A 257,502-nucleotide genomic window follows, 5' to 3' on the forward strand; every position below is an offset into this window, starting at 1 on the left:
GTCTAGGATATAGGATGACAAATGCTGAATATGTTGGAGGAAGGGAGTTGGTAAAAAAAAAAGGGGGGGAGTGACAAAAGAGATTTGCTGGTGAGAAGAGGGAAAGAGGTGAGAAAAGAAGCAGGGGAAGAGGAATGTGGATGGCAGGAGGGGTGAGGCAGAGGAGAAGTACAATGGGTTGAAGAGAACAGCTAACATCTTTGCTTATCTTTTATTGGACACTGTATAGCTTGGGTTTTTACAAATATCTCCCTCAAGCCAGGCATGGTGGCACACACTTGTAATCCCAGCATTTGTGGGGCTGAGACAGGAAGATCACAGTTTGCGAACAGCCTCAGCTATTTAGTGAGGCCCTTTGCAATTCAGTGAGACCCTGTTGAAAAATAAAGAATAAAAAAAATTGGGCAGGGGGAGTAGCTCAAAGGTAGAATGCCCCTGGGTTCCATCCCAAGTAGCACAAAAAAGAAAAAAGAAAAAATCACCCTCAAAACTCATGTGTTAAAAGCATGGTCCCAAATACAAGAGGCTTCTGAGGTAGGACTTGGCGGGAGAGGTAGGTGACTGGGAAAATGGTCTTGGGGACTCTGTAGTTCCCTTCTCTTGCTCTTTCTACCTCCAGCACCAAGAGCAAGAATGGCTTTCCTGAGCCATATGTCCTACTGTGCCACTGTAGTTTCTGCCTTGGAGCCAGCCAACCACAGACCTCTGAAACCTCTGAAACCATGAACCCTAACAAATCTTTCTTTCTCTAAGTTGTACTTGTCAGGGATTTTGATCACAACCCAAAAAAGCTGGCTAAAATAGGTACTGTAGCCATTTTTTTCTCAGGTCATTTTCACAACAACCCTAGAAAAGGAGAACATTATTTTACAGGGACTGAAGCAGACATACACTGAGGTTAAGTAGTTTGTAGCAAATCATACAGCGAGTGAATGGTGGAGCTGAGATAAAATATCAGGTGGTCTGATTGCAGAGTTCTTAGCCTCTGAGGTAAAGGCCAAGCATATCTTGGTGGTAGGAAGATTCACCATAGTGTGTCTTAGGAGAGATCCCAGTCAACCCATTTCATTTACCACAATATAAAACACCCCCACACCTCCCAAAGGAGTCACCCACTCCTGGATTAAAGGCTTCTTTCTAGGAAGGCACTAATAAATACAAATGTGTGCTCTGGAAAAGGTTAAGTTTACCTTGGGACCAAGAGGCTCCCAGCAGGATGGGCTGCCTGTAATAGCCACAGAAAAGCCTACAGATGTGGGTGTGGGTTGCACTGTAAGTCTGAGTCCCTGAGATGCAGTAGGAGTCTGAAAACATCAAAGGGAAACTGGAATTACTTCATTGTTTTGACCAGGGTTGATCCTGCCTTCCATACACACTAGCAATACAAGAAGCACATAGTGCCCAGGAGCTAACAGCAACATTGGGGATAAACAGGTTAGGCTCAAGTCTGAACTTTGTAACCTATGAGCTTTGCATCTTTGGACAAGTCATTGTTCTGAATTTCCATTTCCTCATTTGCAAAATGCAGATGAAAGTTCAAATATTTACTTGAGACCTGAGATCATGCATGTAAAATATTCAGTATAAGACCTAAAACTTAGTAGAAACTTATTAAATAGCAAGTGTATCTGCCCTGCTCTCCTTACCTCTTGAAAGAAAAAAAAAAGGCCAAATTTTAAAACCCTGGAAGCATCTGGTCATGTTGGTGCATGTCTGTCATCCCAGTCACTGGGTGGGGGAGGAGGTAAGGCAGTTGGTTCCTAAGTTCAAGACCAGCCTGCGACTTCCAGGAAGATGGTGACCAAGAAAAGCAGCGTTTACAAGTCCTGCTAACACTCAATCTCTATTGCGACAAAATCAGCACTTTTCATAGCCAGAAAACACTATCAGCAGAGAAATAAAAATGTAAACACAAGAGACAGAGAAAAAGAAGTCTAGAAGAACAACCAGAGACTAGAAAAGAAACCAGCCTGAAATGTGGCGGCGGAGCCATGCCGGCGCCATCTTTCCTCACAGCACCAGGCTCCAGAGAAGAAAAGTAAACAAGAAGCTGAAGTGAGCAGCTGCAGATCATTCGGGTGTAATTCAGCAGTTCTTCCAGCGCAAAGAACGTCTAAAACTCCCAGTGGACAAGATCATCATGCCTTTTAGGGACTCAGAACAGAGCTCAAACTCAGAAAAGAAATACGCCAGCCTTAAGGCCGAGGGCATGGCAGTGGGTCCATATTGCCAGCAGTGGCAGTGAGTTCACCAGGCCTGTGACAGCTCCAGATCGGCGTGCACAATAACCGTAAGTAAAATTGTGGCCCCTACAGGAGAAATCCAAGCACTGCATGCCCAGGGACTTGCAGAGCTATGATAATCTCCCTGGGTCTGAAATTTTAGAGACCAACCCAGTGAAGGAGCAGCAAGAAGGGTGTGACAGAGATACCACACCCTAGTTGCAGCTTCCTGTGGGAAAACACCCAGCCCGGCACCCCCACGGTCTCATGCAGCCTCGATTAACTCCCTAGGTCTGAGACTTTACGAAACAACCCAGTAAAGGAGTAGTGGTGGCTGAGATTACCACAAACTCAAGATCCAGAGCACCCTAAGTGAAGTCGTGGTGACCCGGGTAAGAACCCAGAGAAGGCACAAACTTCTGAAATCATAAGAAAGAGGAACAAAAATAGAGCAATGAATGCCCACAACCCCATAATATCAGAACCTGATAACACAGAAATTCAGAGATCTCCAGATAATCAAATCAGAAATATAATTGTAGGAATAATACAGGACTTTCCGAAAAAATTTAGAGAGGGTCTAAAAGAAATAAAGGATGCAATCATTGAAGTAAAGGCATCAATTCAAACTATAAACAATCGATTAGACCACACGGAGAATAGAATCTCGCTCCTAGAAGATGATCACACCAAAAACGAACGCATAGTTTCTAATTTAGAAAAAAAATAAGACAGCAGGAATCTGACATTGAAGAAATATGGGCCCATTTTAAGAGAGCTAACCTAAGAATAATTGGAATAGAGGACGGAAAAGAAGGTGAAATCAAAGGGATCAATAATCTCTTCAAAGAAATAATAGCAGAAAAATTTCCAAACTTAGAGCAAGAGGTTGATACACAGGTCCAGGAAACTTATAGAACTCCCTTTAGACAGGATCAGAGAAAAAGTTCCCCATGCCACATAATTGTCAAAATGACCAATGTAGAAGCCAAGCAGAGAATCTTAAAGGCAACAAAACAAAGGGCCAAGTGACATTCAGAGGCAAACCAATTAGAATCACTCCAGACTTACCAAACCAAGTCATGAGAGTCAGAAGGGCTTGGAGTAACATATTCCAAAATCTGAAAGAAAACAACTTCCAGCCAAAAATTTCCTACCCAGCAAAACTATATCAAATTATTTGGGGAAATAAGAAGCTTCCACGACAAACAGAAACTGAAGGAATTTATGTCTTCAAAACTAGCGCTAGAGAAAATACTCAAAGAGATTAACTACAAAGATGAAATAGGTAATACATACAAAGATGAAATAGGTAATACACACCAGAACTAGAGAAACAAGATTTTCCATCCAGTAGACAACTAAGCAAAGAAGAATAAACAGTATTTCAAGCAGAAATAAAATCTTAATATGTTAGGAATTAAAAGTTATTTCTCAATAATCACACTGGTAAATGGCCTCAATTCCCCAATAAGAAGACATAAAGTGGCAAAATGGATTAAAAACCAGAATCTATCCTTCTGTGGCTTACAAGAAACACACTTTACAAGTAAAGATAGTAACAAATTCAAGGTAAAGGGCTGGAGCAAGGTAATTCATGTCAAGTAGCCATCCTAACAAATGTGAAGTAGTATTTCACTATAGTTTTCATTTGTATTTCCTTAATGATTAGTTATATTATGATAATGATGAGTGATATTCATGTATTTATTGGTCATATAAAAATCTTTGGAGATTCATTGCCTATTTTAGTCTTTTACCTATTTCTAAATTGTATTGTTTGCTTTTATTGTTACTAATTTTTAGGATTTCTATTTGGAATATTAATATACCTTCAGATATAGTATTTGGAAATATATTATTCCATTCTATCAGTAACTTTTAATTCTGTTTGGATTGTCTTTGGATGTACAATATTTTTATTTTTATAAAGTTTGTTTATTGTTTTGTTGGCTATGCCTTTGGGATCATATCTAAGAAATCACTGCCAATTTCAGTGTTGTGAAGTTTTATGACACAGGTTTTCTTCTAAAAGTTTATAGTCTTAAGATTTACATTTAGGTCTTTTATTTATTTTGAGTTAATAATTGTATGTGGTGTTAGATAAGGGTTCAATTTTATGCCTTTTCACATAATTGTTATTTTTCAACAATATGTAGAGAAAAGATTATTATTTCCTTCACCAACTGTTCTTGGAAAACTTGTCAAAAATAACTTGACCATATATGGAAGAATTTATTTCTAGGCTTTTTATTTTACTCCACTGGTTTATATATCTGCTTTTATAGCAGTACTACACTGTTTCGATTATTGTTGCTTCATAAGATTTGAAATCAGAAATTGTACATCTTCTAGCTGTTTTTTTTTTCGAGATTGTTTTGGGTGTTTAGAGTTTATATTTCATGTTAGGATAGATTTTTTCTGAAAATAATAAATAAGTACATGTGTAAAAATAAAATAAAGTAAAATAAAGTAAAAAAAAAAAAGTAAAGTTAGAATTGAATACCGCCCAAAAATTAATGCAATCACTTTGGAAAACAGTATGGAAGATCCTCAGAAGAAGGACAACAAACTTACCATATGACCCAGCAATACCACCTCTGGGTATCTACCAAAAAGAATGAAAACCAAAATACCAAACTAATGCATGAGCAACCGTGTTCATAGATGCGCAATTCACCATTGCCAAACTGTGGAACCAGCCAAGATGTCCTTCAACAGATGAGTGGATTACAAAACTCTGGGATTTGTACACAATGGAATTTGCCCAGCCATAAAGGAGAACAAAATTATGGCATTTGCAGTGAAATGTCACAAAAAATAAGAAATCAAATGCTTTCCCTAATGTGCAAAAACTTGGGAGAAATAGGTAACAGGAGGAACTCTACATGAAGAAGAGATCCTATAGAGGAGCAAGTAAAGTGAGCTATGTGAGGGGATGGGAGGGGGGAAGAGGGAAATTCTTTAAAGCAAATGATGTACTTAAACAAACATATCAAAGTTAATCAGGAAACCAAGCATGGGAAGGAGGGGGGGAGGGAAGGGGATAGGGATTGGGTAAGGGCTGATTGGGTGATATGTGCATGTATATTTCAAGTTTTTTTTTATCCTATTAAGAAGTATGACTACAATGCACCAATAAAAATTTATTTAAGAAATATAAAAAGACCAGCCTGGGCAACTTAAAAAGGTTCTATCTCAAAATAAAAAATAAAAACAGCTGAGGATGTAATTCAGTCATAGAGTATTCTTGGGTTCAATTCCCAGTATAAAATTTTAAATAATTAAAAATAGATTAAAACTCCTGGAAATAGTTTCTTAAGATGACTAGGAACCACGAGAATTTATTGATTTCTTTTCCCACATATCTTAGTCCATTTGTGCTACTATAACAGAATACCACAGGCTAAGTAAAGATTTTTTTAGTACTGGAGATTAAAACCAGGGACATTCTAACTTTGACAATACCTCCAGCCCTCATTTTTAAGTTTTTAATTTTTTTTTTATTTTGGTGGTACTGGGGTTCCTGGAAGCCCTTCTATCTCCAGGCTACACTCCCAGACCTATTTTTATACTTTTTATTTGGAAACAGGGTCTCTTAAGCCAGCGCAGCTGGCTTCAAACCTGCGGGATCCTCCTGTCTCCGCCTTCCAGGTGTGGGGATTACAAGTGAGCGCCACCATGCCTGGCTATTAAGTTTTTAATTTTGAAACAGGGTCTCATTAAGTTTCTGGGGCTCGCCTCAAACCTGTGATCCTCCTGTGTCAGCCCACAGGCATGTACCACTGTGTCAGGCTCAGACTAGGTCATTTATAATGAACTAAAGCTTATTGGTTAAATTTCTAAAGGTTTGGAAGAAGTCAGGTGCAAAGGCACAAACCTATATTCTCAGTACTTAGGGGATGAAAACTGGAAGATTGCAGGTTTGAGGCCAGCCTCAGCAACTTAGCAAGATTCTGTTTCAAAATAAAAAATAAGTGCTGGGGGTGTCACTCAGAGGTAGAATGCTCTGAGTTCAATCCCCAGTACCATTTAAAAAAAATAATAACAAAATGAAAGGCGGGAAGTCTAAGATAAAGAGACTGGCATCTGGTGAAGTCCTTCTTTCTTGTCATTCCATGGCAGAAGAAGAAAGGACAAGGGAGTGTAATAATTCAAGAGGGGACTGAACTCACTTTTATAACAACCCTACTCTCATGATAGCAAACCCACTCTCACGAGGAGCCCACTCCCAGCCAAGCATGGTGGCGCACGCTTGTAATCCCAGCCTTTGGGAGGCTGAGACAGGAGGATCATGGTTAACTGACAGCCTCAGATACTTAGTGAGGCCCTTTGCAAATCAGTGAGACCTGTTTTCAAAATAAAAGAATAAAAAATAGGCAGGGCATGTAGCTCGGAGGTCAAATGCCTCTGGGTTCCATCCCCAGACCCACAAAAAAAGAAATAGAAGCCCACTCCCAGCATAACATTAATCTGTTCATGAAGGCAGAGCCCTCATGACCTAGTCACCTTTGCTCCTCTTTACATGATCACATTGGGATTAAGTTCCAAACACATTCAAACCAGAACTTTCCACATTTGGCTCCCAAGTTTCATGTCCTTCCCACACATAAAATGCATTCATCCCATCCCAATAGCTTCAATCTTAACTCATTCCAGCACCAACTCAATTGTTGAAATTCCTGAGTCTCATCTGAATCAGATATCGTTGAGACTCTAGGCAGATTCCCCAGTAGCAATGAGCCTGTCCAATCAAAACAAATTCTTTGATTCCAAAGCATCTGGTTGGGATAAGAATAGAATAGACGTTCCCATCCCAAGAAGAAGAATTGGGCAAGAAGAATGGAGTAACAGGCCCCAAGCAAGTCTGAAACCCAACAGGAAAACAACATTAAATGTTAGGACTCCAGAACAAACTTTCATTCTGTTGCCTGATAGCAAAAGAAGTGGTGGGCAGGAGAATGACTCTACTGCTCCTCAGCTCCACAAAATCTCAGATTCAAATTGGCAGGAAAATAGATTTTATTCAAAGCTAGCTTTGAAAAAAAGAGTAAAATTTTGTGTCTCCTTCTTCAGAGAGTCTGCACAAGGGCAGCTTTTAAAGGAGAAGGGGTGGTGAATGGACAAAAGAAAGAAATATGCATATGCAGATGTAAGCTGAGATTCCAAGCCAGGGTGGCACTCTGCAAACCTTACCCTCAAGGCCCATTTTCTTTTTTTTTATTTATTTTTTTTATTTTTTATTGGTGCACTGTATTCATACATCATAGTGGGATACAAAGAAAACTTTTGTAGACATACATGCACACATCGCCAGTCAACCCCTACCCGATCCCCACCCCATTCCCTCCCCATCCCTCCTTCCCATGCTTGGCTTAGTGGTTGACATCTAGTATTATAGCAATTTATCCAAAATTAAAAATGATAATCTCACATAACAGTTTCATTTGTCTGATACCAAGCTTTTGATAACATAAAGATAACATTTCAATATTTCTTTTTGCTTTCTTTCTTACCAGGGAATATTTTTTTCACCTAAAAAACAAAAGGCCCATTTTCTTAATGAAAAAAAAAGCCTGGTTTCCTTCTATTTAGATTAACCTCTTTAACAAACAATTGCTTAGAATTCTCTCCAATCTTTAAATTCTATTCTTTCTTTTCTTTTCTTTTCTCTTCTTTATTTTTTTGGTACACAGTGTCCAAAAAATGTGTACACAGTACACATTGTGGTACTGGGGAATTAAGCCAGGGATATTCTACTTCCGACCTATACCCACAGCCCTTTTTATTTATTTTGAAAAATGGTCTCACAAAGTTAGGGAGGACCTGAGATCCTCCTGTCTCACCCTCCCAAATCCTGAGATTATAGGCGTGCACCACTTCACCACGCAGAATTTTTATTGTTTGCATGGCCAGGCTGAGAGTCTTTCAAATCTTTTCATTCTGCTTCCGTTTAGTTGTAAGTTCCACCTTTAAATGATTTTCTCTTCTTTCATTTTATTATAAGAAGCCAAAAAGTTCAAACAACACCTGAATGCTTTGCAGTTTAGATACTTGTGTTAGATATCCTTGTCTTTCACTCTTAAGTTCTGCCTTCCAGCATAGGCCTAAGTGTTGGAAACAATTCTGCCCAAGGTCTCTCTGCAACTGTATAAAAGGATGGCCTTTACTCTTCTAAAGCTTGTTCCTCATTTCCATCTAAAAAATATAGGCTTTCCCTATAGCTCTTCTAGCCCTCACCAGAACTGTCCTTCAAGTTCCATTTATGACCACCTCAGCTTTCTCCCACCAGCTCCCCTAGGCTCTTCCAGCTTCTGCTCCTTACTCAATTGCAATGTTACTTCCACATGTTCAAGTATTTGTCATAGCACAGCTCTGCTTGTTTATCAGTCCGAAGTTTCTATCTTATTCCATTCTCTATTGCTCTAACCAAATACCATAGACCGGGTGATTTATAATGAACAGCAATTTATTGGCTCACAGTTTTAGAGGCTGGGAAGTCTGAGCTGCAAAGGGTGGTATCTGGTGAAATCCTTCTTGCTGCATCATCCCAAGGCAGCAGGTGGAAAAACAAGAGAGTGGGAGAGTGCAAGAGTGAACTGCACTCACTCTGATAACAGGCCCACACCTGCGATAACAATATTAATCCATTCACATGCATGTGGGCAAAGCTCCCACAAACACTAGGAATACCATATAATGCATCATAATCCAAGTAGGTCTGGGAGACCTATGGGGCAAACGAGGACATTGAGAAGGCTTCACAGAGAAAAGATTTCAAATAGATTGTGAGAGGCAAGTAACAATTTTTAGGCAAACAAGGAAAGACTGTGTAAAAGGCAAAGGAAACAGCATATGTTAAGGAACAAAGCATAGCAGGCTTATGTGGCTCCAAATGTAGAGTTAAGGATGTGGTGAAGATCAGAGAGCAGTCACACTGAAAGAAGGGGTAGGATATTACTGAGTTATAGCCCTGAGCAGAGAGAAATGATATTCAAGATTTCTATGCCAGGCAGGGTGTCACAAGTCTATAATCCTAGTACTTTGGAGGTTGAGACAGAAGAACGAGGCCAGCTTCACCAACTTAGTGAAATCCTGTTTCAAAATAAAAAATAAGATAGAATAGGGCTGGGAGTGTAGCTTAGAGTTAAAATACCCCTGAATCTAATTTCTGGTACCATACAAAAATTATAATAACCAATATAGCATGGATATTAAGCAATTCAAAAGGACCTAGAATTGGGGCCTCTAAGAAAGACATTTCTTCTATTTAGGGTAGTTTTGGCAACCAAAGTGAATATAGGTAGATAATCAACAAAATTGCTATTACTGAGGCCTCCATGATATTTAAACATTTAGCCTGACAGTAGCTAATATTTGGCATGCAAGTCATGTATACAGTGGCACCCACATGAAATTTATAAGTTGCACTCATATATGTACATAATGGACTCTTTAGTATTCTACCAAAACTTGGGTATCTATTCAGTAGATTGTCAGAAAGGGAGAAGGTAGTATCTTAACACTGCCCCAAAACACAGGTCCTGTCGACACATATGACGTGTCCCTAATCAGTGTTGAATTGCTATAATGAAGTTGGCTGAATTGAATGTCTTCCTTTTGAAATGTGATGCCTATCAAGTTCTTTAAAATGTTGTATCTACTATTTCTAATGAACTCACCTATTCCCTTTATCTGTTCATCGCCTTTGCTAATATTGTCAAATATTCTCAGGTTAGAGAAGAAACATTTTTAAATTATATTTGGACTTAGAACTTCCTCTTAGTTAATTATCTTCTGGTTCTCCCTGAGTCATCAATGGTCATTCCACACTATAGTCTCATGCTAGTGTGGAGTTTATTGTCTGACCTGTTGTTTTTCTGAGCCTCTCATGTGAGAGAATCAGTAAAGGCAGACTAGCTGCACAATGATGTTATATTAATCATTTATTTGTAAGTGAACCAGGTCACCTTTCATGTCAGCTCTCCTAACATGTCAATTTTTAACACATCCCATACAAAATAGCCCAAAGAAATCAGTTCCATCTAGGTAAGGGCCTGTAAGCAAATCTCTTTTAGAACATTAGTAAACACAAAAATGATTTTCATTTCAATTAGTTCTTAAGCAAATCACTGGGGCCACAGTCATTGCCACCTGCTGCAGACTGTGAGGACAAATTCAAGGCTGTGCTCCTAAGAAGTGATAACCCAGAGTTTAAGCTTTGGAGCCAGATCAGCTTTGGTTTAAGTTACACCTTTACCATTTACTTGCTGTGGGCCTTAGGCATGTTTTTAACTTCACTGAGTTTGGGTTTCTGTACTAGGAAGTTGGGAGTGCAGACCTACTTGGCAGGTATTAAAAGTAAGGTGCAAAAGTAGCATGGTGACTGGCAGTGAGTAGATGCTTGTTAAGTGGTAGTTACTATTGTTGGTATTATGACACTATTATAAAACAGAAACAACACAAAACTGTGAGTCAGGAGCCCAAGTTCTGTTCTTAGCTGTTCCACTAATGAGGCAAAGGCACTGTCCCATCTCTGAACCTCAGAAACCTTGTTTGTTGAGTGAGGACATTTGCTGAGGAATGGCTAATGGGGTGCAAGGGCTCCATCACTCTCCTCTTAAACACCCACGGCAGACATCAAAAATCAATGACAGCATTCTTTCCTAATGAGCAGACATAGACCTAGAATCACTCTCAATCGTGGGTTCAAAATCACTTCCATTGCACAATTAAATTGGCAAATGAAGTTTGTTTGCTTTCCTAGAATTAAATGGTCTCAAATGTACCTTTTAGTGCTAACATTTTAAGCCTTTTTGGAATAAGTGCCTTCTGATAATGTTTCAACTCAGTGATGAGGGGAGATGAGGCTTCCAGGTTCAGAGACTGACTCTCAAATGAGATGAAAGTAAGTAATTCAATTTTGTCTGGTACCATAAGATCCACCTGGATTTATGCCTGCTTTTTTTATATTGTGTCCTGGCTCTGTGACCTTTGGAAAGTCACTTAACCTCTCTGAGCCCCAGTTTTCTCATATGTCAAAGTGGACATAAGACGATTGGGTAATAGATGTCAACAATGGAGGAAACTGAGTGAAGGATATATAGAAATTATCTGTATTGTCTTTGCAACTGTTATGTGAATCTAAAATTATTACAAATATTTAAAGTTTATTTTTAAGTTGGGCATAGTGGTGCATGCCTATCCCTCCAGTAATTAGGAAGGCTGAGACAGGAGGATCTCAGGATGGAGGCCAGCCTCAGCAATTCAGCAAGGCCCTCAGTAACTTAGCAAGATTCTATTTCAAATTTTTTAAAAAAATATGGCCAGGGGTGTAGCTCAGGACTAGAATGCCCCTGCATTCAATCCTCAGCACCCCCCCAAAAAGTTTATTCTTGATGAATGGGCAAAGGGGAAACCTCCTTGAACAATTGTGAAGAGTAAGTGAAATAAGATATACGATAGCACACAATACGGTTTCTTTCCTTCCACCTCTCAGTCATCTCCTTTCACCTACACATTCAAACTTCTAGAACACCTGAAGAACCAGGCTGTGTGTGCTGGACTGTGGTGTCGGCAGATACACCCACCTAATGGACCAGGAGCCAATGAATGTACCACACGTTGCCAGAAAGCCAAATGGTCTGCCTGCCTTTTTTGCACTCTGCCTAAGCATGGGGGAGGGAGGATGGGACATGCAGGAAACGTGAAATGAGAGAACTGGGGAGGAATTTGGATGAAGAGTCTTGCAGGTAGATAGTGAAGGAGGCAAGTCCATTCTTGGTGTCACACCTTCATACTTAAAACTCTTTAAATCAAGCTGCGCACTGGTAATCCCAGTGCTTGGGAGGCTGAGATGGGAGGATTGCATAAGTTCAAAGCCAGCCTCAGCTACTTAGTGAGACTCTCAGCAACTCAGTGAGACTGTCTCCAAATAAAATATAAAATAGGTCTGGAAATGTAGCCACACACCTTCTTTGGATCAGCTCTAGAATCACTCTTATGGGGAAATGTACTATTTCTAGAGAGACCCTGATGGAGCTAAATGTGTTTAGTGGGTAGGGAGCAGAAGGAATACCATGTGGTCCAAGGCTTGCTTGCCCTCCAAATCCATTTCTCCCTTTTCTTTTCCCTGCTATCTATTGTAATGGAGAAGGAGGTAGAGCAGGTTGACCCTCGCAGGTCCTTTCCCGGGCTCTCATGGGTTTGGCCAACACAAAGTAATGGGAGGACATTAGAAAGCAGAAAGAAAAGACAAACCAGGGTATTATTTCTCCTCTCTGCCTTGTGTGCTCTCCTTGCAGTGACTGTGGTTCTTTCATGGCTCTAGCACTACTGACCAGGTTACAATAACTCCCCTGGTTTCCACCAAGTAAACCAGCCCAGAGGATCTAGTGTAAGAAGGGTAGTATCTCCCTGTGGTGCTAATCTCCAGGTGGCTTCATTGTCCTCTGCTTGGCCTGACAGTTATTTACTCACTTGTGTAAACACTTCTCTGCATCAAATTCCTGCTCCCTTAAATAATCAGTGATTCTGTTTCCCCAGGTTGGATTCAGATTGATCAGTCCTCCATTAGCCAACAGCAAAGATTCCTTCTTTCCACTAAACCCGTTTCCATTTGCAGATATAAGGGACTGAGCCTTACCTGGAAATTTGGGGTAGGAAACCAAGGGACTAGAGGTCTGTGGAATGAGACATGTAGGTGAAGCTCAGAAGGGCCTGGGACTTAAGAAACACTCTGAAATGGAAAGGAAGCAAGAACAGAAAATAACCAAGTTAGTCCTGCTGCTTCTTGTGTTTGACTTCACCTGACCTCTGTGTGCTCTGGGATTCTTCTACCTTGACAGAGAACAAGTCTGAGCCTAGAAAGAAGTCCCCAGATTCAGTTCCAGGAACAAGAAAAGATGAGGAGAAAAGCTCAGGATGTCACTGGCCTGCCAGTAGGTAGTGGTTGCAATTGAATCAGATGGAGGGAAACAAACCCTGAAGTCCAACCAGTCCCATCAATCAGGCTGTCCTAATGGGCCATTATCAGCCAGTCCCAGAGAAAGGTTTTGCTTGAGGCTAAATGGCAAGGACTTCAACAATAACAGCAACCCCGCAGTACCATCCTCGAGACAGGAGTCCCTTCACTTAATTTCCTTGCAAATTGTGTTTGGGGTTGTATAGACCCAGCCACAGTACTTGAGTCCCATTCATCAGCCAGTAATTGACTACATGACCTTGTGCAAGGCATTTAATAGCTCTGTGTCTCCATTTCTCTTTATGAAGAAGAGCAAGGGGAGTCTGGCCCCCTGCTTACCTAAAAGGGCACATTGTGAGTGCCCAATGCACATCAAACTGCAGTTCCAGCTCTGGGGAGGTAGAACAGCTGGTACCCAAGGAATGCTTCCTGCTGAGACTGCAGGAAACAGTAGAATGGAGGGACTGCAGTGTCCCTCAAGAGCATGGCTTCAAAGAAATTATTGTTACTTTGGTTAGGGGTGATAATCATATTATCATTGTATATGAAAATATCCTTATAATTATTTTGAGATGACTATTGAGTACGTAAGGGAAAATGATACAATGCCTGTGATTTCTTTCAAAATACTATAGCAAAACATAAGAGAACAAGACAGGGAGACAGACAAAACTAGCATGAAAAGTTTTGACAGCTGTTAAATATGAAGATTGGGTCCATAGAGGTACATTCTACTATTCGATCTTGGTTTGTATGTGTTTTCAAGCTTTCATACTAAAATATTAAAACATATATTTTAGAGTCAGATCTGGGTTTGACCCCATTCATCCAGCCACCAAATATGTATGACAAATAGTGAGTACCAGACCCTGAGCTTCCACTAGATAATGATGGATTGAGGAGACACAAAACAGAGCAGGTCACAATTCCTAAAGGTTAGAAAGGCATTTACATATCCTATGGCCAACAAAGGACAACTATGCAGTTCACCTCTCCATGGTACCTTTCTGCTTGAGAAGCCAAAATGTTCTTAATGAGTTCCCCCATAGCCTCTTGAGGCAGGTGCCACCCTCAACATAGAAGAAAACTAGATTCTCTCTTCTCTCTCTCTCTCTCTCTCTCTCTCTCTCTATATATATATATATATATATATATATATATATATATATATATACTTGGCACTGAACCCAGAAATATTTTACCTCCAAACCACATCCCCAGTCCTTTAAAAACATTTTTGAAAGGATTTCACTAAGTTGCTGAGTCTGGTCCTGAATCTGTGATCTTCCTGCCTCAGCCTTTCAAGTACTGGGTATATAATTGTGTGTGGTGGCACCCAGGTTGGGACTCTCTTTTTAGGACCTCTGCTTCTGTAGCCAGTAGCTAATCAAATCTGAAGCCCTTCCCTGGTGGAACTACTGAAACCTTGTGTGGACTGCATTCCTAGCACTCTGAGTAACGCACCTAGGTCCATTCAACCCTCATTCCCAGGAGATTTCAGGGACTTCTTAGATCATAAGCAATCTGCTGTCTGCCTCCCTCACCTGTCTCTCTCTCTCAAACCTGCACAGGGTTGTGTAACTGAAATTTAATGGAGAAAGAGATAGTCTTAAAAGTTAGACCAACCTCTATTTGAATCCTGCACCTCGTACTGACAATGTGACTATGAGCAAATCCCCTTTTTGTTCTGAGTTTCTCTGTCCTCTTTTGTAAAAGTATGACAAAACTGTACTTTCCTTATAAGGTTGGGTGAAGGTTAATGAGGAAATGCAGGCAAGGTACTTAGCACAGTGCCAGGTACAAGCTATGCTCTCCAAAAATTGGATGCTCAAGGGAGAGGAGAGGAAACAGTTCATCTTCTACTTTGGCGAAGATAAAAAGGCACTAGGGAGGTCTCTTTGAATCAGAGCTTGACGGTAATACAGCTAGTAATGTGGACCCCAATGCAAAATACCTTGTTTACCTCCCTAGGTTATGAATACCAAATAGGTGGAGACCCTCAAATATGGGGACACCCTAGGATTTTAGAAGAGACCCAAGAAGAGGCCCATGCCAAAGTTTTCTAGCTGATTCCAACAAAGCAGCCCCAGAAGCACCCCACACACATTCCTCTCCTTTCATGCCAAATGCTTTGCCTACATCCCAATAGTTGCCTAAAAGTATCCCTTGAACTTAGCATGTTCATTGACCCTGCAACTGTTCTCAATGGAGAAGCCTCAGCTGCTAGCTCAGGATCTGGGAGTAGAAGCCTGGGACAGCCAGCTCTCACATAGTACCCCAACTGCCCTGTATGTGCTAACTGGACATACAGAAAGGTGGCCTGTGTTCCCCAGAGGCCAAGTCAAATAGCAAAGAAACAACCTTGATGTCATAGTTTATGGATTTCATTTTCTAGTTGAAGAGACAGAAACACAGAGAGGTTAAATGGGTCATCCACCTTGATGATGCATTTGTGAGGGCTGGCAAGGGGCAGAGACCTTCTCATCCTCCAGTCAAATGTCTTGCCCTTTGCTCTCTGCCAAGCAGTGTTCAGGGATAGGGTAGGCCAATGGCGGTATAAGAAGACAAGAGACGTGATTCTGAGAAGAATCCCCCCTTTCAAGAGCAGCATGTCTTGGCCATTGTTTTATGTATGTATGTATGTATGTATTTTGTGGTACTGGGGCTTGAACCCAGAGGCATTCTACCTCTGAGCTACTCCCCCTAGCCCAATTTATTCCATCTTTCTTGTTTTGCAACAGGGTCTCACTACCTTGATCAGAGTCTCACTACTTGCTGAGGCTGTCCTTGAACCTGCTATTTTCCAGGTTCTGTGACAGGCACCTGTAATGCAGTACTGGGAAGCTGAGTTAGGAGGATCACAGGTTCAAGGCCAGCACCTAGTAATTTAGCAAGTCCTGTTTCAAAATTTAAAAATAACTAAAGGTCTAGGGGTATAACTCAGAGTTATTGGGTTCAATCTCCAATAACATACACATTTAAAAAAAGAATTTTCAGAGGGGAGGCCAAAGCCCAGGTCACTGTATCTATAACAAATATCTCTAGCCATATGCTGACCATGCTTCCAAGATCACTTAATTTCATGGAACACATTGAAAAGTACTTTTAAGGCCCAAAGGCCCTTACTGTCCCAGGTCCATCCCAGCCCCTTTGAGAATTATAGTGATCAGTATCTTGGCACATCAGTTGAATCACTTTGCTGTGAACCATGGCTACTATTTAGATATTCCAGGCATCATTATGGGACTATACATTTATAATACAATGAAGACTCAAAATGAACTGTTACATGAGTTTTTCGTAGGATTTTGTTTGTTTGATAGTACTGAGGATTGAACCCAGAGCCCTGTACATGATAAGCAAGCAATCCACCACTGAGCTATATCTCTAGCCCGCATGAGTTCTTATGAAAGGATTATTGTAAGGTTTAGTTTCTTAACAATTTGTGACAAATAGCTGAGCATTTAGGTCTATTACTATATTTGAGTTTTGAGGCCTAATTTTTTTCTATGTACATTGAAGTGTATAGATGAATAATTGCCAGATACTTAATGTGGCACTGTCGTTTTTAGGCCTGTTATTTTAAATGTCTAATCAATATAAATCCATTTGTCATTCTTTCCTACAAGCATGGATCATAATAAACTCATCTGTGATTCATGAGAATATAAAATATACTCTCATGGAAATTTTATTTTAATTCAATATTATTGGTTTTTTAAATGAAACATTATCTGTTTTCTCTTCTGAACAAAGAGTTGATTGGTAACCACTCATCAGAGAAAAAACATAATAGCCTTCACATTTTTTCAGTCTTTAACAAAATCACAGGCACAAATTAGCCATGTCTGCATGATGACAAAACATCTGGATGAATAAAAAGGGGGAGATGATATTGTTCAATGACTAGGCTGTTGGTCCAAGTAGTACTTGCCAACATCTGGGAGTTTGATATGAGGGAGTTGACACAATTTCCCTTTTATGTGCATGATGTGACTTTGTGTATATAGATGGCTTTTCAACCAAAGATAATCTGGATGGTTCTTTTTATGAGGAAATATAGGAAAGCAGCCAGATACATAAAGTGGAACTGGTGAGCAGGCATGGTGGCGCAGGCCTGTGATCCCAGTATTTGGGAGGCTGAGCCAGGAGGATAGCAGGTATGAGGCTACCATGTGGTAACTGAGCAAGAACAGGTTTTAAAATAAAGCATAAGAAGCTGGGTGTGGTGGCGCATGCTTGTAATCCCAGCATATGGGAAGCTGAAACACAAGGATCACTGTTCGAGGACAGCCTCAGCTACTTAGTGAGGCCCTCTGCAACTTAGTGAGACCCTTTCTCAAAGAATAGAAAATAGGGCTGGGGGTGTAGCTCGGAGGTAGAATGCCCCTGGTTTCCATCCCCTGACCTGCAAAAATTAAAAAATTGAATTAATAAAATTAAATTAAAAATAAACTAGAACTAGGGTACATTGTTCCTAGGTTGAGCCCCCAAATCACAATAAATAAATAAATAAATAAATAAATAAATAAAATGGAAGAACAAAAGGAAAATTATGGCAAAATATATTCTTCCAATGGTTCTGCCTGCCACTGTCATAGAATTATAGCCTGAGCAAAGGCCAAAGGTAGGAGTTTGCAAGCATTCTACATTAAAGGACAACTGAGAGGCTGCAACAGTGATAGAAAAAATTGTGGTTACTATAAAAAGCATAAAAAAGGGAAAGAGAAATCATCTTACAGCACTTATCAGAAAACTATTTAGTGTAGGTCAGTGCTTATTAATCCATGTTCACCATAGGCTGAGCATGATGGTTGGAGACACAATGAGTTGCCCATAAATTAGGTAGTCTAGGGCCCACGTGGAAGTCACATGTACTCTTAATGCACTGTTGAATTGTAGCTCTGAATTGAGTTAGTGGGCACTCATGGCCTCGGTGCAAATGCGGAGGAAAATCAAACAAGGGGATTTCATTCTATAAAAGCAAACCCAGAAAAGCTCAGTAGACACACTGAAAAGCAGCCAGGAAGAGCAGAGCTTTCAGCACATCTTTTAAAACTGCAGATCAATAGAAAATAACCCAAAGTTGTAGGAGGAAGGAAATGGGCAAAGAGAAAGGACTTCAAAATGATTGTCTCCATTCCCCACCCCAGAGTAAACCAGCCACCTTTTGAAGTTGAAGTTACTCTGAATAACCACGGTTCCAGTGGACAAAAAGTGGAATTGAGAGAGGGGCAACTGGCTGCTCTTCACCAGCAAGGGTGGCCCCAGGGTAAACAAATACCAAAAGTCCTGAGAAAGTGGGGCACAATACAGACGGGGCTATAAGGGACACGCAAGAAACTTTTATCTTGAAAGCTCTTATGGGCAAAACCAATTTCAATTTTTTTTTGCGGGTCTGGGGGTGGAACCGAGGGGCCATTCGACCTCCGAGCTACACCCCCTGCACTATTTTTTATTCTTTCTTTTGAAATCAGCCTCACTGAGTTGCAGAGGGCCTCACTAGGTAGCTGAGGCTGTCCGCAAACCACGATCCTCCGGTCTCAGCCTTCTGAATGCTGGGATTACAAGCGTGCGCCACCATGCACGGCTTCAATTTTTTTTATACTAGAAATTTAACCCAGGGACATTTCACCTCTGATCTGCACCCCCAGTCCTTTTTATTTTGAAGCAGGATCTCACTAAATTGCTAAGGCTGGTCTCCTACCTGAGAACCTCCTGTCTTAGCCTCCCAAGTACTGGAATTGCAGGCATGGACCAGCACGCCCAGCCAAGTTTCAGCTTCTTGATAAGGTTGATGACTGGCTTGAGCCGCTGTTTGATTAGTGTGGCCAGACTATTTAATTCAATACATTTCAACACTTCTGAAACTAGGCATGATTTAAGAACTCAACAGAGATACTTTTATTTGACTGTATGACAGCAAGTGAGCTTTCAATTCAGTCCTGTGTTTTTGAGGTCTATAGCACTGGGAGTCCCCTGAGACTTCCCAGGCATGTTCTGTTCACATAGATTCAAGATATACCTGAGATCCAATTTCAAGATAAAAGATTTAAATCCTACTTTGTTCACAGTTGCTGCTTCTCAAGTACTTTAGTTAAAAGCATTATTGCTATACGTATTGTCATTCTCTACCATAATTGAATAGGTAATCAGACGGAGTTATTAGGATACAGACAGTCCCCAACTAAGAAGGGTTCAGCTTGTAGGGTTTTTTTTTTTCTTTTTACTTCACATTGGTAAAAAGAGATATGAATTCAGTAGGAAACACATTTTGCATTTTTATCCTTTCCAAATCTAGCAATATGTGTGTGACACTCTCCTGATGCTGGGCAGTGGCAGGGAGCCACAGTATACTATGTTGCTAAGCTACAATGTTTGATAGAGTGGATGTACTCAATACATTTTTCACTTGTGTTTTCAAATTATGATGGGATTAATGAGAAGCATCTGTAATTCTGTGCCTTGTAGGGATCCAGTAAGTGTTCATAGAATATCAGGTCCCATCAGATTCAAACAATTGTTTAATGCAGACATGTATTTTACCTATACATCAATGTATACATTTTGTGGCATTCTGATATATGTGATTCAATGCTTTTTCATTAGTTCAAGTTTGTATTTTGTCCAAGTGCAAAAAGAAGAACTGATGATTAATTGAGGGTACAAACACATTTTCAATATTCTGTGGTAAAGAAACAAGCTGATTCAGTGTCCTTGGTGAAATAAAATTTTCTGTGAGAGCCAGGTATCAAATAAATACAGGATGTATCTGTGCTTCTCAGCCTGTTCTTTCCAGTTGAAATCATAGTCCACAATGACCTTTCTGGTTTTTTCTTCCTCTCTTCCTCCTCCCCTCATTTTTTCCCAAACTCCCAACCTAAGGCTTCTCAACTTTCTGACTTTGAAGATTGAATATTCCAGACGGTATGTTGAATTCTAGGTTTTTTTAAAATATGCGTTGCATGTGGCTTCTTCCTTCCTTCTTTCCTTCCTTCCTTCCTTTATTCTTTCTTTGTTTTTCTTTCTTTCTTTCTTAGGCTTCTGGTTGCCATCTCTTGGAAAGAAATGCTACATTTTAATCACACTCATCTTTATGAGAGCAAGTCAACTTGTAACAGAATTAAGAAACACAAACAAGACAAAACCTCAGACCTCTGCCTCCCAAGTCCAGTGCTATTTCTGTTGTTACAAGCAATCTCACCCACTGATAGATTTTGGCATTCTGGATGCTAAAAAAATGAAAATTTCCGGAGCCATATTCTACAAACAAACAAAAACAAAATCTAGCCAGATATTATTAAAGGATACTAAAGGACCAACAAACTGTAAAAATTCTGTATAAATAATTGCATATGCTATCTTTCCATGGAGATTTTCAAGGCATTATTAGTATTTTAAAGGCTCTGAGAAGTCTTGCAGTAAAATAGCTTTGTTCAATTTTATTTAATTCAAAAAGTTCCAACTTCTTTGTGGATCTTTTTTTAACTCATTGAGTGCCTACTAGCATCTGATGAGGATTCCACAGTGCCTAATTTGGGAAATACTAGTAAAATGAATCGAGAGCATGTGAATCAACTGTACTCATTATGCTTTGGACACTGCTTCAGAATTCATGACATTTCCATTAATATTTGTATTAATGGAATCCACGTCTTCCGGTTTCCTGGTGAAACCTTGCTCTCCCCACTGCATATAAGCACATGATTTCACTATGCTCTTTTAAAATTCCTGTTGCAAGTCGGGCATGGTGGCACACACTTGTAATCCCAGCATTTGGGAGGCTTCAACAAGAGGATCGCGGTTCGCTGCCAGCCTCAGCTACTTAGGGAGGCCCTCTGCAACTTAGTGAGAACCTGTTTCAAAATAAAGAATAAAAAAATAGGGCAGGGAGTATATCTGGAGGTTGAATGTCCCTGGGTTCCATCCCCAGTACTGCAAAAAATAAACAAATGAATAAATAAAATTCCATTTGCTAACAGTTCCTCAGATTTCTGTAATTAGCTGTTCTTGCAACAACTATCTTATTAATGTAAGGTTATGGTTCCTAAAAAGTGCCTTGGGCCAGTAGCATCAGCATCACCTCAGAACTTTTACAAACATGAATTATCAGTTGGGTATAGTGGCGCACACTTGTAATCCCAGTACTTGAGAGGCTGAGACAGGAGGATCACAGGTTTGAGGCCAGCCTCAGTGGCTTAGTGAGGCCCTATACAATTTAGTGAGGCCCTGTTTCAAATAAAATGGGCCTGGGGATGTAACTCAGAGATAGAATACCTCTGGGTTCCATCCTCAGTACCAGAAGAAAAAAGAAATGCAAATTCTCAGGCCCCACTCACTTCACACCTACTGAATCACAAACTCTGAGGTGGGGCACAGCTTGGTGTGTTTCAGCAAGCCTTCCCATGGGTATGATGCAACATCAGGTTTAAGAGTCATTGATGTTCTAAGGCAAAGTTTTAAATCCCTTTACCTCCTTCCACTCAAAACAACCAAGCACAGTATATCCCAGGAACGTGTGCCTGCATAATAGCTCCCTTTCTTCCTTTCCCCCAGATTAAAATAATGTTCCTTTGGCAAACAAGTCACTCATTCTTTTCTATACTTAATTCAGGATAAAAAAAAATCGCAAAAATATGTAAAGATTATCTTTTTTGGTACTGGAGGGGGCTTTCTACCTCTGAGCTACATCCTCAGCTTTATTTTAATTTTTATTTTGAAATAGGGTCTCACTAAGTTGCTGAGGGACCTCCCTAAGTTGCTGAGGCTGGCCCCAAGACCACAGGCCTCCTGTCTCAGCCTCCCAAGTACTAGGATTACAGGCATGCAACACTGCCCAGCTAAGACTATCTTCTTCTGAAATGCTTTTCTCGTTGCATTGTAGTCTCACATCAAAATGTAGTTCAGAGTGACAGTGACATGCACACAACACTTGGTCAGCTTTTTCTGGCTCCCTCCTTACTACCCTCCTTCCCCATACAAAATATTGAAATTGGTATTGGTATTCTCACATATGTACATAACGTTAATGGAAGTGTGTTCTTCATTAATTATCCCTCTCCTCTCCCCACCTGCCTTAGACCCACCTGACTTGTTCCACTGGGGCTTCTCCTTAGTTATCTAAAAATCCCTCTTGTATTCTGATCATTCACTATCTTCTACATATGACAGAAAATATGGCTCTTCACTATCTTTAAAATAGCCCATTCCCTCCAATCAGCTTGGCTCACTAAGTCATACAAAGCTGAGACGTGTGTGTGTGTGTGTGTGTGTGTGTGTGTGTGTGTGTGTGCGCGCATGATACTGGGAATTGAAACCGAGGGCATTCTACCTCTGAGATATACCCTCAAGTCCTATTTTATTTTTTTATTTTGAAACAGAGACTCACTAAGTTGCTGACTGCCTCGCTAAATTCCCGAGGCTGGCTTCAAACCTGCAATTCTCTTCTATCAAGTACTTGAATTACAGGCAAGTGCCACCATGCCTGGTCACACTGAGACTTAAAGATAAGTGATATATTTGTCTCTGTACAATAAATACATTTTACACTGGATGTTTAGAAGGAAGGTGATGCAGCAATTTCTCTTCAATCCTACCTGTCCATAAACTAACAAATATCTCCTAATGGCCTATTCAATGCACAAGCATCATGCTCCATGCTATGGGCTTTCTTAGAAGAGCATGATGTGGGCTTCTCTGTACAGTGGGATGTTTCAATGTTATTTAAGAGATATTTATTATATAAAAACTGTTCCATAGAACTATCTGTTATTAGAAAGTGCCAGAAGAATGCTACTAAACAATATTCTAGAAAGATATATTGTTGAAATAATGAGATATGGAGATATATTGAGTGGATAAATCTATTTATTTATTTATTTATTTATTTATTTGTGGTACTGGGGTTCCTAGAATCCCTTCTACCTCCGGGCTACACTCCCAGACCTATTTTTTTTTTTTTGAAACAAGGTCTCTTGAGCCAGCACGGCTGGCTTCGAACCTGCGCGATCCTCCTGTCTCCGCCTCCCAAGCACGGGGATTACAAGCGTGCGCCACCATGCCCAGCAAGTAGAGAAATTTAAAAAATGAGCCTCAGTAAGTTCAGTAGCCCAGCTGGGCATGGTGATGCGTGCCTGGAATCCCAGTACTTGGGAAACTGAGACAGGAGGATTGCAGGTTTGAGACCAGCCTCTGCAACTTAGTGAGGCGCTCAGCGATTTAGTGAGATCATGTTTCAAAATAAAAAGTAAAATAGGGCTGGGGCATAGCTCAGTGGTAGAATGCCCCAGGTTCAATACTCAATACCGAAAAAAGAAAAAAAGATTTTTTTCAATAGTCCCATGTTTTGGGGAAAGTTATGAATAAAACCCATGTTTTTATTTATATTCTTTAAATTAAGGCTAATAATACCAGACATGCCCAAAGGCAGGGAATAAAAAGAGATTCACTCTTGCATTGTTTAAAAACCTATTTTTTTATCCTGGTACCAAAAATTAAACCCAGGAGCATTCTACTTCTTAGCTACACCCCCAGCCCTTTAAATTTTTATTGTTTACTTTTGAAACAGAGCCTTGCTAAGTTGCTGAGGGGTTTTGCTAAATTGCTGAAACCGGTCTTGAACATACTATTCTCCCGTCTCAGACTCCCGACTCCCAAGTACTGAGATTACAGGTGTGCACCATTGCTCTCAGCTAGAACCTGTGATTCTAGGAGGTCTTAAATTGATAAATCTTTAAGTACAAACAGAAGCAAAGTTGACCATGGTCCCAGAGTACATGCTCCAGTCCAGGGTTGCCAGGTTTTCTGACACTTTTAGAGAAACTGGAAATGAATATTTCGTGTGAAATTTGCCCAATACACTTTTTGCAACTAATTCTAATTTTTTTTTTAATTGGGCCGAGCTAAATGTGTCTGTGAGCCAGATGTGGTTTGTTACATTGCTAATTGGTAACTTCTGGACTAGACAGAAGCCACATAAGTCTTCATAGGGAAGTGGGACTATGGGGATTTCTGCAGAGGTTGAAATGGAATGGTGGTATCAATTTAATTATTAAGATGACCCACCTCAAACAGAGACAATATTTTTTCCTCTCCAAGCCTTTGTTTAGTATTATACAGGCATGGCTGCAGTCAATTACAGACTGCTTAGATCCCTTCTCCTCAAAGCTCTCCCTTGACCACCCAGCCCCAAGTGCTCTCTTGCTCCTTTGAGTTCCCATAGCAATTATTTCCCATGCAATTCATTTGGCAATTAATCACACAGTGCCTGGTGTCATCTTTTCTATTGTGGTCTTGAATGGCTATTTACACATGTTATAATTATTTAAGTTTCCACATGTTTGCATCTTCTCTTCCCTCTGAGTTAGTAAGCTCTTTGAGAATAGAAGCCAGATCTTATTCCCCACAGTGCCTGGCACAAAGTAGAAGCTTGATCTGTTTTGAATTTAATTTCAAAGAACAGTAGAACAGGGCAGTGTACCTAAGGATATCTCTTGACTGATTTTAGATCTCAGACTTTCTGATAGAGTTTGTCCTCTTTATCACATGTGATAACATACATTTATATTTAAGAACAACAGCTTCAGAAGGGCGTGGTGGTGCATGATTGTAATCCCAGTACATGGGAGGCTGAGACACGAAAATCACAGGTTTGCAGCCAGCCTCAGCTATTTAGTGAAACCCTGTTTCAAAATAAAAATTGAGAAATAGGCCTGGGTTTAGCTTTGAAGTAGAATACCCCTGGGTATTGTACCATAAATAAATAAATAAATAAATAAATAAATAAATGCTTCAAAAAGTGAAAAAAACATAAAAAATGATGGAAAATATTCACAAACATAAACCTAACAAAGGACTTATATTCAGAATATATAATGAGTTATTACAGCCAATAATGAAAAACAAATAACTCAATTTAAAAATAGGTAAAAGATATGAATAAACATTTCTCCAAATAAGACATGATATCTATTAAGTACACGTAAAAAATTCTCAACTTCACTAATCATCAGAGAAATGAAAACTCAAACCACCCTCTAAACTCAAACCACCCTCTAGAATGGCTATAATAAAAAAACTAAAACAATACTAAAATGAAATAAGTATTAGTGAACATGTGGAGAAATTGAAACCTCCATTCTGCCTACTGACAGGAATGTAATATAGAATAGCCTTTACAGACTTGTGTGTGTAGTTTTGGGGATTTTTTTTTTTTGCTGTGCTGAGGATTGAACTCAGAGGCATTCTACTTTCGAGCTACACACCCAGCCCTTTTTGTTTTGCTTTGCTTTGTTTTATTTTGTTTTAAAACAGGGTCTGGCTAAGTTGCTGAGTGTCACTGTGTTGCTGAGGCTGTTCTTGAATCTGCAATCCTCCGCTCAGCCTCCCAAGTACTGGGATTAGAGGTCTGCAACACCATGCCTGGCTGGCGCAGCCTCACTGGAAAATAGTTTGGCAGTTTCTCAAACTATTAAATACAGAGTTTCCATATGATCCAGAAATTCCACTTCTGGGTATATACTCAAGATAATTGAAAACATATCTTCACACAAAACTTGTCAATGAATGTTCACAGCATCATTATTCATCATAGCCAAAAGTGGAAACAATCCAAATGTCAATCGACTTATGAATGGATGAACAAAATGTGATATACCCATGCAGTGGTTTATTGCTCAGCTATAAAAGAAAATTTTAAGAGATACTACAACATAGGTGAAGTGTAAAAACATTATGCTAAGGGAGAGAAGCTAGTCACACAAGAGACCACCATTGTATGAGCCCATTTATATAAAATGTTCAGAAGAAGCAACTCTGTAGTGATAGAAATTAGATTCCCTGGAGCTGGCAGAGTGTAGGGAGACTGCAGGAATGGGAATGGCCACCAATGAGTACAAGGTTACTTTTGGGAGTTATGATGAAGTTCTATAATTAGATCATGGTGATGGCTGCACAAATCTGTAAATAGCTAAAAGCTACTGAACAATATAGTTCAAATGGGAAAATTTGATGGTATGTCAATTATGTTTCTATAAAGGTGTCAAAATAAAAATCTTGGCCAGGCATGGTGGTTCGTGCCTGTAACCCTAGTACTTGAGAGATGAGACAGGAAGATCGCAGGTTCAAGGTCAGCCACAATAACTTAGTGAGACCCTATATCAAAATAAAAATGGGAACCAGGGGTGATGACACATGCTTGCAATCCCAGTACTTTGGGAGGCTGAGGCAGGAGGATCCGGGTTCACTTGAAGGTCAGCTTCAGCTACTTAGTGAGGCTCTCTACAACTTAGTGAGACCCTGTTTCAAAATAAAGAATAAAAAATCAGGCTGGGGGTGTTGCTCGAAGGTAAATTGCCCCTGAGTTCCATCCCCAGCATCACAAAATAAAATAAAATGGAGCTGAGGGTATATCTCAGATGTAGAAAATCCATGAGTTCAATCCCTTGTACTCCACACAAATAAAAATAATAATAAACTGGGTGTGATAGTACACGCCTGTAATCCCAGTACTTGTGAGGCTGAGACAAAATGATCATAGGTTCAAGACCAGCCTTAGCAGCATAGTAAGGCTCTCAGCAATCTAACAAGACCCTGTTTTGAAACAAAACATAAAAGCCAGATGTTCTCCCTAATATGCAGAAGCTAGGGAGAAAATGAGACATAGAAGGGACTCTAGACAAAGTTGTAACTTTATTTGAGTAGAGAAGGCAATCTAACTGAGGGAAATGAGACGGAGGAAGAGGAAAGCACCCTAATGTGCATGATGTACATTCACAGACTCATCAAAGGCAATCACTAAGCTGAACTCAAGGAGGGAGGAGGGAGGGAATGGGGTGGGAATTGGGGAAGGGCTAAAAATGTGAAGTGTAGGCCAGACATGGTGGTGCACGCTTGTAATCCCAGCATTTGTGAGGCTGAGACAGGCGGATTGTGGTTCGTGGACAGCCTCAGCTACTTAGCAAGGCCCTTTGCAACTCAGTGAGACCCTGTTTCAAAAATAAAGAGACTAAAAATTAGGGCTGGCTGGGGGTGTCACTCAGAGATAAAATGCCCTTGGGTTCCATCTCCAGTACCAAAAATAGAGGTGTGATGTGTACAGGAATGCTTCTACCATTCTGTACCTCATAATGATGTATGATTACAATACACCAATACATTTTTTTGGTGGTACTGGGGTTCCTGGAAACACTTCTACCTCTGGGCTACACTCCCAGACCTATATTTTTTTTAAATTTGGAAACAGGGTCTCTTAAGCCAGCAAGGCTGGCTTCGAACATGAGCGATCCTCCTGTCTCCGCCTCCCAAGAGCAGGGATTACAAGCGTGCGCCACCATGCCCGCCTACACCAATACATTTTAAGAAAAAAAAATAAAAGAGGGTTAGAGTGTCATTTAGAGGTAGAATTCCCTTAGAAGTAGAATTCCTGACCTCCTACAACAATTAAGAACACAGAGTCAAGATTCAAACCCTGCCAGGCGTGGTGGCACAGGCTTGTAATCCCCACGCTTGGGAGGCAGGGACAAGAGGATTGCACAGGTTCCAAGCCAGCCTCGCTGGCTTAAGAGACCCTGTTTCCAAATAAAATATAAAATAGGTCTGGGAGTGTAGCCTGGAGGTAGAAAGGTTTCCAGGAACCCCAGTACCACCAAAAAAATAAAAAAAATAAAAAGATTCAAACCCAAATTTAATCCCCAGTACCACAATAAACAAATAATTAAAAATAAATTTAGCCAATACATTTATATAACATCTACTATGTGCCACTTTTCTAAGTATTCTATGGGTATTATCTCATTTAATCCTTGTAAACACTACAAGGTAGAAACTTTTATTGCCCCTCTTTGACAAACTGAGAAATGCAGGTTAAATTTAAGAGATTTACTTAAAGTCTTACTGCCAGAAAGTGATAGAGCTGGGTTTCAAATCCTGTCCTCTGGGAATAGAGTGTCATGTTCTTCCATGCAGAGCTCTACTGGACCTAAGCAGACAATACTTCTCATTTATCTTTTTTTTCTGATGGAGCCATAATGGAGAGAGTCTCCAGCCTTGAAAGTATCTTTTCTGCCTAGATTTGTAGTATACTGGATGTGAATATAGGGAATGCTGATTAGCAACTAAAAGGTAAGAGGATACAGAAGAAGCAAGAGGAGTAGACTTACACTCTGCTCTGCAGTAATTTTGCAACTTTTTCCTCTGTACATTGCAGGAGTATACACCCTGCACTTGGCCTAAGAGGTACTGAGTCCAACGAACTAGTGAGGGGGTGGGTCAGAGGGGTTGGGACAATTCTTAGAAAGAGTTTGACAGTGATTCATCTGGCCACATCTGTTGCCTCCTGGAAGATGTTGCCCTGGTTCAGTGTGACCTGTGAAGCAGAATGAAGCTGATTCATATTTTTCTCTGGGTTTTCAGGAGTCAGTGGAGATATCTACCTAAATCCCTTTGACTCCCATGTTTCTCAAGATAACTGAGTTCATCTAAATGCAAGTATTTTTAAGCTAAATAAAAAGGATACAAAGGTGATTATCACAGTCATTCAGTGAGCACTTACCATATGCTGGGCTTCACATTTCCTCCCTTATTTCACCCTTAAAACATCCCTATGAGTCTGAGTATGGTGGTGCTTGCCTGTAATCACAGTCCTTTGGAGGCTGAGACAGGAGGATCACAGATTCACAGAAAGCCTCAGCAACTTAGCTAAACTATTCTCAACCTTGTGAGACTCTGTTTCAAAATGAAAAACAAATAGGGCTGGGAGCATAAATCAGAGGTAGAAGGCCTCTCCTCTCAGTTCAATCCTCAGTACACCCCCACAAAATACCCTATGAGGTAGGTGTTATTATCACCCTCAGTTTGCAAATAAGGAAGAAACAGGCTTAGAGAGATCGACCTCCTACAACAATTAAGAATAGAGTCAAGATTCAAACCCAAATCTCTCGGTGTTTTTCCCACTCTTGAGGATTTTTTAATGAGCCCATACTTACACAAAGCATTATGGAGGAAAGGGTAATATAAATTTCTTGTCCTCAAAACATTTATAAATTAGCACGGGAGATAAGATAAAAATACAGTAAAGGTTAAGTAATACTATAATAATAACACAATGATAATGCTTATATATTATATATTATACACGGATTAGCAATGCAGGATTGAAACAGGAGATTATATCTGTTTATTAATAATTACAGTATGACTGGCTGTTCTAAAGGCTTTACAAGTGTTATTTCACTTGCTCAAATAATAGAAGAAGAAACTAATAAAAAGAGAGGTGATATATTTGGCCCAACATCATATAATTTATAATTAGCAGGGTCAGGACTCAAACCCAGGCAGGTATCTGCCTCAAGAGCCTATCCTTTTAGTTATTGCCACAATAAGGGTACTACCATAATACCCACGGGTGTTCAAACCCCAAGCTGCACTTCCAGCCCTTTTTTATTTTTTATTTGGAAGCAGGGTTTCACTAAATGTACAGAAGCCCACGGAAGATGCCATTCATTTTACCTGGGGTAATATAGAAAGGGTTCCTAGAGGAGGTAATAGTTGGGTAGAGACTTATAGATAGAAATTTACTGGCAAGCTAGGAGGAGAGAGGATGTTCTAAGCAGAGGGAACAACATGTACATGAACTTCTGCAAAGTCCTGGATTATCTAAGGAATGCTGAAAAGCTCAGCATGATTGGAACCTAGGGTATGTCACAATTATGAAGGGTGGGGAGAAGCAGTAAAAGTACAAGATGAGACTGACATAGTAGGCTGGGTAATCAGAGAGTAAATAGCTTTATTTACAGAAGAAGAACTAATAAAAATCAACTCTAATGTGGTATCTATTGCCAGCTTCTAGCTCTTTTTAAAATTTACTTCTGGCTTTGAAATAAACTCCCTTTCTTTCTTCAACCTTAAGAAATTAGTTTTGGTAGAAAATGATAAAATTTGGGGGGGGGATCCTGGTGTGATTGCACATGCCTGTCATCCTAGTACTTGGGAGGTTGAGACAGGAAGATTGCAAGTTTGAAGCCAGCCTCAAGACCTTAGTGAGACCCTGTTTCCAAAAAAAAAAAAAAAATAGGGCTGGAGGTATAGCTTGGAGCTAGAATACCACTGGGTTCAATCACCAGCACCAAAACAGGGAAAGGAAAAAGGAAGGAAGGAGGGAGGAAGGAAATGAGGGAAGGAGAGAGGGAAGGAAGGAAGGAAGGAAGGAAGGAAGGAAGGAAGGAAGGAAGGATAAAAGATGAAAGAAAGAAAAAGATATTTTGGGGGTGTGGAGGTTGAAGGATGTACTCTTTGGAAAGAAGATGGACCATTGTAGGATTGAATATTGCAAGGGAGAAACCCAGGAGGAAGACCCTCATATTCAATCAAGAGGGATAGATACCGTTATCTCCAATCCACAGTTAGGTGGTGTACAAGAATGTTATCCCATACCCACTTACATGCCATGCACACACGTTCTGGGAAGAGGGGTGACTCTGAGATCAAGAGGAAGAAGCTATTATTTGATCTGTTTCAAGAGTTTCACCCCAGAGTTACTTAGTCATCTTTCCATCCATAAGTCAAATCTTATGGTTTCTTTGCCACCAAATTGTGCAAAACTAAGAGTTCCAAATCTCAGTACTTGGAAGGCTGAGGTCAGTCTCAGCAACTTAGGGAAACCCTCAACAACTTAGACACTGTTTCAAAATATAAATAAAATATGGCTGGGGGATAGCATGGAGGTAGAATGCCCCTGGGTTCAATAAAAAGAGTGAGTATTCCAGTGTATTCTATATGTAATGTATACCAGAGAAGGTTTGTAAGGAGGAGAGCAACGTGAGGCTCCATCTTAAGGCAGATTGAAGTCTGAACTACAGGCAGGAAATGACTAACTAGGGGGCAGGGATCCTGGAGTAGGTGAAGAATATGAGAAAGAAATGATACTGGAGATTTAACACAGAGGCATTCTACCTCTGAACTACACCCCATTTCCTTTTTTAAATTGAATTTAATTTTTTGGTGCTGGAGATTGAACCCAGGGACTTCCTACCTTCAAGGTACATCCCAGACCTTTTTATTTTTTGTTTTTAAACAGGGTCTCACTAGGCTGCTGAGAGCTTTATTACATTGCCAAGGCTGCCCTCAAACCTGTGATCCTCCAATTTCAGCTTCCCAAGTACTGGGATAACAGGCATGTGCCACCATGCCCACCATGTTTTTGTTTTGAGACATGATCTTGCTAGGTTGCTGAAAGCCTTGCTAAATTGCCAAGGCTGGTCTAAAACCTGCAATTCTCTAATGTTAGCCTCCCAATTACTGAGATTACAGGTGTGTGCCACCATAGCTGGTAAGAATAAGAAATTGAATTAACACAGTGGTCCTATCAGTGGGAGTAGAGAGGGTGGTCTTAATTCAGGAAACCCTTCTGGGATAGCTTCATAAGAACTTGGTGAAAATTAAGTGTGGAATAAGGAAGAAAAAGGACTCTGAGAGATAGCTAATTAATTTGCTTAACTACCAGCAGGAGACTTGTTTGCAAGCCTAGTCTACTTTTGTTGTGTCTGTCTAATGCCTGGGAGCTTGTTTGGATTGTCTGTGGTGATACATCCAAAGCAGCTATGGCGTTTACCTTTCCTTCCTGTTTCCCTTCTATTTTTGTTTATTTAGTCTAACCTTCAATCCCATGGTTCTCCCCTGCCTCCTTTTTAGTTTTTCTCACGCTTTTATAAGAAAGAGAATCAGAAAACCTGAAAATGCCATTTCTGAAACCTTCATATGTGTCTCCTAGATCCTGGCAGCTTTTGTGTCTTGTTATTGATGGTGGTGTTCTGGTTTCTGGTTGTTGTTTTTTTCCTTTACAATTGGGACATTGCTTATTCACACTCTGTTCAATAAAGTTCATCATGACCCACTGTGCTTTCTTCCCAGACTTGTACATAATTATCTTGTGTTTGTGTGTGGTTTGTTTCCTCTCTCTCTCTCTCTCTCTCTCTCTCTCTCTCTCTCTCTCTCTCTCTCTCTCTCTCTCTCTGTTTTTTCCACATGGCCTTCTGAATTTTCAATGAAGTATTTGAAAACAAAAAAAAATATTCTGACCAAAGTGTAAACTTGGAATGAAGCAAGAAATCTTAATAAATAATTTTTAAACATGCTATCAATAGCGTTGAGGAGTCATGTATTCAGACCTAAATCAGATTGACCTTTCTAAAGTACATTTCTGATTATGTTTTTGCCCTCCTCCAAAATCTTCCATAGCTCCCTCGGACCAATAGAAAGGAGTTCAAATTTCTAACCCCTGTGTGTTCTACTCCCAACACATTTTTAAAATTTTTGGTACTGGAGGCTGAAGCCAGGGGCATTCTACCTCCAAGATACACTTCAGCTCTATTTTATATTTTATTTTGAAACATGGTCTTGCTAAATTACTGAAGGTAGTCTCAAAACTGGGATCCTCCTATCTCAACCTGTATTGGGATTAAAGGCATATGCCATTACACTTGGCTTCCTTAACACAATTTTACAATCTTAACTAGGACTACTTTCCTATAACTAGTAGTGCTTACTCATGTTTGTACTTTTATTCATACTACCCATTGTATCTTTCTCACCCTTCCTTATTTTCATGTATTGAAACACCAGGTGCTCCTCTGGGCCTGAGATACCTAATGGTGGTAATGAATAAGACCTGACTTCCAAACTTGGGTCTATTCTTTTTGTTTTTATCAGTGGTACTGAGGATCGAACTCAGGGGCATTTTACCTCTGAGCTACACCCCGCAGCCCTATTTTATTTTGAAACAGGATCTTAGTAAGTTGTGGAGGACCTCATTAAGTAGCTGAGGCTGGATGCGAATGATCTTCTTGTCTCAGCCTCCCAAGAACTGGGATTACAAGCATGTGCCACCATGCCTGGCAGATCTACTCTTCTTGATTGCGCAATTTTAGGCAGATCATTTCTTCTTATTGATAGTTCTAATCTGGAGGTTAGGATTATAATCATCTTTACTTAAATTTGTGGTGAGAAATGAATTATACGGCAAACACAGGTTTATCTCTATAGTGTCCATCTCATAGCAGATGCCCAATAAATTGTTAAACAGATAGATTTCGGGGATGCCACACACCCAAAGGTCATCCATATATTTCAGATAATAAACTCATCATTTTAAATTTATCAGTATTGGAATATATATATATATATATATATATATATATATATATATATACTTTTCACTTCCCTAGTTACCATTGCTTTCCTCATCTTTTAAGACTATGTTTATGTGTGCATGTGCATTTTTACTCTGGTGACTACATTTCAGAAGAATCTGAGAAAACAAGGCTTGCTTTCAAAATAGGTAAAATCAGATGCTTGGGAAGTGGAGATCCAGAGTAAGCCTGGAGGAGGAAAAGGGGACTATGCAGAAAGTCATCAGGGGCTACAAAGTTCTCTAGTTCTGAAATCACAGTTTGTCACTGAGGAAAGAATTTCTTGAAATGAAGGCAATAGCCTGACAGAAGACTTCTGTGACTTAAAATTATAATAAGACTAAAAGAACATCTGAAAGCAGGACCATTTTTCTTTTTTCCTGTCTCTCCTAGAGAAAGAATTATCATCAGATGAAAATCAGAATCACACCAAAGCATTTACTAAGAAAGTAGGCCAAGTAAAGGCTCTCCCTAAAAGCCATCATAGAGATGGAAAGCAATCAAGAATGAAATACTGGAGAGCAATTCAAAGGTGCAGTAAAAAGGGGCCGGGGGTGGGATAATATAGAGTATCATGAAAGAGCAAGCCTGTTGTCAGAAGGAAACCAGGGAGGGGCCTCCAAACTTCATCTCAGCAGTAAGAGAAATGACAAGAACAAAGAACCAGAGTAAGCCAACTCCATGAAGAAGGGGCACTGACAGAAGAGATCCATGTTCTACCAGACTGGAAGAGCCAGCAGTAGGGGACAGGAGCTGCCATTTCAGTGACTCTCAGAACCACTCAATAAATGTGTTTTCCCAAAGAACAGTTCACAGGAGGAAATTGGATAGCTCCCAGGGCACGCCCAATTGGCATCTGATTGGTAGTTGTAGAAATAACCATACCCACTATGGTGTCTCCATATATAGTTATTATTGATGGTGACAGAGTTGCCTGGGGGAGCCATATTTGTTCTAATCAGTAGTACTTTCCAGTTCAGGAAATTCAACAGAACATTGAGCCACCTGGTATGTATCCTGCACTGGGCTAGTTCATAAAGGACCATTCTCTTTTTTTTAACAATTGTAGTGTGCCAGGAAGCATTGCAGGAAGTGGGTTATATCCATAACAAAACAGGCAAAAATCCCTGCCCTTCTGGAGTTTACATACTAAGGAGGTCAAAGAGGAAAGCAAACTCATGGCTACTGTGTGTCTCTTCTATAGCAAAATTCTATGTACAGTATTACTTTTAATCCTCACAACAGCCTATGAGAAAAGTTATTATGACCATTGTGCAGAAGAGGAAACTAAGCTCAAACAGATGAAAAACCAGACCAAGTTTACTCAGCTAGTTATTGACAAAAGTGGTGTGAGAATCCATCCATGTCTGTCTTGTTCTCAAGTCCATAGATTGCTTTTCTTTACCTTTTTGGCCTTCTACAGACCCTTAAGATCAATTTCATTACTCTCAGAATGGAACTTTTAGACTGTCTGCCCAGTGCTTATTCATGAATGCCAGGATTACTCAGAGGTCGTGGATTCCAAGTCAGGCCCTAAGAAAACAGAGATGGTAGAACATAGTCCTTGCCCTTAACTCCTTTGGTAAGCATGCAGAGAGGCAGACTAGACTACTTAAGAGTCCAGGTGCTGGGGAAACCCTAAGGGACTTCAAGTCCCAGATCTGCCTTAGTCAACTACTACCTACATAACCTTAAGCACATTAATTTACTTGTGCCTTAGTTTCCCTGGGGAGTGTAAGGACTGAAGAAGTTAATGATAGTAAACACTTACAGACTGCTTCCTATATACCAAGAACTTTGCTAAGCACTTTACATATGTTAGCTCTTTAATGTAAACCAGGGGATCTCAAAGCATGATTTTGGGACCTGTAATGATCTCAAAGCATGATGTAGATTACACCTGTAATATCAATACTTGTGAGGCTGAGACAAGAGCATCACAGGTTTGATGCCAGATTCAGCAAGTTTGCAAGGTCCTTAGAGGCTTAGTTAGACCCTATTTCAAAATAAAAAATAAGATAGGGCTGAGAGTGTAGCTCAGAGTTACAATGTCCCTGAGTTTCATCCCCAGTATTCACCAAAATATGTTATGTATAGTAACATATGTAATGGGCTTTATAGTGTTATTTTAATGCATTAATAACATTTTAAATAATATTTTAGATATCTCAGCATTAGTTTCTGGTAAGGTAAATATTGACAGGTACAAGTCTTATATAAACTTTTCAAAATCTTCAATGGTTTTTAAGCATGTGAAGATCCTGAAGCCAAAGCATCTGAGAACCTGTGATATACTTGATACCTGAAAAACATTTATAACAGGGTCTGAGCACATAGTAAGGACTCAATAAATATAAGTTAATTCTTATTATCCCACATAAAACCAATAGACACCAAATGACAACTGCCCCCAAAGAAATGCTGAACACTGTATCAATTCACAGAAAGAAAAAAGCTCACATCCAGCTGAGGATTGCTGGAAAAACCGTGAAGTTGGTGCCATTTGACATGAATAGGGTGGTGGATAGAGCTCTGTGGAGGGTAACTGATTCCATTTGGAAGAAACACTGAAGCAAGAAGGTATATGGTATCCTCTGGAAACAAGGAAGGAAGGTCATTTGGCTGAAGCAGAAGAGTAATGGGAGAGAAGATGGAAATGAATGCTAAGTGTATATCTATGGAGAACTTTGAATGCCAGAATGAGGAGCTTGCATACTACTCTTTAGATAAGGAGATGTTAAGGATGTTTAATCACCTGTGGCTTAGCGAGAAGACTCTTAGCTATTTTTAGGATAGGTAAGGAAGAGGGAGACGGAATCTATGTTGGTCAGTTAGGAGACTATAGCAACAGTCCCGGAGCGAGTGAACAAAGAGTTGAACTAGGCCACTGACCCAGGGGATGGAAAGAAAGGCAGACATGAAAGAAAATGAACATCTATTACAATGAGTAATTACACAATGAATAGCAACAACCTACTCTGTTTCTCCCTCCAACCTTACAGACCTCCTCTCCTCCAAAGGTTATGATGGAGATATTTCATGTTTATGGCCCCAAAGCTGAGCCTTACAGACCAAAAATTTGGGCAGAATATGCATGTAAGACACCAAGATGAATGTCTTCAAGACAACCAAGGTCCTGAAGAAAAGGACAAGGGTGGAAAGGTACTGGAGGTAGGGACAGATATTAAAATCCAAACTCCCTGTACAAATCAAAAAAATATGTGCAAATGTCTTATGCAATCTAGCAGAAAGAGAAGTTATGAGATGAGCCCGAGGCCGAATCAAAAGCACATTTTTTTCATGCAAAAGCAAAAGAATTGTTGCACTCATCCTGAGTAAGAAAATGTTGTGTGGCACGTGCATATGAGAGGATGGGGGAGATTAGTTCATAGTAGTTTCAGCCTTTTTTCCCAGTTAATTAATGGGTTCATCTGAGTGGATTTTTATTATTATTAAAAGGGGAAAAAGGAAGCCAAGCTATTTAGTGATTTACTGCAATGTTCCCTTCGTTCTCATACCATTCTCTCTGTGCTGCGTAAAGGACAATGAGGTTCCTGGAAAGCTGATTGGTATCTGCGACACTAGGCATGCCATTTCACAGAATTGTAAAGAAATGGGACAGGGGGTCCTGCAGACAAATAAAGGTGTAAAGGTTGTTGCTATTCCAAGTGGGTAATACCTACAGCTTTGCTGGGTAGGAGTGAATTTGCTGTTAGTTCTGATCCTGTGAAATGTCAATGCAGGTAAAATGTTCCCCTGGCAGAATTCCAAAATGGGCATTAAAGAATCTTCTCCTTTGACAGAGTATCTTCAGGATCAAGGGAAAACCTTGTGGGTTCCATTGAAGGTTTATTATTATTATTGTTATTATTGTTATCATCATCATCATCATCATCATCATCATCATCATCATCATCATCATGTAACAGAGGTCCGGCTCCACTTTACCCTGCAATCCACCACCTCTACTGTGCTATGGTAAAAAGAACACAAATGTGAATGAGGTTTCTTGTCTTCTAGGTGGGTCTGGCAGGCTTGGCTACCAAGGCAAGACCATTGTTATTGTTTGAATCTGGTTTGTTCCCTCTGAAATTCATGTTGTAATTTGATTGCTATTGAAGTGCTGTTTGGCATTGAAGCCTAGTGAGAGATGTTTGTGTCAAGAGGGGAGAGTCCTCAGGAATGGCTTGATACCTTTCTCTGCTTTCAAGGTAGATTGGCTTGTTTCTCTCCCTTCCTCACATGCCTTCTTGCCCTTTTGCTTTCTGCCATGCTAAGAAGCAGCATAAGCTCCTCAACAGAAGCCAAGCAGATACTTTCAGGATTCCTATCCTCCAGGACCACAAGTCAAATAAATCTCTCTTTTATATGAATTACCTTGTCATAGGTACTATACATAAAAAAAAAACTAAGACAACCAATAAGGGCTCAAGGAGAAGCAAATAATACAATAAAAATACCCCTCTTGGAATTTTGTTGTAGTAATGGAGATTGAACTCTGGGGCATTCTACCTCTGAACTATACCCCCAGCCCTATTTTACTTTCATTTTGAAACAGTCTTACTAATTTGATGAGAGTCTTACTACTTGCTAAGGCTGTCCTCAAACCTGAAATCCTCCTGTCTCTACTTCTCAAGTACTGGGATTACACGTGTGCACCACCATGCTCAGCTCCCTTTAAGATCTCAAAACAAAACAAAACAAACCTAATGGTTAACTTTTATTAAGGACTTACCAAGTGCTGGATGCACTTGACTTGCATCATCATAATATGATTATATTCATTTATGTGGTGTGTGTGTGTGTGTGTGTGTGTGTGTGTGTGTGTGTGTAGTACTGGAGACTAAATCCGGGGATGTTTTGCCACTGAGCTAAATCCCCAGCCCTTTATTTTTGTAATAGGGTCTTGCTAAGTTGCTGAGGCTGGCTTCGAACTTGCAATTCTCCTGTCTCAGCCTCCCAAGTACTGGAATTAGAGGCATGTGCCATTGTACCCAGGTACTATATTCAAATTCTAAATGAGAGAACCATCTTGGACAAATTTTTATAAATTATTCAAAGGCACATGGCTAGCTACTAAGTATCAAAAGCAAAATTTGAACCCACAACTACCTGACCCTTGCTATCATGCCTCACTGCCACTAAAAGAGTTCCTTTTGTTTTTTGCTCAGTGCTCCCATTGCCTTGCAGGATGAGCATATTTTCAGCGACCCAGATAATTATAATACCATCGGTTTCTCCGAGTCCTCTTGCAGAGTTCTCTCTCATGTGAAGGACTCTGAGGTGTCGTGCCATTCACATTGGGAAGCTGCCCTAACCTTTTGGGGCTAATGGAGTAGAATCATAAAATCTCAGATTAAGACCATCTGGTTGTGTGTGTCAGTTCATGTTCACATCTCTGAAATTCTTGTCTGGAAGCTAGTTAAATTCAGCTTGAAGACCTTTAAGTCAGGGCTCTCTTCATGGGTGGAAGGCCATTTCATTTTGTACTGGACCCTGAAAATTATGCAGTAATCCTGCTTCTAGTGATGAGAAACTCATTATCTCAGGAGGCAGCACATTCCATCTTTAGATTGCTCTGTCTCTTAGTGAGGGCATCCTTATGGTGTGAAAAAAATCTGTTTATCTGCAATTTCTTCCCACTGGCTTCAGAGACAAATTGATTTGAGATAAAATTTTCACTGCAACCTCTTCACCATGATTTAAGCATTATTTAATTTCTCTGAACCTCAGTTTTCTCATATCTAAAATGGCAATACTTTTACCTTCTTTGCAGAGAGAGAGAGATTGTGTGTTACTGAGGATTGAACACAGGGGCATTCTACCTCTGAGCTGTACCCCCAACCCTTTTTATTTTTGTATAGAAACAGGGTCTCTCTAGGTTGCTAAGAATCTCACTAAGTTGCTGAGACTGGTCTTGAACCTGTGACCCTCCTGTCTCAGCCTCCCAAATTATAGGTGTCTACCACCATGCCCAGCTTGCAGGAATTTGTAGAAAAGGATTGATATATTTAGTGTATATATATATATATATATATATATATATATATATATATATATAGAGAGAGAGAGAGAGAGAGAGAGAGACAGTGAATGGTAAGTATAACTGTTAAAATTATATATGAAAGTCCCCTAAATAGTTTGCTTGTTAATATTGAGAGTTGATATAGTGGAGTCATGAGGGTTGTAATCCCAGCAGTGGATATTCATTGTATTGGATTTATCTTGGTGGTGACCCAGGCCAGTAGTGTGTGGTTAAAGGTGGATCCCTGAAGATGTGGCCTCAGGGATTATATATGGTTCCTCTTCCCCCACCCACACTCTTTCCCTCTTGATTCCTCCATCCTCTATGATATGAGGAGCACAGGCCATGTACTCTTCCTCTCTCTGTCTCCTGCTGCCAATCCCTGAGACTCACAGTCTCCAGCCTCACAAGGACTGAACCTGAAACCATAAAAAAAATATTTTTTCCTCTAGTAATATGGTCAATCTTTTAGACTATAGCTATAAGAATGCTGACCAGAACAATAACTGATACCAGTGTTACTTCTAACCTGGCAAATGAGTAAAAATGGAACAACAGATTGTGATGTATTTCTTTCCTCATTTAAAGTATCTTATAAGCAGGGTATGGTGGTGCATGCTTGTAATCCCAGTACTTGGGAGGCTGAGACAGGAAGGATCGCAGGTTCATAGCCAGCCTTAGCTACTTAGTAAGGCCCTCTCCAACTTAGTGAGACCCTGTTTCCAAATAAAGAATAAAAAGTAGGGCTGGGGGTGTAACTCAGAAGCAGAATGTCCCTGGGTTCAGTCCCCAGTACCACAAAATAAATAAATGAATAAATAAATAAAATTTAAAAATAAAGTGTTTTATATTTTCATTGTTCTTACTTTCTATGCTAATAAAACTTGAAATCATTAGACAACAAATCAATTCACCTTAAAAGTACTACAAATAGTGTTCTAGTTTAATTTAAAAGTAATTCTCATAAAATATAGTATTTTATCATAGGATTACTTTGTTTTTGGAAATTCCTGTAATATCTTCTCATCTCTGTTATATTTTAAAGCTCATAATAACCCTTTGAGGCAGGCAGGACAGACATTGGCTCATTCATTTACTCATCTATTCAACCAACAATTACTGAACCCCTACTGTATGCTAAAGATACACTGATGATCAATGCAGACCTGGTTACAACCATCTAGAGATTTTTTTCTAGTATGTTTGCAGAAGAGGAAATTAATCTCAGTGTTTAAATAAAGTGCACAGAGTCACATGGTTAATAGGAGGTAGAACTAGGTTTTGGCAATGAACATTCCAATGTATATCCTGACCTTTTGTTCTGCCTCTTGTTCTCCTATGTCCAGCATCATTCTTTCTCATACTCTCCACGTAAGTCTAAACATCTTGAATTTGCTGTTATAATATTGTGCCAGAACATCACTGTTAGTATTGCCATTCTAATTTTATTACATATAGTTACCATTAGTCAAATAATTCAATGACAAGTTACCCTAATGTCACTAAGCTGTTTGCTAAGCTGGACCACTTGTCCGTATAACCTGTCCAGTAACCCATGAAGAGAAGGACTACTTCGCCAAGTCTCCCTGTTTCTTCTTGTGTTAGTTAATCTTTCCTTGGCTAGCCAGATAACACAATTACCTTTTTAAGAGGTTAAAATTGCTCCCAACCGCCTACGTATAATATCAAATCCAACACTCTGCTTGGTTTTCCAGGCCCTTCCTCTATCATTTGGTCTCACCCTGTCCCTACAGTATATCTATCTCTTTTACTATACCCTCTGCATATCTACTCCAATCTCCTTTCCTATCCTGTGGCCTTTTCATGCTCCCTTTTGCTATTCTTACATCCACTCCACAATCTTGGAACTCACCTTTGTCTCCTCCTCATAAGATAAATCATACTCAGCCTAAGTCTTACTTCCTTTATGAAACCTTCCTTAATGGCTCCAACTCTGGCTCTCAGTGATCTCACCAATATCTGAATAGTTTTGCAACTGTGTTTTAAAATTTAATTGCCCTAGTAAATGCTAAAAAGGACCTCACTTGACAGCCTTTCATTTGAAAAAGTCCTGGGGATTTTAATTGGCCTCATGCTCAATATGAATCAATAGCGGTGATGTGGTTGCAAATATATGGATAGCTGGAGGATGCAGTCACAGTCTGTATTAAAAAACATGTGTAGATTAAGAGAAACTCTATTGGACTTCTTAGTTCATTCACTCTTTCATTTAAAACTCATTCATTGCTTTATAATGTGCACATCTCTTGTCTCAGAAATTCCACTTTTAGGAATCTATCCTACAGAAATGCAAAGCATTTCTTTTTTCTAATAAGTTTCAAGATTTTCCCATTTATTTTTGATTTCCTACAGTTTCATCCTGATGCAGCTAAAGTGTATTAATTGGTCTTTATTTATTCTACTTATGATGACTTCCATGGTCTTAACCCAAGAATTCATGTTTTATTCAGTTCTGAAAAATTCTCAGCCATTTATCTTTGAATGTTACCTCCTCTTTCTATTTTATTCTGAAATTTCTATTAGATTTATATGGTGCTTATTTGTGTCTTTCCATGTTCTCTTTCATATTTAATATTTTAATGATGTGCTACATTCTATGATTATCTCAGCTCTATTTCTTTGCTTACTCATTCTCTCTTCACTCATGCCATATTTATAGTTTAACTTGTCAATTGACTGGTGTTTTTGTTTGTTTGGGGGGTACTGAATGCAGAGGCATTCTACCTCTCAGCTATACACCCTCTCCCAGCCCTATTTCATTTTTTACTTTGAAACAGGATCTCACTAAGTTGCCGAAGATCTTGCTAAATTTATAAGACTGGCTTTAAGCCTGCAATCCCCCTGTCTCAGCCTCCCAGGTACTAGAATTGCTGGTTTGTATCACCACAACAGGCTGTCAATTGACTTAAAAAACATATTGGTGGGATTAGTATTTAAGTTTTCTAATGCTCATCCCATATTATCTATATTCTTCATTTCTAGACTATTTCTTTCGTACAAACATACACATACAAGTTGTGCTCTTATTTTATGTACTATGTTCCTTTTTATGTCTATACATCTTTATGAACATAATATTTTAAGTCCTTTCAGGTAGATATATATCTGCAGTTTCTTGGAACTGAACGCTCTTCTTTTGGGTACCTACTGGCTAACTCTCATTTTAGTGGGTTTCTTTGTGTACATTATCATTTTTTGTGGTACTGGGGGATTGAATACAGAGGCATTCTACCTTTCATCTACACCCCCAGCAAATATTTCTATTATTAAAATAATAAAAATATATTTTATTTTTCATTTTGAAACAGGGTCTCACTAAGTGGTGGAGGGCCTTGCTAAGTTGCTGAGCTTAGCCACGAAACTGCAAGCCTCTTGTCTCAGCCTCCCCAGTACTGCGTTATAATTTTTGCATATGAAATTTACTTCTGTAGGAAGTGAATTCTGTCAGAACTTTTCTGAGAGATGCCTGTGTTGTAGATATGTCCCAGTGGGCAGTTTTTCATTTTTCTTTGCCAAAGTTCTATGGTATTCTCAGTTTTGTGCCAGTTTTTATTGTCAAGTTCTCAATTCAGGGTTTCTGCATTATGTGGGCTCTATGAATTTGTGTCTTATACCAGTTTATAATCTAGGTTTACGGTTTTAAAGTTCTTATGGGTGAGACTTATTTCCACCCTATCTTTGGGCAGATGGCCCACATCCTGTGTGTGTGTGTGTGTGTGTGTGTGTGTGTGTGTATGTGTGTGTGTGTGTGCGTGTTTGTGTGCACGTGTGTGTGTTACTAGGAATTGAACCCCCAGGCATTCTACCTCTGAGCTACACCACTGGCTATCTTTATTTTATATTTTGAAACAGGGTCTTGCTAAGTTGCTAAGTCTGGCTTTGAATCTCTGATCCTCCTGTCTCATACTCTGAAGTACTGGAATTATAGGGATGTGCCACTTTGCCCTGCTGGCCTACATCCTGTTTATAGAGAAGCAGAATAGCATATTTTTAGGAGCATGAATCCTGGAATCAGGATACCTGGAATCTTAGATATCTCATATCCTAGCTTTGTGACCTTAATTTAAGCAAGTTGCCTAAATGTTTTATTCCCTATTTCTAAAATGAGAGTCACAAAAGTACCCACCCCATCGGGTACAGGTAAAACATGTAGCATAGTACTTGGCACATAGTAAGCACAATTAGTTATTTTTGTGCCCTGGCTATTTGGTAAGTCTAGTTTCAATTCATACATGGGGCATCTCTCTACTTCTCCTTGCTTCGTATAGGAAGCACAGTTAAAATTCATTTCCAAGGCTCACAAGTGACTTGAAATCTCAGCCTTTAAGTCATATATCTGGTCCCCTTTTTCAAGCGAGTTGTATAACTTCAGTTCATGCTCATTGCCATGATTGCAAGTTCCCCTTTGTTTCTGGAACCTGAAGGTTTTCCTTTCTTGCTTCTTGAGTTCAGTTATATATTTTTCTGGTTAAATTCGATTACTGTGTCTCTGTATTTTAAGTTGCATTAGTTATAATGGTGAAAAGTATTAGATAACCTATCTAATAACAGATTTGTCAAATAAATTACAATCCATTCAACGAATGGACTATAGTGCAACTGTAAAATATAATGAGACAGGTCTATAATTTTAATGGCCTGATTCAGAAATATAGATGCATTGTTAAGTAAAAAAGCAAGAAGGGGCCATGTGCAGTGTTACATGCCTAGTAATCCCAGTACTTGGGAAGCTGAAACAGGAGGATCATAGTTTCAAAGACCAGCACACAATATCTCAGCAAGACCCTGTCTCAAAATAAAAAATAAAACAGATCTGGGGGGTGCATATTAGATTTAGAATGCCCCTGGGTTCAATTCCCCAGTGCCACAAAAAAAAAAAAACAGAAGTGGAGAAATATGTGAGTCTATATCAATATATACTTTCACATACATATAAAAGATACCGGAAGGATGCAAAACACAATCTGTCACCATGGTTACCTCTAGCGTAGATGTCAGAGATACCATTTCCCTTTTACTTTACTTTTTTCCTTTCATTTTAATTTTTTAAAAATATACAGTTATTTCATTTAAAAATAAAATTATTTGAAACAAATAAAAATATTTCCCTGCTTGATATCACATCTCTTTATACACACATTTACCATATATAGAAAATGGCCATCAAAAACGTCTGTGGCCTGTGGTACATCTTTCTAAAAGAGCTCAGCCAAGCTGCAGACATGCCATAGAGAGAGAGAGCCAAGAAAATTAATACTCAGATATTAATCTTTCTCTGGTCTTCAGTCCCCTTCTAGGGTCTTCTATTGGCCACATCGAACTAAATTCCAGAGGACAAGAACCAATTAACACAATCTACAATGGTCAGACTCTGGAGGTACAGAGAGGATGGATAAGGGTAAAAAATGGATCTGTGGAAGTAAAAGGGAACTCTATGTACATTCTTCTTAATTTTTCTATGAACGTGAATTGCTATAAAAATAAAGCCTATCTTAAAAATGTGGATTCAAAAGGACAACTAGAAAAATAGTGTGAATATTCTACACAAATATTTTATTCAGAGAGAGAAAGAGAGAGAGAGGAGAAAGAATGTCTTATGTGAAAAGAAATAATAGAAAGGATTAAAAAGCAAGGACTAGCCATATGTGGTAGTGTACACTTGTAATCTCAGTAGTGGGAGGCTGAGACAGGAGGATCACAGGTCAGAGACCAGCCTCAACAACTTAGGGAGGCCCACCACAACTTAGTGAGATCCTGCTTCAAAATAAAAAAAAATAGGGCTGGGGGTGTAGCTCAGAGACAGACAGCTCTTGGGTTCAATCCCCAGTGCCACACACACACACACACAAAGGCGGAGACTATATTAGAATAAATAAATTGTAAAGTATATGGGGAGGAAAGAGATGGGGTGATAGAATATAGAAGATGCCAAAAAATGTTGTCAAACTATGAGTTTCAGGGCGTGTGTGTATGTGTGTTACTGGAGATTGAACCCCAGGGCATTTTAACTCTGAGCTACACCCCAGCACTTTTTTATTTTTCTGTGGAAACAGAGCCTTGCTAGGTTGTTGAGAGTCAGGCTATATTGCTGAGGCTGTCCTTGAACTGTGATCCTCCTGTCTCAGCCTCCCAAATACTGGGATTACAGGTGTGCTCCACCACACCATTGCGAGTGTTTTCTTTTTTTTTTTTTTTTTTTTTTTTTTTGGTGGTACTGGGGTGGAACCCAGAGGCTTTCTACCTCCGGGCTATACTCCCAGACCTTTTTTATATATTTTATTTGGAAACAGGGTCTCACTAAGTTGCTGAGAGCCTCACTAAGTAGCTGAGGCTGGCTTCGAGCCCGTGCGATCCTCCTGTCTCAGCCTCCCAAGCGCAAGGATTACAAGCGTGCGCCACCACATCCGGCGATTCCGAGTGCTTTTTTGTTTTTGTTGTTGTAGGGATGAAACCCAAAGGCATTCTAACTCTGAGCTACATTCCCAGCCCTTTATTATTTTGAAATAGGGTTTTGCTTAGTTGTTCAGGGCCTCACTAAATTAATTGTTGAGGCTGGCCTTGAACCTGTGATCCTCCGTTCTCAGCTTCCCAAGTACTAGAATTACAGGGATGCATCATCATACCTGATTGAGTTCCAGACTTGTAAATTTGTAAAATGCCAGCCCATGGTCCAAAATTGTTCTGAAAATCATATTTGTTTGGTTATATATGCATGGATTATGTATGAGTTTGAATGTAAAAATCTTTAAACAACTGCATGGGATCCATGGGTCCCATCTCTGGCCATTATCACATACCTGATCTTAACCATTTTTAAATTATCCACTGGCCCCTGAAGGCTATTGAGAAATAAATCCATATTAGAGCACATCCAGAGGAGAGAAAAGCTTGTGAGTTTGAAAACCATGTCAAATTAGGAAAAGTTAAGGGAAAGAGATGACTTAGAAGGGCATGATAGTTTCTTCAAGCTAACCAAAAGCTAACATAGAGAACAGGGAGAGGAGTCACTTTGTGCTCTCATTATTTGACAAATATTTGTTGTATGTTCTCTATGTGCCAGGTTCTGACAGAACTGTTCCAGATAACAGAATTGGGGCCAAAGGGTAGAAGTTTCAGGAAGACAGATTCATACTCAGGATAGTGATTCTTAACTGTTTTGAGTCTAGGATGCCTTTGAAGCTAATAAAATATATGGGCTTTCTCTGCTCAGAGATGAGCCTGTAGTTGGCCCTCTGCTTCCATTTGTTCACATCCACAGATTTAACCACTGGAGATTCAGAATGTTATTTTTAAAAATTTATCTGTAAGCCTGGTAATCCCAGCACTTGGGAGGCTGGGACAGGAGGATTTCAGGTTCAAAGAGAAGCCTCACCAAGTAGTGAGACAGACTCTCATCAAACTAGCAAGACCCTGTTTCAAAATAAAAATGAAATAATAGAGCTAGAGGCATAACTTAGAGGTAGAATGTCCCTGGGTTCAAGCCCCAGTACTAGCTCTACAAAAAAACATTGTATCTGTATAAAGTTAGGCATGGTTGCACACATCCCAGTCCTTTGGAACTGATACAGAGGGATTACAGATTTGAGACCACCTTTGGCAACTTAGTGAACCCTTGTTTCAAAATAAAAAATAAAACAGGGCTAGTAGTGGTTCAATCCCCAGCACCACAAAAAAAAAGTATCTGTATTGAATAAGTAGAGTTTTTTTTTCATTTTTCCCTAATTGATATAGTATGCCACTGCTTACATAGCATTTTTATTGCATTAGGTATTATACCTAATATGGAGATGGTTAGTGTATATAGTAGGATGTCTATAGGTAATATGTAAATACTAATAATTTTTCATAAGTGACTTGAACGTCTGAAAATTTTGGTATCCTTGAGAGGTGCTGAAACCAATCTCCTGCATATACCAAGGGACAATTGTGTACACGTGCATTCACAAATTAACACGCAGCAGTGGTGGCACGCGCCTGTAATCCTTGTACTTGGGAGGCTGAGACAGGAGGATCACAGGTTCAAAACCAGCCTCAGCAATTTTGTGAGACCATTCCAAAGTAAAAATAGAAAGGATTGAGGTGTAATTCAGAAGTAGAATGTCCCCGGGTCCATACCACAGTACTGAAAATAAAAATCAGCGTGTGATTTTAGGAGATTTATACATGTATTCAAGGCAAAGAATCCCCTGGGAATTCAGCATGCAGTGGATAACTATGCAGCCATCAAAAGAATAAGGTAGAATCAAAAGAGAAAAGTAAAGGTACAAAGTAGTATATATAGTTTACATTATACAGCTGGGTAGCTATTGCATAGGCTATCTCTAGAAAATACACAATAATTTAGTAAAACTCAGTAAAAAAAAAAAAAAAAAAAAAAAGGAAATTCGATGGCTGGGGCCAGAGGAAGATTTTAACTTTTAGTTGGCATGAGATGAGATACCTCAGGATGATGGTTTTAGCATAGAAGTAACATGATACGATTTATGTTTCTAAAGGATTTATGCATCAATGCTGGTTTTAAAAATCAGTATGACTGCCAGGCGTGGTGGCGCAAGCTTGTAATCCCCGCGCTTGGGAGGCTGAGACAGGAGGATCACACAGGTTCTAGGCCAGCCTCCGCTACTTAGTGAGGCTCTCAGCAACTTAGTGAAACTCTGTTTCCAAATAAAATATAAAAAAGATCTGGGAGTATTGCCCGGAGGTAGAAAGCCTCTGGGTTCCACCCCCAGTACCACAAAAAAGAAAAAAAAAATCAGTATGACTTGGAAGAGGGTGGTAGCAGTAAGAGGTAATGGAATATTCTTTTTGCTATTTACCCTTTGAACATTTGGAATTAGGCATCATGTACCCCTAATGCTTATTCAAAAATCCTGCATACCAAAGAAGAACACTTGAAAAAAGACCTTTCTAGAAATTAAATAGCTCCAGTTATGGAGGGGCTTGCTTAAGAATGTGTGGAACTTCCTTTAAGTATCCATGCAAAGATGACATCCATTCACCAGAAATGTGTCATTGAGGAGTTCTGCACTGGAAGGGGAGGTTGTTTAGATGATGAGGGGAATGTGTGTGTGTGCCTGACAATGCCAGGGATCTTAGAACTTCTATTGTACTTGGAATCATTCTTTATTAATTTGTCAAATATTTAACTAGCACCTGTTATGTGCCACACACTGTGTTAGCTACTGAGGGTATAAAATAAGATCTTTGCCCTCCTGGAACTTAGTGGTAGTGATACATAGTTAACAAATAAATAGTAATATACCTGGAGCTAAGAGCTATAGATAAAAATAAAGCAGGGAAAATTGATACAAAGAGTGGTGATTTTTAAACAAGACAGTCAAGAAGATATTACTGATATGGTATCATTTGCACAGAGAGCAGAGGAAAACAAATAAGTGTATATTTCTTTATTATGGGTACTGGGGTTTCTGGAAGCCCTTCTACCTCTGGGATGCACTCCCAGACCTATTTTATATTTTTTTTATTTAGAAACAGGGTCTCTTAAGCCAGCGTGGCTGGCTTCAAACCTGCGCAATCCTCCTGTCTCCGCCTCCCAAGTGCGGGGATTACAAGCGTGCACCACCACGCCCGGCTGAGTAAGTGTATATTTCTATGGGGAAAGAACATTCTAGTTATAGAAAACATCAAAGACCCTCTGGATTTTTTTTTTTTGGCCTGTCTGAGAAACAGTAAGTGGGCCATATGGCTGGAGCTGAGTAATCAAGGAGGACAATTGTAGATGATGAGGTCAGGGAAATAATTGAGAAGGAAAATAGATTGTGTAGAATCTGACAGGTCACTCTAAGAGTTTTGCTTTTTAGTATGAACAATATAAAACACCCTGGAGGGTTTTGAGCATAAGCAAGGCATGCTCTGATTTACCTGTGTAATAAATTTCACAAGGATCCGAGTAAGAAATGATACATGCTAAACATATTTTATTTATTTATTTATTTATTTATTTATTTATTTATTTATTGCGGGTCTGGGGATGGAACCCAATTCAACCTCCGAGCTACACCCCTGCCCTATTTTTTATTCTTTATTTTGAAACACGGTCTCACTGCATTGCAGAGGGCTGCACTAAGTAGCTGGTCTCAGCCTTCTGAATGCTGGGATTACAAAGATGCAGCTGAGCTGGGTGTGGTCGTGTATGCTTGCTTGTGGTGGTGAGGCCGGAGAATCACTGTTCGTGGACAGGCTCAGCTACTTAGTGAGGCCCTCAAATCCCGGGTCTTACTAATTTGCTAAGGCTGGGCCTCGAGCCTGTGATTGTCCTGTCTCAGCCTCCCAAGTTCTGAAATTATAGGCACATACCACCATGTCCAACTTGAAAAACAATTTTTTAATATGAAGAATATTTATTTGGTTAGAGAAAAATTGCTGATGTCACAGAGGAGAAGAAATGACTATAGCAATGACCTCCATTAGACAAAAAGGGACAGATCTGGTACACAGTGGAGAATCTGCCTAGCAGCAAGAGGGAAGGAAGGGTATATGGATCAGATGCAAATAGATTGGTAGGTAGAATGGTGGCAGATATTTTCTAACCACTCTTCCTATTTCACTAGGAAGCAAGGTCAGCAGCCAAGAGGGAGAATGGGGGAAGAGGTATTGGAAGTTTGATAAGAGGAAACAATCTAAAACAGCCATGCAGCAATGTTAAAGAATGAATAGATGAAGAAATGTAATGGGACTGAAGGGTAGCACTAAGGTTCTACTTGAAGTCAGTGGCCATGAATTTAAAGTGGGACTTAGAGCTAGGTACAGTGGCACATGCCGGTAATCCCAGTGCTTGGGAGACTGAGATAGGAAGATTGCAGGTTCAAGGCCAGCCTCAACAACTTAGCAAGACTCTAAGAAACATAATGAGATCCTGTTTCAAAATAAAAAAAAAATAAAAAGAGCTAGGGATGTAGCCCAAAAGTAGAATGTCCCTGGATTCAATCTCCAGTAACAAACAGAGACTTGTCAGCAGGGTTGTAAGTATTTAACCAAACTCATTCAGCCACTGGGACAGGTTTGGAATAGACAGAGAGTTGGGTTTAATAAGGAATGAATGTCTGTAATTCAAATGCCATGAAGACCAAGAGAAGGGAAGGAGATTGAGTCTTATGCAAAAAAGTAACATTATCAAATCTGAGCTGTCCAAAGTAAAAAATGAGAACACAAGGAGAATGAGGGACGGTAGCCTACAATACAGTACATAATTGTTTTCTCATTAATTTTTACCATGCAATGGCTGAGAAGCATTCCTTTTTTCTTTTTTATTGGCACATTATAATTACACATAATAGTGAGATTCGTTGTTCAATATGTGTACACACACATACATAATGTGGTCAATTTCATTCTCCAGTGCCTTCCCTTTTCCTCCCCTCTTCCCTCTCCCAGTCCCCTTTCTATACTCTATTAGTCTCCCTTCTATTTTCATGAGATCCCCCCCTTTTTATCATTTTTCTCTCTAGTTGCCACATATGAGGGAAAACATGACCCTTGACTTTCTGAGTCTGGCTTTTCTCACTCAACATAAAAGCATCCATTTTTGTTAGCAAAAGGTCACTAGTCACCTTGGAGCAGTGTTCTCATAATTGTGTTTCTAAAAACCACCATCCTTGTGAGTGCAGTCAAAAACATTAAAAAAAAAAAAACTCCAGTGCACCCCATCCATCTCTTGGAGATTCACATTACCTGTTAACCTATTAAGGACTGCAGACATTTTTTTTGTAGCTGGAAACCACATTGATGAATCCAGTGATTTATAACATTGCTTGTCCAGGGAGCTCTTTTTATGTAATACTATCAGAGTCCATTCCCAGGCACTAGTACTCCATGAAACATGCTTTGAGAAATACTAGTTTGGGGTGCATTTTAGGGATTACAAGCTGAGGTTTAGAACAAAACTTTTGTTGGGTCAGAGTCGTCGTAAGTTTTTCTTTAAGGCAATATATGTAAGAGGAAGCCATGCCCTCCCTAGACCATCACACTATTCTGAGCCAGTCAACAGAAATTTGGGTTCTGTATAGTTCCCCTAAAGCCAAATGAACACAATACTGATGACATGGCTAATTCCCTAGTTTTAACTCAGTCACAACTCTCCAATTTTATATTTTTAATAATTCAAGTGATATTACTATAACAATGCACCAAAACAGCATCAATATTTGTTAACTACTTTTTTGCATCAGATACTATGTGTGGCACTTCATATGTATTATCTCATGCTTCATGGTGATACTGAAAAAAGGTATATGTCACAAGAAAACGTTCAGGAAAATGACTAGCAACCAGCGTTCTTAAGAAATTTATTGAGCCAGGTATATTGGTTCATGCCTGTAAACCCAGTAATTAGAAGGCTGAGACAGGAGAATCCTAGATTCAAAGCCAGCCTCGGCAACTTAGTGAGACTGTCAGCTATCTAAGACCCTGTTTCAAAGTAAAAAAATAAAATAGGAATGAGACTGTGCTTAATCTCCAGTACCACAAGAGAGAAAGAGAGGAGAGAGAGAGAGAGAGAGAGAGAGAGAGAGAGAGAGAGAGAGAGAGAAGAGGAGAGGAGAGGAGAGGAGAGGAGAGGAGAGGAGAGGAGAGGAGAGGAGAGGAGAGGAGAGGAGAGGAGAGGAGAGGAGAGGAGAGGAGAGGAGAGAGAGCCTGTTGCCTGGATGAAGGAAGATAGCTGTAGTCTGTAACAAGCAATGTGTTTGTTATAAACAGACTCACAGCCCTAAACAGACTCACAGCCCTAGAAACATTCATCGATTCAGAATGTTGGAACCAAAAGGGACCTTGGAGATCAGTTTAAGATATTAGGGAGAGGTCATTGTATTCTCCTCACAAGTTATTACATAAATTGTCTCAGGAGAGTGAGATTAAGAAATTTTCTCATAACTGCCTTTGCTTTGATTTAAATCAGGCCATAATAAAATGATATTGTCACATGAACTAAAGCCCACAGATCATGCTGCAAGAATGCAATACTCTAATTGGCTATTGGCTGGAATTGCAAATGAACATTTGGATTTTAATGTTTCAATGCCGTGGAAGCCTTATTTCATCAGAATGCAATGGTTCTTGAACTTCAATGCGTATCAAAATTTCTCCAGGTCCTTGTTTTAAAATGAAGATTTAAGCTGAGTGTCGTGACACAGGCCTGTACTTGAGAGGCTAAGACAGGAGGATCACAGGTTCAAGGACTAATCTCAGCAATTTAGTGAAGCCCTTTGCAACTTAGCCAGACCCTATTCAGACCCTGTTTCAAAAACAAAAATATATGTTTGTAAGCCCGGCAGGGTGGTGCACACATGTAATCCCAGCATCTGGGAGGCTGAGACAGGATGATCACGATTTGCAGAGAGCCTCAGCTCCTTAGTGAGGCCCTTTGCAACTCAGTGAGACCCTGTTTCAAAATAAAGAATAAAAAATAGGGCTGAGGGTAGAGCTTGGAGGTAGAATGCCCCTGGGTTCCATCCCCAGTACCACAAAAAAAAATATTTGTGAGTGTACATCATGTACATTAGGGAATTTCCCTCTTCCTCCCTCCTATCCTCCTCAGCTAGGTCGACTTATGTGCGCAGTGTGAAGCAAGCATCCATCTCCTATCAGAGAGATAGCAAATTTACCAGCATGTTGAGGCACAGACTAAGAAAACCAACATCTCCTTCAAATTTTTTTAATTTTTGTACGAAAAGAGTCAAATGACTTGTTTGCACAAGTCCTGATATCATAAAACATGTTCTTAGTTTGATGTACTTTCTAGCCACAACACTTCGAAGGCTAGAGTGGTGTTTTACACTGATTATGTTTTAGAGCATTACTTCTTAATGAGATATACAGATGTTCCTTATCTTATCAGTAAACGTTTTCTGTGGACAGTCCACCCCACTTCTATAATGGGCATCTTTTTCTTGATACTGGGGATTGGACCCAGGCCCATACAGCCACTGAGTTACATGATTAGCCCTTTTAAAAATACTTTTATTGGTGTACTAAAATTATACATCATAGTGAGATTCAATGTAATATAATAATGCATGCACACAGCACTCAGTGTGTTTACACTTGGATCCCACCTCTTGCTCCCCACCACCATACATTTTAGTGAGATAGGTAATGATACATTCATACATGAACATAGAATTATTTCAAGTGTTTCCTTTATCAATTGTCCCCCCCATCTCCCTTCCCCAATTAATTCCCACTATTCTACAGGTTCCCCTCCTCTTTTATCTGAAGTTCCATTTGTTTTCTATTTTCTCTCTAGTTTCCACATATGAAAGAAAACAGTAAGCCAAACATGAGAAGAAATGAAGGAGAGAGAATGGGGTGGGAATTGGGGAAGGGCTGAATGAGTGGTGTGTGCATGTATGCCTCTATCATCTTGTACTCCATTAAGATGTATGACTGCAATGTAGCAATAAAAAATTAAAAAATTAAAAAAACGTATAACAATTTTTAAAAATTAAAAACACCCTCAAAAATAATGTGAAAGTCTAAGTTATCAGTTTCTTTGCGATGAGTTTGGCTATTGTAAGTGAGTTAAAAAGAAAAAAGAAAACATATAACCCTTGGCTTTCTAAAATTGACTGATCTCAACAGCATCATCTTCTTTTTCATTTTTTATTCAAATTAGGGTCTAGCGAAGCCGTTAAGGGTCTTGTTGCAGTTGGCCTTAGACCTGTGATCCTCCTTTTTCAGCCTCCCAAGTTCTGGGATTAAAGATGAGTGCCACCATGCGCAGCTATGGACAATTTATTTATTTACTTATTTATTCATTTATTATTTATTTACCAACTGAAACTCTTGCTTTCCCCATCTTACTTTTTTCACCTCAACTGTAGAGTTAGAGGCCCTTTTCCTTTTCAGTCTCTAGTATTTCTTTCTATTTTTCAGAACTCTGTGAATTCATAATGCTATGTATATCTCCCTACCAACATGTTTGTAAATAAAGAATTCTTCAGTTTGGTGGTTGTAGGGACTTGAGAAAATTACTCAAGCTTTTAGTACCTCAGCTCTCTGGTTTGTAAAATGATGATAATAGTACCTACCTCCTAGGTGCTTTATAAGAATCCAATAGCTTAATACATATGAAAGCCCTCAGTGCAAAGCCACATACATAGTGCATGCTCAGTAAATATTAGCAACACATGAAGGACTTATGAAATAATGATTGAGTGAATGTGCATTTTCAATAGAAATGTGTGTAACTTCAAGAAACCTTTAGTGCCTATGAGAGATCCGAGGAAAAATATGAGAACAGTCAGTAAGCACTGGTGAATACTTCATTTACCATATTTTTAGCATATGACTCCTACTGTTGGGAGTACTTGAAAGCTGAAGTTTATCAGAACAAACCATTCACGTCAAATACTTGGAAGGAAAATAACATCTCATATCATAACAGTAGCAGTTGCTTAACTTCTGAGAGTACTTCAAAGTATGATCAAGTGTTGAAAAGTGTAGAGCTGTCAATAAATGCTATTGCTAGCGCTCCTTGTAAATTAATTAGAATACTGATTTCAGCACTCCAATTTTAGTGCAGAGTATATGAGTTATTACTGTTATTAGAGAGAATCTGAGTCAGGAGGATTGAATAGACAAACGATAATATTAAAGGAAGTCAGATGAAATTTCACCCATCAGGAGAGTTACACAGGCAATAAAAGCAATTTTTACTTCCTATGACACTCTTAAGTGATAGTGTAGGAATGAGGGGGAAGGGTATAGGAAACTTGATATGCCATAAATCTAGCCAAAGCCAGCTCTTGCCTAAGATTTTGTTCCATCAAATGGTGGAATGAGCCCTCTGGTCTCCCTCTGATTCCATTCATTCAATAAAAATATACCAAGCACCTACTATGTAACAAGCATTGTTCTAGGTGATAGAAATACAGCAGTAAAATCATTGTCATCCTGCAACTTACATTCTAGTAGGGGTCAGCACACTATGGCCTATGGGCTAAATTTGGCCTGTTACCTGTTTGGTAAATAATCTTATTGAAACACAGCCATAATCTTTTTTTTTTTTTTTGCAGTACTGGTGATGAAACCCAGGGGTATTCTACCTCTGAGCTACACCCCCAGCCCTATTTTTAAATCTTTATTTAAAAACAGGGGTCTCACTGTGTTGCAGAGGGCCTCACTAAGTAGCTGGGGCTGGATGCAAACTGCGATCCTCTGGTCTTAGCCTCCCGAATGCTGGGATTACAAGCATGTGCCACCACACCTGGCTTATAATCATTCTTTGTGGTTTCCTTTTTTTTTTTTTTGTACTGGGGATTAAAAGCCAAGGGCATTCTACTTCCAATCTTTACCCTCAGTCCCTTTTCATTTTATTCTTTATTTTGAAACAAGGTCTAGATAAATTTGTAAGGGTCTCACCAAATTGATGAGGTTGGCCTTGAATCTACAGTCCTTTTGTCCCAAGTACTGGGATTAAAGCTGTATGCCACCACACCAGGCTATGATAATTGTTTTATGTATCATCTTTGGCTGCTTTTGTGCCTTAATGATAGACTTTGATAATATAGGGACTGTATGGCTCATAAAGCCTAAAATATTTGCTTTGTGACCCTTTTACAGAAAATGTTGCCAGGCGTGGTGGCGCACACTTGTAATCCCCGCGCTTGGGAGGCTGAGACAGGAGGATCACGTGGGTTCGAAGCCAGCCTCAGCTGGCTTAAGACACCCTGTTTCCAAATAAAATATAAAATAGGTCTGGGAGTGTAGTCCAGAGGTAGAGGGCCCCTGGGTTCCATCCCCAGTACCACCAAAACAACAAAAAAAATGTTTGCTGGCCACTGTTTCAGTAGAAAAATACATACAATAAATAGATGATTACATAATATCAAGTAGTTTCCAATGTATAAAGAAATAAAAAGTTCCATCCTGGTGCCACAAAAATAAATACATAAATAAATAAATAAACAAATAATAAAAAGAGAAAGGCATATAGGGAAGGGGGGAGAGGACATGTTGAATTTTAAATGTGACAGAAAGCAAGGATCTCACCAAGTAGGGAACATTTAATTCAATACATAAGGAGTCTAAGAGAATGAATTCCATCCAAATCTGTGCTGTATACAACACTGTGGGTCATTATAAGGAGTTATCCTACTACCGTGTGTGAGATTGGAAGACACTGGACAAGTTTTAAGCAGAAGAGTGACACAATCAGACTTTTACATAATACAATTTATCTAGTTCCTAAAACCAGTGAAGGACTTGGGAAAGGATGACAAAGACAGAGAACACTTGAGAGGCTATTCTAATATAATATAGGCAATAGATCATTGTGATATAAATCAGGATAGTAAAGCAATGAAGGTGGTTAAAATGGTAAGGTTATAGATACATTTTAAGTTTATAACCAACAAAATTTGCTGATAGAATAAGTGTAGGATGTGAGAGAAAGAGTAATTTAAGAGTGATTTAGACAGGCGTGGTGGTGCACGCCTGTAATGCCAGTACTTGAGAGGCTGCGACAGGAGGATCACAGGTGCAAAACCAGCCTCAGCAACTTAGCTAGACCCTCAGCAACTTAGGAAGACCTAAATAAAAATAAAATAGTACTGGGGGTGTAGCTTAGAGGTAGAATGCCCATAGCTTCAATCCCAAAGTACCAAGTTATAATAATAATAAAAAGAACGACTCCAAGGCCTTCTACTTGAGCAAATGGAAGAAGGAAATTAGTACTTAGTGAGATGAGGAAGACTGTGAGGAGCAGGTTTGGCTAGTGGAGCAAGTTTTGGTGGGGACTTGGGTGTGAGCAAATCAAGATTTTGTTTTTGTCCATGGTTGATGTAATTAACAGGCCGTTGGATATAAAAGTGCGGTAGAGTCCATCTTAAAATACCAATCTGGAAGTCATCAGACTACAGACAGTATTTGAAGCCATGAGAATAGAAGCATCACCAATAATAAAACACAGAGGAGATGTAATGCTTCAAACCTTTCTTTACCTCTCAACTCTAGAATCAGCTAATCATGAAATTTGTTCAAGTCTTGCTTTACAATGCCTCTCAACCCATTTCCTTTCTGTTCCCATTTCTATCTCCTAACCCCAAATCTCACTATGTCTCAACTAGCCCTTTTCAATAGCCTCCTAGATGGCTTCATTGCCTCTAAACTTCAGCTTGAAACTCATCATCCTATCTGTTCACCCCTCCCCAAAATTTCTCTGCTTCTTCTGAGTTCTGCATCTTAGGGAAAAACATCACCATTTGTAGCCATTTGCTGAAATTTGAAACCCAAAAGTCCCCCTTTTCTTCTCCCTTTCTCCTACTTTTCACATGCAGTCAGTTACCAAAGCTTATCATTTGATCTCTAAAATAGAATTCAGTTCTGTTTTTCTCAGTCTCTTGTACTACCACTCTAGACCAAGATACCTTCACCTTCTACATAGGCAATGGTAATATCTTCCCAACTACTTTCCTTCCCTCCAGTCTGTTGTCCAGTAGGATCTTTCTGAGACAATTTTATGTGTGTTATGCCTCCCTAGTCTGCAGGTCCACAGAACAAAATCCAAAGGCCCTTTATCATTTGGCTATAACTTTCTTCTCCAATCATCTCTGCTATAACTTTTTTCTGGAAATACCCTTCATTTCTCCTCTATATCCTTGTCAATGGTGTTTAGACCCACCCTGACCTTAGTGAATACTCCCTTAAGCATATTATAAGTGTATAAAGCTATGAGTCTTTCTATTTGCCCTCAGGTATTCTAGGAACAATGCCACTGAAGCAACTGGGATGCTTGTATACATTGACCTCTGCATGCTTTACAAATACTATCCTTGTCTCTACATACCATGGCATGACAAAGGTTGGGAAATACTGCCATGGTGCACTCCATTCATCCAGCTTGGAAAGTATTACTCCATTCTCTAAGCTCTAAGCTCTCTTCTATGCCAAGTTCGAGACCCACTTTCCTGATAAAGCTATCCTTGATGCTACATGCCCTGCCTCGAAATTCCTTATATGGCCAGACTAGACCACTAATTTGCCCCCTTAGTATGCGTGACTTTATATACTGTCATTAAACTGTTTATGGTTAAGACCTTATTTCAGTCATGTTGTCAGTTCCTTGAGAGCAAGAATATTTATACTGACCTTACTTGCCATGCAGTTCCTTAGCATACACTGAAATGCGCAAAATGTTATCACAATATTAATAAATGAACTAATAGACAAATAAATGGATTTGTAAATTCTGTCAGCTGGTACAATGGAAAAGAACATTGAATTAAGAGTCCAAGAACCTGGATTCTCGCCCACTTTGCCACTGGCCTGTTGCATGAAACATTAGGCAAGTCGCTGGCCTTAATTCCCTCATTCACAAAGGAGGAACAATATTTTTCATACTCACTTCCCAAGCTGAAATGGAACAGTTCATGGAAAAATCATTTAGAAGGTGAAAAGATCATGTTTTGTACGTGTAATGTAAAATGCGGTCATGTGAAAGTTGACAAAGGAGCTCAAAAACACTTAGAACTCATAGATGAAGAAAAACTCAAACAGGGCTCTCTGTTAGAGAGATTTGCTAGGAGAGTAGGCTTGTCATACAGTAGTTGAAAAAGGATGGCAAGAAAATCAAGTTTCTTTGTTGAGAGGCAGTGTAACGTAGCTACTAGATGCAGCCTGTAGACGATCAAAGCCTGGCTCTGCCACTTACCAGCTGTGTGATCTTGGACACATTATTTAATATCCTTGAACTTCAGTTTGCTAATCCTCATTATAGAGATATTATTAGTACCTATTTCTAAGGAGTTTTTAAAGATGTATAAGAGCTAAGTAAATTGAGTATGGTGGCACACACCTATAATACCAGTAATTAGGAGTCTGAGACAGGAAGACTGAAGGTTCAAGGCCAGTAAGACATAACAAGATTCTGTTTCCAAATAAAATGAAAAGGGCTGGAGGTGTAGCTCTGGGGCAGAATGCCAGAATGCCCTTGTGTTCAAATATGTGTGTGTGTGTGTGTGTGTGTGTGTGTGTGTGTGTGTGTGTATACACACACGCGATGGCACATGCCTGTAATCACAATACTTGGGAGTCTGAGACAGGAGGATTTTCAGGTTACAGGTCAGCTCATGCAACTTAGCCAGACTCTGTTTCAAGGTTTCAAACCAACTCGGTTAGGTTTCCAGTTGACAAAGTTTCTTCTCCGTTCTTTTCAGCCTTTTTCAAAATTCTATAATGTTCATTGTGAGGACATGTAAGAATGGGTTCCATAAGCTTCAAATGCAAATAGAGACAGTGTTGTCTAATCTTTAAGAGCAATGACTCAGCTGGGCGTGATGGTGCATACCTGTAATCCGAGTACATGAGAGGCTGAGACAGGAGAATCATAGGCTTGAGGTCTGCCTCAGCAACTTCACTAAGTCCTCTACAACCTACTGAGACTATGTTTCAAAATATAAAAAATAAAATAGGGCTAGGAGTATAGCTCAGAGGCAGATTGCCTCTGGGTTCAATTCCTAGTATTCCCCCGTGCACACACACAAAGAGCAATGACTCTAAAATCAAGCAAAAGTGAATTTGAATCAGGGCTGTGCAAATGACCAACTGGGTAACCTTGGACAAATCATACTCTCTAAACCTCAGCTTGCTCCTCTGTAAAATGAGGCCTCACAGGTAGTTGTCAGGATCAAAAGAGAAAATGGATGGAAGGTATTCTAGTTAGGGCCTATCACACGATAAACTCTCAAAATGTGTTTGCTTTTATTATTAATAATTACAGGATCCGGGCGTGGTGGCTCACGCTTGTAATCCCAGTACTTGGGAGGCTGAGACAGGAGGATCGTGGCCAGCCTCAGCTACTTAGTGAGGCCCTCCACAACTTATTGAGACCCAGTTTCAAAATAAAGAGTAAATGCTGGGAATGTAGCTCAGTGGTAGAGCACATTCTCAGCATGCATGAGGCCCTGGTTTCAAACTCTAGCACCACATACAAAAAAATTAATCATTTTAAACATAAAATAAAGAATTAAAAATAAGGCTGGGGGTATAGCTTGGAGGTAGAATGTCTCTGGATTCAATCCCCAGTACTACAGAAAAGTTGCTAAGGTTGTGGGTCTTGACTTTCCCAGCTCGAGAATGTAATTTTTTAAATTTATTTTATTGGTGCACTGTATTCATACATCATAGTGGGATACAAACTTTTGTAGACATACATGCACACATCGCCCAGTCAGCCCCCACCCGATCCCCACCCCATTCCCTCCCCACCCCTCCTTCCCATGCTTGGCTTAGTGGTTGACATCTAGTATTATAGCAAATTATCCAAAATTAAAAACGATAATCTCACATAACAGTTTCATTTGTCTGATACCAAGCTTTTGATGACTTAAAGATAACATTTCAATATTTCTTTTTGCTTTCTTTCTTACCAGAGAATTTTTTTCTATTTTTTAGGTGAAACTATCATATATTTATATATTTATTTTTCAGAAAAAAATCTATCTTAATATGGAATATGGATTCTAGATACCCAAAATGATCTTGAAAAAGAACAAAGCTAAAAGATATATATTTACTGATTTCAAACCATATAAAGCTACAATAATTGAAACAGTGTATTACTGTTCTAAAGGCAGATATACAAACCATTGGAGTTAAATAAAAGCCTAGAGCTAAATTCTTCCCTATATTATCAAGTTATTTTTGACAAGGTTTCCACGAACATTTGGTGGTGGAAATAATAATCTTTTAACTGAATATTGTTGAAAAATAATAATTACATGGAAAATAATAAAATTGGACCCTTACCTAATCCCATATACAAGTATTAACTTAAAATAGATAAAAGACCTAAATATAAGTCTTAAGACTATAAACTTTTAGAAGAAAATTTGGGTCATAAAGCCTCACAACATTGAAATTGGCAGTGATTTCTTGGATATGATTTCAATGGCACAGGCAACAGAAGAGTATACAAACTCCCTAAAAAATAAAAAAAATATTGTATATCCAAAGACAATGTAAACAGTGTTAAAATTTACTAATAGAATTGGATAAAATATTTCCAATTGCTGTATCTGAAGGTATATTAATATTCCAACTAGAAATCCTAAAAATTAACAACAATAAAGGCAAACAATACAATTTAGAGATAGGTAAAAGACTAGCATAAATAATGAATCTCCACAGATAACCAATCTTAGTTGTCTGTTGGATGGAAACTCTTGTTTCTCTGGTTCTGGTGTGTGTTACCTATTTCTTCTTTGTAGTTAATCTCTTTGAGTATTTTCTCTAGCACTGGTTTTGAAGACATAAATTCCTTCAGTTTCTGTTTGTCATGGAAGCTTCTTATTTTTCCATCTAATTTGATAGAAAGTTTTGCTGGGTAGAAAATTTTTGGCTGGAAGTTGTTTTCTTTCAGAGTTTGGAATATGTTACTCCAAGCCCTTCTGGCTCTCATGACTTGGTTTGGGAAGTCTGGAGTGATTCTAATTGGTTTGCCTCTGAATGTCACTTGGCCCTTTGTTTTTGTTGCCTTTAAGATTCTCTGCTTGGCTTCCACAGTGGTCATTTTGACAATTATGTGGCGTGGGGATCCTCTTCTCCGATCCTGTCTAAAGGGAGTTCTATAAGTTTCCTGGATCTGTGTATCAACCTCTTGCTCTATGTTTGGAAAATTTTCTGCTATTACTTCCTTGAAGAGATTGTTGATCCCTTTGGTATCACTTTCTTTTCCCTCCTCTATTCCAATTATTCTTAGGTTAGCTCTCTTAAAATGGGCCCATATTTCTTCAATGTCAGATTCCTGCGGTCGGATTTTTTTTCCTAGATTAGAAACTATGTGTTCATTTTTGGAATGATCATCTTCTAAGAGCGAGATTCTGTTCTCCATGTGGTCTAATCGGTTGTTTGTGCTTTGAATTGAGGCCTTTACTTCATTAATTGCATCCTTTATCTCTTTTTGGATCTCTCTGAGTTCTTTTTGAAGCACCTCTATTATTTCTACAGTTATTTTCCTGATTTGATCTTCTAGAAATCTCTGATTTTCTGTTTTATCGGGTTCTGATGTTGTGGGGTTGTGGGCATTCATTGCTCCAGTGTTATTCCTCTTTCCCATGATTTCGGAAGTTTGTGCCTTCTCTGGGTTCTTCCCTGGGTCGCTACGGCTTCACTTAAGGTGCTCTGGATCTCGAGTCTGTAGTATCTCAGACCCCACTACTCCTTTACTGGGTTGTATCACAGAGTCTCCGACCCAGGGAATCGATAGAGGCTGCTTTAAACTATAGGGGGTGCCAGGTTGCACATTCTCATATGGTGTGATATCTCTGCCACCCCCACTCCCCCACTGGGTCAAGTCCCAGGAAGTACAGTACTGGGATTTCTCCTCTGTGGCCCGCAATTTGACTCACTGTTCTTGAGTTCGCAGATGTAGCTATATTGGACTCATTGAATTCGCTGCTGCTGCCGCCGGTGGCAATATGGTGCCGCTGCCACGCCCTCGGCCGTGAGGCTGGCTTATTTCTTCTTGGTTTTGAATTCCACTCTGAGTTCTTGTAGCGTGTGCTGAGCTCAGCCACTGGGAGCTTTAGATGTTCCCTGCACTGAAAAATCCCGCCCGGCTGTTCCGCAGCGGCTCACCTCGGCTTGCTGTAGCCGTCCGGTGAATTCGCTGCTGCCGCCAGCAGTATGGCACTGCTGCCGCCGTCCTCGGGCATGAGTCCAGTCTCGAGAATGTAATTTTAATACTACTATACCTCACATTCACTATTCTTCTGTCATCCCAATTTATCCTTTCCAAACTAAAAAGGTGTGGGAATTCTTGGAGCCAGTAAATGGAGAACACTCTACCTTTTATACTCCATGTGATATTTATGTCCTGTTCAAAAGAATTATGGAGAAAGAACAAGCAATTCTAAGTATGTCACTGATTTCGGTATGTCTGCTAATGCCTCAAAGACAGTAGAGTGCTCTCAGCCTAGGGTAAACTTCAAAACCACCTATTTTTAGTTTTCTTTTTATTAAATAAAATTCTTCTTGTAAAAAGGCAAACAATTCTGCCGGATATGGTGGCACAAGCTTGTAATCCCCGCGCTTGGGAGGAGGAGACAGGAGGATTGCACAGGTTCAAAGCCATCCGTGCTGGCTTAAGAGACCCAGTTTCCAAAAATAAAAAAGTACAAAATAGGTGTGGGAGTGTAGCCCGGAGTTAGAAGGGCTTCCAGGAACCCCAGTACCACCAAAAAAAAAAAAAAGGCAAATAATTTTTTTCTAAAATGCAAGTACTTGGAACCAGGTACAGTAGTGCATGCCTGCAATCCCAGTACTTTGGAGGCTGAGACAAGAAGATCACAGGTTCAAAGCCAGCCCCAGAAACCTAGAGAGGACCTGTTTCAAAAAATAAAATAGGTTTGGGGGTATGGTTCAGGGGTAGAATACCCTTAAGTTAAATTCCTAAACACACACACACACACACACACACACACACACACACACACACACAGCAAGCACTTAGTTTTACCCTAGAAATGGTCCTGCTATAGAGACAAATCTCCAGTGGGAGACACAGGAATGCACAAGTTTGTTTTGCAAAACATATCTAAGTGAGTCTGGTAAGTATCACTGCTATGGGAAGGGGACTGGAAAGTGAGTTTGGAGGACAAGGTTAAGGTCGTGCTTTGAGAAGAAGTCCAAGAAAGGCAAATATAAGCACTCCACCTCCCACACAAAGTGAGTATGCAGAAACTTGCCCCGTGTTCACTGGGAAGAATAAAATGTTTTCTCCTCCATGCACTAATCACAGAGGACTTTTGTCTTCTAGTTGCTTAAGCATCATCCTTGACACAACAACTGGAGAATTGTATTCATGAGAATATGAGATTTTTCCATTCTTTGAAAATGCAATTGCATTTAATGACTGAAATAAATACATGTAATGCCTAAAAGATCAAATACTCTTTCATGTCTAAAGCAAGGAAGAATGATTACCAGGCTAATTATTTTTGTTTTATATGTTTGTTCCCAAAGCTATTTGTTTGCTGGCACATACTGGCCTTGCTTATGATCATTAATGAGTACTCTTACATTTCACACCAAAGAATGAGTTTCTCAAATGGCTCTAATCAAATCAAATAAAAACTTACATAATGTTTAAAGGTGTAAAACAAACAGAAAGTATATAAACTCCACAATTTAGGAAGTTGTTACTTTTTTCCTCTCTCACAAACACACACATTTATATGTATGTATACTTCGTTACTACGAAATCATTTAGGTACACCTGCATTACTTTGGAGGGCCACCAAAATGTTACACCTTTTCCATGTAATATCTCAAAATTATAAATATATTTTATGTAAATCTTTAAAAAGATACTGTTAAATATCCTATATAGGTAATCTATACTACTAGGTATATACTAATATATACTCTTCATTTTCTAGTAAAATTCTTACTACTACAATAAATTATAGCCAAATAAAAGAAGGCTCTTAAAAATACTTAAAAAGAAATGCAACAGTTATTTTGAAATCTAAATACAAGTCTAAAACTTTTATAATATAATGAGACATACAGACTCAAAAATGAGGGGAATTAGCTCAGCTTTCCTTTTGATCTGCTAACTGAGTGAACTCAAGCAATTTACTTAACGTCTAAGTTTTAGTCTTTTCATCATTGAAATGAGGATATAACAGCACAGTGTCATAGGGTTTATATAAGGATTAAATGAGATAATACATATAAAATTTTATTATATTTTTATTTATTTTGAATTGACAAATATTAATTTTGTATATTTATTAGCTGTAAGAAGATGTTTAGATCTAGGTATATAATATAGAAAAATTAAAACCAGCCAATTAACATTTTATCACTTCATGAACTCATCTATTTGGGGAGTAGAACATAAAAATCTATTATTTTTGCAACTTTGAAATATACATTATTATTAACTGTATATCCCAAACAATAGAGTAGATCATTTGTCCCTCCAGTTCAATTAAAACTTTGTAACCTTTGATCAACATCTTTCCTTTCCTCATTCTTCTTTCTCTCTCCCCAAGCCTCAGGCAACAAATTTTCAACCTTCTTCTCTGTTTGTGTGAGACTGATTTTTATAGATTCCAAAGATATGTAGTATATATTTTTCTGCCTGACTTAGTTCACTTAGCATAATGTCCCATAGTTCCTCTACATTGTCACAACAGGATTTCAACCTTTTAAGGCTGTGTGTGTGTGTGTGTGTGTGTGTGTGTGTGTGTGTGACACCTATATCTAGCCATCTATCTATATATGTATACATAAATATATTTGTATATATCACATTTTCTTTATACATTCATCCCTTGAGAAACACTTAAGTTGCTTCTGTATCATCACCACTGTGTCTAAAGCAAATGTGGGAGGGCAGATGTCTCTGATATAACAATTTTTCTAGACAAATAACCAGAAGTGGAATTACTAGATCATATAGAAATTCCAATTTTTTGTAATGTATATCCACAGAGTTTTCTATAGTACAAATTTACATTCTTACCAATACTGTTGAAGGTTTGCAATTTCTCCATGTCATCAACATCTGTCATCTTTTTTTTCAGAATATTATATTTTTTAATTATTATTATTTTGGTATTGGTTGATTGAACCTAGGGGCATTCTACCTCTGAGCTACACCTCTGGTTTTAACATTTAAAACAGAGTCTCACTAAGCTACTGAAGGTCTCACTCAGTCACACAGGCTGGCCTTGAACCCAGTTCTGGTCTTAGTCTCCCAAGTACTGGTATTACAGAATTTGTTATCTTTTTAAAAGATAACTATTCTAGAGGCAGGCATGGTGGTGCACACTTGAAATCCCAGCATTCAGGAGGCTGGACAGCTTCAGCTACTTAGTGAGGCCCTCTGCAACTTAGTGAGACCCCGTTTCAAAATAAATAATAAAAAATATGGCAAGGGTTGTAGCTCAAAGGTCGAATGACCCTGGGTTCCATCCCTAGACCCGCAACAAAATAAAAAATAAAAGAATGAAAAATAAAAATAACCATTCTAAAAGGTGTGGAGTGATATCTCATTGTAGTTTTAATTTACATTTACCTGATGGTTAATAATTTTGAACATTTTCTACATATGAGCTGGCCTTTCATGTCTCTTTTCTTGTGTGATCTCTGTTTAGATCCTTTGCCCATTTTAATTGGGTTATTCGTTTTCTTGCTATTAAGTTGTTTGAATTCCTTATATATTTTATATATTAGCCCCTGATCAGATATATGGTATGCAAATATGTTCTCACTACCTGCAGGTAGTCTCTTCACTCTTGTAATTAATTCATTTGTTGTGCAAAAGCTTTTTAGTTTGATGCCATCCAATTTGTCTACTTTTGCTTTTGTTGCCTGTACTACTGGAGTCCTATCCAAAAAGTCATTTTCTTCTAGTACCTTTAAAGTTCCAGATCTTATGTTTAAATAAGTTTTTGTTTATTTAATCTCTTCTGAGCTGAATTTTGTATATGGTGGGAGTTTAGTGTTAAATTTCTTTTTTCTGCATGTAGATATCCAACTTTCTTAAAACCATGCACTGAAGAGACCGTCCTTTCCCCACCATGCATTCTTGAAACCTCTGCAAAAATCAATTGATGATAAATACTTGACTTTATTTCTCAGTTTTATATCATGTTGGATATATCCATTAGACAATGTATCTGTTTTATTCCAGTACTATGCTTTTTATTACAATTGTTTTATAGTATATTTTGTAAGCAGGAGTATCATGTTTACAGCTTTACTCCTTTTGTTCAAAGGCTGCTTTGGCTATTTTGGTCTTTTGTGAGTTCATATGAATTTTAAGACTGTTCTTTTTATTTCTGCAGGAAATGACACTGAAATTTTGATGGGAATTTCATTGAATCTGGAGATCACTTTGGGTGGTATGGGTATTATCACAATAAAACTTTTCTAACCCATATATATGGGTGGTGCTCCATTTATTTTTGTTTTCTTCTATTTCTTTTAGCAATTTTTTTTTGGTTTTCAGAAGTAAAAATTACTCCTAAATTTTTAATTCTATTTATTTTGGGGATGACTGAGGATTAAACCTACAGATGTCCTACCTCCAAGCTACACTCCCAATCCTATTTTTATTTTGAAATAGAGTCTTACTAAATTGACTAGAGTGACCTCAAATACGTGGTACTCCTGTCTCAGAATCCCAAGTACTGGGATTAAAAGCACATGCCAGCCAGGCGGGGTGGCACACGCTTGTAATCCTAGCATTCGGGAAGCTGAGACTGGAGGATCGCGGTTCGCAGACAGTCTCAGCTAATTAGTGAGGCCCTCCGCAACTTAGTGAGACCTTGTTTCAAAATAAAAATTAAAAAATAGGGCAGGGGCTGTAGCTCGGAGGTCAAATGCCCCTGGGTTCCATCCCCAGACTCGCAAAAAAAAAAAAAAAAAAAAAAAAGCGCATGCCACCACGCCTAGCTGAGAGGGAACTTTATAGTAATAAATATGTGTGGAAAAAAAGAAGGAAGATTTCAAGTAAATAACCTAATGTTGTCCCTAAAGAAACTAGATAAGGATACTTAGCAGAAGGAATACAATCACAGAAATAAACAAAATAGAGTGTAGAAAAACAATAGAAAAGATGGATGTAACTAAAAATTGTTTTTAAAAGAAACAAAATTGACACATCTTTAGCCAGACTAACAAACAAAAAAGAGAGAAGAGTTAAATAAGTAAAATCAGAAATGAAAAGACATTAAAACTGATACCACAGAAATGCAAAGGATCATAAGAACAGCTATACACCAAAAAAATGGATAACCAGGAAAACAGTTGAATTTCTAGAGAAATGCAACCTGCTAAAACTGTGACATAAAAGTTTTTGAAATATTGTCTGGCACATGGTGAATGTATGAGTGTTATAATCTTTTGTTACTATTCTTATTAGAATTGTACCAGTTCTTTCCCATCTTCTTTGTTTGATTCCCAGTGGCTAATATAGTGAGAATTCAGTATATATTTGTTGGGTGAATTAGGTTACATATTGAGACTATAATGCTGTTGTGAGCATTCGTGTGCATTCATATGTGAACGTTTTCTTTTCTCTTGGGTACCTACTTAAGAGTGGAATTGATGAGTAATATGGTAACCCTATGTTTAACTTTTTAAGGAAATGTCAGACTGTTTTCCAAAGTGTCTACACCATTATACATTTCTACCAGTAGAATATGAGTGTTCCAAATTTTCCACATCTTTGCCACAACTTTTTATTGTCTTTTTATTATAGTCATCATAGAAGTTATAAAGTGACATTTTATTGTAATGTTGATTTGTATTTACCTAGTGATTATTATGGTGAGCATTTTCTCATATGCTTATTGACAACTTGTACATCTTCTTTGTAGAAATTTGTAGTCAATAGCTGGGTATGATAGAATAGGATTGTAATCCAAGTACTTGAAAGGCTGAGACATGAGGATTACAGGTTTGTGTCCAGTTTCAGCTACAAAGTGAGGCCCTCTGCAACTTAGTGAGACCCGTTTCAAAACAAATAAAGGATTAAAAAATAGGGCTGGAGGTGTAACTCGGAGATAGAATGCTCCTGGGTTCAATCCCCAGTATAAGAAAGAAAGCAAGAAAGGAAGAAAGAAAGAAAGAAAGAAAGCAAGAAAAAAAGAAAGAAAGAAAAAGAAAGAAAAGAAAAGAAAAGAAAGAAAGAAAGAAAGAAAGAAAGAAAGAAAGAAAGAAAGAAAGAAAGAAAAGAAATGTGTGTAGTCAAATATTTTACCTTACCAATTTTTAGTTGGGCTATTTGCCCTTTTATTTTTAAATTGTAAATTATTTTAAAACATTCTAAGTATAAGTGCCTTATCAGACATTTTCCCAACCCATTCAGTGGGTTGTAGTTTTGTTTCCTTTGATTCATAAAAATTTTACTTTTTTTTTTTTTTTTTTTTTTGCAGTACTAGAGACCGAACCCAGGGGCATAGTACCTCTGAGCTATACCCTCAGGCCTATTTTTGTATTCTTTATTGTTTTATTTTATTTTTTGTTGGTACCGGGGATGGAACCCTTCTACCTCTGGGCTATACTCCTAGACCTATTTGATATTTCTATTTGAAAACAGGGTCTCTTAAACCAGCAAGGCTGGCTTCGAACCTGCATAATCCTCCTGTCTCTGCATCCCAAGCGTGGAGATTACAAACGTGCGCCGCCACGCCCAGCTTTTTTATTCTTTATTTTGAAACATGGTCTCACTAAGTTGTGGATGGCCTCATTAAGTAGCTGAGGCTAGCTACAAACCCGTGATCCTCCTGTCTCAGCCTCTCAAGTACTGGAATTACAAGCATCACCAAAATGCCCAGCATGAAGTTTTACATTTTTATGTAGTCAATTTATCAATTTTCTTTGTTGCTTATGCTTTTTTGCTATCATCTTTAAGGGAGTATTGTCTAATCTAAAGTCTTGGAAATTTATACTTAGGTAAAAGTGTTCTAGTGTGAGTTTCTACACTTGGGTCATTGATCCATGTTGGGTTAATTTGTGTATGTAGTATGACAAAGGGGTTGAAACTCAATCTTTTGCATGTAAATAACTAGTTCTCACAGTACCATTTGTTGAAAATGTTCTTTTTTCACTTAAATGTCTTGACACCCTTATTAAAAATCAATAAAACATAAATTTAAGAGTTTATTTCTAGACCTTCCCTTCTATTCCATTCATCCATATGTCTATTCTTCTGCCAGTACCACACTGACTGCTATTGCTGTAACTTTGTAGTAAGTTTCAAAATTGGAAAGTGTGCATTCTCCAACTGTGTTCATTTTCAAGATTGTTTTGGGTATTCTGCATCCCTTTTATTTCTGTATGAATTTTAGGATCATCAGGTCTATTTCTGCAAAAAAGCCAGCTGGGATTTTGATAGGGATTGTGTTGAATCCATATATCAGTTAAGGTAGAATTTATTTCCATGTACTTATTTTTTCATTGATTTCTATCAACAATATTTTCTAGTTTTAAGTAAACAAGTTTTGTATTTTACTGGATAAACTTATATTTACTCTATTTTTCTCACTGCTATTTAAATCTATGAGTTGTTTTGTTAATTTCATTTGCAAATTGTTTATTGCTAGTATATAGAACCAACTGATTTTAGAGTGTCATGCAACTGCCAAATTCCTTCTATTTATTTTTAGTAGTTATTTAGTGAGTTTAGGATATTTTATGTATAATATCAAATCATTTGTGACTAGAAGCAGTTTAACTTCTCCCTTTAAAATCTGGATGCCCTTTATTTTATTTTTTTGCCTAATTGCCCTGGCAAGAACTTCCAGTACAATGTTAAGTGGAAATAGAGAGAGTGAACATTCTTCTTTTGTTTCTGATTTTGGTGGGAAAGCTTTCAGTCTTTCACCATTATATATGATACTAGCTGTGGAGTCTTTCTAAATGCCTTTGATCAGGTCAAGGAAAAAGTGAACTTTAGACAGGAACTTCCAGGAAGATGGCAAAGGAGAAAAGCAGGGCTTACGAGCCCCGCTAACAAACAATCTCTATTACCACAAAATCAGCGCCTTTCATAGCCAGAAAACACCATCAGCAGAGAAACAAAAAATGTAATTTCAGGGGACAGAGAAAAAGAGGGCTGGAAAAACAAGACACCAGAAACCAGACCACAGTGCTGCAGCCGGAGCCAGGGCGCGAAGCGGCGGGTGCCATTTTCCCTTGCAGCACCAGGCTCCAGAGAGGAAGGGAACTCATAACGGAGCTCAGAGCCACAGAGGAGATACGCCGGTCTCACGCCCAAGGACGCGGCAGCAGCGCCTTACTGCCGGCGGCAGCAGCAAACTCACCGGACGGCACCAGACCAACACACTCAACAGCCCACCAGGCTCCAGAGAGGAGTGGCGGACAGCGAGGCGAGGTGAGCCGCTGTGGATCAGCCGGGAGGAATTCGGCAGATTTCTCGGCGCGGGGAGCGTCTAAAGCTCTCAGAGGCTGGGCTCAGCACACCCTGCAGGGACTCAGAGCAGAGCTCAAAACTAGAGAAGAAATACGCCAGCCTCAAGGCCGAGGGTGTGGCAGCAGCGCCATATTGCTACCGGCGGCAGCAGCAGCGAATTCACTGAGTCCACGACAGCTCCATCTGCGCACTCAACAACAGTGAGTCAAATTGTGGCCCCTAGAGGAGAAATCCCAGTACTGTACTCCCAGGGACTTGACCCAGTGTGGGAGTGGTGGTGGCAGAGATATCACACCATAGGAGAACGCCCAATCTGGCACCTGCCGTGGTCTAAGGCAGCCTCGATTGACTTCCAGGGTCTAAGACTCTGCGATACAACCCAGTAAAGGAGTAGTGGTGACTAAGATACCACAGACTCGAGATCCAGAGCACATTAAGTGAAGTCGTAGTGACCCAGGGAAGAACCCAGAGAAGGCACAAGCTTCCGAAATCATGGGAAAGAGGAATAACAATGGAGCAATGAATGCCCACAACCCCACAACATCAGAACCCAATAAAACAGAAATTCAGAGATTTCTAGAAGATCAAATCAGGAAAATAACTGTAGAAATAATAGAGGTGCTTTTAAAAGAACTCAGAGAGAGCCAAAGAGAGATAAAGGATGCAATTAATGAAGTAAAGGCCTCAATTCAAAGCACAAACAACCGATTAGACCACATGGAAAATAGAATCTCGCTCCTAGAAGATGATCATTCCAAAAATGAACACATAGTTTCTAATTTAGAAAAAAAATTTGACAGCAGGAATCTGACATTGAAGAAATATGGACCCATTTTAAGAGAGCTAACCTAAGAATAATTGGAATAGAGGAGAGAAAAGACGGTGAAACCAAAGGGTTCAACAATCTCTTCAAGGAAGTAATAGCAGAAAATTTTTCAAACGTAGAGCAAGAGGTCGATACACAGGTCCAGGAAACTTATAGAACTCCCTTTAGAGAGGATCAGAGAAGAGGATCCCCATGCCACATAATTGTCAAAATGACCACTGTGGAAGCCAAGCAGAGAATCCTAAAGGCAACAAAAACAAAGGGCCAAGTGACATTCAGAGGCAAACCAATTAGAATCACTCCAGACTTCCCAAACCAAGTCATGAGAGCCAGAAGGGCTTGGAGTAACATATTCCAAACTCTGAAAGAAAACAACTTCCAGCCAAAAATTTCCTACCCAGCAAAACTTTCTATCAGATTAGATGGGGAAATAAGAAGCTTCCACGACAAACAGAAACTGAAGGAATTTATGTCTTCAAAACCAGCGCTAGAGAAAATACTCAAAGAGATTAACTGCAATGAAGAAATAGGTAACACACACCAAAACCAGAGAAACAAGATTTTCCATCCAACAGACAACTAAGAGTGGTTATCTGTGGAGATTCATTTTTATGTTAGTCTCTTACCTATCTCTAAATTGTATTGTTTGCTTTTATTGTTGCTAATTTTTAGGATTTCTAGTTGGAATATTAATATACCTTCAGATATAGCATTTGGAAATATTTTATCCCGTTCTATCAGTAACTTTTAACTCTGTTTACATTGTCTTTGGATATACAATATTTTTTATTTTTAGGGAGTTTATTTACCCTTTTGTGGCCTGTGCCATTGAAATCATATCCAAGAAATCACTGACAATTTCAATGTTGTGAGGTTTTATGACCCAGATTTTCTTCTAAAAGTTTATAGTTTTAAGATATATATTTAGATCTTTTATCTATTTTGAGTTAATATTTGTATATGTGTTAGGTAAGGGTCCAATTTTATTCTTTTTCATGTAATTATAATTTTTCAACAATATCTAGTTAAAAGATTATTATTTCCACCACCAAATGGTCGTGGAAACCTTGTCAAAAATAACTTGACAATATAGGGAAGAATTTAGCTCTAGGCTTGTATTTAACTCCAATGGTTTATATATCTGCCTTTAGAACAGTACTACACTGTTTCAATTATTGTAGCTTTATATAGTTTGAAATCAGAAAATATACATCTTCTAGCTTTGTTCTTCTTTGAGATTGTTTTGGGTATCTAGAGTCCATATTCCATACCAGGATAAATTTTTTTCTGAAAAAATAAATAAATTTATGATAGTTTCACCTAAAAAAAAGAAAAAAATATTCTCTGGTAAGAAAGAAAGCAAAAAGAAATATTGATATGTTATCTTTTAGTCATCAAAAGCTTGGTATCAGACAAATGAAACTGTTTTGTGAGATTATCATCGTTAATATTGGATAAATTGCTATAAAACAAGATGTCAACCACTAAGCTAAGCATGGGAAGGAGGGATGGGGAGGGAACGGGGTGGGGATCGGGTAGGGGCTAACTGGGCGATGTGTGCATGTAGGTCTACAAAAGTATTTTCTTTATACCATTATGATGTATGAATTCATTGCACCAATAAAAAATACATTTTAAAAAAGTGAACTTTACATTTCTTCTGTTTTATATTCTCAGAGCAGGGCAAAATACTTTAAGAAACAGACTTATGTCTTAATCTGGATTTTAAACTGGGAACATTTCACTTCAGATGAAAGTGTTTTGAAATAAAGTCTCCTAATAATTGTACATATAGTTAAGAACTAATTTGTAACTGCTTTCTTTGGGCCATGAGTGCATTTAGTTTAAGTGTGAATTCTGCCAGTGCACCTCATCTTTTCCTTAATACCCTTGATAAGAGAGTGGGAATGGGGAAAGGAGAAGCACAGAAAACTCATTTTACATGATACCTAGTGATGCAGTGGCATGTATGGTAAGATTTCTTGGGGTCTGAACCTTCCTCTGTCATCTTTTACTTTTGGCAAGTAATGTAATATATATATATATTTCATTTCATTTTCCTCATTTGAAAACATGGTGAGAGTGGAAACAATAATGGGGATAATAATATCTAACTTATAAGGCTGTTGGCTTGTTGCGAAGAATAAATGAGTTATTATATATAAAAATGACTTCAAAGAGTAATAAAGTACTTAGAACAGTCGATGGCACCACAGAAAACTCTATGTAGTTCCAATTAGGTTATGATGTTCAGTAACAAAAGTATGGCTTAAGAGCCAGGTAAATCCAAATTGAAACTCCTGCTCAATTTCTTTGGCCAGCTGCTATGGACTGAATGTTTATGCCTTTCAAAAATTCATGTTGAAGCCCTATTCTTCAATGTGGTTGTGTTTGGAAATGGGGCCTCTGGAAAGTAATTGGGTTCAGGAGATAATTTGCCATGTGAGGAAACCAAGAAGAGGGCTCACACTAGAACCTGACCACATTGGCGGCCTGACCTGAATCTCGGACTTTTCTACCTTAGAAGTATGAGAAAAAATATGTATTGTTTAAGCAATCCAGTCTGTTGTATTTGTGACATAGCAGCCCGAACAGACTAAAAGAATAGCTATGTGGTGTCTGACAAATTAATCTCTCTGAAAATGTTTTTTTTTTCTTTTTTTTTTTTTGTAAATAGGAGGCAGAGCCTATTTTACCGAGTTATTAGGAGGGATACATTAGATAATTTCTGTGGAAAACATAGCACAAAATAAGTGTTGAACAAATGACAACTATTACTGCTATTTTCAGACATGTTCTTATTTTGAGGCCGATAAAATCCTAGCACTGAAATTCTCCTGCTCACTTAATAGTTCGGGCCTGTGAATGTTAAGAGCAAATTTCATAAGAGGCTTCAGCTAAAAAGAGTCTTCTTATTGCTTGCTTGTTTGTTTATTTATTTATTTATTTATTTATTTATTTATTTATTTATATGGTACCGGGGATGGAACCCAGGGGCATTCTACCTCCAAGCTACCATCCCAGCCCTATTTTTTCTTTATTTTGAAACTGGGTCTCACTGAGTTGCAAAGGGCCTCACTAAGTAGCTAAGGCTGTCCACGAACTTCGATCCTCCTGTCTCAGCCTGCCAAATGCTGGGATAACAAGCATGCACCACCACACCCGGCTTGAGTCTTTTTTTAACTATAAAAGTAGTCTATATTGTAAGAAATTCAAGTGTTACAAAAGTATATAGTTAAATGTAAAAATCTTGCTTCAAACCCATTCTCCCACCCATTTTACTTCCCTTCTCAGAGATAATAACTAAAAAGTAATCTGGCTTATAATCATCCAGATATTTTTCTATGTATGTATGTGTGTGTGTGTGTGTGTGTGTGTGTGTGTGTGTGTATACAAGTGAACATATACATAAGAACACCTATGCATATTGTTCTGTGATTTTTTTACTTTTACCTAACAGTATGTCCTCAACATCTCTCCACTGAGTACCTAAAGATCTACATCAGTCTTCTTGATGGCTATTCAATAAAAAAAAATGTATATGATGGATGTATCAGTGGTTTGCTTTTCAAATATCTGTAGTAATTACTTTCAGGACAATATCATGAGTCTCCATTTACAATGTGATTTACTACCTCAAACTCATATTTAATAATGTACTATATATAAGTTTTCAGTCTAAGGAAAATCCAAAATTTAACTGTATTATGATGATTTTGTTGAATTCTAGGTTGAAGGTTTGGAAAGTAAAGCTATGTGCTCCGAAAGAAAGGGGTTTCTTTGGCCAGGCGTGGTGGTGCACACTTGTAATCCCCACGCTTGGGAGGCGGAGACAGGAGGATTGCGTGGGTTCAAAGCCAGCCTCTCTGGTTAGAAGCCAGCCTCTCTGGCTTAAGAGACCCTGTTTCCAAATAAAAAGTATAAAAATAGGTCTGGAAGTGGAGCCCGGAGGTAGAAGGGCTTCCAGGAACCCCAGTACCACCAAGAAAAAAAGGGGGGGGGGCTTCTTTAGCTATGATAAAAGAAAAAGAAGTCACCTAAGTTATTACCAGCCTTTAAATTTTGTGTTCCTGGTTGGTTCTGGTAGTTACTGAAAGACTAAAGGAAAAAGAGGACTGGAATGGAAATCAGTAAGTTCAACAAAGACCTTGGGTCATGTTCTTAATAAATACAAAGGTGACTCAATCTGGTGGATTAAACACTTAAATTAATATAGAATTGATCTTTTCTAATGAAAACTACTATAATAATTTTTTACTAAGAAGATACAACAAAAAGATACTCTTTTGGATGGGAACCTGTCCCAAATAATTGAGAAATAGCAAAAATGGTAACCATGTGTACAAAATGATTTTATTTACATATTTACATAAATCAATCCTCAAAGGAGAAATTAAATTGAACACTTTCAGAATAAGCAAAATGCATTTTATCAATTTTCAACAGGCCCAATCTGTATCTTTGGTACTGAGAGAGGTGTCAGAATTCTGGGCAAGAATTCACTAAGTTCAAAAGTGTCATAATACTGAAGAAGTATGTTTATAAGGGAAGAAAATGTGTATTATATAGATAGAAATGTCACTCATTCTAATATCTGAGTAGGAGGTTGTAATCAAAGAAGTTAGCAATTAGAAAGCATAGGGCCCTCACTCCCACAGAATTTTTGGTACAAGCAGCACTGACAGCATACAGAACTGTTGTAAAATACTTTGAAAAAGCTTTGTCAGTGGTAATGCCTGATTTAATGACATCTGGAAACAGCTGTTTTTCTCTAAAAGACAGCAATATATTTAAGCCTGCCAACTACAGATAATAAGGTGCTTACCTATCATTAACAAAATTATGCTTTCCTTATTGATGGAAGAGATCTGTTCACATTGTAAGAAAAATGTATTGCAGAACTAGAAGAGGCTATTGAAAAGTACCCTGTGGATGGCTGCAAAGGAGTGATTCCCAGCCCTAAATTTGCCACCCTCTAGGGTGGCTACAATTATCCTGAGGATCATCATGAGCTTTTTGAAAGCTTCTCAAAACAAAATTAAATATGAGGCATTGAATTAAAAAAATAAATGCCGCATAAGCATTTTGAAGAAAAGGGACACATGGCATAAAAGCAAGATAATAATAGCAGGGTGTTAGAAACTCCTACAAGGTTGGGAGTTAATGATAGTAGGACTGATACATTACATGGATTCAGTGGTAATTTTGATGGATTTAGAGCATTGTACCAAGACATGTTGTCAAAAGTAATAATTAATTGGATTAGTTTCCTGTGTGTTTCAAAGGTAGAAACTCATAAAAATAGTGGTCGATGAATTCTGTCTTCCAGTTTTGGATATATTTTGTAGTTAATGATTTTTTAGCTGAATGAGGTGTCACAAACCTGTAATCTCAGTATTTGGAAGGCTGAGAAAGGAGGATCGTAGGTTCAAAGCCAGCCTCAGCAACTTGTGAGAGCTTAAGAAACACAGTGAAACCCTGTATTAAAATTTTAAAAGTAGGGTGGAAGTTCTAGGGGTATACTCAGAGGTAGAATGCCCCTGGGTTCAATTCCCAGCACCAAAAAAAGAAAACCAATTGAATGTCTAAAAATGTATTCCAATGTTAGCAGTGAAGTGTTCACTGAAGGCATTATGTATTGTTAGCATATTATATGGCATGTACTGATAAGTGCATCACTAGGAACATTGTATCAATAATGTAAGAGTGCCAGTTTTCCTAAGCCCATCTAGTAGCATATTTTAAAATATCTCTAGCAGTCTCATATTAGTGAAAATAGTACCTTATTATGGTATATTATTTCTTTGAGAACTAGTAAGAATGGATTATTTTGTATATGTTTACTGGCTAGATTACTATTCGTAATTTTATTTTTAGTAATATGCTCAAATCCTGTGAGCACTTTTCTATTGGTCATTCTATTATTTTTTGTAATGTCTCTTTATATATCAGTGTGCCATCAATCTGAATATATTATCTTTGAGTATGAGCATCTAGAGATAGGTAAATTGTTCTGTAGCTGTCAAAGTAGAAGTCATTTAATGTCAAATTTTATATGAGTTATGCCTATACTGGAACCATTTTGATGCTGTTCACATGTCCTGTTTCTGGATTAAATCTAATTTTATGGACACAAAACCAAGTTATGCTGCAGTCAAACAGATTCTAGGGCCGGGCGCGCACGCTTGTAATCCCCACGCTTGGGAGGCTGAGACAGGAGGATCGCACAGGTTCGAAGCCAGCCTCAGCTGCTTAGTGAGGCTCTCAGCAACTTAGTGAGACCCTGTTTCCAAATAAAAATAAAGGTCTGGGAGTATAGCCCGGAGGTAGAAAGCCTCTGGGTTCTACCCCCAGTACCATAAATAAATAAATAAATAAATAAATAAATAAATAAAGAATGAAAAATAGGGCTGGGAGTGTATCTCGGAAGTTGAATGCCCCTGGGTTCCATCCCCAGCATCACACACACACACACACACACACACACACACACACACACACAAAGATTCTAGGAGTGTCCAATAAGCAATACTATTCAAAACTCAATAGAGAGCCGGGCATGGTGGCACACGCTTGTAATCCCAGCATTCGGGAGGCTGAGACCAGAGAGGATCGTGGTTCGCAGACAGCCTCGGCTACTTAGTGAGGCCATATGCAACTCAGTGAGACCCAGTTTCAAAATAAAGAATAAAAACAGGGCAGGACAGTGTAGCTCGGAGGTCAAATGCCCCTGGGTTCCATCCCCAGACCTGCAAAATATATATATAAATAAAAAATAAAATAAAAAAATCCATAGAGAAAAAGCTGGACTTTATTCTTGCCAGTAATTTTTTTTTTTTTTGGTGGTACTGGTGTTCCTGGAAACCCTTCTCCCTCCAGGCTACACTCCCAGACCTATTTTATATTTTTTAAAATTTGGAAACAGGGTCTCTTAAGCAAGCGAGGCTGGCTTCGAACCTGCATGATCCTCCTGTCTCTGCCTCCCAAGCGCAGGGATTACAAGTGTTTGCCACCACGCCTGGCTCGTTGCCAGTCATTTAAAACAACAAAACTAAAAGATTTTATAGTTGCTGCCATCAACTTCATCATCATCATTTTTGGGGGGTGGGTCTGAGGATGGAACCCAGGGTGTTCAACTTTCAAGCTACACCCCTTGCCCTATTTTTTTTATTCTTTATTTTCAAACAGGGTCTCACTGAGTTGCAAAGGGCCTCACTAAGTAGCTGAGGCTGTCTGCAAACCCGGATCCTCCTGTCTCAGCCTCCTAAATACTGGGATTACAAGGATTCACCACCATGTCCAGTTTGTGCCAAATGTTTTAACCTACCATCTTTCTTCCAGTCCTTATCACTGATCTACACATATATATCCTCATTTTCATGTGAGAAATTTGTAATGTGGAGAAGTTATGCAATTTGTTCATGGTCACACTAGTAGCTAATAAGTAATAGAAATGGGACTAAAGGTCAGATTTTCCAACTCTAAAAATCTACCATTTTTTTAATTGTGCCACAAGTACCCCCCTCAGCCACACTGGATGGAACATGTAGATGTCCCAAAGAGAATTATGTTTTGGTTCCTCTTCAATTTAAAATATTTGCTCAACATTTATTTAATGAAAGTTGGGGAAAATGGAATTTCTATTGCTAAAAATGTATATATTTTCCCTTATTTTTAGAACATATTTAAAGTATTTATTAAGTTTCATAGGCATATATTTCCTTATCAATTGTATGTTCTGTGCATTCTTATGAAAAAGGTATTTTTTACATGAAGTATAAATACTTTTTAGTGTGTGTGGTACTGGGGATGGAACCCAGGGGATTTCTACCTCCAGGTTAAACTCCCAGAGCTATTTTATATTTTTTATTTGGAAACAGGGTCTCACTAAGTTGCTGAGAGCCTCACTAAGTAGCTGAGGTGGACTTTGAACCTGCACGATCCTCCTGTCTCAGCCTCCCAAGCACGGGGATTACACACATGTGCCACCATGCCCGGCTGAGTATTAATACCTTTAAGCACTTTTTTTGCAGTACTGGAGATGGAACCCAGGGGCATTATACCATGGAGATACATCCCCAGCTCTATTTTTTTTTATTCTTTATTTTGAAACAGGGTCTCAGTGAGTTGCAAAGGGCCTCATTAAGTATCCGAGGCTGTTGCGAAACATGATCCTCCTGCCTCAGCCTCTCAAATGCTGGGATTATAAGTGTGCAACACCATGCCTGGCTCTTTTAAGCATTTTATTTATATATTTATTTTGCAGGGTGTGCCTGGTTTGATGTGCTCAGGAGATTCTGACACCTGCTTCCCACTTTACTTTTTTTTACTCCAGGGTCTGCTTCACTTATGGATGTCTACTCTGCCATGGTGCAAGAGAGGGTGGAGCCGAATGTTGAAGTTAAGTCTCCCTGCATCACCCCAGTGAAAGTGCCTACTCTATCTCTCCACGTATCTACCTCTGCAAGCCAAAGTCCAGTTTAGGACATCTCAGGGTTACTAATGGTTTCTGTCAGCATGAAGTGCTCCCTTCTACCTCAGCGGGCTAGAATCTTGGAATTTACACCCAACGTAGGAACTCTACTGCCCAGACCCTGCTCTTCATTCCTGGTCAACAATCTGCTGTGTTTTTAGCACCCCTGAGTGTCAGGAAATCTCTGTGGTTGCTGAAATGTGCCTGCCTTTGGATTCCTCTTGCTGATGGCTGTGCTACTTTTATAACCATACAGAATAATCACGTAAAGTTTTGGCCAACAGGATTCCTCATGCTTCCCCAGGCTTCTTCTGCTAACTTTCCTGTGCTGCTATGGCCAGATAACCATGCTAACTCAGCCTTGAACTTATGCTAACCCAGGTCAGCATGGACAAGATTAGAACCCTTTGCACGCATTTGTGTGGATCACTTACAATGCAGTCTTACTATGGGACCAGAGGGCGGTGGTGTATATATCCTACAGAGGGGAGCATCCAGTCTGGCAAAGGCAAACTCAAGGCCAGTGGGAAGTACATTTTCCCTTAATTTAAAATGGGCATGGTGGCGCATGCTTGTAATCCCAGCGCATGGGAGACTGAGACAGAAGGATCGCACAGTTTTGAAGCCAGCCTCAACTACTGAGTGAGGCTCTCAGCAACTTAGTGAGATCCTGTTACCAAATAAAGTAGAAAGAAAGAGAATTTACCACATGCATTTCTTCTTTTTTTTTTTCCTAAGACCATTACCACTTTATTTTCTTTCTTTTAATTTTTTTTATTGGTGCATTATATTCATACAACATTTTGGGTTAAAAAACTTGTGTGTACAAACATGTACTCATCGCTGATTTAACCCCTACCCAATTCCCACCCCATTCCCTCCCCGTCCCTCCCTCCCTTGCTTGGCTTAGTGGTTGACTTCGATATGTTTAAGTACATCGTGTGTTTTAGAGATTTTCCTCTCCCCCACCTCCTTTCTCCTCCTTTAGGTTGTCTTGTTTGCTCCACTATAGGATTTCCTCTTTCAAGAGTTCCTCCTGTGACCCATTTCTCCCTAACTCTCACATATTAGGGAAAGCATCTGATTTCTTATTTTTTGTGACTGACTAATCTCACTTAGCATAATGTCCTCCAGTTCCATCCATTTCCCTGAAAATGATGAAATTGAGTTTTTTTTGATGGCTGAGTAAAATTATTGTTATCATCATCATCATCATCATCATCATCATCATCATCATTTTGTAATGAGAATTGAACCAAGAGACATTCTACCTCTGAGATATACCCTCAGCCCTTTTTATTTATTTTTAATTTTTTATTGATGCATTGTAGTCAAACATCTTAATGGGGTACAAGATGGTGGAGACATACATGCACACATCACCCAATTAGCCTTTACCCAATTCCCGCCTCATTCCCCCTCCTTCTCATGTTTGGCTTAGTGATTGATTTTGATACGATTGTTAATGTACATCAAGTACATTAGAGAATTTCCCTCTTCCTGTCTCTCATCCCCTCAGTTAGGTTGCCTTATTTGCTCATCTATAGTATCTCTTTCTTTGTCTAGAGTTCCTCCTATGACCCATTCTCTCCCTAGCTTCTGCATGTTAGGGAGAGCATCCGATTTCTTATTTTTGTGACTGATTAATCTCACCTAGCATAATATACTCCAGTTCCATCCATTTCCCTGTAAATGATGTAATTGGGTTTTTCTTTATGGCTGAGTAAAATTCCATTGTATACATATCCCACAGTTTTGTAATGCATTCTTCTGTTGATGGACATCTTGGTTGGTTCCATAGTTTGGCTATGGTGAATTGTGCAGCTATGAACATAGATACACATGCATTCGTTTGGTATTTTGGTTTCCTTTCTTTTGAGTAGATACCCAGAAGTGGCATTGCTGGATCAAATAGTAAATTTGTTCCCATTCTTCTGAGGATCCTCAATACTGTTTTCCTAGGTGATTGCATTAATTTTCAATCCCACCAACAGTGTATTAAACTTCCCACTTCTCCACATCCTTGCCAGCATTTGTTGTTTGTATTTTTATTTTGAAACAGTTTCTCACTAGGTTGATGAGATAAGAATCTCGCTACTTGCTGAGGCTGTTCTTGAACCTATAATCCTCTTGTCTCAGCTTACCACATACACTTATAATAACAGCTACCATTTATTGAGTGTTTACCAGGTATCAGTAACTGTGCTAACTACTTTACAAGCATTATCTAATTTATTTCCAGGAGTTTGGCAATGTTATCATCATCATTACAATAGCTATTTCATATGTGAACAAAAGGTTAAGTGAGTTTTCCAAAATCATGGATATAGTCTAGTAAGTATAAAAACCAGTATTCAAGCTAGGATGGGCTGACACTTGCATCTATATGTTTTATTGCCTGAAACAACAGAAAAATCCTAAATTGGCATTTTAACCTAGTAGTTGCTTACTTTTGTTTTGTCACTCAAAGATAAATATGATGGTGGTAACTTGGAGGGATATATATAAGGATATAACCTAACTGTAAAATCACATTTTAAAAGTTTTAGAATTCCCCACCCCTCTCTTTTTTGCAGTATGGGAGATTGAACCAAGGGCACTCTACCTCTGAGCTACATTGACAGCCCTTTTTATTTTTATTTGGAAACAGGGTCTCATTATGTTATGGAAGCTGGCCTGGAATTTGTTATCCTATTTCTCACCTTCCTAAATACTAGGAGTACAGGCATTCACCACCACACCCGGCTTGCTTTGTTTCCTTGACAACAGACTATTCCGCATCTTTATGAATTTATTTTTCTGTTTTTACTTTACTTTTGCAGTTTTCCAAACCAAGCAACTTATAGGGAGGGGTAGTAGATTTAAAATTTAGATTTAAAAAAATCTTCATTCCTTAGAAGACACAGAGATAAGCACACATGGTTACAGTCATCTGATCTTTGACAAAGGCACCAGAAACATGCATTAGAGAAAAGAAAGCCTTTTTAGAAAAACAAAAAAACAATGCTGGGAAAACTGGGTACACATATGTAGATGAAGGAAAATACATCTCTGTCTCTCCTTCTGCATGAAATGAATCTCGAGGTATATCAGAGACCTAGGAATTAGATCAGAAATTTTGCAATTGGTAGAAGATGATAACCATGTATTTAAAATGATGACATTTACATAAACCAATCCACAAAAGAAAAATTAAATTTAATGATTTAAGAATAAGCAAAATACATTGTATCAGTTTTTCCAAACCTACATCCTAGAGCAACACTTTAACATATGGTTACAGGGATAAAAGCGGGGCTTAAGAGCCCCATTAACAACCAATCTCCATTACCACAAAATCAGCGCCGTTCATAGCCAGAAAACACCATCACCAGAGAAACAAAAAAATCACCAGGCTCCAGAGAGAAAGCGGACTGAGAACAGAGCTCAGAGCCACAGAGGAGATACACCGGCCTCACGCCCGAGGACGCGGCAGCAGCGCCATACTGCCGGCGGCAGCGGCGAGTTCACCGGACGGCTACAGCAAGCCGAGGTGAGCCACTGTGGAACAGCCAGGCGGGATTTTTCAGCGCAGGGAGCGTCTAAAGCTCCCAGTGGCTGAGCTCAGCACACGCTGCAGGGACTCAGAGTGGAACTCAAAACCAAGAAGAAATAAGCCAGCCTCACGGCCAAGGGCGTAGCAGCGGCGCTATATTGCCACCTGTGGCAGCAGCAGCGAATTCAACGAGTCCAGTACAGCTACATCTGCGAACTCAAGAACAGTGAGTCAAATTGCAGGCCCCAGAGGAGAAATCCAAGTACTGTACTCCCTGGGACTTGACCCAGTGGGGGAGTGGCAGTGGCAGAGATATCACACTATAGGAGAACGTGCAACCTGGCACCCCCATATTTTAAAGCAGCCTCTATCGACTCCCTGGGTCGGAGACTCTGTGATACAACCCAGTAAAGGAGTAGTGGGGTCTGAGATACTACAGACTCGAGATCCAGAGCACCTTAAGTGAAGCCGTAGCGACCCAGGGAAGAACCCAGAGAAGGCACAAACTTCCGAAATCATGGGAAAGAGGAATAACAATGGAGCAATGAATGCCCACAACCCCACAACATCAGAACCCGATAAAACAGAAAATCAGAGATTTCTAGAAGATCAAATCAGGAAAATAACTGTAGAAATAATAGAGGTGCTTCGAAAAGAACTCAGAGAGATCCAAAAAGAGATAAAGGATGCAATTAATGAAGTAAAGGCCTCAATTCAAAGCATAAACAACCGATTAGACCACATGGAGAACAGAATCTCGCTCTTAGAAGATGATCATTCCAAAAATGAACGCATAGTTTCTAATCTAGAAAAAATATCCAACAGCAGGAATCTGACATTGAAGAAATATGGGCCCATTTTAAGAGAGCTAACCTAAGAATAATTGGAATAGAGGAGGGAAAAGAAAGTGATACCAAAGGGATCAACAATCTCTTCAAGGAAGTAATAGCAGAAAATTTTCCAAACATAGAGCAAGAGGTCGATACACAGGTCCAGGAAACTTATAGAACTCCCTTTAGACAGGATCGGAAAAGAGGATCTCCACGCCACATAATTGTCAAAATGACCAATGTGGAAGCCAAGCAGAGAATCTTAAATGCAACAAAAACAAAGGGCCAAGTGACATTCAGAGGCAAACCGATTAGAATCACTCCAGACTTCCCAAACCAAGTCATGAGAGCCAGAAGGGCTTGGAGTAACATATTCCCAATTCTGAAAGAAAACAACTTCCAGCCAAAAATTTCCTACCCAGCAAAACGTTGTATCAAATTAGATGGAAAAATAAGAAGCTTCCATGACAAACAGAAACTAAAGGAATTTATGTCTTCAAAACCAGCGCTAGAGAAAATACTCAAAAAGATTAACTACAAAGAAGAAATAGGTAACACACACCAGAACCAGAGAAACAAGATTTTCCATCCAACAGACAACTAAGATTGGTTATCTGTGGAGATTCATTATTTATGTTAGTCTTTTACCTATCTCTAAATTGTATTGTTTGCCTTTATTGTTGTTAATTTTTAGAATTTCTATTTGGAATATTAATATACCTTCAGATATAGCATTTGGAAATATTTTATCCAATTCTATTAGTAACTTTTAACTCTGTTTACATTGTCTTTGGATATACAATATTTTTTTTATTTTTTAGGGAGTTTGTATACTCTTCTGTTGCCTGTTCCATTGAAATCATATCCAGGAAATCACTGCCAATTTCAATGTTGTGAGGTTTTATGACCCAGATTTTCTTCTAAAAGTTTATAGTCTTAAGATTTATATTTAGGTCTTTTATCTATTTTGAGTTAATACTTGTATATGGGTTTAGGTAAGGGTCCAATTTTATTCTTTTCCATATAATTATTATTTTTCAACAATATCTAGTTAAAAGATTATTATTTCCACCACCAAATGTTTTGGAAACCTTGTCAAAAATAACTTGACAATATAGGGAAGAATTTAGCTCTAGGCTTTTATTTAACTCCAGTGGTTTATATATCTGCCTTTAGAACAGTAATACACTGTTTCAATTATTGTAGCTTTATATGGTTTGAAATCAGAAAATATATATCTTCTAGCTTTATTCTTTTTCAAGATCGTTTTGGGTATCTAGAATCCATATTCCATATTAGGATAGATTTTTTTCTGAAAAATAAAATATAAATATATGATAGTGTCACCTAAAAAAATAGAAAAAAAATATTCTCTGGTAAGAAAGAAAGCAAAAAGAAATATTGAAATGTTATCTTTAAGTCATCAAAAGCTTGGTATCAGACAAATGAAACTGTTATGTGAGATTATCATTTTTAATTTTGGATAAATTGCTATAATACTAGATGTCAACCACTAAGCCAAGCATGGGAAGGAGGGATGGGGAGGGGATGGGGTGGGGATCGGGTGGGGGCTGACTGGTTGATGTGTGCATGTTTGTCTACAAAAGTTTGTATCCCACTATGATGTATGAATACAGTGCACCAATAAAAAAAAAAGAAATGTTAAAAAAAAACATATGGTTACAGGTAATGATTTCCTCAATACGACCCCTAAACCTCATGAAATAATACCAAAATCAATAAATGGGATGACATCAAATTTAAAAGCTATAAAACACAGCAAAGAAAACAATCAAGAGCCTATAGAGAAAACCTACAGAATAGGAGAAGATATTTGCCAGCTACTCTTCTGACATAAGATTAATATCCAAAATATATAAAGAACTCAAAAAAATTTAACACCAGAAAACCCCTGAATAACCCAACTAAGAAATGACTAAATGAACTAAACAGACATTTTTCAAAAGAAGAAATTCAAATTACCAACAAGTATATGAAAAACATTTAACATTTTTAATAATAAGGGAAATGCAAATCAAAATCACACTGAGATTTCACCTCACTCCAGCTATAAGGGCAGTCAACAAGAGCACAAGTAATAACTAATACTGGTACGTATGGGTGGTGGGAGGAACACTTACATGCTGTTAGTGGTACTGTAAATTAGTACATCCACTTTGAAAATAAGTATGGAGGTTTCTCAAAAAACTATAAATAGAACTCCATATGACCTAGCTACACCACTCCTTGCTATAATTCCAAACTAATTAGTCAGCATGGTATAGTGATACATGTATACCCATGTTTATAGCAGTGCAAGCCACAATGGCCAAGTTATGGCACCAGCCTAGGTATGCCTCAACAAATAAACTAATAAAGAAAATGTGATACATACACACGCGCGCGCGCGCACACACACACACACACACACACACACACACAGAGGAGTTTTATACATGCCTAAAGAACAAATTATATCATTTGTAGGAAAATGGATGGAACTAGAGAACATCATGTTGAGCAAAACAAACCAGACTGAGAAAATCAAGAGTCATATGCTCTTTCTCATATATGAAAGCTAGAGAGAAAATAATCTAAAAAGAGGCCTCACAGAAATAGAAGGGAGACCAGTAGACTAGAGAGAGGGAATCAGGGGAGGGAGGAGGGTAAAGGGAAGGCACAAGAAAATAGACCAAAGAATATTGTGTGCACATACGAATTTATCAAAATGAATTTGACTACCATGTGCTATTACAATGTACCAGTAAAACTTTAAGAATAAATAACAAAACTAGAAATGCAAAAAAGAAAGAAAACCCAAACCAAAAAAAAAAAAAAAAAAAAAAACCTGGATCCTGTTGAGGAGCACTGTGCCATGCAGTATTTAATTTCACAATCTCAGCCAATTATGCAGAGTTCCTTATTTTAAGCGATTCCCAACTTGCTAATCTCACCATTCATGGCACACCCTTTGACTTGCATGTGCTCATCACAAAAATGGTGTAGTTGGCATCAGTAAATACTGGCTTGTTGTTTCTTTTAATTTCTTTACTCGAAGGCCCCAGCCTACTTAGTGAAAGAGGTGGCCAATTTCCTCTTCACAGATTACTTTGGGAAGTACTGGCAGAAATTCAAAGTAATCGGCACTATAAGATTTATCCCAGAGATTTTTTTAAGCACCCATTTTAAATTGGCACCCCAGGCAATTCCCTGGCTGGCCCATTGCTTAATCCTCTTCTCTGTCTTAGAAAGGCTGTGGAGAAATTGATGGGTCTAATAGTTTTCACAATAGTTTGCAGAACTCATGAGTTGATGAGGAATGAGAGTACATTTTGTATATATGCATGATATTAAAAGGCAACTTTCTACATGTTTTGGCTTACATTAGTGGGCATATGGATTCCAAAACAAAACCCACTGGGTAGGTTCCCCATGCTGCCACTCATAAACAGGTAAACCCTAATTATAATGAATGTCAGAGGGCAGATGTATCCTGTAGGTTGAATACTGATGTTGTTGACAGTGTAATTACAGTGCAATTTTAATATAGGACATTTCATATGTATAATTATAATGAGGTTTGGATAATTCCGATAAATGGCTGATTGTGAGCAATGTCAGTCCATCTACAATCAAGCTGAGCTTCACCTTCGTGTTAATTAAAGCAAAATCTTCCAACTAAACTAGAAATGAAGAGACACACCCATTAAAAAGACTCCCACAACTTGGCTTCTAGTCTGTCCACTCATTATGTGTAATTGTGGAAAACTTGAAACTTACTGAATACTTCTGGGATCAAGATCACCGCCCTGTTTTTCTCTGATTTTCATAAGCACACATCTTTGTGTTTTTATCCCCCAAAATGTTCATTGTGTTAAAATACACTAAACATCCAATTTACCATCTTAACCATTTTGTGTGTCTGTTGTAGGGGATTTAATCCAGGGGCATTCTATAGCTTCAAGCTACATTCCAAGCCCTTTCTTTTAATGTTTTATCTTGAAATAAGCTCTCACTAGATTGCTGCAAGTATCAAAAAAAAATCTCTGAGACTGTCCTCAAACTTGCCTCTATCTCAGTCTCCCATATACTGGGATTACAGGCCTGCACCACCATGCCCAGCAATCTTAACCATTTTTAATTGTACAGTTCAGTGGTACTAAATACACTGATAATGTGCAATTCTAATCCCTTTCTTCTTTGGAACTCCTTCATCCTGTAAAATCAAAACTGTGTACCCATTCAACAATAACTCTCCCTTCTTTGCGCCAATGCCCTCACAATCCCCTGGCTACTACTATTCTAGTTTCTGGCTCTATGAATTTGACTATTCTAAGTACCTCATATATGTGAAGGTAGTTGCCTTTTGTGACTGGCTTATTTCACTTAGCATAACATCCTTGAGGCTCATCTAAGCTGAAGCATATTGCAGAAGTTTCTTCTTTTTAAAGGTTGAATAATATGCTACATTTCTTTATCCATTCATCTGTCAATGGAAGCTTGTGTTGATTCTACATTTGAGCTATTGTGATAATACAGCTCTGATGAAAATTTGTGAGACTCTAGGATGGCCTAGGACCAAAGATTCTGAAGTGTCCTAGCAATTTCAGGCTTGTTGTGGGAAGAGGCCATGCTACCATTTTCTTACCATTCCATGTGGTGTCTCTGTCTCAGACAATACCACGTGAAAGGAACAGAGTTCAGTGCACCTGTGGCTGCCCTCCTGCCACCCGGCTCTGGGTCTGTGTTTGAATTTTGGATCATGCAGGAGAATCTGTAGTGGTAGTTATTTGACCATAGCTTGATCAAGGGCTTGCAGTGTGAAGCCAGGCCAGTGTCATACGTTACTTACAATAAAAAGCATCATTTATAAATAAAAAATGCAGCAATGAGTGTGGGATTGCATATTATCAATGAAAGATCCTTATTTAAATTCTTTTGGGTATATACCTGAAGTAGAATTGCTGGATCATAGCCTGGCATGGTGGTGCACACTTGTAATCCCAGCATTTTGGGAGGCTGAAACAGAAGGATTGCGGTTGACAGCCAGCCTCAGTTACTTAGTGAGGCCCTATGCAACTCAGTAAGACTGTTTCAAAATAAAGAATAAAAAAAATAGGGCTGGAGGTGTAGCTCGGAGGTAGAATGCCCCTGGGTTCCATCTCCAGTACTGCAAAAAAAAAATTGCTAGATCATATGGCAATTTTATTTTTAAAAATTTCAGGAACCACCATACTGTTTCCCACAGAAGTTATACCATTTTATATTCCTACTAACAGTGTACATGGGTTCCAATTTCTCTACAGGCTTGCCAACACTTGTTATTTTATTTTTATTGATATTAACCATCCTATGCTTTGTTCCTTAATAAGAGATCACTCACTAAGATTGAGGCTTTTCAAATCAATTGTAGGAAGTTGAAGCAGTTGTATATCTTAACACTTGAAAAAACAAAGACTCCTTCAAATACTGAAGAGAAATGCATAGTGATGACATTTTGGAATTTCAAATGAGAACAAATAGCCTGAAAATGGAACAGAATATTTCAAATCAGGACTGCCCCAGAAAACCTGGATAATTATAGCCATAATGTATTTTGAGCACTTACTATATGACAGGCACTGGGAAAAGTTTCTTATGTATATTATCTAATTTAATTACTTCGGTGACTAACCCAAACCCTAAGAGGTCCTAGAATGTTTATTTCTACACATGAAGAAACTAACGAATGTGAGGTGAGATTGAGACTTCTTACCCAATATCACATAGCAATTACATGGAAGAACGGGGATTTAAATCCACATCTAACTCCAAAGGCCTATATCTTAACTACCAAGGGGTCTGACATTCCTTTAGATGTTTATAGGCCCTAAATAATTTATCTGCATAACATATTCAATGGTAGGAGCCAGTTCAAAGTTTCCATCTGTGTATGAACTGCAAGGACAATTTATTATTTTGGTGTGTGTGTGGTACTGGGGATGCAACCCAGGGGCATTCTACCTCTGAGCTACATCCCCTGCTCTATTTTTTATTCTTTATTTTTAAACAGGGTTTTACTGAATTGTAAAGGTCCTCACAAAGTAGCTGAGGCCATTCTTGAACCCAGATCCTCCTGTCTCAGCCTCCCAAATGATAGGATTACAAGCGTGCGTGCGCCACCTCGCCCAGCTTCCAAGGAAAATTTAAATTACAGTGTTTGGACATGGTCTCTCTCATTCCTTGGTTCTGGGAATGACAGCCTTTCCTACTTGGGCCTCATCTCTCTGTACCTATCCAGTATCCATTCATAGCCAGCCAAGTTGGTTTCTGAAAAGTGAACTCTAATGGCCCTAGTTAAGCATCATCTTAAGCAATAATAATTATGAAATCATGAGTTGGATAATAGACCTACTTTTAAATGCATGTACAAAATAAATAATGCTCATCTGTGAACACCTAAAATCATCTCATGGACTACTACAGTGAGAAATATGCCACTTCTAGGAAAGCACTGAATTGAATGATCTATGAGTGACTTTCTAACCTTGACATTCAATGAAACAACCTCTAAAAATAGTACAAAGAGGTTAAAACTGGTTGGGGCAGGATGGCAATTTGCCAATCCTTGCTCATTTTCCCCTCCTACGGTCTCCAGTCTTTGCTTAACTGTCCTCCATTTTCTGGGAGATTTTTTCACAGCTTTTCAGAAGCAACTGGGCACTTGCAAGACAGCAAGCTGTTTCTATTTCCACAATTACTGATCTTCAAACTGGCTGAGGTGTCAAATCCTTAGGGAAGCTTTCTCTGAACACTCAATCTAAAGTGACCCCCCATAATATTACCCTGTTTTATATTTCTCATAGCACTCACTTATCACTATTTAAAATCACCTTGTCTGTTTACTGGTATACTGCCAGTCTTCCCACTAAGTAATAAGTTCCAGGAAGTTCCTAGTATCTAACACAATTCCTAGCATGTATTATTATCAAAGAGTATTTGCCAAGTGAATACACAAGATGAAGCAGGAATTCTATAGTTGGAGTAGGGACATAGAGCTGATAAGACAGAAGGAACGCAGTTGAACTTTGGGTGAGGTAATCTGTTCAACTAAGGTAAAACTGGTACTGACATTGTAAGTGTAAAACTATCTGAGGTACTTACTGGGCTCAGGACATTGTGATCAGCTGTGCATTGTGGACTGGCTTTGACTGAGCTCTGGAGCCTCTGCCACTGGTGATCTCCAGTTTGATTTTTTAACTCCTGTTTATTTAGCAAATACTATATGTCATGCATTGTCCTATGCTGGAATAAAGCAGTAATCAGCACAAGGTTTCCTCCCTCTAATGAGGGTCAATTCAAGTTCAGGCATACAATTTTAAATGTGTAGGGTTTTTTTGCGGATTTGGGGATGGAACCCAGGGGCATTCTACCTCCAAGCTACACCCTCTGCCCTATTTTTTATTCTTTATTTTGAAACAGGGTCTCACTAAGTTGCAGAGGGCCTCACTAAGTAGCTGAGGCTGTCTGCAAACCACGATCCTCTGGTCTCTGCCTCCCGAATGCTAGGATCACAAGCATGCGCCTCCATGCCCAGCTCTAAATGGTATTTTTTGCAGATGGCATATCCTAGTGATTCTTTGACTTCCTGGCAAAAGAAGATCTTTGTTGAAAATGGTCTTGGAGTCATCCCCCACTCAACATTCTTTTTTTTTTTTTTTTTTTCTTTTTGCTGGTCTGGGGATTGAACTCAGGGGCATTCAACCTCCGAGCTACACCCTCTGCCCTATTTTTTATTCTTTATTTTGAAACAGGGTCTCACTGAGTTGCAGAGGACCTCACTAAGTAGCTGAGGCTGCCCGCGAACCGCAATCCTCAGGTCTCAGCCTCCCGAATGCTGGGATTACAAGCGTGCGCCACCACGCTTGGCTCTCAATATTCTTATATTGGTAGTAGCTACCATGTATTGAATATGAATTTTATCAAGCACTGCACAAAGGCTTTGCATGCACTATATGATTGCACCTTCCCCCAAATCCTATAAAGAATATATTATTATTATACCAATTTTCCAGAGGAGGAAATGAAAGCTCACTCAGATCAAATGCTTTGCCTAATAGCATGTAGTTATTATGGTAAGACGAGCTTCAAAACAGGTCTAGTTATCCCCTAGAGTTGTGCAAAAGCAATCGCCATCCAGGGTCATTGTGCTTGACCATGATTATGTAGTGGTATCTCTTATATAGTACATATGCTCTCCCTTCACTTAGGAAATGCAAGTTTGCAGAGTCTAGCTTTCTAGACACTGCCAGTTTGCAGGTTTTGCTAGAGGAAATGGCAATGAGGTAGTTATAAATGTTCTAGGGTCTGACTCCATGTTGTCAAGAACATGAGGCACCAGTGAATATATACTATGAAGCATTTGGTGTAGTTCATTAAACCCTAGGGATAACAGTGTCCTCAGTGAAGATCGATTAAAGCAGTGCCCATTATCTGTTGGGGATATTTTCCAAGACCCCCCAGTGGATGACTGAAATGATGAATAGCACTAATCTCTGCATACACTATATTTTTCTAGACATACATACCTATGAAGAATTTAAATTTATAAATCAGGCATAGGAAGATATTAAGAATAATAAGAATAAAATTGAAATATTACCATATTACCAATGTTACCATATTGAAATATTACCATATGATAATAAAATTGAAATACTACCAAATATTACCTTAAAATAATCGTTATTTGACATAAACATTGTACTATGGCAATCAATTTGATTACTGTGATAGCTACTAAGTGACTGATGGGTGAGTAGTATACACAGCATGGATACACTGGAAAAAGAGACGATTCATGTTCTGAGTAGGATGGCCTGAGATTTCATCATGCCACTTGGAAGAGCAAGCAATTTAAAATTTAGGAATTGTTTATTTCTAGAATTTTCCATGTAATATTTTCAGACTGCAGTTGACCTCAGGAAACTGAAATAATGGAAAATGAAAGCATGGATAAAAAAGGGCTGGGGTGTGGCTCAGTGGCAGAGCATTCGTCTAGCATACGCAAGGCCCTGAGTTTGAACCCCAGCACCACACACAAAAAAGGTAAAACTGTATTGAAGATACAGTTTAAGAGGAAACAGTATACATTTGTGCTCAAATGATTAAACACAAAACAATTAAAGAAGAGCTGAGGAAAATAATTAGTACATTTGTAGAAAAAATATTGAAAATTTATCTCAGCACAGGCAATCCAGATTAAGATAAAAAATATTTGTGCCATTAGTTTTATCATAATATATCCTTTAAGTTTAATAGAACTCAAAACTACAAAATGTGTTGCCTTTATACTGGCTCTATATTTTATTAAATGTACTTATTTGCTTAGCATCATTTCAAAGCATTTTTCTTACCATATTTCTTTTTTGTCTCATAAAAATCTTCCAAGGTAGAGGAGAGAAGCCATTATCTTTGTTTAAACAAAAGCCTAAATTTAAGGTACAAAGTGAGCAAATAAGTTGCTAAGAATACCAAATTAGAATTGTAGCAGTGAAATTTGTCTGCACTATCAGGGTGCAAAAATGTCATATTTCCTTTATCCCTACAACAAATTCAATCTGCTCTGTGCCTTGCACCTTCCCAGCTGACTAAAAATTCAATATCACTCACAATTATCAGAAGCCCTCCCTTACCAAGGTTGAATGAGGGCCCTAGCAAAACCATACCATGCCCAGAAATTTCTGATTAAGCCCTCTGCCCTTTTGTCTATCCAGATCACTGCTGATCTATTTGTCATGAAAATCCCCTTAAAGGTAGAGAGTCAGCTCTTTCTGTCCAGACTTGCACATTGATGATGGTAGTGCAGTGTTTTTGCTAGAGTGGGCATCCTTAAGGCCTACCTTCTAGCCTCCTTTACATGTGTCATGCCTCCATTCTCCTTTGAGATTGTGTGTGTGTGTGTGTGTGTGTGTGTGTGTGTGTGTGTGTGTGTGTGTGTAGGTCTGGGGATGGAATCCAAAGTCATTTGACCTCCTAGCTTCACTGTCTGACCTATTTTTTTTATTCTTTATTTTGAAATAGAGTCTCACTAAGTTGCAGAGGGCCTCCCTAAGTAGCTGAGGCTGTCTGTGAACCAAGATCCTCATGTCTCAGCCTTTCAAATGCTGGGATTACAAGCATGCACCACTACACCCGGCCTCCTTTGACATTTTGCCTCTACTTTTGGCATTAAAAGGAAACAAGGAAAGGCCCTGATGCTATGGAATCTTCCATTACTCTCTTCTCCTCTGTGGCTCTGAAGAAGCTCAACTTCCGTGTCAGATATATTCTACCACTTCTACTCAAATGTCCGTACCTGTTAACCCTCTGGGACAAATGACCATAATTTCTCTCAATGAATCTAAAATTTTGTAATGAAAAGCTCTGAGTTAAGGTGATCTAGGTTCATGTCAACTTCTGTTTTGGACCTTACAAAAGTTCTCAAGAAAAAGAGATAGAAATACATGACTAGACAAGCGTGGTGGCGCACGCTTGTAATCTCCACGCTTGGGAGGCGGAGACAGGATGATCGCGCAGGTTTGAAGCCAGAGACCCTGTTTCCAAATAAAAATATAAAAATAGGTCTGGGAGTGTAACCCGGAGGTAGAAGGGTTTCCAGGAACCCCAGTACAAAAAAAAAAAAAAATGACTGTATTTAGATTTGGCAGAGGGAAAAAGAATAAGAACAAATTATTTTTTAAAAGTTAATACTGCATGCCGGGCGTGGTGGCGCACGCTTGTAATCCCCGCGCTTGGGAGGCAGAGACAGGAGGATCGCGCAGGTTCGAAGCCAGCCACGCACGCTGGCTTAGGAGACCCTGTTTCCAAATAAAAATGTAAAAATAGGTCTGGGAGTGTAGCCCGGAGGTAGAAGGGCTTCCAGGAACCCCAGTACCACCAAAAAAAAAAAAAGTTAATACTGCAACATATAATCCTGCCACAAACTTTGCCACAATACTTACTGGTAGTTTTTATTTTAAGAATGTTACTCATAAATCTTCAGTAATCTACATTTTTGCAGTTTATTTCAATTATTCATGTATTTATTGAACACACACAATGCTCCTACTACTATACTATGTAGTGTATGGCATAGGTTAGAAGATGTGAAATTTGGACATCACTGATGACTTCTGTTGGAGCAGTAGTGGGACATCAGGCAGACTACTGTGGTTTGAGGCTAAAGAGGAAATGAGGAAAAAGAAATAATAGATGAGAATTATTCCTTCGAAAAGGCCAGCAACAAACAGAAAGCAAGAAGATGGTAGCACAATTGAAAGACTGTTTAATATTGGAGAATGTCTAATACAGAGTGAGGATGGAGATATTAGAAGAGGGCTGATACATGAAGGTGAGTCTCAGACAAGTTAGCAGAGGATGAGTTTTGGTCCACCACTTCACAAATGATCTGTGGTGAAGGATCAGCTTTTTAAAATTTTAATCTGTTACACACTGGTACTTCTATAAAATGTAATAGAAATTAAATACTAGAAAAACTACAGTATAAAAACAAAGACATTCAAAAGATAAGCCCCAATTATTTTCATTTTAAAATCAAATGAACCTAAAATGACTTTGTTAAATTGCTGTAAAAGTTTTGCTTGTGGTATTGTGTAGAAGTATCAAACAGTTTGAGGACTGGAGGGGATACAAAGTCCTAATTTGAATGGCACCTTAAAAAGCCATAGGTAAAGCTGGGCATGGTGGTGCATACCTGTAATCCCAATATGTGCGAGGCTGAGGTTGGAGGATCACAGCTTCAAGGACAACCTCTGCAATGTACCCAGACTCTCAGAAATCTCCTGAGACTCTGTTTCAAAAACAAAAAATGAAAAAGGGCTGGGAACATAGCTTTAAGGTAAAATGCCCCTGGGTTCAATCCCCATTACCACAGAAAAATAAAAATAAAATAAACCATAGGCAGGAAACTCTAAAAAGGAAGGAAGAACACTCCTTCCAAGAGATGGGGACGTGGTGAAGAGAAAAAGATGGGAGAATAGAGAAAAACTCTGGAGTTGAATGAAGGGGGCTTGGGAGGATTTTCAACTGAATGGTATTTTTGTAGTGAGGTAGGAAGCTTGATTTTCTAAAATGAGTCAGAGTGAATGGGTTGGGGTGGGAGGACTGATGGAATATAGTAAAATGTTTAAACAGCTGTTGTAGAAAATGAAGGATGGAACTGAATAAAAAGGAATAAAAGAATTGTAAAAACAATATAGAAGACCCAGCTGAAGCTAGAATGCATAAACTTGTTATGGAGCCAATCAGTTCAACTTTGTGATTTTTCTCCCTAGCAGTTTTCAAGCCTCAGAACAGGACTGCAGAAAACAGATGGTAGGGTTCTAATAATGTGGTAGGCTAGGTATACAAACTTACTCTCCCACGGAAAACAACTGAAATGCTGGCGAAAGTGCAATAAGTGTCTTCTTAAATGTATCAAAGAGCCGGAAAGATAGGAAGGGATTATAGACCCAGATCTGAGTGAAGTAAGATAATATACTTTTTATCTGAGGACATTCACTGGACCTAATTTAAGCTTCAGGGAATAAGCCATAAGGGACTCAAAAAGACAAAGCCAAGTGTCTATCCAAGATGAAGAATCTAACAAGACTGGAATGACAAGGAGCTAAACCATCAACACACAGGTGAACCAGAAATAACCTCCTACATATTTCTACACAATGGATATTTGAGAAAAGTAGCCTTAGTACTAAATGGATGGACGGAGGCACATGTCCTGAAGAGACTGTAAACATAATCTTATCTAACAAAGATTTGTAGCCTAAATTTATATTATCTAGGTGCTACCACATACCTGAAACTGTGAATTTAGTCTAAAGTAGACCCAGACTGGCAGTGCCACAAGGCACCTGGCAGAATGTAAATCCTCATTGCTAGAACTTACCTTCATTCCAGACTTCAAAGTATTCCCACAGTAATTCCAATAAATTCCCAAGGAAATAAGGAGATCTTAGTTGAAAATCACTGAGCATACAGTCAGGAATGGTGGCTCACACATGTAATTCTAATCCTTGGGAGGTTGAGATAGGAGGATCCCGGGCTCCAGAACAGCATGAAGTAACTTAGTGAGACTTTGTTTCAAATTTTTTAAAACAATGATTGGGGGTGTAACTCTGATAGAATGTCCCTGGCTTCAAGCCCCAACAGCACAAAAAGTATCACTGAGAATTCAGTGAAACAAGAAATATAAGATAAACAGGAAGTTAAAATAAGCTAAATTTGAATCTAAATATATACATAATTACACCTAGATACAAATGGACTAAATGCTCATGTTAAAAGATGACCTGCCGGCTCCTGTTTACTGCTGCACTGCACTATTCACAACAGCCAAGAGATGGAAACAGCCTAAGTTTCCATCAACTACTGAGTACATAAAGCAAATGTGGTACATATGCACACTCTCCGTGTAAACAAAAAATGAAATCCTGTCGTTTGCAACGACATGGATGGTACTGGATGGAGATCATTATGAGTAAGGACATGAGGTACAAAGCAGTTTAATGGAAGAGAGAGAATGAAAGATGGATAAGATTCTTTGATCAACATGGAATTTGTAAGTTTAAAGAATTTATATATGGAACAGTTCCAAATGAAGAGCATATCTAGGGTGTGACCATGTGAGTATATTGCTGAAATGGAGTGGAGTTCTCAAATTATCTGTTTTATAAGTCATTCTCTTACTCTCTACTGGTGTATAAGACATTATAGGATAGAAAACCACTTTATTCATCTCTATATCCCCATTATTTAGTCAGACACACAGTGGATGCTCAGAAAGTGCTTGTTGAATCATATGAGATAAATTTATTAGAATAGGCCAAATAATTCTGGTGTCAATATGTAGAAGAGTCGTCCAACATGGATGTTTAAGACCTTCAGTTTCATCAGAGTCGCTGTATAGACTAAGTTAGGTGCACTGGTGAATGGGGAAGAGTGATCATCAGTAGTATCATCAGTATAAATAAATAAACAATAAAGACAAGAAGTTGGAAAAGGGTGGTATAACTATGTTGTACGCGCCAAAACAGGAGGGTTTCGAAAAGGAAGTTATTCAGAGATGACAGGAAAATATGGCTCCTACCTTCTCACTCTAAAATACAGGGATAATAGGGTTATAAGAAGCCTCCATTTACAGGAGTCATGAGAGAAGCAGGCTTGTCAAGGGACAAGTAGATTCCATAAGGACATTCTTGAATGCAGTTAGAACAGCTTTGGCAGAACAGGCAGAACCAGTTCTGCACTATCTATATGATCTTGGACAATTATTTAGACTATATAAGCCTTGGTTTTCTCATCTGTAAAACTGCAATGATGATAATAACACCAATTCCAGGGAGCTATTATAAGGATGAACAATATACTATGCTAAAAATCTTCAGCATAGTGACTTCCTGACATATAGTAAGCACTCAATAAAAATAGTTTTGAATAAAAAATATCTACCTAAGAAAAGTTCTATTGCTTGGGGAATTTGTCTAGACTTAAAAGATATAATAATAACAATAATACTAGTAGCTGACTTTTTTTTGGAATGCCTACTTCATGTCAGATGCAATACATATGCAATACATATGCAATACATATGACCTTGTTCAGTTCTTAAGATAAACTTATGAAGAAAATAACAATTTTTCATTTAATAGATAAGGAAACTGAAGTATATAGCCTAGGCTGCTACATGAATTCCCTTCATCCCCTATTCTGTTCTTCCTTTCTTTGACTAGGCAAATGTCCACCTTTGTAGTTACACGTAGTCACACTACTAATTTTTAGGCAATGGGAATGAACAAAAATTTATGTTTACCACTTTAGCTAGGGCCTTCTACAGTCTGCATGCCCTTATGCCAGCTGTATGGCAACAAGGTTTATTGAGAAACAAAGATCCAAAATGAAATTAGCCTGAATCTTTGTATGACCCCCCCACCAAGAGAGCCACCTGACTGAGAGGAATACTCAGAACTGTTAGTAGAGTAAAAACAATGGACTTTTGCTTTATTGAGCCATTGTCTCTTTGGGTCTATTTGTTAGAGCATCAGTCTACCTAACTAATACAAATAGTATGCTAAGCATTTAAAATGTATTCTTTTATTTAATCCTTACAACCATTTGATGAGTTACATAATGATATGCAATTTAAGAGATAAGGAAAGTGAGGTTAAGTAACTTGCTTGAAGTTGTGCCATGGATGAATGAGTGACATGCTCAAGGCCCAAGAATAGATGTTTGTTATAGGTCCAGCCAAGCTATGCTCAAAGCAATCACTAGGTTTTGTGATTCTGGAGAGCAAAAGTTTGCTGAAGAGCTGGGCATGGAGGTTCACGCTTGTCATCCCAGTACTTGGGAGGCAGAGACAGGATGATTACACAGGTTCAAAGGCAGCCTCAGCTACTTAGTGAAGCTCTCAACAACTTAGTGAGACCCTGTTTCCAAATAAAATATAAAATAGTCTGGGAGTGTAGTCTGGAGGTAGAAATCCCCTGGGTTCCAGCCCCAGTACGACACACACACACACACACACACACACACACACACACAGTTTGCTGAAGTTGTAAAAAACCATCATGACATCAAAATTTTCACTGTACCCCCAAGGATGATAGATAAAATTTACATACATTCTCTTTGCTTTTCAGTTGTTTAGTTCTCTGACACCACCTCTGTGCAAACCAGACATTTTATGGCCTGTCTTCTTGTGTTCATCACTTCTATCTAGCTCAATTCTCCTTCCCTAGCTGGTTCTATCTTATTGATTTCTCTACTTAAGAGACTAGAAAAGAATAAATAATATTTTGAGATCATAGTATTTGTGATTTTTCAGGTCATAGATGTATTTCTTTGAAGATAGTAATGATGATCATTAGAAAAATAGTTTGAATAATGATAATATAATAATTACAATAGCTCTAGAAACCATTCCTAAATAAATAACAGCCCTCCTTTGATCCAATATTCCTCTCCAACTATCATCTTAATTTTCTGTTCCTCTTTGGAGTCAAATGTTTTAACAAAGTCATTTATACATATTATCTGTAGTTCCTCATGTCCCCATTCCAGTTTCAGTCCAGTCCAGTCTGGCCTTTGGCTTCACTACCCCAATTAAATTACTCATGTTATTACAACAAGCAACCTTCACATTGCCAAGTCTAATAGATACTTTTCTATTTTTATTTTATTTGAACACTCTACAGAACTGTACTTTGTTAACCATTCCCTCCTTAAAACATTTTCTGATTTGGATGTTGTGATATAACATCCTGCTGGCTTTCTTCCTACTTTACTGGCTACTCTTGTTTAGTCTTCTGGGCACATTTATCCTTAATATTGTGGCATCTCAGATCATAACCCTGGTCTTATTTTCATATCCTTTATATTCCTTCTCTATTTCATTCAGAACAGTACTTTTAAAACTGCCAGATTTATTTCTCTAGTCAAAATCTTACATCTATCTGAGCTCACAACATGCGTACTATCTTATTGACATCTCCACTTGATTATACAACAAATGCTTTACTTATTATGTCATTAATTCCTGATATTCCTCACAAATGCTTTGGTCTTTATTTTTCTATCTCTATATGCCATCACTGCTTATTCAGGTATAAAAAACAGAAATCTACTCATGATCATTAATTCTTCTCCTTTCTTCACCTTAACAACATATCAGTAAATCTTGTTAAGTTTATCTCCAAAATTTACAAAGAAACTCTCCCTCCTTTTCATTTTAATTTTTACCACCTAGACCCAGGCCTATCCTGGATTATGAAATTCTCATTATCGCCACCATATTTTCCACCATTACATTCTACACATAGTAACAAAATTGGTCTTATCAAATGCTCTAATGTCTTCTCATTGCTTTTTAATGTGGTACTGGGGATTGAACCCAGGAGCATTCTACCTCTGAGATAAACTCCAAGTCCTATTTTTATTCTTTATTTGTTAACAGGGCCTCACTAAGTTTTGGAGGGCCTCACTAAGTAGCTGAGGCTGACCATGGACTTGTGATCTTTTACCTCAGCCCCCAAGTACTGGGATTACAAGTGTGTGCCACCATGCCCTGCTTTTCTCTGTGCTTATTGAATAATAGCCAAATACCTTATCGTGGCAGTGCCTGATTCACTCATGCTTCTCAATAAGGAATCAAAAGACTTGAAAAGCAGTATACACCAACTAGACTTAACATATACCAAATGGAGGATTCCATTCAATAACAGCAGAATATGTAATTTTCTCAAGTATACATGAAATATTCTCCTGGACAGGTTCATATGCCAAGCCACAAAACAAGTCTCAAAACATTTAAAATGACTGAAATAATACAGCATACATTATCTAATACAACAGAATGAAATTATAAATAAATAGCAAAAAGATATCTAAGAAATTCATGGATCCATGAAAAGTAGATAAAACACTCCTAAATAACTGATGGGTCAAATGATCAATTAGAAAATACTTTGAGATGAATAAAAACAAAGCCACAATATTTCTAAATTTATGGGGGCATGGCTAAAGAAGTGCTTAGAAAAAATGTATGGTTGTAACATCTATTTTAAAAAATAAGAAATAATTCAGTGACCTAGTGAGCCACCTGGATAAACTAGAACAAAAGAGCAAACTAAATACAACACAAACAGAAAGAAAAAAATAAAGATTAAAACAGAGTTAAATTAAATACAGAATAAAAACAAATAGAAAATGACAAAACCGAAAATTGGTTCTTTGAAAACTACAGAAAAATTGGCAATCCTTTAACAAGACCGACCAAGAAAAAAAAAGAAGACTCAAATGACTAAATTCAGAAATGAAAGAGAGAAGCTGAGTGTGGTGGCGCACACTTGTAATCCCAGTATTCTGGAGGCTGAGACCAGATGATCAAGGTTCACAGACAGCCTTGGCTACTTAGGGAGCCCCCCCCCCCAACTTAGTAAGACCCTGTTTCAAAATAAAGAATGAAAAAAAATAGGGCAGGTGGTATAGCTCGGAGGTCGAATGCCCCTAGGTTTCATCCCCAGACTCTCCCCCCACCAAAAAAAAGAAATTAAGAAAGGACATACTCTAAAACTTACAGATATAAAAGGCTTTGTATGAGAGCACTATAAGCAATTGTGTACCAACAAACTAGATAACCCAGATGAAATGGACAGATTCCTAGAAGCACACAAACTACCAAACTGATTCAGGAAAAAATAAATTAATGGATATAATAGTAATTAGATTTAATCAGTTATTTAAAAGGCCTAACCAATAAAATACCAGGATGAGATGGTTTCACCAGTGAATTCTAGTACATATTTAAAAATTAATATCAAATATTACTCAAGCTCTTCTAAAAAATAAAAGTGGAAGGAAACTTTCCAACTCATTTATGAGACAAATATTTTCCTAATACCAAAACGAAAGACTCTAATTTCCTAATACCAAAGGCTCTCAGCCCATTATCTCCTAGAAATATAGATGTAAAATCATTAAAATTCTAGTAACTTGATTGAGCAACATATAAAAATAATTACACGCTATGAAAAACTGAAATTTCACCCATGGTTGAAAAGTTAGCTAACTATACCAGAACCAATTAATGCAATACACCATATGAACAGTATAAAGGGCAAAAGCCACATGATTCTCTCAATAGATACAGAAAAAACATTTAACAAAATCCAACATTTTATGATAAAACCACTCAATAAACCACAAATAGAAAGGAACTTTTTTTTTTTTTTTTTTTTTTTTTTGGTGGTGGTACTGGAGGTGGAACCCAGAGGCTTTCTACCTCCGGGCTATACTCCCAGGCTTTTTTTTTAATATTTTATTTGGAAACAGGGTCTCACTAAGTTGCTGGAAGCCTCACTGAGTAGTTGAGGCTGGCTTAGAACCCATGCGATTTTCCTGTCTCAGCCTCCCAAGCGCGGGGATTACAAGCGTGCGCCACCACGCCCGGCGGAACTTTCTTAACTTAATAAAAAGCACTAATAAAAAACCAATAGCTAAGCCAGGTATACTGGAGCATGCTTGTAATCCCTGAGTTTGGGAGGCTGAGACAGGAGGATCGCACATGTTCGAAGTCAGCCTCAGCTACTTATTGAGGCCCTCAGCAACTTAGTGAGATCCTGCTTCCAAATAAAATATAAAATAGGTCTGGGAGTATAGCCTGAAAGTAGAAAGCCTCTGGGTTCCATCCCCAGTACCACCAACAAACAAACAAACAAACAAACAAACAAAAACAAACAGCTAGCATCAAACTTAATGGTAAAAGACTAAAAATAATTCCCTTAATCCCCTTAAGGGGATTTTAAAAATCAGGAGCAAGATAGGAGCGTTTACTTTTATCAATTCTATTCAATATTGTATTGGAAGCTTTAGCCAAAACAATTAGACAAGGGAAAGAAAAAAGAGGCGACCAGATTGAATGGGAAGAAACATAATTATCTATGTTCAAATGACATCATCTTATATACAGAAAATCTTAAGGGATCATGTTTAAAATATTTTTGTGATACTAAAGATTGAACCCAGAGACATTCTACTTCTGAGCTATACCTCCAGCCCTATTTTATTTTTTTAAAATTTGAAACAGGGTTTCACTAAGTTGTAGAGGACCTCACTAAATCCTGTCTCAGCCTCCCACATACTGAGATCACAGTCATGCACCACACGCCTGGCTAAAAGTTTTAGAACTAACAAATGAGTTCAGTTAGATTGCTAGAAACAAGATCCATATATAAAAATCAGTTGTCTTTGTTCAATAAACAATCCAAAATTGAAATTAACAAAATAAAGTCATCCACAATAGCATTAAAAAATAAAACACTTCAGAACAAAGTTATACTCTGAAAACTATAAAGCCTTGTGAAAAAATTAAAGACCTTAATAAGTGTGTCAAATTCCATGTTCATGGATTGGAAAACTTAATCTTGTTAAGATGTTAAATCTCCTTGAACTGATCAACATTTAGTGTAACACCTATTGAAATCCTTGTTGACTTCTTTGCAGAAATTGACAAGATGAAAGCCGGGCGTGGTGGCGGCGCTTGTTTGTAATCCCAGCTTTCCGGAGGCTGAGACCTGAGGATCGCGGTTCGCGGACAGTCTCCGCTATTTAATGAGGCCTTTCTGCAACTTAGTGAGACCCTGTTTCAAAATAAAGGATAAAAAAAATAGGACAGGGGGTGTAGCTCGGAGGCCGAGTGTCCCCTGTCTTCCATCCCCAGATCCGCAAAAAAAAAAAAAAAAAAAACAAAAACCAAGAAAGAAAGAAATTGACAAGATAATCCTGAAATTCATATGGAAATACAAGAGTTCCAGATGATCCAAAATAATCTTGAGATGAAAGATTTGGTGCTTGCCCACCTCTCAATTTACAACTTGCTGCAAAACCTTGGTAGTCAAGACAGTATGGTGCTAGTGAGAAGATGACAGACAAATAGATTAATAGAGCAGAATAGAGCCCAGAAAAAAGCCTTTGTGTTTATTATGTGATGGCTTTTCACAAGATTACCGGGTCAGTATAATAAGGAGTCTTTTTTAACAAGTAGTCCTGGGAAAACTGGATATTCACATGCAAATAAATGAGTTTGGACCCCTCCCTTACACTATGCAAAAATTGATTCAAAATGGATAAAATTTTCAAATGTAAACACTAGAACTATTGAAATATTTAAAGGAAGCCTAGGCATAAATCCTCATAACCTTTTATTGGGGCATGATTTCTTAGATATATTATCAAAATTAGAATCAAGAAAATAATAAAGTAGGATATGCCAAAAATAAAAAAAATTCTGTTTCAAAGGACATGCTCAAGAAAGCGAAAAGAAACCCAAAGAATTAAAGAAAATATTGAAAATTATATCCCTAATTCAGTATTTGTAGACAGTATGTATAAAGAACACTTATACTCCATAATAAGAAAAGATGGGACCTGCATGTAATCCCAGTACTTGAGAGGCTGAGATGGAAGGATCACAGGTTTCAGACCAGTCTCAGCAACCTAGCAAGACTTCAGCAACTTAGTGAGACCCTGTTTCAAAATTTTAAAAAAGAGAGAGAGAGAGAAGGGGCTGCAAGTGTAGTTCAGAGGTAGAATGCCCCTGAGTTTAATCCCCAGTAAAAATAAATAAATAAATAAATAAATAAATAGCCAAACATACACACACATATACACATCTATCCATACATACATACAGGTAAAAAATTTGAATATACATTTCTCTAAAAAAGATATATTACTGGCCATAAATAGGTCTATACCATTGTTAATCACTAGGGAAATGCAAATCAAAACTTCAATGAGATACCACTTCATACTCACTAGCATGACTATAAGAACAATCATAATAAAAAGTAAAGCTGGGCGTGGTGGCACACTCTTGTAATCCCAGCATTCAGGAGGCTGAGACTGGAGAATCGCGGTTCATGGACAGCCTCAGCTACTTAGGCCCTCCGCAACTCAGTGAGACCCAGTTTCAAAATAAAGAATAACAAATAGGGCAGAGGGTGTATCTTGGAGGCTGATTGTCCCCTGGGTTTCACCCCCAGACCAGCCAAAAATAATAATAATAAGTAAAAACAAGTGTCAGAAGCTAGGCATGGTGGCGTATCCCTACAATTCCATTACTTGGGAGGCTATAAGACAGGAGGATTGAAGGTTCCAGGCCAGCCTCGGAAACTTAGTGAGACCTTGTTTAAAAAAAAATTAAAAAGGGTTGGGGGATCACTCAGAGGTATAATACCTCTTGGTTCAACCTTCAGGAAAAAACAAATAAACAAACAAACAAATGTCACAATTATCAACCAGTTTGGCAAACACCCTGACAGTTCCTAAAAAGGTTAAACATGGAATTACCATGTAACCTAGGATTTACACCACTACATATATAACCAAGAGTGATAAAAATATATGTGTATACAAAAACTTGTTCACAAATGTTCATTGCAGATTTACTCATAATAACCAAAATGAAAATACCCAAATATCAATAAAATGATGACTAGATAAACAAATGTGGCATATCCATATAATGGAATACCACTCAGCCATAAAAAGAAGTGAAATACTGGTATATAAATGCTACAATATCAAGGAATCTTGGAAACATGTTAAATGAAATAAAATACCAAGTGGAAATTTTTGTATAATTTCATCCATATGAAATGTCAAGAACAGGTAAATCTATAGAGACAGAAAGTAGATTAGTGACCACCTGGGGTTGCAGATAGTTGGAAAGAATGGAGAATAACCGGTAATAGGTACAAGCTTTTATTTTGGCATGACTAAAGTGTTCCAATGGCTGAATTATATGCTTTTGAGTTATGTCTTAATAATAACAGTAAGAAATGACCAGAGAAATTTGGGAGATCCATAGAACAGGGTGTAGCATAAGAAAGAAGAAAAAAAAAAGCCATATGCTACCATGAAGCATTTGCAGTAGAAATGATACCTTGGGGGTTATAGTTAGATGCATGGAAAAAATCATGCATGAGGGAACAGTTGCAGTGACATGAGGAAACAGATCCAAAGAAGAGTCTGTAGATAGCCAGTGTCAGGGGCTTTATGGAAGATATAGCCAAAGCTCAGACAGTTACACATACCACTAAGAGCAGGGGTCGAAATCATGGACCCTGAGTACGAGAGACAGCAAAGCTTCCTGACATAATCATTGTGCACTGCCTGCGTGGAGAGAATAAGCTGTAAACTGGGTATTTATGCATTAGATAGTGTGAGGCAATGTGAGCCACGCTTAAAGCAGTGTTTGGCAGAGGTTATGGCGTTCTGATTCTGGTTTCTTAGTGCCTGGAGTGAGTTAGAACATTAAATTGCATATTTGCACAACAAAGACTTTTAATCCAGAGCAGACTTACATTTTAATTAACAGTGTTAATCCTCAGCTTGTCCAACCTGTGCCTTCAATCAATTGAAATAGGTGTTTCAGAGCATGATGAGATTATTTATAGGAAAACAACTATATAGTATATATACCATATACTACTATATACTAGTAGTATATGCACACCACAATATGTACATGAATGGTAGGCATAGATGCATTCTTTAATGTAGAATAAAAATAGTAAAACAGTCAAGCAAAGGTTTTGCAAACTATAGTTTGACACTTTCATGTTCTGGTGGGACATGACTCCTCTAACTGACCCCACATAATACTCCTTTTGATCATCTCTCTGAAAAGCTTTCTTTTCTAATCTACAACTAGTTAGCTCTATTATTTCTTCCACATCCAGTGTAGATATTAGTTTATCTAAATCTTATTAAAGAGTTTATATAAAATTGTCTCAAGGAAATACATAGAAAAACAACATTCAGTTAGCATGTACTCCACTGGATGATAGAATATGCAAGTGAAACAACTAGAAAATAGAGTTAGATCTTAATACTCTGGCTCATAAATGTACTCACTGGATAAAGCAAAGATTTAGAAGGGAGGGATTGGTTTTGTAATCAGAAAAACAAACTGATTTATCAATTTGCATTGAAATGTAAGTAAAGAACTTCAGTATTTACTCACATACTCATTAATATAAAAAGGAATTAGTTACCACCTCCACCATCACAACCCTAGATTACATGTGTACAAGGTTAGATCAAAGTGGTGGCTAAGAATATTATATTCTGCAGTTGTTTGAGGATGACAGTTGAGAAAGTTTGATGACAGAGGATAAAAATAACATTTGTTTGGGTATAAATGGCAGGGTTTTTTTTTTCATTCAACAATATGAATGTTTCTCATCTCACTCACACCCCCAGAAACCTAAGAAAATAATTTTCCCACAGTAATAAGTTCACTATCTCATCAAATTATAATTATTCTTGTTTTCTGAAATGAAAAAATAACCATTTTAAACAGGAGAATGAATGAAGGCAATAATAAAATAATCAGTAACTATTTGAGTTCAATTTCCAGTTTTACTGTATAGTAAATAACACTCATAACCTCAGTTCAAGTAGGTTTTTTTTTCCCACTGTTGTAAAGACAAAGCATTTGACAAGAGTTAGTTAATAGCAATTTAGAGGCGAATGTAGAAGCAGAAATGCTTACAGTATGAATGTACCTTGTTGACAAATAGACTGGCCTATTTACTTTTTTATTTGAAAGAAAAGGGAAATCTTTAGCTCTCAGCTTGACAGTCAGTTACAAAGAGCAGAAATCACCTTAACGTTTCCTCTGCGGGGTATTATCACTGCACTCCAGTATCAGCACAGGGTAAAAACACATGTGCTCTATCATACTTTGACCTTTACACTTTATGTCAAGGGACTCTTGAGCAAGATCAGTTTTGCTATCTAGCATGTGCTTTGTATAGATGTTTAAAAACCATTTTCACAGAATTTGTTCTGTGAATTTCATTTATATTCAAGTGAAATAGGTTTGTTTCTATGCTGGTGACTTTTCAAGAAAACAAGGCCAGGAAAGGCATTTACTTAAAGGCTAAAAGGAGGTACTACCACCGCCACCACTACTTGCCAGGGGATTTGAAAGTATCCTGCAGCTCTAGGTTAGTAAAGGAGATAAGCCAAGAATAGGAGAAATTAACAAAGAAAAGGGCTAGTCTAACCCCTCCCCCTTTTAGCTAACCAATACAACAAACACTTCAGATTAATAACTCCTAGTGGTCAGGTAATAATGTTTTTTCTGCAATGATCATGTTTGGGTTTGTCTGTTTTCTTTATGCTAGTAAAGTTTAAAGTTGGAAATAAAAATCCTTTGGGAAAAGGCTATTTTTGTAATTCAGCTGGAGTGTCCTTGTCTTTGGGTTTACCATTGCATCAGTCCCTAATCCTGATAGGATAGCCATGATAGCCATGATAGTGTTTTGCTTCCTCCTCCTCCTCCTCCTCCTCCTCCTCCTCCTCCTCCTCCTCCTCCTCCTCCTCCTTCTTCTTCTTCTTCTTCTTCTTCTTCTTCTTCTTCTTCTTCTCTGGTATTGGGAATGGAACCCAGGGGCATTCTAATTTCTAGCTACACCCAGACCTATTTTTAATTCATTATTTTGAAACAAGATCTCACTTGCAAAGGGCCTCACTAAGTAGTAGCTGAGGCTGTCCATGAACTACAATGTTCCTGTCTCAGCCTTCCAAATGCTGAGATTACAAGTGTGTGCCACCACACCCGGCTCGTGTTTTGTCTTTTAGATGAAAGCAGAACTAAGGACATGACTACTGGTGCTTATTAAAGATTCCTTGCTATTTTCACAAGAGTAGGGGCGTTAGACTCTTGTCTACTGGCCAAATTCTAAATCGGGAGATTACATTCTGCTTTCCTAAATTCCCCTAGCAGAAGCAGCCATCCATGGTATCCTACTTTGCTTCCTGTGCTACACTGCTGTGTGATGTCATTAAATGCCTTTGATTTTCTACTCTAGAAGTGATCAATTTTTAGTAGGGCAGAGAAATATACCCGTTCCTCTTGCCTAATGTATTTGATCTAATTACTTTGCTCCAGCTTTATTGAAGCGTAATTGACAAGTAAAGTTGTATATATTTTAGACGTACAGTTTGATGTGTTTTTGTGTGTGTGTGATACTGGGGGTGAAATCCAGGGGTGTTTCTACCTCTGGGCTATACTCCCAGACCTATTTTATACTTTATTTGGAGACAGGGTCTCACTAAGTTGCTGAGAGCCTCACTAAGTAGCTGAGGCTGGCTTCAAACCTGTGTGATCCTCCTGTCTCAGCCTCCCAGGCACGGGGATTACAAGTGTGCACCACCATGCCTGGCCTACAGCTTGTTGTTTTTAGTGTGTATATATTGTACATAGATCACCTTAGGCAAACTAACTAGTATATTTATTTATTATTATTATTATTATTATTATTATTAATTTTTTTTGGTGATACTGTGGGTGAAACTCAGGGGCTTTTCTACCCCCGGGATATACTCCCAAACCTATTTTATGCTTTATTTGGAAACAGGGTCTCACTAAGTTGCTGAGAGCCTAACTAAGTAGCTGAGGCTGGCTTTGAACCCGTGTGATCCTCCTGTCTCAGCCTCCCAAGCGCTGGGATTACAAGCATGCGCCACCACGCCTGGCCTTAATTATTATAATTATCACCTCACATAGTTATCATCTTTCTTTTGGACTTTCTTTTTTTCTTTCTTTCTTCTTTCTTTCTTTCTCTCTCTCTCTCTCTCTCTTTCTTTCTTGCTTGCTTGCTTGCTTGCTTGTTTGCTTGCTTTCTTTGCTTTCTCTTCTTTTTTCTTGTAGTATTAGGGATTGAGCCCAAAAGCATTCTAACTCTAAGCTACACCCTCAGATTTTTTTTTATTAGTTGTTTGTTTTGAATCTGTGTCTCCCTAGGTTGCTGAGAGTTTCACTACATTGCTGTGGCTGACATCCAACCTAGAATCCTCCTGTTTCAGGCATTTGGCACCACACTTGGCTTTTTCTTTTTTTAAAAAAAAATATTCATTTTGCTGGGGGAAAGCTCACCAAGTGCTATATACATGTATTCCACTGTCACTGTGAACTACATTATGGTGTGAGGCTAAAATTCACCAATAAAAACATTAAACATTTTATTAATTTTGCTGGGTGTATACTTGTAATCTCAGTATTTGCAAGGCTGAGATAGGAGAACCACAGGTTCATGGCCAGCCTCAGCAATTTAACAATGCCCTCCACAACTTTGATAGACCTTGTTTCAAAATAAAAAATGAAATAGAGCTGGGGGTGTAGCTCAAAGATAGAATGTCCCTGGGTTCAATACCCAGCACACATACAAAAGAATATTCATTTTTATTTTTGTCATAACATTTGTTACTACTTAAAGGGATACATTATTATAATTTGATACATGTATACAATGTAAAATGTTGATCCAGTCTCAAAAAAATTAAAAAGTATGTTGGGACAACTAAGGATAAAAGTACAATACATTTTAACAGTTTACTAGTTATTTTGGTGCTTTTATTTAAAAAAAAAATGTATGGCTGGGCATGTTGAAGCATGCCTATAATCCTAGTAATCCTAGAGGATGAGACAGGAGGATTGCACGTCTGAAGACAACCTCAGCAACTTAGTGAATCTATCAGCAAATTAGTGAGATTTTGTTTCAAAATTAAAAAAAAATAAGATAGAGTTGGGGTATAACTTAGAGGTGGAATGTCCTTGGGTTCAATCTCCAACAACACAAAACAAAACAAAAACCAGTATGCTTTCTCTTATGCAATGTAGATAACAAATTAATACAATTTTAAAAATCCAATAGTAGTTGACAATGAATTGTTATTTGCCTCAAACATAAGGTTAGTTCTAACAGTGATGATGAGGTTTGAGGAGATGAAATCACATCTCAAAACATTCAAATTATTTTTGTCTTTAGGCTATATCTAACCTTTCAGGAAGTTGATCTATTTTATAAAAATATTTTTGGAAGGAAATTGTTCATCTTTCCTTTGTAACATATGTTAGTGTCTCTTAATCTTTCCATGAAAACTAAGTTCTTTCTGTTCAACCTCAGTTCCACCTACTAGAATGTTACTCCCTTTTACCCACAGTAACCTTATTATATATTGCTATTGAGAGGCAGTGTAGCATAATGGCATCATTTTTAGAATCAGACACGTCTGCATTCATATCCTGGCTCTGTCACTTTCTAGGTGTGTAGAGTTGGGCAAGTTACTTCTCAGGTTTGAATGAGTAACCTCAGAGTCTTGCTGAGAAAATCAAATGAGATAATATATCATCTGAATGATTATGAGGATAAGACAAAGCATGGTACCGGACACCTAAAATGCTTAATTAATAGTTACTGTGTTTCTGATTATGTGCACAGATCTGATTTAATTTATATACTCCTTGAGAGTGAGAAGCATACTTCCTGTGTATGCCCTGAATTTCAACAGAAGTGCAGTGTTGTGAACGTAGTATGGTGTAGAGGCTCAATATTTACTGAATGAATAAACTTTTTTTTTTCCCTGAGTGGAATGAGCAGTCTCTAGCTATTTGCAAGATCCCATATATAGATCAAAGGTGCCAAAGTCAATCATCTGCTCCTTACAAATATGCAGATTCCTGACTTTGTCTAGATGCTTTGGCATGGTGTAAACACAATGTAAATATAACTTCTATCAGGCTTATTTCTATGAATTAAACATTTAATTGTCATATTTTAAAAGCTGCATTTTAGGTGCTCAGAATGGAATTGACTCAATCACCTACTTCCTCATTCATCCAAACATTTTTCATTGAGAAATTAAAAAAGTGAATAAACATTAAAATTAATTACCTAACTGAATAAAATCTTCAACTGTTAAGTACACTCCCTTGTTCTATTTACCTCTAAGTTCAGTGCACTACTGACATATTTCAAATTGCTTTGTTCCCGAGATGGAAAAACAAAACCTGAAAAATCCACCGCTACAAGTTAACCCAAGCACAATGAACACTTTGACTAGTGAGGTGTTGGCTCGAGTTTTTATTTTTTACTTTCAAACCTTTTCACGAGGCTAGGAAGGGAAATTGGGGGAATGAACATGTACATGAAATAGAGACTCATTTGACTTTTAATATGTGTTGATTAGGAAAGAATATTGCTTTTTTAAAAACCATAATCTCAGAAAAACCCCTGGCATATGCTTAGGCTGGTGTTAAAGACGCTTCAAGCATGGCCATTTCCCGGATTGCTTTGTATAGACTTTGCAGGGGCGGTCTCAGGTGTGGAGTTCCGAGGAGCACCTGCTTGCTCACACTCCAGCAGTTCAGAAACAAGCGTATTTGAGGCCAGGTGGCTCAGGTTCCATGTAACTGAGCTCAAGTGGCATTAAGGCTACATGCAGTAGGGTCACAGAGCTGTGCTTTGGGACTTGGATGCTTCCTTCAAACTTTCTCCTTTCTTCCCCTAGTTTCCTTCCCGGGTGTGCCCCCCTCACCTCCCTTTGCTCCCACTCTCCACTGTCTCGCTGTCGCTCCCTTCCCGTTCCATTCTACTGGGCTTCCCGTCTTCCATCCTTTGCCGGCCTCAGCGCTCGGGCTTGGAGGAGGCGAGAGTAGGGCTGGACAGGCTGGAGGCGCCGAGCCGCGACAGTGAGTGGAGCGCGCCGACGCGGGGGCGCGCGCGAGCAGCCGCGTGGCCGGGCTGCCCGGTCGAGGAGCGCCGCGCACGCGCCCCGCGAGCCCCCAGCGCGCCCCCGGCGGCCGGGGCCGCAGCGTGCTCGCCCCCGCCGCCAGCTCGCCTCACTTATGGGTCGGAAGCGCTGCGTGGGGGAGACTGTTCCAAGATGGCGGCGGGTTGCTGTGGGGTGAAGAAGCAGAAACTGTCCAGTTCGCCCCCCTCTGGCTCGGGTGGCGGTGGTGGCGCCTCCTCCTCCTCCCACTGCAGCGGAGAGAGCCAGTGCCGAGCTGGGGAGCTGGGACTAGGAGGCGCCGGTACACGGCTCAACGGGCTGGGAGGTCTAACCGGAGGAGGTAGCGGCAGCGGTTGTACCCTCGCTCCCCCCCAGAGCTGCGGCGGCGGCGGCGGGGGGATCTCCCTGTCGCCACCTCTGAGCTGCGGAGTGGGGACCCTACTTTCTACCCCGGCCGCCGGCACCGCTTCCTCGCTCTCCTTATCGTCCGCCGCCTCGTCCTCATCGCCCGGCTCCCGGAAGATGGTGGTGTCAGCGGAGATGTGCTGCTTTTGCTTCGATGTGCTCTACTGTCACCTGTACGGATACCAGCAGCCTCGGACCCCGCGCTTCACCAACGAGCCCTAGTGAGTACCTTGCCCTGCGCCCGCCACCCTCTCCCTTGCGTTCGGGATAGGGCTCAGAGTTTAGGCAAAGTGCGAGTCCGCCTCCCCGCTGGCGGCTGCCCCTACTCTGCTCGCTGCCCGGGTCCCCGGAGTCCCTCGACCTAAGGGCACCCCGCGCTTTCTGCCCCATGAGACATGCACCCCATACTTAGAGCAGCCTGCTACTGCAAGAGATTGGCCCCTGGCTTGCAGAGATGTTCGCTTTCTCTTTGCGATAACTTCGAGGAGTTTTGACCCTTCCCTTCTCTCCTGGTCACCCTTTCACCCCCACCACCCATCTAGACACCCTGCCCAGGTTTGAGGGATGGGGATTACTCCAAGTGCTGACCTATTCTCACTTTGTTTTCTTTACCCTATGTCAGAATCCCTCCACTATCCCCACCCCGCGTACCTTGCACATGGAGAGCTACTATCCCATTGCAAGGTGAAAAAATAGCAACTATCCAACTTCCATTCTGCTAGTAATGGAACTTAGCTCCGGAGCTTGGGAGGGGGTTACCCAGCTTTTCTTGCGGGTTTCCTAGTGCCCTGGGGTGGGGGAGGTTTTTTTTTTTTAACACATTTTCCCTTACTACCTATTTTTATCCTCACATTCCCATTAAAATGTGTTTCTACTGAAGCGAGCACACCGCCGGCTTCCTCACATTTGAAGAGTGAGATCTCTCTCTCTCTCTCTCTCTCTCTCTCTCTCTCTCTCTCTCTCTCTCTCTCTCTCTCTGTAATAGCTCACTCAAAGAGAGCTGTCCCCACAGAGCCACTGTCAGTTTGTACATTAAGTGTGCATTTGCTTGTTTTTTTTTTTTTTTGGTCGACTTTATTTTTAGGAAATCTATGTTATACTCAACGACTTGAAAAATAGATAAAAAATCCAACAGTAAATGTGTAGGCATTTTTTTGTTTCCTTTGGTTTGGGGCTTTAAATTATTTTACCCTTCAAATGTGTGGTTGAAATTGTTTAAAATAGCACCGTTACAGCTAAAAGCCAGGTTAATTCTAATCTCTGTCCATTTGGATGTGTGGGAGATGGGGCACATGTTTTTTTAAAATGTGTAAACTGAGTGTAAACTGACTTTTTGAGTTAAATGCTAGACAGAATGTAAAGACCAAGAGAGGGCAGAATAGGAAAAAAGATGATTATTTAACATCGACAAGAAATATAATAGAGAAAAAAATCCAGTGGAACTCATACTGAAAATCATCAACCCTTTTTCTAGTTAACACAAGTGCCTCTTGTTTCCCATATCATAAATACCTGAATTGATGTTCTTTTTAAACTGCTTCTTTTCATTTTGCAAGATTAGGGGATTGAACTACTACTGGATGAGTATAAACACTTCTGCCTAGACTTGAACTATTAAATTAATATGTAAAATGGAAATTACAATAAAGTGTCCTGGAAATTGTGCATTTGTATTTGTTTTCTTTGGCTTTGAGACTTAATATGTCTTTAATTTTGTATGACTCTTATGTGGTCTGTGCATTTTTCTTTAGACTTGGTTATCTTGGGGTATTGTTCATGAAAAAAATATAAAAGGGCATTGTGACAATGCTTTTGTCAAATGAAATATCTTTATAAATTTCATATTGTTAATTGTAGGAGCTTAAATCTTAAGTCTATGCCTTAGACAATTGATTTATTTTTTGTTATGAAGTAAAATTCATTTTGAAAAGACTGCCGTGTAAAAAAAAATCTATGAAATATTTATTAGCTTGAATCACTTGTGACTTTTCTGCCTTCTCTTGGGTGTCTGTGATGTATTAAAGCTAGTCCTGGGATGATCTTAAGTTGGCTCTGCAAAGTCATGGGGTTGTAAAAATTCACCCCTGTTTAGTTCTAGAGCTGTTACATAGTTTGGCAAAGGCTGATTTAGTATTCACGCTCCATTGCTTCAAAGCATATGAGAACACAATTTCAGGAGGTGCCATTTTCACACATTTTAAAAGTGAGTTTGGGTTAACTGACTATTACAAGAATTTTAAGAGGAAAGTGAGCTTGACCAGTTCATACAGAAAATGCTTTTGAAAATATAATTTTAGCAGTGGCCACTTTGTACATGTAGTTCTATTAGTCTAGCCGCTGCATTATTTTTTTCAAGGAATTAAGCAGATAAATAAGACACTTCTTTTTTTTAACCAGTATGAATATGTTGAAATGGTGGCGGAAGAATAATAACTATTATCATTTAGTAGACCTTGAGTGTGTTATATGTTCTATAGAACAACTAATTTAGAGTTGACAGTGAATATTCAGGCCAAGCAGAGAATGAAAGTTTGCTTATGTGGAAAGGGAACTATACTTTGTTTTCATTTATCTTAAGCTTATTTTGAAGTGTACTTTGTAAAATTCAAGAATACTCATTATGGGAGTGATATAACTGTAATCTTTTAACAATGCCTTAGAAACCACCACACATTTTTCTGTTTTACATATTTAATAATATTTTGTACATATTACTTCTATAACACATAAGTAGGTATATTGGGCTTGTTTCTTGGTGTTATTGATATCATATCATGAGCAGACTGTCTCAAGTCCTGTCTCAGGCCACCAGAAATTGTGCTTTTGACAACTTCAGATGCTCATGTATAAAAGCACCCTATTTTCATCCTTTTCCCAGAACCTTTCTGTCAGAATGTCTACCTGGTGAAATCTGCCTTTTATAAGTCTAAAACTTATAGATCCATCAGTTACCTTCCACTCTAAAAGGTTATTCAAAATTTCAAGTGATCTGTGTGTTCCAGGTCTGTTGATGTCAATATATGAACAGGCTGTATGGATACCAATTCTTCACTGTTGCTGCTGTTTTTGAATACCTACCCCATTGCAGAGAGCACATTTGACTACAGAACTAGGGTTTCAGACAAGAAAGAACACAAGTCTATGTGCATTTTACTATTCAGAATCAGAGCTCTTGGATTGATATACAAGGGAACTCAGCCATTTTATAGGAACATGTTTGCTTACTGTAAAGGGATCCACTGTGTCAGGTGTTGAGTCAGACAACACAGCAGTCATTCTCAACCTTGGTTGCACATTGGTATCACATAAAAGTTATTAAAATATGGATTCCTGAGTTCCAGGGCCAGAAATTATAATTTAATTGATCTTTGATGGGGCCTGGGAATCAGGATAATTAAAAGCTCCTCAGGTGGTGTGTGTGTGTTTGTGTGTGTGTGTGTTACTGTGGATTGAACACATTCTACCTCTAAGCTACTTACCCAGCACTCTTTTATTATTAAATTTGAAACAGGGTCTCACTAAATTGCTGGTCTTGAGTCTTATCTTTTTTTTTTTTTGTGGTACTGGGAATGGAACCCAGGGGCCTTCAACTTCCGGGCTACACTCACAGACCTATTTTATATTTTATTTGGAAACAGGGTCTCTTAAGCCAGCTGAGGTTGGCTTCGAACCTACGCGATCCTCCTGTCTCGGCCTCCCAAGCATGGAGATTACAAACGTGCGCCACCACACCCGGCTTGAGGCTTATCTTGAACCTATGATCCTCCTGTCTCAGCCTTCTAAATTCTGGGATTATAGGCCTGTGCCACCACACCTACTTTGTAATGCTTGTTCAAACACAAATTGCTGGGCCCCATTCCCAGAGTTTCTGTTTCAGTCCTTTTGGGTGGGGCCATTAATTTGCATTTCTAACAAGCTCCCTGGGTGATGTTGAAGTTATAGTTCTCAGGGACACTTGTTGAGAACCTATGGGCTAGAGAAAAATGAGGGCCGGAATAAGTGCTTGGGTAATTGTCTGGGAATGGCACTTTTGGCTGCCAGTTTTCCAGTATAAAACTTCCTACTTCTATATCTTTGTTCTTTATCATGTCCATTCTAACATATCATCCTGGGAAATTGAGTGCTGCCAAGAGCATAAGAGTCTGAGATTCTGGAAATGGGTTTCAGTTATGGGTGGGAGTATGGAGGATATGGTGACTTTTGGAAACCTGTGATATGATTTTTAGGTACATTTTCAGAAATAATTACATGTGAGGTGTACATTTCAGGAGTTAAAAGCATAAATAGGATATCTTAAAATGAGTTATACTGACTTCTTTCTTTTTTTCTTTTTTTTTTTTTTTTTTTGGTACTGGGGATTGAACCGAGGGGATTTATGCCTCTGAGTTAAACTCCTAGCCTTTTCTTATTTTGAACCAGGGTATTGCTAAGTTACTGATACAGGCTTCAAATGCTGTGGTCCCATTCTCAACCTCCTAGTATTGTGATTTCAACCTCCTAGTATTGTGATTACAGTAGTGTGCCCAGCCCAAGTGTAATGATTTTAATAAGCAAAGCCCCCTCTTGTTCCCAGAAAAATACTTTTATGGTTAACTCACTAAATAACATATTGTGTTGAAATTTTCAAAGATTTTTACTTATGCTTGCTGGATTTAAGAATTTCCCTCATTAAGAAAGAAATAATAAAAGATTCTGCTTAAGGCACTTGAAATGTTGTCTTTTTTTTTTTTTTTTTGGTGGTACTGGGGTTCCTGGAAGCCCTTCTACCTCCGGGCTACACTCCCAGACCTATTTTTACATTTTTTTTAATTTGGAAACAGGGTCTCCTAAGCCAGCGCGCACGGCTGTCTTCGAACTTGCACGATCCTCCTGTCTCTGCCTCCCAAGTGTGGGGATTACAAGCGTGCACCACCACGCCTGGCCAGTCTTATTTTTAATACTGTGTTGTGTGTCACACAGAGGATGGACTTTTAATTTTAATCATCTTACCATTTTTGAAATTAATTAATGTAAATATGTATATCTAAATATTCAATATGTATATTTAAAAATTCAATATATTTATATTTAATTGTGTGTGTGTTACTGGGGATTGAACCAGGGAGAACACACTCCCAGCCCTATTTTATTTTTTATTTTGAAACAGGTTTTCACTAATTTGCAGAGGGCCATTCTAAGTTGCTGAACCTGGCTGCTAACCTGTGATCCTCCTGTTTTAGCCTCCCAAGTACTGGGATTACAGGCGTGAACTACCATGCCTGGCCTGTAATACTCTATTTTATGTAAACTGTAGCACATAGAAGATACTTTATTAATGCAAAATAGTAAGTGTGGTTTTCTGTTGCAATGAATAAAATGTATCTTTAAAAGGTTTACTCATGGACAGGCAGACTTTGAGAGAGTCTGATTGGATGGTTGAACAGCTAACTTTTTCTTGTTTTGCCTCAGTAATGAAATTAGTTTTTTGGTGTGCTTGGAAGGAGTTGGGTTGTATTAGGAGAGGCACTTTATTTCACCTGAATAGTTCCTGTCATGCTGCACTATCAAAATATGATTTGATGACGCTCAGGTTAAAGCAATATTAAATGAGCATCTTGCCAGGCTTGGTGGCACATGCTTGTAGTCCCAGCGCTTGGGAGGCTGAGACAGGAGGATCGCACAGGTTCAAATCCAGCCTCAGCTACCTAGTGAGGCTTTCAGCAACTTAGCGAGACCCTGTTTCCAAATAAAATATAAAATAGGTCTGGGAGTATAGCCCGGAGGTAGAAAGCCTCTGGGTTCCACCCCCAGTACCACCAAAAAAAAAAAAAAGGTAAAAAAGTCAGCATCTTAAACACAAGTATTATATTCCTATTTTGATTTTTTTCTATGAAGATAGACTGGAGTAGCTGGAAAATGTATCTTTTCTTTGATGGTGGTACTGGGAGTGGAACTCAGGGGCTTTCAAACCTCCGGGCTATACTCCCAGACCTATTTTATACTTTATTTGGAAACAGGATCTCATTAAGTTGCTGAGAGCCTCACTCAGTAGTTGAGGCTGGCTTTGAACCTGTGCGATCCTCCTGTCTCAGCCTCCCAAGCACGGGGATTACAAGTGTGCGCTACCACGCCCAGCTGTGTCTCTCTGTAGCAGGTGATGCTACTAAGAGAGGACAGATTGCTTTATCCTTATATCATAATGGTACTAGATTCCATTTTCTGGCCATAATGGTAGTTGTCCTTAAAAAAATCATCTGAAATATTGTTGAGTCTTTTTGAAGGTACAGTGTGATTGTTTTCCAAGAGTGTTGATTTAAATTGGAAGACAATCTATTGTCCTATCTTATTTATAGATAAGAAGGTAGGCGTGTTCTCAGTAGTCATTCATATTATAAAATTGTCAGTGACTGACACAGATGGATGCGAAAATATAAATTACAAAATTATTTTTATATCCTACATAAAGGTCTATAGAGGATGAGGCATATTCATTAAAAAGAAAATCTCAAGCCAGACATAGTGGTTTACACCTGTAATCCCAGTCCTTGTGAGACTGAGACAGGATTGCAGGTTCGAGATCAATCTCAGCAATTTAGTGAGACTGTGTTTCAAAAATAAAACATAAATAAAAAGGACTGAGAGTATGGCTCCAAGGTAGAACACCCCTAGGTTCAATCCCCAATCCCACCCACCCCGAAAAAAAAAAGAAAAACTCAGTGCTTATTTTCTCTTTTCCCCCATAGGGCCAAAGGAGATTGATAATGTAGTATATAATTTTTTTTTGCTTATGAATTTTGTTTGTGCTGCGTTCACATTGCAGTTAATGGGTGGCAGCCAAGAAGGAATTTCTGCTGAGATCTCACAGTCCAATGGAAAGAACACTACTGAAAAGTGAAAAATGCTCTGTTAACCCATGCATGAGTTATTGTTCGATACATGTGTTTCTCAGAGACATTAACTTCCACATTGCTGTATTTTAAGATCTGTACACTTTATGAAACTGAATGTCTTATAAACACTACAACCTTTGATTATAATGAATTGTATTTTGAAGTCAACCATGCTTTACATTTATAGATAACTTTACTTTTTGAAAATGTATATGTGTGAAATACTAAAACTTGTGTAATGAGATTAGTCAAAGTTCTCAAGTTTTCCTGATTTCAATAGGCATTATTCTGTTCTCTCCATGTCACACATGCTTGCCTGTTTTAAAGCAGCACAATGACCAAGGCTTTTACATTTAAATATTCCGAAATAGTCTCTTTTTCAAACTTGTGTAATAATGTCTCTTTTTGATACTGTTCTGAATCAATTAAGCTAAGTGAGGACTAGCAGTAAAACCCAGTGGCTGCCAAGAATGGACCTTCAGTGTGTAAGCTGTCTTTCCACAATCAGTAATTGGGCAATTGCTCACAGGACACTGGAGACAGTGTGGGAAGCCAGTGGTTGTGTAGGTGGGAAGAGTAGATTCCCAACAGTAAAATGATTTAGAGTAGAGCTTCTGTAGTTATGTGTAATGAAGAGAAAAAAATAATCCACAAGCTTGTATAGCGTGTGTATGTGTGTGTTTAGACACACACATACGCACACACATATACAACTCAAGGAAGAAGTATGGTATAAGAGTATAGTTTGTTGGGTGGAGCATATTTTGTTTGGTCCAACTATAAGTGGCATCTTTTGTATCATGTGTGGGTGTATTTTCTACAGCTCTTAATGTATCATACTCTCAAGCTTGCTCAACCTTAAAAAATGTTAGTATTGAATAGCTGAGTGTAAATTATATATCACTGGAAAAAGGCTGTTTTTTAACAAAATATATACATTATGCTAAGTTCTGTGTTTGGAAAGCGGAGAAATAGAAGAAATAGACCTATCCTCACAGAGCTTACAGTCTTCTTCAAGCTATAATACAAATATCAGAGTTGCTTAAAATACCCTGCAATATATGCATGAGTGTAATGAATAAGATACAGATAAAGTGTATAAGCTTGGACATGATATGGAATAAAAGAGGGGTCAGGAAGGTGGCCTTTGGGACTGGATAACCTGAAACAAAAACTTTTGAGTCTAATTTTTTAAATGGAAGTTACAGAGATTACTGGTGAAGAGTCTATATGGCAAGTTGATCATGAAGTCTTACATGGCTGCTCTCCAACTGGTAGTTGTCACCACCACACCCCTTGCCACAGTATTCGGGGATTCCCAGCAGCTGTCTTCAGTCAGCAGCTTGCACTTTCAGCATTCTTTATGCCACTCCCCCTTGGTCTCTAAGATCATGATCTCTAAGTTCATAAAACTTGTAGGAAATTAAGAATAGCCTTTGTGTTTGAGAACCCCCAGTGAAGACTGGATAAGAGATTTCCATCTGAGTATCATTTCTTAGGAAGAGAACAGTGTTTGCAGAAGAGAACCCTAGAGTGTAACATAAATAGAAAGAAGAGTCTTAAGATATAGGAGACCAGCTAGGCTTCAGGTTATGAGGGTCTGAGAAGGAAAATTGGCATTAGAAAGTGGGGAAGCTGCCCTGGGATGGAGATTGTGCATATAGGAATGTTGCAGAATTAAGAATTGGAAGAAGTTATCAGCATGTGCAGGGACTCCTACTCTGGGGCCAGGTTTTGTGTGGGAGTGAAAGATTGCAGCTCACCTGTTTTTGGCTTCCATCATTGCCTCCTCTTTTCTTGGCTCTGTGCCTAGCTATTCTTGTGCTCAGGAAAAGTTTGTTAAACAACTCTGTTGGAATGGCTATGAAATTTGATCACAAGTATAAGAACCCTCACCTCCCCCTCCTCACCTATTCCCAACTGCATCTAATTTAAGAGGAAGAAGACATGCTGGCTTAGAGAATTTGGATCAAGGATAGAGATACGTGGGATAACGTTTAGAAAAGGGCCTGAAATCAGGTGAATGCATGTAAGTAAAAAGGCAGTGCAGGAATAAAACAAAACAAAAAATCCCACCCTTCGAAATTCCTACTGTTAGGGAAAGGGAGGGGGGAGAGACTTTGAACATGATTCAGAGTTTTTTTTAAGGCTGGGTAACCAGGAAGCTGTTGGTGCCACTAAAGGAAAACGGGAAGAAACAAATGGTTGGGCAGGTGAAGTCAGATTTCTTAATATGTGGAGTTCCTAGTGTTGGCAGTTACTAAATGTCATTTCCTTTTGAATTAGCAGAACCATAGAACAGCAACTGAGCTGTTGTGCTGTTTCGGCTGGTCTTTGGGATCACCTCTGTTCCCCACCCTCACCTCCTGCCCCACATTGTGATTTTGACCTGCTCAGATGGGGAAACATCAGTGATAGTTTTTAGTTCTCTATGGCTACTAAAAATAACTGGTAGAATGTTGCATTTCCCTAATGTAGGTTTATACATTCAGTCTTCAACAAAAGAGAGCCTCATGGAGAACCATTTTAAGACTTGTAGTTTTTAGAACTTCAATTAAAGGAATTTTTTGGAGGACTAGGAGTGCTGCCTGGCACTGGATTCTAGGTTCTTGTTTTCAAGCTTAGAAAGTAAAATAGATTGAATCAAGCTGAATCTATTTTGCCGATTTGCTAGATGACAAAGGATGGATGTTATCAATTGACAGGATTAGCCATATTGTTTTATGATCTTTGCAATCATTAGTAGATGGACAAATGTGAAAATTTCTGCTTGAGTCCAGGCCTATTAATAGTTTTTTTCAATAAGGTCTGTGATAGTCTTGATGATTCTTGCCTTTCCCCTATCTGTTTCATTTTACAGATAATCCACACTGTGACCCAAAGCCACATGCAATGCTGGGAGAGCACAGTTGACTGTATTATGCAATATCCTGCCAGAAGATGCTGACCAGCTCTCTAGTAATGGAAAGTAGTGAGACTGACTTAACAGCCTATAGAGTTTGCCTTGCCATTCCATTTATTTTAATGTGATCTGTAAGCGTTTGATGCACAATTCTAGAATATATTTTCTGTTGGGATTTTGGATTACTGTGAGGTGGTAACATCAGATTATCTGCTTTGCTTCAGGTGTTAGTGGATCTTTGTGTCATTCTTATAGGATGGAATCTGTGAAAAATTGATGTTGGTGCTCTTTGCTTAGGGGTCCCACAGCACTGTGCCTGCCTCCAAGAAATGTTTACGTGCTAGTTGTGTGTTTCTTTTATGTGACATTATGACTTATAGTAGCCTAACATCTACACAGTTAATTATACGTGGTTTGGCATACAAATTAAGTTAAGATAGCTTGTAAAACTTCAACCTCAGTACATATCTTAATATAGTAAGGCAGATATCTTGTGTGTGCTGATTTTGAGCAACAGTGAGGTAAGTGTTTAAATGATGGTGCTGTTTTTTACATCCTTGTAAATATAAGTGAACATGGTATTGGTTATTCACCAGATAAGAATTTCATGCAATCTTCTGACCTTTTCTCATGTTAAAGTAGTATTCTCAACACATTCCATTAATTTCTTCATGACAAACACAAAAATTTTAAAAATCTTGCCTTGGCTTTTTTGTATTAAAACAAACAGACAATTTTACCACTACCTTAGCTAGGTACTTGATTTTGTGGAATAATGCTTTTAAAGTTAGGAGTAGGTGTGGGACAGTCAGTGGTTAAAATTTTTTGTTCAGTTCAAGGATCCATCTACTCCCACACTCTTCTACTTGTCAGTTCAAAAAACTCTCACAAGAACAAATGGGAATGATATGGCTTCTATTTCTCTGACACTAATGAGGTGATATGTGGTTTGTGGTGTGTTTTACTCCACAAACTCCTCCAACTATTGCCCTGTCTGGTGAGTTGTTTTGCAGAAATCTACTCTCACACCAAAAGCATCAGCAATGTGGAGAAAGAAAGTCACAAAGGGCTGGAAGTATGTGGGAATCAGGGAGGGGGGAAAATTATAGTGAAATGAAGTGAAACCTGGATTCAGGGCAGAAAAGGGAAACCGAACACAGTCTGCAGAGCAGTGTTATAAGAGGCATGTTTTACATTATACACACCTGGTTGTTCCTCCTTTATTAGCAGTGGCCATGGCACTCTTGTTATAAAAAGTTATTTCTAGCAGAAACAAATGCACAGTATGAAGTTTAACAATATAAAATGACCTACTATGGCTTCTTTTTTTGTGTGGTGCTGGGAATGGAACCCAGGGGCTTTTTACCTTTGGGCTACATGCCCAGACCTATTTTCTCCTTTATTTGGAAAGTGTCTCACTAAGTTGCTGAGAGCCTCACTAAGTAGCTGAGGCTGGCTTCGAACCTGCTCGACCCTTCTGTCTCAGCCTCCCAAGTACTGGGATTACCAGCGTGTGCCACCATGCCCAGCTCTACTATGGCTTCTGAATTCTTCCAACAGACCACACTGAAAACTATTCATATAGTATAATCAGAATAAGGCTTCTACATGAGTCTGGAAGTGAAGAAACAAATAGCTTTAGTAGATCCCCAGCAGTACAAATCCCCCTGGCCATTATCATTTCTTATTTGTCATAACTTGTCTATGAATATAGCTATTAATCTTCAAGTATTCAGATATATCCTATTTTAGGCCTGTGTATTTTTATATTAATACCCTCTACCTAGATACATGAAATTTCTTTTTTGTAGTTTGCTCCCAGTTGTTCTTAATAATAAAGACTGTAGGGAGAGATGATGTTAAAGGATAGACCCACCTATAATTTCTTTCTCTTTCATTTTTTAAATTTTTTGCTACTGGGAATTGAACCCTAGCCATCATTTATAATTTCTGATTGGTTGCAGAATACAGTTATACAAATGCACAGACCTATATCTTCTGTATTTTATCTCCAGTGTCTCTTCACTGGATATGCCATGGCCAAACTAATTTGCAAATTATATTCTCACAAATAACTGGAGTTTCAGTTAGCTTACCTTTAACTATATATATGAATGATGATTTTTGTTTATTTTACTTATTTTTTTAAAATGTAAAATATATGGGATCTACCCTCTTAGCAGATTTTAAAGTATACAGAACAGTTGTTAACTGTAAGCATGATACTTAGCTTATTTTATTTTACTTTTTGCAGTACAGGAGATGGAACCCAGGGGCATTTTACCTCTGAGCTACACCCCCTGCCCTATTTTTTTATTCTTTATTTTGAAACAGGGTCTCACTAAGATGCAGAAGGCCTCACAAAGTAGCTGAGGCTTTCTGCGAACCGCAATCCTCCTGTTTTAGCCTCCCAAATGCTGGGATTACAAGCGTGCACCACCATGCCCAGTTTACTTAGCTTATTTTTAAAATAAGATGATAATGGTTCGAACAAATGCAACTCATTTTTCATAGGTGTTTAAAAAATCTTACAAACATGTATTAGAGATACACAGAGCCTCTTTACAAAAACACATAATTTAGTCTTTGAGGCATCTTTCCACATTTATTGAAAATTATGAATAAACTAGACTAAAAGCAATAGAATCAGAAATAACTATGTTAAAAGGTTTCAGACTTTTCAGTTAGTATTTGGCCTCACATTTATCATTTGCTTTCTTAGTGTACTTAATACCAACTGCTTGTCTTTGAGAACTTTTCTAGCTTTCCATTTATATTCTTTTTTATCCTCTGTTCCTTAGAATTTTCTAATAAATTTGCTAATAAAAAACATCTTGACAGATAGAAGCTTTGTCTTGATCACCTACTTTTAAAGGTGAAAGGACTAAGGCATTAAATGAGAACATTATTTTTGACAGTTTCTGAGTAATATTTCTGAGGAAATATGCTTTCTAGAGAGATGGAAAATTGGAAGGTAAATTGCATAATGGATGTTAAGTAAGGCCTTTAAACCCCATATGTGTATATATAAACCACTTTAGTTAGGCACTTCTTGAAATTGCTTCTTAGAGTGTACACAGTTGTTTCTAACGAAAAGCTCCCACCTAAATGTGGCAGTAGAATGTGAAAAATTAGATGTGGTCAAGTTATGGATGCTGAAAGTTGGATTTTGGCCTGTTTGTATGTAGAATCAACATGAAGTTCTTTATTACTAGCAATGATGTATATCTTCTTAGATATTACCCGGTTGTATGTAGAATCAACAGGAAGTTATTTATCATTAGCAATGATGTATATCTTCTTAAATATTACCAGTGAATTACAGTGCATAAGTTTGGATTTTGGAGCACTTTTTAACTCCATGCATTTAGAGATGGCTCTGCTTTACAGTTCTAAATAAGAAAGAATTTCCACCATGACTTTCCCTTTACTTACAGACTTTTAAAGTAAATGTTTGTTCAGGCTCAAGATTTGTTTGCTAGTATTATCTTAAGGCTGTATGTTTTACATCAATACTTATCTCTTATTCTAAGCTAGTATTGCTCTATATATTATGGCTACATGACTAGTTCTATACTTTGTTCAAGTACTGTAGTTGTTATAGGCAGAATACTGTGCTAGGCTCCCTTTTGGATGTATTGAGATGTCTATAAAAGAGGCATAAGCCATGCTTCCTGTCCTTAAAAAAACTTTCAGTTATATTGAGGAGACAGTATTCATTGAAACACATAATGAGGTCATATATGACTCAATGATTGAATGAGTGATTGAGACAATGAAGTCTTTAGGATTTTGGATAGACTTATATGGGTTGAGATTATACAGAATGGCTTCAGGGACAAAGTAGGATTCAGGCTGGGTAGAACTTTTGGAGTTGAAAACAGCATTTTAGACAGGGAAAATTTTTAAAGACACAGAGGTCAGAATGAGCATTATACAGTGGTCATTTGGTACTTGTCAAAGGTGCATTGAAGTGACAGTGAACCTAGCAAGCAAGGAGACCTGTCAAGAGTTAGTTGTAATTCAGGCAATAAATGGTCTACTAGTTGACAATTTTAAACTAGTAATGGCCTGTGAATTGCCTCTTTCTTGGTAAAGTTTCCCTTTTGTTCATTTAATTATGCTTCAGCAGCTCCTTTAATGTCATGAATGTTGCGATGCCTGGACAACAGAATGGGAAATAACACAAGCAGGAGTCTGCTGTGTAGACAAAGTGCTTTCATTCGGCAGCACCAGACTCCAAAGAGGAGGGGGACTCAGAATGGAGCTCAGAGCCACAGAGGAGATACGCTGGCCTCATGGCCGAGGATGCGGCAACAGCACCTTACTGCCGGCGGCAGCGGCGAGCTCACCGACGGCTCCAGACGAACGCACTCAACAGCCCACCAGGCTCCAGAGAGGAGCGGCAGACAGCGAGCTGAGGTGAGCCACTGCAAAAAGGCTGGACGGAATTTGGCGGATTTTTCGGTGCAGGAAGCGTCCAAAGCTCCCAGGGTCTGGGCTCAGCACACCCTGCAGGGACTCAGAGCAGAGCTCAAAAACAGAGAAAAAATATGCCAGCCTCACGGCCGAGGGTGTGGCAGTGGTGCCATATTGTCACCGGCGGCGGCAGCAGCGAATTCACCGAGTCCATGACAGCTCCATCTGTGCACTCAACAACAGTGAGTCAAATGGTGGCCCTTAGAGAAGAAATCCCAGTACTGTACTCCCATGGACTTGACCCAGTGGGGGAGTGGTGGTGGCAGAGATATCACACCATAGGAGAATGCCAAACCTGGCACCCCCCATGGTCTAAAGCAGCCTCGATTCACTCCCTGGGTCTGTGACTCTGCGATACAAAGGAGTAGTGGTAAAGGAGTAGTGGTGACTGAGATACCAGAGACTCGAGATCCAGAGCACCTTAAGTGAAGTCGTAGTGACCCAAGGGAAGAACCCAGAGAAGGCAAAAACTTCTGAAATCATGGGAAAGAGGAATAACAATGGAGCAATGAATGCCTACAACCCCACAACATCAGAACCTGATAAAACAGAAATTCAGAGATTTCTAGAAGATCAAACCAGGAAAATAACTGTAGAAATAATAGAGGTGTTTCAAAAAGAATTCAGAGAGAGCCAAAAAGAGATAAAGGATGCAATTAAGGAAGTAAAGGCCTCAATTCAAAGTACAAACAACCGATTAGACCACATGGAGAATAGAATCTCACTCTTAGAAGATGATCATTCAAAAAATGAACGCATAGTTTCTAATCTAGAAAAAAAAATCTGACAGCAGGAATCTGACATTGAAGAAATATGGGCCCATTTTAAGAGAGCTAACCTAAGAATAATTGGAATAGAGGAGGGAAAAGAAGGTGAAACCAAAGGGATCAACAATCTTTTCAAGGAAGTAATAGCAGAAAATTTTCCAAACATAGAGCAAGAGGTCGATACACAGGTCCAGGAAACTTATAGAACTCCCTTTAGAGAGGATCAGAGAAGAGGATCCCCATGCCACATAATTGTCAAAATGACCACTGTGGAAGCCAAGCAGAGAATCTTAAAGGCAACAAAAACAAAGGGCCAAGTGACATGCAGAGGCAAACCAATTAGAATCACTCCAGAATTCCCAAACCAAGTCATGAGAGCCAGAAGGGCTTGGAGTAACATATTCCAAACTCTGAAAGAAAACAACTTCCAGCCAAAAAATTCCTACCCAGCAAAACGTTGTATCAAATTAGATGGGGAAATAAAAAGCTTCCATGACAAACAGAAACTGAAGGAATTTATGTCTTCAAATCCAGTGCTAGAGAAAATACTCAAAGAGATTAACTACAAAGATGAATTAGGTAACACACACCAGAACCAGAGAAACAAGATTTTCCATCCAACAGACAACTAAGAGTGGTTATCTGTGGAGATTCATTATTTATATTAGTCTCTTACCTATCTCTTAATTGTATTGTTTGCTTTTATTGTTGCTAATTTTTAGGATTTCTAGTTGGAATATTAATATACCTTCAGATATAGCATTTGGAAATATTTTATCCCATTCTATCAGTAACTTTTAACTCTGTTTACATTGTCTTCGGATATACAATATTTTTTTTATTTTTTAGGGAGTTTGTTTACCCTTCTTTTGCCTGTGCCATTGAAATCATATCCAGGAAATCACTGCCAATTTCAATTTTGTGAAGTTTTATGACCCAGATTTTCTTCTAAAAGTTTATAGTCTTAAGATTTATATTTAGGTATTTTTATCTATTTTTAGTTAATATTTGTATATGGTGTTAGATAAGGGTCCAATTTTATTCTTTTTCATGTAATTATTCTTTTTCAACAATATTTAGTTAAAAGATTATTTTTTCCTCCACCAAATGTGTGTGGAAACCTTGTCAAAAATAACTTGACAATATATGGAAGAATTTATCTCTATGCTTTAACTCCAATGGTTTATATATCTGCCTTTAAAACAGTACTACACTGTTTCAATTATTGTAGCTTTATATGGTTTGAAATCAGAAAATATACATCTTCTAGCTTTGTTCTTTTTCAAGATCGTTTTGGGTATCTAGAGTCCATATTCCATATTAGGATAGATTTTTTCTGAAAAATACATAAATAAATGTATGATAGTTTCACCTAAAGAAAAACAGAAGAATATTCTTTGGTAAGAAAGAAAGCAAAAAGAAATATTGAAATGTTATCTTCAAATCATTAAAAGCTTGGTATCAGACAAATGAAACTGTTATGTGAGATTATCATTGTTAATTTTGGATAAATTGCTATAATACTAGATGTCAACCACTAAGCCAAGCATGGGAAGGAGGGATGGGGAGGGAACGGGGTGGGGATCGGGTAGGGCCTAATTGGGCAGTGTGTGCATGTATGTCTACAAAAGTTATTTTTTATACTGTATGAATACAGTGCACCAATAAAAAATAAATAAAAAAGTGCTTTCATTCATCAATACACAGTCAGCGTAAGTCAGTGTAACATTAATTACATCACACTTTGCCTGAGTGCCTGCTCAGGGTTCTTTTTTCTTCTTCAGTGTCTCACATGTGAATTTGGAAAAAATGACTAGCTACAAAGATTATGTAGTTTAAAAATAAACTGCTCTGGTTATTATAGAATTAAATGGTTTCAACCACTTTTTTCTCCCTAAATTAATGAAGAAGTTTTAATTGGATATTGAAAATGTAGCAACATAATGTAGGTACTGGGAATTATAATAATTATATGAGGATCGTGTGCTAATTATTAAATAATGCCATTTATGAAATTAGTTTAAACATGGATTAGTCTAAATGTGTATGTTCCTTATGGTTTTTAACATGTCCTATTTTAGAATGCAACAGCTCAGCTGGGCACAGTGATGCAGAGCTATGATCCCAGTACTTGGGAGGCTGAAAGGAGGATTGCAGGTTTGAGGCCAGTCTCAGCAAATTAGCAAGACTCTATTTCAAAATAAAAAATAAAGAGTTTGTGGGTTTTAATTCAGAGTTAAAATGCCACTGAGTTTACTGTCCACTACCACCAAAACAAAACAAAAAGAATGCTATAATTCTAAAACATAATCTGTTTATAAACAATGTTTGTAAAGGTGTTATATTATTTAGAATAAAGTTTTAAAATAGTTTCCCAAATTATAACAGAACATCATTTTTTATTTTATATTGAGCAATAAGAACTCTGAATAAAATATCAAAAATTTGAGATAATTACTTAATGATATATTTTTAATTATAGTAAGATATAGGGGTAATACCTAAACTTCTTTTTCATTGATTACAGTAAAATTTTACTTTATTATAATAATTCCCTTTTTCCCCCAAAATATATTTTAGAATATCAGGGAATTATTTGCTATATATAGGACTGATCTCTGACACGTTCTAACTACATAAGCATAAATATTATGTCAGCATACTCTTAACAGTATTCTCTAGTCAATTTGTGTTTGTAAGTAAAGGAACTCTTTCTCATGTCATAGTCTAAATTTATGAATAATCTTGAATTTGAATTCTATATTACTATAATGAGATGAAGAAATGCTATGTATTGAAAGAAAATAGTAATAGAGACTTTTTTTTTGTTTGCTTGTATTTTGGTTGGGATTGAACCCAGGGACATCCCTACCTCAAAGCTACACCCGCAACCCTATTTTATTTTGAATCAGAGTCTTTCTATGTTGCTGAGGCTGGCCTTGAACCTGCGATTCTCCTGTCCCAGGCTTCTAAGTCTGGGATAACAGGCATATACCACTGTGTCTCGTGAAATATTTTATGATAGAAATGGACAAATGTGTACATATGTCTAGGTCAATAAAGCAGAAAAGAGAGGCTTGAGTAACTTTGCCTGGACTGTTAGGCCCTTTGTTATATGGTTTGGCCTTTTATTTAGTGTACATTACATAACTCACATGTTATAGTGTTTTAGTGTAGACTCTAAGATTTATTAATGTGGATACTTAAGGGGCACGAAATTTGAGAAAAACAAATTTTTTCTTTATTACCCTTCCAATTTTTTTTTTTTTTTGGTGGTACTGGGGGTGGAACCCAGAGGCTTTCTACCTCCGGGCTATACTCCCAGACCTATTTTATATTTTATTTGGAAACAGGGTCTCACTAAGTTGCTGAGAGCCTCACCAAGTAGCTGAGGCTGGCTTTGAACCTGTGCGATCCTCCTGTCTCAGCCTCCCAAGCGCGGGGATTACAAGCATGTGCCACCATGCCCAGCTTCTGAATGTATTTTTGATACATCAGTATGAGAGCTCTTGCCATCAGGAAAGCAGTGATGATGGTCAGCTGCACAGATTCCTCTGTTCCATTTTTCTCTGTCAGCCCTCTGCTTCTAATCCCACCAAGCAACTTGGGCAAGTATTTAAAGTTGAAAGCCGGGTGTGGTGGCGCACACTTGTAATCCCCACGCTTGGGAGGCTGAGACAGGAGGATTGCACAGGTTTGAAGCCAGCCTCAGCTACTTAGTGAGGCTCTCAGAAACTTAGTGAGACCCTGTTTCCAAATAAAATATAAAATAGGTCTGGGAGTATAACCCAGAGGTAGAAAGCCCCTGGGTTCTACCCCTAGTACCACAAAAAAATGTTGAAGAAATGTGACATTGTTCATTTGTTTTTTAAAGATATAATGGTTAATGTATAAATTAGATTTATTTTTGTGTAAACTTCGGGTCTAAAATGATAATTTTAACCAGATTATGAACAATAACTGGTAAGTTGGATAATATAGAAAGTCCTTTCCCACAGGACAACTATGATAGGTCAGTCAAGTTGGTGATGCCTGTCCTTTAGCCATTTATGCATTATTAATAAAATATAAGAATAAAATACAAATATATCAATGTTGACCTATGCATTGATCATAGAGCCTTGGCACATAATGCACTAGGAAACCAGTTGGAATCTAACAGTTCTTATTACAGACCATACAAAGGTCCCTGAAAACTCCCAGTATGAGTAAAATTTTATTAAGAGGTGGATACGTCATCAGGGGTGGGAAGTAGTTTTGCTTATACAGGGTTGATCCGACTTCAGTTTTTCTCAGGCTTTAAACAATGTGCATTTTAATTTGGCAGTGACTTCCATACAGTAGAATACAATTGGTGTAAGAAGCCAGTGGATTTCTCTTTTGGCTATGGCAACAGAACAAGCAAATCCTGTTTTAAAGTGGAAAAAATGGGTGTGGGTCCAATAAATCCTGGTTCCTGTCTCCATCAGGCTGCTCTTATAACCTTGGTTTGTGTTTATGTCAATTTAGTCTAGAGAAATTCAGGTCAGTTTTTGCAGAAGGGAAGTGGTTTAGTCTTGGATCTGTCTTTCAATTTCATGAAGAGTATAATTATTCAGGCTCATAATATTCTTTCATTAACCCTTTACAAACATCATTTATACAAGTCTAGTGTGGCCTTTGGTGCTTTTCTTTTTCTTGGAATTTTTATATTTATTTGAATACTTTCCCTTTCCCAGTTTCTCCCACCTTAAATTTGAAGTATAAATCTAGGAATATCCTTTTCTTCCCCTTCCTCAATATAATTTCTCTCTGGAGCTTTACCATTTTCAAGAGAAATAATCTTAAGTATACAAAGGCATGGTAGACCTGCGTTATAGAATTTTTACCACTTAAATTCTAGCGATATTTAACACTTTATATTATCTAGAAAGTTATTTCCTAATCCTTCTGGTTTTCCATTTGAGGGAGAGAGTGGAGTGATGGGAATAGAAAGGTTGTAAATTTATGACTTCCAAGTTTTTTCAAACAATGTATTTAAGTTTCTAAGTGATGGCATAGATCATGTTTAACTGGATTGATTTTGAATTCAGGCTAATACAAATCTGAAAGATTTCTAAAAATTTTCTAGGAAAGTTTTTAAACACAGAATGAGTGAGATAATCCACACTGATCCTTCCTGATTCACAGTGCTCCTTCCTATACCTTACCTGCAAGTAGCTGTTTCCTCTGTGTATAATTGAATAAAAAAGATCATCATGAATTTATTTGATCTTGTTTTTTACTTGGGGACTAACCTGGCAATATGTATGGCTGTAGGAAGGAGAGAACATGTGAATGGTTCTCAGTGAGATAGGACGTACACCTTAATCCCTGCTTATTTTTAACTCTATGACTCTATTTCTAGGAAGAACTGGAATGCTTGGACAATTATTTGGTACTATTATTTTTTATTTTTCTTCTCTTTGTTTTAAACTATAGGTTCCCACATGCTCAGATAAATGCTTCTCTCTCTCCTAACATGTCTATATTCAGGGATACTTTGTGCCCAAGAATAGATTTCAGGTATTTGGCAAACCTAATGACATTTTATGTAAAATTGAATGTAAGTATATTTTTCTGTTTTGAAGTTTTATTATATCTTTTTATCAGATTTTCATAGTAGTTTTCAGAATCACTGGCTTAAGTCCCAAGTTTTAAATTCTATAAACATAATAAATATTCAAATATTACCTTAAGTTATATATTTGTTGCTCAATTTAAGTTTTTATAGGTATTTTACATCTGGGACATTGGGACAAAATAGGTTAGGGATATTCAAGGAGTATCAACTGACATTGATTGGGAAAGTCTAAGTCTAATTTTCAAATTGTGGTGTTACTGAAAACACCAAGAAATCTATGTTGGACTCTTAAGAATTCCTGACTGTAGACACCTTAGGAAGGAAGAACCATCTATCTAAACATAATGCTAGATGATATAAAGATACAGAGTAAACATAGTGTGTTTACTTTCTAGAATTAAAACTTAGAACATTATTTTGATATTGAAAGAAACACAGATATGCTATAATGTAACCAAGAAACCATGAAACTACATAGAAATTTACTGTGTATGATTGGCCACTGCTGAAATTTGGATTTGAAATGTCCCCATAAGGCCATGAAGTGAAGGCTTGGTCCTCTGCTTGGCACTCTTAGGAGGCGGTAGAACCTTTAGGAGGTAGAGTTTAATGGGGAGGAATTTGTGTCTTTGGGCATACCCTTAAAATGTATATTGAAACCTTGGCCCATTTTTCTTTCTGCTTCCCAACTGCTATGAGGGAAACAGGTTTTCTCCATCACATTTTCCCTACCATAAAGTACTGTTTTGCTTCAGGCTCAAAGCAAAAGGGCTAAGTTGAAAAGTATAATGATCTATTGGTTTGGAGATTGTGGACCAGTGACAGTTCTCTGTTAAAAGCAAATGAGCATTCAATAGATAAGAAATAACTGTAATAAAAAACAATTCCATAATTGTACTCATTAATTCACTATTATGTATGGTCATACTTGCAGTGTCCTACATTTGGTGGAAAAAAGAGTACCTTTCAATCTCAATAGACATTTTACTAAAGAAGACATACACGTGGCCATCAGATACCTGAAAAAAGATGCTCAATTAGTCACCAGGGAAATGTAAATCAAACTACCATGAGAAAATACCTCAAACCTAGTAGGATAGCTATTATCAGGAAGACATAAATATTGCGAAGAATGTGGGGAAAAAGAAACCTTGGCATATTATATGGAAAAGATTATGGAGTTTCCTAAGAAAATTAAAAGTAGAGTTACTATACAATCCAGCAATCCCACTTCTGAGTATATATCTTATGGAAATGATATTAATACATTGAAGAGAGATTTTCACTCCTATTTTCATTACAACATTATTCATGACTGAAGAGTGGATAAAGGAAATTGTGGTTCACACAGAGAGGAATATTATTTAGCCATAAAAGAAGGAAATCCTGCCATATATAACAACATGGATGAAAATGGAAAACTTTATGCTAAGTGAAATAAGCCAGAAACAAAAAGACAAATGCTATAGGATATCATTTATATGTGCATAACTTGTATAAAAAGAGTGGAATGGTTTTTTCCAGGGTCTGGGGGGTGGGAGGGTGAGAGAAACAGGCTGTTCATCAAAGGGTACAGACTTTTGGATATAATGTGAGCAAGTTTGGGGGGATCTAATGTATATGGGTGGTGATGGATATTGTTATATGTACCCCCAAAACTCATGTATTACATCATGCAGTCAAGTTCAGAGGCAGGGCACAGATGGAGAAGGTGGGTCATTTGGTACATGGCTTTGGAAATTCTTTTGGTCCCTCACCCCCTCTCTTCCCATTGCCATATGGCTCAGGGCAGTTTTTTCTCTTCTGTGCTCCGACTCCTTGCTACCTAGCTGTTTCTGCCTGGGAGCCTGCTGATCATGGACTAACCTCTGAAACCTCTTAAATTATGAGCTCCAAATAAATTTTTCTTGCTATAAGTTGTGCTTTTTAGGTATTTTGGTCATAGCATTGAAAAAGTTGACTAAAATATTTGTTAATTAATTTGATTGTGATAATCATTATACCATGTATACATATGAAATTATCATTTGACTATGTACAAACCTTATTTTTCAATTAAATGTATTTTAAAGAAAGTACCTTTCTTTGTTTTTATGGAAATTCTTGATGTGTGTGTTTTCATGTTGATATAATTTAGATGAAGAAAATCAGAGTTGAAGTCTGACCTAGGGGATTACATGGTATCTTTAAAAGCACAAATGCTATTTTAGTATGTCATTTCCTTCATAAAATGTTTCATGGCAGACATTTATTTCGAAGGTCTGAGTCAAAACTGAATTTAGCACATTGGTCTTTAACTTGTCCAAAATTCTTTTTTTGGCTGAGCACCAACACTGCTTTACGACTCTTACCATTTCCTTACATTAATCCATTAATCTCAGGCACAGAAATTTGCTTTATTTGGAAGGGCCTTTTCTTAAAAAAACACAACTTTTATCATTTCCTGAGTTACTACATAATTTACAATGCAAAGAAAACTATCAAACCTAGTAAGATGATAGTATAGCCTTGCTCACTTATAACTCATTCATGCACATTAGCCTTAAAGTATACAAGATTTAAATTCTTCAAATTAATGTTTCAGTAGTATGAAAAAATAATCAAAGACCTTAATAGTTGCTCATAAATTCTTAAAATTTCATATTTTAAGTCCATAGATTATGAAGGTCTATAGTAATGAAAATGTACAATATTATATACCTTTACTGTATACTCATTCTGTTTTTATAAAGTACAAATGGAACAGAACAGTGAACCTTTGAATAAATGACAGTTTATAAATATCACTGAGACTACTGTTATTGTTGATTTTTATGAGTTATGTACTCTATATGAAAGTTTCAGCTGTATTTAAATAGATTTCTCACAAAAGATCTTAATGACTTTATAATCACTCTTACAGTGTTTTATATATTGCTATTGAGTCTCAACATTTTTCTTCCTGCAACAGGACTCCCAGAAGTCTACAAGTGGTGAGGCATTTCTAACAGTTTAGTTTAATATTAGGATAATGCTACTAATTGTTGTCAAACTTTTCTTATAATCAGTTCTCTGTGATAAAATAGTAAATATTTTGAAACGAGTTTTTAAAATGTCCATGATTTTTATAAAAACAATTTATAGCATATATTTACTTGTAAATCTTTCATCAAATAAATATATTGAGACCTTTTCTTAGTAAATTTTCATCTGTTAAGACTGTAAGCACTGAACTAAATACTGCCATCAGTTCTACCACAATTAGTATCAGTTGTTTCTCATCATTTATTTTAAAATTAAAATGTGTGAATCTTTAAAAAGAAGCATTATTTTTAAAATATTTGAAATGCACTCAAATGTTGATAAAAATCAGTGCTTATTTATTGCATACATTATCAGAAACACGTTTATTTTCTTGTAGTTACCAAAAGTAAAAAGGAATATGAATCAAGGCTAATCATATTTTCTCTCTTCTAATTTTATATTTGTTCTTAAAATACCTTAAAATAACATTTTATGTGTAGGTATCACCAGGGATCCTGCATGTTTTGCTGGGCAATTTTAAGAGTTGAAGGTTATAGTGTTTTTTTAAAAATACCAATACAAAAATGATTTTCAAACCCAAGCAAGGAGATTTCTGGAAAGGTGGAGTAAAGACTTCAGAAAACGTATTCCTTTATAAAAAGCAATGACATTGGCAAGAATTGTCAAAAAACAACCTTTTTTTATAATTTTAAAAATTATCCAAGGACTTCCAACAACTTGAGGAACATTTCTTCAATAAAATAGGTGATTATTTTTGGTAAGAACAGTGAACTCTGTTGGTGTTTTAATTCTAATCTGTTGTCTTAATCCTGTCTCCCTTTCCCCAGCTCTATGATAGTCTTAAAAGCCAGCAACCATGCCACCATTGTAGCTATTAAAATATGCAGCCACTGGAGGGGGAAGCTCCCCTAAATATCTCTATTCTCAAATTATTGTCACTATTTGAGCTATCTGGCAGCTCTCTGGAAAGCCCTCTATTCACAGGGCTTGTTTTTATTTGATCTTACGCATCCTCATTAAGTATAAAAGCCATGGCATTTGTTAAAGCCCATCAGGGACAGTTGTGTAACCCTATGTCTCCCTGAGGTGACTGACTTTGAGACCCTGAGCAAGCAGAAGTGAAGGCTAAGGTAGCATTGTAAATGGCCAGAGCATTAAAGACACACCTCCACTTGTGGTCCCCTTGGGAAAGGGTGAAAGTTCTCTTGATTCAAAGTATTTTCAGAAACCTATCCAATCATTATCTGACCACTAAGCTTAAGAGAAGAGAAACTTCAACAGCCACACATGACAGAGAATACAGGCTTTACAAAATGCAAGAGTTACCTCCCCCCTTAAAATGACACCAATAACAAAATTTTATAAAATGTCTCATTCTCAACAAAATTGAAATGTGACCAAATAGGAAAGCGTGGCACATACTCAGGGAAGTCAGTAGATTTTGTCTCTAAAGTCCAAATGCTATGCTTTCTTGACAAAACTTTTCTTTTGGTATTTGGGATTAAATCCAGGGGCATTCTAACACCAATCTATACCTTAGCCCTTTTTGTTTTTATTTATAAGAAACAGGGTATTGCTAAGTTGCTAAGGCTGGCCTCAAACCTGCAATACTATCTCAGACTTCCAAGTATTAGGTTTATAGGCATGTGCTGCTGTATCTGGCAACAAGACTTTTAACTTAGATATTATAAATAAGTTCAAAGAACTAAAGAAAATCATGTCCAAAGAATTAAAGGAATGTATAGGAATGACATCTCACCAATTATTAGTAGAGATAGAAATTATAAAGTACCAAATAAAATATATTGGGTTGAGAATTACAGTAACTGAAAAAAAATTACTAAAAGTGATTGTCAGCAGATTTGAGTAGGCAGAAATGTGAATCAAGATATTGAAAATACATTGAGATGATTATAGTTAAGGAACATCAACAAAAACAATTGAAGCAAAATGAATAAAGCCTAGGAGACCTGTGGCATAACATTGTGTCAACATATAAATAATGTTTCACAATTGAAAACAGGGACAGAAAGGGTGTTTGAAGGAATAACAGCTTTAAAAATCTCTAGATTTGCTAAAAAAAATTAATGTAGAACATCCAAAGCTCAATGAGCTCGTTAGAATAATCTCAAAAGGATCCATATCTAGACACATGATAATCAAATTGTTGAAAGGTAAAAATTAAAAGAATCTTGAAAGCTGCAATAGAGAAGAGACTCATCATGAATAGGGGGCCTCAATATGATTAACAGCTGATTTCTAATCAGAAGCCACAGGGCTCAAAAGGGCTGTGGGATTAAATATTCAAAGTACTGAAAGAAATGGACTTTCAGTCAAGAATTATGTATCTAGCAAAACTGTGATTCATAATGAAAGAGAATTAGGACATTTCCAGTTAAAAACAATTTCTTGCTATTGACCTGCTTTACAAGAAATTACTAAAGGGAGTACTTCAGGCTGAAATGAAAGGAAACGACACATGGACCTTAGTTTATGATGGCTTAGCTTATGATTTTTTGACATTATGATTGTACCAGAAATGCACATTCAATAGAAACCATACTTTGGAAGTTGAATTTTGGTCTTTTCCCAGTCTAACAATATGTAGTAGAATGGTCTCTCATAATACTAGGCAGCAGCAGTCCCAGCTCTCAGTCACATGATCATGAGGGTAAACAACAGAGACTCTACAGCATGTTATGTTGGTAGCTATAATGTTTGGTAGATTAGGTATATCCAATACATTTTAACTTATGATGTATTCAATTTGTGATGGGCTTCTTGGGATATAAATGCATTCTTGAAAGTTTTAATTCAAACAAATGTTTCTAAAGAATTTACAAGACAGTGTGGGAATCCCAACTCCAAAATGGTTTATTTTTCCCAACCTCATTAAGATTTACTATTAAAGATAAGTGTGACCAGGCATGGTGACTCATGCCTATAATCCCAGCAAACATAGAAGCTGGAGCAAGGAGCTCATGAGTTTAAAGGCAGCCTGGGCACCTTAGGGAGATCCTGTCTTAAATAGGCTTGGACTATATCTCAGTGGTAGAGTACTTCTCTAGCATGTTAGAGGCCCTGGGTTCAATCCCCACTACCAAGAAAATAAGTAAGTATAAAGAGTTAAAATATGAAGAAAATGGGTTGTCTTTTGTTTATTTTAAGAATATTAAGATAGAGTTTTTTTCTGAAAAATAAATATATAAATATATGATAGTTTCACCTAAAAAATAGAAAAAATATTCTCTGGTAAGAAAGAAAGTAAAAAGAAATATTGAAATGTTATCTTTAAGTCATCAAAAGCTTGGTATCAGACAAATGAAACTGTTATGTGAGATTATCATTTTTAATTTTGGATAAATTGCTATAATACTAGATGTCAACCACTAAGCCAAGCATGGGAGGGAGGGATGGGGAGAGAATGGGGTGGGGATCGGGTGGGGGCTGACTGGGCGATGTGTGCATGTATGTCTACAAAAGTTTGTATCCCACTATGATGTATGAATACAGTGCACCAATAAAAAAAGAATTAAGAATTATAATAGAGTTTTAATATAACCAAACCTTTTGAAATTTATGTAACCTAACTCACCTAATAAATTACAGAAATGCTGTTATACTTTACATCATATTGTAGAGCTGTTCTTTTATGGGAGAAAATTAGCTCTCCTTTGACTTGATTTCAGTCTGTTTATTTGAAGAAGAAATAATGTGACAGACAGCATGAATAAAAGCCATGGACAGTTTTGCATGTATCTTGAACCGACTGTGAGTAGCACCAAACAAGGAGTGCAATGCTTCTGGGGTCTGTCAACATCAGGGATGTCCAGCAGACAAAGCAAGATTCCTTGTGAGTAGGAAACTATTGAACTGATGCTCTCAAAAGGGACTACCATCTTCTACCCTCTTCCCCTAGGGATCTTAGTCTCCTTATTTAGCATTTGTTTACCAAGTTTAAAGAGAGTAGCTTAGCAATTTTGTAGTAATATTTCAGCTCAGAAGCAGGCTGTACATGGTTGAAGGGAGGGAGAAAAGAATCTGTTTTAATAAATAGATAAATTGCTGGACTCACCTCCTTGAAGTCAAAACAACCTCCTTAAGGGATGAGGCTCGTTAGTTACGGTAGTATAATTTTTTGTAATATATTTGCAAAAAAAATTCTTTACAGCAAACCCAGTGTACTATTTTAAGCAAAATAGTTCAATTTTAACTTATAAGTTTATTTAATTTTTTAAATTATGATATGTTAATTAAATGAACCAACTTCAGAGATCATTGACCTAGATGATAGCTACTGCATGGAATAATGTAATGCATAAGGCGTCCTTGTCCTAAGACGTTTATACTCTAGTAACTAGAGAGCTAAGTTATACATTCAAATAGGTAACTGTAATGGAGGTAAGTAAGGGCTTTAAAGCAGCATAAAGACTGTAGTAGTCAAAGGGTGAAAATTGTGGATGGGAGAAATTTAGCTAAGATGACTGATGAGTTAGTTTGTTTTACAGACATAGATATTAAATTGAAATAAAATAGATAAATCGCTCAAATTTCCATGAAATTTCTGCCTTCACTAAAATGCACCTGCATCATTTTCAGCCTTGATGTTTAAGGATGGACAATTGTTTACCTGAGAATGATTTATGATGAGAGAGATCTTCTTTCTAGTTCTAGCTTCCCAAGTACTGGGATTACAGGAATGCACCACCAAACCTGGCTGAGAAGTTAATTTTTTAAACATCATTCCGGATGGAGAGTCAATAGTAAAGAATATTTTTGGGTCTGGAGTTGTAATAGTATGTCAAAAAGAATGGCAAGGATAATAGATCAAATTATTTCATGAAAATATATGTCCATAATTGTGTCAGTCATTGTGACAGGTATACCTAATAGAGTAGTACCTTGCCCTTGGTTAGTCTTCTGTAACTCAGAATGTAGGATTAGTTTAAGAACCCATCCGTTAATCCTATCCCATAATCCCGAAACTTCTAAACTGAGTGAAGGAATATGCCAGATTGGGGAGAGGGATATTTTAAAACTTGGCAGAAAAATTGTGCCTCTAGAATGGAATTTTTATATATAATAATAATAATATGCTGGTGATGTTAAAAAATGGTATGTTCAAAACAGAAAATGGCAATGAGATGTAAATTTCCCTCTCAACCCTCTCTCCTGGCTACCTAGCTTTCCTTCCCAGAGACAACCAGTACTCCCACCAATTTCTTCTGTGTCTTTCCAGAGTTTGTGTATACTAGAGTTTATATAGACATACCCTTTGGTTTTGCACAAAAGGTAGCATAATATACACACTTTAAAATACCTTCTTGTCAATCCTGGAGTCACTTTTTGGAAACACTTTATATGTCCGAACAGTTTTACTTCACAGCAAAAGAGAGCGGAAGATGCAGAAATATACCATATATTCCCTATCCCCAAAGCTACATAGCCTCCCTCATTATTTAATGTCACTGCAACTGAGTGTGGTGGTTCATGCCTCTAATCCAAGATCCAAGTACTTAGGAATCTGAGGCAGGAGGATCACAGGTTCAAGGCTGGCCTTAGCAACTTAAGAAGACCCTGTTTCAAAAAAAATATAGGGCTTGGATGTAGCTGGGAGGTAGAATGCCCCTGAGTTCAATCCCCAGTACCAAAACAACAACAACAACAACAACAACACAAAAACCTATCACTGCATTGATACTTTTGTTAAAATTGATGACCTTGCGCTGAGCATGGTGGTGCATGCTTGTAATCCCAGCATTTGGGAGGCTGAGACAGGAGGATCAGGGTTCGCAGACAGCCTCAGCTACTTAGACCCTCTGCAACTTAGTGAGGAAATAAATGAACTTATTTCCAAATAAAGAATAAAAAATAAGCCTGGGGGTTTAGCTCAGAGGTAGAATGCCCCAGAGATCCATCCCCAGTACTGAAAAAAAATTGATGACCCTGCATTTACACATTATCATCACCTCAAGTCTATAGTTTACATCAGTGTTCACCCCTTGTTGTGTATTTTATATATTTGAAAAAATGTAACGATACATATCCTCACTGTAGTCTCATATAGAATAGTCTCATGGTACTAAAAAATTGTGTTCTACCTTATCTATTCATCCTTCCTTCCTTCGAATCTCAGAAAAACCCTGATTTTTTTTTTTCAGTATTAGAAATTGAAGCCGGGATTGGTGGCTCACAATTGTAATCCCTGCGCTTGGGAGGCAGAGACAGGAGGATTGCGCAGGTTCTAGGCCACCGTGCTGGCTTAAGAGACCCTGTTTCCAAAAATAAAAAAAGTATAAAATAGATCTGGGAGTGTGGCCTGGAGGTAAAAGGGCTTCCAGGAACCCCAGTACCACCACCACCAAAAAAAAAAAGAAAGTAAAAGAAAAGAAAAATTGAAACCAGGACTCTCACCTATGGTATACAAGCACTCTACCACTCTACCACTGAACTACCTCTCCAGCCCAACACTGAACTTTTTATTGACTAGTTTTGCTTTATCCAGAATGTCATATATGGTAGGAGCCATATAGTATTTAGCATTTTCAGATTGTTTTTTTCCAGTTAGTAATTTGCATACAAGTTTCCCTGTGGGTTTTCATGGTGTGTGTGTGTGTGTGTGTGTGTGTGTGTGTGTGTGTGTGTGTGCGCGCGCGCATATGTGTGTAATTGGAGATTGAACCAAGGGGTGTTCTACCTACACCCTCAGCCCTATTTTATTTTTATTTTGAAACAGGGTCTTGCTAAATTGCCAAGGGCCCCACTAATTTGCTGAGTCTGGCCTTGAAACAATAAGTACCTATGTATTGAGAGCCACTACTTGCATATACTTTGCCTTTTTGTGAATTAGAAAAAGGTGTCCCCTTTGAATGCAGCTCCATAGGCACATGACTTGGAAATCGGAATACAATCTTGATAACTGAACAAAGCACCACTGCATGTATATTTCTTTGTACCTATGTGGGAGTCCATACATAAAAAAATGTAGTATTTAAATTCTGCAGCATGGCATAATTGTTCCAATTTGAAACCTTAAATCTGTCCCTTTCAGACATGGAACTTCTCCCACATGACTTGTAAACTATTATGACCCCTTAATACTTAAGGCATTGTATATTTTCTAATAGTTGTATGCATGTCTATCCTTCATTTTAGATTGTAAACTTTGATAACAGAGAACTCATGTCTTCATTTTTGTTTCTTTCCATCTCTTCCCCTCTCCACTATTATCACTCTTGATAAATTTTGTGTAGCAGTATGGGGTGAATTTTTGTGAATTTTTTAAGGAAGTTAAGAACATTCAATTTAAAAATCTGACTCAATACTTCAAGGAGGTGCCTTGAAAATTTTAAACTCAAATTATTTTGAATTAAAATGCCCACACATACCACACATGTAGCATAGAAGAGGGTGTATTATGAAATCAACCAACTAATGATGGGACTGCAGTTTCAAAAACCTTAAGTACAAGACTACGGAGAGGAAGAAAATAGAGTAGTTCAATTCCTTGTGACGTTGTAAGCAAGTTATTGAGTTTTGGTTCCACTGAATGTTAAAACAGGAATAAGAATAATTTTTCATAAAGCTGTTTTAAGAACTCAAAATGTGTGCAAAAGAAATTTATATTGTTACAGATAAAATAAAGCATTTTAAAGCTCTGTTTAGAGCAACCCAGGAGTATTTTATATGTATTGTATGCTTATATGAAGTGCAGTTCTGAGATACTGCATAAAATATTGTGCCCTAAAAATAAATAATTTGATCAGGTCTTGGCATCTTTATGCCATTGATTTAGGAGGGAAATTGTCCATTTTAACACTGGTCTTTTTTATTACTGTTAAGCCTTAGAAATGTTTTATGACTATTTATATTAAATATTTCACTAAAACTCACATCACTGGAACCATATGTAGTACACATCAGAACTGGCACACAAAATCACATAAAGAACAATGGAAATATACTGTTTTTAATGCATCTTCTATTGTGTAGACTTTATATTAGCAATGTCACTAAATAGAATTAACAGACTAACCAACCATACAACTTGATCAGTATAAATCTTATCCAAGTAAAAAGTTAAATTAGATAATAATAGTTAAAAATAGTTTGATTCTGAAGTCCGTGATGAATTGCTTGACATCGTATTGGGTAGTTATGTTTGCTGTGTGTAATATTTAAGGAGGTGTTTGGGGAAGGAGTGCTGAATAAAAGTAGAGGAAAATGGTCTTCAGTTATAATGTTCACAGTAAATTATCAAGTGTGAATTGCTTTGCCAGCAGCACACAAATATTTTTCATTATATAGAATGACTATTGAAAAGAATTGGAGAAAACATTTGTCTTCCTTATTATTTGTTGTAAATATCTTTTTTGTAACCCAATCAACAAAGTACTGTGAGTTCACTATGAGGCAGAACATTGTTTTATAGTTCTGTTCTCCTGATGTTAACTAAATTTTTTTACCTGTATTCCCAGAAATGAAGCAAGTTGGGTTGATTCCAGTAGGTTTTATTTATCAGCGGTAATGCTAAAATCAGATTGTGTACACTCTGAATCATGGTTCTATAAATTCTTGGCTATACTAAGTAAATTACAGTATATCTTCCAGTGGGATTATAAAAATGCTGTAACATGTCGGATGCTTTTTATGATTAAAGTTTAATTTCCTCCTGAGTTTGACTGGGTAGGTTTCCATTCAGGTAGTATTGAAGATCACCATCAATTACTATTTTAGTTCCACTTCTGTATTTTGTAATTTACTACAAACTAAAAAAGCATTTGTAAAATAGAAGAGTGCCTTTTTAGTTTGGCAAGCCTTCTTACAGGAGTAAATAGGTTGGACACATTTAACTTGCAAGTAGGTATGTTTCTGTACACATGTGTTTTATATTAATCTTGGTCTGTTGACTTTGTGTATATGTAAATAATTTTTACATATTTAAAACGTGTTCTTCCTCTAGAACGTATGTAAACTTTTTTATTTAATCCAGTGACTAAGACTATGAGATATGTTTGAAATTTAATGTAAATTATATGTGCATGTACATGTATATTTAATCACTCATTATTATCCACACTTTTTTGAGGGACCCTAATGAAACTGGTATAAAATAGTAACTTAAACTCACTCCCTTTCTCCCTCATTCTTTTCCTTTCTTCTCTCACTTTTTTCTCTTCCTTTCTTTTACTGGGGATTGAACCAGGGGCATAATAGTACTGAGCTACACCCCCTAGCCATATTTTATTTTTTAATTTTGAAACAAAGTCTCACTAAATTGCTAAGGATCTTTCCAAGGTGCTGAGGCTGACCTCAAAACTGTGACCCTCCTGTTACAACTTCCGAGTACTGAGATTACAGGTATGCACCACCATGCCTAGTTCCTTACCTCCTTTTCATGACTTTCCCCCTCACTCTGCATACTGGATATTCTCTACTTAGCTCCATTGCTTTCAGTGGGGTGGCTGTACCACAAGTGGTAACTGAAAGAAGAGAAATGCTATATGTGGATAATGGGGAATTGCATATTTGTGATAATACATGGAAATAGGGGAATCACAGCAGTCATTTGGAAGTGAATAGACTTATTTCTTGAGAAAGGATTCAAGGATAGTTTTGAATTGTGTTTCAGATTATAAGGATGTAGTGTTTGATTTTAAAGAAAAAGACTAGACATTCTAGTCATTGAGAATCATAAACAGCTAGGTGCCTAGTTTTTTATTATGAAGTAGGATGTAATGAGAGAATTTGAGAATTTTTGAATTGGAAGAAGGAAGATTGGAGTGGCTTGAAATTAAAGCATCTGCTTATTAATTTGACTTGATTTTCTGATTTGTTGGAAAATACCATAAAATTATATGGTTGAATCACAGTGAGGGATGGGGATGGTTATATTTAAAACAGACTAATTATTGAAGAGAACATAGGAATACTTTCACCCAGAAAGGACACTAGTATAAATAAGGATTAACTGTGAAATTGGATTTTGGGGAAAAGAACAGGTACAAGTAGTACAGGAAAGAAATTGTATAGTTTGTCATTTAACTGAATAATGTAGGTGGTGATCTAGAGGTTCATGTTAGATTAGCCCTGTTTATCCAAAGAGAAGGGCTGTGCCCTTACCAGCTGGAGTTTGGAGAACTTGGTCACCTATATAATGATAAACCCCTGCAGGACAAGGCTTGAAAATTTGCTTGCAGGTATACTTAGGAAATTTCTAGTTTTCTATCAATTCCTAAGATATAATCTAACTCCTGAAGTTCTGGTAGAGCTTGTGGGGAGGAATCAGGAGAGAACATTTGCTGAGAATCTATTATGCTGTATAGACCGTACCCTGTTGGACACTTTACATATCTGCTTTTCTTCCTATTTCTCCACCAAAACAAATTCTGTAAAGACATATAGTCAGTGAGTGAGTGAATTTGCATTGTGCTGAGAAAAAAAACTCTCAACCCTGCCAAATCCTTTATCACCTAAAAATGACCAAAAGCCATAGTGTTTCTTCAGTTCCTTAGCCAGGAAATTTCTAGTTGTTCCCCTTTCTTTTCTCCATTTTTAAAATTTATACTGCACTGACATGATGTAGTGCATTAGTCTAATGCATTTTCTCCCGTCATGGGCCTTTGTTTTCTTCCTTTCCTGTATTCCTGAATTTGGTAATAGGCCCTCCTCTTTCATACCTATTTTCTTACCATGCATTGATTAGAATTAAATTATATTTATGTGTTTCTTCCTTTCAATTACTAGACTATAAACTTGTGAAGTTGGGATGTTATTTTCATTTCTGATCCTCAGATGGCACATAGTAGAAAACATGCTTGATAATGGTCTGTCTTTCTCTTTCTTTCTTTCTTTCTTTCTTTCTCTCTTATTTTCTTTGTCCTTTTTCTTTTTCTTTTTTTTTTTTTTGTACTATGGATTGGACCCAGGGTTTTCTACCTCTTAGCTACACCCCCATCCCTATTTTTTTTTAACAGGATTGCCAATGTTGGCCTTGAACCTGTAATTCTTCTATTTCAGCCTCCCAAGTACTGGGATTATAGGCATGCACCACCATGCCTATTTAATAATGGCTTCTTATGCTGAATTGATCTGATCAATTGTAGTCTGGCATCCTTTTGGTCCTATGAAATAGCTATGTACACACACTAACCCATTCTGTCTGTTGAGAAAGAAGGGAACAAGGAAAACCTCTTAGCTTTCTCTGTAGACTCTCTTAATCTATTCAACTCTTTGTCTTGACTACCTAATTCTGACTTGCCCTCAGGTAAAAGACTAAGTTTTCTAGGTATATAGTGTCTACAACTTCACTCTGTACTGGACAGGGACATGTAGATTAGTAACCGTCTACAAGGAATGGTTGAGATCAGGAATCCTAAGCAGCAGTATATATTACATCCTGATTTATTCCCCAGAATGATAAAACTCAGAAAACCAGGGTGTGACTTGTCACATAAAGAGATGTGAATTGCTCCAGATAGAAATTATTAAGCCATGCTAATTAACTGTGACTGAGGCATGATTGTCAGGTGTTGTTCTCTCTACAAATACAACAACAAGATGGCCTCTCTTTTTTAGGGTTAGAGAAGAAACCAGAAAAACTTGAAAGTTCTTGCACAATTATGTCTGAAGACACAACCATTTCCTTGAAGGGCAAAGATCCTCTGGTTCAACCACTCCCCATTCTGGCAAGTTAGGTGACTGCAACAGTTAGAATATCTGTGCACTTTGATTCTATTTGGGAAAAAGATTCCTAGTAGGAAAAGTGACATAAAAGTAAGAAGTAATTTATCCTTTATCTTCTCTTTTCACACAGTATTCCTGAATTCTAGCAGGTGGACTTTTGGGGCTAACTGGGCGATGTTTGCATGTATGTCTACACAAGTTTTTTTTTTTTTTTTAATCCCAGTATGATGCATGAATACAGTGCACCAATAAAAAAAATAAAAATAAAACAAAATAAATTGGTATGAAGCATCACCAAAAAAAATTTCTTAAACCTGCTACCTTCACCATAGGTGAATTGTTTAAAGTCACCTACCTCTGACTGACTTGATAATAGCAGCTCTTCAACAGTTCTTCTTAAAAAAAATCACAGAATCATTGGCAGTAAGTCCATTAACTCTTCTAACAAGTCCCATTTTTCTGATGGCTAAAAATTCTACTTAGCTGTCTGTCAGATCTCAAGAAACTATTAACTCATGAAAATGACTTAATATGAAGAACCTTGTGGCGGCCTTCCTTGCAATCAAAGGCAATCAAATAGTCCAAAAGAAGATCAGAAATGGTATAAAATGCAGTAAGTACGTAGTAGTAAATCTAGGATTCTAGGGATAAATATTCTTTTTTTCTTACTAATGTTTCCATTTTATGGCCAGTGAATTTATGAAACCAGACAGATTTGGTGTATTATAGGATTGAGGATATCACAGTAACATAGCAAGACCCTGTTTGAGAATAAAAAATAAAATAGGGCTGGGCATAGTGGTGCATGCCTGTATTGCCAGTTCTTAGGAATCTGAGACAGAAGGATTCCAAGTTTGAGGCCAACTTTAGCAATTTATCAATAACTTAGTAACTTAGTGAGATGTTTTTTTCAGAAGTAAGAAAAAGTGATTGGGGTGTAGCTTAGAGGTTGGGGTAGAATAATTACCCCTGGGTTCAATCCCTAGTACAAAAAATAGAAAGAAAAAAAGGATGGTGGTATATCTCAGAAGCAGAATGTCCCTGGTTCATTCCCCAGTACTACCAAAAAAGATAGTGGAATGGGAAGAAAGAGATGATTGGGATCATGTGCCCATACAGACTTCATCATTCAGGATGAGTCATAGCCAGAGACTGTATTGGGGTATTGTTGAACTGTTCATTTATTTAGACATAATGGTGTTGGGTTCTTTTAAAAACAGACCAGTCCAGATAGTAACATATTATGGATTTCCCAAGACTGTCTTGATTTCATGTTCTATTGTGTCCTTAAGTATATTATATTCACCAGACTCTGGGTCTGGAAAATATGGACACCAAGTGTATATGGACATACTTCTTGCCAACTGAGAAGAGTCATCACAGCATAGCTGTACTGTTTCAAGCATGCCAGCAATTCCCACCCACTCTCATCAGTCTCTGTGCCTCCATGTTGCTTCATTTCTTTTTTTAAATTCTTTGTGAATTAATTGTTCTCTTATCTTTGATATCTCTGTCTCTGGAGGCCAGAACTTTCTTACATTTTTACAAAACTGCCTGTATCCTATCATTTTTGAGAAAGTACATTCTTTTTTGAAAAAAATAGCACTTTGTTTTTCCTAGGGTACTCCTGGAGTTTGAAAATAATTTATATGAGATAGTCATCTTTAGGGGCCCACTAAAACACATTCCATAAGGAGGAACACTGCCACTACCACTTATTGAGTATTTACTATATGAAAAATTGGGTAAATAGGTTTTTAAATTTTCACTTAATTCTAACAATTTGTGACCTTAGTATTATACCCTTCTCACAGATAGGGAGCCATACTTAGATTCAGTTGTTCAAGATTCCTTCTAGATAAAATATTAGTTCTACACATACAAAACTCAGAATCATAAGCTGAGTGTGGTGGTACACATGCTTGTTATCCCAGAACTTGGAACACTGGGACAGGAGGATCACAGATTCCAGACCAGTCTCAGCAATCTATGGAGACCTTGTTTCAAAATACAATAATATGAAGGACTGGGAATATACCTCAGAGGTAGAATGTGCCTGGGTTCAATCCTTAGAACCACACACACAAAAAAAAAAAAAAAAAAAGAAAAAAGGAATTGTGTTTTACCAAGCATTCCAATCCCATAATAGAAAATAAATTTTTTTGATGGTACTGGGGTTTCTGGAAGCCCTTCTACCCCTGGACTACACTCCCAGACCTATTTTATATTTTTTAAATTTGGAAACAGGGTCTCTTAAGCCAGCACGGCTGGCTCTGAACCAGCGCGATCCTCCTGTCTCCGCCTCCCAAGCGTGGGGATTACAAGCGTGTGCCACCACGCCCAGCTAGAAGAGAATTTTTACCTTTATATCTCCCACTAGTAAGAAGTATATACTTCTGTACTTTTGGTAGGTGAATTTTTATCCTTATATACCAGTTGTCCTCAAAGTTGATCATGTGTGAAAAAATCTGGAAGGCCTTTTATTACTATTAATTTTTTGTAGTACTAAAGATTGAACCAAGGGATATGCTACCTCTGAGCTACACCCCCAGCTCTATATTTATTTTTTGTTTTGAAATAGAGTTTTGTTATGTTGCTGAGAGTCTGGATAAATTGCTGAGGCCAGTTTTGAACCTGCAATCCTCCTCTCTTGGCCTCCCAAGTACTGGGATTAGAAGTGTGTGTTACTACACCTGGCTGGAGGGCCTTTTAAAGCACAGATTGCTAACTCCACATCCAGAGTTTCTGATGGAGCTGAGGCATTTAATTTCTAGTAAATGCCTAGTGGTGCAAATGCTTCTGGTCCAGAGAGCACACTTTTAAAATGGCAACATACTAAGAATTTTTTTTAATTCAGAAAATTATTACTCAGTAGTTATGGTATTCTATACACTAGAAGTTAGCTAGTGTCCTTATTCTCAAAAAGCTTATAGTCTAGTGGAGAACTGAACTAATTTGGGATAAGTAAATAGAGTATTTGATGGCTCAAGAAAAATATACATCAAGGCACTGAGCTCATGCATCTGCCACTCATGTCCCTTCTTTTAACTATTTATCAGTTATACTTAAGATTTTATCTTAACTGTCAGTTGGCAATTTGCCTAGAAAGGGGTGCCAATGTGATAATCCACACAACTTCCTAGTTACCAAAATGTTGGTTTACCTCAAGGAAGACTTGCAAATTTTTGCAGTTGAAGAGAATACTTTTTGTTTCCAAAAGGCTGGCAAAGCAACAGAAAACCAATCTTGCTTTTTGTTGTGTTGAATAAAGCTGGAAAAATTCTAAGCATTTTTAAAAATAATGAATTAACATTTTATCACTTTTCTTTGATTTGTCATAAAGTATACACCCTGCTGTAGTAATTTTCCTTCACTTTAAAATTTGAATTTATTACTAATATTTTTGTCAAATAATAATTGTATATATTTATCGGGTACAACATGATGTTTGACCTATTATTTCTTATGGTCAGACATTTGAAATTTACTACCTTAGTTACATGGAAATATATAACATATTATTTACTATAGTCACCATGATATGTAGTTGATATCAAAAAGTATACCTCCTATCTGAAACTTTGTACCCTTTGATTAAGAAATCTGTTCCCTCTCATCCCCCTCCTCCTGCCTGTGGTAACTATCATTGTTCTACTGTTTACTTTTATGAGTTCAACTTTATTAGATTCCATGAGTGAGATCATAAAGTATTTGGTCTTCTATGCCTGGCTTATTTCACTTAGTATAATATCCTCCAGGTTTATTCTTTTTCTTGCAAATGACAGCATTCCTCCCTTTACCTTGTTAAGTCTGAATCATATTCTGTTGTTATATGTACCACATTTTCTCTATCCAGCCATCCTTTGATAGACACTTTGGTTATTTTCATATCTTGACTATTGTTCATAGTTCTTCATTGAACATGAGAATGTAGATATCCCTTCAATATAATGATTTCAGTTCCTTTGAGTAAACAACTAAATGTGGGATTACTTGGATATATGCTGTTTGTGTGTGTGTGTGGGGGGGTGTTGGAGGGGATTGAATCCAGTGTTTCCTGCATGCTAGGTACACACTCTACCAGTAAGCTATACCCTTATACCTGTATGATAATTTTATTTTTAGTTCTTTGAGGAACTTCCATACAGTTTTTCATTAATGGCTATACTAATTTATACTCCATCAACAATGTGTAAGAGTTCTTGTTTCTTTTCAGTCTCTTCAACAATTTATCTTTCCTCATTTTGGGAAAAAAATGTTCTAACAGATGTGAGGTAATATTCTGATTTTTGATGCACTTATCTAACGATTAGGTATACTGATCGTTTTTTCATGTACCTCTTGGAAATTTGTATGTCTTCTTTTGAGAAATGTCTATTCAGGTCCTTTGCCCATTTATAAATCAGATTATTTGATTTTGTGCTACTGAGTTATTTGAGGTTCTTATATATTTTATATATTAACCCCTTATCACATATGTAGTTTGTAAATTTTTCTCCCACTTTATAGGTTGTCTTTTTACTTTTAAAATTTTTTTTGTGCAGAAGATTTTCAGTTTGTTTCCATCTTATTTTTCTATTATTGCTTCTGTTTTCTATGGTTTCAAGGGTCATATAAAATTATTGCTCATACCAATGTCATGTAGCTTTCCTTTTATGTTTTCTACTAATAGTTTTATAGTTTCAGGTGACATGTTTAACTAATTAATTTGATTTTATTTTGCATATGGTATAAGATAAAAGTCTAACTTCATTCTTTTGCATGTGGATATCCAGTTTTCTTATTGAAGGGACTATTCTTTCTCCATTGTGTATTATTGGCACCTTTTTTAAAAACTCAATTGACCATAATATCTGGGTATATTTCTAGGATTTCTATCCCTATTCATTGGTCTATTTGTTGTTCTTTATGTCATTGCCATGCTATTTTGATTACAGTTAGAATTTGATGACTTATTTTTGTTCTGGACCTTCCCTGCCTCAATTTAACTAGCTTTAGCTCTTGCTCTTGCCTCTGAAACCATTTTCTTTGTTCAGTTATACTTTGTTAACCATTTTTGTATGGGGTATTGAAACTGGGTCTTGCGAAAATGCTGAGGTTGAGCTCAAACCTGGGATCTTCCTGTCACAGCCTCCTAAGCACTGGGATTACAGGCATGTGTCACTACACTCAGCTCAGTTTTATTTATTTATTTATTTTGTAGTATTGGGTATTGAACCCAGAAGCATTCTATCTCTGAGGTATATACCCAGCCATTTTCACTTTTTGTTTTGAAACAAGGTCTCAATAGGTTACCGAGCTACCTCACTCCATTCCTGAGGCTGTCCTCAAGCCTGCAGTCTGCCTGTCTCAGCCTCCCAAGTACTGAGAAATGTGTGCCACCGTACTGGGCTCAGTTTTACTTTGTTTTGATTAAACATTTTCTTTGGTCTTCTGATACTATGGAGGAAAAGGATTTGTTACCAGATTCTATGATATGAATGTCCCCTCAAATTTCAAATATTGAATCCTCATCCCTAAGGTAATTGTATTAAAGAGGTAGGATCTTTATGAAGTGATGAGATCATTAAGTCAAGAGCCCACATGAATTGGATTAGCATCTTTATGAAAGAGGCCCAAGGGCATGGTGGCACACACATAATTCTAGCTACTCCTGGTGCTGGGGCAGGAGAATTACAAGTTGAAGGCCAGCCTGAGCAACATAGTGAACCTTTGTCTCAAAATAAAGTGAACATTTATAAAGGAATGGAGATGTAATTCAGTGGTAGAGCACCCCTGGGTTAAGTCCTCAGTTCAGAAAAAAAGAGGCCCAAGGGAGCTCATTCATCCCGTCTATCAAGTAGGACATAGTGAAAGGGTGCTGTCTATGAGAAACAAGTCCTCAAAAGATATTAAGTTTGTTGGAGCCTTTATATTGGCCTTTATAGTCTCGGGAACTGTGAGGAATCAATTTCTGTTGTTTATAAAATACCCAGTTTATGGCATTTTATCATAGCAACCTGAATGAACTAAGACACCAGGCATTTCTCTAGGTACTTTTAGGCAGAACGTTTCCTTTGATATAGGTATATAGCTTTTTTGGGTAACAGACTTCCTTAATCACTTATCTACAAATTCCTTAACCAGAGGATGTTTATCAAATGGGGAATACAGGAAACAGACTTTTCTGGTTTTCAAAGATACTTCAAGTTTACTTGGGAAATGTTTTGAATAGTCATCCAGCTCATGGTTAATGGGATATATCTCCTATCTACCTGCATCCTGCATCTACAAACCAGATTTGACTACTCAAATTAAGAAGTATATTCACCCGTGAACCTCCATAATATGATTCCCAAAGTATAGAGAAGACCAGTATATTTTGATAACCAATACATCAACTGCAAGCATGATTAAAATAACAAAAAAGGAAATGATATGCAATCTTATCCGTATCTACAAATGATAAGCTTTTTCTGTGGCTTTGGAGTCAGCCCTGATTAGTAGTATCATGATATCTGTCCCTTGCAGTGTCTTGGGCAAATAAACTAGTCATTTTTAAAACTTAAACTTTTAACTGACACATAAAAATATAAAAAATATATATGTAAGTAAACAAATCTTGCTGTGAAGATTAAAATGCATGTGAAAACACCCAATAGTATTTGATGGTGCACTGTCACTGAATGTTAACTTTGGCTATCTTCCTTGATTTTAATCTCTGAACCATTTGGTTGAGTGAGGCATAATCTCTCATGGTGTATCCCACCAGAATCAGAATCCTACATTCCCTAGATATGAAATCAATCCCCCCCCTCTCCTTCTTTACAGCACTGAGGATGGAACCCAGAGGCATTCTACCTCCAAGGTACACCCTCAGCCCTATTTTTTATTCTTTACTTTGAAATAGGGTCTCACTGAGTTGCACCTGAGACTGTCGGTGAACCGCGATCTTCCTGTCTCAGCCTCCCAAATTCTGGGATTACAAGCGTGCGCCACCATTCCTGGCTGTAAATCTTTTTAAAATATAACACTTTTATAAAAAAATATAATACTCAGAATATCCCTACTTCTTCCAGACATCTAAGGAAGGAAATGAGCAGTTATTGCGAGGCTATCTACTAAAGATATCATTGACCAAAAATTAAAAGTTATACCCTTATAAATAGGCATTATAATTCTTGGCAATTTCAAGGACCTTTTTATTGGATTTTATTCTTGTATTGCTATAGTAGTTCATCAAGTAGGTAGTCCCTACCTTATACATCCACATCTGATAATGAAGAGAATTTGATGACTCCCTAACAGTCTTCTGACCAGATGGTGGAGTTGAACCTTGGGACTGGATGTTCTGACACCTTTCCTTTCCAGCACTTTTATCCAACTAAACCACATGGTTTGAATTCTAAGTTATAGGTACATGTTTTATGTAATTTCTAGGTGTAAGGATAAAATATTTCTTAGGTTACCCTTAATTTTCTTGTGGTTCTGGATATTAAACTCAGGATCATTCTACTACTGAGCTATACCCCCAGTTCTTTTTAATTTTGAAACAGGGTCTCTTATTTACTCCATATGGTCTTGAACCTGATAGTCTCCTGTTGTCATTCTCCCAAGTACTGGGATTATAGGCATGTTCCACTATACCTGGCTAATTTCCCCTAGTTTAATCACTGAGATGTTTTTCTAAGAGATAGATCTACATTGTGGGCTTTAAAACTTTACTGAAGGGACAGAGATAGCTGTTTATAACCTTGGTTTTAAATTTTGTGTGTCGCCGGGCGTGGTGGCGCACGCTTGTAATCCCCGCGCTTGGGAGGCGGAGACAGGAGGATCGCGCTGGTTCGGAGCCAGCCCCGCTGGCTTAAGAGACCCTGTTTCCAAATAAAAAATATAAAATAGGTCTGGGAGTGTAGCCCGTGGGAGTGTATCCCGGAGGTAGAAGGGCTTCCAGGAACCCCAGTACCACCAAAAAAATAAATAAATAAATAAATAAATTTTGTGTGTCATTGTTAAGACTATCACTATGTGTTCAAAAACAGTATTTCTTTAGCCTAGAATTATAACAAACTCTTTGTGTGTGACAGATTTTCATTGGATCTTTTAGATTAAAGTATTTTTTTATTCTTTCATTCAACAAACATATACGTAGCCCTTATTCTGTGCTAGGGAATGCCAGTCATACAAAATACAAAGTCTATCTTCTGTGGCTAGCAGTCTGACAGGTAATAAAAAAGTATGTAGGGGTAGGCACTGTAAAGAAAATAAAGCACTTTTACATTTTTTCCTAAACTATGAGATTACTACATTGTAATAGCTATCAGTGACCCCCGGTAGGCCCTTTAAAAAATGTTAGTGGGAAGATGGCCTCAGAAAAGGAACATTGTCTCTGACAGCTCTACACAGTTCCTATCTTTTTTCCATTATTTGGGCTAAGATCTTATTTTTTGTGTGCTCATGAAAACCTGTTTCAAATTGGAGAATAAGGGCATGGCTAAAGACAGATTTTAGTAGAAGGCTACTAAAACTAAAACACTTTTGGAGAAATAGTCTCACAACAAATACTTTTAGACTTGTGTTTATCTTAAGTTTAACAAAACATTATATAAAAAGCAGCCTCTTCAGATGCTTCTTGTTTTATGGTGTTAAGACCATAAAATAAGTACTTTTAACACAAGTATTTTAAAGGTTTTGAAGAACAGAGAGACTGTAAGTTGGAAAGAAACCATTCCTATCATGAAGTAAATATACTTGAGTTTAATTTTTAAACTATAACTGTCATTTGATTTTAAATTAAGACAGTCCGTTTCCATTATGATATTTTACTAGTGTAACAATAACATTTAAAGCAGCTGTCACCAATTAAAATGATTCCTAAAAGATGATTGTAAATAAACAATTTTGAAGTTTTAACTCAGTAAACTCAGTCTTTTTAGTGGCGCTGTCTTTCTGGAAAGCAATTTGGTAAAATACATCAAGAGCTTTAAAAACATTATTTACATTGATCTGGTAATTGTTTCTTTAAAAATCTACCCTTAGAAAATAAATCTGAGATCTGGATAAACCTTAATGCACAGAGATGTTCCCCAGATTTTGCAAGAAGGAAGTGATTATCTTAATTTAATATACTTATATGATGAACTATCCTAGAGCCATTACAATATTTTTGGAAAATATAAACTATATAAGAAAATGTCTATACAATTCAGCTGAAAAACAAAGTGTACAAAGCCATACAGTGTGATCTTAACTATGTGAAAATATTTCCATAGAAAAAGACTCAGGAGCCTAGGTGGTGGCACATGCTTATAGTAGTAATTAGAGACTGAGACAGGAAGGATCTCAGGTTTGAAGCCAGCCTCAACTACTTAAGCCTCTGCAACTTGATGAGACCCTGTTTCAAAATAAAGAATAAAAATAGGGCTGGGGGTATAACTCAGAGAGAGAATGCCCCTAGTTTCAATCCTCAATACTGCAAAAAATAAAAAATAAAATAAATTAAAAAAAGAAGGAAGAAAATGAAAAAAGACTCAGGAAACACAATAAAGTATGATTTTTGTTATTTTTCTACTTTTCTGTATCTTGTAAAAGTTTTAGAATGGGGCTATAATAAACACAATGAATAAAATGTTAGGTATTTTGATCCTTCTTTCAGTAAGATGTTTTTTATTATTAATTAATTTATTTATTTTTGTGGGTCTGGGGATGGAACCCATGGGCATTTGACCTCTGAGCTACACCCACGTCCCTATTTTTTATTCTTTATTTTGAAACAGGGTCTCACTAAGTTGCAAAGGGCCTCACTAAGAAGCTGAGGCTGTCCGCGGAACCGCGATCCTCCTTGTCTCAGCCTCCCGAATGCTGGGATTACAAGCATGTGCCACCATGCCCAGCTAAGATGCTTTTTATTAATATCCAACCCTTTTATATTATTATGGCAGTTTTTCCAGATTTCAGTTTTCCATATCATGTTTTAATCTTTTTTTTAATGTGTGTTCGGTACTAAGGATTGATCTCAGGCGCATTCTGCCTTTAAGCTATACCCCCAGACCTTTTTAATTTTAATTTGGAAACAGAGCCTCACTAAGTTGATGAGTATCTTGCTAAGTTACTGGGGCTGGCCTCCAGCCTGTGATTTTTTGTCTCAACCTCCCAAGTACTAGGATTACAGTCATGCACTACCACACTAGGCTATGTTTTTTGTTTGTTTGTTTGTTTTGTGGTACTGGGGATTGAACCCAGAAACATTCCACCTCCGAACCATACCCCCAACCCAATTTTTTATTTTTTATTTTGAAACAGGTCTCAGTAAGTTTGGAGGGCCTCCACTAAGTAGCTGTGACTGGCCATGAACCTGTCATCCTCCTACCTCAGCCTCCCAAATGCTGGGATTGCAAATCTGTGCCACAATACCTGGCTTATGTTTTTTGTTGTTGTTTGTGGTACTGGAGATGGAACCCTGGGGCATATTCTATCTTTGAGCTACACCCCAGGCCTATTTTTTAGTCCTAATATTTCTTTGAAACAGGGTCTCATTGAGTTGCAAAGGGCCTCGCTAAAGTAGCTAAGGCTGTCCACAAACTGTGATCCTCCAGTCTCTGCCTCCCGAATGCTGGGATTACAAGCATTCGCCACCATACATGGCCTTACTTTTATTTTCAATTTTATGATATGCACAGTAGCAGCAACTTTATCTAGATATAATTTCTAGTTAGTTTTTAAAACTAGTAATTCAGTTTCACATTAGAACACTGTGGAGAGAGTTGGCTCTAGAGCCACAATGCCTGGGGCTAAATCGTGGCCCTACTACTTGATAGCTATGTCACCACTGACAAAGTAACTATTATTTCTGCTTCTCAGTTTCCCTATCTTTAAAATGGGAAACAATAATAATATCTGTCTGAGTTTTGTGAAGTTTAAAAAATCGTATTATAAGTAAACACTGATTAAAAAGCACTAGTACACAGTTGATGTTCAATAAGCATTAGCTATTTTAGTCTGAGTGTATGTGTAAACACACTGATATGATGACTTGCTAAATGCTCCTGTATACCTATCTTTATTCTTTTACACAATTGTAATTTTACGTGTTGTTGGGAATTAAACTCAGAGTCTCACACGTGCCAGGCAAATATTCCACCATTGAGCTATACCCCTGACCATATAATTGTAATTTTAAAATGAAAGTTTTTATTATCAGTTTTCCTTTTATGCTTTAAATTTATTTTTTAAAATGTCCATATTCTCAACAATTAAAACTTTGTTTTGCTTTCTAGTCATATTTTCCTTTGTAACATTTGGTATTTATGATTACATATGTGGACTCTTTTCAAATACAATTTTAAGTCAATCTTAGCAGTATTCAGCTGAGACATATATAGTCCAGTGATCTGGATCTTTTACTAAGAATTTTGTTAATATTCAATACCAAAAAGTGATGAATGAGGTAGTCCCTATAGGAAATTATCTTTCCCATGGTCATTGTTTCTATGTAGATATCCTGGTTTGAGTATGAGGTTTCATATGTACATTTCATACCTAAAAATAAAGGGAAAGTTCTAGTGTAAGATAGATATTTTTATCAGTAAGTTTTATCTATAAAACAAATGTTCAGGGTATTGTTCTACCTGATGTTTATTTGTGTATCTCTCTGTGTGTGTATGTGGTGTAGGTGTGGTGTGGTACTGGGGATTTAACCTAGGGTCATTTTACGTCCGAGCTACACCCTCATCCCTATTTTTTATTTTTTATTTTGAAACAGGGTCTCACTGAGTTGCAAAGGGCCTAACTAAGTTACTAAGGCTGTTTGCAAACTGTGATCCTCCTGTCTCAGCCTCCCAAATGCTGGGATTACAAGTGTGCACCACCAGTACCTGGTTTTATTTTATTTATTTTTTGTAGTACTGGGGAATTGTTCCCAAGGATATTCTACCTCTGAGCTACACTTCCAGCCCTATTATACTTTTATTTTGAAATAAAGTCTAATGAGTTTAAGAAAGGCTGTTTGCTAAGGCTGTCCTTGAACCTGTTATCCTCCTGACTCAGCCTCTCTACTACTGGGATTACAAGTGTGTACCAGCACGCCCAGCTTCTGCCTGGTTTTAAAGAAGAGATCTAGGTAGGACTCTATTGGACAATTAATTTTTAGGAACAGTCATGTTTAATAGCCCAGGTAGCAAATTTTGCTTTCTTATTTGTATTGATATGAAGATAAGTTGGGAACCCTTATTTCTAGACCATATATACCACCTTTGGCTAATTTGTATTTAACCATACACCCAAGATTTTATCTAGAGGCTTTTTCAAAAAAACTGAAGTATTTAAATATATATAGGAAGTTATATCAGTGCTTGTTGATAGGGCTGCTGTTTTCTTTCTGATCTTCCCTGAGAATTTGGCTCCTTTATTTAGCTTCTATTACATCTGTTTATAAAGTTATAGGCTTTGAAGTAGGACTATCTAAAGACAAGGGTAAAAGGAGAAGGGCTGCTTTTATAGGTAAGCAATTATCTTCATTTTTCTATCTTATTACCTTGATTTTTCAGCCAGTATTAATGGATTTTGCTTTTATTTCATAGGTTCTGCACTGGTTTGCTTATTGCTGTTGTGATTTTCTGTGGAAAATTATTTTATTCTTTTGCCTCCCAGGTTAGAAGCCAACTCATTTTAATTTCTGAATATTGAAGTTATCATAGTGTTCCTGGTGTGTTAGTGGGGAATTTTTTAAAAGATGAGTATTGGGATATAATAATATAATGGTACATATTATATCATTTTTTCTGTTTCATCATAAAAGAATTTCATATATCCAATTTTCTTAATGTTGGGTTTCTGTCCTTAGATGACTGCTCTTCTATAGATATGGCAATGTTACTGCAAGATTTGTACTAGTAAGACTATGATAAATTCAGTGCCGTCTAGAACAGTACTGAGGCAAATAGCTGTGCTATAAGATTTAAGTTCCCATAGCTAAAAAATACCCCTTAAAATAGAAATAACAAAACACATACACCTAAGACATAATTTGTGATTATTAAAAAATTCCAGAAGATTTTCAGGTGTTGATGGAAAGATTTTTCAGATTGCATTTGGTTTTTTTTTAACTTATAGAGGGAGAATAAGCAGAGTGAGCTATTTTTGGCATGGACTTAAAGAAGGAAATATCAGTGTGACTGTTAACTGACACTTTTGTCAAGTTCTGTTTCTACCTCACCGCTTTGATATTTTTTTATTTTATTACTTTGGACGTTAGAGTGCTCGATATGAAATTTTTAAAGAGTGACATCTCTAACCTTTGGGTTTGAGCAGTGTGTTGCCCCTGAAATTGGTTGAGTCACTTCATATTCCTCTAAGAGTTCACCACCTGTCAAAGCTGAAGAGATCTGTCTCTTTTGCCTTCTGCTTCCTGAACCATTTTCATGCTGGCTCTAGTCTTCTATTATTTGTGGCAGGTTTTTCCACATTTAAGAGGTAAAAGCTACTTCAGAATTTTGACCCCTAAAAAGACTCAGGGTTAAAAGATTTTGAGATTTCTACTTTTGTCCATGAAAGGATAACTGGTATAAGATTCTTGTTGGCTCCTTCCCAACTCATATCTCCCATAAACTTCTAGAAACTGGACAAAATATACAAAAACAACTGTTTTCAGACATTGGGCAACTGGAGGCACAGGCCTTGATTTCTGAGAGAAAGGGAATAAATCAACTCTAAAGTCCCTGTTTTTTTCTTTCAGGTAGTTTATAGACCACAGTACTGTGAGAGGGAAAGTAGAGCCTGTAATCTTGCTGGATTGATGAGACAAAGATAGGAACTCAAGAAGGCCTAGGTGGCAGGAGCAAGGTACTGGAGATGTAGAGCTATCCAGAGAAATAGCTTCTTAAATCTACATAGATGCTTCATTTATTCTTGCCTGAATAGGAGTGTATGCATGTTTCAAGTCATGAAGCTGGGTAGCATATAACATCTTAGGAAATATAAGCATAAATTTATATAGATGTTCCTCTTTGAATATGACCATGTGCATGTGTCATTTAAGTTATAACAGAAAGACTTGTGAGACCTTGTTGAACACCCAGTGCATATAGTAGACCCCTAGGCTGGTCTTCTCTTAGTTTAGGGGTAAAATAGTCCTAGAGAGAATACTACTCTAAACTAGAACTAACAAAACCTTAAAACACACCTTGAAAAAATAAATGTCCAAAATTTATACGCATGAAAAAACTTCAATATTCTTTGAAGGAAGAGAGCAAAATCCATACACTCAATTATTTTTTATAATACTTGGCATCCAAAAATGACTAAAGCTAGGCATGGCGGCACATGCTTGTAATCCCAGCATTTGTGAGGCTGAGACAGGAGGATCACGGTTGGCGGACAGCCTCAGCTACTTAGTGAGGCCCTTTGTAACTCAGTGAGACTCTGTTTCAAAATGAAAACTAAAAAATCAGTCTGGGAGTGTAGCTTGGGCTTAGAATGCCTCTGGGTTTTACCCCAGTACCACTAAAAAAAAGACTATATATTCCAAGAAGAAATAAAATGTGACCTATAGGCAGGAGTAAGTCAGTCAATAGAAAGTGAACCAGAAATGTTGGCTACAGAATTAGCAAACAAGGTGTTTAAAGCATCTATAAAAATATGTTAAATGATTAAAAGGAAAAAATAATGAGTAAAGAAATTAAAAGAATCAAATGGAACTTCTGAAACTGAAAAAAGGACTCAGTGAACAAACTGTGAGACAATATGAAGAAAATTTACATACATTTACCTGGAGTCCCATAAAGAAAGGAGAAATAGGTACAGTCAGAAAAAATTATGAAAACTATGAATTTATAGTCCAAGAAGTTTAGTGAACTCCAAACAGGAATACTATCAAACAACACACACACACAAACACACACACACTAACACACACACACACACACAATTATAATTAGAACAGCACAGTAGTGGAATCACAGCACCTCTAATCTCAGTATTTGGGAGGCTAAAGCAGAAGATCACAGGTTTGAAGCCATTCTAAGCAACTTAAAAAGACCCTCAGTAACTTAGCAGGATTCTGTTTCAAAATAAAATATAAATTAAGGCAGGGGATATCTAGCTCAGAGTTAGAACACTCCTGGTTTCAATCTCCAGTACCACACACAAAAAAGAAAACTATAATGAATTTTTTTTTGTGTGTGTGGTACTGAGGATTGAAATCAGGAGCATTCTACCTCTGAGCTACATCCCCAGCCCTTTTTTATTTTGAAACAGAGTCTCATTAAGTTGCAGAGGCTCCTTCTGTCTCAGCCTCCCAAGTACTGAAATTACAAGTGTATGCCACCATGCCCAACTTATAATGAAGTTATTAAAAATCAGTGATAGAACATTTTAGAAGCTACTAGAAGAAAGAAAAACACATATTACTAACACAGGAATCTTGTACTTCACATCAAAAGCATTGAAAGCTAGAAGACAATGGAATGTCCTTAAAGTACTGAAAATAAAAAAGGATAATGCTGACCTCATATTCTATAGCCAATGAAAATATCTTTTTAAAATTAAGGCAAAAAGAAATGAGTTTGGAATATAGTTTTTCAGATAAAAACAAAGAATTAACACCAGCATGACTGAACTTCAGTCAATATTAAGGATAATAGCTCATCAGGCTGAAGGAAATGATACCAGATAGAAATTTGGATCTCTGAAAAGCAATGAAGAATGTTGCATACATATGGCATGTGTGGGGTAAATATGAAAGGCTTTTACTCATTTTAAAATTTATTTGAAAATTAAGTGATTGTTTAAAGCAAAATTAACAATCTGTCGAAGGACTTGCAAAGATTGCAGAAGTAAAAGGTATAAAGCCCCAAGGGATAGGAGTGGTGAAATGAAAGGCCCTTACTTATATGGGTAATGGTATTACATTACTTGAAAGTAGATTGCAATAAGTTGATGATCCATCTTATAAACTCTAGAGCAACCGCTAAAAAAGGTATAGCGCTGGGCGTGGTGGTGCACACTTGTAATCCCAGTACTTGAGAGGCTGAGACAGGAGGATCGCGCAGGTTCGAAGCCAGCCTCAGCTACTTGGTTAGGCTCTCAGCAATTTAGTGAGACCCTGTTTCCAAGTATAGCCCGGAGGTAGAAAAGCTCCTGGGTTCTACCCCCCGTACCACAAAAAAGGTATGATAGCTAATAGTGGTGATAAAATAAAATACTAACATGCACTCAATTCCAAACTTGACAAAAGAAGAGAAGTGGAGAACAGATGAGAAATACCAGAATCAAATATCAAATATAAAGATGGTCAACTTAATATTAGTCATACCAGTAGTAATATTAAATATAAATAGTCCAACCATTCCAATTAAAAGCCTGCATTGAAATGAAAAGCCTGACTACTTCTTATAGATAAGAAATGGACATTAACAATATATACAGATAGGGTAAAAGTAAAAAGATGGAAAAAGTATATTATGCAAATATTAACCATAAGGAAATAGGAGATGACTGTGTTAATATGAGTTAGATTTCTGGAAAATCTGTACTATGAGTTAGTACAGAACATCTATGAGCTAGATTTTATGGACGATTCTGTTTCTGGAATAAAGAGGGCCTTTCCATCATGATAAAGTGATCAATTCATTAAAAAGGCAAAAATCCTAAATATGTATGCACCTATTAGAGCAAAAATTATATATCTGACAGGATAAATAGACAAAACTACAATTTGGGTTGGATATGTCAACACTTTTTAAACTTAGTAGTTGAGAGAAGAAGCAGACAGAAAATCAGTGAGGTGATAGATAATCTGATCAATCAACACTACTAATGATGTAATTAACATTTATAAAACCTTAGGTCTAACACTACCATAGTACATTTTCTTTTCAAAGTCACATTTACATTTACTGGGCCATAAAATAAGCCTTCAATACATTTAGAGGGATTGAAGTCATCTAAAGTATCTTCTTTGCCCAAAATGAAATTAAATTAGAATAATAAAAAGATGCCTAGAAAATTCCCAAATATTAGAAAATTATACAACATACCTCTAAATAAGTCATGTCAAATAAGAAATCATAAGAAAAATTGGCAATATTTTAAAGTAAATGATAATAAAAACACAAATTTGAAAAATTGCAAGATACAACTAATAGAGATTAGAGGGAAATTATAGTTTCAAAAGAAGTAAGATCTAAAATCATAAACTTCCACATTTTTTGTGGTGATGTGGTTGAACCCAGGGACATTCTACCTCCGAGCCATACCCCAAGCCTGATTTTTTATTCCTTGATTTGAAACATGGTCTCACTAAGTTGCAGAAGGCCTCACTAAGTAGCTGAGGCTGGTCGTGAACTTAGATCCTCCTGTCTCAGCCTCTCAAGTACTAGGATTACAAGCGTGTACCACTATGCCTGGCTATAAACTTCCATTTTAAGAAGCTAGAAACAAAAGAATAGGTTATCTCCAGTAAGATAAATAGTAGAAAAGATCAGTAAAATATAAAACAAACAATAGAGAAAATGAAATAAAAATGAAAAAATCAGCTCTTGGACAAAGTCAATAAAATTGATAAACATACAGTTATACTGATGGAGATAAAGAAAAGATATAAGTTAATATGAATACTCAGCTTCAAGAATAAAAGAATAGATTTTACCACAAATCCTAAGGCATTAAAAGGATAATAAGTGAATGTTCTGAAAGACTTGTGCCAATAAATTATACAAATTAGATGAAATGGAAAAATTTCTTGAAAGATAAAATTTACCAAAATCGACTCAAAAAGAAATAGAAAATGCAAATTGCTTTACATCTATTAAATAAGTCAAATTTGTAATTAAAATATTCCATAATTAGAACTCTAAGCTCCAAAGAATTTAGTGATGAATTCAATCAAATAGTTAAGGAACAAATACACCATACAAATTCATAGAAAATAGTTGAGGATATATTTATTCCCAACTCATCCCATGAGGCTAATGAAACTGGAGTACTTGTACTCTGTTTTTTGCAAATATGAAATGATACACCAACTATAGAAAACAGCATGTAAGTTTTTCAAAGATTTTAAAGTTGGGCATAGTGGTGCACATCTTTAGTCCCAGTACTTAGAAGACTGAAACAGGAGTATCACAGGTTTGAGGTCAGCATCAGAAACAGGGAGGCCCTCTGCAACATAGTGAGACCTATCCAGGCGTGGTGGCTCACACTTGTAATCCCAGCATTCGGGAGGCTGAGACCTGGAGGATCACGGTTCCCGGGCAGCCTCAGCTACTTAGTGAGGCCCTCTGCAACTCAGTGAGACCCGGTTTAAAAATAAAGAATAAAAAATAGAGCAGGGGGTGTAGCTTGGAGGTCAAATGCTCCTAAATTCCATCCCCAGACCCTCAAAAAAAAAATAAATAAAATAAGGCTAGGGGTATAACTCAAAGGTAGAACACTCTTAAGATCAATCCCCAGTACCAAAAAAAAAAAAGGATTTAAAAATAAAATCACCATTTGATCCAGTAGTCCCACTTCTGGGTATATATATCCAGAAGAATTAAAATCAAGATCTTGGGGAGATCTTTAATCCCATGTTCAAGATAATATGGTATATACATACAATGGAATATTACTTAGCCTTTAAAAATAAGAAAATCCAGCTAGTTACAATAACATGGATGGACATCAAGGACACGTCTCTATGTGAAATAAGTCAGTAACATAAAGACAAACACTGCATGATTCTGCTTAGAAAAGACATCCATAGCTGGGCATGGTGGTGCATGCTTGTAATCCCCACACTTGGGAGGAGGGGACAGGAGGATCGCGCTTTTACCTTGACAGTATCACATTGTTTGCAAATATGATCGTATTTTAATAAAATTTATTTTTAAGAAGAAACATTTTGGAGATAAGGATGTCAATTCTATCTAAAAATATCTTGAGGTGAAGGTGTAGCGCAATGGTGGAACACTTGCCTAGTATACATGAGGGCCTGGGTTCAATCTCCAGCACCATAAAAAAAAAATAAAAAGAAACCCTCAACCTCTTGGATATTTCATAGGAAAGGTTTTTGAGATGTTGAACTATTTTCTGAAAGCTAAAAGAAGAAAGAGAAAACAAAGGAAGCACAAAACAGCTATGATATAAAATATGATCTCAGTTGACTGCTTTGTCTTTAGGTCCTCCTTTTCTTCTTCCCCTTAACATAAGAAAAACTTGCAAAATTCCTGCTGTGAAGCTGAGTCTTCCAGCTCCTTTCTTCCGTGGAAATAAGTAATAGAATACAAGAAACTTAAAATAATAATAGTTATCTTTTTAAACCCCTAAACCACATGAAAAATAAAATATCACAGTTTTCTTTTACAGGTTTAACTTCATAAGGTGGCTCCTTGCATCAGATCTCCTTAGAATGGAAAATGAGATAAAATTTAGAATGAACAAAATAAATAGCACATTTTTAGCACATTTTATATTACTGTTTAAGTCAATCAGCATATTTATTTCCCATCTAACTCCAGTTAGGCTAATTGAGTGGACTCCCTGGAGAAGACAAAATGGTAGACAATGGGTCATTAGCTAAGAAGATAAGATATAGGTATGGGACCCAAAACAAAGGAAACCAGTAGTGGTTTTCATTGTTTTGTTTAATGTGATGAATTATCTGATCATCCACCATACTCAGTCAAAGGGAAGTACCAAAAATTAAGTTATATAAAGTAATGACATAGAAACATAGACTTGACTCTATCAATCGATATTTATTCTAGACCGGCTGCTATTTTTCTTAGTTTTGTTTACAAGGAGTCTCAAGACTTCAATAGAAAGTCTTTCATTTTGCCCAATTTGCTTTATATTAAAAAAATCAATTCCTTTCAGAGTAAAGGATAAATCTCAAGCCATAAAGTTATTTGAGCAAATAGTTTCAAAATATCAATTCCAAATATAAATTATTACATTTTTGAAGTCTATAGCTAATTGTTACTTAAAATTTTTAAGTTAGATTCTTTTTAGTGATAAAAAGATTTGTGGTATGTTCCTGTTATCAGAAAAAAACTCACAACTATTTCATCCTTAAATTATTATATATTAAATTCAATTTTCACCAAAGTATGCATTAGGAAAAGAGAATATGGGCAAATATAATAGTTTTTCCATTCTAGGTAATTTTACATGTAACTTAGGGCTCTAAAAACATTGTAATAAGGTAGGTTATCTAAGCATATCAAGTCTGTGACTGAATTTTTTAAAAAATTTGCTGGTAATTGTTGATTTAGTCTGGCTAACAGGAAAATGCTTTTTTCAGTTCAAAAATTGGCAGAATCACGCTAATCTCTTAAAGTATGCTTGTGATTTGGGTGATTGTGTGCCAGTGATGATTACCCTTGATTTACAAAAAAAATTCTTTCAGCCTTCCCAATCATCCATCAGATTTAGTTGGTCTCCTTTCCTCTGACATTTACCAGTTAAATTAGAGTTATAAAAATGGGAGAAAAAGAGAATATAATGCTATTATGATTGAATTTCTGGGAACACTAGGCAAAGAAAAGTATTGAAGGATAGTAATTCCTGATTCCTACTTTCAGATATATGTGGTCTTCTATACTAATTCATGCTGTCTATGCAGTGTCTCGTTGGTTTCTGAAACTCCATGAGATAGAGGATATTTACAACATTTGAAGGGAGGAATGTGGTATAAGGGTATTTAGCATCTTCATTTACAGAAAAATATTGGTGTGGATGTGAAAAGTATAAAATGTATCTGAACTTTACCTTCGCAATCCTGACTCCCCAAGACTAATGTCCGGTCTATTCCTCTCCCCCCCTTTTTTTTTTTACCAATTTGAATTTTAAATTATCTGGATGATTTAAGTTTCATTAATTTCATAATATGAATTACTTTATCAAATAATCAGATCCCATACCAGATGGTAGTTGCTTACTAGTGGTAAGTGGAAATTTTGATTTGGAAGACTTGAAGGTAATAAAAGACCTAGGTTTCATGAAGGCTGGCTAGAGAACAAGAAGTAATAAAGTGAGAAGGCTGTGAGAGAGTCCGAAAATGGGTTGGCAAGCCATAAATAATCAAATGGTAGGCTTTGCTCTGAGTTTCTAATGGGAAAAGTGTAGGAACTTGTAAATTGGGGTTAGCATTTCTAGACAGATCTGGCATTTCTAGTTTGTTCTGGTGTGTTCTCGGCAAATCTTTCTTCCCTCCTGAGAGAAATAGAAGTAGGAGGTGAGTTTATGATAGCCTGTATGGTCACTGTGTAGTTTTCATAGGGTATTCATATTCTCTTGTCTTGTAGAAGATAAACTTACTACTCATATTTATTTCCTGTATTGTGTATGGAGGGAATGCATATTAAATCAGTGGTGGAATCTGTAGAACATGCTAGGTTTCAACACTAACCAGCTTGATAATTCTGTACTTGCAGTTTTCTTGGGTCTGTTTTTTTACATGTAAAATGGAAAGGAAATGGATCCTCTTTTAAGGGCTCTTTTCACAAATGGCTTTGTTGTTTATGATGTTAAAAACTTTAGTACATAGTTTGTATTAAAGTTTCTATTAGGGATTTGATATGGACTAAATTTTGCCCCATCCCCAAAATTCATATGTTCATGTGCTAACTCCCATTGTGACTGTATTTGGAGGTAGGACCTATAAGGAAGTAATTGAGGTTAAAAGAAATTATAAAGATGAGATTCTGATCTAAAAGGATTAGTGTTCTTGTGAAAAGAGACCCCAGAGAGCATCACTCCCTGCACATGCATTCATGCTCAAAGGAGAGACCATTTTCAGACAAAACGGCTTTCTATAAAATGAGAAGAGAGCCATCACCAGGAACCAAACCTACCATAACCTTGATCTTGGACTGTGTAGCCATTCAGAACTATGAAAAAATAAGTTTCTGGTGTTTGTCACCCAGTCTGTTGTATTTTGTTATGGCAGCCTGAGCTGAGTAGTTCAAGATGTAACCATATTAAGCGTATCTTTATGTATTGGATTTTTTAATTTGTAAGGAAGGGTTGGAATTGAAATATATACCTTTCCATTGACTATTACAAGACTTAACCATATTTATTACATTTTCATGAATTGAACCTTTAGGTTATATAGTTCAGAAATGAAATATATAGCTTCTTGTTGAAATTGGAAGTGGAAAGCTTTAACTTGATGATGGAAAGAAAACACCTTTATTTCTATTTAAATTTAAGCTTCTAGATCCTGGAACATTCTAATATTGGGTTCAGTTGGATGTATTAGTAGGATAGTTGGATTTTTTGAGCTAAGTTGTACTTGATTTACCCTTTTAATTGTGCTGTCTAATTGTACCCCACTCCCACAAACACTGTTACTCCTAATATATTTGGGTTTATATCACTACTACCGTCTCAGAAGAGTAGCTTTGGAAGTGGCATACAGCTCAGACTGGGGATCGTCTTGTGCAGATTTACATTGCTTTTTGTACTTTTGTTGATTCCATGCAACTACACTTCACTGAGAGCCACTGTTGTCCTGACAGTATTGGCTGCCAGTTGGCAGAAAGGTTTCACCTAGATTAGGTGGTTACTTCCTATTGCTTTCTACAGACTTAGAAAAATGGAGTTTATTTACCTTCAAAGGTTTCTCAGAAGGTAGTTGAACAAAATGTTCAGAAATAAGGTAATTCCTTAAAAAACTATGTCTGGTTAACCGTCAGATAAATATTCCCATTAATATTTCATCTTATTTTGAGCCTTTGTAGTTTGAAACACTTTTTTTAATGTATGTAGGTGGCCTCAACTATATGGCAAACCCATTTTCCAAAAACATTCAATCTTTGTCTTACTATGAACTTTTTTCCTCATTTCCTTGTCATTGAGCAGCTCCTCTCAACAGGCTGAAAACCTTTTTCATTTTGATCTGTCTCTGATTATGCTGATATCTTACATTCTTTTTGGAACTCATACATGTTTTAATAGCACATTTAAGAATGAAATTGCCTTTTCCTTCCCTCTGTGTGCAGGGTGAAGAAAAAATTTTGTTGCTATTTATAGATAATACACTTTGAGTGTTCCTGTAGTCATTGCCCTGTACAAAGTAGTTATCACACACAAGATGCAATTTCTTGTACTCAGTGATGTTTATTCTGTTTCAGTCTACTTTAAAATGCTTAACTTCCTGTATTCTTTTCCCCATTAAATGTTACTTTTAGACATTCTGGTTATTTTTCATTCTACATATGTGTTTTTATAAAAGATGTTTGGGTGAACATTTATAAATGAGAAACCAGAGTTTTAGATTTTTGAGGAATGGTTTTATTTTTATTACTTCTGATTTCTTTCATCTTCAACCATCTGTCCCTAAGCACAGTGGATTGTCAAGGAGTACCCCTTACCATCTTTGACACAAGATACTTGTCCATAATTTGAATTTTCAAAGTGATGTTGCCTAGAGCAGGTAAGGAACAGGTATAGAGGACTTTGTATCTACTTTACCTTTTAAGAAGGTTCTTAAGAACACATACTCACCAGAACCTAAAATTCAGAGTATTAAATATGAAAGAGACCATAGCAAGTGATTGAGATTGTTAAACTACTTCTTGTTCCCTGATTATGTTGTGTGCTTTTATATCTTCATGTCCTTGCTTATTGTGGAGCACCTTTGTTCTCAGGCTGCCTTGTAAAAGTGCAACTCAGCCTCTAGCACCCAAAACCCTAAATTAATCATTCCCTCATCAGTGATAGCATAGTATTATACAAACTGTATGTAATTTCCCCCATCATGTATTTGTCCTCCAACATATTTTATAGTATACTATTGAGTTTAGTTTATATACTTTTTCCCATTTATCTTTTATGCGCTGAATATGTATATTTGAGCAGGGTTATATCATAGTATGAATGATGTATGTATATATTTTAGTGGGATAAATAAGAGAATTGAAGGTAAAGTATTTTTAGTATTTTAAGTATTTTTAAGACTTTGGTAGGATATAATATAAAGCAACTTTATAAGTCATTTTTATGATATAAGGTATTTTATCCTCTTTAGGATATTTTATAAAAATATAAATATCTCACAGTTGGCAATGGTCTACATTAATATGAATATTTACAGTAATTCTAGAATAATATATTTCTCATTTCTAAAAATTTAAATTTTAAGGGAATGTACTGTATATCATATATTTCTTTTTTTAAATTTTTTATTGGTGCACTGTATTCATACATCATAGTGGGATACAAACTTTTGTAGACATACATGCACACATCGCCCAGTCAGCCCCCACCCAATCCCCACCCCATTCCCTCCCCATCCCTCCTTCCCATGCTTGGCTTAGTGGTTGACATCTAGTATTATAGCAATTTATCCAAAATTAACAATGTTAATCTCACATAACAGTTTCATTTGTCTGATACCAAGCTTTTGATGACTTAAAGATAACATTTCAATATTTCTTTTTGCTTTCTTTCTTACCAGAGAATATTTCTTTTCTTTTCTTTTTTTTTTAGGTGAAACATCATATATTTATATATTTATTTTTCAGAAAAAAATCTATCATAATATGGACGATGGACTCTAGATACCCAAAACGATCTCGAAAAAGAACAAAGCTAGAAGATATATATTTTCTGATTTCAAACCATATAAAGCTACAATAATTGAAACAGTGTAGTACTGTTCTAAAGGCAGATATATAAACCATTATTTAACTCCAATGGTTTATATCATATATTTCTTATAACAGACTGTTATAAATACATTTTAGAGGTGTCTTATCACATCACTGAGGAAGAATATTTATATAATCAAGAAGTCAGCATGGTGTGTCAAAGACAGGACATACACACATACACGCACATGCACACACACACACATATATATGTATATATATGTATATAATATGTATGTATAGTGATTCACTTCATATACATGTATATGTATATATAGTGATTCACTTCATTTAGAGGCTAGCAAAGCTGCCAAAGGACCTATATTACATAAAGCTACTATGTATGACCATTGTGATGATAGAGAATTATTATCTTACTGTCCATAAAAATAGTTGTTAATGTTGACTCTACCAAGTTAGTGAAAATTGAAAAGGTGAAATTTTACTTTAAAGATAATGAAATTTTATTTTAAAGTAGGATACTGGAATTTCTATGAGTAATAAAAGGATTGGTGAGAAAGCAATCCTATCTAATTCTTATTTTTTGATAAACTGTTAGTCAAGAGTAAGTAGGAATAATTTTCAAAATGAAGCCTTAAGATCTCGCCTCAAGTTTTAACATATTTAGTACTTATGAGACAGAAAGTAGTAAATCTGGCTTTTAACTTTTGCTTTTCACTTTAGTACCTTTAGTGTAGGTTATTCAGCATTCAAATACTAACTTTGACCTTAAACTTTACCCATCCTTTTTCATGCTACTTGACATTTGGCTCTCAGAAAATGTTCATTCTTAGTATTGCTCCCTGATTTGACTCACCATTCATTTGGGAACCTGTTGGCTATTGTGACTGTTAGAACATGGCATTATTTCAGTATTTAAGGAGGGTGATGGGAGTGTTTGAATGGGATATTTTTTCATCTAACTGCTGGCAACTAACTAGAGAGTATTTTAAAGACAATGTTCTTTAACGGTCTGTTATAAGAAATATATGACATATAGTACATTCTTTTAAAATATAATTTCTTTAGAAATGAGAAATATATTATTCTAGTATTATTGTGAAAATTCATAGTAACAGACTATTTCCAACTGTGAGCTATTTATTTTTTTATGAACTATCCTAAAGTGTATAAAATGCCTTATCATAAAAATTGACTTATAAAGTTGCTTCTAATTAGAACATGATTTTTGGATTTAACCATTAATTGTGACTGTCATTGGTTTGCTGTAAATGGCTACTGTATTAAACCATATTATTCGTGATACAACTTTACGATAACTGATACTTTGTTCTTTGATAATTAAATATATATAGGCAATATTTTTATATAAAAATGTTTTATGAGTATTAGTTTGTTTGCTATTACCCTTCACCTTTCTGAACTCTACTATTTTTTAGGCTAAACTGAAAATTATCAAGCTTGATGAATTTTTTTTCTGTCATAGTCAGTTTGTGGCATTTTGGAAATGGTTTATAGTGTTTATTTCCTTTAGCTTTGTGGTACTTGTTAAAATGTCTGCCACTTGTACTGGCTCTTAGAGAGCAATGACTGCCTCTTAGTATTTATGTATCTTTCTAATACCTTTCATAGTACATACATAGCCGCAATATTTTCAGAAAATATTTATTGAAATTGTTGATTTCCCCCATAATGTTCTTAATTAGGCTTACAAATGACTCAGGAACTTAAGGTTTAAATGAAGTATCCGGCAGTCATCCATCATGGTTAAGGCTATATAGTTGACACTGCCCAGTTTGAGTTTTTACTTCATTTGTGTCAAAAATGAATGTGAATATCGGCCTCCTAGAGTTGTTGAAGAGACATAACATAAATAATTTGTTAAAACATTTATTGTGGTACCTAACATATAATATACACTCAATATAATGTAGAGTTTTCTGAACTCCAGTCCTATTAACCTTTACCCTGAGCCCCTCAAGGGCTTGTCTTTTGGTCTTTATATCTCAGACACGTAACCTAGCATATGGTAAAATACTCAGTAAATACTTGCTTGAGTTGAATTGCTTGATTTACCCTATTTTTATCTTCCATTACAGCCCACTGTTTGTAACATGGAAGATTGGTCGAGACAAAAGATTGCGTGGATGCATAGGTACTTTTTCTGCCATGAACTTGCATTCAGGACTCAGGGAGTACACACTTACCAGGTGATGACCAATTTTTGTTACCTCTGCTTCTGCATTTTAAAAAAGTTTATGAAACTTGAACCTGATATTTTAACTTCTTTTTCTTTACTAAATTGTGAACATTCTTGACTCCTTTCATGTCAGATTCTTTCTTTTCTTTGACCAGTTGCCGTATTGCTTCTACATGTTACTGTTCTATTTTATCATAATATAAAACACTGTGTTTACATGTATTCTGCCATTGATATTTTGAAGTGTTATTTTTCTTCCAATGATGAGCTTATTTTGAATAACTTGAAAATCAATGGCCAAATGTTCATGGGCTACCAAAATATATTATTTCTGTAATAACAGTTATCATTTATTCCCTATTAGACCTTTGAAAAATAGTCAGTGTCTTCTTCATCTTATACATTTTGTTACATTTATATATTTTCCTATTGAAAGGAGAATCTAAGAAGAAAGTGATGCCCCAGACTGACAGCATACGCATTCATATTCACACTTCACCCTGAATTAATTGTAGCTTGCTTATTTTGTTTCATCTAACACAAGGACAACGTAATGAGTGCCTCATTAGAATTAAGACTTTGTTCTTAATTTCTAAACTCAAAAACAGCTATCTAGCACTCCATCTGATTTATTTTATTCAAGTTTAGATTTCTAGCAAATTTTGTCCTAAAATTGTTTCAAAAGAATAAAATTCTTTAAATAATAAGCTAATAGTAAGGAATTTCCTGGTTTTGTTCATATGTTAGGGTGATTATCTGACACAATTTCTATAGTTGTAATATGTACAGGGTCTTTTCCATAAGAAATTGGTCTTTGCTAACTGTTAGTCCTTGGAGCAAGTTGCATAGACTTCTATAGTTAAGTAAAGTAATAATTAGAGTATTTTATTCTATATTACTTAGTAAAGGTCTAGGGAGATGTTAGGGGAATGAAATAATCACCACTTTACTAAAAAATTAATGTGAAACACTCGTTTTTCTGTAAAATTACACAAATGCAGGCTCATAACACCTGTTAATAAAATATTGTAGCTGAGTTTAGTATTCTCATTTTTGAAGGTATGCAGTAGTTCATGGCTGCAAGGGTTTCTCAGTTTACAATGAAACCCAGAAGAAAAAGAAAACAGTGGCATAGAGGGTCACATTAACTTTTAGTTTTGTACAGTTATTTTAAACTCCGATTAAATAGCATACTAGATGTAAGGCTTCAAAATACATAACCTAGAAATAACTATTACTTCCTAAAAGTATAAGTGCTCTCCTTGGTATGTTAGGTTTTTTTTTAAAACATGAGATACAATGGGCTGTTTGTAGACTTTAGCAAATCTACGAATGGCTATCTTTTTAGGACAGGTGCATATGAAATAATTCATTTATTAATAATTGCAGGAAATTTAACACTTCCCCAAATAAGTTATTATGAGTTATACTCGATTCTTATCATTATATGAAAAAAAAAGAATTTTGTGGCCAGATAAGTTTGGAAAAAATGTAAGTTTAGAAAATGTAAATACTTCTGCTCATTGCAGTACATCTCAATGACTAGAGAGATGTATATAGAATACAGTGTTTTCTAAACTTAAGCTTATTTGACTGCAGAACTCATTTTATCCTCCTACATCAGTATCTTTTGCCATTAGTGTTCCAAAGAACATATTTTTAGAAACAGTTTTGTTATGAAACTTGAATTTTAGTTTTTATTATGTATGTGTGAATGTATATGAATGATAGTGTTAGAAACCCTTTGTGCTTTCTCATGAATTTGTGGCAGAAATTTCATAATTATATATTATACATGTTCCTTTTTACCTTTTAAATCATTTTATTTTTATGCTCTTATTGATGCATTATAGTTTCACATCATAATATAGTTCATATGACACATATGCACACAGCATTTGGTGGGCTTAGAAAGCTAGTGTAGTAACTTGTAGCAACTTGATTTTGTTCAGAGAAAATAAGAAATCTTTTTCACCTACATTGATAGGAAGGGATGAGGATATCCAATTTTTCTGGACTTGGGGATTTTCTGCCAAGTGTAATTACCAGAAAAATTGCAGTATATTTTTCTGACAACAATGTGATCTGAGTGAATTGTTCAGATAGTTGAACTTGGAAACTTGCCTACATTTATATACCTTATTACCCTCATTTTAGTCTCTCTTCCTCTTTACTTTGCAGCTTTCTTCTTGTGTTTCTTTATAACTTCCTCAAATTGTATATAGCACATTAAAGAAACATATGTGTGTGGGTGTATATTCATATACATATCTGGTTTTACTCCTTATTTTTGTTTGGCATAATATTATTGGATTAGCATATTAAGAATCATGCTATTTGGAAGAATTGAACAAAAGAAAATAAGTCTTACAAAATATAATTAACCTTTTTTTCCCTCTAGATTTATTTTTGAGTCACAAACTGGAATCATTTTAAGAAGTTATAGTATGATTATTCAGTCTAACAGTGTGGTTATTTCTACATGCTCTGTTTTTGTTATGATTATTATGGTAGCTATACAACTTGTTAGGAATTTCTTAATATCAGACATTGTTGAAGAGCTTTTTATACACAGGCCCTATAACAACACTTAGGTGTTTATATCCACATCTTAAACATGAAGAAAAAAGATAAATTATTTACCCATAGAAGTGGGTGACAAAGTATACAAATTACTGACTTAATCAGTGCTCAAAACTTCAAAGTAGAAATATTCTTTGTCTCAGTTGAAGAAGAATCTCTGTATTTACCAATTATTTATTTTATTTTTTTTCATTCTAATATTCTTTATTTATTTTGTTTAACACTTTGCTCTCATATATGTTACAAAATGTGATAGATGTCAAAATCTGGAAAGTTCAACAACTAGTATAGCTGTTTCCTTCTTTCACTCCAGTTTTACTTACAAAGAAATATTTATTACTCAACTATCCTATGTCAGTAGATTTTTATTTTTGTCCCTTTATGTTTGCCCAATATCCACAATAAGTAAAATTATTAGTGTATTCCCCTCCACCATTAATTAGCTTTTTCCAGGTTTTATAATTATAATTTTAATGACAGTTTGTGGTATTGATATAACTTATACTAGACAACTTGTTTCCAGTTTATTGCATTATAAATATCTTTCTGAGAACTTATTTATGCATCTAATTTACCTGAATTTCTCCTAATGTGCATAGTATATTTTTTTAATTAATTTATTTTTTTAAATTGGTGCATTGTAGTCATATATCAATCACATTGGAGTACAAGACTTGAGAGGATATACAAGCACACATCATCCAATTAGCCCTCCTCCAACCCCCGTCCCATTCCCTCCCCCTCCCTCCATCCCACACTTCTTTGGTGATTTACTTTGATACATTTGTTTATGTACCTCCTGCATTTTAAAGAGGCTCCGTCCTCCAGTATTACATACCCTCTGATTGGTCACATTAGTTGCTTCACTATAGGGCCCTTTCTATAGCTCAACCTCTTCCTGTTGCCCTTTTCCTCCTAGTTATTGCTGATTAAGAGAAGCGTCTGATTTATATTTTCTGCGATATTTCTCTGTGCATGCTGCGTTGCAAGTACCAATCTCACTCTTGATGGTGCCAGTAGTGGCCTGGCTACTCAGTGGACTGATCCAGACCTCACTGGCTCACGCAGCGGCCTTGCCTCATGGGAGGACCCAGTTCTGGTCTCGCTGGCCCCTGAACCGGTCAAACCCCTAAGCTGGCTTTGGTCCCGACCTTGGAGGCCACAGGAGTGAACTTGCCTCACGCCAGGCTCCGATGCTGGCCATTGGCCCCTGCACCGGTCTAACCCCTTGGCAGGATTCCAATCCCGGCCTCGGAGGCCCCAACACTGGTAATGCCTCATGGCAGGCTCCGATGCCGGCCTCACTGGCCCCAGCACCGGCCTAACCCCTTGACAGGCTCTTATTCTGGCCTCAGAGGCCCCAGTACCGGCCTTGCCTCAAGGCAGGCTCCGATGCCGGCCTCGCTGGCCCCAGCACCGGCCTAACCCCTTGACAGGCTCCGATCCCGGCCTCGGAGGCCCCAGCACTGGTCATGCCTCAAGGCAGGCTCCGATGCCGGCCTTGCTGGCCCCAGCACCGGCCTAACCCCTTGGCAGGCTCCGATCCCGGCCTCGGAGGCCCCAGCACTGGTCATGCCTCAAGGCAGGCTCCGATGCCGGCCTCGCTGGCCCCAGCACCGGCCTAACCCCTCGGCAGGCTCTTATCCTGGCCTCGGAGGCCCCAGTACCGGCCTTGCCTCACGGCAGGCTCCGATGCCGGCCTCGCTGGCCCCAGCACCGGCCTAACCCCTCGGCAGGCTCTTATCCTGGCCTCGAGGCCCCAGTACCGGCCTTGCCTCAAGGCAGGCTCCGATGCCGGCCTCACTGGCCCCAGCAGCGGCCTAACACTTCGGCAGGCTCCGATCCCGGCCTCGGAGGTCCCAGCACTGGTCATGCCTCAAGGCAGGCTCCAATGCCGGCCTCGCTGGCCCCAGCACCGGCCTAACCCCTCGGCAGGCTCTTATCCTGGCCTAGAGGCCCCAGTACCGGCCTTGCCTCACGGCAGGCTCCGATGCCGGCCTCGCTGGCCCCAGCACCAGCCTAACCCCTCGGCATGCTCCGATCCCGGCCTCGGAGGCCCCAGCACCGGCCTTGCCTCATGGCAGGCTCCGCTGCCGGCCTCGTTGGCCCCAGCACCGGCCTAACCCCTCGGCAAGCTCTTATCCTGGCCTCAGAGGCCCCAGTACCGGCCTTGCCTCACGGCAGGCTCCGATGCCGGCCTCGCTGGCCCCAGCACCGGCCTAACCCCTCGGCAGGCTCTTATCCTGGCCTCGAGGCCCCAGTACCGGCCTTGCCTCAAGGCAGGCTCCGATGCCGGCCTCGCTGGCCCCAGCACTGGCCTAACCCCTCAGCAGGCTCTTATCCTGGCCTCGGAGGCCCCAGTACCGGCCTTGCCTCACGGCAGGCTCCGATGCCGGCCTCACTGGCCCCAGCAGCGGCCTAACCCCTCGGCAGGCTCCGATCCCGGCCTCAGAGGCCCCAGTACCGGCCTTGCCTCACGGCAGGCTCCGATGCCGGCCTCGCTGGCCCCAGCACCGGCCTAACCCCTCGGCATGCTCCGATCCCGGCCTCGGAGGCCCCAGCACTGGTCATGCCTCACGGCAGGCTCCGCTGCCGGCCTCGTTGGCCCCAGCACCGGCCTAACCCCTCGGCAAGCTCTTATCCTGGCCTCGGAGGCCCCAGTACCGGCCTTGCCTCACGGCAGGCTCCGATGCCGGCCTCGCTGGCCCCAGCACCGGCCTAACCCCTCGGCAGGTTCCAATCCCGGCCACGGAGGCCTCAGTAGTGGCCTTGCCTCACAGCAAGCTCCGATGTCGGCCACTGGCCCCGGCGCCCGCCTAACCCCTCAGCAGGTTCCGATCACTGTCTCTGTGGTTATTATTTCAAAGGTTCCAGTTGTAGTGTATCAGATCTCTGCCTCCCCCGAATATTGGCCACTGGCATTGCCACTGCCTCCACCGTTTCAAATCCTTCCCAGGCTCTTTTTCCACTCTGAATGTTGTCCAGTGTTCCTAAGCATGCGTGATGGTAGCATTCGACATTTGGTGTAATTTCTCCAAAAAAATATAAAGTTGGTAAGATCCGGTTTCTGCTTCTCCTGAATACAAGTCTCCACCACCATCGCGAAGAACTCTTTCAACACCGCATTTCTCCTTGGTCTCCGCTAAACTCTCTCCTTATATGTGATGTCTGAGATTCTTAACAATATAGAGAAATAGCAGTCCTCTTTCACGGAGAATTTTTCCATAAGTTCCAGTGCATTTAGATAAGTTTTGTCTGCATCTCCAGTGTCCTGGCATCCATAACGGCTTTCTTACCACCTCTCCTATATTTTTCTTTATCTTTTTCTGTTCTGGGCCCGGTTTCTCCAGGGGTCTGGCGTGCTACTCGCAGTTCAGCCGGGACCCAGAGTCCCGCGATCCGGGCCCCAGCTGGCGTGCCCTGTGCTCGACCCCCGCCCAGAACCCAGCGTCTTACTGGGCCTGGTTTCTCCAGGGGTCTGGCGTGCTACGCGCAGTTCGGCCCGGGGCTCAGGGTCCCGCGACCCGGGCCCCGGCTTTTGTGCGCCGCGCGCGACCCCTGCCCAGAACCCAGCGTCTTACTGGGTCTGGTTTCTCCAGGGGTCTGGCGTGCTACGCGCAGTTCGGCAGGGGCCCAGAGTCCCGCGACCCGGGCCCCATCTGGCGTGCCCAGCCCGCGACCCCCGCCCAGAACCCAGCGTCTTACTGGGTCCGGGTTCTCCAGGGGCCTGGTGTGCTACGCGCAGTTCGGCCAGGGCCCAGAGTCCCGCGACCCGGGCCCCATTAGGCGTGCCCCGCCCGCGACCCCCGCCCAGAACCCAGCGTCTTACTGGGCCTGGTTTCTCCAGGGGTCTGGCGTGCTACGCGCAGTTCGGCCCGGGGCTCAGGGTCCCGCGACCCAGGCCCCGGCTTTTGTGCGCCGCGCGCGACCCCTGCCCAGAACCCAGCGTCTTACTGGGCCTGGTTTCTCCAGGGGTCTGGCGTGCTACTCGCAGTTCGGCCTGGGGCCCAGAGTCCCGCGACCCGGGCCCCATCTGGCGTCCCCAGCCCGCGACCCCAGCCCAGAACCCAGCGTCTTACTTGGCCTGGTTTCTCCAGGGGTCTCCAATTATTTATTAATATGTCTAGTATTTGCTATTATTTATGTCTCTTACATGTTAGCAGGACTTTTTTTTTTTGAAGTACTGGGAATGGAACTCAGAGGTATTCTACCTCTGAGCTACATCCACAGCCCTATTTTTTCTTTCTTTTGAAATAGAGTCTCACTGAGTTGCAAAGGGCCTCACTAAGTAGTTGAGGCTGGCCACGAGCCCAGATCCTCTTGTCTCAGCCTCCCAAATGCTGGGATTACAAGCGTGAGCCACGATGCCTGGCTATGTTATCAGCTTTATATCCTGACTTTTAGAGAAACATATATAGAAGAAAATTAAAATTAACAGAGATAAATATAAACATTTCAGTCAAGTAAGATTCCTTAAAATTTTGGCTAATCAGTTTTTCTTCGAAGTATAGATCTACTTCTTTATGTAAATTTAAGTTGGTAGTAAGTATTCTAGAATATATAAGTGATTAATACATGTGTTCTTAGTAAAAACAGAAATGTGATCAGTTACCATACTTTAAAGGCTGTCTTTCCTTGCTTCTCATTTATTTTCTTGTATTTAGGCCTTTAGGCAATGAAATAATTATGTCGGTGCCAGCAATGTCGAGAACTTAATTTTGAACTAGGCTACTTTTTTTTGTATTGCTTAACTCTGAGGAAAGAGAAACGGAGGTTAGTCTTTTCCAAGGAACAGAGTAATCACATAAAAGACAATGTGTTTTGTTTTGTGTGAACGAGTGAGTGGCCTGTATATATGTGTGTGTTGCACATTACAAATGTTCACTTCTAGTAGGTTGTTTGACATATTGGAAGTAGCTAACGGTCCTGCTGGACTGGGTTCTTTTGGATAATAGATGAATTTTAAGCCAAAATTGCTTTTAGGTTTTAGTTATGCACTATGTCCTTTTTATAGAACAGCCTAATTTCAAAACCATTATAAGCAACATTATTTATATGTACCTCCTCAGAATAGATTATTATGTGATAATTCTTGTTCTTAATTATTTAGGTAACTATAGTTGGCTCTTTTGTGAGTAATCAGATTAAACAATTTTTCCCCTTCTCTCATGTAATATTAGTCCTTATGCTAGCATCACCCAGATTGATTTTTCTTATGAAAAGAAAAGCCGTACATGAGTCACTTCTGGCTGTACATTATTGTCATGGAAGTTCATTCTGAGATGTTAAGGACAGACTATTTTTGGCAAGTGTCTGTGGCAGGACTCCTGGCTAAAATATGCTTTTTAGGGAAATAAATTAGTTGTATAAAAACATGATGCATGGGCATCTGCATGTAAATCTCCACAAGTCTTTTATCCCATTAAGATGTATGACTACAATGTACCAATAAAAAATTAAAAAAATAAAAACATGATGTAAATTTAATTAGCCAGATGTACAACCTATATTTTTTCACTTGCCTTTTTCAAAAAGGAGGATTGCTTGAGTCCTAAAATGTATTAATTTGGTAGTTTTGGTTTATTGATTACCAAAGGAGAAATTAAATGTCTGTCAGGTTTATAAACATTCATTTTAAGGTACAATTTGGAACCTAGATTGTTGTGTATTTTTATACTATCCATAAAAACATGGTAAACATTTATTTGCAGAGATCTGAAATCTTCATTTAAACTGCTAGGTTAATGCACTCCTTCATTATCTCAAGGTTGTGCTGATGTGCAGAGATTTGACCAAAAAAAAGTGAGGAAAATGTGGAAAGAGAAATTGAAAAGCAAGAACCTTTCCCAATGGCTCCTGAATTTGTACTGCTGCAGAAGTTAAGTGTAGTGAGTGTATCATATGTTCTAATTCCCTATCCCATCTTTTAGATCTTCAGAGTTTCCAGTTGGAATCCTTCTGCTGCATTAAGAGCCACAGGTACAATGCCTTTGGACAGAAAAGCAGAAAAAAACCGACTGTGAAAAGGTGTTAGGGAAGCTAAAAATACTTTTTTTCTAGTGTCAGGATTATTGCTTGTTGAATTGTATAGGAAGAAGGTGAACTACAAGAAATTGACCCTATTCTTAACGTATGTCTTTGAACTTTATTTCTTTGTTTCTAAGAGGCTGCTATTTCCCCCTTTTAATCATGTATAAACAGTTGGTCCTGCAAATGTGGTCTACATATTGTCTTACAATACAGTAGAAGGGATTAGAAGTTATTTAAATAATTATAATCCGCCGGGCGTGGTGGCGCACGCTTGTAATCCCCGCGCTTGGGAGGCAGAGACAGGAGGAACGCGCAGGTTCAAAGCCAGCCACGCGCGCTGGCTTAGGAGACCCTGTTTCCAAATAAAAATGTAAAAATAGGTCTGGGAGTGTAGCCCGGAGGTAGAAGGGCTTCCAGGAACCCCAGTAGCACCAAATAAATAAATAAATAAATAATTAATTAATTATAGTCCTAGGGAGAATGTTATGTTTGTCTAAAAGGTAAAAAGAGACAATGCTGGGTGAACACAGATGCTCTTCATCTATAATAAAACTGAAATGTTTTTAAAGCAACTTATAAATCATTTCATTGGTCCTTCCTTAGTTCACTGCATGTAAAAGCAAACTGCTCTAAATTTGTTTTTGTCCTACTTGTGCAAAAAAGGTTAAAAAATCCAAGAATTGCTTTAATCATAATAAAAAAATTAATTATCTACAACATTTTGGATACTTTGAAAGTGTGGTAACATCTTTTAAAGGGAAAAATGACCACACATAAAGTCATCGATCAGTGTCTAGAACCAAGTTGGATTATAGCCTTTATGCTTGATTATGAAAATTCAAAGTTAATCATTTAGATTTTGCTTTCCTCTTATCCCATTCAAGTGAATTCATATTTTGTTTAAGTATAATAAACTGATATCTACCTCATCCATTGCCTGAGATAATCTTTATTTATTCAGATGTAAGACTGAAATGGTAAAGCTAAATGTTGTAAGAAAGTATTTTAAGAGATGTTATACAAAAGGCATTTTAAAACATATTTATTTTTGTCTGAAAATCTATATGGTAAATATCGGACTTACTTATAGGTCTCTTGGACTTACTTATATGTCTAAAGTGTTTTAGTCATTAGGACCTGAATGAAAAAAAGAACAGATTATTATTTCAGTGTTCTAAAAGAATAAGATGGTTCTATCCATGTCAGCTCAAGGTGATTACTCCTGTTTATAATATCACACAAGCCAAGTGCAGTGGCACATTCTTGTAATATGGGAAACTGAGAAGGCTCACAAGTTCAAGGCCAGCTTCAACAACCTAGTAATACCTTATTTCAAAATAAAAATTAAAGGGCAGGGAACATAGCACAGAGATAGAATGCCCCTGGCTGGGTTCAACCCTCAGTACAGAGAGAGAGAGAGAGAAAGAAGAAGAAGGAGGAGGAGGAGGAGGAGGAGGAGGAGGAGGAGGAGGAGGAGGAGAAAAGAATGAATGAGAATATCACACAAATACATGCTTTTACCACTTGTGATATGTGGTAATTGTTGCTAGTAATTAGAGTACTTAATATTGGAATGTTGAGGCTTTATGTAGCCATTTAATAACAAAATTTGAGTTATGATTCTATGAGCATGAGAAAGTACTTGTGAAAATATTTCCTTGAAGGACAAAAGAAAAAAGAAGCCTTTCTCTGTGATCTTTGCCCTTATCTCAAACTTTAAAGTGCCTCATATGTGTATATTCAAAGTAATAGTCCTTGAAAAAATTTTCTTTTTATTACTGATAACAACTTGGTATTCTTTAAAGGCTCACCACTTACTGTTAGCCCTTCATTTATTATTGTAAATATATTTTTCTTAGAAACAACTTCCAGATTTTTTTAGTCTTCTCTCACTTTTTTTTGGTGGTACTGGGGGTGGAACCCACAGGCTTCTCTACCTCCAGGCTATACTCCTATACCTATTTTATATTTTGTTTGGAAACAGCCTCTCACTAAGTTGCTAAGAGCCTCACTAAGTAGCTGAGGCTGGCTTCAAACCTGTGCAATCCTCCTGTCTCCGCCTCTCAAGTACTGGGATTACAAGCGTGCAACACTACGCCCAGCTGCTTTTCTCACTTTTTAAGTAGACTTTTATTCACTATAAAAGTCTTACCCTAAAGAGCTGTATTATCTTAGATGCTTTTTGTTAGAGAAAGAGAGAGAGAGAGAGAGAGAGAGAGAGAGAGAGAGAGAGAGAGAGAGAGAGAGAGAATACAACAAATAAAATAGACATGGACAAATTAAAGATTTTTAAAAATATGATTATAATAAGGATTTTGTGAGTGCTAGAAAATTTCAAATATGTAAAACAGTATTTAACACTGTTCTATCAAGAACAAAGCTTTAATTACTATTAATCTCAAATGTGCACTGTACTTTTCAGAATATTCAAATTCTAAAAGTGAAGATTTATAAAGTACATTTACAGTTGGCCTTATGTTCAAAAAACTCATTTTTAAATTTAAAATATTATTTTGGGTCACAAAATTCTCCTGTAAATAATATACATATTAAATCTATAGACATCATTCAAATTAGAGTAGCATGTTATTGTCCTTTTTAACACTTGCTTTTTAAATTTCTACATTGAAATGCTAACTTGAGTCTTTTCTAGAGGTGAAAGAAAATTAGAAATGGCCACTAAAAAAGGGTCATAGGCCGGGCATTTTAGCACATCCTTGTAATCCCCATGCTTGGGAAGCTGAGACAGGAGGATCACACAGGTTCAAAGCCAGCCTCAGCTACTTAGTGAGGTTCTCAGCAATGTATTGAGACCCTGTTTCCAAATAAAATGTAAAAAATAGGTCTGGGTGTATAGGCCGGAGGTAGAAAAGCCCCTGGGTTCTACCCCCAGTACCACAGACACACACACAAAGGGTCATAGGAGGAACTCTAGATGAAGAAGGAGATACTCTATATAGATGAGCAAATAAAGTGACCTGACTGAGGGGGGTGGAAGGGGGTAAGAGGGAATTTCTCTAATGTACATTCTCAAACATATCAAAGTCAATCACTAAGCCAAACATGAGAAGGAGGGAGGGGGAAGAAAATGGGGTGAGAATTGGGGAAGGGCTAAAAGAGTGATGTGTGCATGTATGCCTCTACCATCTTGTACCCCACTAAGATGTATGGCTACAGTGCACCTATAGAAAAAAAATTAAAAAAGGAAAAACTATAGATAAATAAATAAGGTGACCTAACTGAGGGGTGATGGGAGGGAGAAGAGGAAAATTCTCTAAATGTACATGATATACATTCACAAACATATCAAAGGCAGTCACTAAGCCAAACATGAGAAGGAAGGAGAGGGGTTTAATGGGGAGGGAATTGAGTAAGGGCAAAATGGGTGATGTGTGCATGTGTGCCTCTATGATTTTGTACTCCATTAAGAAGTATGACTACAATGCACCCATAAAAATAAAAAAGAAAAGAAAAGGCCATAAAATAAAATCCTCAGAAACTTTAATTAAGCAATTGCCTAGAATTCAACTTCCTGCTGCTATGCACAGCTACCTTCAGGACTGCTTTGTGTGTTCCACAAAGCTGATTTAAAAGGTTCCAACTGTAGTCACTTCGTTGGGGATGGCAGGAAAGACAAACTCTTTTTAAGTTCTTCAGACTGCTTTTAACCCAAGCTATTCTTCTAAAATAACCTTTGGTTGGCCCTAGCCAAAGGAGATTGGTTTGCTTACCTAGGTCTTGAGAAGTATTCTAAGCCCTTGAAATTACTGGAGCTATGTTGCATATTTTTTGAAAAGTGACAAACAACTGTACACTGCTGGATAGACTTAGACTGCTAATGAGTTCATGTGTTCAGTCTCCATTTGGACCAGTTGAACCTCTATTTTGCGCCACATCATAGACTGCACCCAAGACCACAGACAGTTCATATAGTGGGGCCAGACAGAGCAACTGGATGACTCAGTACCAAACCCAGGCTTACAGTCATCTCAGCATGTGAAACATGCTTCATTTGAAGTACACCAAACTGAGCTAGCTCATGAATAGTTGAAAATAGTTTCAATAATAATTGCTCTAAATCTACAAAAACATGAGAATATTTAAAATCTTTAGTTTCAAGAGCCCTCTGAAGAAAGCCATTGCAACATGGGGAGGGGGATGCTCTTTGGAGTAGCAGGAGACCTGAGCATATAGGGTGGACTTCAGAAGGCCTGAAAATGCTATGAAAAGGAGAGATTTCTCGTTAGAAAACTGACCTCAAAACAACCTGACGAAATTATTTATTATTTCCTCTTCCCTGAGCTTCTACTTCTGATAGAACAGTGACTAGTAATGGTTGTCATTTTAGATAATACTAGATTGCGGCTGAAGCAACTTTTAAATATTTTAGCAGTAAAAGGATGACTATGTATTCACAGGTTTGTAAATATATGTTATAAAATGTAATTGATTTTTGAAAGTACATTTTTAAAAGACTATACTTTCAAGTTCTCATCTATTACATATTAAAAATGTTCATGTGCTTCATGGATCAGCTCACATGTGTATCTGTGTGTCTAAGAATATGTGTCCTCTCATTCTGTTGCTTTTACTTCTTAGGTTTTACGATTGCCCATAGCAGCACACTCCATTAGCCAAGATGGGCAGAAACACTCCCATTGGTATAGCTAACTCTCCTCAGTTTGTGTTAATCCTACCTGAGACAAGAAGCCCTCCTGTATGTCTGTCTTTCTTGCCTAGAAAAAAACCCAGTCAATTATAAAACCATATTTTACTTGAAGTAATGTTATTGTCCTACAGTGCCACCATATTTTGCTTGTTCCTGCGTCTCCCCTAATCTATTCCCCTCTTCCTAATTTCCTTTCCTTATTTGACCTTAGACATGACTGCCCTTTGAACAAGGCAAATGTAATCCCTCCTCAGTGCCTTTGCATGTGCTATTTTTTTTTTACCTAGAAGAGTCTTCTTTCATATATGCATGTACTTTGGCTTCCTCACTCTTTTAAGTTTTTTGATTCATATATCTTAGAATATTCTAATGATGTAGTCATTCTTATGGTAATACATTTGCTTTTAATGTTACTTTTTAATATTTGCTTTTCTGTGGTACTGGAGGTGGAACCTGTGGCTTTTCTACCTCCAGGCCGTACTCCCAGACCTATTTTATACTTTATTGGGAAACATGATTTCACTAAGTTGCTGAGAGCCTCACTAAATAGCTGAGGCTGGCTTCAAACCTATGTGATCCTCCTGTCTCAGCCTCCCAAGCACTGAGATTACAAGCGTGATCCACCACGCCCGGCCTAATATTTGCTTTTCAAGTACAGAGGCAGATTATAGAAAGAACATGTGCTTTAAAGTCAGCCATACCTGGGTTTTGGTGCTGATTCCCCCAATTTTTAGCTTTGTGATCTTAGAGAAACTAATGGATTTCTGCTGAATATTGGTTTCTTCATCTGTAAATGAGTATAATACCTACACAGTATGTTTGTTGTGAGGATTAAGAGACATACGTATATATCAGCACATAATAGTTATATTTCTACTTCAGAAAGGAATGGAGTAGTGAGAAGAGCCAAACAATGAAATTTAAAATGTTTATAGCAATTTCAATCATTCCTTTTCTAATGAATGTTTGTAGATTATATGTTTAAGAAAAGAAACACACATCATCACAATATAAATCAGTAATCCTACAATCTGCCCCCATCTCATTTCTGTTTATATAATTCTTTAAAAAATGTATACGTAGGCTGTACAGGGTGGCTCACACCTATTATCCCAGTACATGAAAACCTGAGATAGGAGGATTGCAGGTTCACAGCCAGCCTCAGAAATTTAGGCCCTCTGTAATTTAGTGAGATCCTGTTTCAAGGATTAGAATAAAATAAGGCTGGGAGCATAGCCAAAGATAGAATGCCCCTGGGCCCAATCCTCAATACCATGAAATAAATATACATACATACATACATACATACATACATACATACAGCTGACCCTTGAGTATAGTACTATCAATCAATATTTCCTGTTGGTTCTATCCCCCAAATATCTCTTGAATCGATCTCTTCATCTCTAGCCTCATTGCCACTATCTTAGTCTAGCTCACTGGTTTGGCTGATTTACCACAAAACCATTTTCTTACCAGCCACGAGAGTTATCTTTGTTGATATACATCTATGTCACTCTACTGCTTAAAGGAGGTAATATTACTCCTCATTACCACAGAGGAAGGGCCATTTTTCTTAAGAAACATGACAAATGGGGCGCTAACCTCCTAATCCAGCCATGTATAATTACTCCCCACTTACTAATATATTCTTTCATGGCTCTTTGGCTTTGAATATTTTTTTGTCTTTTAACCTTGCCTTGTCCCATTTTCATTCAGTCAACTCCTACTAATCCTCAAGACTCAGCTTGTCTGTTACTTCCTTTCTAAAATGTCCTTGAAACTTCCCAGCAAAATTGGTCAGCCTCCGGGTTCCCACAGCACTTGTTCAGGCCTTCATTATAACACTTAATGCTCTGGATTATAATTAAGTTTATATGTCTGTTTCTCTCTTTTGAAATTGGCCTCAGTTGTTTTCCAGGCCCACTTCAAAGCAAATAAACAAAATCTAGTCCCATTGCTTTGTAGCAACTTTACTTGATCCTGATAGCTTTTCTTTCTGCCTGCTTCAGTTGATTTTTTCAACTTTTCTTGGTGCCATAGTATTTGAGCCAATAAGAGTTGTGGATGATTAATAGTGATAAGTGTTGTTTAAGGCCAGTTGGAGTTATACTGAACCAATGGACAAGGATTCTTATACAGATTAATATAAAACGGATCTCTTATTTTAAGAGCCCTAAGTGCTTGAAGATGCACAATGTAAATTGATGATTGCTGTAGAATCATAAACCTGAAAAAAAAATCCTTAGAAGCCATCTAGTCCAACCCCTATAAGATACTTTAACCTGTCTTAAAATCTCCCAAGAAATGAGCACGTAGCTTCTATCTGAATATCTCTTCTGACTTGGAACTCACATAGTCAAGTAGCCCATTTTCATTTTCAAACACTTCTCAACTCACTATCACATCTCTAGTTACCACATAGCAATAGTTAAAATGCCAAAAGTCAAAGATTGTCAGTACTTAGCACTTTATCCTTTATGCAAAACCACGTTACCCAGCAGTGGTTAAATTTACCCTCTGAGTAATAGCTGAGTCTTTAGAAGTTTAAGAGTGGTAAGATACACAGTTTTACAAGTGAATTCTATCCACCCACCCATAATAATTTTAACTGGCCCCTTATTATTGAAACCTTTGAAGCTACTGCCACTACAACTTCTCTCATTGCCTGCACAAGAACTCTGGAGTAGACTGGGCCATAAAGCCTAAGAGATGCCAAGATAAAACTGGTACTAGATCTTTTGATTGTTCTCACACTTGGCACAGAATTGGAACTAGAGTTAGAATACAGAAGGATAAGAGAGGAAGAAGGCTGAGGTTGATTAATGGAGGAGCTACATCTGAATATGTGTAAAAATATGAATATAGCATGGCTAACCTGGACACTCATTGTCGGAAGGGGAAAGGAAACCAGGGGTGGGATGGCACAAAGCAAAATCTAAATGTATACCATTTTTCAATATGTTCCACATATAAATAAAATAAAATATGAAAAAAAGAATACAGGTCTCCTGACATTCCCTTGTGCTGCCACTACAGTTTCTACAATAGAAAGTTTGTGAACTTACTATGTTCATTTTATGTTAAAAAGCATGTGGCTTTAGGGAACCCCATAATAAAATAATAATTTCAAAATGCAGAGACTAACTCTCAAATTACCTGCCTGGTGTCAAGTTTTTAGCATATTTCCATAAAAAGAAGAATATCCCTAGAGATTTTCAACCTAAACTACAAGGTAACAGAATGCAGTACAGAAACTTAAAGCAAAACCTTAAGTTTATTCTTATTTTACATTTTCTTTGTTTTCCTAACATAACTCCAGCATAATGTTAGTTAATCATAGCAATAACTATTACTTTTTTGTGTTTTTGACCTGTACTAAGTATTTTACATAAGTTGCCTCATTTAATCTTTTCAGCAACCATGTGAATTGAAGGCATTTCACTTATCTTACAGTTAGGGAAAACCAGGGATTAGAGAGGTTAAGTAATTTGCTGAATGACAGCTAATACATGACCTGATTCTATCTAACCCAAAACCTGTGTTCCCAATCTCTATGCTGTACTGCTCCCATCTCGTAACGTAGCTCTCCATTTCCCTGTGAAAGCTTCTTACAGACATTTGCTTCATTAACTCAACTGGTATCCCCTAGTCTCAGCTCAGAAAAAAAAAATCATTGAGTAGGCTTTCTCATCATTTGAGAATTCAGTTTTCCCCAATTCCCCTTACCTTCAGTCCATTAATTCTAGTCTCGGTCAACTTATGTGTTCTCTTTCCTTTTAAAATCCTAAACTATTGTGTTCCACAGTGTACCTTTTTTCTTCACAGCTATCTTCTCCATTCAGTTTAGTGTTCTGAATTCCCATAGTCTCATCAGAACTTGATATACCTAGCATGCACACACCGGGAACTTTGTTTTCTTTCTGTACAACATTTGCATTTAACATCAACAAATTTATGTGAAATACTAGCTCAGCCTTCAGGTTCCAGGCAGGCACAGGTCTCTGAAATCTAGTGATTATGAGAAAACTTGGGAAAGGTCTTAACATAAAAGTACTATGGATAAATGTCCCTACTTTGCTGTTTTCTAGAACAGGTTAAAATGCAAATCAGAATATATATAATATTATAGTAATATATGCATAACCATGTTCATAGGAGTACATTTCATAATAGCCAATTTATGGAACCAACCCAGATGTCCATCAGCAGGTGCATAAATTACAAAATTATTAAATATACATACAATGAAATTGTACTCAACAAAAAGAACAAAATTATGTTATTTGTACAAAAATGGATAGACCTGGAGAATATTATGTTAAGTAAAATTAGCCAGTCATAGAAAGTAAACAGCCATATATTTCCTCTCAGATGTGGAAGGTAGGGAGTAAGCAGGATACCAGAGAGACTTTAAATAATGGAGGAGAAGATGCAGTGGAACAATTCAGGGAGTCTAGGGGAAGAGGATTTTAGGGGATGGGGAGGGAGGGCTAATGAAGGAATCACTTCCATTGATATTGCAATATACATAAGTGAGAATACCAATGTCAATCTCAATATCCTGTATGGGGAAGGGAAGGGAGTGGCAAAGGAGCCGGGGGAATGCCCATCAAGTGCTGTGTACGTGTATGTCACTATCACTGTAAACTAAATTGATGTGGACTATAATGTACCAGTAAAAGTATAAAAGGAAAAAACTGAAAAAAGTAGATATCATTTTTGAAGAAGTCAATTAGTCCATTCCTTAGAAATTATAATTAAGGGAATAAATTCTAAATTTCTAAGTAATTTATACCAAATATATTGCCTTAGATTTAAGGTTCCCTGGGGAAACATCATCAATCAAGAAATAGCTGTATAAATGAAGGACAAATATATCTATGAGTGACAGTTTCTTCATAGAACTAAAAAAGAGATTTCTGGAAGGAATAGCATATATCATAGGCTATGCCTATTTTATCATATTTAGATTTCTTACAATAATTTGGTTTTAAAAAATAATAAAGTTGATCCATATGTTGTCTTTATAGCTGAAATTTGGTGATCTGAATATTAAGGCAAGAGAAACTTTTAATTTTATTTATTTATAATTACTAAAGATTGAACCCAGAGGCATTTTACCTCTGAAATACATTCCCAGCCCTTTAAAATTTTCTTTTTGACACAGGTTCTCACTAAATAAGTTGCTGAGGCTGACTTGGAACCAGCGATCCTCCTATCTCAGCCTCCCAAGTACTGGGATTGCAGGCATTCTCTACCATGACCAGCACGGGAGATTTTTTTTTAAATGTACAACTATATTATGGATGCATTGTCTTTTGAACTTTGAGGCACACAGTAATGAAAACTTTAGAAGCATAGGCATAATTGGATATATTGTGTTTTGGCCCTTGATCCATTTAAAAACTTCTCTTTATATGAAACAATATATTTGGAATATAATATTATTTGATCTAGTAATATCATTTGGAAATGTATTTTCAAGTTAGGTATTTCTTAGGTTTGATAGTGAAAACACCTTTCAATATTAATTTTGTAATACTGTGGATTGAACCCAAGGGCATTACACCTGTGAGCTCTACCCCTAGCCCTTTTTATTTTTTTTGTTTTAAAACAAGGTCTCATTATGTTTCTAAGAGTCTTGCTATATTACTGAAGTTATCCTCAAACCTGTGATTCCCCTGTCTAGTACTGGGATTAAAATTCACATATTTTCTGTTTGTTACAATGAAATTAATAGCAGTATTGATTGGGACAGTATTTTGTCACATCCTTCTTAATAGGATTTCAAATAATATTGTCAGTGTAAGAATTTGTCATTTCATATCTTTGAGTCTCATATATTTGATCGTGGTAACATGACAAATTATTGATGCAGAGGAAGAGAAATCAGCAAATGGCTGATGATACTAGCCCAGAAAATGGTAACATTTTTAGTCTTTTGAGACATCAGAGAAACTAAGTACTGCATTTAACTGTCATTTGTTAGGCTAAAGTTATAGGCCAAAGAGGTGGGAGGAAAGAGTGATGGAGGGGGCGTAGAAGAGCAGAAATTCTTACAAATAGTTGAGTGTCGGAGTTGATTGCTGCTGTTCTGTTTCTTGTGTAATGTTCTCCCTTTTTAACTTCAAGACTAAGAAAACCTTTGAGACAGAAAATTTTAAAAGTCTCAAGGCAAATAAATGAGGAAATGTCCATGGCTCTACAATTGTATACTGTAGATTTCTTCTTGTTTCCCAAAGTACTCAAATTGGGATTTTCACAAACTCCCTGGAGCTACCACTCCTTTTTTTTGTATGCTCACAATATGCTGCTAGTACTTCTGTTATAGCCCATGTTTTTATCCTGCCTAGTTAGTTTTTGCTGTTTGTCCTTCCTTTTTAGGTTAGTAAGTTCCTTGGGGAACTAGGCTAAATTTTTCACATCTTTGCATCCCCTAAGCAGCTGTGGGAGTTTAGGCATAGATTAAAATAAATGAGTCAATTCCTTCAGTATACTGAAGTATTTGTTTACAAGGTGGATAAGGTAATAAAGAAAATGCTGGGAACCACAGCCTATAAAGGAGCCAAAGCATGAAGAATAAAGCATTGCTGGAAATGTAAGTTATAGGAAAATAAATTAACTTGCAAAGACGTTTTACTTTAATTTTCAGTAATTTACTTCTAAGATAAGAAGTATCCACATGTTGTTTTCTGTTCATAATTTTAAATCAAGGACATTTATTCATTACTTGATTTATAACTGAATCAGTTATTTAATGAAGGACTGGAACACTCAATTCTTATTTGGATATTCTAGTTGTGGCTATTAAGTTTTGTTATTATAAAAAATGAAACAATTAGAATACAAGTTTAAAAGGTACTTCCGTGGAAAAACCTACACATACTAATCCTACAAATAAGATGAATGAAAAACAGAAATAAGTTGAAGAAAATATATAAAAATACTCTTTAGCCGGGCGTGGTGGAGCAGGCTTGTAATACCAGCACTGGGGAGGCTGAGACAGGAGGATCCCACAGGTTTGAAGCCAGCCTCAGCTACTGAGTGAGGCTCTCAGCAACTTAGTGAGACTATGTTTCCAAATAAAATATAAAATAGGTCTCTGGGAGTATAGATTAGAGGTAGAAAGCCCCTGGGTTCCAACCCCAGTACCACCAAAAAAATTTGTTTCATGGAGGACATTTTATTCATAGTAGCACTATTGTCCATATATTCTTATGTCCCCATAAAAGAGAGATGGTCATCTCTGTGAAGTTTTGTTTACAGTTTCTAGGTCTACAAAGGTTGGGTGAGTAGGTGATAGCTTATCAGAAATTATCTTTCTCTGTGGTCCTGGAACACATTGGGAGAACCGAAGTTTCAGATGAACAATCCTAGGTAATGGATTCACATTGTGCCATTTATTAATGTCTAGTTAATTATGCCTGATTCTGTTAATGGATAAAACTACTTACAGAGGCTCTGATGCAGAAATAAAACTTGTCTTCAATAATCAAAACAGTACCTCATGTCTATTTCCCAAGGAAGAAGTATCGGGCTATCAATTGGGACATTTTTATCATTATATTTAGCAAGTTTTAAAAAATCCTTTTGAGATGCAGCCTCTAAAGACTCCTGTCTACAGTCATTATCTGTTAGAATATTTATTCCCAAATGGATCTCACCCTATTCTGAGCTTCACTTTCCTCCTCATTCCCAATGCAATAAATATCACACAATATGTGTCTGTGTAACATTTTGAGGGTTAAATGGACTGCTTATTATAATAAAACTTGGTTGCAGTGGAAAAAGTCCTTTGAAATGCATTTGATAGGAATGTATTAATTTCAACAAAACATCTGGTACAAAAAGTTATGAATACAGGACATTTGGGGGATTATAGAAGGAGAAGGGATTTACTGTGCTTAACAATTGCCAGTAGTTAGGCCACTTCCAAGTTGTGATTTTGTCAGACTTGGAAATTAAGTGGAATCAAATCTCTTCAGCCATTAAGTGGGAGAAGATCCAAATCCATCTGTAGCAAGGAGCAGTGAATGATTCAGAACTAATGTGTTCTATCTGATGTCTCCAAGCTAGTTTTCATTAATATGTTTAATATTACCTTCTTTATAGTCTGGGTTTAAAAAAAGAAGGCTTTTGTGGATTTTTGGTTCAACTTGTACAGTAGAATCTTCTATAAAAGATCTGTTTTCCTATTGGCATTATGTTACTACATAATGTTTTAATGTGCTTACTGTTCCTTTTTTTTTTTTTTTTTTTTGCGAGTCTGGGGATGGAACCCAGGGGCATTCGACCTCTGAGCTACACCCCCTGCCATATTTTTTATTCTTTATTTTGAAACCGGGTCTCTCTAAGTTGCAGAGGGCCTCACTAAGTAGTAGCTGAGGCTGTCTATGAACTGTGATCCTCCGGTCTCAGCCTCCCAAATTCTGGGATTACAAGCCTGCGTCACCACGCCGAACACTTATTTTCTTAATAAGGTAATTCAAACTTAGAATAGTTGCAGAGCTTGATTGAAAGATGCATTCAGTATTTTCTCTAAATATGCAGCAATTATAACAACACAGCTGTAGTTAAAGATAGAAATTATTATAAATCCTGATAGTTTTGCTTCTCATTTACATCAGGATGGAATAAGGTTTATTCATTTTGATTTCACATTTATTGAACACTTAGCTCTGAGCAAGTTATACGAGGTACTATGGAGCTACAAAGATGAACAATACAAGGTGTCTACTTTATGGAGCTTGTAGTCTTGAAAGGGAGATTGATAGGTACACAAAAGAACTATAAAGAATGAAATGCTACATCAGATATAGAAACAGTGCCATTGGAAGTGGGAGAAATTAGCTATGGTTGGATAGATCTGAAGAAGGTTTTACAGAAGAACTGACATTTAAGCTGAACTTTTATGGACATGTAAGTCTCAATTTCAACATTCTAAAGTGGGGATATAGAGAGGGTATGCATTATATATCCAAGAAACATTCTGATCAGATGTAAAGAGACAGAAGTATATGTTGTTTGGGGGGATAAATATAGCTCTGCATGACTTAGTATCTACTGGAGCCGGCGGGCGAAGTAAAGGATAAACTGGGCCTAGATTTTATTTCTAAAGACATTGAAATCCATTGAAATGTTGTCAGCAGAGGAATAAGGTTATCAGGGATGACTCAGGCTGCTTGTATATATAGGATGGAATGGAAAGGATAGAGATTAGAGACAAAAGAGGACGCTAATTTTAAATATTTCAAATGGGAGATGGCACAGGCTTGAATTAGGTTAGTAGCAGGAAGGATGTAAAGAGACATATAACAGACACAAGGTAGTAATTGAACAAGATGAGACTCTATGTGGGATGTAAGGTAAAGGGAAGGGTTGAAGATAGTTCCAAAGGTTCCTTTTTCTTTGAAGTGGAGGGGGAAAATGATACCATTAAAAAGGTTAGGCAACACAGGAAGAGGAGCACATTGGACACTCTGTGAAAGAGTTATTTTAATGTCAAAGTAATTTTGAATTAGTCTTAGGTGATCTTTATAGGAAATTGAGCATTAAAGATTTTTTAAATTTGGAATTTATTGAAAATTATTTTTTCAGGATCTGATAGTAAGAGTAGAAATTTCCTTCAGTACTGGGGACTCAGTGGCATTACCAAGCTATACCCCCAGCCCTGTTTATATTCTTTATTTTGAAACATGGTTTCACTAAGCTGCAGAGGGACTCACTAAGTAGCTGAGGCTGGTGAACCTGGGATCCTTCTGTCTCAGCCCCCAAGTATTGAGATTACGAGCATGTGCCACCACACCTGGCTGGAACATACTATTTAATATAGTATTGCATATTATATTTAACTTAATATGTATTTTAAATTAAAATATAGTAAGGAAGCTATTCTTGATAACATTATTTTCTCTTAGCTCAAGCTACAAGTTTGGAAAGAAGATAATTTTTATAGACTACCACTTACTTGCAGGAACATTGATATTGTGACATTTGTTAAAATACAGCAGAACCCTCAAAATTCCTCTTTGTAACCAAAAATACATTTTGTGGAAGAGAAATCTATAAAGATATAATATTTGTAAATACTGGATGGTTGTTATGGAATTTAAATATCGGAATTTATTACCTAAGTATGTCTGGGTTTCAAGGATGAATGAAAATAGATTCCAGGCCTCTTTAAAGGTAAACAGCACATCTGTTGATTTGTCAAGTACAATGGAAACTGACTAAATTCTGATTATGATAAAAGTCAGTGTCTTCTATTCCATCTATTTAGCAATACTTTTGGGTAATCTGTTCCCCTTTGGGTAACTTTCCAGATGTTTTTTTGAATATGATTCCAATTTACCAGAATTGTTTTTACATTGTAGCTGAGTGACCTCCTAACTATGAAACTCTTAGAGTGGGTGTAATTCTATACAAAGCTTCCTCTGCAATGTCTGGAGGCATGCCCTGTGACACCTTGGCTTTGACCTGCCTAGACTCCCTGAGATGTTGAGGAGGGGTTTGGGGATGAATTTCCTAGAGGAAAACAATCCAGCCTCTATTGCAGTAATTTACATGAACAAAGAAAATAACATTTCCAGCAACCAGCTGGAAATCACAAAGTTTTGAGCAACATTCATATAATGAAGTGGAAACGAACAGCCAGTACCACAAAAACAGTTTAGATAGTTCCTTACATTGACTTGTGTTTTCTAAAGAGAAGAGAAGCCAGGAAATTTGGTGAAAATGGCAGGGTGGTTGCCACTGTACACATTGTCAAAATGAACCATTTTCAAATAACAGATTATAAGTACTCATTTTAATGCTAATGTATTGCAGTGGTCTAGCCTTCAGTAGTAAAAACAACTTTAGACAAGTGTCCAAATTGTTTTAGAACTACTTTTGTTTAATATTTATGTAGAAAATGAGTAGTAAGTGCTTAGTTTTATGCAGGGGATGGATTATGACTTTTACAACATTTCATCGTAAAACACTCCCCAACTGGAACAGCGCTGAACTTCCTCCCTCTGCCTAGCAGCTGGTTTGTGCCCTGTGTTTGCTGACTGCCTTAAATATTTGCCCAAGCCAAGCATAATTTCAAAAAGCAAAATTCTCATTTAAAGAGTCACATGCTGCTGGGTATGATGGCACATGTATGTAATCCCAGTACTTGGGAGGCTGAGACAGGAGAATCATGGTTCAAGGACAGCCTCAGTTACTTAGTGAGACCCTCCACAACTTAATGAGATCCTGTTTCAAAATAAAGAATAAAAAGTAAGCTGGGGGTGTTGCTCGGAGTTAGAATGCCCCTGGGTCCAATCCCCAGTACTGCCTAAAAATAAGAGTGACATGATTATAGTGTCCAGTTGTAGATGATATTTTTTTGGTACTGAGTATGAAACCCAGGGGCATAGTACCTCTCTATCAACATTTATTGTTCATACGAAGGTGATACAGATAATTAGCCCAATACATACAGACTTACATTTTAAGAGAGAAGACTTTTTGGGAACTTTCTTGCCCAAACCCATTTTTAAGATTTTCCCCTATAAATAAATTTACTGGCTAGAATTTCACTTTTGTTGGAACATTAACCTATGATTATTTTACTCAGTATTTCTGTATAGGCCTTTGAAATGATACCTATCAATTTTAAAGTCCCAAATTTTCTTAAGCAAACACATTTGGTGGTTCTAGTATTTTTAAGGTTTCCATAGAAACAAGAAATCTTAGAGCCATTTTTTAATCTCACTGCTCTGATTTACAAGTCTGTATATTAAAAGGAAGTATTTTACCTTGAACCAAGCAAAATTAGTAGAGCACCCAAAATGTGCTAGTTTGATGTGTCTTGTACTTAAGGGAAACCTGTACAAACCAATGAACTTACAATACAATTAGAATGGCCAGACCTTTCTTTGTGTCAAGGTAACAAAGCGTCAGAGGCAGTTAGCCATACTTGGAGAGGGAGGGAGGGAGTGTTTGTAGAGAGCTGGAATACTGCCCTGGTGCTAGTGAAGTAAGAGTCAGTATGGATATGTGAGAGTAACAACTTCAGGAACACTTCCTTTGGATAGTGATGCTATTTTGTTGGGCTTTCATTATATTTATTTCATAAGACTAGATATTTAGTATATAACTTAAAGGTTTCCAGAGGGTTTCATTTGTTGTTTTGGCTTTTCCTTGTGTTTGTTTTGGTGTGTAGATCTATAACTTCAGAGCTACAAACCTCTTTCCCCCTTCCATTTATTTTATGGCTAGATGTATCACACAGTACTATAACTTCCTTAAGTGAGACAGTGAGTAAGTAATCGAACTGGGTCAAGAGACTTGAGCTGTGTTTCTGTTACAGTTATTAGTGACCATCTATAAATAAGACTTAAACTTAGAAGTCTTTGTCACTGTAAAGTAGCAATAACACCAGAGTGGTCAAATTCAAAATAGTTGCACAAAGTCCAGTATAATCAACAGAGAATGAATGAGATATTTATTTAAAAGTACTTTTACTTGAAATAAATCAAGACACACAATTTTGTTCAGTTTAGTGACACCAATAACTCAACATGGGTGGAGTGCTATCAAGTAAAACTCCTAGCTAAGCATGGTGCTCATGCTTGTAATCCCAGTACTTAGGAGGCTGGCACAGGAGGATCACAGGTTCTTTGCCAACCTCGGGTACTTTGTGAAGTACTCCATAACTTAGTGAGACCCCTGTTTCAAAATAAAGAATAAAAATAGAGCTAGGGGTGTAACCTGGAAGTAGAATGCCCCCGGGTTCCATCCCCAGTTCTTAAAAAACAAAAACAAAAAACAAAAAAGAAACCTCTCCATAAACCTACTTTTTAACATACACAAAATATTCGTAATTATGACGTTATAGTGCCTATAGACGGTTAATTCTGCAGTCCAGAAAATAATTTGTTCTCTTTAAACAAGCCCTATACTTCTCTTACAAACTTAATTACAAAGTTGATTTGCTTAGTAGATCCTTCCTTTCTATACTTGCTGAAGGAAACCTTCATCCCAGGTCTGTTTGAATTAGCCCCAAATTTGAAGTAGTGGAACTCAAATTAATGAAGTTTTATTTTGTTATGAAGAGTTTTATTTTTCATCATTGACAATTATTTCCAGGAAAGTTATGGCCACAGAAAATATTCTTTTAGTTTCCTCAATTTTTTTTTTTTTACCAACGTCTAAGAAGTGATTTTTAGTTACATTGGGGAAGGGAGAGGACATGGCAGGGGCAAAGGTAAATGAGCCGTTATAACCTGGTCTCTCAGATTCATGGAGCAGACTCTGGGCAACATTCTAAACCAATATTATTTCCTGAAAAATGCAATCCAGAACTTGGACTTTTAAAGTCTAATATTATTGAGAGAATGGGTATTGGTACATGCTAATGCTTTTACTTCTATCTGCTTGGTAACTTTTTTTTTTTTTTTTGGTGGTACTGGGGTTCCTGGAAGCCCTTCTACCTCGGGGCTACACTCCCAGACCTATTTTTACATTTTCATTTTGAAAACAGGGTCTCCTAAGCCAGCGCACGGCTGGCTTCGAACCTGCGCGATCCTCCTGTCTCCGCCTCCCAAGCGCGGGGATTACAAGTGTGCGCCACCACGCCTGGCGCTTGGTAACTTTTAAGATGCTCTTGGTTGACAAATATTCTGACAGTTCCCACCAGATGTGCAACACTCCCACCCATCTTTCTAGAGTCAGCCTTCTCCAACTAGATCATTTTCACTGCTTCAGAGGCTTGACTTTACACAAGTCCCGTTCTTCCCTTGGATGTTTACTAACCTGATATCCCACAAAGAACAGAAAGCGTGACCACGGACTTTCGTAGAGGATTTTTTTTTTATTTGTGAAATTATGTCTGCTTTCCTTTAGGCCCATTTTCATTTAGAGAGATTGTTATCTTATGCTTCTTTTTTTCTTTTGCAGCCCTTGATGTCTTATGATTCATCATAAGATATCCCTTTATTAGGAAGGTGTGAAAGCACAAAAATACACTGGTAATATGGGTCCCTAAATGTCTCAAGCGACAACAAAATAGCAATAATAGCACCACAAACATAACAAGACAGTGAACATCCTTCAGGATGCAAAGCATCTTTGTTTTCCTCAGGGAAAAAAGGCCTGTGAGATCAAAGCATCTCTGTGACTCTATCATGGAAGATTATTATCTATTTATTATCTATTCCTGTGAGTGTTAGATAGGATATTGCCAAACTGCGCCGCACTGAGAACGCACAGTAATCTAAATAACAACTAAAAAGACTAGTTACCAACTTCTAAATTAATAACAGTTAATAGATATAAACAGGGGAAGATACACCTTAGTGGATTGGTTTTTAAGTTGATGAATGAAAGAATATAAGAGAACATATATTACTGGTAGGATCATTTAATGTTTACTATGCTACCAATAAATGTTTATTAATTATGAGACTATCTGAGGTTACTTACTTATATTCTCTAACTTATTCATGAGGTATTTATTTACCAGCTACTGAATGCTGGGCACACAATAGTGAGCAAAAATGAGCACAGTCATCATACTCATTAAGCTTATGGTGAATTAAAATAATACACAAAACTCATACATGGCTATAAACAGTCAAAATTTAGCTTTGAATTTGGGTTCCAATAGGATTTTGCTTAGCCTGGTACATTTTCTACAGGTAGACTAATATTTGTAATAAATCTCTACGAATTTAGGTATTTTTCTTTTTGTTTTAAACTCTGCAATTTGACTTAGTTTAAAAGATTAATAACTTGTCAGTTATTAGGTATTTTGAGTAGCTCATATGCATGCCAGGCATGTTCACAGGACTCAAATTGAACATTGGATGCCTCGGATATATCCTTGTACTTGTTGCCACATAGCAGGCACTCAGTAAATATTTACTAAAATAATTAACTCATGATCATGGATACTCTTATTTCATCAGCAATCAGAAGGACTACCACTTATTCACGGTAAATTTTGCTGCTATGGAGATAGAGCTATTGTCACATGACTGTAGTTTAAATTGCCTGGCTTTTATGCACTGCATTTTTTCCATCGTCAATTGATGCCGTATCCTTTCAGTGTCTATTGTGGTTTTCCTAATATGTACCATAGTACAAGATCACTAATTGCCATTACTTCAGCAGCATATTGTAAAGCTTTTCCAAAATATTTATTACTCCATGTGCTTGTTTCATGGAAACAAAGTTGAAATGAAATTGAGTTAATTTTAATGGCAATAGAATGAAAATTATTCAAGTAAATTTATTCTTTGCCCATGAAAATTAAGTTTCTTACGATATGACTGAAAAAAAGATGAAGAGTTGAAAATGTCTTTTTTTGCTTCTCAGGATTATTTTAAACATATTTGTTAAAAGGAATAAAGTCAAATCTGTTTCATATTAAGAGATTGGGAAGTAAGTTGGGTTAAAGTCTGAGAGCTTAAGCAGTACATCAAGAACTACCCATTCCTCCTTCAATGGATCTACACATTTTATTGTGCTATTTACTTGAAAATGAGTACTGAGGTTGTCTTGCCCTGACCAGCTTAAAGTTTTGACACATTTGTACGCACAAAACAAGAACATGCCCTGGCTTTTACATAGAGACAGATTCTCTAGTTGTTAGAGTTTGACAAAAGGTAACTAAAAACCCTATTTTTAAATGTGTGATTTTTCTGCTAAATGATCTTTTATGTAGCTCAGCAGCTGAGGAGAAATGACAGCACAGAATGGATGGAAAATAAAGAACAAGGGAGAAGCACAACGAGGTGAGAGATAGATAGTAAGAGACAGATTGATGGATTCCTACCATGAATATGTAGAAATCACCTAAGATAAGTAAGTAAGAAATGCAGAGGAGGGCAGAAACAAAGACCACATTTTCTACACGCAGTTTCTAGGTTCTGCTTGGCTTTAGCATGCTGACAATTACCAGGTGCCTGACAGTGTTGAGTTATGCTGAGAAGCTCACTGTTTTATTTTTCTAGTGATTCCCTAGTGCCCTAGGCATCATTTTCCTCTTTGCCTCTGGAACATCCACGCTGGAGTATTATTGGATTAGGGTGGCACTGGACAAAAAAATTTTGAAAGAGTAATGGAAAAATCAATGGATGGGGAATAAGGGAAGTCAGAAGATGTAGCCTATGATCCCAATTCTGTTACTACATCTTTATGTGACTTCAGGAATGCCACGTTAAATGTCAAAAGAAGGGTGCAAACTAGATGATCCTAAGAAATTCTAACTCTGCCATTGGTTTGACCCCATGACTGAAGGAGGCCTTGTTTTTGAAGAGTATCTATTCTGGTGTCTATTAAAATGTAGTGTTAGATTTGTTTACTTCATAGAGATGTTTTTAGGTCCAACTAAGATAAGAGATGTGAAGTTACTTTGGAAACTCTATGGAGAATTATGTAAAAAGCAGATGATGTAAGTGGTTAAAGGATACTTTGCTCCATAGATATCATATGCTGATAAAACAAAAATACTTCCTTTTAATTTTTTTTTTGTTTTAGGGATTAAACTCAGGGGCTTTAAACCTCTAAGGTTTATCCCAACCCTTTTATTTTTTTATTTTTAAACAGGGCCTTACTAAGTTGCTGAGAGTCTCCCTAAATTTCTGAGGCTGTCCTCAAACCTGAGATCCTTCTTTCATCCTCCCAAGTATTGGGATTATAGGTAAGCACCACTATATCTAGCTTCAAATATATCCTTTTAATTGAATGTGATGCAAATTACAGAGGCCTTAGCTAGGCATCATGATGCATGCCTGTAACTCCAGCAATTTTGGGAGACTAAGATAGATCACAAATTTTGGGGGGAAAGTAAGTGGATCACAAATTTGGGACTAGCCTAAGATATTTATTGAGACCTTGTCTTAAAATTTAAGCAATTTTGGGAGACTAAGAGAGATCACACATTTTTGGGGGAGACTAAATGGATCACAGATTTGGGACTAACCTGAGATATTTATTGAGACCTTGTCTTAAAATTTAAAAAAAGAAAGGAGCTGAGTATGTAGCTTAGTGGCAGATCACTGCTGGTTCAATCCCCAGTACTGCAAAACAAAGCAAAACAGAGCAAAACAAAGCAAAGCAAAAAGAAACCAGAGACCTTAAGAGTAGATGTTCAGAATGAGACTTGAGTCAAATGAGAGAAACCAGTAGAATAGTGGAAGGGGACTGGAAGGGGGGCAAAAACAAGACCTGAGGAAGGGAAGAGTTCAAATAAGTTTATCTCCATATATCAAGGAATCACTACCAATCTCACTGACATGTATTGGAAAGGAGGAGGAAGAGCAGGTAAGATACAGAGGGAAACACACCAAATGATGTGTACATGTATTTATTTATAACTTTGAATCTCACTATGATGTATAATTACAATGTGCCTATGAAAGTATACAAAAGCAGATGTTTAGTTTTATGCATATTATAGAGAAGCCATTTAAAAGTACACAGATTAAGGAACTGATTGAATAAACATTTCCTGATAATCACTGGTAAGGGGCAAGGAACTCTATACTTTTCTTCCTGTTTTGACATGTCAGGGTTAACTTAGAGCCCCTAGAAAGAAAGAAGCAGTGGATCAAGTGATTTTCTCTGTCACTATCACCTTTCTCTGCCCCAAAGACTGAAGTAGAACATGAAAAACTATTCAAAGGGTGAAAGGTTCATCTTGACCCAATGCCAGAGTGTGAGAACACAGGGCTTCCTCATAGGATGGCTTGTTAGACATAGATGACTGCAACATGAGTAAGAGTGCAGGTGGTCACTCTATGCCTTTGTCATAGTGGTCACTTCTTTTTTGTGGTACTGGGGATTAAACCCAGGGCATTCTACCTCTGAGCTGTATCCCAGACCTTTTCCTTTTTTATTTCAAAACAGAGTCTCACAAATTACCATGTGCCAGCCTTGAACCTGTGATCTCTTGTCTCAGCCTCCCAAGTACTGGGATAATAGGTATGTACCACTACACCCTGCATTAGTGGTCACTTCTCCTCCTACCCCAACTCTTCTTTTATTTACCTTCTTTTGATATATTACTATTCTTTCTTTCTTACCTTATAAGGGTGGAGAGCTAAAAGAAAAACATCTATAAATGGGGGGGGTGATGAAAGAAAATAAAAATGAAAAATGTTATAATGAAGTAATAGTAAGAGTTGAGTTCTTTCTGTTTCTCTTCATCAGCATGATTGAGTTAGTAAATTTATTTTGTGCCTAATCTTTTAATTTTGACCTCCTTTCCGTTAATCTTTAGCTCCCAGTCAGTCACATCTGTAAAAATTAGAGACTGGCCACATAATAAGAACCAGCAGACTATCTCTCAGCAGACTCATAACATCTGGGACTGGCCATAGTTTTAGAAAGGACAATAAACCAGTAGGTAAAACCAAACCACCCTAACTGGGCATATATATTAGAGTGACAACATATGTTTTGCAGTTTTAGAGAGTTCAATTTATAGATTTGATTACCATGGAAGGAGACATGGAAAAAATTCATGACTCTTGTGGCAAGCATGAGACAGCTTATTCATTCAGGTTGGAAAAGCAAAGTTAAAAATCAGAAACAGGCCCACCAGCCTAGATATGTCCAAATCCTAGTACTTTGGTAACTCTATTATGACTTCCAGCAGATTAAATTTCAAATTGTACAAAGGCTTGAGAATAAGGGAAGGCTTAGTATCCCACTAATAGGGCTTATTAAGTTTAGATAAAACAGATGTTTTTCAATGGCAAGAGCTCTGAATCACCAAGATTAAAATGGAGAAGAAAACAAAAACAAGCTAGTAGTTTCACTAAAAAAGTACCATTTATTTTAGACAGTTTCAAAACCTAACAGGGGGATTTTAAAAATGGATTAAGTGTGTATGTATTTTTGTTGGTTTCCTGACATTCTATAAGTGATATTGTAAAAAGAATGGGTGTAGGAGGTAGATAGGGTTGAGTTCAAATGTTAGCACTCTTACCTGTTCTTGACCTCTGGAAAGATACTAAACCTCTATTTCCTCATCTTTAAAAAGGGAATTATTGCTGGTCGTGGTGGCACACTCTTGTAATCCCCTTGCTTGGGAGGCGGAGACAGGTGGATCGTGCTGGTTCGAAGCCAGCCCTGTTTCAAAAATATAAAATAGGTCTGGGAGTGTAGCCCGGAAGTAGAAGGGCTTCCAGGAACCCCGGTACCACCAAAAAAAAAATAATAAAATAAAAAATAAAAAGGGAATTATTTTGAGGATTAAACAAAGTGTCACGTGCGTAGCACCTGGGTGACAGTAAACACTCATTAGATACTGGCTTTTTGGTATTTAAAACTGCTTCTGCTCACGGTGTTATGACCAAACAAGGATATTAGGACCAGTCTTTGGAGCTGATAAAAGAGCTTTAGATTAGTGGTTACCAAAGAGAAATGCACCCAGTTGAGCTATTGTAGGATACAAAGAAAATACTAAAAATCCTACTAAGGCCATTTCATTTAAAATATAATAATATATTTAACTCCAGTGATATTTAACAATTGGAATCACCCTGTTCAATCATACGTGGTACTCTTGTTTGGTCTATGTTGGAGAGACACTGTCACATACTCTAGAAGAAGGCATGAGTTCTACCATTTGAAGAGGCACACATATCCTTTCATTCACTTTATCATACTGCAATGTATTTCAATTTACTTTGCGTGGTTAAGTAGATTCGTTGTTCTTAGTATCTTTAACCTGTAGTTTCCTTGCATGTATCTATTTTATGGTACTAGGGATTGAATCTGGGGGCATTCTACCACTGAGGTACACCCCCAACCGTATTATATTTATTTTTTATTTTTTGTAGTACTGGGGATGGAGCCCACAGGCATTCTACCTTCAAGCTACACACCCATCCCTACTTTTTATTCTTTGTTTTTGAAACAGGGTCTTACTAAGTTGCCAGTGGCTTCACTAAGTGACTGAGGCTAGCAACGAACCTGTGATTCTCCTCTTCAGCCTCCCAAGTATTGGGATTACAAGCATGCACCATCATGCCCGGCTTTTTTATTTTAGTTATTTTAAAACATGGTCTTGCTGAATTACCGCCTACTTGCCTCAAATTGGCAATCCTCCTCTCTGAGAATCCCAAATACTGGGATTACAGGTATGTGCCATCACACCTGGCTTACATGCACCTTTTTAAATCAGTAGACCAATGTGAATAGGATATATAAAGTTAAATAAACTAACCTATGCAGAACGGACAAGTGGCTTAGTAAGATTTCTACAAAGGAAAAATGGGTTGATAATAATAATGAAGATGCAAGACAAGAAAGTGGTGGAGCTAGCTGACATCTCTTACAAGTTACTTCCTAAATTAGTTGATCAACTTTTAAAGTAAAAATGAAGATGATCTGAAATGATGTCAGCCCAAACCAAGAAAGAATTTATCAAGAATATTATTTGATTTATACCTACTTTCCTTAATAATAAAGCTTACTCTAAGTATATACTATGCTTTGATGTTTTAGCTAGTGATAGTAGTACTATATTATACTTCATAAATATACATATTGGGGATGTGTACTCAATATTTACTAATAAGAATGCTCGAAGCAGTTTATAGATTACGGGTTTAGATAAGGAAGGCAACTTCTGCCTTTGAAGTCTCATCTGTCATTCTGGGTGTGCTTCTTAGAGTTTTAGTTTTGTTTTTTATTTTTTGTTTTGTGCTTATATGTCTAATGATTTTACTATAATATAATTAGCTCAATAAAAACCTACCTAAATCCATTGAAGACAAATTGAACATAATTTAGGAAACTTAACTTCTTGACAAACATTTCTTGTATAGAAGTAAAAAAAAAAACAATGTCTGCCCTAGAGATGTAAAAACTCTAGTTTAGGAAAACTAATAAAATGTTTCAAAGCAACATATGAATGAATGCTTGAGGGATAATGGAAATTTTTTAAATTTTTTATTGGTGCATTGTAGTCTTACATCTTAATGGGATACAAGATGGTAGAGGCATACATGCACACATCACTCATTTAGCCCTTCCCCAATTCTCCCCATTCCCTCCTCTCCCTCCTTCTCATGTTTGACTTACTGATTGACTTTCTTTAATATGTTTGTGAATGTATGCCGTGTACATTAGGGAATTTTTAATAAAGATACTTTTATTATTATTATTATTATTATTATTATTATTATTTTGTACTGGAAATTGAAGCCAGGACATTCTACCTCGAGCTTTTTTTGGTTTATTTTGAAACTGGGTTTGCTAAGTTGCATGGGCTGGCCACAAATCTGCAACCCTTCTATCTTAGCCTACCAAGTAGTAGGGATTACAGGCATGTACCACTGCACCTGGAACACCTTCATTGGTGTACTAGATTTTTTTTTAGAAAAACATGAATACATTTTATTTGTGTAAATTTATGTGCATTCCAGGTCAATTAGTTGCCATTAAACCGGTAGCAGAAAGTGTAAAACAGATTTTCCCCCAAAAGAAGCTAATCTAATCTAACTATTCCTCTCAGCATTCAAATAGTATATGATTTAGTAAGTGTTTTATATATATTCAAATATTATTTAGTAATCTACTCAGTACAAGTTGAATATCTCTTATTTTAAATGCTTAGGTCAAGAAGTATCTCAGATTTTATAGTTCTTCAGATTTTGGAATCTTTTATAGATTTGGGCATTCCTGATCTAAAAATATAACTCCTGATCTAAAAATATAATAATTTGGTAGAATATCTACCATATCTGAAGTTTTTAAAAATATTATGTTGGCCCTTAAGTAGTTTTGAACTTTAGAGCATTTTAGAACTTATATTTTTGGGTAAGGGATGTTCAGCCAGTATTATTATATCCCCATGGGTCTTTGCAAAATAAATGACATATACCAAGTGTTTTTTTTTTAACATTTTGAAAATGAAGTCTTCTCAAAGATACCAGAACGTAGAAAGGCAACTGAGAGCCACATTTAATTTCTAGGGAAGATAACTTGCCCAAATATCACATGGCTAGTATGCAGTGGATCCAGAATCCAAATACAAGTATGTCTGATTCCAGAATGCAAGTCCTTGATCTTTATACTGTACTAGGTTCTATAGAACTGTAAAGTAGTGTATATGTACTAAGGCCTACCTGAATTTCACATTTTTGGTACTATGTTTATTGGCAGCAAATCATGGGGAACTATTGTTATAACTGGGAGACATGTTCTTGATGGCCATGGAAATAATACTTATTCAGGGTAGTAGACAAGTTTATAAATTCCAAATCTGTCGGGAGGCTGAGACTGGAGGATCATAGTTCGCGGACAGTCTCAGCTACTTAGTGACACCCTCTGCAATGCAGTGAGACTGTGTTTCAAAATAAAGAATAAAATATAGGGCAGGGGATGTAGCTGGGAGGTCAAATGCCCCTGGGTTTCATCCACAGACCCGCAAAAAAAATTTCCAATTCTGTTTAAGATGTAGTTAATTCACTTTTATACTATTCTAAATTAGAAAAGAAAAAGAATGAAGTCACTGAAAGTTTTGAAAGTCTGTGTCAGGTTATTTTTGTGTTATAGTTTCTTTTCTTTATTTTAACAATTTTTTTTATTCTTTTATTTTTGAAATCGGGTCTCACTGAATTGCAAAGGGCCTCACTAAGTAGCTGAGGCTGTCCGCAAACCACGATCCTCCAGTCTCAGCCTCCCAAATTCTGGGATTACAAGCTTGCGCCACCATGCCTGGCAAGTGTTATAGTTTCTTGAAGACTGATATCTCACGTTTTCAAATTTCCCAGGTTGGAAATTCTTGATAGCCATTCTCTAATCTGTTTTCCAAACCCACACATTTTTTTCTTTCCAGCACCATGAGAGCACTGTTCTTATCATGTATAGTAATGAATGACTCAAAGTCATATTGAGTCTTAAAGATGAACTTGAGTCATAGAGAGAAAATTAAATTATGATCATTATATTCTCACAGAAGATATTTTAAAAGATTTTCATCAGAAAAATAATTAAAACAAAAATGGTTTCCAGTAGTTCATTTCTAAAAACAGGAGAGAGTAAATCCAGGAACTCCACAGAGAAAGCATTATGTGGAAGGAAATGAGAAATATTTGCCATACACATTTAGCCATCTGTTCCTTATGTATCTTGTACTTTCCAATTTTAGTTCTGTTGCACTAAATCAAATTCACAACCGATTCCCCTAACTTAGAAGGGAGGAACTTATGACCAAGGCGTCAGATTCTCATGATACTCCTCTGGTCATTACAGGTTACAACCCATAGGGAATTGTTCTTCATGGTAGGAAGCTATAGATGTCTCATAAAGAGGAGAGGCTTTTAAGAACTTAAGATTTGAGCAATTCAAGAACTTTAAGCTAATCACAGGGCAGTGAATGATAATAGTCTTAAAGGCTAAGTCAGTCTCATACAGTAGGAGCCAATAATATCAAAATGTACTGAACCTAATGCCCTTTATCTCCATCTCTTACCCTTCCATTCTTCCTTCCTCTTTGCACTATTTGTCCCTTTGTGTATGTTTCTTATTTGAGCCTTTTATAATTGTCTCTCCTTTTATCTCTACCTCCCACTTAATTTTCTGCTTCTTTTGTCTTCTTCTCCATCTTTATTTCTTTGTATATCTTTTTTCCTGTCCTTTCTACCTTCTCTTTCTTTTGTCCTTTTGTTCTTTCCTCTATTCTCCATGAATTACCTATAATATCACATCAATATACATATATTAAAATAATAAACATTAATTTTCATTGTAGATTGTGTCTATAACTGTAAGGGAAAAAATCTCCCACTGAAGACTCTATGTATGGCTTACATGTGAAATTTTTCTTTGGAGTCATGTCCCTCTCCAAAGTAAGGTTCTCCTCCACATTTCCTAACCATAAGTGTGTCTCTTCTTGCTCCTCCACCCTTAAGTTTGGTGAGTAATCACATTTTTGTATTTTATATTAGTTATTGAATTGTGGGAAACTAAAACTGCTACTTAATGAGAAAGGGCTTATATATCCTTTTTCATGTGTGTTTTTAGGATTCTACTTTTTCAAGTTTCTAAGGTTCAAACATGGCATATGTATATTCTTTTCCAGATGCTCTAATGGGGAATGGCAGAATATGAGATTTCCTGATGGTTGAAACCAAAAAACTATTTCCTATTTAAGACTCATACATGCATCATTTGCTTCTCTCTACCTATGCAAACAGTGTTTTTTTAATTTTGTTTTAATTACTTCTTTGTCCTTAAAAGTGATTGCATGTAGTATGAAGCCCCTCTCAGTTTGGTAACTTTCCATTGGTTAGCTGATTAAGGTAATACTTGCTTTATAAAGCAAGTGGACAAATGAATGAATGGCTAGACACATTTGCTTAACTCATTTCTCTTGAAATCTACTTTGTTTATAATGAGCCTTGAAATATCTAAGGTTTTACATCTTTTCAGCTGTTTTTTTTTTTCCTCTTTAGCATGGTTTCCAGGAACTGTCACAAACCTTTTGATTCTTTGATAGCTAAATTCTTAATTTCTTTTCTGAAAATGTTCATTTTTATTAGAGTACTCTTTAACATTAGATATTAACTTTGATAGATGTTACTGATGCTTCTCAATTAGGTGAAGTGTATTCTTGGGAAGGTGCCAATTTGAATTGAATATATTTGAATTTAGTATGTGAACTAAACTGTTGTTTAAACCTTACTCATCCATCATATGGGTGATAGAGCAGCTGGCTGGATTTGTATAAAAGTGTTTTGTTTTCTCCTAGTGATAGTTGAACATTAGAAAATGACTTGCTTGCCGGGCGTGGTGGCGCACGCTTGTAATCCCTGCGCTTGGGAGGCGAAGACAGGAGGATCGCGCAGGTTCGAAGCCAGCCGCACGCGCTGGCTCAGGAGACCCTGTTTCCAAAATGAAAATGTAAAAATAGGTCTGGGAGTGTAGCCCGGAGGTAGAAGGGCTTCCAGGAACCCCAGTACCATAAAAAAAAAATGACTTGCTATTCTAGCAAAGAGAACTTCATATGACTTTACTATAAGATCCTCTTGTCAGATCCTTAGACTTGTTAAAATTTAAATTGGCAGACACTTCTTTATCCTAAAATGCCTTCCATGGACTATATTAATATTTTAAAATACTTTTTACTTCTTCCAGCACATGGGAAGTCTAATTCTATTTACCTCTTAGATACTAATGAATGCTATTATTAGCGTCTTTAGGCAGAGACACTATACGTATGATATTAGAATTGTCATGTTAGGGAAGCATTTAATTTTAAAAATTTGAAAATAATCCATTTAAAGATTATAAACTAAAGTGTGGACAGTCGAATTTTGCACTTGAGTCAGAACATCTGGGTAACATCTCTACCTTTGTCATTAATTTAGCTGGCTTACCTCACCAATTTACTACCCAGTTCTGGACTGCAGTATCTTTTCTTAACAGCTTTACTTTAACATTACATATTTTGTATACCAAAAAGAGAAAGCCGAGTCCTCTTGTTTATCAGCTATCCGCACCAGCCTGGCAGCTCAGAGGTCAGTTCCAGCTGCATTTTCATCATTTTATAATCCCTTAAATCCTTTCTAGGCTTTCATTGCTAGTTTGTTTTCCTAGGAATTTGCATTTAGAGACATTGGGGACTTCCTACCTTTGGAATTTTTCTATGCTCATGAAATTAATGAAAAGTTAGAGTTGAATGAAAAATGCAAAAATCAAAAGTCTTTATTGACTAAGTCTATAAAATCAGACTCTTCCTGTCATGACTAATGTCCCTTTACTATTTCAAAGCTTTGAAGTCCATACATTTAAATATCAGCATAGTGAAACATTGTTGTCATCTTCTACCATTAAATGTGTAAGCATTTTCTCCCTCAGTCATTATTTTAGTTTTCTTTCTTAAAGTCTAGAATGATTGAGCAACAAGGCTCCATATCATCAGAAAAGTTTGCTAGCATGATTCTATTATGTTTTAGGTACTTGAAATTTTCATTGATTTGAAATAGGTTGGATTGCACTAGGCTACAATTAACCTTTCATTGATTTGCTTAGGAAAGAAAGTAAACAAAGTGATAACTTGCCTGGAAGAATCTAGAATTTATCTGTATGGCAACTGTAACACATGTACTGTTTTAATAAAGTTACAGCTAGTTAACAAAAAGTGCTTTATTTAAGGAGGCCTGGCTCTATAAATTTAAAGGGAAAACAAATATTGTGAGGATATTTAGAATATAGAATTAGAACACTTACACTTTGCTAAAGGGAATGTAGAATCATGCAGGCATTTGGAAAACTATTTGTTCATACCTAAAAAAGTTAGATAGAGCCAGGCATGGTGGAGCATACTTGTAATCCTAGCATTCGGAGGTGGAGAATAGAGGATCGCCATTCTCCAACAGCCTCAGCTACTTAGCAAGGCCCTTTGCAACTCAGTGAGACCTTGTTTCAAAAATAAAAAAGACTATTTAGTTCGCTTGCCCATTTTTATTGGATTATTTGGTTTTTTAGTGTTGAGTTTCTTGAGTTCTCTATATATTCTAGAAATCAGTCCTCTATTGGAAGAAAAATCTTCTCCCATTCTGTTGGCTCTTGATTGAGGTTCTTGACAGTTTCCTTTGCTGTACAGAAGCTCTTCAGTTTCATGGAATCCCATGTATTGATTTGCCTCTTAGTTTGTTGTGCCTTTGGGGTCTTGTTGAGAAAGTTTTTATCTGTGCCTATGTGTTGCAGTGTTGGACCTATGCCCTCTTCAAGGAGCCTAAAGGTATCTGGTCTAATTTCCAAGTCTTTGATACATCTTGAATTGACTCCTGTGCAGTCATAGAGATGCAAATCAAAACTACCCTGAGATTTCACCTTACCCCAACTAGAATGGCAACCATTCAAAACACAAACAACAGCAAGTGCTGGCAAGGATTTGGAGAAGTGGGAGCTCTAAAACATTGTTGGTGGGATTGAAAATTAGTGCAACCACTTTGGAAAACAGTATGGAGAATTCTCAGAAGAATGGGAACAAATCTACCATTTGACCCAGCAATACCACTTCTGGGTATCTACCCAAAAGAAAGGAAACCAAACTACCAAACTAATGCATGTGTATCTATGTTCATAGCTGCATAATTCACCATAGCCAGACTATAGAACCAGCCAAGATGTCTATCAACAGATGAATGGATTAAAAAACTATGGGATTTGTGCACAATGGAATTTTACTCAGCCATAAAAAAACACAATTGCAGCATTTACAGGGAAATGGATGGATCTTGAGGACATTATGCTAAGCGAGATTAGTCAGTCACAAAAAGTTAGAAATCGGATACTTTCCCTAATATGTGAAAGCTAAGGTGAAATGGGTCATAGGAGGAACTCTATATGAAAAAGGAGATCCTATAGAAGAGCATATAAGGCAACCTAACTGTAGAGATGGGGGGGGGGAGAAAACTCTTTAAAGTACATGATGTACTTATTCATATCCTAGTCAACCACAAAGCCAAGCATGGGAGGGAGTGATGGGGAGGGAGTGAGGTGGGGACTGGGTGGGGGCTGGCTGGGTGATGTATCTATTTATGTCTACACAAGTTTTTTTTTTTTTACCCCATTATGATGTATAAATACAATGCACCAATAAAAAATAAAAAACAAAAAATAAAAGGACTAAAAAATAGGGCTGAGGGTGTAGCTCTGAGGTACAATGCCCCTGGATTTCTTCTCCAGTACCGCAAAATAAATGAATAAATGAATAAATAAATAAAGTTAGATAGAATTACAATTATGACCAGTTAATTCCACTCCTAGGTATTTTCCCAAGAGAAATGAAAACATATGTGCCCTATAAAACTTATATGTTCACAGCAGCATTATTCATCATAGCTCAAAAGAATAAATAGTCCAAATGTTCATCCATGTATGAGTGGATAACAAAATATGATATATCCATGCAATGGAATATTAGGCAATAGAAAGGAAAAATTGGTGATATATGCTGTAAACACGGATGAAACTTCAAAAACATTATGCTAAGTATAAGAAACCAGATAAAAAGGCACTATTGTTGCTTGAACCCACTTAACTAAAATGTCTAGCCAGGAATGGTGGCACAAACTTATAATATGAGATAAGATTAGAGGATCACAGCTTGTAATCTGACACTAAAATTGGGAGGCTAAGACCAGAGGATCACAGGTTCAAAGACAGCTTCAGTGAGTAGTGAGACTTTCATAAACTTAGTGAGACCCTGTTTCCAAATAAAAATAAAAGTAATATGGGTCATAGGAGGAACTCTAGATGAAGAAAGGGTTACTATAGATGAACAAATAAGGCGACCTAACTGAGGGGTTTGGAGGGGGAAAGAGGGAAATTCTCTAATGTTCATGATGTAGATTATTAAACATATCAAAGTCAATCACTAAGCCAAACATGAGGAGTGAGGGGGAAGGAGTGGTGCAGGAATTGGGTAAGGACTAATTGGGTGATGTGTGCATATATGCCTATACCATCTTGTACTCTAATAAGATGACTACATTATACCAATAAAAAGTTAAAAAGTAGGGCCGGGGGTATAGCTCAGAGGTAGAATGCCCCTGGGTTCAATTCCCAGTGCCACACACAAAACAAAATACCTAAAATAAACAAATCCATAGAAAGGGAAAGTGGATTTGTGATTGTCTGGAGCCTAGAGGTGGGAAAATATGCAGAGACTGCTAATGGGTATGGAATGTCTTATCGAGGTGGTGAAATGTTCTTATACTAGGTAGTGCTGTTGGTTGCACAACTATGTGAATAGGCTAAAAACCATTGAATTGTATAGTGTGTGTGCATGCGTGCACATGCACTACTCTGTATACGTTAAAAGGGCGAGTTTACTGGGAGGCAAATTATATTTCAGTAACTATTTGAGTTATAAAGTATATTTAAGTTATGTTTATGTGATGGCAATGGGTAGTTCATGTTTAATGGATACAGAGTTGCAGTTGGGGGAAGATGAAAAAGTTCTGGAGATATATGTTGGTGAAGATTGGTATGTACTTAATTCTCTGAAACTGTATATTTAAAATGTTTAAAATGCTCAATTTTTGTATATTTTACCACAGTAAAAAAGTTGTAACTCCAAAAATTATATTTCACATTATTATAATATATAAGGCTCTTTTCCTTTTTCTACTTTTTCATGGGAAAGCTGAAAATGTGATCAGCCTTTTGTTCTTATGCATGGGATTCTTCTGGACTATGTTTTAGAATTTCTTTCCAGTATGTATGTGTAGAGGAGGTGGTTATACACACACATGTGTCTTTATCTTGGCTCTGAGTGAGAACTTGAAAGTACTTTTTAAAATTTTATTTGCCATTAGGAAAAGGAAAGAAGCCAACCTGAAGGAAATTTATTTTATTAAATTGTATAATAGTAAAGTACTGTTTTCAGAATATGAGTTATTACAATTTTCTGATTTTCCTGGTTGATCTTGGCTTCTTAAATATGAAAAATATTTATATTTTATAAATATAAAACATCTCTATATCTTCCTAAACTCATTTTCTTTTGTATAGCAGGATAGAATGGGCACCAAAATGCACTGAAAATACAAACACAGTGGGTGAGTTTCAGGATGTAAATGGAGGGATAAGTTTTAGGGAGGGATGGGAAATGAATAAAAGGAAAATTCTGCAATGAAAAACGAACTGAAAAAGGAATTAAATTATTTCCAGAGGCCATGCAACTTTGTTATGACCCAAGGAGTTTGTAGTGTCTAAGCTTATAACCTCTAAAGATTAATCTGTGAAAATATTTTCTAAGCCTGGCTGCTGTATAGGATATTTGAAGATGGATGGCTTGAATGCCATATTGTGGAAAATCAGAGGTGTGTTTGTTTTCCTTGACCAGGATGTGGTGGTTTCCTATAAAATACAAGGAACACACTGTGTGAGGGTGGGTGTGTGTGTGTGTGTGTGTGTGTGTGTGTGTGTGAGAGAGAGAGAGAGAGAGAGAGAGAGAGAGAGAGAGAGAGAAGTTTTGAGATTTCGAGATTTTGAGATTTCTGTGTTTATTCTACTGTTCCAGGAAAAAAATGGCCTTCCAACATTTTTGTCCTTTGTAGTGGAATCTTTCTAGCTTGGCACTGTGATATACTACACTTGATTAAAGGATGCGATAAGAGCTGATGTACTCAGAAATCCATTCGTAGGATTAATGGTCTCCTAAACATACTTCTATTTCCCAGATTAGCCTTATTTCCTGTAGTTTCACAATTTTTGAGTCATATCTTGAGTTAACCTTTAGAGATGACATGAAATCTTTATGCGTATTTTTGTCTGTAGTTTACTTGATTATTTTAATCTCCCTTAATTTTTTTTGCCTGAAGAAAATGAAATTTTGATCTGCTTTTGAACTCTGAGTGTTGTTCTGTGGTAACTGGCTAACCAAGTACAAGTATTTTCAAAATATGATTTTATACACACATATACATTTATTCCTACCAACACTAGATCCAAAGGTCTTCCAGAAAGTTTCTATTAGTCTGGTTTTTATTCTCTTCAATAGTAAATTAGAACATTCTCCAACTCTACAATTAACACAATTCTACAATTAACAGAGCAAAACATCAAGAAACGGCTATATAGAAAATTTAACTGATCATCTACTTTACAATTGAAATAGTCACAGGATTGGTTGATAAACAATCTACTAAATGAAAAAATGATGACTTCTCCAAACTTTGGGGGCTCCAGATATATTTGAAGATTATTGATACCTTTGCTAGTTTGCTGATTCTTTTTAATCTTTTAACTTTTTTAAATGATTGCATTTGAAATTAGAATACTTCATATCCACTGATTGCTTTAATATTTGCTTTGTTTTCAACAGTGCCCTTAAAGATAGCCGTTTTCCCCCAATGACAAGGGATGAGCTGCCACGGCTTTTCTGCTCAGTGTCTCTGCTCACTAACTTTGAAGATGTCTGTGATTATTTGGATTGGGAGGTAAGATTAAAAGAAAAAAAATTAAAGAAAAAAATGAATGTCACTCCTGAGTAGATATTAAAAACTAGGCCCAGTAATAACATCATTTAGTCCATTCTCATGGATAAATAAATCTCACCATTGAACAGTGTGCTATGAGTAAAGGAAATGTGTGTGTGTGTGTGTGTGTGTGTGTGTGTGTGTGTGTGTGTTACTAAGGATTGAACCCAAGAGTGTCCTAACTCTGAGCTATACCCCAGCCCTAATTTTTTATTTTTGTTTAGTTTTTGGTACTCGGGATTGAACCCAGGGGCATTCTACCTTTGAGCTACACCCCTAGCCCTATTTTATTTTGAAACAGAGTCACAATAAGTTGATAAGTGTCTTACTAATTAGTTGAGTCTGGCTTTAAACCTGTGATCATCCTGTTTTAACTTCCTAAGTACTAGGATTACAGGCTCCTCCACCATGACAGGCTAGAAGAATTTTTTAAAGAGGAAAGTGCCACATGTTATAATACCTAAACTGAATTTGGTCTTCATTTTTGCCCTACTACCTTACCAGAGCACCTCAGAAAAGCTGTTAATAAGTAGTAAGAAAAACTGACTGAAATTTACTTCTTCTATTTCCATTCCTGTGCATTCTAGTGTACCTGCCACCAAGTGATTAGGTGGTCAGAGGATACATCTCAAAAACCAGAAGCAAGAAATCAGCACGTGATAATGACAGAGTGTTGGTAAACTAGAATTAAATAATGACAATTCATTCTTGGCTACCTTAATTTACAAATTTAATCCACTAACAAATAATAGTAATGTTATAACTAGAGTATCTCTGTGCTTTGCCATGATCAGAGAGCCTACATTGATCATAATTTTATTCTTTAGTGTGTGGTGTTGGTTCATAGGTTTTCTCCATGATTTGCTTTAGTAGTTAAAAGGAGATGATTGAGTATAAGTCTATGAAATTTGTATGCATACACTACCCATATTACTCAGTGCCTACTGTATTCTAGGCAGTGTGCTCCAAAATGTAATCAGTTTTTGTCCTACCATAAAGCATCTTATACTCCAGTAAAATGGAGAAAACATGTACACAAAGTACAAAGAAATAAGTGGTAGGAGAACGAGACAGTGGGGATTCAGTGGTAAACAGCATTTTCTCTCATAGCATTCATAAATGGCATCACTGTATAACTGTCATTTAACAGGTTTTAATTCTACAGCTGTTTTAGATGAACCATACCCCATGGTAACTAAGATATTCTGCCTTGTGCCTTGTGATAGATCACTGTCTTCAAAGTTAATTGAACTTGGATTTTATTTCTGGCTTTGCCCTATTCCTTGTGAGACTCTGGATAATTTGCTCCACTGTGTGATTCACTTTTTCCATATACAAAATAAGACATTTTTGTCTTATTTTGTATAGGGAAATAAGTTATTGATATTTATTTTTCAAATATAATTATCAAAATAAGTTCTTGATATTTATTTGAAAAATCTCTGTGATATAAATTATTATTGTTATGCCAGAGGTACTTAAGTACTTTTCTGCATGTAATAAGATGAAAAAGAGTTTCTTCTGGCTTTTCTGGTAGTTTTTTGGAACAGTATAAGAATATGAAGGCATCTTAAGATTTTTGTTAAGAAAGAAATTAAATAATTTGACACTGCTGACTCTAGCAAAGTTGGAATATATATGACATTTCATATAACAAATATCTTCTACTTCATTATAATTTTTAACGTGGTTGTCTCTATTGGTTTTTTAGAAGCTTACAATATCATAGAAAATACCAAATTTTAGAAATACCCAGTACTTTATTTTTTAATTGTCCCAAGTCAAGTCCCCTATTTATTTAAATATATTGCAGTTTAGATGGTTCTTTATTGCTTTAAGGCTGCTGCTTCCTCTTCTTTAGCCAGAATTTTATTTCTGCTTTCTAGATTGAAGGGTCGGAATGATAATGGGGTGGGGGCGCCTGAGATCTAGATGACCGAACTACAAATACACTTCTACACTTAATTGCAGCTACTGAGTTGTAAGTACAGTTAGGGCATGTGCTTACTTATGTATGTCTTATAGACATGAATGTATATTGTATGTGTATGCATGTATTTCAGAAAAAAATAAAATAGGAGAATCCAATAGTTATTCGATGTGGTAAGCACAGAGTATGCCATCATCTTTTTTGTGTGTGTGGTGGTGGTGGTGGTACTAGGGATTGAAGCCAGGGGCGTTCTACCCTCAAACTATACCCCCATGCCTATTTTTTTTTTTGGGGGGGAACACAGTCTCACTGGGTTGATGAGAGTCTCACTAAGTTGCTGAGACTGGCCTTGAACCTACAATTCTCCTGTCTCAACCTCCTAAGCATTTGGATTACTTTTGTACGCCACAGTGCCTGGCTTACCATCATCTTCTATAGCCCACTTCTATCAATGCCTACAGCTAAAATTACTCTTCATGTTATTAGCTTCTTGTATTCATGAACAACATGTATCAGTTTTCTGTCAGGAGAGTGGGAATTAAAGCACATAAGTAAAAAAAGGCATATAGGAATTAGAAGAGTGTGTTATTTTAGGAGCTATTTATATTCTTTGGTCACTCTGCCAGCTTGAGTTTCTGGAAGATTCTGCATTGCCTCTATTTTGTCTTATGTATTTAATATATTATTCAGGACTTAATTATCTATTTAGTGATGCTTTCCTGTTGAAACAAGAAAGAATGCGCACATATATATTTGTATTTTTAATATATGATTTGAAAGTGAATTACATACTGCTAGAATGACTATGCTAGGAGGAAAAGACTGTCTATTTCAGTTAGTTCATCATTGTCTCAAGGCATAAGAGAAATTTGTTCTCAGAGAGTAAGAGTGAAAAATTACATTACTACAAGCATGTGAGTTGATCTTAGAAATACATGTCATTGTGATTAAAAATGAAATGATACTGTTGTGGGAATGATATTCTAAGAATTATTGTTAATAATTCTGAAAATTTATTGCTATTTAAACACAAAATACCAAAGTGGACTTAAAGGTATTTAAAAAAAAAACTATGTATTGATGCCAATTCCACTCCTAGATATAGGCCTAAAAGAACAAAAACAAGTAAAACAAAAACATACGCATGAATGTTCGAAGCAGCACTATTCACAGTAGGCAAAAGGTGGAAACAACCCAGATATTCCTCAGTAGCTAAATGGCTAAATAGAATATGGTATATATACACCACTGACTATTATCCAAGCTATAAAAAGAAATGAAATATTAGTGCATGCTACATGATGGAACCTTGCAAACATTGTGCTGAGTATAAGAAACCAAATACAAGGCGGTTGTGGTGGCGCACGCTTGTAATCCCCGTGCTTGGGAGGCTGAGACAGGAGGATCACAGGTTTGCAGCCAGCCTCAGCTACTTACTGAGGCCCTCCACAATTTAGTGAGACCCTGTTTTCCAAATAAAGAAAAAATAGGGCTTGGGGGGTATAGCTTAGAGGTAGAAAGCCCCTGGGTTCAATCCCCAGTACCGCCAAAAAAAAAAAAAAGCCAAATACAAAAACTCACATTCTGTATGATTCTAGTCATATGAAATACCCAGAATGGACAAATCCATAGAGCCAGGAAACAGATTAGTGGTTGGCAGGGGTTAGGAGGGAGGGAAATACCTGCTTAATGGGTGCAGGATTTGCAGTTGGAGTAATGAAAAAGTTCTAGAATTAAATGGTGGTGGTGGTTGCGCAAAACTGTGGATGTATTTAATGCCACAAAATTGTATGCTTTAAAATTGTTACCGTGGTAAATTCGTGTTATGTATATTTAATTACAATGAAAATGGAAATAAATGTATGCACCCATGTACCAACTGTTCATAATAGGAATTTTAACTTATCAAAGAGGAAGTTTCAAAATTCAGAGTATAAAGAAAGAAATGCAAGCTGTAATTATACCTTTCTCAGATAACTGTTAATGTTTTAGAATACAGGCAAGACCTTCATATCTGTGGTTCTATGCATGGATTCAAACAACTATGAATCTAAAATATTTGGAAGAAAAGTTGCATTTTACTTAATATGTACAGACTTTGTCCCCTTGTCATTATTCCCTAGACAATATACTACAGCAACTATTTGCATATCATTTAAATTATATTAAGTATTATAAGTACCTAGAAGTGATTTAAGGTATAAGAGAGAAATATATAGGTAATGTGCAAATATTATACTATTTTATATAACAGACTTGAACATCCTTGAATTTTGGTATGGGGACAATGTTCTGGAACCAGTTCCTCATGGATACCAAGGCACAACTACATTACTTCTCATTTTTTATCTGTGTCTTTGTGTCAGTAAGTCTGTGTATTTGTTAATGTATCCAAGGTAATATTCAGTATACAGTTACTATAAAAGAAAATTGCAGCCATATGTGGTGGCATACACTTGTAATCCCAGTACTTGGGAGGAGGGTGAGACAGGAAAATCACAGGTTCCCAGCCAGCATCAGCAACTTAGGTCTTCCACAATTTAGTGAGACCTTGTTTCCAAATAAAGAATAAAAAATAGGGCCGGGCATGGTGGCGCACGCTTGTAATCCCCGCGCTTGGGAGGCGGAGACAGGAGGATCGCGCAGGTTCGAAGCCAGCCGCGCTGGCGTAAGAGACCCTGTTTCAAAAATATAAAATAGGTCTGGGAGTGTAGCCCGTAGGTAGAAGGGCTTCCAAGAACCCCAGTACCACAAAAAAAATAGGGCAGAGATGTAACTCGGAGGTAGAATACCCTTGGGTTCAATTCCCAGTAAATAATAATAATAATAATAATAATAATAATAATAATAGAATATTGGGAAATATGTTCATGATTTATGTGTCTTATTTAATTATTAATGTTGTGAGTGGCATTTTCAAGTGTGAATCTGTTTTATGAAAGCATATCCTTTGAGAAATTTCACTCTGTCAGATAAGTATAACTTTTCCCTAGTAATAAAATATCCTATTTACCATAAGTATCTAATTTTAACCTGAAATGCAAAGTTCTGTATGAATTTATGCCACAGGGGGAAACAGAGTATTATTACACAATTTTACTAGAAATTTTTAAAGTGAAAGATAGATAACAAGTATGTTTATTTAGGCAGAAGCCTATATACCATAGGGCTTTTCTGATGAAAGTACTGTTAGAAACCTGATCCCCTACTGGTGAAGCGTGCAACTGCAGCAGAATCCCCAATTAAAGGAACAGATATGCCCAGAACAAAGTAGAAAGAGGGTGACAAAGTCTAGAAATACCAAGCCATAGAGGTAGGTAACTTCACTAACAAGAGAAGCATATTTGTGGTCATGAGGATAAGGATTGTGACCAGTGGTAATAGCCATATAATTTTCAGATGACCAGGAAAGAAATGGACTGTCATGAGATGGCTAACATCTTACAGTTGTTTATATCTGGCGAGTGAGTGTGTGTGTGTGTGTGTGTGTGTGTGTGTGTGTGTGTTTTACTGGGGATTGAATCCAAGGGCATTCTAACTCTGAGCTACATTCCCAGCCCTATTTTTTATTATTTATTTTTGAAACAGTGTCTCATTAAATTGCAGAGGGCCTCATTAAGTAACTGAGGCTGTCCTCAACCTGCGATCTTCCTGTCTCAGCCTCCCAAATGCTGGGATTTTTGAAACACAGTTTCTTTGAACTCTCCTTTGGTCACATATCTCTACTTTTATAATGGAAGTTAGGAAAATAAGATTTACTTTAGAGTTTGTTTTCAAAGCTAGAGTGCTATTACACTGTGTGGAATGTTTGATAAATGGTTTCACAAGTGGGTATAATAGATTTTATGTCAAAGTTGAATTCACAAAATGATCAATAATGCTTCCATATGTTCTATATCTTTAAAATAGTAATTTTAACATTTAAAATGAGTGTCTATAGGTTGCTTCTTAAGGAATCTGAGCAGTCATTAAAACAAAAAAACCATCTACAAAACAAAACCATCTACAGACAAACTGAAGCTGTGACCCCACCATTTTTAGAATTACTGATCATTGTCCACATTATGATTGACTTATTGTGCTGGTATGTGTGAGAAGGATGAAGAGCAAATAATTTGGGGAAGGTAATCTCTAACTGATTAATTAGAGTATATATGCACAAGGCTAAAATGGTTGTTAAATGAATAAAATTGCTCCCCTAGGGAGAAGTCCAATCTGATCTTCCTTGCATTTAAACACAAAAACTTATCACCATTGTTCTGTGCGCTTCAGTTGACAGCATTTTTAAAATTCTGAATGACAGGATGATTGACATCATGGGGCTTTAGAAAGAAAGGAGAGCTAATGCAGCATGTTGGAACCCTTCCAAATGACATACAGCCTGGAAGTAGTATGGTTAAACCGTTTGGATGTCCCATACTTCCTTTTAAAAAAAATCTGAAAGAATGTGAAACCAATGGTAATGCAATGGGTGGAGTTTGACTTGAGGGGTAATTCTAGGTGTGTCATCTCATAGCCACTAATTTTCAGGATGATATAAGTGAATGAGCTTTTTGTTTGTAGGAGAACTTGTCTAGCAAGTATGCTACCAGTGATTTTGTGGGAACTAATATAGCACTTTGCTGACAGAAGTCAAAATATTTTCTAAATTGTAATCAGGCATTTTTTACTTCTGAGCTTTAGAGGCAACATCATTTGAAGGCATGAAGAAGAAATGTTTTCTGTATCCTAAAGTAGATGCTTAGATCATATTTCAATAGATTAATGGCATTTTCACAAGCCCAAAGACATTTTTTCCTTTATCTAGCTCCCTGGATCACTAAACTTTTACTTGTCTATACAACTGTCACTTGGGCAATACATTGTGGTCCTAAGACAGACGGGTTAGTTCCATTTTATATTTTATTTATATTTTTAGTGGTACTGGGGTTCCTGGAAGCCCTTCTACCTCCGGGCTACACTCCCAGACCTACTTTTACATTTTTATTTGGAAACAGGGTCTCCTAAGCCAGCGCATGTGGCTGGCTTTGAACCTGTGCGATCGTCCTGTCTCTGCCTCCCAAGCGCGGGGATTACAAGCGTGCGCCACCACAATTGGCAAGGGTTAGTTCCATTTTAGCATCCAGAACTTACGTAGACTCAACCCATGCTGGATGGGGCTGGCCAGCATAATTATTGTATGATATCCAAATCTGTCCCTCTATTATAAAACAAGACCCCAAGTCCCCAGTTTCACTCTATCTCTAAACTACCAAATCATCTGTTATATGAGCCTTGTGGACTCTTGGTACACCGAGAGCAGCACTTCACATTCAAAGCAACCTCTAAGTCACACCTCTTGAGCGATCACAGCTTCATTTCTGACGTATTTGGTTGTAGTTAATAATAGGATGCTTTTGTAACAGACTTTATGAGAGTAAACAGATGAGGTGAACAAATTGGCTACCATCATTATCTGTCATATATTTTAGAAGTTAATGTTCTTCTTTTCATCCTCACTCTCCCCATAAAGGTTTACTATTTTTAAGCTCCTCTTAATGTACCACTCAAAACAGAGTTCCCATCCATACACAGATGGTTAGCATGACTCACAAAGTCAGCAAGTGAAATGACTTCTAGTGGTATATGTTCGGTTTCCTCGCTTGGTTTTATTTTCCCAGCTATGGTGTGTTTCATGTTTTGTCTCTCTTCTAATTTAAGACTCCCGCCTTACTAAAAAAATATGAGCTTTATACATATAGAATATGCTTTTCATGGTTATTTTCCCAGAGACCTTGAGATTTTTGTGTAAGACATCAGCATCATTATGGTAATCTAGGCTTTGTCTTGATATTTTACTTTAAATGTTGTTTCAAGTGCTGTGGAACCTTGGAAAAGGAATGCTTCACATTTTCTGGCTAATCTAGAAAGAATTTGCTGTGCATCCACAAATCAGTATATAAGAAACCTATTGGGGGAGCAAGCTGTACAAAGTAATGTAGCTTCTTAGGTGATGTAATGCATAAAAAATTCTGTTAGCTCTTAGTACCCTTAGATATGGTCAGCTTAGTCCATTCTCAGACCTTCTCCAGTTGCTTCTTGCTTTCCTTTCAGTGTGTCTTTTGGTGGGAGGACATTTTTCTGCTTCTTTTCTCATAATCTGAAGATTCTTTTCTCGCTCCTTCCCTAGCAGTTCCATTATAGTCTGTTCTTTAATATAAGGATTGCACGTCCACGTGTGTGCACATGTGTACAACATTTAATAGAACGAGTACTGGATTTGGGGAACAGAAGGCTCAGGTTCTATCCTTGACTGCTACTGCCCAGCTACATGATCCTTTTGGAATGCCAGTTCAGTTTCACCAGGAAGCTGAAAAGGTTGGACTAGGTAATGCCTCGGGTTTCTTTGGATGCCAACAGAATGTGGTTCTATGACCGACTCCCTTTTATAAAAATGGCTTCTGTTTCATTTTAAGTCCAGAGAATCATCAGTGACTAGTTAGAAGTCATAAGAAGAGGTAGGTAAATTTCCAAATGGATACCATCAACCTAAATGTAGACAACAAAAGTGAAAATTGGACCAATTTTGAAAAATGTACATTCTAGATTGCTTTTTCACAAAATAATTCTCTTTAGGAAGGAAAATATGCTAAGATATTAATGCCTTTTTATTACTATATCATCTTCTGCTGTAAGTTAATATTATATTTTAAAATTAGGCAAACATATTAAGGGGGTCATTCACTTTACAAGTAGATAGTTTGCTCTACACAACTGACTATAGGGTTTCTTTAATGTTCTCCTCATGACTTCAAGATGAATTCATTTACATAAATTCAACCTACCTGTAACTTTTTAGGAACAAATCTCTTCTGTAGCCTGAGTTAAATCATTCAGACTCAGATACTCTGTATACAGTTATATCTTGAGTATTATCTTTCTTTTTTTTTTTTGGTGGTACTGGAGGTGGAACCCAGAGGCTTTCTACCTCCGGGCTATACTCCCAGACCTATTTTATATTTTAGTTGGAAACAGGGTCTCACTAAGTTGCTGAGAGCCTCACTAAGTAGCTGAGGCTAGCTTCGAACCTGTGTGATTTTCCTGTCTCAGCCTCCCAAGCGCGGGGATTACAAGCATGTGCCACCACGCCCGGCTGAATATGATCTTTCTTAATTTCTCATCAGGCAAACATTGTTTTATACTATGTTTTAAGACATGTTTACCCCACCCCCAGCCTTGGGAAAATAAACTAAGTCATGTCTCTAGATTTTTTTAAAAATTTGTAATTTGTTTTTTCATGTGCAAATTCACTCCTTCGTTCTCTTTTTAAAATATGGTAGGTGCTGGGCATGGTGGCACACGCTTGTAATCCCCGTGCTTGGGAGGCTGAGACCGGAGGATCACACAGGTTCGAAGCCAGCCTCAGCTACTGAGTGAGGCTCTCAGAAACTTAGTGAGACCCTGTTTCCAAATAAAGTATAAAATAGGTCTGGGATTATAGTCCGGAGGTAGAAAAGCCCCTGGGTTCCACCTCCAGTAGCATAAAAAAAATTAAAATATGGTAGGAATACATTTTTCTGTCTTGAGGAAAAGCAGACTTTTTATTTAAAGGTCACCTGTGTTGCCTAAATTTTGCTTGGGAAACATCAGGATGTTCAATTTTTGTGAAATGCTAATTATAATTAATCATTATAGTGAATTTTTAAAAATTATACTCTCATCTGTTACTTGTTCTCTGCAAAACCTTAAAGAACAGTTGCTTTCATTGCAAATAATATATAAACACATTTGGCTTCTTGGTTTTTCAAAGCACCTCATCATTAACTTTGCTTTATTTAAAATCTTAATGCCATAAAAGTTCATGGAGGTGATTATTAGTTCAGGTATTTTAGACCTATGTGTCAGCTCTTATTTAAAATAAATGTTATCAGATTGTTGTTCGGTGGCCATTGTGAATAAATTGTCAGGCTTGTGTTCCTGATAGACAAGATGTCTAAAAAATATGTCTACATCTTCTACATGAACCAAAATTTGTACCAATTAGTTCTTTGGTAAGCTCTGCAAAAGACAAGAACTGGTTCATGGAGAGTAAACTAATTTCTGAGCTAAAAATGACTAATTTTCAGAGATTTTATAGAACAACACATACATATTTTGGTCAAGAGGACCTTTGCAGTTGTTTTCACAAAATAATAGGAAAAGTTAGGTAGAAAATGAAGCAATTTTTGTAGTCAAATATGATAAAACGTTGCTCCTGTTCTAGCGATTTTTTATGATACTGGGGATTGAACCTGGGGGCATTCTACCTCTGAGCTACATTTCCAGTCTTATTTTATTTTTCATTTGGAAGCAGGGCCTCACTAAGTTGTTGAGGCTGGTAATCAACTTGTGATCCTCCTGTCTCAGCCTCCCAAGAACTAGGATTATAGTTGTGCACCACCATGCTCAACAGTTTGTACTATTTTTTCTAAAAGCTTCTCAAAAATATTTGAAAGCACAGAGAGCATAGAAACTAATCAGACAATGGATAAAACAGCTTAAAATATAGTTCTTGGTGGTATCTCAGTTGGTTCAGGAGAAAAATATTTTTAACTCATTAAGGTTATCTCTAAGTGGTACTGAGATTACAGATCATGCATATTTTCCCCTTTGCACTTTTCCAAGAGAGTTCTTCTTGTAACAGATATATACTATTTTTATAAACAAAAATAGTTTCATGTTTTCAGTTTTTAAAATTTACAAAATTAAAAGTTACTGAGCAAAAAGAAAAGCCCACCTAAATTAAATCAACACACTTTAAATTTTACAATTTAAGCCAGACGTGGTGGTGCACTCCTATAATCCTAATATTTGGAAGGCTGAGACAGGGGGATCTCAGTTTTGAGGCCAGCTTCAGCAAATTAGTGAAATTATATTGCAAAATAAAATGTAAAAAGGGATCAGGATATAGCTCAGACGTAGAATGTCCCTTTGTTCAATACCTAGCACCACATTAAAAAAAAATTACAATTAGGTCAGATTTGGAAGGAATCAAGCTAATTTGATGGGCATCTGTGGAAATTCAGATTTACTTGTCAAATTGATGGGTAGATTGAAGTGATGCATTTATAAGTGTGTCAATTTGAAGAGCAAATCCAGATGCTCTTTCTGTAGTCCTGTTTTTGGTAGTATCAGGTTTGGGGGAAGTGGTTAATTAGGATCTATACAATTCTTTGTTAGTCTTCTACAATTAAAGATTTAATTTTCTTTCCCAAGAATTATTCAAAAGTATAAACTTGGAGTAGGCCCAGTTTTGAAGTTTTTCCTCTTTTGTGTTGAATTTAATTTCCCTAGGAAAAGGAAGAGTCACTCTTTTCATGGGGCTAGGCTATGGTGGGGCAGAAGGTACGGTGAGGTGATGAGTGCAAGCAGGGAATGTGCTCCACCCTGGTTGTTTGTGTATTTTGGAGAAAAAGCACATACATTTTTTTTCCTTTTGACAGTATAAGAAATGCAAGACTACAGAGTTGACCCATGAACTGTCAAAACATAGTTTTTGTTTCTGTCCATGGTACCCTGAGCTTTCTTGTGACAGTCTCAAAAGTTTAAGGGGTATGCCAAACATCCTGATCTTCTCTCAGTAGAAAAAGAATCCTTTCATTCAGTTTAATGGCACTTGCATATTGGGCCTGACAGGTCAGTCTTATGTGTATGGCCAGTGACTAGTTGTGTTTTTATTTATAAAGTATATTTTGCCAAATGTTTACATCCAAAAAGACATGTCAGACAACTATCAATTTTTTTGACCTCCTGGTACTTTTTTGTATTACTTAAGATGAGCTCACTGAAAGTAAGTAGAGTAAGCCATGGCCATACTTTTTATTCTTACAGGGAAACCCAGCATTTTTTTTTCTAGAAATGGTAAAGGACTATGGCATTGACTAAGACAGGATGCTACCTGAGGAAGTAGATTGGTTCTATTGGCCAGTATGTGATTAAAGGCAGATTTAACTTTGAGGGTCCAGACTGGTGAGATAACTGTGGACCTAAATGGTCAAAGGTTTGCATGGAGCCTGTTCAACTTATTAGCCAGGGCACATTTTGTTCATATTTATACTTTTAGCCAGTTGACTCCTTTTTATGATTTAGACAATTCAGACTATGGGCTTACTGATTAGGCTCACAGGTAAAGTAAGACCCTTTTGTAGTCCTGCCAGTGGATTATAGGACTAACACTTGTCCTAAAGAATAGGGTATATTAAGCTTTGACTGAAAATTTAAAGAACAGATTATGGACATGTATTATAGTGAGGTGGGAGAGGGTACCTTTTTAATGTTCCTGTGTTGAAGGTCAGTCACTGCATTACAGGATAATAGTTTTAAGTGAAGCCACATTTCTAACAAGGAGCCATAAAATGAGGATAAATGAAATCTGCGGACAGTCTGGAAGCTTCACTTTAGCCATTATTTATAATCTCTTCTACCAAACCTTTTGCTATGTAACAAAATTGATTAACATGTGTATATCTACTCTGTGCCCACATGCTCTCTGAAAGAGGAGTGAACAAATAAGGGAAATGGACAGAGGAAAGAGGATGGGGCTGAGGCCAGGTGGAGTTGGGGATACATAACCCCCAAACTGGATAATTAATTCCAAATAATCAAGATATATTTTATAGCCTTAGCATTAATCTTGATATTTAATCATTCTAAGCAATGGTAAAAGATTGTATAATAACATTAATAAAAATCATTTGCTATGGAATGTTTCTGAATAAATATGGCTTTCTTTTTAGCATGAAGTAGGAATCTGTTGAACTGGTTTTAATATTCTCTCATGACACACAGATACAGCTCTATTTAATTCCATATCCTCTTATCTATAAGTCCTACATTTAATTTACTACCATTCGAGTTTGTTTATAGCTCTGCTTAGCAAAAGTACAGTCTTGATTAAAGAATATTATCACAGCTGATGGACCTTGAAAGCATTTTTTCTCGGGCCTTCTAATAGTTTTGAAAATGACCTGCAGTTTCCCTTAAGGCTAGATTTGCAAGTCTTTGGCCACCATGCTGTACTTCAGACAGTGGTAGGATTAGTTAGGGATATGTTTGCTGCCATAGCTTTCCAAATGTTATCTCCTTATCCATCTTTAGAAATAGAAAGTTCCTGCAATAGAGTTTTAGAGCTGGTCTGCTTCTGGGGATCCCAGTTCCCTAGTCAGCTGGTCTGCTATCTAGCTGCCAACTGCCAACTAGAGCTTTGCCTCTTGGGATGCTGCTGGACTGTAGAATTCTCCAATCTGAGTGAGAAGATTCAATTTTTATGCATGAGGATTACATTTTGGACTTGCAGCTGTGGCAGATGCCTCCCTGAAACAATATGGAATTGGTTTTGGTGCTCATTTTAGTGGAGATGACTTAATTTGCAAAGCCAGTGATTCCCACAGGTTGGCCAGAATCAGCAGTTCTCCACAGCAGCCCATTTTCCACTCTTCTGTTTTGATTGTTCAGTAAAACTATTTGGCAGCATCTATGGTTCTAAGAGTACAGAAAATGATACTGCTCAACAGGTGACAAAAAGTTATTATGCTTAGAGTTATTTAAGAACATTATTATCATTCTCTTGATTCTGTTAGGTGAAAAAATGAGTCACTCTGGTTCTGGCTTGATAACTTCATGGAGTCTATTTTTGACATATGGCAAAAATTGTTTTCTACAAAGGATTCACTTTATTTATGCATTTATTTTGCAGAACCAGAGATTGAATCTAGTAGCACTCTACTACTGAACTTCGCCCTCCCACTTTGTATTTTCTACATATTTTATTTATTTTATTTTATAGTATTGGGGATTGAGGCCTGGGGCATTCTACTTCCGACCTATAACCCCCAGCCCTATTTTTATTCTTTACTTGGGGACAAGGTCTCACTAAATTGCTGCAGCTGACCTCACATTTGTGATCCTTCTGCCTCAGCCTCCCGAGTTGCTGGGATTACAGATGTATACTACCATGTCTGAAAATATTTGCTTTAAATTCACCAAACTTACATTTAAATTTGTAGGAGCTCTCAATTATTCAGCATTGTAGGATCCCAGAAAAAGAATGGAACGTTTTAAGCATGGTACAAAAACAAAATGGAAGAATTTTTATTTTCTTTTAAATAGAAGTTGATGGTAGACCTTCTCAAAGCATAAGAGTAATCTTATTCATGAGTAAGTTTTAGTTTGGTCGTCATGTCCTTTGATTTTGATCTAACCTCACATAAACAGCTTTATTGAGATACAGTTCACATATCATATAACTAGTAAATTTTTTAAATCACTCTTTTAATTCTTAAATTACTAGGATTTAAAATCTCAGACATTTTTTTAAAGAACACAGAATATATTCCTTGGAAAATTTTGTCTAAATCACACCCCTATTTGCCTAAGTCACTTCCTCCCCTGGTACATAGCCACACTTTGTCAGAGGTTCCTAGAGGTCATCTAGTTCAATTAAGATAAAATAATGCAGGTAGTTCTTCCTTTTCCAGGTTATACTCTTGGAAGCATAAAACCTCCTGAAATTCTGATAAACTTCAGCCTCTTTCCCTCCCCATGCCATTTAATATCACTGATTTTGTCTAACACTCTCATCTCACAGATAAGAAGACCTTTTTCTTCTCACAATTTTGACTAGACATCTTAATAAATACCAAAGTTCTCTTCAATTTTAACATGACAGATTTTTTATAAATAGAGCTAAAGACTCAAAATGCACCACAGTGAATGATGGAACATAAATTACTTATGCTGTATATTTTAAAAAACAAATTATAAGGCTCTGATATTGTTGAAGGAAAAAATTCAAAGTCACTGATCAGGAAGTCAGTACACAGAAATTGTCGCAAATTTGTCATTGTCTCAGTGATGTGTCGGGCATTGGAGAGACTAGTAGATGTCCTTTATCCTGAAAATGTATGATAACTAAACACTCATCTTTCTTCTCAGCTGTCCACAGTCATTTTCCACAGGTTATTGGAGGTCTTATTGTCTGAGTTTTTAAATAGCTGCCCTGGTTGCATTTTAGTAGATGGAGACTTATAAGAATATTGATATTAACTAGATAGAAGAAATAAACACAGATATATGTTTTAATTTAAAAAATCTCCTTAGGAGATCTAATAAGCTCTAATGGATGGATGTGTGACGATCTGAGGAAAGAACTAAATTGGTTTTCCAGAGGAGTGTGTGTGTGTGTGTGTGTGTGTGTGTGTGTGTGTGTGTATGTTACTAAGGATTGAATCCAGGGCATTCTACCTCTGAGCTATACTCCCAGCACTATTTTAGTTTTTATTTTGAAGAAGGGTCTTGGTAAATCACCACATGCTAGCCTCAAACTTGCAAGCCTCCTGTCTTAGCTTCCTAGGAACTGGGATTATGGGCATGTGCCATCATGCCCAGCTTCAGAGTACTTTTTATTCCTCAAGGATTTGAAATTTTCAGTCCAAAGGGCAGAAACAGCAAAAGAAGTTTTCACTGATTCCCTTTTTCTCTTCTAGACTTTTACATTTAAACAGAGGGAAAAAAATAAAGTTTTATAACTTCATGGACTGGCTGGGAAAAGAAGGGGACAGTCTAATCCTCCACTTGGAAATCTGATCTGAGTCAGCCACAGATTTGTGATAACAGAATGGAATGGTTATATTTTAAATTTTTCATTCTTACTGCCATTGTTCTCAAAGAAGAACTTTGAATGATCTTTCTTTAGTGTATACTATTCTATATCAGATGTATATATCAGCTATATATATAGCTTAGTTTCCTTTTGATTTTATGCTAATCAAAGGAAAAGTATGTTACTTTTAAAATATTAGCAAGAAGCTGGGTGTGGTGGCGCACGCTTGTAATCCCCACACTTGGGAGGCAGAGACAGGAGGATCACGCAGGTTCCAAGCCAGCCTCGCTGGTTTAAGAGACCGTGTTCCCAAATAAAAAAGTATAAAAATAGGCCTGGGAGTGTAGCCCAGAGATAGAAGGGTTTCCAGGAACCCCAGTACCACACACACAAAAAAAAATATTAGCAAGAAATTACCCACTCTCACTTAGAAGATCTTCCTTTTTTAGGGCTACCAAAAGTTTGTTTCACATTTTAGAGTTAGGGTAGGATGATAAGCTGCAAAAATGACACACCTCAAAATGATTTAAAGTCTTTATTGCCCTTAAACTGAAAGGTAATGTGTGATGTATGACCTGGTTTTTATAGTTTTTCAATCTTACCTGACAGTATATGCTTGCCTACGCATAGTCAAAAATTTAAAAGGACTAGGGGGCACTGTGTTTTGCTCCTATAATCCCAGCTACTCTGGAGGATGAGGCAAGAGGACTTCAAGTTCAAAGCCTTCCTGAGCAACTTAGTGAGATCCTGTCTCAAAATAAAAAAATAAAATGCTGGGGATCTAGCTCAGTTGTAAAGCACTTGCCTAGCATGTAAATGGCTCTGGTTTGGATCCACAGAACAAAAAAAGGGACTAGGTAGTTTGAGAGACATCAGAACAGGTCTGAAGTGGTTGTTTGTTGTACCTGCAAAGCAGGATGGTTGTTTGTTCTCTTTGAAGTCACTTTCCTTTTATTAGTTCCTTACTGTCTTGGGTCACAGTTTGGGAGTGGGGACAGGAATCTTGCCATCAACTGTCTTACTCTACACATGCGCCAGAATGATGTTCCAGTTTTCCAGACAGAATAGCATAGCCCAGTGCATGGAGGGCACATGCAAATCAATGTTTTCGGTTTCCATGTCCATCATAATGGCTTTCAAATCCGAAGTCAAAGCTTTGGAAAGAGGAATCTGATATGTACTTCTAAAACAAGGAAAAAGGAAGATCTGAATTCTCTTGAAAGTTAAATTATAACTTTTACTTTCTGTTTTTTTTTTTTTAATGAAGAAGGCTATACTAATGAAATTGCCAATTTCTTTCAGGTGGGTGTGCATGGCATTAGAATAGAATTCATCAATGAAAAAGGATCAAAACGTACTGCCACCTACCTACCCGAGGTTGCAAAGGAGCAAGGTCATTATTGCACTTTATTTTATCAGCTCTGGTGAAGAATATAAAAAAATATAGATATTGGAATGCAATGACTGATCTTGCAGTTTAATGATAAGAAATGACTGTTTCATCACTGCCTCTGTAATGTTTGTATCAAATCAGTGATTACACACAAGCTTGAGTCTCAGCACTGAAGTGTCCCCAGTGTATATTTTCAAAAAAGCAAAGCTTTATAGAAGTTGGGTTTTATTTCAGGTAACAATTTGCTACCAATTTGAAACACCCTTTCCCCATATTCCATTGTGCTATAAGTAGCCTTGTAGCATAAACAAACCTTTAGTTTGACAGTCAGCCACATCATCACTGTCCTTGTTAATATCTAATGTTTCATTCTTAAGCTTCTTTACTTATCCCGCTAATATTAACATTGTATGTTTCCCATTAAGATTGGAAGCACTGTGTATATATGAACTATTTATACTTTATACCCTTGGCCTTCACTTTCTAATCAACAAACATTTTCTTATTTCATAGATGTACCACAGATCTTTATGAACCACACAATGACAGAAAATAAATTTACTGTGTGGTATTTGTCCTTTCTATCCACTACTAAATTATTGATATTAGTTGAAATTAATATCTTTTTATCTTGTTGAGCTTTGTAAATCAGAAAGCACTTAAATTTGTTTTTTCATATTTGGTCATATAAAAGTAAGATATATAAAACAGCATAATGTCGTTAAACCCCTAGATAAGAAAGTTAGCCTTTAAGACAATTATCTGAAGATTTTGGGTTCCTTTACAAAATATCTTAGTCAATATCACTGACTTTATAAAGCATAAATAAGGGGGGGGCTCATATATTAAGATGCCATCTGTGTCAGAACCAATAAAAATATCCTTGCATATTTCACACAAATATGCTTAAATGATTACAGAAGATGCCATTAATACTAGCAATCACTCTGAAGTAGTATAGGGCTTTTATATATTCCTGAGTTGGTATAGTGATGTCTAAGTTTCTCTCTTTTGAAGATATTATAATCTTTGTGGAGATATTACAATATTTGAGATATTGAAGATATTATATCATTTGAGGAGAATATGATTATGGTTTGTTAGAGACAGGACTAAGCAGGTTCTACCAGTCTCTTTAGACTCCTTGCCTTGAAATGTGAGTGAGATGAAGCCAATGCTGTTCAACGTTGTGGATAGCCAGAATTTTAGGTGTATGGCAATGAACTTGCCTTTGTAAAGGATGAAATCTTAGCTCTTCTCTATGATCATTTTTGGACTAAAAGAGTTGGTGGCATTTGTTACCAGTGATAGCTGACCTCCACAAAGTAATTTTATTTAATTCAAGGTGCTTGTTACATGTGCTGGACTAATATTTTATCTGGTACTCTTTACAGGATGGGACCATATTCAAACCATTGACTCCTTGCTGAGGAAAGGAGGATACAAAGCTCCGATTACTAATGAATTCAGGAAAACCATAAAACTGACCAGGTATAGAAGGCATTTTCTCTAGCACTAGGGTAACCAGTACATTTTGATGCATATGCCTATAACCGTATTATTTCTGTGATATCTCTAACTTTAATTACTTCTCTTTTCTGAAACAAGTAGAAGTGAATGGCAGGGCCATATTGAGGAAAGATACAAAGGAACTCTGCTTGGCAGTTAAGACTGTATGATGTATGAGTCCACCCTTCCCACCTTTAGCTCTGTGTGATTATTCTGGCTTTGTACAAGCAATCCCTTTGAGACTTTAGACTATGTTATGGAGAAAGTTCCAGAAATAGCTATTGGCTAGCTTTTGATATTGCCAAGCAGATCCCTAGGATACTGATAAGCAGTCCTTATATTTGAACTTAACCTTAGAATCTTGGCAGTGATAAAAGTCTACTGTGAAAGTTTGTTGAAAAACAGAGTTGAGCTAAACCTGGGGGCTAAATAAATTTTGGCATGGTATAATAGGGCTACTTATTTAAGAAGGAAAATATCAAATATTTTAGGAAAATGGGTTGCTGTTGCCATTTATTCCAGTTTCAGGAAACTACATCGAATGCCTATAGTCTAAAAATGGACTATTCTCATCTCTGCGTAGTTACAAATTTGAAAATGCCTCTATCTCTGCTCCCTGGGTTCACAGTTAAAGGAGAATAGAAAGGAGTATACAAAAATATTTATTACTCTAAGACAGAATGCAATGGATAATGTAAGATCACAACGCAAGGAAAGATAAATTCCAGGAGGGGGTGGGAAAGTAACAGAAGGTTTCAAAGAAGAGGTGAATTAGGGGCTGGGCTTAAAGAATAGGTAGAATATTTGACAAATTAAAAAGTAAGAGAAGAAATGGATTCCCTTGAGACCTTGTAAGTCAAATGATATAGGTAGTAAAGTACAAGGCAAGTTCTGAGAAATGAAAATAGTTTGGTTTGGTTGCTCTTTCAGTCCATGTAGAGAAGGTACTCATTAGAGGAAAATATTGCCCAGAAGGTAAGTTGAGCTAGATGACAGGGTCTGACAGTCCAGACTAAGAGCTTTGGACCTAATTCTCAGGTAGTTGGTAGCCATTGTAGGGTTTTCAACAGGTGGCCCTGAGGAAGTAGAAGATTAGAATTTGAAGCAGAAAAAATGAACTTAGAAAACATCGCTAGAATTTAAGAATCTGAAGCACATCTAAAAATCTGTGGCAGCAGCAATTATAAGAAAGTGAATTGAGGGCCTTTAACTAGAGCAGTGGCACTGGCACAAGAAGAAAGATGGAACAGATATGAAAAGATTATGGAGAAAATGAAAGACCTGGTCATCATTTAGAGGGGAAGAAGTGAAGGCTTTTATTTAGGTAAAAGGGATCAAGGTCATCCTTTAAGCAAGGTAGGGAGCACTGGAGGACCATTAGTTTCATGTGTCAGCTCTGTATTTGAAGTACTGTCTGGAATATCTATAAAAAGATGTCTAGTAGGTCACTGAAAATGTGCATGTATGTAGCTCATGACTAGTGGTGATACTTTAGGATCATCTGTAAAATGATCAGAGTTGAAGCTATAAGGACTGGATTCACTTGAGGGGGACAAAGTAGAGAGTCAAAAAACTAATGATAGACACTTGGAAAATCCTATAAGGCAGAGTGGCAGAAGAAGCATTCAAAGAGATCAGAAGCAATCAGAGAGGCAGGGGAGACCAGGCAGTGTGTGGAGCTGTTGGGACTAGAGAACTATAGAAAAAGGAGTGGTGAGGGATATCATAAGAGAAGATCAAATAGGATCAAGGGCACCCTTCTTACAGCTGTTTCCGTGAGGAGTGGCAAAGCAGCCAAGGCACATTGGGCCAGAGAGTCGTGTGAGTAGGGGATTGAAGGTAGAAACTGTATATTACTCTTATGAGAATCAAGTGCGGCAATGAAAACTAAACAGAGGAAAAAGAGAAGATTCCAGAACCATGATTAGGAAAGGTTGTTACTCAATGGCAAAAACTAAGTCGATTTATGGACAGAGAGATGAAACAGCTCTAAAGAAAAACTATCAGGTGAATAAGATGCACTTATGAGATTAAAAGATTGTATCCTCTGTTCTTTCTTGTTAGCAAACTGGGCTCAAGGGGCAGTAGTTTTTACAGAACAATTCAAACAAGGAATAATAGAGTGGAAAAAGCTCTGGACTTTGAGTTTGGATCCCTGTGTTCTCATCTTAGCTTTGCTTACCAGCCTGTGGCCTTGTGCAGGTCACTGCTTCTCTCTAGGCCTCTGTTTCCAGATCCATATAATTATCTCTTTGGCCCCTGCCAACTCTGATAATGGCAAGTCATCACTTGATATTAACTTCTATCTTCCTTGACTTTCTTTCAGGTACCGTAGTGAAAAGATGACCTTGAGTTATGCTGAATACCTTGCTCATCGCCAGCATCATCACTTCCAAAATGGCATTGGGCATCCCCTTCCACCATACAACCATTATTCCTGACACTGAGCCGCACAACCAGTCACTGGGCCTCTCTGCAGACCTCTTCCCAGGAGACCCTACACCTTCTTGGTCTAGCTATCTCTTTTACTGTACCATTTTATGATGATAGTTTCCGTTGCCATGGTGAAGCTTTGACATCATCAATTAAGATCATCATGGTAACGGGTAGGAAAATGGCATTTGTTGAGAAGGTCCTGTTTTATTATTTTAGATCAATGATTTTTGCAGCATATATAATTTTGGGGGTTTTATTTTCTTGCAATATTAGATAGAATTTTGCTTTGCTATCTCAATCAGGTTTCTTTCTGTCTTCTTTGACTTCCTTCCTTCCTTTTCTCTTTTTTTCTTCCTTCCTTCTTTTGACTGTGGATGGAAGAAAGTGTGCAGTTCTTAAGGATTTTATTTAGATTTGTCTTTAAGGTAGGTATTTTTTGATAGCTGAGTTTGGGAGTAATTCATATCAAAATCAGGTATTCACATATTACTCTTGAATTTGCTTAAAATTCACTTTGCTATGAGAGTTTAGTGCTTGGGTATTCACCTTTAAAGATATTTCTCCCATGGTTAAAATATGTGAACTTTAGTTCTAGTAGTAAACATTTGAAGGTCCATAATAGAGCTTGTCACAGAGAGTAAGAAACCATTTATGCCTGTTATGCTGGTTATCATAAATAGGAGAGACGGCCTCATCACTTATAGAACCAATTTACAAACTAAAACACTGTTTTAAGAAAGTTCACACCACCTTTCAAATAGGCTCCAGAAATTATTTTGAAGAGCAGCAAATATTAGAAAGAGAAAAGATGCAGAATTTAGTGCCTTTGAGAAAATATAATTAAGTAGAATTAAGAGAGGTTAGAAGAAAGGCAACTTAGAGAAATATTCTTGTAAAATTGTATTGTTTCTATATGTGAAACAACAGATTAGACAAATTCCTTACTCTGAAGTATTTTTTTAGCTGAGAAAAAATTTATTTTGAGCAAATAACCAAAAAGACATTTGTCTATTTTATATTAATTTAAATTTGTTAGTTTCAGGTTTCAGTAAATCATAATTGGCCAGAGACATTTTAGCTGCCATCTAAAATTATGGTAAAGAAAATCTAGTGAGACAAAATTTCATACATGCCATGATTTCACATAGTTTTGTCTGTCATGGAGACAATACTAGAGTTTCAGAGATATCATGAAATACTTTGAGTCTGTCTGCATTATATACTTTTGATGGAAACACGTTTACTCTGTTAAGATATTATTCCTGTAAAAATGGAGTTGGCATTCAGATATGCTATCATTAGAGCATAGCTCATGGGCAGGGCTAATCTTCCCATACATACATACAAAGAGCACTTACTGATGTCAATAGAAGGTCCATACGTATGTCCCCAGGTGATTCTGAAGAAAAATGACCTTCAGTTTATGGTAGTATATAGAGAGCTATATATAGAGATATATATTTGGGAAAATATATAATTTTTTTCAAACAGGAAATCAATATATCAAGTGATGATTAAAAGTATGCTGCAGAATATATATTCTAAAACTACAAAATGTCACTGAATATTGAAATGATATAGCTTATACATAAGTTGCTGTGACAAGCGACAGACTGCTAGTTCAGAATTCAAAGATCCTTTTCCAGTTTGTGAGATAATTGGCTGAATTCTTTCTGCTTGCCACGGGGGCAAAGCACACTGCTTTAGTTTTTGATGAGAGTTCGTAGATGATTGTTGGTATTCCTTCATCCACAGCATCCATTGTCAAAATAACTATTTTCAGTTGTGATGCCTTAACTAAGAAGCCAATTGTTAGCCTGAAATGCAATCTTGGTAGCCAGTTCCATTGAACTTGGAGATTTATCAGAAAAAGTTAGCTATTGAGCTTTTGAAAGGGATTTTGACTCCTATCATTTATACTTGGGAACATTTTGGAGTAGATTAGTCTTTCAGTATAAAAACAAGTGGCTACCTGATGGGAACTTTTTCTCGCCCTTATAGAGAAACTGAGCACAAGCTAAAATGATATTGTCTGCTGCAAAAAAAAAATGGTAAATGAAACAAACAAACTGAAGAGAGACAAAATAGACCAACATTGTAGTGAAATCCATCTTATCCATCATCTCAACAGTTCAACAGGCTCCTCGTCCTGTGTGAGCTTATGGTTAGAAGTTCTTTTTTTTTTAAAGAAAAGATCTATTTACATACATATATGTATGTATGTATACATATACTTACAGTACATGCATACATATGTGTGTTTATGTATTTAACGGTGCTAATCAATCTTGAGCAGGTCACGTGACTGGTCATGCGGACTCTAAAATCATATCAGATTTTTTAAATCCTTGATATATGCAGATGTTATACAGATTTTCTTACCAGTGTAATAATGTTATACTTAAGAAATAACCATCCTGCAGGCTTCAAAGGACGAGGTCAGCAATATTTCCCACCATGGCTTGGGGGAAAAGGATAGTTTTGTCTCCTTTTGTATTCAAGTTGATGCACAGTGCATTTTTGTCTCTTAAGTAGCTGTTGACTAAAAGACTTTTTAGTGTAAAGGGTATTATACAAACTGTAATGGTGTGCTTCAAAGAAACAAATGCTAGACCCTTTCACCTTTGTTGTAATATTACAAAGCTGTTAAATATGTGGTTTGAATTAACTTTGAACATGTTGAAATATGTAGCATGTGTCTTTAACTCAAAGATTCTAATTGCACAGGTTGTGTTCTAGCCAGTTGTGGTTTATTTGTTCAGAAACACAAATGTGAATTGCACTCTTATCACCAGAATATTGTATAAGTTCAGTGATCTTTAAACAGCTCAAACGTAATACTTGAACTTCATTTGAGTAGCACAAAGTTTACATAGTCCCTTTTAAATGTTAATTAGTTCCATTTAAGTTTTCCGTTTTCAACTGCAACTGGGTATTTTTCCTCTTGGAAAATAGTGTGTATTTTACTTTGGTATGTAGCAAAAGGCTTCCATTTCTGGAAGGGTTTTCTTGTTCTTAAACAAGGTCAGCCAGGTACCAGATTCTAAAAGAATGATTGCCCCCCATCCCCACCCCTCAAGTGGCCTTCTGAGTGCACAAGAACGTGCTACTACCCTCTCTAATATCCCCTACCATTGGAGAGAGGTTGGTAAAATTGATGGAGGAAGTGCAAGGTTTGCTCTCTCCCTCAATCCCCACCCCACTTAAAGCAGTTTTGAGATTTTCAGTCCAGTGCATACAGTCCTAATGCCCAGCACACCGAAGTTTGTATACTGGCCTCTTGTCTTCAAATGTGCAGGAAATTTGAAACTGTCATCTGGAATAGGTTCCATCTCTTATGTGTGTTAGATCAAACCAAAGAAGCCCCCAGCCATGCCCAAATGCTGCTCCAAAAGCCTGCCTTCCAGTCCTTACAAAAACCTTGCAGGATTAAATGTGTTAACTTTTTTATTTTTGTACAGTTTCTAAGTGATTTTTGCTAGTGATGTTAAACTGAATTACGTTTATTTGAGGGGTGTGAGCACCTCCTCCATTTAAATAAACTGGTGACTTTCCTTTTGTTTTTTAAAAGCAGAAGCCTGTTGTGTGCCTCTCGATTTAAGGGTTTCTGACTACATTATTCTTAAGACCAGCATTGATCCTTTATATACAAAGATATGTTTTTTTCTTGTTTTTTATTACTGTTTCAGAAGAAAATGATCCTTTTATTTTGCTCTGGACCCAGTAACTGTGCTGGTACATAGACGCACTGAGAAAATAAACTTTTGTAATCACCTCCGACTGCTTTTGTATATCAAAGTTGATTACTTTTGAAATATTTGGATCTAGTTTCTAAGTTATTTTAGTGTTTTTATATGTTCCCCAAAATTACTTTGAATCGGTCACCAGCATAATGGGTTCTTGGTGATGCAATGGTGAGAATTATATTGAGCAAAAAGCTACCTGGAGTAGCTCTTCTTTTCCTTCTTTCTTAGTAACCTGTTTTTTGATTACAATAAGACATCACAGATAACCTGAAACCCCTTCCAGTATAACTAGGTCCTCCTTCCTTCAACATTTAATTGCTTAGGGTTTGAAACTATTGGAAATGGGCATTTTATATGACATGTATGGCTTTAAAATATTAAAAATGAGCAAAAATATGAGAAGGTTTATGTGGGTCTGTAAGGTATGGCTGTGGAAAGATATTGTAGTAGTTTTGACACTATTGTTATTACCTTTAAAATCATTTACCCAATAAAATGTTAAAACCGATTTATCATTTGTTGTTGTTTGTTTATTTAACCTGCCTCATCATAATATCTTGGTCTCATTGGTACTTCCTACTTAAAAGGTTATCAGATGAAGAAGGAAATAATATAGTTAGGAACTGGTACTGATTTTATTCCAAAAAGCACTTTGGAAAGCTTACTTCTTAGAGCTGCTCCATATCATATGATTTACAGATGTCATCCTTTCGTCTAGCCCTGAATCCTGGCTTGGTGATGTAGATTAACCTCTGTTTGGACAGTCCAACCTGGCCATGGATCTGAGGGAAACATAAGACTTGAATTCCGGTGAGAGCTTAGCTGTGCTTAAGACTGATCCAGATATCCTCCAAATCAGTCAGTGGTTACTGGGTGTTTCCCCTCTGTGTGCTGGTGGCAGACAGTAGCAGTGCTATCCAGGGGAACCACCTCATGAGGTGGGAGCCCTTTCTTCTATCATCCAGGAAGACTTGACCACCTACTGAATACAGGACAGACTGAAAACACCCGAGATGTGGCCACCCAGAGCTTGTACACATGAGGCATACCACACAGTTAAACTTGGTTACTATTCTAGTTTCAGATTGGTATCTCTAACTTGAGCTAGGAGAAACGCCCGAGTGTGGGGTAGGGTAACTGGTGCTACTGACTTTCAAGGGATAGACTAGAGCCTGTATAAAGAAAGGAAGCTCGTATGTAGGTGTGGTGATGCATGCCTGTCATCCTGGCACATGGGAGGCTAAGACAAGATGATTACAGGTTCAAAGCCAGCCTCAGCAACTTAACAAGACCTTCAGCCAATTAGTGAGACCCCATTTCCTAATAACAAAATAGGGCAAGGGGCGTAGGTCAGAAGTAGAATGACCCTGGATTCCCAGTATCCAAAACAAAACAAAAATACTATGGAGCCAAGTGTGGTGGCACACCTAGGATCCCAGTACTTGGGAGGTTGAGATAGAAGGATCGCAAGTTTGGGACCAGCATGCACTAACTTAGAGAGAGGGACTCTTTTTCAAAATATAAATAAAAAGAGTTGTAAATATAGCTAAGTGGTAGAGTGCCCCTGGGTTCAATCCCCAGTACCACATGTACAAACAAAAGAAAGGAAGCTCTTGAAGTGCTACCTCTGGCAGCTGCTGCCCTGTCTTTATGAGAAAGCTACCAAGGACAAAAGACATTGTTGACATACTTCTGGCTCTTTCTAAATCATTGCTGTCTTACTTTCATCATGCACATTTCAGGGTCACTTCCTAGCTGAATATAAGCAGGAAATTTTTCGTTACTTTGTTCTAAAGCCCTGGTACCATGTGAATTTTATGACATTTGCTTATGTCAGTCACGGTGGCTAAAAACATCTCAGATCCTAGACTACTGTGGTTTTGAATACTACTCTATTAAGACAGCCATCTGCTCAGGGTTTACTCATTCTCATCATTTGTGTTTAATGGGAAATAAGATTTTCAAATGATTTAAACAATATTAAGCCGGGCATGGTGATGCACACTTGTAAGCCCCGTGCTTGGGATGCTGAGACATGAGGCTCACACAAGTTTGAAGCCAGCCTCAGCTACTTAGTGAGGTTCTCATCTACTTAGTGAGACCCTGTTTCCAAATAAAGTATAAAATAGGTCTGGAGTATATCCCGGAGGTAGAAAGCCTCTGGGTTCCACCTCCAGTACCACCAAAAATAAATAAACAATATTAATAGGTTCAGGTGAAATGAAATAATGAGTCCACAATATTCTTTTTATAGTATTCATGGTTAACTCAATGGTGTGGACAGATTTCAACTCCACCTACCTAAATTCTTCCCAGAGTCTCAGCATTTCCTCTTCGGATTTCATGCCCCACTGGATACCTTTTAAATAGCTCTCCTGCTTCAGAGGGCAAGCATGGCTGTGTGGGATGAGGCAGTTCCTCTCTGTTGATGGGAAAGCATGTCATATCCATGGCATTCTGCCAGCGTAAGCTAAGGGACGGTTTGTGGGGAAGTCACACCTGGATCAGAGCTGGCAGCCAGGAGAGCCAGTGAATGACTGCCTGCTCAGAATGGCTCCTCCCACTTTCTACAGCTCTAAGTGCTTGAGCTGAAACGAATGTGGGTTTGGGTTGGTTAAACTCTTGACAGCTTTCCATCTGTTTGCCCAGGCTTTTCACCTTCGAGAGAGGAAAAAGCTGAAAGGGATAATATAACTAAAGCAAGCCCTGAGTATACTGTCTTTTGCTACTACATTAAAAGACTTTCCTTGATAACTGTCGCTCCTTGACCCAATCTTGTGTTCCAGACCTCAAGCCTGATATAAGAAATGTTCTGATAAAGGAAGGGAGGCAATTGTCTTAGGTCCCAAACACTGTTCAAAAGTCAGTCTACCTTCTTATCCCAAGAATTTAATTACAACATTTTAAAAAGATGACTTTTGGGGGGGATACAGATGTTTATAGCTCAGTAGTAGAGCACTTGCCTAACATGTGCAAAGTCCCATGTTCAATCCACATCACTGCAAAAAAAAAAAAAAAAAAGATGCGACCTCTTAATATGTAGTATTCACCCCTTATCTGCAGTGGACACAATTCAAGATGCCTAGTGGATGCATAAACCTGAATAGTACCAAAACGTATATACTGATTTTTCCTATATATATATATATACCTATGATGTTTAATTTAGGCACAGCAAAATATTAACAAGAACAATCTATACTATAATGAATTGACAATATCACTGCTCTTGCATTTTAGCCCATTTTAAAGTAAAATATAGATCACTTGAACACAAACGCTGCAGTGCTGCTACCATGTGGTAATGGAGATGGCTACAAAGTGATTAACAGGTGGATAGCATACAGATTTCAGATATACTGGAAAAGGGATGATTCACATCCTGAGGGGGGAAGGAGCAGGATGGCGTGAGATTTCATAATGCTTATTTATAAAAGTTTGCAATTAAAAACTGGTGAGTTGTTTGTTTTTGGAACTTTTCATTTAGCATTTGGGGGCCATGGGTAACTACAGGTGAAAGCACAGAAAGAAAAACTGTAGGTAGGGTGGGGACTACCATATAATATTCAGATGGATTTGAATATTTAAAAAAATGGAACCCCCCAAGGATCTGGTGGATGGAATGTGCTTTATATAAATACTAATCTGCACTTGCAGATTCCCATCATGGCTGATGATTACTGAGTTCAACAGAGGCAAGTTGTAAAGTGTGTTAGGTCTGGAACATACGGTTGAGTAGTAGCTACATTATATGTTTCTGTGCTCACCATCTGCCGTGGCATCCTTGAGCTCATGCATAAGAGGCAGGTCATAAGAGGCAGGCAATTTGTTCATGCCTAACTCTTCCTCCATAGTGGAAAAAGTAGCCCTTTGTTTTTTAATCAAAAATCTTATGCCAGTTGTTTCTAACATTAAGGAGAACATTCTCTTTTTTTAATTTTGGCACTGGAGATTGAACCCTGGGACATTCTATCTCTGACCTATACTCCCAACTCTATTTTATTTTTAACTTTGAAACAGGGTCTAAGTTGTGGAAGGCCTTGCTAGGTTGCTGACACTGGCCTTGCTCCTGTGATCCTCCTGTCTTAGCCTCCCAAATGCTGGGATCATAAGTTTGCACCACTGTGTCTGATGGCCCTGTTTGAAAAATTGAAAATAAAATAGGGCTAGGGGTATAATTCAGAAGTAGGGCATTCATGGGTTCAATCTCCAGTACCACAAAAATAATTGTTATTGAGGTGATAGATGAAAGTTGCAAGCCGGGCGTGGTGGCTCATGCTTGTAATCCCAGCATTCCGGAGGCTGAGACCTGAGGATCACGGTTCGGGAACAGCCTCAACTACTTAGTGAGGCCCTCTGCAACTCAGTGAGACTCAGTTTCAAAATAAAAAGAATAAAAAAATAGGGCAGGGATTTAGCTTGGAGGTCGAATGCCCCTGGGTTCCATCCCGAGACCCACAGAAAAAAAAAAAGAAAGTTGCTGATACAGTCTTGGGACTCTATTTCTGTATTCTGATTTGGCTATATCATAAAAGTTTTTGAAGGGAGCATCTTGCTTGTATAATTTTACAAAAGTGGGTACATAAAGGCCTAAGTTCTAAAAAAGCCAGCACATTCATGACCTTCTGAACCAGTGAGTCAAGCCTTTCAAAAATTCAGGCAGGAAGAAGTATCACTCCCGAGATTTCAGCAGAAATGAGTCAACTTGCCGGCTCCTGTTAACCCGCTGATGGTCTTCAATTGCCATTCTGGACATAACATATCTGGTTAAGTGTTTTCTTCAGTTCTTATTACAGTTTTTTTTTTTTTTTTTTGGTGGTACTGGGGTTCCTGGAAGCCCTTCTACCTCTGGGCTACACTCCCAGACCTATTTGATACTGCTGTTTGGAAACAGGGTCTCTTAAGCCAGCGTGGCTGGCTTCGAACCAGCGCCATCCTCCTGTATCCGCCTCCCAAGCCCGGGGATTACAAGCGTGCGCCACCATTCCCGGCGCCTTATTACAGTTTTAAAATGTTATATATCAAAACACAAATACACATGTGTTTTTGAATTATATGTTTATCAAAACTAGAAACACTTCCAACAGAACCCCAGCATCTCACAGGACAGCCAAAAACAGAGCTGGAGCCCCAACACTCCTAGTTATTTTGAGAACCTCCAGGAAGCCATCATTTGATGAAATGACGGAAATTTTTTGGCATTTTCCTCCCAAATGTCAGGCTTAATGCGATCCATCAATATCTATTGAGTGCCTGTCCCCCGGAGACACAGCACCGTGCTTGGTTTTATAATGAATATAGTATAATTATGTAAGGCAAATTAACAGTCCATTCTGGGCTATGAATCAGGAGGTGGTATACAAGAAAAAGCCTAGTTGGAAAAAGTCCTTCAAAATAGGCTCCAGGCAACAGTGGGCTGGCTTTCTAGGGTTCAAGCACAGTTGTAGCTGCCCCTGTTGGGAAATGACCTTATTTTGGGCCCTTCAACACATCAGCACCAGAAAGCACCCTATACTGAGCATGACCGTGATTTATGATTAGAGGAAGTTATGTCCCCACAATGTGGCTATCTTGCTTCCTAGCAAAAAATGTGCAAGGTGGTAGGGAGAAAAGTTATGAGATTATTAAGAAAATTAAGGTTTTTTTTTAATGGACATGGCAGCTGAACGTTGTTTTCCTTACTGTGAAGCTGCCCTCAGGCATCAGGCTCTTCCTGTGACCAGGACAGAGATAAGAAGAGACAGAGACTAGGTCATTTGCCCTAAGAGGCTTCCTTCAGGCCTGGGAAAGAGTAGAATGTTTACAGTACATTTACTTGTTGAACAATTAGCTCATAGGAGAAAAATACCCTTCATAGGACAGGAGGAAATAAAGAATAGTAAGGGTAAATGTCAAGGAATGAGAAATCAGGGTAAATTCCTGAACCACCTGCCTATATAGGAAGGGCAGGAAGGCGGTATTAAATGTGTGATATTGTAAAACAGGAAGCATAAACTGGTACACAATAGAATGTTTAAGGCACATTTTAATGAACAGAAAGCTGCTGAGAATTACAGTCACTGCCTGAACATCAGGTGGATTTGAAATGAGTTGCATGGTCATTTTTCAGGAGACTTGCTTTTTCACTTAAGGATTATTCTAGGTTACCATATATGTCAACATATGTAAGTGGATTTGTATGTGTCAGCACAGGAGATAGGGGCTGGCCAGACAGCTGGATATGGCAATCATATTTACCACTCTCATATATCCTGGCTAAATATAAAAGGTGTATTGGACTGGAAAGAATGGAAAATCCCATCTTTTTGAAGAACCATACCAGTGTGAGTAATACAAACATCTGAACCTTCTTTACTTCAAATATCTGAATGAATTCCAGGAACTCTGCTTGGACACATTACCATCCCACTGGCACAGGCCTCAGCATTGGCCTCTTTCCCAGGATTGTGGTCTGGGGCAGAGGTGGCTGACTATAGTGACCTGTGAACATGAAGGCAGGCAACTTGGTGATCTGCTTCTGTTTTCTCGCCTATCATATCTGTTGGTGTGTGATACTCACAAATGATGGATTGAAAAGTGAGGCATGAGGCTAATATAAGTTCAAATTGGATTGGATTGTTCCCATAGGGTAGAGAGGTCTAGTTGACCCCTTTATTCCCCCAACTGTTGAACTGTATGAGTTCTTCATATATCCATGACATTAAATTACCAGATACATTATTGGTAAATGTTTTCTTTCATTCCAGACTTTGTCTTTTTCACATTTTTCTTCCTGTGGTGCTGGGGATTGAACCCAGGAGTAATCTGCCTCTGAGCTACATCCTCAGCCCTATTTATTATGTATGTATGTATGTATGTATGTATGTATGTATGTATTTATTTAGTGGTGCCGGGGAGTGAACCTGGGGACATTCTATCTCCAAACTGCATCCCAACCCTATTTTACTTCTTATTTTTGAAACAGGTCTCACGAGGTTGCTGAGATCTTTGCTAAATTGCTGAGGCTGGCCTCAAATCTGCAATCCTCCTGTTTCAGCCCCACCCCCCCAAGTATTGGGATTAAATATGTATACTACATGCCCTTCTCCTTTTTATTTTTTATTTGGAAACAGGGTCTCGCTGTTCAAGATTGACCTTTAACTTGCAATCATCCTGTCTCATTTTCCCCAAGTACTGGGATTATAAGTGTGTGTCACTACACCAAGCTGTCTTTTTCAGATTCTTGATACTATCTTTCGATGGACAAAAGTTTTTATTTTTTATTTTTATGAAACCCACTTTACTTTCTGGGTTTGCTTTACTTGGGAGAATCTACAACTTAAAAGAAGGCCAAATAGACATTGCTAATAGTCATCCCTAGGCTGGAAAAGTGCAGGCAACATTCTTTAATCTAGGGAAGTTTACATATCAGGTCCTGTAAAAGGTGAGCACAGTCACTTGAAATAAAAAACGAAACTCCTTTAGCTTTAACCCCTTTTGGAGGAGATTTACTTTTATTGAAATTAAATTCACACAACATACAATTAATCACTTTGAAGTGTACAATTTCAGTAGTATTTAGTGTATTCATAATGTTATCAGCTTTCTTTTGCATGACTACATAAAAACACTCCCATACCCAAGAACAGAGGCCCCTCCTTAGACCCTATCCTTCACCCTTAAAACCTCTAATCTGTCTCTGCATTTGCCTCTTCTGGATATATATTAATGGAGTTACAGAATATGTGACCTTTTGAATATATTCTCTTTCACTTAGTGTAACATTTCAATGTTAACCTAGGTTGTGGCATTTTTAGTACTATTACTTTTTATAGCTAAATAATATTTCATTGTATCATAGAACACAATTCGTTTATCCATTTCAATGAACATCTTTTGGTTGACAGGAACAATGAACCATCTTTTAGTTGACAGGAACAATATTACTATAAACAGTCGTATATGAGATTCTGTGTGGACCTATGTTTTCATTTCTCTTGGGTGCATACTTTGAATGGAATTACTCAGTCATACAGTTATTCAATGTTTAACATTTTGAACAACCACAAACTACTTTCCAAAGTGTCTGTACCATAGTATATTCCCCCCAACAATATACATAGGTTACTAATTCTCATCTTCACCAACATTATTTCCTTTTGTATCTGAAAGCCATCTCAGTGCATATGAAGCAGTGTCTCATTGCTATGGTCTGGGTGTGTAGCCCTTCAAGGACCAGTCCCTAGCCCGTAGTGCTATTGGGAGGTGGTGGAACTTTTAAGAGATGTGGCCTGCTGGGAGGAAGGCTAGTCACTGGGGACATACCCTTGAAGGAGGCATTGGGAACTCAGACCCATTCCTCTCTATCTTTGTTTCCAGGCTGCGATGAGGTGGAACGCCATCGTGATTTGCTGCCTTGCCACAGGTCCAAAGAAATAGGTCAAACAAACATGGACTGAAACTGCTCCTCCTCCTTCTTCTTTGTATTTATTTATTTATTTATTTATTTATTTATTTATTTATTTATGTGTGTGTGTGTTGGGCATACTGGGGATTAAAACCAGGAGCGTTTTACCTGCGAGCCCTATTTATTTACTATATATTTATTTATTTTTGCGGTACCGAGAATGAAACCCAGGGGCATTCTACCTCCGAGCTACACCCCCAGCCCTATTTTTTATTCTTTATTTATTAAAACAGGGTCTCACTAAGTAACTGAGGCTGGCTATGATCCCAGATCCTCTTGTCTCAGCCTCCCAAATCCTGGGGTTACAAGCGTGCGCCACCATGCCCAGTTCTATTTATTTATTTTGAAACAGGCTCTCATTAAGTTGCCAAGGCTGACCTCAAACCTGGGATGACAGTCATGTGCCACCATGCTTAGCAACATTTTCTTCTTAAAAGTTGATCAGCTCAGATACTCGTTAGAGAAAAAGAAAGCTGACTAACACACTCATACTTTAAATGTACATTTCCTTAATGACTAAAGATGTTGAACACATTATTGGGCCTTTGTCTTTTTTGCAGAAATGTATATTCAAGTCCTTCTTCTGGTTTTTTTTTTTTTTTTGGCAGTACTGGGGATGAAGCCCAGGGGCATTCTACCTCTAAGCTACATCCCCTAGCCCTATTTTTTATTCTTTATTTCATTTTATTTTATTTTATTTTTTTGTGGGTCTGGGAATGGAAGCCAGGGGCATTTGATCTCCGAGCTACACCCCGTGCCCTAGTTTTTATTCTTCATTTTGAAACTGGGTCTCGCTGAGTTGCAGAGGGCCTCACTAAGTAGTCGAGGCTGTCCGCGAACTGCGATCCTCCTGTTTCAGCCTCCCAAATGCTGGGATTACAAGTGTGTGCCACCATGCCCGGCTTTGTTCTTTATTCTGAAACAGGGTCTCACTGAGTTGCAAAGGGTTCACCTTTTTAATTGGATGTCTTTTTGTGGTTTAGATGTAAAAGTACTTCCTTCATATATTCATGGCATTAAACTACTATCAGATATATTATTTGCAAATATTTTCTCCCATTTTGTAGTCTGTTTCACAATGTTGATAATACCTATTTTTAAATTGCTTCTTGTATTTTTGCTGTTAAATATTGCTAAATATGAGATCATGAAGATTTACCCCTATGTTTTCTTCTTAAAGTCTTATAGTTTCCGTCATTATGTTTATGTCTTTGACTTATTTTGAGTTAATTTGTGTATGTATTGTGAGGTAATGGTCCAACTTCACTCTTCTGCATACAGTTGTCCCAACACAATTCTTTTACCCATTGAATGGTCTTGGGACTCTTGTTGTAGAGGTTGGCCTTCTGTGATCCTCCTATCTCAGACTTCCAAGTACTGGAATTACAGGTATGTACCATGATACCCAGCCCATTGTTGAAAATTAATTGATCATAAAGGCTTAGGTTTATTTTTGGACTTTTTAATGTACTGTAAGGTTTATATGTCTATCTTGCCAGAACCACACTGTCTTGATCACGGTATCTTTGCAATAAATTTTGAAGTCAGGAAGTGTGAGATGACCTACCGTGTTTTTCGATATTGTTTTGCTGATTCAAGACCTCTTCAGTTTCCTTAAGAAGTTGAGAATTGAGTTTCTCATTTGGGAAAAAAAGGCCATTATATATACATATATAGTCATATTGTCTGCAAATAGAGGTAACACTAATACTTCCTTCATAATTTGGATGCCTTTTCTTTCTCCTGATTAATTGCTCTGGCTGGGATTTCCAGTACAATGATGACAGCATAGATGAATGTGGACATACTGGTTTCATTCCCGAATTTAGGAGAAAATTTTTAGTCTTTCACTATTGCTTATGATATTAGATGTGTGTTTTTCAAAACTTCCCTTTATTATGTTAAGGAATTTGCCTTCTATTCTTAATATTTTTGTGGTGCTGGAGATTGAACCCAGGGGCATTCTACTTTCAAGCTACACCCCCAGCCTGATTTTTTATTCTTTATTTTTGAAACAAGGCCTCACTAAGTAGATGAGGCTGGCTGTGAACCTGGATCCTCCTGGCTCGGCCTCCCAAGTACTGGGATTACAAGTGAGTGCCACCATCCCTGGCTTCTGTTCCTAATTTGCTAAGTGTTTTTTATTATGGAAGAGTATTAGACTCTTGTTAAATGCCTTTTCTGCATCTGTTAAGATAATCATGCTTTTTCCTTTTTCTTTTAATATGGTTGGTTGGTTGATTTTATTATGTTAAACCACTCTTGATTCTCAGGATAAACCTCACTTGGTCATTGTGTGTATGTGTGTGCTACAGGGAAATGAACCCACGGGCACTCTACCACTGAGGTATACCCCACCCTTTTTAGTTTTTATTTTGAAATAGAGTCTCATTAATTTGCTGAGAGCCTTGTTAAGTTGCTGAGGCTGTCCTTGAACCTGGGATTACAGCAGGCATGTGCTACTGTGCCTGAATTTGTTTTGGCACTGGGGATTAAATTTAGGGTGTTCCACCTCTAAGATATACCCATAGCCTGTATTTACTTATTTAGTTTTAAAAGAGGATCTTACTAGACTGCTAAGAGTCTCTCTAAATTTCTGAGATTGGTCTCAAATCTGCAATCCTCCTGTCTCAGCCTCCAAGTACTGGGATTACAGGTGTGCACTACTGCATCAGACTCCAACTCATCTTTGCTTGCTATTGTTTATTTGTTTGTGGTACTGGGGATTGAACCCACAGGCATTCTACCTTCGAGCTACACTCGCAGCCCTATTTTATTTCTTATTTGTAAACAGGGTCTTATTAGGTTTATGAGAGTCTCACTGGTGGCTGAGCCTGTCCTTGAACGGACTCCAATCCTCCTGTCTCAGCCTCTCAAGTACTGGGATTACAGAAGAGTGCCACCACACTTGGCATCTGGCTCATCGTAAAACATTTTCGAATTTCCGTAATGATTTCTTTTTTTACCTCACTGGTTCTTCTAAAGTGGTTTTTACATTTCCATATACTTGCCAAATCTCCAGTTTTTCTTCTCTCATTTACTTCTGGCTTTATTCCATTTGGTCAGAGAATATGCTTTCTATAATTCTCATCTTTTAAAATTCATTGAGACTTATTTTATGGCTCAACATGTTGTCTATCCTTGAGAATGTTTCATATACACTTTTGAAGAATATATATTCTGCTTTTGTGGAATACAGTGGTCTGTATGTGTTTTAGGGGTCAAGCTGGCTTAGTGTTGTTCAAATTCTCCATTTTGTTATTGATTTATGTTTAGCTGTTCTATTCCCTATGTTCTATGGAGGTGTCATATAATTTGGAGCTCGGTTGTTTAGTATATATGTTTCCAATTTTTTATCTTCTTTATGAATGAATCCTTTATCAACAAAATGACCTTGTTTCTTGTAACAATTTTTGGCTTTTTTGTTTGTGTGCATTGCTGAGAATTGAACCCAAGGGCATTCTATCTCCGAGCTTCACCCCCAGCCCTATCTTTTATTCTTTATTTTGAAACAGGGTCTCACTGAGTTCTGGAGAGCCTCAC

At 37.5% G+C, this 257,502-nt stretch overlaps 1 protein-coding gene across 2 annotated transcripts; it reads left to right on the forward strand.

Annotated features, from left to right (window-relative positions):
* Nucleotides 1-114,223: 114,223 nt before the first annotated feature.
* AMMECR1 (AMMECR nuclear protein 1) lies at nt 114,224-241,772 on the forward strand (the record flags this gene model as incomplete). Of its 2 annotated transcripts, XM_080719078.1 has the most annotated exons (6): nt 114,224-114,734; nt 176,513-176,623; nt 220,728-220,842; nt 237,732-237,822; nt 239,217-239,313; nt 241,658-241,772. In XM_080719078.1, the coding sequence occupies 6 exons, from the start codon at nt 114,262-114,264 to the stop codon at nt 241,770-241,772; spliced, it is 1,002 nt and encodes a 333-aa protein (XP_080575204.1). The 2 variants fall into 2 exon arrangements, with proteins under 2 accessions (XP_080575204.1, XP_080575205.1); XM_080719079.1 differs by lacking the exon at nt 176,513-176,623 and having other exon boundaries at nt 114,262-114,734.
* Nucleotides 241,773-257,502: the final 15,730 nt, after the last annotated feature.

This window comes from Muscardinus avellanarius (genome assembly GCF_963383645.1).
Source record: "Muscardinus avellanarius genome assembly, chromosome: X".
NCBI lineage: Eukaryota > Metazoa > Chordata > Mammalia > Rodentia > Gliridae > Muscardinus > Muscardinus avellanarius.